General features: G+C 40.9%; 11 protein-coding genes, 1 long non-coding RNA gene and 1 other non-coding gene across 15 annotated transcripts in view; 9 read left to right on the forward strand and 4 right to left on the reverse strand.

Annotated features, from left to right (window-relative positions):
- Positions 1 to 772: 772 nt before the first annotated feature.
- Positions 773 to 18993, forward strand: vps11 (VPS11 core subunit of CORVET and HOPS complexes). The gene is made up of 16 exons (XM_035178760.2): positions 773 to 968; positions 1809 to 1957; positions 2044 to 2179; positions 2291 to 2454; positions 3985 to 4232; positions 4567 to 4768; positions 4880 to 5031; positions 5153 to 5339; positions 5677 to 5820; positions 12590 to 12787; positions 12886 to 13047; positions 13235 to 13368; positions 13856 to 14058; positions 14236 to 14407; positions 17086 to 17308; positions 17496 to 18993. Exons 1-16 carry the CDS (start codon positions 827 to 829, stop codon positions 17658 to 17660), a joined length of 2781 nt encoding a protein of 926 aa, XP_035034651.1. The 5' UTR covers positions 773 to 826; the 3' UTR covers positions 17661 to 18993.
- Positions 18994 to 19996: 1003 nt separating this feature from the next.
- On the forward strand, positions 19997 to 36107 carry hyou1 (hypoxia up-regulated 1). The gene is made up of 24 exons (XM_035178757.2): positions 19997 to 20210; positions 21161 to 21239; positions 21440 to 21533; positions 21673 to 21751; positions 21863 to 22017; positions 22576 to 22652; positions 22769 to 22950; positions 23768 to 23883; positions 25044 to 25230; positions 25478 to 25612; positions 26644 to 26726; positions 26899 to 27031; positions 27293 to 27477; positions 27584 to 27722; positions 27944 to 28001; positions 28919 to 28995; positions 29229 to 29423; positions 29580 to 29758; positions 29845 to 29932; positions 31428 to 31684; positions 32763 to 32847; positions 33281 to 33539; positions 33657 to 33761; positions 34594 to 36107. Exons 2-24 carry the CDS (start codon positions 21167 to 21169, stop codon positions 34641 to 34643), a joined length of 2991 nt encoding a protein of 996 aa, XP_035034648.1. The 5' UTR covers positions 19997 to 20210; positions 21161 to 21166; the 3' UTR covers positions 34644 to 36107.
- Positions 36108 to 38136: 2029 nt separating this feature from the next.
- Positions 38137 to 54134, reverse strand: si:ch73-261i21.5 (zona pellucida-like domain-containing protein 1). Its single transcript, XM_035179152.2, has 10 exons — positions 54041 to 54134; positions 49877 to 50103; positions 49612 to 49796; positions 45078 to 45150; positions 42944 to 43041; positions 42071 to 42151; positions 41588 to 41756; positions 41005 to 41122; positions 40861 to 40881; positions 38137 to 38288 (listed from the first exon to the last, which is right to left on the reverse strand). The coding sequence occupies exons 1-10, from the start codon at positions 54132 to 54134 to the stop codon at positions 38137 to 38139; spliced, it is 1218 nt and encodes a 405-aa protein (XP_035035043.2).
- A 4803-nt stretch (positions 54135 to 58937) lies between these two features.
- Positions 58938 to 59837, forward strand: LOC118121979 (histone H2A). The gene has a single exon (XM_035178343.2). It carries the CDS (start codon positions 59032 to 59034, stop codon positions 59416 to 59418), a length of 387 nt encoding a protein of 128 aa, XP_035034234.1. The 5' UTR covers positions 58938 to 59031; the 3' UTR covers positions 59419 to 59837.
- Positions 59838 to 60875: 1038 nt separating this feature from the next.
- LOC118121978 (heat shock cognate 71 kDa protein) lies at positions 60876 to 64513 on the reverse strand. The gene is made up of 8 exons (XM_035178342.1): positions 64302 to 64513; positions 63923 to 64128; positions 63695 to 63847; positions 63062 to 63617; positions 62697 to 62899; positions 62260 to 62458; positions 61944 to 62176; positions 60876 to 61245 (listed from the first exon to the last, which is right to left on the reverse strand). Exons 1-8 carry the CDS (start codon positions 64504 to 64506, stop codon positions 61048 to 61050), a joined length of 1953 nt encoding a protein of 650 aa, XP_035034233.1. The 5' UTR covers positions 64507 to 64513; the 3' UTR covers positions 60876 to 61047.
- Positions 64514 to 66341: 1828 nt separating this feature from the next.
- On the forward strand, positions 66342 to 67877 carry LOC118122347. The gene is made up of 4 exons (XR_004698452.2): positions 66342 to 66477; positions 66729 to 66864; positions 67237 to 67326; positions 67617 to 67877. It is a non-coding gene; the product is annotated as an uncharacterized LOC118122347 (long non-coding RNA).
- Positions 67878 to 69358: 1481 nt separating this feature from the next.
- On the forward strand, positions 69359 to 74932 carry LOC118122199 (cytotoxic and regulatory T-cell molecule). Of its 2 annotated transcripts, none has more exons than XM_035178770.2 (10): positions 69359 to 69425; positions 70571 to 70711; positions 70804 to 70956; positions 71070 to 71189; positions 71352 to 71507; positions 72080 to 72349; positions 73290 to 73358; positions 73516 to 73665; positions 73929 to 74030; positions 74593 to 74932. In XM_035178770.2, exons 1-10 carry the CDS (start codon positions 69380 to 69382, stop codon positions 74760 to 74762), a joined length of 1377 nt encoding a protein of 458 aa, XP_035034661.2. In that variant the 5' UTR covers positions 69359 to 69379; the 3' UTR covers positions 74763 to 74932. The 2 variants fall into 2 exon arrangements, with proteins under 2 accessions (XP_035034661.2, XP_035034662.2); XM_035178771.2 differs by having other exon boundaries at positions 73944 to 74030.
- A 615-nt stretch (positions 74933 to 75547) lies between these two features.
- On the forward strand, positions 75548 to 79735 carry LOC118121919 (heat shock cognate 71 kDa protein). The gene is made up of 9 exons (XM_035178182.1): positions 75548 to 75702; positions 76561 to 76770; positions 77137 to 77342; positions 77425 to 77577; positions 77681 to 78236; positions 78402 to 78604; positions 78701 to 78899; positions 78988 to 79220; positions 79299 to 79735. The coding sequence occupies exons 2-9, from the start codon at positions 76566 to 76568 to the stop codon at positions 79503 to 79505; spliced, it is 1962 nt and encodes a 653-aa protein (XP_035034073.1). The 5' UTR covers positions 75548 to 75702; positions 76561 to 76565; the 3' UTR covers positions 79506 to 79735.
- Positions 76976 to 77067, forward strand: LOC118122714. Its single transcript, XR_004698504.1, has one exon. It is a non-coding gene; the product is annotated as a small nucleolar RNA SNORD14 (small nucleolar RNA).
- Positions 79736 to 89293: 9558 nt separating the features above from the next.
- On the forward strand, positions 89294 to 108128 carry jhy (junctional cadherin complex regulator). 2 transcript variants are annotated; one of them, XM_035178808.2, is made up of 9 exons: positions 89294 to 89388; positions 93359 to 93747; positions 96148 to 96853; positions 99847 to 99942; positions 100571 to 101019; positions 101414 to 101678; positions 105312 to 105383; positions 106974 to 107096; positions 107663 to 108128. In XM_035178808.2, the coding sequence occupies exons 2-9, from the start codon at positions 93404 to 93406 to the stop codon at positions 107870 to 107872; spliced, it is 2265 nt and encodes a 754-aa protein (XP_035034699.1). In that variant the 5' UTR covers positions 89294 to 89388; positions 93359 to 93403; the 3' UTR covers positions 107873 to 108128. The 2 variants fall into 2 exon arrangements, with proteins under 2 accessions (XP_035034699.1, XP_035034698.1); XM_035178807.2 differs by having other exon boundaries at positions 89344 to 89398.
- A 4030-nt stretch (positions 108129 to 112158) lies between these two features.
- bsx (brain-specific homeobox) lies at positions 112159 to 114468 on the reverse strand. The gene is made up of 3 exons (XM_035179107.2): positions 114137 to 114468; positions 113367 to 113557; positions 112159 to 112813 (listed from the first exon to the last, which is right to left on the reverse strand). The coding sequence occupies exons 1-3, from the start codon at positions 114432 to 114434 to the stop codon at positions 112571 to 112573; spliced, it is 732 nt and encodes a 243-aa protein (XP_035034998.1). The 5' UTR covers positions 114435 to 114468; the 3' UTR covers positions 112159 to 112570.
- Positions 114469 to 117073: 2605 nt separating this feature from the next.
- lim2.1 (lens intrinsic membrane protein 2.1) lies at positions 117074 to 119684 on the reverse strand. The gene is made up of 4 exons (XM_035179015.1): positions 119510 to 119684; positions 118723 to 118872; positions 118259 to 118393; positions 117074 to 117135 (listed from the first exon to the last, which is right to left on the reverse strand). The coding sequence occupies exons 1-4, from the start codon at positions 119682 to 119684 to the stop codon at positions 117074 to 117076; spliced, it is 522 nt and encodes a 173-aa protein (XP_035034906.1).
- A 124003-nt stretch (positions 119685 to 243687) lies between these two features.
- The window catches only part of ntm (neurotrimin), a 391388-nt gene continuing 346717 nt past the window's right edge, over positions 243688 to 288358 (forward strand). The window contains exon 1 of the mRNA XM_035177863.2: positions 243688 to 243921. Coding sequence (XP_035033754.1) covers positions 243861 to 243921 — 61 coding nt within the window. The 5' untranslated portion in view covers positions 243688 to 243860. The remainder of the gene's footprint in view (positions 243922 to 288358) is intronic.

A 288358-nucleotide genomic window follows, 5' to 3' on the forward strand; every position in this document is an offset into this window, starting at 1 on the left:
TTAAGCTGACTTGAGTGTAATTCCTGAGATTTACCAGGAATCATTGAGTCAAATCAGTGCCAGCATCGCATCAATGAAAGTTCAGCTGGATCCTCTGGTGTGCTAACATGTCAGACATGTACATATATACAGTATAAGGTTTTTCCAACGATATTCTTAATTCTGTGGGGGTGTTTCCCATTCATCAGGTTATGGTAAACCTGATAAATGTCTGTGTGTGTCCCTGCAATAAAGACAAGCAGGAGTGTCTTCAGGACAAGTCCCTGACAGTTCCTGAGTAGCCCAGAAAAAGACATCAACCCACAGAGGATGTACAGAGCTGGAGATGAAGGTTATATCATCCACGGTCCCCAGGCTGACTTCAGATGAGCTGATCCGTCAGGAGGAAGGAGACAAAGTGAAGAAATCCAGGTGTGAAGCTCATAGAGACCTGAAGCTGTAAGTGTTTCCTTAAGGGACTTCAACAAATTACTGAATTAAAGATTTTTGTAAATGAGATTTCATTTAGGGATATTCAAGAAATTTGCTATACTTTCTAATGTATTATTAAATGTAGATGGATGGGCACACATCAGTTTTATCCACTGGAAATAAACTGTCCATGCAACTAAAGTGGAGTGGTGTGGAAACGTGTTCACCTGTGATCTGGTGGGACGTTTACAGACAGAATAACTTTACAGAATAAGATTCAATAAAAACAGTACTTTCGTTTTTTCTATTGTCAATGGTCACGTGTTGATAGATCGAGGATCGACAACGCCGGTTTGCTCACGTGACTTTTGTGTCACATGACGACGCCCTGTTCCACTCAGCTAACGCTAACAAAATGGCAGCCTTCTTACAGTGGAGGAAATTTGTCTTCTTCGACAAAGACACGGTGAAGGATCCGGTGGATAATGGGAAGAACTGTGTTCTTCCGAGCGGAGTCTCGGCCTGTGACTCGGGCCGTGGCCACATCGTCCTGGGAGATATCCTTTACCAGCAGCGAGCAGCTAATGTTGTGCTAGCTCCTGACAGCTGATGCTAGCTAACATGAAAGTAAACACTTGTTATTTGGTGTCTGTGTTAGAAATAAAAGAAACTTAACGGCACATGGGATCAAGCAGTGAGCTGAGGACTGACCGGTAGTCAGGTCCGTTTCCGTTCGCTGCTTTTAGAAACAGCGTCGCACCAAACTCTGTTTAAAAACCTTTAAAGTCTGGATTTATTCCACCCGAAGCTCGAGTGGCCTTGGGGATTTCTTTCTACTTCGCTATTGATTCGTCACACTGGACAACAAATAGCTGGTGAAACGACCTCCGGAATAACCCCCTTAAACCCCATAGCAACATGACTTCAGCAGAGCCATGACTGTGCAGCCAGGAGAACCGAGTGGTCCAGGTTAACCCAGGACAGTGGTGTGTACAGATTTGAGTGGCTCTTCACAGACGGAAGCTGAATTTCCAAACGTGTACATGGAGTTTGGTTTTAATAGAAAACACCAGGTACCGGAGGGAGGGATAGAGCAGTGGCAGATCTCTAACACTGTAAATGTATCGACAGAGAAGCCTCCTCTTTCCTCTCAAAGCAGAACATGTTCCCTTGCTGCACTATCCAGATGTGCATGCGCAGCTGTTGTATTAGTAGAGCACAGACACTACTGCCTTACAGAAATGCAACTTTATAGAATTAGTTAGCAGGGTTGGTGGTCAGTGATTTCATTGACAGACAAGCTTCCCATAGCCTAAAATGACCAAACTTGATTTCTCATGCCGACTGCATCTTGTGCAACAGCTATGTCCAACTGTCTTTAACATTCATGATGTCACATATGGATGGCAAGATCTGGCTCATGACGCGCTCCCTGCAGCTGACCTTTTTTCAGGCCTACAAGCTGCGAGTGACACACCTTTACCAGCTGAAGCAGCACAGCATCCTGGTGTCAGTGGGGCAGGATGAACAAGGAATAAACCCTCTAGTAAGTGTCTCTTTCAAGAGAAGCCTAAAGCACAGAACATTTGCGCCAGTGATTTCATGGAAACTGAGGCGGCTCTCATTTCACAGGTAAAGGTCTGGAACCTAGACAAGAGAGACAGTGGAAATCCTCTCTGCACCAGGATTTTTCCTGCGATTCCTGGCAACAAACCGACTGAAGTGTCTTGCCTCGGTGTGCACGAGAACCTCAACTTCATGGCCATCGGTAAGACACAATGGAAGGGTCTGCTTCCTGCCCATTCACCCAGCACTCATTGTTTGGCTAACACAGAGTTTTCTCTTCCCAGATTATAATGGCTGTTGTGTTTCTTGACAGGCTTCACAGATGGCAGTGTGGTTTTGACCAAAGGTGACATCACCAGGGATCGCCACAGTAAGACTCTAACACTGCACGAGGGGAGCAGCCCAGTCACTGGCCTCGCCTTCCGCCAAGTGGCAAAGGTCACACATCTGTTTGTTGCCACTCTGGAGAAGGTTCATGTAAGTCTGGTCGCTCTGAGAACATTGGGCTGCATGGTGGAGATAAACCCTTTCAACTTTTATAGAGCCTTGCTTTAACAGTAAAGCTGTTTGCAGACATGACCTGAGGGTAAAATCCAGAGAATTGGCTACGGATTTTACCTGCAGTTTGGCAGGAAGCGACGTATTCACTTATTTGCGGAGATCACATGGTTTTCTTTACCACACAGACACCGTCATCAGTTCTTCTTTCTACTAACTCTTTGCAGGGTTCCTGCAGCTCCTTAAAAAGTCTTAAATTAAAATCAATGAAATTAAGGTCTTAAATTATCTTAAATTGACCATAAGTTTGCTGCAAAGTATTACAATTGCAGGCAATGCATTTAAGGCTGATGGGGAAACTGTCAAGCACCAATGGGTGTTGATTTCTACTACGCTGAATGTTAAGTATTCATGTGGGAAGAGCACGACACAGCGCCACACAATTCTCAGTCTTTCATATCAGTGGTCAGCTATGGAACTGCAATCAGCCCTGTAATTCCTGAAAGTAATGTCTCTCCATGTCAGTTGTAGTGTGTGAACCATTCAACAGTGTAGTTTCTTAACACAATCAAACAAATGCAAATTGTGAACACAGTGATGTATCATTTATATTCCTTTAGGCTACACTGTAGTTTTAGAGAAATCACCTTTGTGTCCTCTTGAGGTTTATGTAAAGGGTCAGTGAGCACTTGAATTTTGTCCGACATAATAGTCATGTGAATGAAAAAAAGTTTTTTGTTGAAGTCAATGAAGCTTCATTGGCAGACATGACCATAACATTGTACAACTAATAAACAATAAGACTAATAATAATATACTAATAGTAACAATTGCAACAATGCTAATAACATTGATAATTGTAATTTAACAGGATATTTACAACAAAAATAACTTACACGTGTGTGTGTGTGTATATATGTATGTGTGCAAAGTAACTTTATTTTTAAAATATTTCTTCTAATGTCCCTAAGTGTTACACTCACTTAATGTTATTGTTCTAATATCTTAATAAACTTATAAATAGGTTAAATACATTCTCTTAAAAACTCTATTTATTGAGGTCTTGAAAAGCACAAAATTCAACATCTTCATCAGTGTCTTCTATGTTTGTAGCTCAGCTTTTTCACTGGGATATATTTTAGCTTTTTTCTTTTTTCAGTTTTGCATCTGTCACGCCTTAGAAGCGCCATCAACTCGCTCAAGTGATGAATCCGCGCTTTATTCTCACATCGAATTCTCCTGAATTTCTATTGACTTTATACTAGTAGGCTTGGCAGAGAAACTGTGGAGCCTCTCACTCTGACATTTGCATTCACACATGCACCTACTCAGGTGAAAATATGGAGTATCTGCGTATGTCTGAAAGCAGCTTAAGTCAACATGTAATTGAAATTTTGAAAGAGAAGATACTATTGTCAACCTGAAGATGAACCACACAGTCAGCTAAATTCCTGACATTTTTTTTTTTCTGACCTCCCATCATCTCGCTTCTTGTCTCCTCTTGTTCAGTGCTACACCCTGTCCATCAAGGAGTATCCAAAAGTTGAGCTTGATACACATGGCTGTGGACTCCGCTGCTCCTCGCTTGCAGATCCTTCCCAGGATTCCCAGTTCATTGTGGCTGGTGATGAATGCGTGTACCTGTATCAGCCCGATGAGCGAGGGCCCTGCTTCGCCTTCGATGGACACAAGCTACTCGCCAAGTGGCACCGAGGTTACCTGTTTTTACTCATCAGGGATGCAAAGTCACCAAACAAGTAAGGACAAGACTGAATAAACAAGTAGAAGTTACATGGTGGCTTAAGGATCTCTGCACTGTTATGGGCAACTTTTAACACTCTGGTAATATGTGAATATGTATGATAGAGAAGCCACATATAGAAGCACTGTATGAATGTGTGAATATAACCTTTAATATAAAGCACTTTGAAGAAATGCAATATAAGTTCAGTTCATCCAATGAGTAAATGAGTCTTGGAAACGTCGCATTACATTCATTACCACATTTGACTGTCTGATTCAACAGGGTGATGTTTGAAGAAGAACAGTCCTGGTTCCTGTGAGACTGTTGACACTGTCTTTTCTGTTCAGGGCAGGGTTTGGTAGCAGGGAGAGCTCTCCATCAGAAAAACAGCTTCTCACCATCTATGACCTGGACAACAAGTTCATCGCCTACAGTTCCTCTTTTGATGATGTCGTCGATGTGGTGGCAGAGTGGGGCTCCTTTTACATCCTAACCAGGGATGGAAAAATGTTTGTTCTTCAAGAGAAAGACACACAGACCAAGCTGGAGGTGAGTCCATTGGCCTGTGATAATGTGAAATGAACTCACTAAATCAGCTCACTCACTGTTATTACTGTGGATCAGGCAGCAATGTTGTTCCATGCTTATTTGTCTTTTAAGATGCTGTTTAAAAAGAACCTGTTTGTGATGGCCATAAACCTGGCTAAGAGCCAGCACCTGGACAGTGACGGCCTGTCAGAGATCTTCAGGCAGTATGGGGACCACCTCTATTTAAAGGGAGACCATGACGGTGCCATCCAGCAGTACATTCGGTAGCTACATCACCAAATATTTGCCAGCAAGCTGCTGTTATTGTCATAGAGTAGACTGTGATATTTGCTGTGAAGGGTTGAGATACAACCACTCAGAAAACATCCCTGTATGTTCTCACAGCACCATTGGGAAACTGGAGCCATCGTACGTTATCAGGAAATTTCTGGACGCACAGAGGATCCACAACCTGACGGCATATCTGCAGGCCCTGCACAGGCAGTCACTGGCTAACGCAGACCACACCACACTGCTGCTGAACTGTTACACAAAGCTGAAGGACAGCTCCAAGCTGGAGGAGTTCATTAAGGTGACTGTCTGCTAAATGTCAGCACTGTGTGAGTGATGTATGATAAGCTGCTTTCAGACATGCACTGAACTTTAGAGATCCTCAGGACTTTCTCCACAGGGGCTGTATGTGTGAATGTAAATTATCTCTGCGAAGATTTTTGTGGCAACTGAAAGACTGGAAACCAGTAAGACTAGAACCATTTACAATTTAAAAGTGAGCGATGCAGGTTTTAGAGATGAAAACAAATGAAAGTTTGTGAAAGTGAAGGAAGTGGAACGATGTGTCTGTGTTAATGAGCTAACAGCTGCCATATCAAATGCTGACACCACTGTCTTTCTGTAATCTATTTCAACAGAGTAGTGACAGTGAGGTCCACTTTGATGTGGAGATTGCCATCAAGGTTCTAAGGCAGGCCGGCTACCACAGTCACGCTGTTTTCTTGGCTGAGAAGCACATGCACCATGAATGGTACCTGAAGATCCAGCTGGAGGACCTCAAGGTAAATAATAAAACATACAAGTACATTTGCAAACCTTTACTAATTTAAAAACACAATTTCAAATGTAAAAAAAAACGTTTTAAAAAACTGCTGTAAAGTGAGAAAAGAATGTATCCATTAGGGATATAATTTAACACAAATGCAGAATTTTAATAGTCTCTGAACAGACAGACAGCTTCCACATGTTTATCTGTTTATCAATCAATTATAGTAATGAAAATATAATTTTCTTCATTGCAGTATAACAAAAGGTTAATTATATAAGGGCTGGGCAATATTACTTCAAGTCAATATCCCGCTTATTTCAAACTTTTTACTTGATTACCATTATGAACAATTATTTTATAACACCCCCCAAATGGGGACAAGTGACTCTGCCCCTCTGCTCTTTTCGAGTCACTCACACATAGAACTGATCTTTATAAATACCTGCTGAATTCATATTAATGTGTTGGCAGTTAAACGGGTGTCGCTTCTTGTGCAACAATGAAGTTAAAACACTGTGTTGCATCATAATCTGTGGGAAGAACTTCTTCCTGTGTGTGTGTGTGTGTGTGTGTGTGTGTGTGTGTGTGTGTGTGTGTGTGTGTGTGTGTGTGTGTGTGTGTGTGTGTGTGTGTGTGTGTGTGTGTGTGTGTGTGTGTGTGTGTGTGTGTGTGTGTCGCGCTTCACACAAACTGAAGATCACATTTATTTAGTTACTTATCGATCATGCGGATCGTTCTAGTCACTTTAACCCTGGAGTCCTGGCTGTGCGCGTCATGTTACAGACACAACAATGTTACACTTTTTATCAATGTGTTTATATACGTGTCTCCTAAACTTTAGAGCTAGTCAAACAAACACAAAGTAAACTTCAAGTACTGTAGCCTAAGTGTTCTAATAACTTCTGATTAGTGCTGGTGTTTATTGTTAACGTGTAAAGTGAGCGCAGGTCAGTGGGGGAGTGAGGAGGGAGGACATGCAGCAGGGTGATACGGCACGTAACGTAGCGGAAACCCCACAGTTTGAGAATTCAGGCATTTGGCAACTGTTTCACTGTTCACCAAATAAATAAAACCACAGTAAATTGGTTTCTCCAGTTTTCACTTCTCCAGAATTAGAAAGAAATAATGATTCAACATTTTTCTTGATAATTGTCTATATCGAATGAGATGAACGAATTTATAGTAATACCATTTTGACCATATCACCCAGCTCTGTTTATTATTTCTGAGCACAGTCATTGGCACTATGTTTTTTCGTTGTCTGTCAGTCTGTCCCATTACTGTGAACACAACATCTGCGGAACGACTTGAGAGAATTTTGGTCAAATTAGGTACAAACCTTCACTTGGACTAAAAGATGAACTGATTAGACTGGGTTGGTCACATGATTTCTGATATCTATCAATGATAAACATCCATAAATCTGTGGAGAAATCCCTGATCAAAGTGCTGCTTATAACATGAGAACTTCTCTCATAATCATCAGCTGATTATTGTCCCTGCAGGGTGAACAGAAGCTGCTTGTAGCCGAAGCAGCAGGACTTTCCATGATGCATATGTGCCCAAAATTAAACAAAAAAGACAGACGTGTGGATAGAATCTGAAGAACAACACTCAGACATGCTGCTCCACTCTTCAGTAAGAGTTCAGCAGCTGTGTTGTGCAGTGCAGGATAAAGTTTGATATTTCACATTTCATGATCTGATCCCGACTGCTGACCCTGGTGACTTTACAGAAGGAAACTGATGAGTTGAAGTTAGCGACCATCTCATAAGTGCTTGCAAAAGAGCCAAGAGAGCATTTCAAATTTTTGTTAATAGCTTTCAAATTTTTTCATTGACACTTAAAATGAATATTATTATCATCTGGACCCCCTCTCATCGCACAATCAAACTCCCAGTGCAATTCTTCCCTTCGGTAAAACCTCCTCTTCTCAATTAAATTCAACTTTATTGCAGACACAAAGGTCCATATCTATATACAATATAGTATATTATTGTTAGGACACATACAGGCATTTGTTCCAGTGTTTCCAGAAACAAGAGGAATACCTTGTGTCATTCTGTTGAGGCTCAGTTGAGGACATTATGATGACAGTTGTCGAATCAATTTATCGACACAAATTTAGCAATCATAAACACACTCTTCTTAGGGTTAAACTTCATATCAAACTGCAAACCATAATCTGAGCAGAATCTCAGTAGCTGCTGCAAACCAGCACTATAAGTAAACAAAACAAGTCCATCATCAGCATAAAAAAGATGGTCCACACCATATACACAAATCGGTGCCATGTTTGTTTTTAAAACCAAATTGATTGTCAGTGGTTATATTCTTGAAGTCTATCCAAGAGATGTTGTTGAAGTACTTTGGAAAGTGTACAAGCCAGAGGAATTGGTCTGTAATTTTCCATGCTGGATATTTTTTCCAGTTTTGTTCTTAACAACTGGCACTAATACGAAAGACAACGTGGAGTCAGGCAATATGCCAGGCATATATGGCATAGCATAGCAGACCAGTAAAACAAACATCAAGTAACACTGAGATCCTGTGGCTAGCATATTTCAGATGTTCTGTTGTATGGTCATGGCCACATGCTTTGTACTGCCAATTTCTCAATGGCACATTTCACCAGGTCTAATAACCATACCAACCCTGTTAGAAACGTCACCTACATTAAATTCTTCACTCTTAATACAATTAAAAATATCACTGTAATGATTTCTATATAATACAGCACTACTTTCAGACCCAGTGACCCAATCAATACTGGAAGGCAAGGGCATCTTGCTGTTATTCATAACCATAACTTCTTTCCAAAATAGAAAGACATTATTTTGCTGACGCCTTTTGGCCATAGAGTTTGCCCTCATGGCCTGCTCATTTCTTTTAACAAAACATTTTGCATATTTGAACCTAGCATTTGCATGTCTCGTGTTCAACTTCTGGAACGTGTCTAGTTTCTAAAAGCTTCTTTGGCCTCAGTATGAAGTTCAGACACATATTCATTCAACTCAGGTCTCAAATTATATTGTCTCACTCTTTTTTTGGCAAAATGCGCTACTGCTATTATGTAAACAATTCACAATGTCATAATACATAAATCTCCAGTGGGACTTTGGTTATTACAATTAATGTTACACCAGAGAATAGCATCAAGTGGTACATCAATGTTACTCAGGCACTTCTCAGTCAGTGATTCATAATACCAGAGTTTCCCACTTTGCTCGTGGATTTCTTTATCAATTAGCTCATGTAAACTCTCAACATTTAATATTGTAGAGACAGGTATATTGTCGGTTGTGGCAAAACTGTACAGAATTTAAACTCTCTCCATCCAGTCATGAGCATCAGCTGTACATATACAGTGATCCAACCAAGATGTAGTGTGCCATGCTTCACTAATATATGTGAAACTATCTTCTGGTAACAACACCTTGCTTGACAGCACCAGCTTGCTAGGGAGTTATTACCTGAAATATCAGCGTTCATGTCCTCAACAACAAATACACATGCATATGCACACTCTCTAACAAAACAACTTATAAAAGCAAGACTGTTAAAGGGATAGTTCACCAACAATTGAAAATTCACTTATTACCTACACACCACGATGGAGGGGTAGGTGAAGTGTGTGAGTCCACAAAACACTTCTGGAGTCTCAACGGTAAACTTTGTTGCAGCAGAATCCAATAGAATGGTAGTCAATGGTGACCTCTTCTTCAGATGTAATAAAACAACAGAAAAAACACAACATGCCTCCATACTGCTCCTGTGGTGTCACCCAAGTGTCCGCAAGCTCCGACATTCATATTCGACTCGAAACAAGGTCATTTACACCATGTTTTAGGCCTAAAAGTCCACTGGTATGGCTAAGCTAGCGGACGTAGCAACACAATGGTGTGTCCGTGGGTCCATGAACGCACCTCGTAGGAAAAATCAGTGAACATTTAGGCTTAAAACAAGGTGTAAATTAGGCTGTTTCAAATCGAATATGAATGTCGGGGCTTGCGGACACTTGGATGACACCACACAAGCAGTATGGAGGCATGTTATGTTTTTTCTGTTTTATTACGTCTGAAATGTTTTATTGTGCCATTTACTTCAGTTGTATTGGATTCTGCTGCAGAAAAGTTTACCCCTGAGACTCCTAAAGTGTTTTGTGGACTCGTACACTTCACCCACTCCTCCATCGGCATAGTAGTGTGTAGATAATGAACGAATTTTCATTTTTCGGTGAACTATCCCTTAAAGGGGACATAGCATGCAAATTCCACTTTGTTAGTGCTTCTACAGGTTAATGTGGGTATCTGGCTCATGTCTACCAACCCAAAAACTCTGGGAAAAAACACTCACGCGTTTTGTAGTAGTTCTCTAAGTCAGAAACGTCATGGTTGAGCGACTCGATTGAGCTTCCTGGGTTTTGTGTCGTAACAAGGCACTGGAAGTCTCTCCTCATGGTCTTGGCCCCGTCACGCCGATGTTCCCTGCACCGGATGCTGCGAGGCTGCGAGGCAGCGCAGCGCCGTTCTGGCGCAGCCGCCTGGCTGTTCACACGGGACGAGCATTTCTCCGCTGGTCAGCCCGCGATTCACTCACATGTGGCATTTGTCTGGATCGTTGGGACTGGGAGGCTGCAGCAGCTGCTCGGGCGCGACCGCTCGCTCCCATGCGTGAGCTGGAATTTGTGTCAACGCCACACAGCCAGCAGTGTGGAAGACTTCCGCAGTGTTCAGCGCTACTGTACGCCGGGTTACAGTAGTTACGCCGGGTTTACACCGGACGCGAGCCCGCTGCGAGCAGCGCAGCGCCGTTCTCAAGAGGGCAGCCGCCTGGCTGTTCACACGGGACGTGCATTTCTCCGCTGGTCAGCCCCATAGACTGTATATATAAGGTCAGCCCGCGATTCTGCTTTCTACGCTTGTTGTTGTACCCGTTGAATGTCGGGGTTCGGGGGTAAATGATGGTCTTCATAGCCCCCCCCACCCCTCTCTTTCTCTCTCTGTCTGTCTGCTTGTGTGCTTGTAGTGGGGGGGCAGAGGGGGACATTTAATTATGTGATTGGGAAAATTAAAACTCCAGGACAATAGAAGGGGAATACAAAGTATGGGATGCATATTTGATCATTTATATCATATAAAATATGTAATTTATATCGTTTAAAATCATGGGGAGACGGGGGAGGGGGGGCTGGCTCATTAGCATTTAAAGGAACAGGCACTCAAAACAGGTCACTCTGTGGAGGGCTGTTTTATACAGGGTAAAAAGGGTGCTGTTTGAAATGATCCTTGTGGTATTTTGACCAAAGTATGTTACAGACATTTCATTAAGACCCCAAGGAACCATATCAACTTGTGGTAAAATGGGCATGCTATGTCCCCTTTAAAGATATTCATCCTCATTTAGATAACATTCACAAGGTGTGTAAACATTTACAATTACAAAAGCATTCTTATTATTTACAACTTTAATTGCTATGCACCATTCCACCTCTTTGCCTAATCACACTGACTGGTGGATCATATTTCTTATGCCAAAGTATGGCCACCCCCCCAGATATTGTGCCACGTGCTATCTTCGTGCTTAAATCTGTCTTGTTAAGTCTTGTTTAGCTAACAAAGTATCCTGTATGCACAGGACATCAGTATTCTCCAGGAGTTTGTCAATAATAATGCGTCGTGCTTTGTCCCCATCACTCTGTCCTAAGCGTAAGACCTCGCAAGTTATATGACACCACTCTGATAGTCATGATTCACAGTCAAATCTGCTGCACATCTGATGCCCCAGGCACATTTTTTGCAGCAGTAAGTGCAGCCCAAGGCTTTCGCGCTTCATAGAAGAAGTATAAAGCTCTTTAACACAGAAAATGAAGCAGTTTAGACAGTTGTAGATCCACACCTTTTTTGTTTTATAAACAGATACAGTGGAAACTGCAGTGTTTCCCCTAGGTTTACAGCTTGGGGGGCGGCAGACACGGACACAAAAACTTAAAGGAATCATGATGTTTATGTGTTTCTTTTAATGACAGCAGTCAATATAACATCTGAACAATTTTTGAACTGTACATTGAACTAAACATGAACGGAATTATCCACAAAGTGTGCAGCTTTTGTCACTTGTCTGGGGCAGGGCGTGCAACACTTGGGCTCTTTTCTGTACTTGGACCCGGAGCAGGAGAGCTACTCCGGCTGCTACTCGCAGGAGAGTGAGTGTTGCCATCTTCACCACCCTGGGAGCGTTTAAAAAACACGGATATTTTTATCTGCTTTTCAGGTGGTTGATGCGACATGTTTTCCGATGGATGCTCTCTGTCCGCTGGTGGGAGTGTGCTCACCTGTGTGTGCGCGCACGTGTCAGTGTGTGTGTGCGTGCGCACGTGTCTGTGTGTGCGTGTGTACATGCCGTCGTGTAAATAAGATAAATAACATAAGGCCATTTAGTTTGTTTAATAAAAGAGCAAGCTATAGACCTGTTTTATAGGAAAGGTAACCTTAAATGACTTATGTTGAGATCTGGCGCTATATTAAAATTAAAATTAAAAATTAACTTGACCTTCCGGGGGGTGGGGGTGCCGTTGGGGGCGCTTACAGTGTTCATCAGTAATTTACTGCTCTTCTCTGTGCCTCTATCATTCGCTCTGCGCACTGCCAACCGAATTGAGCTAAACTGAGCACGCCTCGCCATTTCCTCTAGCTCTCTATGCATTGTCTAAGTTTACAAATACAGAAGTTACGGAATTCACTTATAACTGATTTATCTTATTGTGCCCCTCCAACACTTAGAATTATCAGGAAGGGCTACGTTACATCGGACGTTTGCCTTTTGAACAAGCTGAAAGCACCATGAAGCATTACGGCAAGACGCTGATGCACCATGTTCCTGAAGGCACCACACTGCTCCTGAAGGGCCTGTGCACCACCTACCAGCCCAGTGGAGACGCTGGTGAAAAAGGCAGCCCAGAGAGGAGTCGCGTCAATAAGGTCAGTCTGTAGTGATGCTGTTTTCTTTATGTGTGGGGGGGCTAAAAACCTTCTGCTCCTGAAATGAGTCCTGATAGCTATATTGGATTTTGTTTAAGGCCAACTCTGAGGAATTCATCCCAGTTTTTGCAAACAACCCTCGAGAACTGAAAGCCTTCCTGGAGCACATGATCGAGGTGGACCCCCGTTCTTCCCAGGGTGTGTATGACACACTGCTGGAGCTCCGGCTGCAAGACTGGGCACATGAACAGGACCCAGAGGTCAGTGCGAAACAGCCAAACTAGCTAAGAATCCTAGCACAATGAAGTAACAATGCAGTTTGCAGTAGAAAGTAATTGCTGTGTGATGTCATTCCAGAAAATTTGAAAGTTTAGCAGAATTTGAATTGTTGTTTAACGAGGGAAGAATTATTTTAACTTATTTTCTTCTCATGCATGTGTGTGTCAGAGAAAAAAGGTCCTGCAGGGGGAGGCGGTGTCACTGCTGAGGAGTGACCACACTGTGTTTGACAAAGCCCTGGTCCTGTGCCAGATGCACAACTTCAAAGAAGGCGTCCTCTACCTTTATGAGAAGGGCAAACTGTAAGTAAGGAGCACAGCATCATCTGAATATGAATGAAGCCAGGTAATGGGATCATCTCATTACTTGCTGCTTTCATGTGGCAAACAAAACAAGTCTGGAAGTGGAAGTGTGTTACTAACAACATGAGCCAGTTTGAGATCATTGTTGCTGTGTATAGTTTATTATTGATTATTGATGATTGATGCAATTTGGCATGACATTATTTCTTAATAATGCTTAATGTGATATTTTTGTTAAACCCCTTGAATTTAAGTCTACACTTATTTGAAATACACTGGTTGTGTACAGACGTAAAATTACAAAAACTGTGACACTATCCAAATACATACAGACCTGACTGTATAATTTATTCAGGGTTGGATGTTCATCTTCATTATTGCACTTTGGATGAAAGTGTGGGTCTGCGGTTTCATGCCCGTTGAGCTGAGAACTATGACCCAAAGTATGTTCATTTTTAATTTTATAACCATTAACATTTGTGTGCAGGTACCAGCAGATAATGCACTACCACATGCAGAATGAAGAGTATGGAAAAGTGGTAGAGGCCTGCAAGCGCTATGGGGATCAAGAGGGTTGCCTCTGGGAGCAGGCACTTGGATACTTTGCTAGAAAAGAAGAGGACTGCAAGGCCTACATCAGTGAGGTCCTACATCATATCGACCAAAACAACCTGATGCCTCCCTTACTTGGTGAGCTGGTGAACATTTGATTTCATACTTAATGCAAGTTAGTTTGGATTTTCTTCATGTCATATTAGAATCAGTTCAGGAGAAGACAGAGCGTTGAGCTCTCATGGCATCAGTAAGATACTGTTTGAAAAGAAGAGGCATTCCCATCTTACATCCATTGTTTTTGTACGGCCATAGTGGTGCAGACACTGGCACACAACTCGACGGCCACTCTCTCCGTCATCAAGGACTACCTCATCAACAAGCTGCAGAGGGAGAGCCAGCAGATAGAGGACGATGAACGCAAAATCTGCCAGTACCGAGAGGAAACTGCTCACCTCCGTTCTGAGATCCAGGAGCTCAAAACAAGGTTGGTCACATGACGGACTTTACCCCTGAACAGCTAGGGCAGGGGTCAAATTAGCTTGGGGCCACTGCTGGTAGTGTCATCTCAAAGGAGGGCCACTTCAATGTTCAAGTAGTGCAACAAAGAGCAATATTAGTAAAATTGTGCTTCTTTATTTCCATTACCAACATAATAATATGCTAAATGAAAACAGCAGTTGTTTAAATATTTAGTTTTTAACAGTTAGTACATATCTATTTTCCTTACTCTTAGTAAGTGATGAACTAGTAAGTACGTAGCAGTAAGTAACTTACTGAAACCTTGTATTGAACTAACAAGATGAAATCGCTGAATACATTTGTATTTAGGACACCTGACAGTACTTCTACTCATATTTTCTTCATACGTGATAGAATAATGCAAATATTTTATACCCATTAGTTTTAAGTTAGTGCAAATATTTTTTTCCATTAGAATAACATAAAAACCTTGTACTGAAGGGGATGAAATCCCTGAATAATTTATGTCTTACCAGACACCGGGCAGTGCTTCTGCTCACACAGCTGAGCCACATTGGCCCTGATGGAGGTCACAGTTGACACCCAGAGTGCAGTTTCAAGATGGGCATCGGTGAGCCCGGACCTGTACATTTATTGAAGTTCATAGTTGAGTTTCTCACACTGATATGTGCTCCAAAAAAAGCACATTATCTGGCTGAACACTTTGGACAGTTCTGGGAAGGATGGAGGCAATTCTCTTAGAAATTGTCCAGTCATGTCTTTTCCCTGTGCCCTTCAGAATTTAGTTTTTAGCTCACTGTTGCACTGTAAGTCAATAAGTTCCATTTGCAACACACAAGTGTCACGGTGTGCCTTGAAGTCAGCAAAACGCTCATCAAACTCCTGCTGTAGGTTTTCAATAGCAGTGGCATCTCCATCCCCACTGAATGCTCTGCCCTCTTCCACAAGAGATCTGCATGCTGGGAAATTACTGAGGTTTTTTGCAGACAGCTGAGTTTTCCACAATCTCAGTTTTGTGGAGAAGGCTTTCACACTTTCATAAGCTGCTGTGATGAGCTGGCCAGGGCCCAGCAGCTTCAGGTTAAGGATGTTCAGCTCCCTGTGTTATGTCCACTAAGAATGCAAGATCCATGATCCATTGTGAATCATCAGGTTCAGGAACAATCCATTCTGCCATATTCCATGAATCTCTTCACCTCTGCTCTTATCTCACTTAACTCAAAACATCTCTTCAAGACTTTTCCCCTGCTGAGCCAGCACACATCAGTGCAGTACATCACCATATGCTGACTCGATTTCTTCTAAAAAAGACCCCGAACTGGCAGTGCTCTAAACTCCTGGAGCTGATGTAATTGATACATTTCAGGAAGGCGGACATGACATGTTCGTATTTCAAGCATTTGCTGCACAATGCCTGGTGTATGAGACAGTGCAGAACAACTGCTGGATCCGCATTTTCCTTCTCTCATTTTTTTTTTAACTCCATCAGTGGTAATGCCTACTATTCCGTTCAATGACAAACCAGCCCGCTCTATGGCACCATACAGCTGCTGAAATATATCCTTGGCTGTGGTACGGCTGTGCATTGGAGACAAACTCAGCAACTTCTCTGTCACCTCAGATTTCTCATAAATACCTCTGATGAAAATGGCCAGCACTGGTGGTTTGGTCTGTACTTTACTCGAGCGCCACAGTGTGTATGCAGTTAAGCGTCAGGCTTTGTCGAGTAATTGTTAATAAATGTCACTTGACAACTCGTTAATCCGCTCTGCCACTGTGTTTGTTGATAGTGAGATATTATTGAACAAGCTCTCCTTTCCTGGACATAGAATATCAGCAACTTGCAACATGCGGTCTTTCAGAAACTGCACTTTTAATGGCTTTCACGCTTTGCCGATTAATTCACTCACCACATAACTTGCTTCCATCCGCGTCCTTCTTGGCTTTATGAAAAAGACGTTGCTGAGATGTTAGCTTTCTGTAGCTGTGTGGCTCGTTTTTTACTCTCGTCTCACTCGTACTTCTCTTAATGTTCACTGTGTTCAGTCGAGTAGTGATGCTTGAGATTATATTCCTCAAGCATCTGCTAGGGTGCAGATGCAGAACAGCAACTTTTTCATTGCATATCAGGCAGGTAGCATTCCCATTGAAAAAGTACTGTAATGTCCATCCTTCTTGACACTGCCAGTGTTCAGCGTCCACTTTTCTTTTCGGTTTGGAAAGCGACATCTTTATTGTTCATGGACAACCAACGAATACAGCTCTGAATCTGCTCTCTTCCGCTCTCTTCTTCTTCACCTTTAACCTTTGCTCGGATTTTGCATCAAACTAAATAAATTTTTAAACAGAATTGTTTTTTTTATCTCAATTGCACATAAAGGGGTAGTTTAAATTACCCACGATAATGTGGAACAACTAATTGATAGTAAAGTCCCAAACAATGTTCACAGGCCTGATTATATTATATTTTGTGCATCAGATCGCTAGACTTATAGAGGGGGGGTAGCCCGGGGGCCGGGAGTTTTACACCCCTAAGCTAGGGTCTTCTCTTAATAGATAAACATCAGCAATTTTTCTACTACAATTCTATCATCCTCAGTTTTTGTGACTTTAATTTCTGTCAGTTGCAGCCACTGGAGTCTCAGATTGACGGTGAATGTTTACCCCAATCTTTCCACACAGTGCCAAGATATTCCAGAAGACCAAGTGCAACATGTGCAACAGTCCCCTGGAGCTGCCCTCTGTTCATTTCCTGTGCAGTCACTCCTTCCACCAACACTGCTTCGAAAGCTACGCTGAGAGTGAGGCTGAGTGCCCAACGTGCACCCCTGAGAACCGAAAAGTCATGGACATGCTGCGTGCACAGGACCAGAAACGCGACCTGCACGACCACTTCAGCAGACAGGTATTAATTAAACTGTGAACAAAAAACAATTTAACGTATATGTTTCATTTACATCCTTTTATTCTGAAATCATTTGAAATAATCAATCTAATCTATCTTCTTTACTCCTCCCCTGGGTGGAATTTAGTCATAGTTATTCTATGTTAGCAACTGACTGATAAATTCAAGTCTTTTCTGTGCTTTTCAGTTACGCAGCTCCAACGATGGTTTCTCAGTGGTGGCTGACTATTTTGGTCGAGGAGTGTTCAACAAACTGACTCTGGTCACTGACCTGCCTGGCAGCAAAACAGTCGGGAATCTAGAAGTCAACCTGCAGAGAGACCTGCTCATCCACACCAAGAGGAACTGCTAGAACCCTCAGTCCGTAATCACAGTGTGATTCCTGCTGGAGCTGGAGCTCTATCTCCAGCTTCGACCACGTGCTTTGTTGCGGGGGTGCCACTTTATTCAGCAGAGAATGCATTTGCCTGCTTTTAGTACCTGTTGTGGACCTGTTAGCATAATTGTGTTCGTAGTCTGTGTCATGATTCACTGGAGACTGCATAAATGTACTTAGATTTAAAACATGCAAAACCTCGCTCAACGATAACTTGGAGAATTCTGCTTTGGATTCTTTGCTTGTAGTCATGTGATCTTACACAGAACCTTCAAAAACAGTTGAACCAGCTACCATTAATACTTTATTTTGATGGCTTTCACACTATCTTAATAATTAACAATAAATAAAGTCATTATTAAGTGTATTTTCTCCCCTGGCTGTATTGGTTTTGCGGCTGTCACCTGCCAGTCTAGCCTTTTAAAAATACACAGAACTTGTATGATGACATCGATTATCAGTTTATATTACATCGCAAGAAACTAGGACATGGGAAAACCTTCAGTACCCTAGCAGCTAGGGTATTGAAGGTTGGGCCCAGCTCATCTATGATTCACTGGTTCCTGAGCCTGACTGTGTCTGAGACACTCTACATTATCTGTTTCATCTGCATGCTTATAATGTCTTGGCTCCTTGGGGTATGTACTTTAACTGAAGCTTATTTGCACTGATGCTTCAGCCTCTCCACATAAACATGTTATTTACATGGTGGAACCTGCTCTGTGATGCTCTCACCTCAGAAATCACATTGGCCCCTGAGTGCAGTTACATGGAGGGTGGGGACTTCTTCCAAAGCTTCTGTTCCTCCTCTGTAGTGTTCTGAGAGGAGAGCCTCTTTGCTCTAGACACATACTTTCTTTAACATACATAACAATATCAGTGATGGGTACTATAAGTAGTTGCATGCAAAATAAGCCAAAATTTGTCTTCTTGGCCAGTGGGTTCACTCAGGTGACCGAGGCTGAAGCGGACCACCCCTGATCTTATTTCACTGGCCTGTCATCTGGTCTTTGTTTGGCACTACACACCTTTCAACTGTTGATGAAGAGAATTGTTGTTGAATGAGGTTTCCTGCCACTGCACTGTATACTGATCTGAATGTTGTCTCCTCTTTTCGAACAGCATTTACAAAAGCTAAAGACAACACTGCAGCATCAGCAGAATAATGAATGCACGTTTTATGTTACCAACTGTTGTGTTACTGGTCAAAAATACTTCATAAATCTATCACAATACACAATTATCACAGGAAGCTGTGTTGGACTATTGCAATGCCTTTCAGAAACCAATAAAACTGTTTGAAACAGCACTTGAGCTGGACGCTGTGGACACTAACTCCTGGTTGGGTAAGGGGCTCAGGTTACAAGCAGCAATCACATCCACAGAGGCTTTTGATGAGAAGAACAACAAACAGACACAAACAATGAGGCTGTACTTGTTAGATGTCATGGAAAACTCAGCTCACTAACTACTTATTCTATCAAGATGCACACACACACTTAGGGGTGAGAACCCTGCTCTGTTACATCTGCACACAGGGTAACAACAAGCGACACAATCTCATCACAGTAGGTGCTACAGGAGGTGATTGCATTGTTCCACTCACAAAAAGTAATGTCAGTCTCTTAAAGCTGCACTACACGGGGTTTCCATCCCAGCTGTTCACTACTGGACAGGTACAGTTCATTCAGCTTGATTCATTCCGAACAGGCATGTGCTCTGCTCAGACTTTACCTGGAACTGTCGTCAGTCTGTATCACGCCCACTATTTGGACGTGGACCAATCGCTTCTGGCCAGAAACGCGTTCTCGACGCCGCTCACCTCACGTGGACCAATCACAGAGCAGTGCGTGGAGCGAGGTGGGCGGGCCCTGGACCGGAGTGGGGGTCATCGTTAGCTGTTGCGGTTTCTCAAAGTCAGCGAGAGTTACTCACCGGAAATACAGGGGGCGGCCTTTCAAAACAAGAGCACGGCCTTTAATAATGGTTTCTATATATGTATTTTCTCTATATTTAAGGGCCAAAATTGTAATTGTATGTAAATTATAATGGTAATGGTAGCTTCACTGACTAGTGTTTTTCTGTCAGGATGTAATAAAGCGGTAAAAATTGGATTTGAAAAAGAAAAGAACAGTAACCAGCGCCTTTCAAATGCCTTACATGGTTATAGATTCAAATTAGATTTTTATTTTCAATATGGTATCCATTTAAAATGTAGTTGTTTGCGCCACCAATTAGTCGACGGGGTGTTTTATTCTTTCACACTAACCGGATGGAGTATATTTGCTTCTAGTTAACTTGGTGGGACTTCTTCTCCCGGCAGCGGCTCGAGTGGATCCAATGAGGTGACGCCGCGTTCCGGGCCCGACTGCTGAGAGCGAGCCGGTGATAAGGTGTCTAAAGACGGCCACAGCGTGACAACACAGAGGCTGCGAGTCCAGACAAAGCCCAGCAACACGAACCCGAGAGCGGTCTCCTTCTGCTGGTCGCCCCGCCACACTCCGGTCAGAGCCCGCCCGAGCAGAGGTGAGTTCCTGCCCCGGCACACTGTCAGTCACGCTCTCTTATTGATGGTGGTCTGACATGGAGCTAGCTAACAGTAGCTGTCAACTTCTCTCAGCTGCAGCCGGCGAAGCGCTGCCTTTGTACCGGAGCAGCTGCACAGATGTTTCACACGGGGATGTTTCACTGGAACTGAGCGGTTATTTAAAACCAGTAACCGTTATCCGTTCACTTAGCTTAGCAGCAAACAGCGGCAACTTCTCCGGTGAGCTGCCGCTTCAGCAGGGTGACTTCCAGAAGCTAACGGTCTCATGTGTGTTTTAAACCGTGAGGGTTTGAACCGTGCATCCATTTTACCGTCATGCGTCACTGGCTCACCGGGACTGCAAGAGTCTGTGCTGCACATTTCCTCCTTCTAACCTGCAGCACAGACACGGATGTGGCTTTGGATGATCTCTCTCTGGATGTTGAGCTCTGGCTCCAGTCTGTCTTCACACAGGGTTTAAAAAGCACACACTTCCCTTTTGAGTGCAGCGTGGTCAAAGCAAACATCGAAGCCTGACACGTGTTTGAAGGCTGCTCACCTGTCTGGTAGGGATCAGGTGCATCAGATGCTTGGGCAAATGGTCATACCCAGCACTGGCTCTGCGACCTGCCGTAGGTGAAGCAGAACCATGAGGAAACATGGACGGCCATCAGGAGACAGGAGTACGATACAGCTGTGAAGAAATCATGAATGAGCGTAGAAGCAAATAGAGCAGGTGTGTCTTCTCAGGTGGGAGATCATGTTGCTCCTTCCCCCACACAGACAGAAACCGTCTCTGGATGAGAAGCATCTCTGCAGAGCAGCTTGACCATCAGTGAATCTGAGAGATTTCGACCGTAGTGTGTGACGTTACCGTAGAAGAAATGTCAGAGATGACCTGGCCTTGTTCCTGGGATTGTTTTTCATTCATTTCATTTCCTCTTTGTAGCTCATCATGGGGGAGAAGAGGATGCTGGCACCGGTTGCTCTCTTCTGCCTTGTTCTGGCAATGTTGCCTTCTCACACAGGTAATATGACCCATCAACCTCTGCACACATTGTCCTAATTGCAGCGGTGAGCAGTGTGAACAATGCCATACCAATAAATACATGCATGCTATTATGGATCAGTCAGTGGAAATACCTGAGCTGCATGAATACTTGAGCTCAGGTGTTTCCCCTCTGCCTCAGGAGCTTCATGTGGCCTTTGTGTGCTTTGTTTTTTACAGTGACTTTAGCTGTCATGTCAGTTGACCTGGGCAGTGAGTGGATGAAAATGGCGATAGTGAAACCTGGCGTGCCAATGGAGATAGTTCTCAACAAGTGAGTATAACTAAGCGTTTGTTTTCATCATAGTACAGTGTGTACTCTATGCCTTGATGTCAAAGGAAATGTAACTGAGTGACATTTTAAATAGAGTAAATGAAGCTCAACACTGTGCGTGTGTTGTCTTTTCTTTTAGGGAGTCACGGAGGAAAACGCCTATTGCCGTGTGTCTCAAAGAGAATGAGAGACTTTTTGGAGACAATGCACTGGGAATGGTATGGCTTCTTCTCAAGTTGACTAAATTGCATGTGATACAACATCAGCCTAATTGAGTATTGATGATTTCTTTGTATGCTATTAATGCTCATGTATTTTGTACATTTCAGTCTGTGAAGAACCCCAAAACTGTATATAGGCACCTCCAAAGCCTACTGGGTAAAAAGCATGAGAACCTCCAGGTGGCGCTCTACCAGAAACGTTTTCCTGAGCACCAGATGGAGGTGGACCCAGTGAGAGGGACAACTTACTTTAAAAACTCAGAGTGAGTCTTTTTTTTTACTTGTTCCCTGCTTCACATTTCAATTTTTCATGATACAGTAAAAGCAAACATTAACTCTTTTGTCCATTCATATAGAATCTTAAATATTTTGCAAGTGGTTTCCACAGTGGTGGTTCATCACATACCTAGTATGTACACTAACTAGTTCAGTGTCGGTTCTAAACTTGTCTGTTTGCTTTGCCTGTTGTAATGATTCCTTGTCATTAGTGTGTCCTCCTCGAGCAGACCTACAATACACTGTCACTCTTGTATTGTTTGTATGCTGCACATTGTGTGCAGAGCTTTTTATAAACATTCAACAGTTCAGGTGTGTGGCTACTATATAAGTTTGAATGATTTACTGAACTGGCTTAATCTGTTAAGCAATCCGCAGAATCTTCAGACCCAAGTTCACACCATTTCAAAATAAAGGCACTGAAACATCAACCAAATATTTTTTTATTCCTGATCATATAGAATCTTTTCCAATAATGTGACTGATTAAGTAGGTATTGTACAGATGGTTCTAGAGTCATATCACATCTGTCTTTTTTCCTCCAGAGAGATGCAGTTCAATCCTGAGGAGCTCCTTGGGATGGTGCTCAATTACTCTCGTGGACTGTGTCAGGACTATGCAGGTCAGTTGGCTCAGGGAAGAAGATGCATCATTGTATTACATTTTACGAACATATGAGCGAAGTATATTCATTTGCATCTCTTCTTTTTCCATCCTCCTAATCTCTCTAACTCCCAGAACAACCAATCAAAGATGCAGTGATCACCGTCCCATCCTTTTTCAACCAGGCAGAGCGTAGGGCAGTCTTGCAGGCCGCACAGATGGGCGGTCTAAAGGTCCTTCAGATCATCAATGACAACACAGCCGTGGCCTTGAACTACGGGGTCTTCAGGAGGAAAGATATCGACAACACAGCTAAGGTGCACATTCAGCATTTCTCCTAAGTGCATGTTTAAGAATCAGTCTGGTTATATTCTGCAGTCAGCAAGTGACTATTCTCTCCTGTAGTTGACAAATCCTATGTCCAGACCCAAACTAACAGTTAATGTCTCCTGCTGATAGTCTGATACACTATCTTATTCCGCTGTGCCACCATTGTTTCCAAACCCTATTAACATTCACCAGTGAGCCACACCTTTTCCACCGAATGAACTCTGGATCTTGAGCCGGTTTCCTTGTGAATTCATGCAACCTTTGTACAAAACCAGAGTTTTTTTCAAACCATTGTAATCGATGATGCATCATCATGTACAATGCACAATTAATCTAAACAGCAGTAGCAAAGATTGAACTGATTACGCCTGAGCTTTTATTCTGTTATTACAAATATGGGATTTGTTATCTAAAAAAACAAAAAACATCACAGACCATCTACTAATGATAAGATGTGGAGGACTATTTCATGTAACACAAATCCTCTCTCTTTCCAGTTTGTAGAATATGATGCGTCATGTTCATATTTGAGTTCAATGTGCTGTTTTTTAGTCAAAATGCTTAGAAATGTTCAAACCGAGGTGCACGAACTGGAACCGACGCACAATACCACTACCGACCTTCTGGTTAGAGGACGACCGCTCAACCCCTGAGCCACATTGTTCCCTAAATACTCCACAGAGAACATCAGTCCCTGAACAAATGAATGAATATCAGTTTTGTCCACGCTTCACGTTTAGCACTGTCTTTAACTATAGAAAAACAAACATAACTGACTGACTGTCTGATCTGGTTCTTTTTCAGAATGTGATGTTTTATGACATGGGCTCGGGTAGCACTACTGCCACCATTGTCACGTATCAGACGGTCAAAACCAAGGAGTTTGGCACCCAGCCCCAGTTGCAGATCCGAGGTGTCGGGTGAGTCCACTGATCCTTGAGGTGGCATCTCAGATTGCTTGTATCAGCACAGTGTTGAGGCTGTGTAATGGTCTGTTGTCAGGCCTGTTGTCTCAAAGAGCTTCTGAAATGAGTGAAAACGTGTGATATGAGGATAAAAAAGATGTGGTGAGTGATTGGAAATGTGTCTTGGGTGCGCTCACACCTGTACGGTTCCTGTAATCCGATCTCAAGTGGCCAGTTCTGATTTAGAATGTGTCTCCAGTGACCACTGTGATCAGATCCCACCATTTTTAAGCCATTTCGACAATACAGAGGGGTCAGTTGTGTTTGTGACCCTGATCAGACCTGGTATCAACATCTGTCCTGAGTGATGTAATGGCAAGTGGTCAGCGCAAAGTACAGGTCTGAACGTATACTTAACAGAGCCCTACACTACGTCCTGAATGTGGTGGTAATATCTCATCTTGGTGCAGTCACACATGTACTCAGAGTTGTCCACTTGAGATGTGATTATTCTACATTCAGAGGTGGTTTGGGACCTGGGAAATAGGTTCAGATAGTTTCAAACATCTGCAATGTGTTTGTTAGAAATTCTCTTATTACAGCTTTAGAGAACTTCCTGTTTTAAAGCTCTGTTAGACTCCACCCTAACCCTCCCACTACATCCTCATTGTGTTTGCTAATGCAGGAATCAGGAGCTAGCTAGTCTCTTACTAGCATAGTAAGAGGCTTCTTTTCCCATTTTTGCGCCCGTTGTGTGTTAGAAAAATCCCCCCCACTCGCTCGCAGTGAATTCTGTGGAAGATCTGCTGTGTTCTCACATCAGCTTCTCCGGAGTTAGAAATTCCAGAGGCTCTCACTCGGACATTTGTGTTCACACATACAGCCCCTGTGGAGAAAGTCTGGCGGATCACCAGAATTCAGTGCCTGTCCAAAAGCAGCTCTATTAGTGCACCCTTTTTTTGAGTGTTAAAGAAATAATTAAAGGAAGTGTGGTAAGGATAAGAGATGTTTGATGAATGTGTTTGTGTCCTGGAATGTCTTTGAATAGAAGGAACAGTAAATGCTTCCTGCTTTTGACGGGCAACTTGCATAATAATAAAAAAAAATAGTCACTTGTCAGAAACTTCATAGACGTCCATGTAGACTAAGGTGTGCCTCTCTTCTTCTGCCTCTAGGTTTGACCGTGGGTTGGGGGGCTTTGAGATGGACCTGCGACTGCGGGACCACCTGGCCAAACTGTTCAACGCGCAGAAGAAGAGCACTAAAGATGTGAGGGAGAACCATCGGGCCATGGCCAAACTGCTCAAAGAGGCCCAGAGGCTAAAGACGGTGCTTAGTGCAAACATGGACTTCATGGCTCAGGTGAGTACACTGGAGTGAACCCTCTATTATCAGTCCATCTTGCCGGTTGTGTATTTCACAGTCGTGTCTGTCAGAACCATCTGTAGCACCTTAATTAATTGAATGACTTAAAACACAGTTCTGTTGGCTTTAGTGATTTTTCTCAACTTTATTAAATTCACTGTTTTAAGGTCTCAGTAATGTGGAATTTTCTTCAGACTCCTGTCCAAACTCAGTATCACTGCAGTGAAAAGTCTCCTTTTTTCAGGTGGAAGGTTTGATGGATGACATTGACTTCAAATCGAAGGTGACCAGGTCTGACTTTGAAGAAATGTGTGCTGATCTTTTTGAAAGGGTGCCTCGCCCGGTGGAGGAGGCCCTCGCTGTTGCAGAAATGAAGCTGGTCAGTTTTCTCATTGCATTGCTCTGTCTTATCTGTGTCTGATCAAGTTCATCCGGGTCGTAACATAACTTTAATGACACATGTGGGCATATTGATTAGATTGTTGCTGTAGACGTGTGATACAGAAGAACTAGATAAGGCGAAATTGAAATAGAATTTCATATCAACAAAAGAACACAGGGTCCTTTTATACATATGATATTCTATTGTTGTCCAGTCCACCCTGTTATTGAAGGAAGGTATGACCATTCATTTTAAAAGTCTTGGGCAAAATAAGCACATCACAAAAGAAAATTATGACATGGTGGATGTGCTCTTATTCCACTTTCAAACTGAATTTTGTCCAAACATTAAAGATCCCAAGCAGAAATGTTTAAATTCTATTCACCTTTTTTCATCTAAGAGTTATCATTTATTTATTTTTTTCAATATATTATATCTAAAGAAATCACTGGATGTCTTCTACATTGAATTGTCCATTGTCAGTGTATGAGCTCTGGAGGGTTCATGTTTCTGCATAATACATGATGCATTGGAACAAAATTGCTAGTTGTGCTATGAATGCTGCAGGAACATCCAGATAACAAAAAGTAAAACTCATTTTTGAGTAAAGGATATTTAAAAAATTGAAAAACGTTTAACGGTGGTAGGTGGTGGATGTGGAGATCAGGTAATTTTCTTATCACCAAAAATTCTAGACATCCTTGTCGGTGTCTTCTACGCGGTGAATCATTCTCACATCAGATTCCCCCGACTTTCTGCGGACTTTATACTTGGAGGCGAGGTGGAGAAAGTCTGTAGCTAATCCGGAGGCTCTCACTCAGACATTTGCATTCACACATGCACCTCCTCTGGAGAAAGTGCGGAGAGTCTCCAGAGGAGGTGCATGTTTGAAAGCAGCTTTAGTGGGCCCTCTTTATTTTAAATTTTTTGTTAGTTTCCTTACCTTTTCATTATGACTCGCACTGCTGTAAATGAATGGATGTCTGTTGTACTGCTGCAAAACTGACTTCTTCTTTTTGTGCCGACAGGATGAAATTGAGCAGGTGATTTTAGTCGGTGGCGCCACCCGCGTCCCCAAAGTTCAGGAAGTGCTGCTCAAAGCTGTGGGGAAGTGAGTGTCATGCTGCTCTCATTTGAACAACTTTCACTTTCCCAACATGTGAATAAATTGATTGATTTCACATGATTCTCTTTTACTTAATATAGGAAAAGTGAGTTGTGTTCCTGCAGGTTTGGATGTGTTGATAGTACCTGTGTGTAATTGTGTATATTTTTCCTCACAGGGAGGAGCTGGGGAAGAACATCAATGCAGATGAGGCTGCAGCCATGGGCGCCGTGTACCAGGCTGCTGCCCTCAGCAAGGCCTTCAAGGTCAAACCTTTCCTGGTCAGAGATGCCGCTGTCTTCCCCATTCAGGTAAGTGCATGTTGTTCACTGACAGCACTCAAGTAAATCTTTGCTGTTATTTTGTGATCTTAGATGAGCTGTATTAATCATTAGTGAGGAAACTTGCACCCATCTTTATTTCAATAACACCCAGCTGTGGAGATGTGATGTGTCTGTATCTGTAGAAATACAGACCATTTACCTAAAACTCAGTCAGTTAGTTACCTGACCTAAAAATGAAGCCATGTTAACCACGTGGTTAATTAACCACATGTTGCATAATTCTATCAGGTGGAGTTCACCCGTGAGGCAGAGGAGGATGGGGTCAAAACTTCGAAACACAACAAACGTATCCTCTTCCAGAGGATGGCGCCCTACCCCCAGCGCAAGGTCATAACATTCAACCGCTACAACGATGACTTTTCCTTCGAAATCAACTACGGAGACCTCAGCTTCCTGAGTCAGGATGACCTCAGGTGGGATAGTTGTAGTTGAATTTGTTTTAACCCATGTTCCCTCATGATTTACATATGTTGAATGTAACAGCTGTTCTCCCCTGACCCTGTTGGTCATGTGTTGCAGTGTGTTTGGCTCTGTGAACCTGACCACTGTCAAACTGTCTGGAGTGGGCAGCAGCTTCCAGAAGCACGCAGACGCTGAGTCAAAAGGCATCAAAGCCCATTTCAACATGGATGAAAGTGGAGTGCTCCTGCTGGATCGGGCAAGTTACCCTTTTGTGTTATTGTAGCCTCCTTATTCAACATTCAATTTAATTTGAGTTGTGCCAAATCACAACATGCATTGTCTCTACATTTACACGGAACCATTTCTAACATGCTGTTCACAGAGAAATACTAGTAAACACAATATTAATAGCTGATTTAAATACTATGATCATCGTCACTATGGGGATATTTCATTTTTGTAAATTGTCCTTCACAGGTGGAGTCTGTCTTTGAGACAATTGTGGAGGAAAAAGAAGAGGAATCGACATTAACTAGTAGGTTTTGAAAGTGAAAAATCATCTCTTAAGTCAGTGTTAGAAGAGCAACAGGTTTTTTAATTTCGGGGACCTCTCAGTGAAATTCACCATCTGTCGGTGAGGTACTTTAGTTCCTGATCACAGGCTTGGGGAGAGGCACAATGGGTAGTTCATTTAAAGGGCCCATATTGTGTTAAATACATTTTATGGGCTTTTACTATTCTCTCAGCCCCATCCAGCCGGGACCAGTTCAGCCTCCGAACCCAGAATGAGACCGGTGATAGGCCTCGTCGCATGTCACTCAAAGTGCAGTCAGCCAATTAGTGGAGGGGCTCAAGATGCAGGTGAAAACAGCCTGTTCTGTTTGGAGGGCCAGAAAGAGGCAGAAGAGAGGACATGGAAATACACATTGCAGCAGTTTTTTCGACTTTACACCACTGATATATCATCTCAGGGGACCAATACCTCAAATTAAATCCCAGAAAGGTGTAAAATATGGGCCCTTTTTAAATGAGGCGGTATGACGTGAGTTGTTAAAGCAGCAATGTCAGTCCAGATGATTTTGTGTGCGTCTTTCATTGTTTTTTGTCACAGTAAATTCCTTCTCTCTCTGTTCATTAAATCACAGCAGCAGGAAACATGTATGATAACCTGCATCCTCTGATGAGAGTAGCCACAGCGCAGTGCTGTCACACACGCTATCATTACCTCGATTCAATTTAATCACCTGAAAACAATCCCAGGCTGCTCCGAGACACACTCGCCACCACACACATCGGACTGCTTGGGTTAGAACATGTTCAGCCAGCTCGTGTGGGAGATATCAGATTACCTGTGCGCATGAATCTTGTTCTTGCTGATTTATGCAACATTAAAATCCATGTTATAGAATGTATAAGACTTATCATAACAGAGCCATCACATTACTCTTTCAGAACTGGGTAACACAATTTCTACCTTGTTTGGAGGAGGATCCTCAGAACCTGCCCCAAATGTAACTGAGCCTATCCTGGTAAGTGCAGCTGTGTTCATACAACACAATGATAGGTTTGTTAATGAAATACAGTAAGGCCTGTATGAATGAAGGATTTTTACATTTAGGGATGCATTTCTTTATCCTGGTTTTTCTGTAACAATTGTTAGACTGAACTGCTTTAAGTGATTGTTCACTCAAGTGTCAGGTGGCAGTGCTCACACATGCCTTAACATAGATGCAAACCCTGTTCCCTGATTTGTGACATCCAGGATGAGGAGGAAGTACCACCAGAGTCAGGAAAGGACGACAAGGATGACAAGGACGAGGTCCAGAAGGACGACAAGGACGAGGTCCAGAAGGACGAGGCTGCAAAGGAAAAGCAGGATGATTCTGAAAAAAGTGAACAGACTGAAGAGAAAAGCCAGGAACAGACAGAGGAGGAAGGCAGCAAGAATGATGCCAAAGTAAGATTTGTCCCATGTTCTCACTTGCAAAGCTCATGTAGACTGTCTGTGGATTGGTTCTAAACTTTGTACAGAATTTTGTGAAAATCTATGTTTTAAGAGAGAATGGCCTGAACAAACGTGGCATTGAAAGGAAACATATCACTGTCTTTGAAGGAGGAAAAGGAAGGAGAGAAATCTGCAAACGCTGAGGCCGAGAAGGAGAAGGAGGAGGAGGAAGAGAAGAAGGCCAAACCTCAGAAAAAGACCAAGATCTCTGATGAGATCACAGTGGAACTGATCATCAAGGACATCTTCGATCCCACTGCAGATATTCTCACTTCCTCTAAAAAGAAGTAAAGGAGCGATTAATGTTTCTTCCTCAGCTTTTTTGTAATTGGTTCTCAGTTCTGTCAGCTGAATTAAGTCTGTGTCTTTTCAGGCTGCAAGATTTGACAGACAGAGACCTGGCAAAACAGGAACGAGAGAAGACACTCAACAGTTTGGAAGCGTTTGTCTTTGAGACACAGGTTAGCATCAGACACTATCTGTGAGTTTTACCTTTTTATCTGTCCTTGTTTTTTAAGCAAGGTCTTTGAAGCTTAGAGTGGACTACAAGCACATTATCCCTCTGAAATAATTAGAGATGCTCCAACCTGATTTCAATGCCTGAATTTCGATATCTAACAATACCAGAAGTCGTTTTGTCTTTTAATATAAGAATATTATTATGGTTATTATGTAGAAGGCCACGCAACGCTGTAGTTAATCAAACATCAATTTATGAAAAGAGCAAAACCTATACAGAAATGTATTATAATGTAGATCAGAGCTAAACAACTTCAATAGCAAGTAGGCCAAATGGAAAAATCATTGGGGGTGGCTGTAAAAAGCCCTAATTTGGTGCCTGGGGTAGTTTCTACTGCCACTGTTCCTTCATACACTGATCTTTTTAATACCTGATTGTTAACATGTAGAGAGTTGTAAAAAGGAGAATTAGGAATTAGAAAATTGAAGGAAAAAATGACTCGGTGAAAAGATAAAGCAATGTAAAATATAAAACGTGGAGAAACATATTGATCATACACTGAATGTTATTGCAGGATGCTCCATTACATCATATTAACTTAATGTAACATGATCTGGCTCACCTGACATGACAACTACATACTGTTTCTAGAGGAAGGAAATGAGTCAGTATCAGTCCTTCCTCGGTCCTCAGCTGCTGTGACTTTGTCTGTAGATCATTTTACGGCCATTCCCACAGACTTAAGTCCATTTTTGGTGGTAACATGTTTGCATGCGCACAAAGGTAATTTTCACATGGATCAGATTCTGAGTTTAAGGTGAAGCGTCCACAGACAAAAGAGTGAAAGAAGTTCTCACGTGAGAGAACGAACTGCATTGCATCAGGTCTGACTGTCTGGATGGTAAAAATGTTATGGACCATAGCACAAGCAGGCACCCACCAAATTGCACCTGGACAAATTAGAATAAACTGGACCACCAAAGTCTAGATAATTAATGGGAAATGCTGAGTTTCTAAGAGTTAAACCAGATTCATAACAAACAAACTCTGCAGACAGACTTTCAAAGTTCATTGCTCTTGGAAAGGGTTATTATTAATGTGCTATTATCATTATATCAGTGGTATGAAATGATTTCAAAATAATGACAATATAATTTATCACAATAATACATAATATATCAGCCAACCAAATGTGTTATCATGACCTACCTTAATTTTTTAATAATGCACCAAGTTAGAGGTTTCATTGATCAGTTGACAGCTTTAGTTTTTCATATCCAAGCAAAATTTGTATTCTACAATGAAATCTCCGAACTGAATCGATATTGAATCGAGACCTTTTAAATCTGAATCGATTTGGGATATCAGTGGCGACCCAATCGGCACCAGATACTGATATTGGATTGGATCTCTCCCATCTCAAAAAATAGCCATGTCACCAGTGCTTCTTCCAAAGAAAACACAATACTTCATACTTTACAATACTATTTCTCCAGGACAAACTGTACCAAGAGGATTATCAGCTGGTGGTGTCAGAGGAGGAGAAGGAGCAGATCTCTGCCAAGCTGACGGAGGTGTCAGAGTGGATGGATGAGGATGGTTACACGGCCTCCACCAAACAGCTAAGGGAGAGGCTGTCTCAGCTGAGGAGCTTGTGCAAGGACATGTTTTTCAGGGTGGAGGAGAGGCGCAAGTGGCCGGACCGCCTGGCTGCTCTGAACGGTATGCTCAACACCTCCAGCTTCTTCCTAAGGTGAGTGCTGATAGGGGGGGGTGACAGAGCTGGGGATGTGAACACTTTGTGTTGACTCGGTGCATGTTTACAATACGCTCGTTAAATTAGCAAATGCATCATTTTACCGTCCGTCCTCACAACCGTATGTCCACACTAATATGTTTGAGTTTTAAAAGTCCATGGTTGTGTTTTTAGTTTTAGACAAGAAGAAACTGAACCTAACGTGTGTCACAATGATGACACGTTAGCTTCCTGATTAAGTAAAGTCAGTCATGGCGTATCCTTCCCTGTTTGGTCACTCTCCTATTAACATGACCCTTTTCTGGGGAAAATTCAAAAGACAGACTCCCAGTGGTGATGCAGCATAGAAAACAGATTATTGTTTAGACTCATTCATTTGTTATCAAATTAAAAGGTACTACTCTGGTCACAGCCTTGGCCCACCTCTTTCATGAGACCAAAATCCAAGGTACTGCCAGATGTACTGTGTATGTTGATGCCATTACTACTCACTTGATGTTGGCCTTGAGATAGATTTGTGGTTTTCCTAGTGAAAAGAGGGCAAAGAGGTGAGACTCCTGTTTTACAGGTGTTGAACATATTTCACTGTGGTTAGAGGTGTGGAAATTTCTCGATTCTTAGATGCATCGCGATGTGGACTTGGAAGACTCTGCATCGATGCAGAGACGGAACATAATCGCTTCATGTTGTCCGCTACGTTCATTGTTTTAGGCACAAAGCTGAATGAATGTCAAATCTGTGTGGAGAGCACTGACCTCTGTCATAGACTTACTGTTGTAGTCTGATTTTGAATTGAAAACTTTATTTTATAAATTACGGCACAAGTCTTAGTTTCAGCCATGTGCAGTAATATAGAAAATTGTGGATGTGATACATTGAAATGCGTCGAGATGCATTGTTGTGAATGGTAATAATTGACTGCTGAATAGTAATCGAATCGTGAGGCTAGTGAAGATGCACACCTCTAAAAGAGGTTAACCATGAAATGCTGTGAGGATTCAAGTCGTGCTCACATAAAGTTTAGAATTTCAGCAGCTTCACATAAACGGTGTCTTTTTCTGTTTCTCTTTCCAAGGAGTGCCAGACTGATTCCTGAAGACGACCAGATCTTCACTGAAGTTGAGCTGAATATGTTAGAAACCCTCATCAATGAAACAGGGGTAGGTGATGAATGACTTAATGGTGTCAGATTGTCCTTACACCACTCTAGAGAATTATTCAAGACCTACATGCTATTACGTTTACTGGGATATTAAAATAATATTAATGTTATATGACATAAAGGGAGGCGGAGCTCAGCTCTAGCAGGGTACGATTTGGACACCCTCTTAACCCCTGCGCCTCAGTAAGGTTAGGGATCTGCAAGAGAGATTAAAAATAAAATGGTTAAAGCAGCAGAATCCACAGATCATATCCAGACTTTTCCCCTTTCAAGCCTAAGCCCCTGATGACACCACCATGACATTATCAGGATTAATTTCTCAGACTCTAGAAAACACGTTCCAGAGCCACTGAAGACATCTTTTAACTTCTTTTACGGCTGGGTGGTTCTTTGAATCGAGTAAACTGATCCTCATGTGTCAATTGTTCCAGACATGGAAGAACGAGACGGTGACACAGCAGGAGAAACGCTCTCCAAAAGAGCGACCGGTCCTGCTGTCCAAAGACATCGAGTCCAAGCTGGCACTGCTGGATCGAGAGGTCAACTACTTACTCAACAAGGCCAAGTTTGCCAAACCCAAGGCTAAACCCAAAGCTAAGAACGCCACCAGCTCAGACAAAGGCAGCAAGGCCAATAACACAGCTGAGGAGAAAGTCATCCCTCCCACAGAGACCACAGACCCGAAGAGCGGTGGGTCAAACAGCACAACACACACACACCTGTTGTTCTTTCACTGTAAACACAAGAAAAGAATCAGAACTGTAATAAATCTGGAATAACAATGTTTTGTTTTATGTTGAAATGCAGAAAGTCCAGAAGAGGCTCAGCCGGGTGACGCCCCGCCTACCGAGAGCACTGTACACAAAGACTCAGACAGCCAATCACAGCCCTCGGAAGAAACAACAACCACAGGTCGGTCTGCCGTACCTGTTGCTGATAATGCCAGAGAACTTTAGGGTGTCGACAAAATAACTGGAAAAAACCAAATGTGGTCTAGTACAGCCCTAAACTTCAGGCTCAGAAGTCACCTGGATGAAGTCCCTGGCACACACTATCAACACGAATGGAACTTTATAGCACTGCAGTGGATTGCATTAGATTATTAATCATTCTCACTCATTTCAGCTATAATGAATGACCAAGTCCAGGTCCAGTTTTTTCTCAAACAAGGCCCTAGATTATAACAGTTAAAACATGATATTTATAGAAGAGAGTGAAATTCGACTATTGCATAATGAACCATAATAAAAAAAAAACACAATGTCACGAAGCTGGAATGATACATGATAAGTGTATTTCTGTCAAAAGTAATAAATCATGCATAATAATGCTGATGTCATTTCTTAAAAGGTTGCATTACATTCTCGTCCCATCCAGAGGAGCATTTGTTTTACATGTTGACAACTTGTTCTATAAATTGATTTTAGAGGCTAAAAACCGAGACAGGCAGCTCCCTCTTTGCTCTTTGATTATTCTCCTACTGATGACGAAACAGGTCTCCATTTTCCTCTCTGACTTCAAACTGACTCAATGCAACATTTGAAAAGCCTCAGTGTCAGCTGACAGGCTTTTAGTTATTTCCTTAAATCTGTAAATGTGGGCATCAGTTCCTCTGCCCTTGTAGTTGTGGACTGGAGAGGAAACTTTCTCACTGCTGTGAGCTCTTTTCTACTGATGAATAGAGCTGATTTAATGCCACGTACATTCTGTGTTTATTTTTTTCCTTCTCTGTCCTCATTTTCAGCACCAAGGGACAAGGCCAAACCTGAAAACCATATAGACGATGAATTATAACAGCTGGAACTGGGGGAAAAGAAATCACTATATTTATTGACAGTGTATAAATGTTCAAGTTCCTTCTTGCTCTGTTTTTTTTTTCTTCTTTTTTTTGCCCCGTTCGTTGAACTGCTGAGAGCTGAATGGATGAAGACCGGAGTCCACACTCCTCTCCTTCTCCCATTTGTCTCCTTTTGCCCTTCATCTCTCTCACTTTCATGGATTCTGTAAGCAATGGACACTTGCAACACGAGGAACCAGTCAAATAAAAATAGAGCCCCACACTGTGTGTGTGTGTGTTGTGATAGATGCACGGCCCAGACAAAAGCCCCTTTCACATCCAACAGATGGTTTCCTCAATGCTGATTCAGGCCATATAGAAATAAAAATTTGACAAGAATGAGTGCTGTAACACTAGTCATTCGTGAACTTCTCATTTCCTGCTTTGTCCTCTGCACTGTATCCTCAGCCATGCTGTGTTGTTGTGAGATTAATGTTTGTCCTAACACCTGCTCTTTACTTTCACTGACCCGTCATGGATTGAGTGCACTAGAGTCCTCTAGAGGAAACTCTGTGGATAGATAGATTTTTTTTTGTTTTAACTCCAAACCCAAAAATGTATTTTGTAAATTTGTAGAAAACAGACAAAAGGTGGAAGCAAATGTCAAACACATCCAGTTTATGTAAAAAAGGTATCGTGAGTACAGTGGATTGGTTGGAATGGAAAGCATCTTTAATCTGGTGAATCATAACGATTGATAGGGCTGCGTGGTATAATATCCAAAGTCATACTGTCATTTCTCAGTGAGCAGCACAATAAGAAGGAAGATTGATTTATCTATGACCAGTAATGCTGGTATAAACATGTGGAAACTACCTGGCTGAGAATAGAACTTGAAGGTGTGTCTATCCGTCATAAGTCACTTGCATTCAATATTTTTAGTAAGCTTATTTGATTGGATTTAATGATGAATCTCCAACATTACACATCCCCTAAAGTCCATATTCACCAACAGTTTTTTCCCAAACTATTGAATCTATAGAATCATAATTGCCTCAGAAGTTGCCAAATAGGGAACATATGAAATTGAAATGGCGTCTCCACATATCTGCCTAACATTAGGCTTCGGATCCTGACCCAAATTAATCATGACTCTACTGATGCCCGTCCAACCTCTGAAAAGGGCTTGAATGTGTTTCAGTGACAGCAGACGGACTGCATGTTTTCAAAGTGTCATGAGCTGCTGACACTATAGAAGAGGTGGAAGTGCTGTCACTGCTCTTTACCTCGAGGTGCCCTCTGCTGCAGCTTCCTGCCCACATGTTGGCTCCACTTCTCCCACCAGGTGTGGGTCAGTGGTGTGCTTCTTTGTTATTGGCACTCTGGATTATTTAAAGGGGAAAGTTAAAATCAAACAAGGCAGAAATGGAAGATGCAAATGATGTTTCTAAACTGTTAATAAAGAATCTTTTTGTTTTTAATTTGTCATTTTGGTTCTATCTGTTTCAGAAGCACTAATTGAGCTAGTTCATGCTTTTGTCTGTGGTTTTGAGAGGACCTACTCTGTGATAAATGCTAACAGGAGGGTTGGTCTCACACTCCTGTAAATCAGATTTAGCCACCGAATTATAAGGAGACTGATAAGTGAACTGCTGACACATCAGAGTGACGACTCACAGGAGGTCTGACTGCAAGAAGGCTGCATCAAGTCTTACTTCTTTAACATAGTTGATTGTGTCAAATCCAGCACTTAAAAAAGTATGAACCACACTGACTTCATCATATGCTTTTATTTAAAGGTCCAGTACAAAAATACAGTATTGATTTAGACACCGAGCACTTTATGAGGAACACCAGTTTATTTGGCAGTAGTGCAATGTATATAAATCCTGCAGATACAGGTCAGGAGCTCCAGTTAATGTTCATTTAAACTTCAGAATGATGAAAATGTGATCTCAGTGACTTTGACAGTTAAAGTCAGACGGGCTGGTTTTAATATTTGTGAAACTGCTGATTCCCTTTATTTTTACCACACAATTGAGTTTTTACTCAGAATGAAGCGTATCAAGTGAGCAGCAGTTCTGTGTTGATGAGAATGGAGAATGGTCAGACAGGTGGGAGCTGACACAAACGCTACGGAAACTACATAACCTATCTACAAACTAGTGAGTAGAAAAGCATCTGAAAATGAACATCACGTCCAACCATGAGGTAGATGATCTACAACAGCAGAGACCACATCGGGTTCACTTCTGTCAGGCAAGAACCCATGTGTGAGGCTGCAGTGACACAGACTCAAGATGGTTAAGGAGGAAAAATGCAGCCTGGTCTAATGAATCTGGATTTCTGCTGAACTGAATCAGAATTTTTACTCATCAGGAATCCGTCCATAGAAAGGCTTCCGCTTTTCCGGGCTCAGGTCGCACAGGTAGCCGGTCAAGTAGGGTATCTCCCTAGCCACATTTTCCGGCAGAGAACCATGGCCTTGGACCAGAAGGAGCTGATTCTCATCCTGCCTCACACTCAGCTACAAACCGCCCCCTATGAACACCGGAAAACCACATCATCTGCAAAAAGCACACGCCGCATATGGACCCAACACACCATGAATTAACAGTCCAGACTAATGGTGGTGGTGTAATGGTGTGGGCAATAAACAATTTGTAGGGGATGAGGGGGGATGTCATCCGGTGTCACCGGATGTGAATCCAGTCGGACCTCTGTGATGCGGTAGAACAGAGATTGGCAGCTTGAATGAGTAGCTGACAAATCTGCAGAAATGATGTGATGCAGTCATGGCAATATGTAACAGAGTCTCAGAGGAAAGTTTCTACCGCCTTTTGGAATCTGCTCTGAAGGTGTATGAGAGCAATGGGAGGAAAGATCCAGTGGTGTTTCTGATAAAGTGCTCGCTGAATGTTCAGCTTGTAAAATCGCATCTTGTAAAAGGATTGTAAGAAACACCATAGAAACTCACCGTAACTAAAACCCCCAAAAATATTTATCAAACGCCTTTATTAGAAACAGAAATACAAAATGTGTGAGCCTTTAGTAGATATAAATAGAAATTTTACTACAGTACCCATAACCCTGGTTTAACAATTGAAAATACCCCACAAATCCATTAACCTCACATCAGAATGTCTAAAGCTTTGTGCAAGGTATTTGTTGTATGGGCAACAGGACCTCTTCGCAGGAGATGATTCCCTTATTACTGAAACATACCCAACAGTAAACCCCAACCTTTTCACTCTGTATGTCCTGTTTACTTGTGTTCTTCACATAGGCTAAATAAAAAGTCAAAGTGACAAGATTAGAAGACAAATTTGTTCTCGCCCTTTCTTATTTAAATAATGTTGTATTATATATATATATGATAATACCAATTAATGCAAAACGGTGTTTGAGTAACTTCTGACATCTGCTCTCACTCATTTAAGCTCCCATAGTATTGTGAACCATACTGAATGAAAGAGGACAGAATCCTTTTCAAGCTGTCGTTACCCTCAGTCATTCTTTGGTGCACAGAATTGTTTTGTTTGAAATGGAATAGAATTTCTGGTAAACAATGAAAGCAACCAGCGTGAGGCAGATGACTCCGACAGTGCCTGCAATGACTGAAACCACCACCACAGTGTTATTCTCATGGGTCTGCTGAATCCCTGGAAAGGAAGAAAAAAAACACCAAGAATGGACCACTTAGAGCAATGTATATTTTTTATACTAATGAGCATAACTGTATGTATGTACAACATGTCAACTGTTTCCCCTGATCCTTCACATAAGGTGACTACAGTCTGAGTAATGACGTTTAAAGATCCATCTATCCATTTATTTTTGGCAACTTGTTCAATTTTTGGTTAGGGCGACTTGACCTTGACAGGAGTTCATCCAGTTGAAACTTGATTGGATGAGGGAACCACCTCAAATAATTTCTTCTAATTATGTACTTGTTTCTACATTATGTTTTCTGAACACATCCAAACACATGCTCCTAGTCGGACACCCTCAAAGGCAGGTTGAACAGTCTGCCCCATCACTGTGTGAAGGGACCAGCCCTGTAGGATTGTTTTAGAAAGATACAAAACCTGTCATACCTCTTTTACACTGAAGTATACTTGGGTATTTTAAACACAGGTTAAACCCGCCTCCACTGTGGCATGTTCCACATCACCTCACTGGCTCTCCAAATTAGCGTGTTAACCCATGTTCCACATTTCCATCACTGCTGATTGGAGCCAGAGCCGATAAAAACCTGTGCAGAGTCATTTGACCTGGGAGTGAATGCCAATTGTATCCATTCTGATTGCAGACAAAAGCCAGATGTTAATGGGTGTTGGTGGGTTTTGGGACCAGTGGAAAAGGGGCTTCAAATGCTACTGGAAAGTTGTGGGGTGAGGGGGTTTCGGACATTGTTCTGCCATCCGACAAGCACTTTGGTGGAAGCCGGGTGCCTTTATCTGATGTGGAGGTGAGACGATATGGAGGGTTTGAACTTCCTTGCTTCAGTTTACATGTGAATAACTGAGAGCAACACTGTGAATACCTTCGAGGAGAGACTGTCTGAGACTTATTCCCACATGTATTTGTTTTTGGAAAACGTGTTCCTTTGTTCCCCATATAGACTGTAAAGCAACGGTTAATAGAACTACCAGATTATTGAGCAGGGGTTCGACAGGATGTTTACAGCGATGTTCATGTAATTCAGTACACAACCCAAGTAAGTCTTCTGACAGAATACATGCTATCTATGCTGACTATGTATTAAAGGGGACATAGCATGCAAATTCCACTTTGTTAGTGCTTCTACAGGTTAATGTGGGTATCTGGCATGTCTACCAACCCAAAAACTCTGGGGAAAAAACACTTGCGCGTTTTGTTATAGTTCCTCTAAGTCAGAAACGTCATGCTTGAGCGACTCGATTGAGCTTCCTGGGTTTTGTGTCGTAACAAGGCACTGGAAGTCTCCCTACATGGTCTTGGCCCCCCCCCCACTCGTTACGCTGGGTTTACACCGGAGGCAGCGAGGCTGCGAGGCAGCGCAGCGCCGTTCCCAAGCACGCAGCCGCCGGGCTGTTCACACGGGACGAGCATTTCTCCGCTGGTCAGCCCGCGATTCACTCACATGTGGCATTTGTCTGGATCGTTGGGACTGGGAGGCTGCAGCAGCTGCTCGGGAGCGACCGCTCGCTCTCCCATGCGTGAGCTGGAATTTGTGTCAGCGCCACACAGCAGCAGTGTGGAAGACTTCCGCAGTGTTCAGCACTACTGTAACCCCCGAATCCCATAGACTGTATATATAAGGTCAGCCCGCGATTCTGCTTTCTCCGCTTGTTGTTGTCCCCGTTGAATGTCGGGGTTCGGGGTAAATGATGGTCTTCATAGCCCCCACCCCCTCTCTTTCTCTCTCTGTCTGTCTGCTTGTGTGCTTGTAGTGGATGGGCAGAGGGGGACATTTAATTATGTGATTGGGAAAATTAAAACTCCAGGACAACAGAAGGGGAATACAAAGTATGGGATGCATATTTGATAATTTATATCATATAAAATATGTAATTTATATCGTTTAAAATCATGGGGAGAGGGGGAGGGGAGCTGGCTCATTAGCATTTAAAGGAACAGGCACTCAAAACAGGTCACTCTGTGGAGGGCTGTTTTAGACAGGGTAAAAAGGGTGCTGTTTTAAATGATCCTTGTGGTATTTTGACCAAAGTATGTTACAGACATTTCATTAAGACCCCAAGGAACCATATCAACTTGTGGTAAAATGGGCATGCTATGTCCCCTTTAAGTTGCCAGGAACTGTAAATTCACCACTTCTAAGCAGAAGGCAGAAGATACAATTCTCTCTTGACTGCTGCCTCTGTCTGACTCAGAATCAATCCAACATGCATGCCCACTTCTTGCAGTGATTGGCCAATATTTCCAAGATGAGGGATTGAACTTCACCCTTAAGAGATCAACACTATGAATCCCCTCCATCAGAGACTGTCTCAAAGCCTCTTGGATCAAAGCCCACTAACAAGGTGCTCACCTGCACCTTCCCCTCCCAGGACAGGCTCTAAGACATGGTCCCATTTACATTTGTCAAGTGAGGAGTCTCCCATTTTGGACAAATTAACTCAATAAATTATATAATAATCTGAAAAACCAAATAGACATAGTAGTCCAAAGTAACTGTTATCAATGTTAGTAGATAGAATTGAAGTAATCAAAGGAGAGAACTCTGCATACCTCCAGATCCCAGCATATTGCCTACGAGAAGAAAAGACAAAGGAAACCTTCAAGTCATTCATGAGCAAAGGTAAATTCAGACTTAAAACACATAACAGTGCCTTTGTTACTGTTGTATATTTTACAGACCATGTGGGTTCTTACCATTATCTAAGCGGGTAGTGATTGGGCCTGAGGTGATCGTGGCTGAGTCACTCACTGTGGTGTCCTGGTTGTTGCTGATGCTGCGACGCCTCCTGGAGCTGGTGCTGCTGGTGCAGTTCTGCAGGGGAATCAGGTACTTGTCATTTGGGTTCAGACAGTTTTGTGTGTGTTACATTTGAGCCACAAAACCAACAAATCCAAGAAGGTAAATTTTGGATTGGCTGCACATTAATACTGATAATGGTTAACATGCAAATAGATTTGTTGAGAAGAGAATTTAGCATTTTTGGCTCAAACTAAATTATTTTTGGCCTTTATATAATGTCTCTTTAAAACATAACTTATGTAAGCAGTTGCAAATCATATTTTTTTAATTGCTCACTCAAGAATGAGTCACAAATAGAACACTATCGAAAAGCTCCATATAATTGCATTTCATTTAACTTTATATCTAGATCCACAGTGTATCATTTGTGCAGTATCCTAATAAATTAAGCTCATGCTGAACTAATCTTTATCTACAGTGAAGTAGTTAGTCCTGTGTAGACGAGCAGAAAGTGGGTGTTTGGAGGAGGAATCTGACCTGAGTGAGGCTGGGGCAGAAGGAGTTTACACAGAGCCTGGTGGCACAGTGGACGTAGTAGGTGGAGAGAGATTCTGTGCTTTGGACAAAGCGGAAAGCTTCGAATGAAAAGCGGGCATCCTGTTGCTCTCCATTGGTTCCTATTACAGTCTGGCCATCCAGGTCACACCTTGAAAAAGAGGAGATGGTGTTTTCGTTTTTTTTCTACAAGGTTTTATCTATAATCGATAAATTCTGACCAAAGGACACATGATTTTACCACTAAAACCCTCGTATTTGCATATAACAAAATGGAGATGAGTTTAGCTGGAAGGTGAACCTATTATATTTTGATTTATAGATGGTACATTTTTTATCCCTGTGGCTGAAATTATCAAACAATCAACCACTGAGCCAACTTCACATGGTAATAAAGACCATGATGTGGTTGAATACTCAAAAAGCAACTCTGTTTCTATTTTACTTTTCATCTTTGTAACTCACCCGACAAAGAGGTCATGGTATGTGTCTTTAATGTGGAAAGGCGAGGAGGTGGCGTAACATCGGTCTAGGAGCACGTTGAATCTGCCAAGTTTTGGTATCAGCACATTAAAAGGCCAGACATACAAACATTTTCAGTTGAGATCACAGTGGCTTTAAAGAGTATTTCAGACCCCTGCACCTTTTGCAGACTTTATTGTGTTGTAGATTTTTGATGGATACAATTTTTGGTTGAGTTGAATTTTTTTTGTTTTATTATCTATGAGAAGTGTCTACAATTTGATTGGAGTCCACCTGTGGCAACTATAATTGACTGGCCATAATTTAGAAAGACGCATACATGTGTCTATATTCACACTGGATTTCAGGACAAAGACCAACTCATTAGGTCCATAGAACTATGTAGACCTCCATGATAACATTTTGTGTTGGGGCGTAGATCAAAGCAAGGGGTTAAAAGCAGTTCTAAAGCTACCAGTGTTCCCAGGAGCACAGTTGCCTCAAAAGAAGAATGTAGATCCATCCAGCCCAACTGAACTTCAGGGATATGAACGAGACACTTACAGAAGCTGAGGCTCTGTTTCATGACCCGGATGCTGACTTCAGTTCAGTTTAGTTAGGTAGATAGAAAACTTCCAATCTATTTTACAAAAGACTGCATAAAGGCTCTAAATAATTGTATCTGTTTTAGATTTTCAATAAAATTGCAAAACTTTCAAAAAATGTGCTCCCACTTTATCATTGAAGATCATTGAGTGTAGATTGGTGGGCACAATTGGCAATTTATCAATTTAGAATTAACACAACAAAGCATTGAAAAAGATAACAGGGTCTGACTACTTTCTGAAGATGAACTAAAACCAGTATACTCTGTACCTGTTGCTGAGGTTGGATGCCCTTACTTCTACAAAGATCCTGGTCTTTAGCTCCAGGCCTCCGAGGGGGATTTGTAGGCTGGAGGAGTAGCTATTGTCCTTTACATCCAACAACAGAGGAGAGGAGAGGAGGCTGTTTAGAGTGATGCATGTTGTTCCTTCTGACAGAATGAGTTCTAGTATCAGGTTTCAATCTGGGAGAAGGCAAGGGTCGTTCTGCTGACGTTGTCTGGGCTATATGATGCAGTTGTATATAATGACAACATCATTAGTCACATCTAAAACAATAGTATCCAGTATCCAAACAAAGGTACAAAGATGACTGAGTTTATCTGAGCTGGCATCATCAAATTATTCCACTTGATATAGTTTATTTATGTCTCATAGGTAATCTGAATTCTACAATAAATAATAAACACATGAAGACAAGAAACCTTTTCATGCTAATTTAACTACCAGAAGTTATAGTTCAGTTTATATTAGTGTATCCTTGTGTTTAGCCTAACTTTCCCGAAATATTCAGCATTGTCTTAAAAATAAAGAAGGTTTGAGGGATAAGAATGTTTTAGGTTTGTTAGAACAAAGTAACTTATCCTAGACTGAGATTAAAGGGGGTGTTTGCCTATTTGGGAAATATAATTATTCACTTTATAACCATGAGTGAGATGAGAAAAATGACTCCAGAGACTCAAGGAAGAAACTGTGTTCATTCAAGATAAAGTCCAGTTCCTAACCCCCCTAAGACCACCTAGTGTCATTTTTACACCAGGCTGCTCCCCATATTTTAGACTATTAACCCTTAAAGCTGATCTACTGGACTTCATATTCAGCATGAAGACATGAGAGTGGGATCCATCTTCTCATAAATTGTAGGCTAATGGCTTCACTCAAGTGAATAAACATATTTTCCATGTATTAACAAAGTAAGTACTGAAGCCTATAGATTGTAAATACAGTGGGGTCCAAAGGTCTGAGAGCACATTGACAATCTGTAATATTTTCAGACAAACCTAGAGGAATCAGAAAGATTGGGGGTTGAGTTAGTGACTTTGACCAACGCATTGGTAAAGAAGGTCTTGAGCTGTATCCTTCCATTGATGGATGTGTTCAGATGATGCTCACATTGATCTACTCATCAGAGTCTCATTCAAGTAATTTAACTTACACCCAGTGTTCACATGTTATAAGTTTCTAGGAGGTCACTGTTCAGCATTGATATTGATAGTAGGAGAAATGGCATCAGAACTGTTTGAGTCAGAAGGCAAGTTGTGATTCTGAGCAAATAGAAGCTTTCTCAGCTTTAAATCATGACTCTACGGAAGATTTCTAATGGTCGGTGCAGGAACCTAAAGTGATAAAGACTAGAAAAGGGCTATATTTAAAACAGACCATTTACCTTTTACCACTTGTATCCAAAGCCTGATCAGGCTGACTAGAAGGGATCAGAGGATCAGTAGATACAGATACAGAATTTCCTAAGCAAGCAAATTGATGTCCCAGAAAGCTAAGAATTCTCAGACATTTGGATCCCACTGATTATTCGGATGAGTTAAAGAAGCTGATTGGATGATTACAAATAGATTGTTTAGATTTACAATATGCCTGGAAGTACTATTATTGGCAATATCGCTATCATCATTACAATCTTCATTACTTCATTACTGCTCCCTTCATCTCCTTCAGACATTTTCTTTTGTATAGATACTTTAATCAGTAATACACCTTTCCATTTATGTTAGACGCTGTCTTTTCTCATGGATGTTATAAATATTGTTATTTTGTTGATGTCCTCTGCCATCAGAAAACATTTATATCACCTCTGTCCACCCTGGGAGAGGGATCCCTACTTTGCAATTCTCTGTGGCATTTCTACATTTATTTCCCCCTGTTTTTTTTAATGTAGTTTTTCCTCACTTTAGTCAAGGGTTGAGGGTGGAGGATGTTGCACCTTGTTAAGCCCTATGAGGCAAATTCTTACTTGAACACATGGGTTATACAAATAACATTTCATTGCTGTTAATAAATGATTTCCTTGATTTAAAGAATGTAATGTACATCTGGAAGGTGACATGGTGCTGTTTATTCCATGTGTGTGTGTGTGAAGCAGCTTTCTGGTGACACCTCAGACATCTCACCGTGAAGAGTCTCATGCTCAGTGTGCTGACAAAACTCCCATTATTGTCTTTGACTGCCAGACGGACCCCAGATCTGTTGGGAAAAAAGAAAAAGTTCTGTCAACCACTGGAATTCATTACAGGAAACACCCGAGTGGTTGACAACCAGGTCATCATTCATTTGATACATGAGGGAACAACACACCAGGGTGAGATTCAAACCCTCCTGAAACTAGACACACAGGTAACACACACCTCTGAGGACACTGCTGCTCCATGAAGCCTCACTGAAGATGGTAACGTGACACTTTCTAACATACAGTAAATCTGTGGTTCATTCATTATCTGTGGGGAATAAGCTTTGATATAAAAATCATTAACCCCTACTGGCCTTTTTATCCATAGATGAATGTATTTTAAATAAATATCCGGCCGTTTCTACTGATTTATCTCTACACTCAACACTTAAAGAGTTGACACAAGAGATAAAAAATAATCTCTCATCCTTGCTACTCTGGATTTTAATTCAACAGTGGGAGAAGCTCCTCTCTAAAGAGGATGGAGCTGACTTTGACAAGACTGGAGCCTTTTCACACGGCTCCCTCAGAGGGAATGTGAGACAGAGTGGACAGTTTGTTAATGCCTGGGATCACGGCAGCATCAATTAACTATCATGTGAGTGATTAAAGAAAACATAATGACTGACTCAACCATAGCGCTGAATCCCAGTGGCAATAACTGATCAGGTTAACCAGCCACTTCCCCTGCTATCTATTCCAAACTGGAAGAGTAAAACAAATCCCTTCTTATGCACCTGAATGTTTTAGTGGGTTAAGAGCAGTGTCAAACTACACACAAACTAAAAAAAATGTACATTCTATATAATTTTAAATAATATAAAAATAAGTTATCTTTGATTTGCAAAGGAAGAGCAGAGTGTAGGAGTGCATGATCAGCAATGATTGTAATTATTGTGTGAAAGTTTTCACCATCTAACAGCAGCAATGGAAAACTAGACTTGCGAGCAAGTACAATGCGGTCCAGAGCCTCACCACCGCGGGGAAGTGACGCGGTCATGTCCCCCGGTCGCCCCAGGAAGAGGAATTCGCTCGGGACTCAACGGGAAGGATGTCAGACCGTGTCCAAGTGTCCATCGGCAGGCGCCAGAGAATGCTTGCTGATCACGATTCAGCTGAGGTCTTGAGTCGGCTGGGAAAAATTTAGGTTATTCCAATGAAGTGTGAACCAGAGGGACTACTTGCAGTTTCCAGTAGGTGGTGCTGTTGAGCCATTCTGCCTCAACTGCCCAATATAATCCTTGTGTTCACATAGTGACTCTTATTGTATGCGTCCATTTTGAGGCAGATTGGTGCATGTGCAGTGACTTTACAGCCACTTCCTGTTTGTTGACGTTCCATCCAAATGCACGCCATTATGGTTCAATATAGTGGGGTTAGTGTCACAAGATGCGTCACCAGCGTCTCAAGGTTTCCCTGACCTAATTTGAGGTGGATTAAATGAAAAATGTAGGTGTAGAATGTCAAAGTAAAAAACATGGTACTTCCTGTCACAGATAGGCCGCGCTGTGACTATTAAAGTATATTTGCATATAGAGCTCTTAAGGGCAGGTTCCTTATCACAAAAATGAAATTTGACAGTGATTGGAGCGAAAACATGGAAGTTACAGCTACTTGAAGGTTCTTGGCGAGACATCGAGATTCGCCGCCATGCCAAGCACACGCCCCCTGATGAAAACTCACTAGTCTGATTCTATGGCATCACCAACTCCTTTAGCCTCTCCTGACCAAATTTCCCATAAATTGGATGAACGGGCTAACTCCAGGACAATTAAAAGTAAAACGGGACATTTCCTGTTACAGCTAGGTGGCGCTATGACTATCAAAATTCCGCGCCACGCGCCATATTTAAAATACGTACATTTTCACCAGACCTGACTGCTTACAGTAGCCAATAGCAGCTCTCGTGCTAGGATCGACAACTAGCAGCTTGTTTACAATAGAGAAAATCCAAACACCTAAATCCCCTGTTAAAGGATTTATTTGCCCGTCCCTCAGACTTCTGATAAATGAACAGAGTTGCCCTCTTAAATACCCACAATCCATTTAGAACAAATCACATGACATATCAGCAATATAGATTATTCACTGTACATATTCTCTCACATAATATGTTTCTTTACACTGTATATATTAATTTTATTTTATATCCATTCATATTTTTTTATATTTCAAGATATTACTTTTATATTTAGGTCCCGAGCACGACAGTGCAAGGACCTATTGTTTTCGCTCTGATTATTATTTTTCTTTGTTTTTCTTCTTTTTCTGCATATTGAAATGCTTTTTTGGGAAACGCAACATACTCTAAAGTCAACAAATTCCGCGGGCGTACCAGGTCTGGTGAAAATGGACATATTTTAATGTGGTTGGGAACGTATGTCCATAAATGGCTCGATAGCGCCATTTCAACTAGGGTCTTCCTAAATTTTTACTTTCACCTAGAACAATGAAAATCGGCAAACATGTGTATCATGCCCAGACTTACAAAAAATTCTGTTGACACTCTTCGCCACACCCAACAGGAAGTCGCCAATTTTGGATTGAATATGATATTTGGCGTGATTTTCACACGTACTTCAAATTCGTACTTCTCCTACAGATTTCATGCGATCGACTTCACATTTGGTATACGTCATGTTAGAGACTTTCTGATTAAAAGTTATGTAATCTATGAGTTTCTGTCAGGGGGCGCCAGAAAACAATAGGTGCTCATAACTTCCATGTATATTGTCCAATCTGCCTCAAACCACATATGTACGACAAAGGTCTCTCCCTGAATAGCTCCATATGATAATATTCAATAATAGTCATAGCACCCCCTAACTGTAACAGGAAATGTCATGTTTTACATTTAAGTATCCTGCAGTTAGCCCGTTCACCCGATTCATGTGAAATTTGGTCAGGAGAGCCTAAAGGAGCTGATAATGCCATAGAATCAAACTTGTGAGTTGTCATCATGGGGCGTGTCCTTGGCATGGCGGCGAATATTGATGTCTCGCCAAGAACCTTCAAGTAACTGTAACTTCCATGTTTTTGCTCCAATCTCTGTCAAACTACATTTTGTGATGAAGAAACCACCCGTTCTTTATGCAAATATACTTTAATAGTCACAGCGCCCCCTAGCTGTGAAAGGAAGTACCATGTTTTATACTTTGTCATGTTATGCCAACATTTTTCATTTGATCCACCTCAAAATTTGCCTCGGTGCGGTCGTGTCGCTTCCCTGCGGTGGCGAGGCTCGGGACCGCAAGTCTAGTTCTATTTATTACTGCTGATGTCTTTTTGCTACTGTAATATTACAAATGTCCCCATTGCGGGACTAATAAAAGGACTTCAAAGCTAATCTATATACATTATAGTAGATACCGAAGCTTTTTTAGATTTACACCAATGGCACTTTAGCCACAAAGGGTTTTAAAGAACAATTTGATATTAGATCTTTTCTGTGAATTTAGTTCCTATATGTTCTCTCTTGATAACATGTTTTTTTCTCTCCATACATCTGCCAGAATGTTGAACTTGTTGTTACTCTGACTCTCCCTATTTTAACATAAAACAAGACAGAGACGCCTCTAGTTAGTATTTGTAACAGCTATTTATACTGAACCTATATGGAATACCAACTATTGACGTGACAGTTTATATTTTGCACACTATTTTTATATCCATATTTGCTACGATATCTACTATGAAATGTAGACATTCCGTATTGCTGATTCATCATGTGATTTGTTCCAAATTGATTGTGGATACTTAAGATGGTGCCTGTTTCTTCATCAGAAATCTGAGGAAGAGCCTTAAAGGTTCAGAGTGTAGAATTTAGTGACATCTAGTGGTGAAGTTGGATGTTGCAGCTGAATACCCCTCACCTCACCCTCATCTTCCAAACATGAAAGAGAACCTGTGTTAGCCTTCAGTTGTCATAAAACTCAAAGGGTGTTTAGTTTGTCCAGTCTGAGCTACTGTAATTGTGCTCACCGGCAAATACTGTAAATCCTTTAGCAGCTTTAGGTGTTCCGCTTTTTTAGGAGTTCCACTTTTTCTAATGTTTTGTGATGTGGATCCAGCACCAATCACATCTTTAGTTTTTTTCTGAATGTACATGTTATATACATTTTTTACAGTAGCTCAACATGTAAAGTCACGGTGACAGCCTGCTCTGTTGTCTTGGTCTTCTCACCAACGCCTTTGCCTACGTCTGTGGATTTAACTCATCTATTGGACAATGTAGGTCCTGTGCACCAGTCACTCACTGGCAGAATTATAGTTACAGGGAGAGAGTAAAAATTCCAAAAGGCATTATCATTGGATGCAGTATGAGTCATGAGTCACCAAACAGTTTAAACTGTTTTACAGGAAGAGAAGAGACAGAGATTAAGTATTAGAGTTAAAACAAGAGATAAATGAGCAGTTAACACAGGGAGACAAATGTATTATTCATTTCATTGGGCCTTTTAACAGCTAGGTTCACTTACACACTCATCTGAGTATTGTTGACCAGGTACTGCAGAGGGTAGCGGCAGGAGAACTTGTACATCACCTCTTGGTGATAGGTAATGGCTCCTGTACTGGGGTCCACCGAGCAGACCATGCCTGCGATGTTGATGTACTCGACATGGGAGAAGTCTGAAAACAGGCCAGTTCCCGCCTCCTGGGTGACCTTTGAGGAAAGGAGTTTAGTTTGGCTTCGTAAAAATCTATTGTGTGAGTTCTGGGTGTTTTGAGGCATTGATAACTTACTGTCAGCGTGCTGGAGCAGGCACTGATGCCCTCCTCTGTTATGGAGAAGTTGAATCTAACGACAGGTGGGTCCACTGACCAGTCTGCTGTCCCTTTACACAGGTGATTGGAGTGTACTGAGTTGAGCGACAGCAGAGACTCGTTGTATCCATTGAAATAGATGGGGCACAGAAGGATCTGAAGGTCCACTGTCTGAGAGCCACAGACGACCTCGATGTCTGAGTTGACTGAAGAGAGAGACCAGAATCAGCTTTAAGGATCTGTTGCTGTCAACTGTAGAATGGATTTTTAAAGTGCATTCCACAGATTATACACATTACACAGATGTATGACTCTACATGTACCGTGCCCTCTGGGGATCTGGAAGAGAAACATCACAAGTCTTGAACCTTTATTCTTTTTTGTAAATGACAGGAAGCCCATGTCACACTGGAGGTGAGGAATCTAGTGGGGGCATGTGGGAGTCTGTCTGAAAGAGTTAACAGGTGAGGTGCTGAGTCCTAGTTATTTCTTCTGCACTGTTAAAAGAAAGGTTCAAGTTAGAACCAAAAGTGAACCATTACCTTACAACAATTCAAGGTTCCACAAAAAACTGTTTGTTTATGGGTTCCCTGAAGAACCAGTTCAATTGGGTGTTTTAGAAAACCAAAAGAGGTTCTTAAACTAAATTCCCCTCTGGATCAAAAAAGAATCTATCCATCTATCTATCTATGCAAACATCAATACATAAATACATCCATACACACATAATCAGTAACCTTTCATAAAGACTTTGTTGAAATTCTACAATTGTATTTTTTAGAAAACTAAAACCTGTTATTTTGAAATATACCTGCTTAAACCAAATTGTTGTTCCTCAGGAAAACCCTTCAAGTTTTCTCCTCAGAAATATGACAGCATATAAGTAATGAAATTAAAATGATCTGAACAAATGAAATTGAAAAAGCAATTCAGTCAGTGTTTTATTTTTAGGAGTAACATTTAAATTAGTAGTTCAACCTCACAATGAAAATAGAGACCTTACCTTGACAACAGCATTGGTGAACAGTTTTAGCTTTACATTACAACATATGTAAAAACATACTACCCGGCCTGTCAAGTTAAACATGTAGGGTTGAACATCTAAGTAACCATCCAGGACACCACAAGGATTCCAGAAAGGGCATTGTCTTCCTCAAGGTTTTGGGGTACTCAGCATGGAAGATGTGATAGAATAAAAAGGCAAACATCAGGTCAAGGGAGATGTCCACGCTGCCATCATCAAGAAGCATCCAAATGCCATCCATCTTCACAGTGATGGCCTGCTCTGTAGGAGGGAACTGGTTCATGCAGTCACTCAGAACACGTTGGAGACAGATATACTGGATCCTGTCAAATACAATAATAAAAAAAAGTCTGACACACTGCATTGTCTGAAAATGAGACAGGTTGTTAGAAACAAAGTTTAAGCTAGTCGGCCTGCCCCCACTGCTAAGTAGATCCTAGAGGAACCAAGTTGACTCTCTCTAAAATAATGTGTTAAGTTTTTTAAGCATCCTAAGGTCCTCAAAGATGCTTTTCCACAGCAAAATAATCTCCACAAAAACAATATGTCTCCTGCACCTTGAGTGCTATGGACTGTTCCAGCCCCAGCACCATCGGGGCTAAAACTCTGTATGATATGTAGTATTAAATAGCATTAACTTTATGGGTCCAAGTATATTTTTAGCAATTTCACCTGTCTTGTTTATTTGGCAATAAGCAACATGTTTTTAAAGAAGCACAATAAACATTTAAAATCGAAATTGTTTGATGTTCCTGACCAAAACACCAGAGGATTTATAAGATTCTGATGAATTAAAAAACACAAGTTTTGTTAAGCACATCATCTATAGCTTTTAAAACTTGAATTTGAAACCTCAAAGTAGAATAAATGTTATGTTTGAATAATTCGAACAACAAACACAAAACTCAAAATAATTACAGAACGTGAGACAGAATACTTCACCTTATCAATAATAAACAGCTGTTGTATGTCCCCTTTGAAGACTGATGGTAGGAGGAGTACCACAGCATTGACAATCTAGTCTGAAAAAAGCAAAGACATTATAAAGACAAAGGTGATATTCTCAATAACACATGCCATGGAACATGGTAAACTTCCAATTTTTTTGTAATGGCATCATTGGTGTGGATAATGAAACTACAAGAATTAAATCTTCGATCTTCCCATTATATATATATATATATATATATATAATTTAGTTTTTCAAATGATATCTTACCCTCCCATGTTAACTGATGCAGCTGTGCAGACTGCAGGTCAAACAGCAGGGCAGAGCTTCACGCTCGTCCTGGATCTGCAGTGGTAGTTTCACACTTTGAGCAAATCTGGCAAGAAATCAGACTGATAATTAAAATAAACAATATAAATGTAAAATAAAATCTCATTAGAATAGAATATGCATTTGCTGTTCTCCCAACATATATTTAACTTTTAAACATTTGCCCAAACACTAAATATATAGTAAATAGTATCAGTGATATTTGTGCTTGTGGTTAATTAATCGTACACTTAGCCTGTTTGTATATTAAACACAGACAAAGCAACTAATCCAGCATGTACTTTATTATTTGTTGAATTGTGTGGCGGCCATAGCCTTCACTTTTACAGCCTCAAGAAGGGTGGCTAGTGGCTAATGTTAGCTAATGTAGCTAATGCTAATGTGGCTAACGCTAGCTAGCAAGCTAATGCTTAGTTCGCTCTTTAACCAAACAATGTGAGACAAAAACCATTACAATGAGGTAAACGTGTCATGGTTAACTGAGACTCCACCACAGATAAATAATATAATCACATTGTTAGACTGAATTTACCTTGACTGTAGATCTCCAGCTCCAGACCAGAGGGCGGGAAAATACGTGTTGATGATGTACAGACAAAATGGCGATGTTACATTCTTCTTGCCCCAAAAAATGATGATTTAACGTGAAAAGGTTCTTCAAAGCACCAAAAGTGCAGTAAGGTGTGCTTTGAAGAACTCTTCTTTTGAATTCAGTTCCACAAAGAGCCATAAACAACGACAAAAAAATGTTCTACAGCGAGAAAAGGTTCACCAGAGCACAAAACTCAGTTTTCCATTTACATGGACACCACTATTTTAATATTAACCAAATTCCGTTCATCAGAATACTACACTGCCACGTAAACAGCATTATCTGAATACTTGTGGACTATTCTGACCTGAGTCGCATAATATCGACATGTACTGTATGTGTCCAACAGGCATAATAACGTCCTATTGGAGTTTTCACAGCATTTTGTAACATTGACATACAGCAGTTACCAACTTTGATGACACATGCCCTGAGTGACAGTGTAAACAAGTAGCACAAAATGTTGACATGAGTCACAACCAGTCTATGCCATTTTCAATGAAAATGTGAATGGAATATTCTATTAACAACTCATGTAAATGCCAACTGAAATATTGCCTTACAATATCAATTGTCAGAATATGGCTGTGTTTTCTCTCCACAGTTGCCAAAGTGCTGCTCATTGTGGGAACTGTTGGATTTCATCACTGGATTTGTTGATATGCAAATAAAATTGAATTGAAAACTCCCAATGTTCATTTCATCATGAAATATTGAATATCCAAGATCCAAAAAGTCTGTTGATGTGCCCCACTAACAGTGGCTTGAACCTCAAGGTTAAACTGTAAAAAAGCTGACACAACAATCAACAGTTTAAATTGAATTCTGGTTCCACTATTCATGTCCCTGACTGGCCTCCTCGCGATAGAAATTGTCAAGGCTTTATCAGAAATTAAATAATTTTAAATGATAGTCAAAATTGATCGTATCTGGTCGTTTTCAGTTGGTTCTGAATGTGGATGTGTGCTCCAAAGTTGAAGTTTAAAAATGTTTGCAACTAAATGTGTTATTATGTCCTCCTAACTTCTCAAAGCCTCTTTTTTAAGGTTGTCTCATTCTCAAAGCTTTTTAAAACACCCCACCCTGACTCTAGATAAAGACTCTCCTATGATAGCCAGGCTGACACTGTGCTGATGCTTATTAGGTTGCAGTGGGAAGAAAAGAGGGACAGGAATTGGGGGATGGTCGAAGTCAGAGCAGCAGCTGGATGAAAAGGACGAGAGTGTGAGTACTGCTGGTTTCACTGACCTGGACTTCTGAATGTGGAGTGTCCGATGCAGGCATTCTGAGCTCGGGCCAGAAGGAGTGTGGCAAGTTGATACGTAACAAGGACCAGCCACATTGTCCTCAAACTGGAGGGACAGATAGATGACAGAAATCAGACATGCACAAGGGTCCATCCCCAGAGAGCTCACAAAGCCAATGAATTGCAAGCTCTCAAATGCTTTCTTCAACATCCCAGTTATAACAAAATTAATTCATCACAAGTGAATGTCCTACTTCCATGATCCTGGAACCCAAGTAATATCAACAAAATATACTTAAATTACCAAAGTAAAAAAAATACTAATCCTGGCCTGATTGATCATTGTATCTGTATCTGGTCAAGGTGCAGCTAGTTTAAACCAGTAGAACAAAGTCTGGGGGTTGTGAGAAGATTAAACATTATAACATTTTGGTAAAATATTGGATAATCTGACCATAAACAGGGGGAAAATGCTTCTCGTAGACTCTCTAACAATTTCTTTTTTTATATAAGGGATGACATGACTTTGCATAATACTGTATTCATAAGATATGTTCTGGGCTAAGATTTTGCATCAAGTCTTGATCTGAAAAGTATCCAGTAACCACAGCTGTCAGATAAATGGAGTGAAATGAAAGCATTGGAATCGGAATAGCCTACTGATTCTAGAATACAGTGGAGAAGCTCTGATGTGTAAAAATAAATGAAATGGAATTATTCAATTTAAAGTAAAAGTGTACTTCAGGCTATTACTTCAGTGAATATTTAGTTACTAACTATGAGCTTCAGACATGAGAAAGACTAAACTGAAATAATGCAAATACAGTCCTCAAACAGAGGAACTGAAGAATGCATCAGAACCTTATAATTAAACAGGATACAGTAAATATGATTTGGTGTCACTGTCTCAAAACCTTATTTATGAAATGAAGTTTTTTCCATCATTGGACAGAGCTTACACTGGAGTTAATATGCAAATAAAATTAAAAAAATTAAAAAAAATTCACTCACAAAGTGTGATCAGAACAAAAACATAAAGTGTTGCACTGAGATGAGACATGTAACCAAGAAATAAGAAGGAACATAGAGTGATAGCCAGCAGTGGCTGTCTAATCAATCAAATTCCAATAGAAGTTATAGCTGGTAGTAAAACTATTTTATCATTATTTCTTTTAATCTTTATTAATATTTAAAACATATTTTATTGTTCACAGAGATGAGGAGAGTTTCCCCTTACCTTGTGTGGATGTTGCATCCACCTCTTTCCCTCACTATGTGTCTTCTGTGTGAGCTTGTTCCTCCATGTCACACATTTATACTGACCTCCTTTCTGGCTCAAAGGAGAGGACAGGAAGCCCACAGAGAAGACAGGGAAGAGAGCAACACAAGCTGGTGGGGTCCTACATCCAGATCATCTGTCAGACATGGAACAACAGAGCGGCCTCTATGATGTGTCTTTAGTCTACTTAAGTACCTATAAATTTAACTTGTCATTTCAGCAATGACCTCATCTGCAGTCATTTTTCAAAGCCAAGTGCCCTAAATCTCATCCCATCTGGATTCCAGTTAAAGCAAATCTAGGGATCTGCAGGAAAACCTTTAAAGTTGAATTTATACAAGCTCATAGATGCTGCTCTTAATTTGTTGATTTGTTGATTAGAAAATATGGTTATTTGCATTTTTTTTATAAATAAAATATAATTTTACAAACTACTTAATATTCAACTTTCAGCTAAATCGGAACAAAAATAGAGCGGAAATACTTAAATATCCATGAGAACTTAAGGCAACTGCCTGAAGACATTACATAACCGGAATGTTAATACCTCATTTTTATGAAAGAGCACCCAAAATGGGCCATTTTATAAATCCTGTTCACTCAACTAGTATGTTTATTTTGTTGTTATATTCCCCCACTTCTGCCAGGGGCTACCAGCCTTTGTTCAGAAATGAGGTCTCCTGCACACCATCTCAGAGTTGGAGAGAAAGGCACACCCTGCCAAACAAAACCTGTCACCTGAAACACAAATCCCCCCCAGATCCCCTCCAGGAACCCTGAAGCCCGAGCTGAACAATGGAGGGGAGATGATCTTACACTGAGCTCCGCATGGAGCAGGAGTCCTGTCAGTCCTTTTTCCCATTCAGCAGCCATAAGTGTATCTGAGTGGGTTATTACCCAAAGGGATCCTCTGGAGATCTATTTTTCTTAATCTTGGCTGCAAAGGTTTGCACCAGGTATGGATGTTTGTGTGCGATATGAATTCCTCACTCATGAATCAGGTTTGATTCATTCAGATCGGGATCAGCGTCTGGTTCTTTTGCACATACTGGATTTATCTATTGCTGAGAATAACTTTCTTATCAACAAATCTATATGTTTGCATCGTAATATTTTATTCATTTTTTAAAGGTGACATCACCGCCATCTGACACACAAGTAAGATACACTTCTTCAACTATGACTGGGAACTTGAACCTGTTTGTGTTCTTTATCAGCCATTAAGGTTTATTCTCATCCACTCTTTGATTTCTGTTCCCATTACCTAAGGGCCTTAATATCCAGTTCATCCATGATTGAAGCTGCTCTTTTCATTGTGTGTCACAGTAACTAGATCAGCATAGTATCATGGCCACTCTGTTCAGCTTTGGATGATTATTATATACATCAATTAATATCACCCTTGTGCTTAATCACGTGACCAAGATCTACTGAATGCAATTAACAATACTTGAAATTAAATCCCATCACAGTATGCTTCTTCACTGGCTACGTAAGGACATTAAGGATATAAGATGTCTACACATTTTATTGAGTAGAATTTTGTATTGCCTGCAAGTCTTATCTGGAAAACCACTGCTCAGAAACATAATTTACTAAAAGTCAAACTAAAACAACCATCTGAAGTGATGGACCAGTAAAGAAAGCATTGCCATTGGATTTCTCAGCATATAAGTCTGAATGCCTTTGCCACAGATGTGTTTAATTCTACTAACATACCGAATCTGTCATTTATGACTTGAGTTTAACTACTGTGTGTTGTCCCATTTCAATGCAGTAAATCGTTATTTTTTTAGGGGAATTCTTGTGCATAAAGACACAATCAGTAGAACCATGACTACCCACTGTGTCATATGGGTCATATTTTTATTTGGATCCTGTATTATTTACAGTCTTTTTGCTTTATTATTATACATCCAGGACTGTGACTGTGGCCACATCATGGATTCTGATTGTGGATTCTGATTACAATTGGATTTTTTAGATACACAATATGCCTACTCACATATACTAGCCTACCGTGGTGATACTGATATTACAATTGTCAATGTGGCTCCCTTCATCTCTGTCAGGCATTTTCTTTGATACATCTCTCCATTTCTCATGAATGTTGTTTTATATTATAATTTCATTGACATACACACATCTATTGCACTTCTGTCCGTCCTGGGAGATGGGTCCCTCACATGTGACTCTCAGGTTTCTACCCCTCTCTCTGTGAAGTGGTGAGGGATGTTGCACCGTGTGGATTCGTATGAGACAAGTTGGGATTTGGGAGTAAGGGCTACAAACATAAAATTTGATAAATTTATTGACTTGGATACAAATATGATATCAATTTGATATCAATCAAATTTTATTGGTATAGCCCATATTGACAAATCACAATTTGTCTAATAGGGCTTTAACAAGGTGCGACATCCTCTGTCCTAAACCCTCAACAAGAGTAAGGAAAAACTACTAAAAAGAAATCTTTTAACAGGGGAAAAGAACGTAGAAACCTCAGAAAGAGCCACATGTGGGGGATCCCTCTCCCAGGGCGGAGAGAAGTGCCGGAGATATCTAATCTGATGGTGTGTTGGAGTCTTATTTACAAATATATGCTATCACCCCAGTGCACGCCTGCATACTGTCCCCACATCAACTCCAGCCACCACGTGGTGTCGCTGTTCAACCACTTGTGGCCTTACTGTGTGGAGAAGATTGACATCAAAAGGTAGAAACCCAAACACATGTGCATGTAAATTAATAATTAATAAATGGTTTAAAGCAGTGGAGGGTTCCACAGGTTAGGAGCACCAACTTACATCCACTCTAAATTTATTTAGAGAGTTGTTTAAAACGTGACACCACTCAGAAAAAGGCTGATTTAAGCTGAGTGGCAGGCTACAGTTCCACTATATCTCAGGATATTCAGCGTAAGGCCTCGATTCATTTGGCATTCTTTCTCTCCTAAGACAACAATGCTGCAAAATCACAGACGTGGCTTCACCACACACTAAAGGGGCTTTGAAGATCGTCCCTTTGATGATTAGTGACTTGTGTCCCCCCCCCCTCTGTTGAGCCTCTGTCCGCCTCTACTTGGAGCTGGTGTACTTGGTCACAGCCTTGGTGCCCTCGGACACGGCGTGCTTGGCCTGCTCGCCGGGCAGCAGCAGGCGGGCAGCGGTCTGGATCTCCCTGGAGGTGGCGCGCTTGTTGTAGTGCGCCAGCCGCGACGCTTCACTCAGTTCATGATGCCCATGGCCTTGGAGGAGACCATCCCCGTGTCTAGGTGCACCTGCTTCAGCACCTTGTACACGCAAATGGCGTAACTCTCCTCCCGGCTCCTACTTTTTGGAGTAACTTCTCAGGCACAGGGGCTGATTTTGCAGGATCAGGCATTTTTCTGCTTTACACACATCACTGGGGAGCCAGGAAGGGACATGGCGCTGGCTACCACCCCATCACCATCCTGTACTTATAACATAGCCGTGCAAATGAGTGTGTGCCATTCCTTCTCTGCCATTGGAGCACTCCTGATCGGAGGACAGACATTAACGCAAGATGCGCTGAGCCATTGGTTCATATGTTTCAGTTTCACTCCTCCAATCGGAAAAGTCTCTGTGGTTTATATAGATTTTCAGATTTTTTTTCATTACGTGCAGAGCTGTGCTCGCGTCGACGCCATTATCCTGACACCGTGTCATCGTCAACAACCATATTTAAACGATCATGTCTGGCAGAGGGAAAACCGGAGGCAAAGCCCGAGCAAAGGCCAAGTCTCGCTCCTCTCGAGCCGGACTCCAGTTCCCGGTGGGTCGCGTCCACAGGCTACTGCGCAAAGGCAACTATGCGGAGCGCGTCGGGGCCGGGGCTCCGGTGTATTTGGCGGCCGTGCTGGAGTATTTGACAGCTGAGATCCTGGAGCTGGCCGGTAACGCTGCCAGGGACAACAAGAAGACCAGGATCATCCCACGGCACCTCCAGCTGGCCGTGCGCAACGACGAGGAGCTCAACAAGCTGCTGGGAGGTGTGACCATCGCGCAGGGAGGCGTGCTGCCCAACATCCAGGCTGTCCTGCTCCCCAAGAAGACGGAGAAACCGGCCAAGAGCAAGTAAAGACTCCCCGCTGGCCCCGGAGTCCGTCGGGACTAAAAGCTCAGCTGGGAACCGGCTGATTTTCAAATCAGTGTTTGTTTTTCTGCTTATGGACGAACAACCTTCCAAACAGGGGGCAGTGTGTGGTGTTGCTGTTTCTACGTTGTAAACATCCACTCGCTTCTCATCGGGACTATTCATAGACTGCTGTGTAGCCACTGTTGTGTTGTTGGTGTGGAAAATGGAGGCGCATTCTAAAGGCTGGGGATAATGAAGGCCTCAGCAACAAGAAGGGGGAAATCCCGTTGTCAAAATGGACCAATTCTGGGGGGAGGGTGTTTTTATTTTCGCATTGCTGCTACAAAACGTGCTAAATTGTTGTATGGTTTATGTCATGTTCCAATAAATACCCTGCTGCCTTGTGGCAAAGGGCGAATACACCCAGGCTTTTTTTTGTTTTCATCCGGGGACCTGCGGTTTGTCTGTGAGGCATGGATGAGCTGCAGCTTCTCTGACCCCAGAGTGCTACAGCTGTGTTCTTCCTCCACTTCAATTCACACCTTCTACACTTTCAGCTCATTGTGTTTGTAACTAAGTTGATCAGTGGACATGTGTTGGTTGGAACGTGATTATGTTTCAGTGATACATTTGTTATTAATACAAAGGTTAAAAAGATTGAGATCAATTGAGATAATTGTGTGATTTGCAGCCACTTGGTTCTTATGTCTGACTCTATCCCTCCTGTGTGAGGGGGACACTTGTGTTTCACACATTCTACTCTGTGTTGCCTCAGAATCGTTTGAAACTAATTGAAATCTGGAGAAAAGCGAATCCTAAAGATTACAACTAGTGTGCAAGCTATTACAACATATGTGCTGTCTGCCTGTAGAGAGGTCTGAGTGCAGGGGCAGGGAGAGAACAGGGTTTTAAACTTTCAATTTAAGTTGCTGCATAGTTAACTTTTACATCAAAGGAGGCTTTTCTATATCAAGATTAAGTGTATATTTGCCTGTTTCATATATCGTAAAGGGCAGCAAAAAGTACTACGAAATGACATGAGATACAATGAAATTATCGACAGTTATAACGGATTGCAATTGTTTGTTAACATGTGATACAATATTGGTATGTACAATTTGGTGCAGTATGCTGCATTCTGTTCAAATTGGTTTAAAACTGTATGTAATGTAAAGAATCCTGTGCTTCCCAGAGTCACACAACCTTGCAAAGAACCTCAGAGAAATGTGATAGTGCTCTCACGTTCTCATTTTGTTAGACCGTAATCCTTTTTATTAAAGCAGGGCTCAACTGCTGAAAAGATGAATGCAGATATTCCAGTTCATAGTTTTTCTCAACTCTTAATATCTTCTACCATACAATTAAGGTCAGTGATGCCTCTTCACAGGAAAGTGTCCAATTCAGAAGTATGCATGTTCATATAATGTGCACCAAAGAGAGAGAGACAAACAGATTCCAAATTGCATGCTTCAGTCATTATTTATTCATCTGCTCACAAACCTGACATAGAATGCACGTGCAATTTTAGCTGGAAGACCATTTCATCACTCATGAACCTGACTTCACTTAGGTTGCTGGTATTGTTCATGCCTGTTTATTTACTAAGCGGTATGAAGGCGCCACAGACACTGACTAATCAACTTCCTCGATGGTTGGTCCAGTGGATCCACCGCCAGTAGGAGCGCCACCAGCTCCAGGGAAGCTGCCTGGCATTCCGCCGGGCATCCCACCTGGAATGCCCCCAGCACCCTGGTACAGCTTGGTGATAATGGGGTTACAGGCTTTCTCCAGTTCCTGTTGCTGATGTTCATATTCTTCCTTTTCTGCAGTCTAGTACAAAGAAATCAAATCATATCTTCTCTTGAGTATAGGAATTACTTAGCAGTTAGAACTTGCAGTTCACTTAAAGCTCTATAGTCAGATGTTTTCAGACAGGACCTCAGGAGTTTTCGTCTCACACATGCACAATAGAGCAGAGCGTTCAGGTGAGGGGTGGTGAAGCCAGCAGAGGCAGGATGTAATAATATAAATTCCTCTGGTGAGATCACATGTTTTACTTAACAGCACATCGGCCTTATCACCAAAAGCTCTCTCTACGTTTTTGTCTGTCTTTTTTATGTGTGTGCTACCGTTTGAGATGTTTGTATTCTATATATTTTTCGTCATTTCTGCATCTGTCACGTGTTTGAAACATCATCACAACACACACGCTTGCTGTGACTTCTCCAGAGGATCTCCTGCTGTTTTCTAACATAGGCTCCCCTGGAGAGAAATTAATGACTAGAGGCTGTCACATGGAAATTTGCATTATACAAAACACTAGTGATTGCACATTAAGTCACCATTATCTTATTATATTAATACAATGACAGTGGTTTAGCAGATGTAATACTGTAAAGTCCTAGACAAATGAAATTAAATGTGGAATTATACTTTAATCTACACATTTTACATCCTACTAAATGATGCCATTTAAAATAATATTATATCCATGTCAAAACCTGTAATGCCAATCCACCAATCCTTACCTGGTTCTTGTCAAGCCAGCTGATGACCTCGTTGCACTTGTCCAAGATCTTCTGCTTATCTTCCTCACTGATCTTGCCAGCAATCTTCTCATCCTCCACAGTTGACTTCATGTTGAAAGCATATGACTCCACTCCATTCTTAGCAGACACCTTGTCACGCTGGACATCATCCTCTGACTTGTACTTCTCAGCCTCCTGGACCATGCGTTCAATGTCCTCCTTGCTGAGACGACCTGTCATCAAATAGGTAAGATAAGCATTCAATCATCTGATGTTGGGATAACACTGCAGTTACACTGGGGTTAAGTAGTAATACCCTTGTCATTGGTGATTGTGATCTTGTTCTCCTTTCCAGTGCTCTTGTCGACAGCAGACACATTAAGGATTCCGTTGGCATCAATATCAAATGTCACCTCGATCTGGGGAACACCACGGGGAGCAGGAGGGATGCCTGTCAGCTCAAACTTGCCCAGCAGGTTGTTGTCTCTGGTCATGGCACGCTCACCCTCATAAACCTGTTGGTGTGTTAGCAGACAATGTTTAAACCATGTTTGCTCAGATATCCCAGGGAGGTCTGGGTGATCTCTAGTGGAAACCATGAGTGGCAGAAATAAATATCACCATGGTTATACAGTATGCTACAGCCGTGTACAGCTCACTCAAGTCAATTAAACATCTCAGAAATATACTGGATGTGACATCTGTTACTATGTATAAGACAAACACCTGAATACTATCCACAAGCATCCTCACCTGGATGAGCACACCAGGCTGGTTGTCAGAGTAGGTGGTAAAGGTCTGGGTCTGCTTAGTAGGAATGGTGGTGTTGCGTTTGATCAAGACAGTCATCACGCCTCCAGCAGTCTCAATACCCAGGGACAGAGGGGTGACATCCAGAAGCAGCAGGTCCTGCACATTCTCAGACTTGTCACCAGACAGGATGGCAGCCTGGACAGCTGTAAAGACAAAACATCCAGAAAATTATATTAAGTTCGACACTTAGCTAGATAATGAGTGTCCATGACTGTCAGCTGCTAAAAAAGTATGGATATCACAGTCCAAGTCCAAAAACCTAAGTGGTGTATCAATGCAGTCATCAATATGCTCAATACACTTACCAGCTCCATAGGCCACAGCTTCATCAGGATTGATGCTCTTGTTGAGCTCCTTGCCATTGAAGAAGTCCTGGAGCAGCTTCTGGATCTTGGGGATACGAGTGGAGCCACCGACCAGCACAATGTCATGGATCTGTCCTTTATCCATCTTGGCGTCACGAAGAGACTTCTCCACAGGGTCCAGCGTGCCACGGAAGAGGTCAGCGTTGAGCTCCTCAAAGCGAGCCCTGGTGATGGAGGTGTAGAAGTCAACTCCCTCATACAGGGAGTCGATCTCGATGCTGGCCTGGGTGCTGGAAGACAATGTGCGCTTTGCCCTCTCACAAGCGGTGCGCAGACGACGGACAGCTCTCTTGTTGTCGCTGATGTCCTTCTTGAACTTGCGCTTGAACTCAGCGATGAAGTGGTTGACCATGCGGCTGTCGAAATCTTCCCCACCAAGATGTGTATCTCCAGCGGTGGACTTGACCTCAAAGATACCATCCTCAATGGTCAAGATGGACACGTCAAAGGTGCCACCGCCAAGATCAAAGATGAGAACGTTCCTTTCTGACCCAACCTGGAAGAAAGAGTGAGCATGACTGTACAGAGGATCTATGTCAATCATTATACTTTGACTACTAATTTAAATCTTACCTTCTTGTCCAAACCATAAGCGATAGCTGCTGCAGTAGGCTCATTTATGATTCTTAACACATTTAAACCAGAGATAGTTCCAGCATCCTTGGTTGCTTGACGTTGCGAGTCATTAAAGTATGCAGGTACTGTAATAACAGCATTTGACACAGACTGAAAAAAAATGGAGTGAAGCGTTAAGTATCACTGTGGCAGGGCTGTTATTACTCAACATGTTTTGAAATTCACCTTCCCGAGGTAAGCTTCAGCAATCTCCTTCATCTTTGTCAGCACCATGGAAGAGATCTCCTCTGGGTAAAAGGTTTTGGTTTCACCTTTGTATTCAACCTCCACTTTGGGGCGTCCACTATCACTAATAATATCGAATGGCCAATGCTTCATGTCAGACTGAACCACTGGATCCTCAAATCGTCTGCCAATTAAACGTTTAGCATCTGCAATGCCAAGGAAACAATGGAAATAAATACTGTTCAAGTTTTTGCTGTTTGTTCAGATAGCTCTAGTTAATTTTACATTCTCACATCAAACACATTCATTCATATGAGATCAGCATGAGCTCACTGGGATCAATTCATATTTCATATCACATATCCTGCGCTAGCCTTACCAAAGACTGTGTTGGTGGGGTTCATGGCAACCTGATTTTTGGCTGCATCTCCAATCAGCCTCTCTGTATCTGTGAAGGCCACATAGCTGGGTGTGGTCCTGTTCCCCTGGTCATTGGCAATGATCTCAACCTTTCCATGCTGGAACACACCAACACAGGAGTAGGTGGTTCCAAGATCGATACCAACTGCTGGTCCCTTAGACATGATTACTCTGTGAAAGTAAAACAATCAATTGTTAATGCTATTCCAGCAGGGGGCAGTAACACTCAGTGAACAGGGCTCCATGTATTACTTTCTATACTGTAAATAAAGTAGTTTTTGGTTGTCATCTCAAATGTGAAGTAGTCACCCTAACCTAAACATAATTTAATGACAGAAAATCTGCCTTTTTAAACCTTAAAACATTTAGCCGCTGCCACCTTCAGGGTGACAGACATAGTGCACTGTTAAACAAATATCCTGTTGTCCTGATGTTTGCCTCGGATCAGATGTTAGTGGAAGGCAGCCATCTGTAGCCCTTGGAAACACAATATATTCTGAACTGAAAAAGTACAAAGGGGCTTTGGGCAAAGTTCAGAGAAGGCTGTGTGTAAAGTCTTTAGGCACACAGCATGGTGCACAATGCCTAAATTTATCCCCCCCATTGGTGCATAGAGAGTTTTTAAAGTAATATTGATGTGCAGGGCATGACTGTGCAGCATGAAGGACAGTGAGTTGCATTCTGCAGCATCACGCTGTAGCTCAAGTGAAACTGCTGATCCCTGGACCATCAGGGGGAGACACCTCTCCCACAGCTTGTGGCCTAAAGGCAAAGTTGGCCTGCTGCAGTGTAGAAGCAATTCTGCATTTATGTACCAAGCTTTTACATTGGTAAAACTGAGTATGCACAAAGTAACATTATTGCTAGTACATTCATTCAATTTACCAACTTTTAAATTCTAGATTATTTGTGATAAGATTATGTCAGAGGAATGACGTACATGAATGAATATGAAATAATATGTACGTGTGCTCTATATGCATCCTAATAATATTATAAGAATATTATTTAATAGAAAGGAATTGTGTCACTATAAACTTTGTACCACAGTAAAATATAGGCCACACTCAAATATCACACACTGTGATATTTGGCCTTAAGAAGCAGAATTACAAACATAAGGTTTGGACAACTCTTCATAGGCATCAGTCTATAGAAAGACATCCTACCTGGATGATGCTGTGGCCTCGACTGCCGCAGTCTGACTCTCCTCCACCAGATGAACACAGGCTTAAGATGCCAGCCTCGCTTCTGTATGAAGCTTCCCCATGGCTTGTGAGCCAATCAGCTTGCAGAACATCAGTGAGCTTCCAGTACATCCTGGCTCAATCCTCGTGTTCCATTTGAGTCATTCTACCTCTGATTGGCTAAAGCCTGGTAAACTGTAAAACAGAGAGAGAGAGAGAGAGAGAGAGAGAGAGAGAGAGAGAGAGAGAGAGAGAGAGAGAGAGAGAGGGAGAGAGAGAGACAGAAACAGAAACAGAAGAGGAAAGTTCCAGGGATTTCATCATTGTGAGGTAGAAGCAAATGACTAGGACTGTTAACTTGAAACTTATTACAAATAAATACATAGCATAATTTGTAATCAAATTAATACATTTAACAGTGATGCAGCTTTAATACTTGAGTATACTCTATAAGCATCATACAATTATCAGGCACACTGAGAAAAATGTTTTTTTGGCCCTGTAATATTTACGTGGCTTTTTTGTTTAAATTCTACAATAAAATATTATTGAAGGGCTTTTACTTCAAAATGCTGTGTGTTATTTAATCTGCTACTTGAAGTTTGTTAGTAATTATGAATCATCATTTTGATAATTAATTTGTATCATTCATGCCAAGTAATATTTACTACCCTTCTGTATTGACTGCACGACCCGACACAATGAAGTAAAGTTTACTTGGGTAACTGAGTGAAATTCGAAACCCTCTTCCTGCTCAGCCAGTGACGTCAGAGGACAGTTAGCGCTCCTTTCACACAATAGGTTAGACCAGTGATTCTCAAACTGTGTGGTGCGGAGGCATTACAGGTGGGGCGCGCGACCGGGAGGGGGAGATGTGAGGCGGAACTAATGTTTTGACGTCCGCTTCTCTTTAACGGTGGAACAGGAGGGAGAAGGGGTCCCTATGGTGTAAGCTATGTATCTTCTGTTTGTCTAAATGTATTGTGTTGTGTTTCATTACATTACATCACATTTATCTTAGTAAGTTGGAACATATTGTATCTTTCATTAAAATTGTTTAAAATAGGTATTGGTTAAACTGTATGTTAATTATGAAAGCAGCAGTTAATGTTGCTGCTCAATATTTCAAACTGAGAGAAGTGTTGTATTGTTTTAGCATGGTGGTTAACTATGTTGTGTGTGTTAACCTTTTGTTTTAGAACAAAGAGGAGTTAAGAAGGATCACATCAATTCCTCTCCAGCAAACCATTTGGTCAACATTGGACACTGGTTTTTCAGACAAAGGACAGGGTGGCTTGCACGAAAAAAAGTTCTATGCTGGACTCACTCAGGCAGGTAATGTCTAAAATTCATGTGATGATAATCTTATGTTGGGCTCGTGTACATGGATGGATGTACGGATAACTGGTGACACTTGGTTCATTTGGTCAAAGTTAAATATTTGTATTAGCTTCCCCACCATTATTCATCTCTACCTTCTATGTAAAGTCCCTTGAGATCATGTATATTATGATTTGATGCTATACAAATACAATCTAATTGAATTTAATTAAACTGTAAGACCACATTTGAAAAAATATTAAAGGGATGTACTGCATTAAATCATAAAACGCTCACTTTCTACATTTGTAGCTCGCTTCACCACTGCTCGCTCTCTATCCATTGTGAATGTATATGCAGTTATATGATGTTCTGTCTGTCGAACAGCAACATATCAAAGGTAGAAGAGACGTCATCATCCGCTGCTTAATGGAGTAACTTGGAGAGTCTGGAGAGGAACTCATCAAGGACTACCAGGTACATTTGTGATGGTTATTCTGACCATAATAAAAACCTAAGACTTACTCTTATCTACGGACAAATACTTTATAGGCAAACCACTCATATCCCTTTGTGTGGTTTAAATTTGGTCTTTTTATCAATTTGCATTCTTCAATAAGATATTTACTACAATTGACATTTAAGATACAGTGCCAATCAAAAAGTTGGCCTAACAACGTTTTGATTGGTATAGTCAATAGTTAAAAACAGTCGATAGTCCATAGTCTTCTAAGTTCTGATTTCAAATGTTTTTGACATCATTTCAGCAAGGAAGCCAAAGAGGACTTCTCTCATCATGACTTTAAGATCTGAAGGAAATGCAGCACAGGAAGGCCACAACCCCTGACCATGTCGGTCATCACAAGGGAAAAGAGGTTCTTCATGACTGTTGCAAATGTTTACCTTTTGCTCAAAGGCCCGAACCGAACCGAATTTGTTGGGAATTAACTTAATGCATTTCTATTCTGTATTTCTTACAAAGCTATTGCACTTTACAGTGATACTTCATTGAAAATGTAATCTCTGCAGATGTACACATTTGTCTGTTTAGTCAGACTGTCTGAGTGATTTTCTGAAAGCTCTTGAAATTGTTAAAACGTTTTGGCCACACTGTTGAGCATGAAGCCACTTTGTGTTGCTAAAAGATTGTATGTTCTGTTATGGCAGTGGTTACAAAATATGCAAGCATTGCAGGCTAGCTGAAATATACAACTTAAAGGCCTTAAAGGGTTAGTTTGGATTATTTTATGTGTGATTGTATGAGGTCCTTATCAATAGTCAGTGTATGCGCTACATGGAGAAACAGCATGAAAGATAAGCAATGATGTGCCATGGACAGGGTAAGCAAAAAAGGTATTTTAGCAAGTTAACAGACCAACTAAACGCCTTCGGAGAAATCACATATTTTTGTTTGTGTTATTGTGTGACTTTGGGAATTTGAACTGTCCCTAAAACACTGAAGTCACACAATAACACAAATAAACTAAGGATCTAGGCTGGCACCTTTTTTAAATGTCTAAAATGCGTTTGTTGCTGACCCCACCCAGAGCAGTTCATTACTTAGCTTCCTTGCAGGTGCCCATCTCTGCTTCTTCTAACTGGGGATGTGCTGACCGCTATCTACTGTAGCTAATACCCTGACTACAGAAAAGTACCTCATACAGCCACACATGTAATAATCCTATCAAACTGTTTAAGAGGTAAAATGCATCAGAAAGGTCACATGTCCTATTTGAAAATGTTTTAGCCTGACTAAGTGTTTCAAATGAAAGTCTGCGGTACTGCTGCTAGCACTGATTTAGATATGTTTTAATGCCCACCAGATTGTACGTGTAAAAAGCAACCTCTTACATCAGTGTTGAAGGGGGAATAAAAGGTGCTGTTTCTGTAAAAACATCTGTTATTTCATGTTTTATAGAAGTCTAATGTTCAAACAATCGTATTGACAAAAGTAGCTCATGTTAAAAATGCAACAAATCCATAGTATAATAGTGCTGTAAAGTATATCAAATAATATGTAAATATTACTTAGAAATGTCTGGATATAAAGTAAATAAAAGTTAGTTAATTTAAATATTTTCAAAATTAGATACAAACTTAGTTTAAGTACAATTTACTAGCAAAATGTGAGTATATTTTATACCTTAGGGTTAAAATTGCCCGTAAAATCTACTTAAGTATTCTTTATCTACCAAGTGATACTAGTAAGTAAACTTTACTTGAGGATTTCCCAAGTAAAAATTACAAAGAATTTCTGAGTGAGAATTGTTACCTAGCTTCTGCTAAGTAAATGTCACTCCAAATTTTTCTCAGTGCAGACAATATACTTCAAATTTCAGAAAGAGCTTATAAACAATGGAAATTGAGCTCTTCAGCTTTTGCTTTCACTGTAGAATTATCACATGAGTATCCCTAAATAAGAACGTTAGTGGAAAGCACAGAGTCGTTACGTCACGGAAGGTCCCTCAGCAGAGTACATAAACTTCAAATAATGAGGAAACAGCAGAGTTGTTGTTAGTGAGTGACTGAGATGGAAGTGAAGCTGCTGCTCACCGTCTTCATGCTCCTCGTACAGGGTGAGTATTTTACTTTCACTACTCGTTGACTGGTATTGTTTGATATGAAAAGCAGTTAACAATAATGAAATAAGACGGTAAACTCAATCTGATCGTAAAAAAATCAGCAGATCATGAACCTGCTGGATGTGATGTGGTGCTTATGAACTCTTCATATATGAAGATAGACATCTTTATATGGAAGTGTCTCATAAGAGTATTTGGTTGTTTTTTGTGATTACAAATTCTGATGCCTGAGGCCAAATTCAAACGGTGGAATTTATCTACAGAGTTATTGTTGTCTTAAGCTTTGAAGTATTAGATTTGAATGTTTAATATATAAAGATTTTGATTTTGTCAGTTATTAGAATGAGTGTCAGAGAGAGAGAGTAAATACATATTGTACATCACTTCCCTTTTATGTGATCTCTTTGTTATACACAGCATAAAGTATTGTGTGTACAACCTCTTTGAATCAGGCTTTAAAAATCAATAACACATCGACTAAATTCTCAAGAAAACTCTTTAATCATTCAGTAACTATCGTGTGTATATTTGATATTTATGTTATTATCATGCATTGTTCCAATGTTCAGTTAAAGTAATGTGACATTTAACACTACCCATGCTTGAGAAAAATCTTGATGACCTCTGATGAGCCCACTGCTGGTTTCAACATGCCCCCACAAATGTGTTTTCCAAAAGCCTCGTCATAGGAAAGGACATGACTGAAAGCCCCCGTCTAATAGTGACCATGTTACTTCCTGTCACAACAGACACGCATTCGATGTGGGACGGGTGAGGGGGAATGTGTTTCTTTTGCAGATGCAGTGCAGTGAAAAACACTTCCCCCCCCCCAACCACATACAATCACACACACACACACACACCCACACACTGTGGCTCAGAGAGGTATAGATGAGTCAAACTGTGAGAGGCGGGGTTTGGACTTTGGTCACCTCTGTGAGCGAGGGAGGGAAACTCACTTTCACCAGTTTAATTCTAATCAATTCCTATTATTTTTTCTCATCAGTTTTTAATTCCAGCAGAAGTTTCTCCACTGTTGTATGAAATGTTGTAGATAATATCAATCTGTGCTGTGGAGATGATTCTGTATTCTCAGTGTGAATTTCCAGGCATCAATGTTCCTATTCATTTGATTGCAGTGTCACTTGCACTGTGGCAGCGTGTGACTGTGATGAAAGGTCAGACTCTTGACTTAAGCTGCCCCATTAGTAATCCTCACAAGACCACTGTGGAGTGGAGGAACCCAAAAGGATACATTATGTTTTTCAATCGCAATAAAGGTGAGGATGACATATAAGAGCACAGGTATTAGCAGCAACATAAATTAGCTGGTGGTTGAATGTTGTTTGATTTTTTTCTACCTTGCCTCCAGCTTTAAAGGACAAGCGTTACAGAATCGACAGACTGTCGGAATCCGAATTCTCCATCAGTATTTCCAACATCACCTTCAAAGATGGTGGCAACTACACATGTTCTCACTATGACCACCACACAAAAGAGAAGATAGTGGAGGTGACAGTGTTAGGTATGTGTTCTGCTGCAATTACAGATAATATAATTTTAAAGATATAACCCCACCGTCATTATATTGTCAAAATACTGTAATAACATCACTTTTTGTGCATGATTCTTTTAAAGGTTATCCTAGAATGAAAGTGGCAGAGCATGAAGGACAGCTTGTCATTAAATGCACTGCTGAGGGGAACCACTATCCTCCACAGATCTCCTGGAAAGTAGGCCAGTGGCCTGAGATTAGGGGTGAGTTGCTAACACCTACCGCTACCAACATATTGTTTGTTTCATTTTGAATGCCATACGTGAGCGGTTTAAGGTATAAATTTGAATTTTGGCCGAAGGTCTCAGCAATGTCATATGAAGATGAGTCTTCACGTGCATGATCACATCTGTCCTATCCTACAGGTCATGCCCAAGTCCATCATGAAGATAAAACATATGTGTCCGTGGATATGTTACATGTTCAGCAAGACAAGAAGAGAGTGACTGTGAAATGCCTCGTTCGCCATCCAGCTCTGCTCTCACCACCTCTGATGAACTTTGTCAAAATTGGACAAGGCAGTGAGTACAAACTGAAACGTAGCCTGCTCCTATTTTACTGACTGGAACCTTAGACATTCATTCAAACTAGACTACCGAGTCCATGTCCAATATTGACCACCAGAGAAACTGACTATAATTGGGCCTTGTATTGGCCCACACTTGTTCACTTTAATTACTTCTGAAAAAAGGAAGATACATGTAGGTTTTCAGACATGACCTACAGGTAAAACCCAGAAAATTGTGTTTTGGAGTTTACCAGTAGTTTACCTTTGGCACACACACAATACAGTTCAGTGTATGTCTAAAAGCAGCTTTAGAGGAACAGTGACAGTGTGAAAGAAGAGGAGTTTTTTCCATGAGCTTCTTCATGACACTGTCTGTGAAAGTTGACCAACAACATGAATATGTAATTGATTTTTAAAAAACATGTAATTTCCTCTTTCTGCAAGATGCAAATAGTCTGCTTCATGTAATTGTATTGAAAAAACAGCTTTTTGTTTTGTCTTTGTGGATTTTGTATTTGAGTTTCTATGATTGAGTTTACTGTTTCTGCTCAGTAACAGTGTGAACCCCCTCTCTGTGTGTGACAGGAAGAAAGTTCCACCGCACAACTACGACTAGTTTACCTACAGCTGCAGGGTCGGCAGAGGTACCGACAACAACCAGTGGGTCCAGACATGAGACAACATCAACAGTCCACCTCACAACCACAGATGCGAATGGGCCTCCATCAGAGAGCTCTATCCAGTTATCAGCTGTTTCCTCCAATCACCCGTTTCCTTCCAGGGAGCCACAGACGGTTTCAGCATCCAGCCGGTCTCCTATAAACCCTGATACAGGCTCACATCTCAGCACTACTGGTGAGCCAAACTGTTGTCACTTGTATATGAAGATCCTTAACGATAAAAATGTCTCTACGATCTGCCTTTAGAGACATCGTTAGATGGTTGTAATGTTCAGTAACTTGCAAAATAGTCTTTTAAACCAATATGAAAATAAATCATGTTAAGATCGAGGATCGTGATCCTGCCTGAAAAAAATAGTGATTGATATGTTTGCCTAAATCTAATAGTAATAATAAATGTATTGATGAAACCTAATGCTTTGTAAATTGAATATCTAAATAATGCCAGGAATAACTCAAACTTCACTTAGTTTCCGTTATACTGCAACCCACAGCTTGGGGGATGGAAATGACAGAGATCTCAGCTTGCACAGTGGGTTTCATTTGGTTTCTTAACCCCCCCACTGTAGTTCTGTTTCCTGTGACAGTGAAGTGTCACACTGTAGTGTCAGATGTATTCATACATTCTGAGGATGGAACTGTGAGGCTTCACACAAAGGTGAAGATCATTTCCATGATATACAGTTCACAGAGCATCATCTATGATTTGATATTCCAGCTCTAAAAAAAAGGCTTGATGCTTAATTTTCTTTCATTTGAATCTGAAGAACAGTTGGCCAGAGATGAATCAACGCTGAGTTATAAACTAACACTTAAACTTACTGTTCCTAGAAATAACATTCAGTTATTCATCTGATTTGGGCAAAACAGAGCACAACTCACACTGTATGATATCCAGTGTACTGCATTGTAAGATTACATGTAAAATTACTCTTGACCAAATCTGTATTTACAGTCTATGCTCTTAAAAGCCGTGTGTTTTATGCCATCTAGTGGTAACTCTGAAAAACTACAATGGGGTTGTTGCATTAAGAAAACAGGGTTGAGTTGGGCTGCAGCAGCTTATTCGAGGCTGTGTTAATTATTGTCTCGTCCTTCCTCATTACTCTGTAAAGGCTGGACGTCTGTGTCTGAAACGACAGAGGAGATCACATCCTACAACAGCACAGGGAGAAACCCACCAGGTAACTTTACATTGCTTACAGTACTGTCTGCATGGCTGACACTACACGTAATGATGGCATAATTATCTAGGGTTGTATACATAATATGTGTAATAGGCTTTAAACGTGACGATGTAAGGTTTTGGTGAAAAACTGCCAACATTCTGTTCATTTCCAGGGAGCACAAATGACCCACGGATGCAGACAGGAAGTCAAGGCAATTCCTCATTACTGGTCTTTCTGGTGACGTGCCTGATTGTCTGTCTCCTGATCGTGGTCACGTTTTTTGCTATCAAGCTGAGGAGAGCGCACATCACCTGGAAGAAAGGTGAGCAGAACTTATTTCCACTTTCTGTCTGACATATTATCAACAACAAGATCAGACTGAAGCTGCTGTTAGACAGAGGTTTAGTCTGGGCGTTAGTCAATTTATGAAGCAAATCCTTAGTGCTGGTTTTCCTCTGCTTCATGTCTGTCCAGAAATATATAAAATATGATATAAATTATAAATAGACTTTCTCTTTGCACACCTCTAATTAGACCGCAAAGCAATGAACTTTCTTTTTTTAATGTATTTATATATTATGACAGTTTTCATTGTTACAGAGAATGAGGACTCTAATCCTTCAGAGGAGAGCAGCAAATCGAAATCAAGCCAAGAGGAGAAGAACTCTAAGGGACAAAGGCGAAGAGGTACACTGATAATTCAGCACACAGAGACTTGAATTCTTCCTGGTCCCAGGACAAGCTTTGTGGATTAAAGAAATGATCATGTGATTGCTGTCAATTGTAAATTTTAGCTTCAGGAAATGTATTAAGTTAATAAAACAAGACTAGTTGAGAGTGTTTGCTCAGTGTTGACATCCCTTGTGTCCACATTAATGTCTCAGGTGAATTAAGGAAACCAATCTGAAATGATGAGTTCCATTCAACACTTACAGTCATTTCATTACATTAAACATTAAGAAGCTAATATTAAATATACATATATATGAAAAATGTATAGGTTACACACACCACACACTTTGTGTTGTCTCACTGTAATAATATTTGATGACACATTCTGACTTTCCAACTTCAGCTCATTTATTCATCAAATTCTTTCAGTGAATAATTCCACTCCTTTAACACCAACATGACTAATTCAGCTTTGTGTAGTTTATAGTTTCTGGTGACACACAATCAGGGCTGTAACCGTTTCCTGCAATGAGTCACTGACTGTGACATGCCCTCTCTCTCTGTCTCTCCCTCGCAGGGCTCTTCAACACAGCATTCACACAGTATGTGGCTGAAGAACCAGCAGTGATCCCTTCAAACACAGGTGCCATGTCAGCAACAGAGAGTGTAAATCAGGAGAGGACTTCTGAACCTCAACCCCCATCCCAATCTTCAGCCCAATGTGACATAAAGGAGACAGAGCTATAAGAGTCTGTAAAATACTGCATTGTCTTTGTTTTACTCCACTGGTCACAATGAGTGTATGTTTACACAGAAAAGAATGTGGTGACGCATTGTCTCAACTATAGTACTGTTCTGTAATGTGTAAATACTGTACAGTTTGTTTACATGTAAGAATAAAATATATTTTGCGAGAACATACTTTTTATTTGGACAAATATGTTTATGGGAAATATAAAAAATGTTTTTACATATTATCTTACGATTATTTGTGTGCGCCATTATGTGATGTGACATCCCAAGCATTATATATATTTTTAAAAAATAATACCGATTCTATCAGATACATCCTATCACGTGTGCCACTGGGGGCCAATGGAGACAGAGATCAAATGAAATGCAGAGCATGGTGATGTGTAAGGCCACAAACATACTATTCGTGATGTCAGGCAGTAGCGTATTCATTCACTGAAAAAGTCATTATTTCAAGTGAGAATGAAATGTCTGTATCTTCCTTCCGGTTTGTCTCTCCATTTTCAAAGAGCAACGGGATCAACATATCCCAGTTAGCTCCTGTCTATCCACGCGTTGTTTCTACATCTCATTTCTAATCATTCTAAAGCTAACTCTCTTCGAATTAAAAGCATATGTACATCTGATGGATAGAAAATCCCACGAAACAGGATCTTAAGCCTGAATCAGGGCTGCTGAACCATGCGGTCATTCACAAGCGATTATAAAACCCAGATCCTGAAACCGGAAGTGGGATGGAGCAGCCCAGCGTCATTCGAGCGTCATTGGTGGACCGCAGAGGAAGACTCGATCTGTGATTGGCTGTTCTGTCGGGTATATAACGTCCCGGTCCCTTCCAGTCCTTCCTTTACTTCTCAAACCGGCAAGGACAAGTCGGCCTCGCTGCACTCCACCCAGCACATCCCCCCAAAGTCATCGGAGGTTCAATTAATCGGTAAGTCTTTTTATCAGAAGTATATGTAAGAAAGACTCGCATTCGTCGATTGTATGGAGGTAGTTTTCTACTGATACTGCTGATTCATGGTCGCTGTTTTATGACCGAAAATGCTCAGGATACATTTACTTGTTATATTTTATTACTAGTTCAACCATAGGCGATGCAGATGATTAACTTTACAGAGGATTACGTTTAGGATGCGCCTCTAATGGCTGTAACCACGAGCTCAGCGCGTGGGCTAGCTAACGGTAGCTACTTAGCAGAGCGGGGGGTGGGGGTGGGGGACGTTCGAGAATGTTCTCGAACAGCCGGCGTCAAGGCAACAGGAATTACCATACTTCCGGTTGCTCTTTCAGAACAAAGGCCTCTGTCGCAATGCCGTGTCTTTTAATTTTACTAATAAAGAGTGCCTTGAAGTTTGGACCGCCTGATTTAACATCACATTTGTCCCGCTTTGTTTTGTGGTTAGTTTATACATCTTAAAGTTTTAAGCCGGTTTCCGGCGAGCACGATGGCAGCGTCAATTTGAGGCCTCGTTCACTTACATGCAGAATTAGCGCAGTGTCATTGTTTCAGCATTGTCAGTCTTTGGGTACATTGACACTTTAACGCTTTGTATGGTATCTATCGTAGCAATGTTTTCAACACACTTTTTATATAGTAATGATAAAGCTATTCCTATAGCAATTACACTGCTGGTGAATGGTTCTGTTTTATTAATTCTAATTGCTGTATTTTCGAGACTACTCTTCTGCGTACAACAACTCTGAAGTTTCATTTTTAAACGTTTAAAACTATTTTATGAATAAGCTTTCAGTTGTAACCCATGGTATTGACAAATCAACTTTCTTGCAGGAATCATGTCTAAGGGACCAGCGGTCGGTATCGATCTCGGGACCACCTACTCCTGTGTTGGTGTGTTCCAGCATGGGAAAGTGGAGATCATTGCCAATGACCAGGGCAACAGGACCACACCCAGCTATGTGGCCTTCACAGATTCCGAGAGGCTGATTGGGGATGCAGCCAAAAATCAGGTTGCCATGAACCCCACCAACACAGTCTTTGGTAAGAGTTACATTTTATTATTGATCAAAAGTGAGCTTGTGTCGTTCTTGTAACAAAAACCTGCTAAAAGTGGAGCAACTCTTCACAATAGTGGGCAACACAACTCAAGAAAAAATTAAATGACTGGCTCCAATATTTTTTATAGTATGCAAGAATGATACAATTCTTTCACGAACAGTTTCTACATGACTTGTTAATGAGCACCTCACTGTGATGACGATTTTCCCGCCATTCGTAGTTTCCTCCAGAGGTCGAAAGACCAAAGATGGCCAAATCCTTCCTTGGATGTCTGAGTGGGCTTCTGTAATGGAAGTCCACCTTGTCTCAAATTGTTTTGGAATTTAACAAAACTATTTATTTTTGCAGATGCCAAAAGGCTGATTGGCCGCAGGTTTGATGACGCAGTTGTACAATCAGATATGAAGCACTGGCCATTCAATGTCATCAATGACAGCACTCGCCCCAAAGTTCAAGTTGAGTACAAGGGTGAGTCAAAGTCCTTCTACCCAGAGGAGATCTCTTCCATGGTGCTGACCAAGATGAAGGAGATTGCTGAAGCCTACCTCGGAAAAGTACGTTACAATACATTTTTGAAAGCAAAGCTACGATACTTGAATGCTGTGGAATGAATTCTAATGTTTCTATTCCTTTCAGACTGTCAACAATGCTGTAGTCACAGTGCCCGCCTACTTCAATGACTCCCAGCGCCAGGCCACTAAGGATGCAGGCACTATCTCTGGCCTCAATGTTTTGCGTATCATCAATGAACCAACTGCTGCTGCTATCGCCTATGGTTTGGACAAGAAGGTATATTAACCATAACAATATATTATTATACTTAAACAATGTTGATGGTTTGAAATACAAACAATTCTAGTTCTTGGTAGTTGAAATTTTCATTCCTTTCCAGGTTGGGTCAGAAAGGAACGTTCTCATCTTCGATCTTGGCGGTGGCACCTTTGACGTGTCCATCTTGACCATTGAGGATGGTATCTTTGAGGTCAAGTCCACCGCTGGAGATACACATCTTGGTGGGGAAGATTTCGACAACCGCATGGTCAACCACTTCATCGCTGAGTTCAAGCGCAAGTTCAAGAAGGACATCAGCGACAACAAGAGAGCTGTCCGTCGTCTGCGCACCGCTTGTGAGAGGGCAAAGCGCACATTGTCTTCCAGCACCCAGGCCAGCATCGAGATCGACTCCCTGTATGAGGGAGTTGACTTCTACACCTCCATCACCAGGGCTCGCTTTGAGGAGCTCAACGCTGACCTCTTCCGTGGCACGCTGGACCCTGTGGAGAAGTCTCTTCGTGACGCCAAGATGGATAAAGGACAGATCCATGACATTGTGCTGGTCGGTGGCTCCACTCGTATCCCCAAGATCCAGAAGCTGCTCCAGGACTTCTTCAATGGCAAGGAGCTCAACAAGAGCATCAATCCTGATGAAGCTGTGGCCTATGGAGCTGGTAAGTGTATTGAGCATATTGATGACTGCATTGATACACCACTTAGGTTTTTGGACTGTGATATCCATACTTTTTTAGCAGGTGACGGCCATGGACACATTATCTAGCCAAGTGTCAAACTTAATATAATTTTCTAGATGTCAAACTGATGTTTTGTCTTTACAGCTGTCCAGGCTGCCATCCTGTCTGGTGACAAGTCTGAGAATGTGCAGGACCTGCTACTTCTGGATGTCACCCCTCTGTCCCTGGGTATTGAGACTGCTGGAGGCGTGATGACTGTCTTGATCAAACGCAACACCACCATTCCTACTAAGCAGACCCAGACCTTTACCACCTACTCTGACAACCAGCCTGGTGTGCTCATCCAGGTAAGCACATCTGTTTCAATGAGTGTTTGAGCTTAATAAAGTTGAAAAAACTGTAGACCAACATCATTTTAACATTGTCTGCTAATACACCAACAGGTTTATGAGGGTGAGCGTGCCATGACCAGAGACAACAACCTGCTGGGCAAGTTTGAGCTGACGGGCATCCCTCCTGCTCCCCGTGGTGTTCCCCAGATCGAGGTGACATTTGATATTGATGCCAACGGCATCATGAATGTCTCTGCTGCTGACAAGAGCACTGGAAAGGAGAACAAGATCACAATCACCAATGACAAGGGTATTAAATGCTGCTCCACACCAATAATAACTGCAGTGTTATCCCAACATCAGATGATTGCATGCTAATCTTACCTATTTGATGACAGGTCGTCTCAGCAAGGAGGACATTGAACGCATGGTCCAGGAGGCTGAGAAGTACAAGTCAGAGGATGATGTCCAGCGTGACAAGGTGTCTGCTAAGAATGGAGTGGAGTCATATGCTTTCAACATGAAGTCAACTGTGGAGGATGAGAAGCTTGCTGGCAAGATCAGTGAGGAAGATAAGCAGAAGATCTTGGACAAGTGCAACGAGGTCATCAGCTGGCTTGACAAGAACCAGGTAAATACTCTGCTCTTCTTTTTATTCTTTTTTTTAATGATGTCATTTGTCAGAATACTGAAAGTCCTTGTTTTGCAGACTGCCGAAAGGGATGAGTATGAGCATCAACAGAAGGAGCTGGAGAAGGTGTGCAACCCCATCATCACTAAGCTGTACCAGAGTGCCGGTGGCATGCCAGGTGGTATGCCAGAAGGCATGCCTGGTGGCTTCGGTGGAGCTGGTGGTGCTGGTGGTGCTGCTCCCGGCGCCGGATCATCTGGACCCACCATTGAGGAGGTCGACTAAACATTCCCTCACTTCAGCTGCTACCTCCTGAGAAAGTATTCTAAGAAAGTAACCCTCTTATAGCACAAGTTACAACAAGCTTTAGAGTGTCATTTAAAGATAAAATTGGGTTCTGGGATCACGTTATTGCATCATTTGACAACTGGGAACAGCTTGTAGTTGGCTCCATGGCGCAGTGAGTCGTTAAGAGTTTTGTATGTCACTGCCTTGTTAATAAACTTGAAACCCTCTGTTTGACTCTGTGCTTCTTTTTGTCTATAGGACTTCAATCAAGCCTAATGATCAGATTAGAAACCATTTAAAATTGACTTGAAAGTGTTAGTTGCTAAACTGGCTGTTTTTTGACTAGACAAAGAAACATTTGTTCTAAACCCATTTTGGCAAAGAAATGTACAGAAGTTCTTAAATGCATAATTACCTTGAATGTCACACCTGTTACTCATTAAAAGACTATGGACACCATATTTAAAGTCAAAAAATAAATGAAATCTTAACTTAAAAATGATTGTTAAAATGGTTTTCTGTAAAATAAATTAAACATTTTAGTGTTGGCTGTAAATCTAAAATATAGGCAAACTATTCACTCATATTCCCACCCATGGTCAATGTCATTTCCAATAAACCTGACCTAAGGAAGACTGAACACTGAGAAAACACGAGCAGAACATATAAACGTCTCAGAACACAAGACATGGATATGCATTAACCCTTCTAATACACAACATGGATCAAAAAATCACCTGTATTCATTTACTGTTTTAACTATGGCTGAGTGTTTCTTAGAAATAAATGTGTTTTATCATTTAAAATTCCTGATATTTATTAAATAGTATTTCCATTACAACAAATTCATCAATTTCACACATGGGTCAAAAATGACCTGTAAAATGTCCTATGTTATTTCATGCATGGCAGAATCAGAATGTTGTGGCTTCTTGTTTTTCCCTATATGGAGGGATGCTCTTTCCATTAAGACCCATTTTACTCAATTTATTGGACTGGGTCTCAGTTTCCTCAAAGGACTCATCAGATGAGTCTCCTTTGTCATCAAAGGACCCTTCATTTAGGAGAGCTGGATTCAAAGAAACAGCTTGATCCTGTGGAACATAGTCTAGGTCTTATCTCTTAGCTAGGAATATTACCCAGTCTATTAAATGACAACCCAGAGTTGGGACCAGGAAGCAGAGCTGCAGTGCTAAACACTTCTCTGCGCTCCCTCTAGATCAGTCACACAAACCCATAGAGATTGTCTGTCCACCGTCCCATTAATTTATGTAAATCAAACAATAACGGAGAATTCTACACAAAAAAATCGAATACAAATTAATACAACCTCTGCAACAGCTCAAGAAACAAAGACTTTTAAATGTGGTCTTGTAAACATAAGATCATTATCATCAAAGGCTGTTTTAGTTAATGAACTAGTCTCAGATCACAACATTGATTTATTGTCCCTCACTGAGACCTGGCTGCATCTCGATGAATAGGTCAGCCTAAATGAATCTACTCCCCCCAGTCATGTAAATTCACACGTTCCCCGAGAATTTGGCCGAGGAGGTGGAGTTGCTGCTATTTTTAACTCCAGTCTATCAATTCATCCTAAACCTAAACTAAGCTACAACTCATTTGAAAGTCTTGTTTTTAGTCTTCCACACCCATCCAAGAAATACCAACAGCCAATCATATTTGCTGTAGTTTACCATGCACCTGGGGCTTATTCAGAATTTTTAGTTTTTATCAAACCTAGTCCTAAAGACCGTTAAAATTATTATTGTTGGTGACTTTAATATTCATGTTGACAATAATAATGACAGCCTTAGCGTAGCATTTATTTCAGTACTAGACTCAATTGGTTTCAGTCAGTGTGTACACCAACCGACTCATTGTTGTAACCACACACTTGACCTTGTATTATCATATGGTGTCAAAATTGAACATCTAATAGTATTTCCACGTAATCCAATTCTATCAGACCATAATTTAATAACCTTCGATTTTTCATTATCAGAATATATGCCACTAATAAAAAACTCCTTTACTAGATGTCTACCTGATAGTGCTGTAGCTAAATTTAAGGAAATAATTCCAATTACATTTAAACCCGTATTATCTGTTGATATAACCAACGAATTCTTTAAAAACCCTAGCTCCACTGAGATTGACCATCTTGTCGATAGCTCTGTAAAGTCATTACGATTAACATTAGACTCCATAGCGCCTCTAAAAAAGAAACGTGTAAAACATAGTAAATTAGCTCCGTGGTATAATTCTAAGGCACATGAATTAAAACAAGCATCAAGAAAACTAGAAAGGAAGTGGCGCTCCAGCCACCGTGTTGAATATCTCCTAGACTGGAAGAATAGTGTTAAAGCACATAAGAAGGCTCTCCACAAAGCAAGAGCTGCCTACTACTCAAAACTAATAGAAGAGAATCAAAACAACCCCAGGTTTCTCTTCAGCACTGCAGCCAGGCTGACAGAGAGTCACACCTCCACTGAACCCAGTATTCCTCGATCCCTGAATAGCAATATCTTTATGACCTTCTTTAATGATAAAATTCTAACTATTAGAAATAAATCAACCATCTCCTGCCCTCAATTGGCACTAATACACCATCAAGAATAGAAATCTCAGAAACAGCTGAGAATCCTACCAATTATTTAGACAGCTTCTCTCTGATCACCCTTGATCAGCTGACCAAAATAATCTCATGTTGTAAACCAACAACTTGTATCTTAGATCCCATTCCCACAAAATTACTTAAAGAAATTCTGCCCCTAATTGATGGTACTTTACTGAACACAATCAATCTGTCATTATCATCAGGATATGTACCACAGTCCTTTAAAATAGCTGTAATCAAACCCTTCCTCAAAAAACCCACCCTAGACCCGGAGGTTTTAGCCAACAACAGACCAATATCCAACCTCCCCTTCCTGTCTAAAATCCTTGAAAAAGTTGTAGCAAATCAGCTGTGTGAGTTTCTCCAGGAAAGTAATGTCTATGAAGACTTTCAGTCGGGGTTTAGAGCTAATCACAGCATGGAGACAGCCTTGGCAAAAGTCACTAATGACCTTCTAATAGCTTCAGATCAGGGGTTTGTGTCTGTCCTCGTTCTGTTAGATCTTAGTGCAGCATTCAACACAATTGACCATCAAATTTTATTACAGAGACTAGAACAGTTAATTAGCATTAAAGGAACCGCCCTAAACTGGTTTAAATCATATTTTTCAGATCGATTCCAATTCGTGCAAATTAATGATGAGTCGTCTGTGCGCACCAAAGTTAACCACGGTGTTCCACAGGGCTCTGTGCTCGGCCCAATTTTATTCTCATTATATATGCTTCCACTAGGAAACATTATCAGGACACACTGTGTAAATTTTCATTGCAATGCGGATGACACCCAGTTATACTTGTCAATAAAACCTGAACAGTGTAATCAATTAACTAAACTCCAAGCATGTCTCAAGGAAGTACCTTATCAACCCACTAGAGCACTGTGCTCCCAGAATTCAGGCTTACTTGTCGTCCTTAAAGTCTCTAAAAGCAGAGTAGGAGCCAGAGCTTTCAGCTATCAAGCTCCTCTCCTGTGGAATCATCTCCCACTTTCAGTTCGGGAGGCAGACACCAGCTGTACGTTTAAGAGTAGGCTTAAAACCTTCCTTTTTGATAAAGTTTAGAGTTAGAGCTGGTTCAGGTTTGTCTTAGACCTGCTCTTAGTTATGCTGCTATAGGTCTAGAATGTCGGGGGACACATGACACACGGAGCTTCTCTTTCCAGCGTCTCCTTCCTCTTCTCCATCCTCTTCTCCATCCTTATCACATCAAAGAAATTAAGAAAGATAATGTAGGATGAAGGAGGTGGGAAAGCGTAAAGTGTCAAGTGCAAGCAGAGTGGAGAAGGGAAGCAGGTGGAATAAGGGAGTGATTTGGGGAATACCAGTCCATAGCTGAAATAAGAGCAAATCTGAAAGGTGGGAAATTGAAGGATGCCGAGAGATTACTGGCCTTCAGAGAAGGGGTGAAGAGGGATAGTGAAAGCATATTGTTGGAATTTGAGGAAGAGACTCTTCCAAAGAGAGTAGTGCTGGGATACATGACATACATACCAATACCAATAAGATGCTTTAAATGTCAAAGATTTGGTCATACTGCTATGACATGTAAAGGAAAAAGAAGGTGTGCTAGATGTGGTGAGGATCATGAGAATGAACAGTGTGGGAAAGGGATGCAACCAAAATGTTGTAACTATGGAGGAAACCATAGCATATACGGAGGATGTGAAGTAATAAGGAGGGAGGTAGAGATTCAACAGGTAAGGGTACAAAACAAAATCACATATGCAGATGCTGTCAAGAGGTAGAGAGTCAAGACACAACCAAAAGAGGGCAAAGTGTGGGTTGATTTAAAGAAACTAGTCACTTTTATAGCAGGAGTCATAAATGCTACAACGGAAACTAAATCACAAAACGGAAAGAATACAAATAATAGCATAAGCAGCTGCAAATCACCTGAACATTAATGAACTAACTTGGGAGGGAGTGAGAAGTGATCTCAGTGCACAGGCAAGCCAAGAGGCAGCATGGGTTGGATAACACATGGTTTTAATATTACAATGGAATGCAAGGAATTTGGTAGCAAATGGACAAGAACTTAAAAACTTTATTAATCAGTTATCCAGTATCCCCAACATTGTTTTTGTGCAAGAAACAAGGTTGAAACCAAATCTGGACTTTAAAATCCTCAATCATACAGCGGTTAGGTGTGATAGGTAGAGGGGGTAGGAGGAGGGTGCACTACATTTATCAAGGAAAATATGACATTGTGAAAGAAGAGAATAATATATTGTGGTAGAAATATAGACAAAAGAAGAACAGTTTAACATCATAAATTACTATAACTAGAAATCAATAGACTCAAGAAGATACAAGGACAGACTAGGAATCATATCTGTTGGTGTGGGGATTTTAATTCAGCACATTGTGGGGAGGGAGAAAGACAGACACAAATGGGGAGAAAATAGAATAACTATTGGAGGATAGTAATTTAGTATGTATTAATGATGGGAGAGGGACAAGGATAGATGTACACACAGGTAACACTAGATTTGACACTGGTATCAAGTGAGTTGGCAGGGAAATGTGAGTGGAAAGTATGGGAAGACTCAACAATTGGACGTAACCACTACCCAATATTTAGTAACATACACATAGGCTGGGAAGTAAAAGTAGAAGAAAGAGAAGTAAAGTGGATAGTCAGTAGTAAAACTATCAAAGAAATAAATAGAGTTTTTAAAGAATTAAAGAGAACCCACAATTTAACAAAGCTAATTGTCAGGAAAGTTGTGAAGAAAGCAAAGAGATAAAATTGGAGAGAATTCAGAAGCAAAATAGGCAGATATAAACAATGTATGGGGAATGAAAAAAATCGGGAATCCGAAGTGGCAGTACTAATATATATATTAAAAGTTGGAGAGAAAACAGCAATAACAAATGAAGACAAGGCAGAAATAATGGTTAAGACGTTTGCAGAGATTCCCAGTTCTGACAATCTAACAGAGGAAAGGAAGCAAAGGAGGGAAGAAACTAGATAAGCAAACCCAGGGATTATACAGACAAGAGAAAGTACAAATGGTGTGATGGATGCAACTTTAATTTTACAAGAGATGAGGAGAGCCTAGGAAAAACTGCGTTAACATCTCCAGGGAAAGACCAAATCTGTTATACAATGTCAAAACACTTGGGAAAGCAGACAGAAAATCAAACTTTTAGAGATATATAATAAAATATGGGAAGAGGGGAAATTACCCACTTGCTGGAAGGAAGCAGTCATCATATAGAATAAAACCAGGAAAGGACCTGACAAAACCAACAAGCTACAGACCAATTGCACTTACATCACATATTGGAAAAATAATGATCACTGACAGAATGACATTCCATATAGAGAGTAGGCATTTGTTATCTCCTTATCAGAGTGGTTTTAGGAAAGGGAGGGGAACAATGGATCCAATCATCTGTTTAGAGACAGAAATTAGGAAAGCTCAAGTTAATAAAGAATTTATGGCAGTGCTCTTTGATGTTGAGAAGGCTTATGACATGGTATGGAACGAGGGTTTAATAATTAAACTTGCCAAAATGGGAATAACAGGAAGAACTTTTAATTGGATAAAAAACTTTTTGTTTGACAGATATATCAGGTAAAGATGGGAACCACAATATCAACCAGGAATAAGGTAGATAACAGAACGCCTCAGGGCAGTGTGATCAGCCCAAAACTTTTTTCCATCATGATTAATAATGTGTACTCAGACATTAGTTCAGATATAGGAAAATCAGTATTTGCTGATGATGGGACCTTATGGAAAAGGGGTAAAAACTTCAAATGAATCCAAGAGAAGATACAAAATGCAATCAGGATGGTCGTATGCATGGGGATTTAGGTTTTCTGGGGGGGAAATTAATGTAATGATCTTTTCTAGGAAAAAGGTAAGAGAGGCTATAGTTTGTTTTTGGAACAATTAGAGCAGGTAAGCACATTCCGATTTCTGGGTTTTTTATTTGACACTGGAATGTACATATAAATAAGATGGAGAAAATATGCAAAATAGTTCTTAATGTAATGAGATGTCTCAAAGGGTCTGAATGGGGAGCCAGTAGAAGAGATTTGAAGAATATACACTACCGTTCAAAAGTTTGGGGTCACTTAGAAATTTCCTTATTTTTCAAAGAAAAGCACTGTTTTTTTCAATGAAGATAACATTAAATTAATCAGAAATCTCTATACATTGTTAATGTGGTAAATGACTATTCTAGGTGGAAACGTCTGGTTTTTAATGAAATATCTACATAGGTGTATAGAGGTCCATTTCCAGCAACTATCACTCCAGTGTTCTAATGGTACATTGTGTTTGCTAATCGCCTTAGAAGACTAATGGATGATTAGAAAACCCTTGAAAACCCTTGTGCAATTATGTTAGCACAGCTGAAAACTGTTTTGCTGGTGAGAGAAGCTATAAAACTGGCCTTCCTTTGAGCTAGTTGAGTATCTGGAGCATCACATTTGTGGGTTCGATTATACTCTCAAAATGGCCAGAAAAAGAGAACTTTCATGTGAAACTCGCCAGTCTATTCTTGTTCTTAGAAATGAAGGCTATTCCATGCGAGAAATTGCGAAGAAACTGAAAATGTCCTACAACGGTGTGTACTACTCCCTTCAGAGAACAGCACAAACGGGCTCTAACCAGAGTAGAAAGAGAAGTGGGAGGCCCCGGTGCACAACTCAGCAAGAAGACAAGTATATTAGAGTCTCTAGTTTGAGAAATAGACGCCTCACAGGTCCTCAACTGGCAGCTTCTTTAAATGGTACCCGCAAAACGCCAGTGTCAACGTCTACAGTGAAGAGGCGACTCGGGATGCTGGCCTTCTAGGCAGAGTGGCAAAGAAAAAGCCATATCTGAGACTGGCCAATAAAAAGAAAAGATTGATATGGGCAAAAGAACACAGACATTGGACAGAGGAAGATTGGAAAAAAGTGTTATGGACAGACGAATCAAAGTTTGAGGTGTTTGGATCACACAGAAGAACATTTGTGAGACGCAGAACAGGTGAAAAGATGCTGGAAGAGTGCCTGACGCCATCTGTCAAGCATGGTGGAGGTAATGTGATGGTCTGGGGCTGCTTTGGTGCTGGTAAAGTGGGAGATTTGTACAAGGTAAAAGGGATTTTAAATAAGGAAGGCTATCACTCCATATCACTCCACAAAGTGTGACTTTTCATGGAAAACACAAAATTGTCTGGGTGACCCCAAACTTTTGAACGGTAGTGTATATATAGCTTTAATAAGATCAGTTATAGACTATGAAAGTGTGGTTTACAGGTCAGCAGCAAAAACTTTGCTAGATAAACTAGAAAGAATACAAAATCAGGCACTGAGACTATGTTGTGGGGCTATTAAGACCTACCCAAATACAGTTGTCCAAGTGGAGATGGGAGAAATGCCACTGAACATCAGATACAAACAGCTTATACTAAACTACTGGTCAAATCTACAAGGACACAAAGAAGAAGGACACCCAACTGTGAGGGCCCTTAGACCATGCTGGGAAATTGAGAAAGCAAAGACAGGATGTTACGTATGGACAGCAAGTAAAATGGCAAAAAAGATGAGGTTGCATGAAAAAATATACGGCGCAACAGTTCCTTATCCTGTGAAACCGACATGGTTATTTCCCCCTGTATCATTAGACTTTTATATCCAAGAAAAAAGGAAGAGAGACAAAGGAAAAGGAAATTGGGCAGACATAGTAGAGGGAAGACTAAGGACTACACACAATACTCTGGTCCCAATATACACAGGTAGCATTCATTAAGCTGAAGCCAAAACAATAATTGGCAAAAACAATGGAATGAGCGAGGTAAAGGACGCCATGTATCAAATAAAGCAAAAAGTGGGTGGAATGAAAGCAATAGGACAAAACCCTAGAGAACAGACAGTTATATCAAGGCTAAGAATAAGACACACAGGACTAAACAAAACAATGCACTTCATTGGGAAGCTTCCACCAGGACAGTGTGAATGTGGTTTAGGGGAAGAAACTGTGGAACTCACTGCCAGAAATATAACACTGAGAGAGGAAAACTAGAGAAGGAGCTGAGGAAATGTTGAGTGGAAGAGTTAAACCTGAAGAATTTGTTCAGTATTGGAGAAGGAAAATATAAAGTATTGCTTGAGTTTTTAAAAGAAACTGGTTTAATAAAGAGGATCTAAGTTTAAGTTATGGTTGTTGTTTTTTATTTATTTGTTTTGTTTTGTTTTGTAGTGGCAATAATGCACCTTTAACGTTAGGTGCCAACCGCCATTAAACAACAAAAAGAAGAAGAAGAAGAAGAAGAAGAAGAAGAAGAAGAAGAAGAAGAAGAAGAAGAAGAAGGTCTTGGCCTTCGTCTTTTTCCTGGCTCCCAACATGACTGTTCCTTCGTTTTTTGAAACCCGTCTTATGTGTATTGTTGTGTAATCGCTCAGTGTTTCTGTTTGTTACCTTTGAATGATATTCTGAGCAGTCCTGATAATTGTAGGGAAGAGAAGCCTTTTTGTTTTCTTTGCTCCTGCTTTTGTTTAGGTAGGCAGGTAAGATGTATTGTTTCTACCTGAATTTTTTTAATAAATCGCCTTTTGTTTTGGACTGCAAATCAGCTGTGTCACTGGTCATATTTGGGAGTGGGGAAAGAGGGGAGCCAAACTTATGTTATGCTCAGGTTTCTCCGAGGCTGAGCGTAACAGTCAGTTAACTGAATTCATATAAATACTGAAGAAATGAGAATAAAACTTTGTTGTGTACAGCTTCGTTCGTCATTTGTCTAGTATATGCACTGATGCTTTTATGCCATAGAAGTTCATAACTCATACAAAATATATTGTTAGTGTATTTAACTAAGAGTCCTTGGAGAATGCCTATGAGATCCCATCATAAGGAAAACACTTGGGCCAAAGTCAACTTATGATAGTAAATAAAACTGTAAATGGTTTAAATGCAACTGGACATTTTATTTTGTGAGTTTTTTGCTGTTTTGTAACACAAAAACCCTGAATACATTTATTCAGCCTAGAGTCACACTGTAACTGATACTGGGCAGATCAACAGCCTTACTTGCTTTAGGTGCTCTCAGACAGTGTGGCGGCAGTGAATGCTGCCTCTAATCAGTGTGGCAACAAGGGCAGCTGCCAAACAGTGTTGCGTGGCAACAAGGGCAGCTGCCAAACAGTGTTGCGTGGCAACAAGGGCAGCTGCCTATAAACCGTGTGGCATCAAAGGTAGCTGCCTCTACATATCAGTGGCAGTTTGTGTTGACACCGGAAGTGCCTCTACGCGCTGCCGCTGGTGAGTACCGGTGGGTATTTAAACTTACTTTACTTCTTGAAAGCACCGTTAACACGATCGTTGAGCGCGGTCTTAACAGACACAATAAAGACAAGAACCACAGAGGGCATTTTCTGAGCCTAGAACCAGGTCGGGTTTACGGTTCGTTTGGTGAAACAGGATGCTAAGCTAACTCACGGGTACCTACAGGTTATCTTCCACTGTTAAGCAAAGCAAAAGGTGACAACGTACCTAAGCCCTACTTCTCTGGTGTTACACACGTAGTGGTTTCTGGTGTTCATTGTAATCTCTCAGACAGGAGTCTGTGAGGTTCCCAGCACGAGTACACCGATTTTACTTGATTTCAGTTCATATTCAGTTTGAATATTATATTATACATTCCTAATCAGTTTTGATCACTGTATTCTACCTACAAACAACACATGGCAGCTACTTCATTATTGCATGAAAGGTAATACAAGTGTATTACTTACTTTCATTCTCAAACCTATATTAGCCTGTTTAATATCAGAAGTTTCAATTTGTCGAATCCAGGTATCACATCAGTGAATGATGGATGTGTATATTCCAGGGCCCCAGCCATCAAACTCTTATTGGCCCTGCTCTTGATATTTTCTTTAATGCTGTGACACATCACATTGGTCTAATTTAGCTCACAATCCACTTATGGCCCAGTCAGACCAACATTTGCTTCCCCTCATGTCTCTGCAGAAACTGGCAAAGACATTTATTTCCAAACAGAACCCAGAAGGTGAAAATAAGGAGTTGACATTTTAGCAGGTCCTCTGGGATATGAACCTGCCTCGCTTCACAATTTATTATTAGTCATACATTTCAATGCCTCAGCCAGACTACTTAGACAAGATTTCTGTATGGATTACATGGCCATTGTCAAACAACCTTCTTGCATGCTTGACCATGACTTAAGTTCTCAAAGGGGCATATCTTCTATTGAAGAGGTGATTGAAAAGATGGCAGGTATCACACCTAGCCCCAAACTGAGGAGGAAAGGCAGTGACATTAGTGATGGAGCCAACAGAGACGCTGCAATAGAAAACAACGAGGAGACCGACACAATGCAGACACAAATTGAGTTAATCAGAAAACATAAAACAACTTTCTGAATGAAGTGTGCAGGGAAAATGCAGGTACAAGACAAGCTGAGACCTCTGGTTCCTGGGCCTGCCTCAGGAAGACAATGAAAATACAAGAAAGATCATGAACAAAGTTGAGTCCAAACTATGAAACAGTTGACACAGTTAATGACCTATAGGCAAGAAAAATGATGCTGCACACAACAGTATGCTGAGACTCATGATCATCCATGTTTTGATGTGGACTATAGGATTTTAAAAAACGACTGCAGAGAAGGTTATGATGATGTTGCAAAACTGGTCCTTAAAGTTTAGGAAGCTTAACGCAATGTAACGACAGTCTTCTTTTAAAGTGGGGCATGTAGTCATTGATGGTCGGAGAACTGTTCCTTAATTTATGGACACCACAAAGACAAAAGGACTGTCAAGTAGACACTTTGTCCACAGTGGCATAGAACCATTTTTTTCTTATTATAAAAGAATAACTAGTTTGTCTAAATAGTGAAGTTGTTTAAAGTGCAAAAAATATTTGGAGGAGTTTAAAGGACCTGTCATTTGAGGAGAACATGGTTGTTATTGTGCATTCTAATATCTGATATCTTTAAAATATTGTTAAATGTACAGCTGTTTTTTGACTATACAACTCTTCATCTTATGTACTCAGTTCATTTTTACTTGATTGTGACTCATCCTCAATTTAAAGGAACTAATATTTCAAGTAAGGATTTATTGTCAGTCAAATCATGTTGGATCTTATGTTTTTGAAAGACAAAGCAATAACTAGAAAAGCCTCTATTTTCTCCAAGGCATTAGGTTCATGTTTTTTTGCGATTTTGACATTTCAAGTTTAATTTTAAGTTGTCAGAATGTCATTAATGTCAAAACTGCAATATTGGAAGGTAGATTTTGTTCCATAATTTTACATGTGGCTCCACCTTGTGGAACAACGGAACAACTACAATAAACAGGAAACCCTTATTTACAAATTGTCTTGAGATGCTGAGACACATTGCTAACCCTAACCCTAACCCCTCATCATCAGCATCACCTTCTAAATACAGCATCACCTTCTAAATACAGAAGGGATCTTCTCATCCACATGTGCCAACACATTGGGTCCACTCATTGTTTTTCACACTCAAAACATTTAGCACAGATGTGTTGAGCCACATCGCAGTCACAGCTTTGGCCTGGTTAGGGTTAGGTCTGCTTGATTGGCTTAGTAATAACTTGGAAACTATCCAAAAACGTATACAATTTGTATGGATAATAATAATAATCTCTGCAAAGACAAATGGTTAATATAATAATTGTATTGGACTAATCTTAAATTCATTCAAGTAAATAATATGATCAAAAATCCTGACTAACTGATCAATTAATTGCCTCGCCCCAAAATAAAAAAAACAATAGTTTAAACAGCCATATATCCTGAATCAGACATCAACCTCCCTCCCCTCTCAAACTAACTTGACATTAGAGAGTGTCGTGATTTCGCAAGTTGACAAGGTCAGTCAGAGTGATGTAGATGTCGATTTACAACTGCCAGCAACCCTATTCCACATTGAATTGAATTGGATGCAAATTTTTATTTTATTCCATCTGTGTTTCTTGATTCTAATTTGCCAAGTGAGTTTTTGAATTCTCCAAGCAACAGGCTCACTGATTGGTGTGAGGCCTCCTCTAGAAACATATTGACACGTCACTGTAGGAAAACGCAGGTGATGGCTTAATAATATGTAGAGTTTTCAGTTTTAGGGTTGTGGTATTCCATGTTGATTTCATTCATGCATGTCATTTGCGTGACATCATGTCCTTCAAAATAGTAATGTGAAAAATGGGAAAACCTTTACCTTGTAATTCTCAATTAGAGCATTATGGAGTTTCTGATGTCAACAGACTGCCTGTAAAGAACCTATACTAGCAGTAATACAATCAATATAACTCTTTTTTTTAGAAGCTTCACTCTGTTTGTGTCTAGTTTCACATAAAACTCCTACATATAAAACAAGTGCTTAATTTGGGCTCTGTATGTACTTTAAGGAGTTAGCATTAGAGCTAACCACCTTTGGCATAATTTGTGAATTCTTCCATGTTGGAATAAGGGGTGTTTTTTCCTCTTTTCTCTTCCGCCCATTCAGCCAACATTGTTTGAAAGCAGCATTACCACAGAATACCAAGCCATCCTCAATGTCAGCAACACCTGCGCTTTTCCAACTGTGACAAGTCAAATCATTTGTGGAGGGAAAGGCCGATAAAGAATCGATTTTTATATAATATTCCTGGTTACATTTAGAAACCTGGGTATGTAAAAAAATAAATAAACAGAACTAATTTGAGGCTGGTAAACTGAACATTATACTGTGCTTAAAAGTTAAATCCAGTGACGGCCAGTGTTCTCATTACTAAGACTTACATTTTTTCTTCCTTTTTTTTTTACCTTTATGTGGAGAAAGAGACATACAAACAAAACAAATAAATTATGATAATAATGATAATAATAAAAAAAAACAGACAAGCAAAAAAAAGAGGTACAAATAAGTGTAATCTGTTCAGGTTTGTATATATTCATGGGGCTTTACAGGATAGGTGCGGTATTTTGTTTTGTTCATTCGTGTTTACACATTTCCACTTGAGTCTAACTTTGACATGTAGTGATTCAGTGATTTATTTCGAGCCCATAATGAACTTGAAGTAACTTACAGCAAATTGACCTGCTGTACAGTGAGGATTTAGATGTTACCCATCTCAGACCTGCATGTTCATACTTTTAGGCATGTGTAGCTCAATGCCATGAGATGAATACATAAAGGCTCAATATACTTGCTCACACAGTGGCCTGTTGCTGATCTTGTATAATATTCACAACCACATAGATAATCAGATCTTCATGAAGCAGACTCTCCATCTGCAACGTACACATGGACCAAGGACTTGGACAAGGAAGGATGTGTGCAGAGACGAAGGCCGAGCAGAGGAGGCAAGCTGTTCCTGCCAACCAGTGGGAATCTGGGGAGTCCGACACAGAGCGCCTGGCCCAGGAGAGAGCCTACCAACAGCAGCTACAAATGCACATTGGCCACCTTGATCAAAACACTGAAAAGGAGAATGCTGAGAGCTTACTGCAGGGAGATGATGAGGATGACACTGAAGATCTTCAAGTTTATGATAGCCTAGACGTAGCATCCAACCTCCATACCAAGAGGAACCCAGCCCTCCAACAGACTGAATATTTGGATACACAGATGGATGAAAGAGGAGGAAGGTGAGCTCACTGTCTCTGGTTTGTCCAGCAAATAGCAACTTATGAGGTGTTGTAACATCTGTACACACTCAACATCAGTTAATTATGGTCAGAAGTGTGTTCTGTTATTTTGTAAACAAACAATACTGTGTGTCAGTCCGCCTTACTGCCCTGTCTGTGGCTCTCAGCTCTAAATCTGTTTGCTCCTACTGAGGAGGTTAATCTTAAAAAAAAACAATGGAGCTCTTTGTCACGAGGGATTAACACACACACACACGGTTATTGAGTTTATTTGACTTGTGATAGAAATGTGTGATAATATGATACATAAATAGACTTGTCTTTTAAGTGTCACTGTAATACAGATGACGAAGTCTCATATGTGGTCCTGCACTTTGCCCAATAGATGGCAGTAACTCATGTTTGTAGTTAAAGCAGTTGTTAAAGCCTGCCTGTTGATATAGAACCTGCACTCTTTAATTCTTGGTTTCGTCTAGAATCATAATTAAAATTTAATTTCACTTTACGCAGTTGTAGAGATTAGCTGGGTATAGATACAGTTGTGAAGACAATGTGGCTCATCACATCATTGGCTTTGTAGAGGATAATTCTGCAAATGTATATAACATAATTAAAGCTATTCACTATGGTGAGATCTGTGCCCGGCCTTGTTCGGTTTGCCTATTGAACTGGACTGTCACTTTCACTGTCTGTGACAAATTAATTAAAATTAAGCAGATAATAGTGCTGCTTAGATGGAATACAACAAGGAGTGTATGGCAGCAATCAAACCCTTTACTTTTACACAGCACATGGATGATGAAAGAGGAATAGCCTTCATTCATCACTTAACAATGAAACCGTGTCGGCCGTTTAATGAGATGCAGGCACTGATCGTACGTTGTGGTGAGAATGGCCTAATTCAGGTGCTTTGAGAATAACAGCTTTCATTTGAGGGAAATTAGATTTTTGTTTTGTTTGGGTGGATCACAATAAGTGGTCACTCGTGGTCCATTACCAGGGATCATTGTTGCAGTAAAGGAGATCTCTCTTTCACTCTTTTGAGGGAGCAGAGCAGAGGGAGGCCTCTGTGGTGAGGACAACACCTCATCTGTTTTGCCAATCTCGTCGACTCGTACTGTTGTCTCCTCTTCTCTTTCCTTCACACCCCGGCTGACAGTCCTCTCCCTGCAAAACTGAAAAGGGGCACTCTCCATTTTCCCGTCATTAACCTGTGCGGATTGATGCCCACCAAGTGTGGGTCCGCATCCCAAAGTACATTGTTTCAGAGGAAAATGAACATGACATATTCTCACAAAAGGCTCCATTTCATAGGACTGAGGAAGTGGACACAGTCCCATTCCCATTATCATGTTCTCATGGTCCTCTCTGCTCCCTCCTCAAAGTGGGTAAGCCTTTTCACACAATGCATAGTTTACAAACCCAATGGGCATTCCTCATTCAAGCAAAAGATTCCTATTAAAGCAAGTCTATTCATCCCTCCTCGCTATATTTTACACCTATCTCTCTCCAAAGGATATTTGAATATAGTCTGTATGATGATTTTTTTTATTTTCCCATTCAGTGATTGTCACTATATTTCACTGGCTTTTGTATTTATGTATCTGTATCTTGCGCTAGAAATAATGGTCTGTGGGGTTCTGCCAGTGTTGGAGGCATCACGCCTAGCTGCATGTTGTCTATAATGCATTCTCCAACTTGTTTGAGTCTCAGTCATTAGAGAGACATCCCTTACCCTTTTGGCCTCATCGAAGTGAAGGGCCCTACACCTAGACACCCCCCCACCGCCGCCCCCACATGCACAACATCACAGCAGGAGAATTAGGCTCCCCTCGTCCTCCCAGTAAGCACAACAAAGAGGCTCTCTGCTATTTATTTTAATGAGATCTTTTCATCACCATCAGAAAGAGCATTTTAGCCTGCAATTTTCAAGCCATTTCATAAGCTGAAAATTGCCGTTTGTGAACCATTCTGCTGGTAGGCTCTCAAAATAAGACTCTCATTAGCAGAGCCTGATGGAAAACATTAAAATTATCTATAAATACAGGCTCATAGCCCCCTCATCTGTTTCAATTTCAGAAGTCTGTGATAAGGCCTAATACTTTGTTTGAGGACATCATCATTCTAATAATGGTCTAATGCCTCTTGTTCCTTTGACCCCTCACTACAGGACTATGTGGCATTCAGGTGTCTGTAAACCTTCAATATGAAAATCTCATTAATAAAGCTGCTTACCAAAAATGTATTCAATTACTAATAATATAATTAACACTATACTATACATACTGTATATGAACATGTTCTTGTATAATTATATCCAGAGACGTAGAACACACGTTCAGTCTAAGGCTTGTTCTGGACAAATGATGTTTATTCTGTTGTCTATCTTTAACCTAACAGTCGGCTGCTGCCTGATGACACCTATTCTGACCTGCGATATGACCCCAGCTGGAGGACCAACGTGAAGGGAAATGGCCGCTTCATTGAGAGTCCACAGAATTCTGTTGAGGGATATCCCCAAGTCCCTGAAGAGAAACCTGCTCATTCATACGATGATGGACAAGCACTGGGAAAAAAAGGAGGATACAGATACATTGTTGACACAAGTCCACCTGTTGTGACTCCACATACAGCTGGCAATAAGTCAGACCAGCCGTATCGCCTACACCCAGAAGATGGTCTTACAAGCACGGCAGCATCTCACCACGGTCACAAGCATGCTTGTCAGAGTAGGTCACCAGAAGCTCACCTTTCAGAAGCTTCCACTAAAAAGGAAAATGTCAGCAGTTTACAGAGAGGAATCAGAGAGAACTATGAGAGAAGCTTTGACAGTGAACATTTTAGTGGGTCTCCTAATATGAGAGAGGACCTACATGGCACAGAATTTAGGATGCACTACCAACAATTGAGATGTACACAAAGAGGACCCATCCAGGAAATGAGCACCTCTACACTGCCAAACCCAAATGTTTCATCAAACAACAAGCTACAAAGCCTGGTGGAGGACAAAGTGAAACTTAACAAAATAACCCTTGGGTGCAGCAGATCTAAACATGGCTCTTATGTGAGGGTGCATGCACGCAAACAGATGCCCAATGTGAATGATGTGAGTACAGAATCTAGTTTTTTTGGCCAGTAGCATCTACTGATTGTTAAAATGACATAATGAGAATAGGATGTTTGAAACATGAAAACAAACTTGCGTAGAAAACTGTAATGATCACCCTCAGGCAGACATTCTCTTGAAACAGGTTGCAATTACAGAAACAGACACCAGGAGCTGCACTAGTATAGATAATGAATCTTGGATGGCAGAGCTTTTGTTGCACATGATCATAGGATGAAGTTTGACTGGAGGCAGACAATGGGGAAAAAATGGGTCGAAGTGATTTGACTTCCCATTCCAGTTTGAACTGCAGTTTATGTTTGTGATCTGTTTGGTAGTATCATGTGACTTTATAGCCTCCTGATGATAGATGAACTTTATCTATTGAATTTATTTTAGGTTGTTTGTTTTGAAAATTGATGGAGACAAACAATATTCTAAATTTTAGCCCCCAACACCTACTGGTAAGTTTGTCTTATTGTGGGTTACAGGCAGTAACTATAGTGTTACTAATATTAATGGTATCTATATGCCATATAAAGTCATCTCGGACAACCAATAGAAAATATCCTATGATGTTTCCTCTGACCCAGTCTGGAAAATTAATTTGGCAAAGGAGCATATCTGTTTTCATCTGCCTTCTCCTCCACCATATGAAAGGAGCCATGTCTGGCTATGCAGTGCTTATTATGAGTTGATGTGTACAACAAGAACATCAGAGACGCATGGTTACCAATAGGCTCTTAGACATCCCTGCACCTGGCACAGTGGCATAATTGGTCGGGATGGCCCGCATTCCCCATTTGTTGGGCCACAAGACTGTTTGCTGGCTATAATACCCCCAACCTTGTTCACCCATCTGAGCCCCAGCCCTCTACAATGTCTCATATCATCACCATTTACATAGTCAAGAGCCGTTAGCTTTGTGCAATAGTAAACAGAGCCGGAGCCTTTCCCTCTCCTGAGCCCTTGTGTTTTGTCATTTTCCCTCTGAATTCGCTTGTTAGTTTTCCATTGCTCTGTCTCCCCAAAGACGTGTCTTACTTAATGAGGGACACAGGGCATAAAAGAAGGGGGCACCAATTTGCATGTAGTCTGTGTTTTTTTGTTTCATTACAGGATTAATCTATGAATTGGATGTGCTACGGCAACAGCGTTAAATATCAACAAAGCTTTAAAGAAACACGCAGAAACCAGAGTAATTTTTAAACCATATTTTAGAATAAAATACAATCTTTATAATAACTGTGGCTCTGGGGTAAGTCTAGAGTGCAAACTTGAATGAAATAGGATAATTTATTTTCACACACACACATGATATTCACATTTTATCTCCTACAGATTTTTATAAAGTCTAATACTGAAGGTTAGACACACAAATACAGTGCCAAGTGTAGTAATCTCGCAATCAGGGCCCTCAAATTGTGAGATGCCTAACGTCTTTTACCACAAAGCTCACTGTTCTTCCTACTGTACTTTCCTTTCTGTTGCTCCTTGCAAAAGATAGCAACACTATGTACAAATATCATCAGTTTCAAAAATCAATATGAGCGCAGACAAGCCAGTTGTTACCGGACCCATTTAAAATAACCCATTTGGTCTTTTGATGGGAGTGGCCATCTGAAGGCAGCTTGTTATAATTAGACGTGTCATTAAATGTACACAATTTCCTAATGCAGCAAATGTTTAGCCTGGCCAAGTGGCAGAGAGGCTGCAGCAGTGATTGGCTTCATCGGGGCTCGGGCCTCCTTTGATAAAGACAGAAGTAGCAGATCAATCTTCTGCTATTGCACTCAGCCCTCAGAGTCCCTTCTCCTCTCGCAGGCCCTCACTTCAAAGCCATGGGAACATAATGTACAATCTTTTAATAGCTTTAGACCAAAGCTCTGGGGAGCTCTCTGCCACTGTATACCCTGCCCCAGTCTAAACACCTAATCAAGATTACCTGGGCCGGCCACAATAGCAGCTAAATGCAATTCAAGATCCACAGCCCCTTTGAAGTCCTCATTGCGAAAAGCAGATGTTTCCCGGGTACAGGAGGTAATACAGCTAGCTGCAATTGCCAGACTTTGTTGTGACATCGTCTCGCAGAGAAGCAATTACAGGCCCAATTTAGTAGAAAAGATATTACACAGCTTACCATGCTCAAAATGCAATACAGGCTTGATCATTTGCTCCAACTGATTGGGATTTTTATAATGGGTGACAAAAGGCAATAGCAGGGGGAATGGGTAAAGGTGAGAGGTGCAAAGTGTTTGTGTGTGAGTGTGTACATTGCCGGACACACAGGATTCACTGACGCCTGCTAATGATCTTCAAACAACTGCTCTGCCCTCGTTCATCTGTAACACCACCCAAATGTCTCAAAGTCTCTGCCATTTGAAAATAGATGCGCCTGTTTGGTTAGTGAGTTAATGTGAGGTTGAGTTAATCACCAAAATGATCAAACTCAGCTTGAAAGACAAAGGACAAAGGAGCGTGCAGCTTACATGCTGGTTTGCCCAACAGTACCCTGAATTTGTCTGGGTTCTCTCAGCATAATAGTAGCATTTCATGCTATTAGATGCAATGACAAACACACTAATCGATAGATATGTTACAACTGGATCCAGGCATTTGCTGTGACCTTCCCCAATTCAACCTCACAGAATTACTGGTGTTCCATGAAAAAGTCTTCCGCCTGTCAATACCATCGATCCACTCAGGTGGTCCTCTGCCACTGGGGGAGTCCTGAAGTTAAATGCTTTTCATTACAGCATTAACAGGACACATTTCCACACTGCATAAGGACCTGAAATAGTAAATTGATGTAATATGATGTCCCTGATAATAATGGATGCAATATTGATAGCCTTATATTGGTGTGTAGGTTTTAATGGTCAGGCACTGGTCTCAATGAGAATGTGTGCTCCAGTTTTACTGTATCAACAGAAAATATATTAAATACTTTTTTGTATCAGTGTAATACTTTTCTCTGCTTGTTGTGTTTAAAGGTGCAGGAAACTCTTAAGAAGCCGGCTCCAGCAGAGAACCAGCAGGACAGCTCGGACCCTGAGCTGAGGTTGCTCCAAAAAACACAACAGTTGCGGGTAGGCCCCCCGCCCCCACATTATTTTATGTTTGTTTTGCAGTACTGGGGGTGTGGAAGCTTAATCAGGGCTATCTATCTTCTACACCATGGGGGCACTATCACGCTGTCTGTTTGTTTCATTTTGGGAACGTTGTCACTCATGATATTTTTTCACTGGGGCTTACTAGATACGATTAATGCCGTAATGAAAAACATAAAACCGAGGAGTATAAATATTTTCCCACTGGAACGGGAAAAGCTGGTGTTTTGCCAAATCAACGGCATTAGATGCATGAGACACACGCTCGCAGGCCTCTTGCTAAATAATTTGGTCCGATCATGTAAAGAGGTGTACCAGCCCTTATTCTTGGGAAAGAATTGTCCCTCTTACTCAGAGCTAATGTTTGTCTGGTACTTTGTGCTTCACACTGCATTTATAAATAGTTAGTATATCTCACATAAATACAGAGGAGTTTAAGCTGTAAACATCCACAGCCTTTCAATATGATGGTGAAATGAGACCCGTATTTAAAGGTTGTTTGCTGGCATTAAAACACATTATTTCAGGTGGATATTGATATGGACATACACATCCTACATCAATGAAAATATTCTTATCCTTGCTGTTAATCATTCTCCAACCTCAGGTCACCCAGATCAGCAAGGGGAAGAAAGGCCAGTGTAAAGAGTACCCCAACCCCTCTCGACGGCAGCCCCCAGCTGTGGCGGTCAAAGCTGAGCGGGGAGATTGTTTGAGTGTCCCATTAGCTCAAGCAGCTGCTGTAACTCAGCCTGAACCTCAGAAGACGACTTCCTCACAGCCTTTGCCCCCGACCATCCACCTCAACATCAACCTCAACACGTCATCCCATCTTCTTTCATTACTTCAGCAGAAGGATGGCCAGGATGCCATCATCAACCTAGCATCTCTGCATGGTCATCCTCACTGGAGCCCCACGTCTGAACTTCAACTGGCCTTGTCCACAGGATATCAACAAAAAAACAATTCTAGAAAGTCCTTCTTCATGTCTCGGGAAGTGCTGAATACACAGCTTCTCCACCAAAACCTGGAGAGTAGTCCTGAACAATGGCAAAGGTGAAGCATTTATATTGTCTTTTATTTAATCAAAATGAGGAAGAAATGACACATGTGTATGGCATCAAATAATGGAACATAGAAAAAATAGAGAATATCTTTAACACATCACAACAATCACAACACAGCTGATGACAAATGATAGTATAAAACATTATGAAAATGAATGAAAGATATAGATATATACATTTTTACAACAACAACAACAATAATGATAATAATAATAATTATGATAATATAACACAAGTCACATTTGTTTGTGCCTCACCTAAATTATGGCATCACTGTAGTATTTCTGTAATGACCATAATAATAATAATAACACATGTAAATTGGATGTACTAATCTAATATCATTGGACCATTCAATATCCACGAATAATTTTGTGTTTCAGGACAAGGGCATCACAGTTGCCATTATCCTGTGAAAAAGAGGAGCAGACTCGGAGCCCCCTCAGGACTCCTACTACTGCTTCGTCACAGGGCACGGGCTCGTACTCGGTTCTTCCACCTATAGGAAAGCCCCTGACAGGAGAAGAGCCTGGGCTGAGCCCTTGTCAGAGTGAGAACACAGCCTTCCACATCCATAGCAGTAACTCTGACAGCTACCTGGTTCAGATGGAGAAACAGAAGCAGCTGAGAGCGAGAGTTAATTGCAAGGTCGGTGTTGTCTGTGAGCTTCATAAGTGTCTTGCAGTGTTAACACTTTTCATCTTTTACTGCAGAAGAATTATATCTGAGTCTCATCAGTGTGTTATTTGTCTGTCACACAGATAAAAAAAGTGTTTGCTTCCTCCACTGAGTATTCAGAGAGCATGCCTGGTCACTCATGCACTACTAGATATGCTCACAGTTATCATAGGCTTTGTATACATTGTCTATAGAATCCCATCATTAACAAATCATTTCATCATGTGGCCCTTCTTCGTGGGTAGAGGCTGCTGGCTGGTTCTCAATGCTGAGTCACAATAGTTCTTTCAGAATAACTTGGTTTTGCTGATGGGTAATTACAATGTCTGTACTGTATATGACCTGTTCTGCACTCAAGAATCACTAAACTCACTCAACATATACAGAAAAAACATATACAAGTTTGAAAAATTAGAACACATTATGCAGTTTCACCGAACAAAAGTGACACATAAATTCTTCAGTTGAGTGCCATTCCCCTTTAATCCCCACATACATGAGGAGTTACACAAATAAATACCTCTTTGAAGTCCCAAATAATCCCCTCAGCTGTCTTCATGCAGGGACTGCTTAATCCAGCAGGAGTGTTCCAATGACAGAGGGCATAAAACATCAGGTTAATTGTCTAGCTCCACTAAGATACACTTAATTGCTATAAGATGATGACTGCATAAAGCAGGCTCTGAAAAGCCATTTGAAGATGTGTTAGAGGCTAAGGTGATTAGAAGGGAGAGAGTCTGTGAGGCGCAGGGCCACTAAACACGGCCATTTGCATTTAATGATTTGTCTGTAGTTGTTTTTCCCCTCACCTTTTCTCTATTCAGTCTACATCCATACTAACACATAGTTCTAAAGCGCATCACTTCCACTACATTAACAACTGGCATCCAGGAGTTTGAGCCCCTAAAGTTTTTGAGGCCCTAAAGTGAGGACTTTTGGAAATGTTGCTGGTCTTACTTTAATTTGAAATGTGGAAGTTGTGTTATAGTGTGGATGTGCAGAAACAGACTTTTGAAAACAATCCCACATATTCCCTTATTGATTGGTTCTTACTAGGCAAGGATATTTGGTGAGGGTACTAACACTTACTTCCAGTAACACCTCCACGTTGTTGTCCGTCCAAGAAAACAAATCCCTTCTCTTACTTTTCAACATTGTTGTTCAACTGCAGTAGACAATCTACTTCCTGTTTACCCCTTCACGCACATGACCAGTGTTCATGAATCGTCATGTGATGCATGTTCAGGTGGGTTTGTATGTATGGATGGAGATTTTTTCTGGTATGAAGCTATAAGTCGTCTTGACAGAGATCATTTTCAATTTAAGAATATAGTGTGTGGATGTAGTCTTAGCTGTTAGATTCTGATTGGAAAGGAACTCAGGACTCCTGTGTTTTCCAAGGTAGATGTGTAGACTAGTTCAAAGCTTAGTCGTTGAAGGATTCATGCCATGGCTTTAGAAGTTTTTTTTTTTTGACAAGACACATTGTTGTGATTGACAGTTATTAAATCAAGTTAAGTCTAGTTGATGAAACCATTAACTGAAACAAACATTGCAATATTGATATTTTAAACCAACTTTTTCTACCACCACGCTATAATTCCATAAAACAAATGGATTCTATGATCTTTGTTTGCTTAGACTAGCACTTTTCATACCACCCAACAACTAACAGTTGAGAGATGGACACAAGACAGGCTAGAAAGTATTATTAAATGCTTTGGGTTGTATTCACTCTGGAGCTTTCACATAGTCCTCCTGTGGTGCCCACCCCTTGACCTCCCATCGTTCCCACCATGTTAGCCATCATGTCTGACAAGATTACAGGCTCAATTTGTAAAGCAGTCTGGCTGTAGTGCCGGGGCATGAAAGCAGATGAGCGTGACTTAGGAGTTTGGGGGGAGAGGGGAGAAGTCTTAGAAAGAAAGGTGCCCTGTTGTGTCCGTGGCTAAAGCAAACTGAAATCCTCCTCCCAAAAAGGAGCCGGTGCAATCTGGAATGATTGGCTCCCTTTTGTCTGCGGCAGCTTAAGGATTGTATGCACCCTTATACACACGGTCACACACACAAATTGTCACCAGCAACTGAGAAGAGACAGTATCTACATCTTTTTCTGTCTTTTCCCGTATTACTTGTAGCACCTAAGTTCAGCTCACCAACAGTGTCCCTGAAAAACACCTCAGTATCATATCAGAGCCTGATGAGGAAACACAGTAAGATCTGGTGACAAAATTCTTTCAAAGCCCATGAACTGTTTGCACTGTGTTTACTGTCTGTGCCATGTTATTATTGAATTTTGGTCTTCCCTTGAAAGAAAAACACAAAAACTAATGTAAATCAGTAAAAGGTTTTAGCTTTGAAATACATTGGGCATTTAGCATGACAGGTTGTTTAGACGGAGAAAAAGCACCACTTGGATTAAGATACCATCCAAATCACCAAAAAAGTTGTCACTGTTTGATTGAGAGGAGCTCTCACTGAACTACAGTGCACAAGCTTGGACCATGAGCATTATTAAATATACAAGCTGTGTCCCAATTCAGGGGCCACCTCCTTAAGAGGACACTGTCTTTGTGGGCAGCGTAGACCACAAAGGCTGAACCGAAATTAAATGGACAGAGGATTTCCGTGATCTACGTATCCAGCTTGTCCCGCCCTACTGCTGTTGCCAAGCAATAGAGCTGCAGATGGACACGATAAGAAAGTTTTAATACCACTTAGTTTTTTTAAACGTGTACTAGCTGTATGGTTGAGTTGAAGCCTGGTACTCAAGCATCCGACATCTCGTTACTTGCCTGTGGTAAGCTCAATGAATCCTAGGATAGATTGGCCAGTAAAGGATCCACCCATATGAGCCTTCGTTTCTCTGGGATGAAAAGAGACATTTGTTGTTCGGACGCATTTGTTGTTCCGCCCCTGTGGCTGAGGAGTAGAGAACTGAACTGAACTGTGGTCCAATGGATGAGTGATAACTAAAAAACTTTGACCTGATGGTGGCACTACATATATATATATATATATGTATGTATGTAGATCCCTATTCAGTAGTCATTGAGATAGTTCAGAGTGGACCAACATTGCTCTCCCTGGAGCCACGTCACTAGCATAGCAAAAAACATGAAAGCAGTCATTGTGTGTGACTGAGAATGAAAGAGAATCAGGCTTTATCATATCAAGAACACCCCAGATAGACGCACATAAGGTCACTGTGCCCCATTCGATCAGACTTTGTCTCAAGGAATGCCATTTGTGACTTTTATTTCTTCATACACAGTTACATACACACTTCTCATCCGCATGCTGTTCACAGCATCAGCAATGGTGAAAATCTTCTTCAAATACGTGAGCACTTTCTCCCTCTTTAAGTGTAGAGGCGTCAATTTATTGCAGGCTAGTGAGATGGACAAACAAGCAGGAGGGAGTGTTTTTTCTCAATTTGAACTCAATGAGAAGCATGAAAATGGATCACAATTGCTGTCTGAGGTTTACTGCTTGGCCCATGTTTCTATTAAGACAGCCGTCAAAACAAATGAAGTTCAATCTCACAAAGGTGTGCTTCAAATTAAGTAATCTGTCTGTCTGTCTATCCATCTATCCATCTAGGCATACAAGCAGATGAGGACAGACAAAAATCATCGAGGCCTGTGTCCTGATTACGCTGCCATTGAAAAGACAGTAAGTACTGACCTGCAGCGTCACAATCTTCTCACCATGAATTGTTACCCTTTGAGCCACACTACCACTTTGTTTTTGGTGGCTTCATTTATCCATGAACTGCACACATAGATAAAGATGTTGTCACATAATGCACAAACAGGTCATTTTCCCCTTGAATGGACCAGCAAGGCTGTAAATTGGTGTTCAGAGGGTGGTCATCCTATGGATGGAAGCAGGAAGCTGTGTAAAATCAAATGTGTAAAATATGATCAGAAAACAATATTGGAACAATTCAAGCCAGGGTACACAGACATCACGTGTATAATTGATTGCAATGAAGTAAATCTAGATCCAATCAAACTGCAGTATCTTGAAGATGGAGGATGCTCAGTGGCTGATTTACCAATCAATATGTGGTCAATATATAGGTAATAAGACGAAAAAGCACATAAGATATGTGTAAAAATCCCTAATTGATAAAGTGACCTGGAAAATTTGGTAAAACTAAGCTACCACATACAGACCCAACAGACACGGGCACATTCACACACAGCCTAGGAAAGCTGTTACTCTGTTACTATTATCCTCATCACATATAGGAAGGTGTTGGGTAATTTTACGTTTTCAGATATGCATTCTCACATACAGCCCCAGACTGCTTTCAGACATGCATTTAACTCCAGAGAATCTCCGGACATTCTCCAGAGTTAAATGCATGTCTGAAAGCAGCATTATAAAGTAATAGAGCATTCAAACAAACTGTAGTGTTGATTAAGAGAGAGAAAGTACAAACCAGAGTCACTCAGGGCAGAGAGAAGCCAATCAGCCATCAGGTCTGGATTTTGTTAGTTGCCTTTTCACACATGCAGCACAGGAGATGCTCAGTGTCAGACATGTCATTTACTGGTAATACTCTTTTTGGGTTAGCACAAGGTTTTTGGGGTTTTGAGTGCACCGTAAAAATGATAGAAATGTCAACAAGTCAAATGGCTCACTGTGAATTCTCACTGACGGACACTTTTCACACATCAGCTCAGTCGGACGTTAAACAGACTTTATATAAAGGCAGCTGACAGCTTAAAGTCAGTTTAATGTCCAGTCATACACACAGAGATCTAGAAAGGTTCAGGGTTGCAGTGCATGCTGTTTAAAGAAGCTATAATGTTTCCACTGACCCTCCTCCAGGTGTCCCAAGTTCATCATTTAAAGGCCCCATGGTCTTCCACAAATAGAATTTCATATACAAAGCAAATAAGAGTACCCCTGAGGAGTTAAGTGGTCTTTGTGCTTTGATATATCTCTTGTTAATCCTCAGCAAAAAGTGAGGCTGTTTGGCCAATTTACACTAGATCGAGCCCTGTGCATCTCTAGGGCCAAGCCTATTAGTGAATGATATGTGTAAATGTTGATAGGCCTGCTGAATGGCTAGCTGTGTTTGGTTTTGTAGGGCTGCGTGGAGAGGCTCTGCTAAGGGGACACACAAAGAGAAGGGCCTTAAGGGAGAAATGGCTCAGTTAATTAAACCCCCATTTATAATCTGCTTCTGTCTCTCTCTCCCCCTCTCCTCTCTTTTACTCCCTTTCTCACTCTTTCACCATCATCGTGAAGAAAATGAAACGGCAGAAGCTGTATTCAAATGTGATCCGCGAACAGAACAAAAAAATGAGCCGGATTCCCTTTCTACCAGCCAAGGACCCGGAAGGCAGCGACAACAAAGTTCCCAGGATAAAGGTGTGTGTGTGTGTGTGTGTGTGTGTGTGTGTGTGTGTGTGTGTGTGTGTGTGTGTGTGTGTGTGTGTGTGTGTGTGTGTGTGTGTGTGTGTGTGTGTGTGTGTGTGTGTGTGTGTGTGTGGCACATGTGTCATGCCCAGATCTACAAAGAGCATTTTGGACCCTCACACTTTTTGGAGATTTACAGCTGTTGTACGTTAACAAATTCTTGCTACAGAATTCATTATTAAAAACAACTTCAAACTGGGTGTGTACAACCTGTGATGAAAAGCTATTAAAAGATTGCATTTTCATTGGCGTGTCTGTGGTGTGGCCTTGAATTTTGATGTTTCGCCATGAAACAGGAAGCTGTATTTTGAGTGTACACGCATCATAACTTAAGTCCCACAACCATGTGTGTGGGACACGTGTGTCTAGTACTGTATATCGAAGAAATGCATCCATGACATTTTTGAAAGTCCATGGTGGAATAATGATTTCAGTACTTTTTTTTTTGTACAACTGGTATAATAATTCCATTCATACATTAGCATACATGTGTCTCTCTTTCTCTCTGTCTCTCTTAGGCCTTAGAATATGCCAAGACCATAGCCAAACCCCCTGTAAAGTCTCAACCAAAACAGAGGCAGAAGTTCAAGACTGAAGACTTCACGGAGCTCGCTCCTCTCTGGCAAGGCTCAGATATGTCCCTGCTGACCAAACTGGAAGTCCTAAGAAAACGGCATGAGGAAGAAAAGCTGGCTGTGGCACTGTTCGGAAAAGGGCATGCTGTCTGAGGCAATGTGTAATTCACATTAACACTTCGTGGAACCTGTGCTCTTTTTTATATATACTCCCAGATGTGGCGCACAATATAATGCGACCTTAAATTCTCTAGTCCTGGTGTCACATCAACGAATCACTGTTTCGTACATGAACCACTGTGTTGTGTTATTTAAAGGACACACAATCTTTTTAAATGTTAAAGTTGCAGTGTGTAGAATTTAGTGACATAAAGTAGTGAAGTTGCATGTGGCAGCTGAACACCCCTCACCTCACCCTCCTCTTTCAAACATGAAAGAGAACCTGTGGTAACCTTCAGTTGTCATAAAAACTCAAAGGGTGTTTAGTTTATCCAGTCTGGGCTACTACCAGAAACATGGTGGCCTCCATGTAGAGGACCCCCCCTGATGTAAATATAAAGTATTTCAATATAAAGGCCCATTCTAGGGTAAATAAAACAACAATTTGTATAATTTAGATGAAACACACTTGTGAAAACATCACTAGGATTATTTTATCAACAGATCCCTTTCATCTAAATCTTACACACTGGACCTTTTAAATGATCTGTATTTATATAGAGCTTTTCTAGTCTTGATGACCACTCAAAGCGCTTTACAGTACAGTTTTACATTCACCAATTCACACAATGCATCTATTAGCAGCACTTTTCTCTATGAGAAGGGGCAATTAGGGGTTCAATATCTTGCACAAGGACATTTCGGCATTCGGAATGGGGAAGATTGGGATCGAACTGCCGACCTGCTGGTTAGAGGACGACCACTCTAACCCCTTAGCCACAGCCGCCCTGTGTGCTGTTCTCACATCACAAATACACCTGAAGCTCTCAATGTTTATGGTCATAATAAACTGTGAAAAGAGTGAAAGCCTGATAATAGAAACACTAACAACAACGGTTCCAATACATAAACTCAGGAATGGATCACACCAATATCAAGAATTCTGGCCAGTCACTGGAGCCACACAAATCCAGATGTGGTCAGAGGGATGTTCGGGGTGTCAGAGCTGCCAGTGGGAAACAGTGAATGTAATTCCAGAGACCCTTACTTTTTCTGTTGTGTTTAAAGAAGAGGAAAGGAGCAAGCTTCAGTTGACTGACCAAGCGCCAGCAGCTGAAGGCACTTTGTCGCTGGATCACTGCTCAGCTGTAGCTATCGGCATGAATCACAGTTCTCCTTTGCAGTGTTTCTGTCCCCGCTTAGCTTTTCATTGATAATTGTTTAGAGCTCCATTCACCCGACTGAGTTATGTAGCTTTATCTGTAGTTGATGCATCATCAAGCAGCTTTGTGCTTTTACTCCTTCAGTGATTTTGTTCAGTTCGATTTTCTAGTTAACTGTGATGCACTGCCTTGATGACAACTACTGCAATTTAAAATAGCCATGATACAAAATGCTAAAAGATAATATAATAAAATAATAATATATTAATGTTTTTCTTGTTCATATGAAAATACCAAACCCCTATTGAAATATATTAAGCAGCCCAAACAAATGCGTCATACGCTTTAATGCAGTTACTATACTTCCTGATGTGACCCTTATCCACAGTACTTGGCATATATAGGAAAGAAATGATACGAAAGAATATGCACATTCATTTTGATGCAAGTCATCCCCACCTCGTCTATTAGATCAAACTTGTAAAGGCCAGAGTTTTTGCAATATAGGTTTGGTACATTTGAATAGTTACATTTAAACACAATGTTATTGAGTTTATGATGTGATATAACCGCATGTAGAGGTATGCACCCGACTCACACTACTGTCAGCAGTGTCTTAGACGTTGTCACTGACCACCTTTTGGATTTAATGACACTCAATCATCTAGTATGTTAACAGTGACAATGAACAATCAATCACCAACAGCACCTATGCTTTTTATTTTCATCATACAGTATAGTCAATCATGCCCACACTCTGTTTTCATATAGGCCTAGAGTCAGGTGATTCCCATGTTCCATGTTATTTCCGTCCCCTTAACTAGCACATAACTGTTCAACCTGCAATAATCTGAGTTCTCTATGTTCTGGTCGGATTTTATCTGTCTTTGGTGCGACAGTCCTGTAGCAATGTTCCAAGTAGCAACTCCTCCCGACACAACGCTCTAGAGCAGCTCATTTTACTAATTGAACCCTCAGATCATTATCAAAGCACTATTTACCTCTGTGCAATATTGTAATTAGATTATAGTCTCTATTTAACCCATCATGGACTCTTTGAAGCTCTGTGTTTTTAGTGTTAAGTCCTCAGATGCGTGGTTGGAAACAAATGACGAAGCCCTTTTTGAATTTAATGAGAACCGCTGCCTATCCACACTGAGTCTCTTTGCATCTTTTTTTATTTTGGTCCCACCTACTCGTTTTTTGCCATTGAAATCCAGTTAATTGAAGGAGTCTTTCACCGCTATACATGAAGGGGGGCAAATTAGCATCCCTTTCTGCCCATTGGGAAGCTACGGCAGACGTGGATGCTTTGATGTGAGAAGTGCGCTTTCAGTAGACGGCAAGCTTCCTGAAAATGAGCTGATGGCCCTGCTATTAGGCTCAAATGCAGATGCGTCCATGTGTTGCAAAACACTTAATCTTTTAATTGATCACCTTCTGCATGGCCTATTCTCTACATAGGGTTTTCACCGCTGCCTAATCAGAATCGCATTTTGGAGACAACATGAATTGCTTCTCAAAAGGCAGTAAGAGAGAGTAAATCCAGTGCGAAGGTGAAAAGAAGACTGCAGGTTATTGTGCAAATCTCCAGTGAGTCATGCAGCTTGTGGGAAAAAATATGTAATAAAGCTAGTTTAATATTATGGAATGAGTGTGTGTTTTTCTGTTTGCAGATACTATTATGAAATCTATTTTTCACAATGACTACTTCCTATCCCTTTACCCCTCCATAGTTTCATATTACTGTTATGACAATATTACAATGCTCGGAGAAGGTTGTATGACAGTGTGCTTCTGCAGTCTTACGGCAGCTTTGTATATAGGACTCACTGAAGTGTGTCGGTGTGGGTGTGATGGATTTGATTTATTGGACATCTGTTGATTTAGATTGTCTAAGAATAATTTGAATGAGATTCGTGCTGAATTACTTTAATTGTGGTAAATAAAAATAACACTGAAATAGCACAAATATATTTTAATGTTTGTTTTTCGCATTCACTTTATTTATCAGGACACAGGAAATACTGCAGCACTGCTGTAAATTCCATCTCCAGATGATGAACTTATAAATGTACACAGCAGCACCAACCCTCACAGAAGAAACGGGCAACAGTTTTCAGAATGTCCACAATTAAAAGACAAAATGTGCTAAAATGATAATGAATCTGTTTATTGATTGATTGATTTTTTTATCAAACGGATGAAACGGATTTTAATTAATTCTGTAATGAATATGTTTAAATTCCTGTCAAATAAAATTCTGACTGTTGCTAAGTTTTAAAAAACAAACAATATTTCCATGACCATATTCTGGACTGAACTGAATGTATATAGATTTTTTAACAAAAAAAACTTGGCTTCATATTGCGATATGAAATATTTTATAATTAGTAAAATGTGAAATATTCTATATGTAATGTTTTAATATTAGCAAATGTAACTTTCTCATCGCTGGGCTTTATGAACGACCATTTTCCTGGGTGTCTGCTGAACGAAAGAAACGCAACAACCCTCAACATTGTGAAGCAGTATATGACATGATGACGGGAGCAGGGGGAGTGGGGGGGTTCAGGCCGGTCCTCCGGCCGCGGAGCGCCGGGTCTCTGCTGCGGCCTCCAGGACCCCGCGCCGGGCGGAGACCACAGGCTCCTGGTGCAGGTGGTGACAGACACTCACAGGATCACATGTGGCTTGAATCATAACACATTAATGCCATGTGATTACATGTGTTCTCCTCCAAATCATCCCCGCTCAGCTGAAGTCCCAACATGCGAACAGCAAAGGAAATTGAACCGGGCGTTCCGGTAGTAAAAAAATATAAAAGGTGTGACTGAATAAACAAAGCCGAGTAGCGATTCCTTATTTATATAGGCTACTATGAAGTATATACACATATTTACACACATATATAAACTGCGGTGACTGAAGCACGGTGCCTTCGACCAAAACTTCATTAACGAAACTGCAAATAAAATACCAAACAATAAAAACATACAAAATACTTGTATACATATATATATATATAAAAAAAAAAAAAACACAACGATAAAATGTAGTACTAAGTGAGTATGGAACTGTTCCTATAGGACATAAGTGCAAAAAGGCGGTGGAGCATGATGCGTCTATGCTTCAGAGCAAAGAGCAATTCAATTGTTTTGTTCCTCATGTGAAAATAAAAATGTGGAAATGTACAAATGTCAAGACTTTTTAGTGATAATAATAATAACAATAATAATAATAACAACAATAAGCCTGAGTTTCCTCAGACATAACAACACGACAATTCCCATATAGCCTGTACAAAGAGGTAAATGGGCAGTTCTTAGAAAATAAAAAAAATGAAAGGCCCACTTTGCATGATTGAATAAATATTAACATTGTTATAGACTGACCCCCTGCACGCACACCCACACACACCCACACCCACACCCACACCCACAACGCTCCATGTTAAAACAGCAACATGTGTGGTATGTACAGTAAATGTACAGTGTTAGTCGCTGCTTGTGAAACAAACTGCAGCCTACTATAGTAGATGATCCGGGGAGCAAACGTCGTCCTCGATGTCCACGTCGTCTTCGTCGTCGTGCTCCAGCACGTAGTCCGCCTCCAGTCCGTGTTTGAGCTCCTCTGCGCTCTTGTCGTTCACGTCGCTCTCGCTCGAGTTCTCCGCGGAGCGCTCCCTCTCCCCGGGAGGCTTCCGCTCGTCCTGCGCCTTCCTCAGCTGCTTCTTGTGCTTCATGCGCCGGTTCTGGAACCACGTTTTCACCTGCATGGGAACATGGGAATTAAGAAAGGTATCCTCAATTTACTTATATACAGTAAGTGTTGTCCTATCCCTCATTGGCCACAACAAATCCTATGAAGCCAAAATTATATAAGTTCATTCATATGACTGCAAAAGGACGTTTACTTTTTGTTTAGTAGTGAAATGAATTATAAATACATACTATTCCCTGAATGCACGAAGCCCATTTATTATCTATGGAATTATAAGGTCTAAAATGAAGCCCAGTCTATAAGAGTAAATTACTTAATTTTATTTATCGCTTCTCTCAAACATCACACCACCCTCAGCCCTTCTATCTAAAAGTGTTGGACATTAACCGACGGCATAAAAATAAATATGCATAGTCCACAGATGCATGCAACCATTATGTCGTTTAATAAGATCTTATATTAGTTATTAAACTTGCAAACCTACTGGTGTCCAGCACATGCAGACACATCACACGATACACACTGGTTGAAGTATCCTTGAGCAGACTCCCCGTGTGTGTTTGTGTGTGTGTGGGTGTGTGTGTCTGTGTGTGTGTGTGTACCTGTGTCTCGGACAGGCTGAGCGCAGTGGCCAGCTCCACTCTCTCTGGTGTGGACAGGTACCGCTGGATTTCGAACCTCTTCTCCAGGCCGGACAGCTGTGAGTCGGAGAAAACCGTCCGGGCCTTCCTGCGCCTGCAGTGCTTCCCTGGTAACTCCGCGTGGTGCTGGAACAAGGCCGGCATCTGCATCCCTACAGGTAAATAATCAACTGAAGAACCCGACCAAACCAAAAGTTGGAATATTCCAGGTCATATGAGATCACTGGAATTACAGTGTTTTGCATGTAGACTTTATTTTTTTCCTGACTTTTTTTTGTGCATTTTAAAACCGTAAATAATAAGAGGCTCAGTAGAGCAACCTGGGAAGCAATGATTGGCTTTTAAAAAGTTGTATCTAAACAAGACAAATTTAAGAGGAATAAAAGTGTATATTTATGTCAATTTCAAAAATTGCTTATAGTGCTGTGACTTATAATACAGATGGTGAAATAATAAATCACTGGTTATTGTCATTTTCGGAACAATCGGATATCAATTCATTTTTGATGTTTGTCATATTCCAAAACTCATCTTGTTAATGCGGGGGTCACGTAAATCCACAAATTTAAAAATAATTAACAATTATTAGCACATATTTTCATTTTGAATCAGAGAATATGTATTTTGATTTATTTCGATTTTTTTCTATTTATCATACATAAATCAAAGCTCTGGGTGATCGGGCCAGCAGAAAAAACAACCTGTTGTTCATCCCAGTGTCAGTCTCTTACCAGAAGTGAAGAAGTACTGGTGCTCCGGCTTGTGCAGGGGATGGTGCGGATGGGGCGCCAGTATCGGGGTGGGCATCAGCGGGTATCCATACTCCAGGATGGGCATCCGGGAGGCCAGGGAGCTGCAGAACGGCGAGGGGATGACCTCTCTGAGCGGCTTGGGCTTGTGCAGTAAGATGTCCTCTATGAAAAAGGACGTGGACCTCTGCGTGGGCGCCGCAGACGCGTAGTTCAAATTCATGGTGTTAGTTTGAGGTGTGTTGTGAAGGTTCGGTTCTGCCCAGACGTGCATCAGCATCTGTGGGTCCCGGGTTTAAACGCAGCCTGTGTGATCGCTGACACAGAACCAGTGGGAGGGCACATGTCCAACAAGTAGCCTATTTATTCACAGACAGATGCGGATTGGGGAAATTGATTTGGGCTTTGGCCAATTACAGCTGAGTATGGGCGGTGGGAGGCGGCGAGGGACTGGTTCTTCCCTCTTATTGGCTGACACGCGTTAGACGCTACGTGGGAAACCGGACAGCAAATAAACAGCGCACCTGTGACTGCAGCTCATCTGAGCAGCCACTCAAACCCCCGCTCTGTACGGTGTCCTAGCAACAACGCTGTTTTTTACTCACCACCAAGACTTATTCTTTATTCAAATATTTTCCAAACAAAATCATGATTAAGGCTTGAATTCGTTAATGAGATGCAGAAAGGCTTTCTTAAATGAATCCAAACAAATGTATCTGATATATTTAAAGTCTGTTTGCCTGTTTTTCGTGCAGTGGACATTAGGCAACATTCCTAAAGAAGCCAGTTTATGGCAGATCTGTTAAATGGTGACATTAAAGCGGCTTTAATAATAATAATAATAATAAAAATACTATTATTATTATTAATAATAATAATAATACAATAACAACAACCATAATAATAACAATAATAAGAATACAATAACACTAATAATAATACCTAAACTATCAAAGTGCTTTTATATTTTCATGCCTTTCACAAGTTATTAAATCCGATGATTGCCTTCGACACCAAACTTTAAATGAACGGACTTGTTTCTTGGACATGCGTCCTTACGCCGGGTTTCATCTCTTTCTTCGTGTTGTCAGTTTTTCAGTCAGGTGCTGTGGCCTGTGCCCCAGGAGGACTGGGCTGCTACAGGTCTGACTAGTGGGCTAATTCCTCCCAAATTGACTGTAATTGTCGGTATTAAAATCTGGGAGAGTACAAGTGCCGCTCCTGTGCCCATTTGCGCCAGAAAGCGGTGCGCTGTAATTTGTTGATACGGTGTTGTCATCACATTTCCAATCAGTCCCGTTAATGTGAAAGTGTCTTAATGTAGGCAGAATTCACGCTGCAATGCTATTAGGCAATTAGACCGAGGGAGGTGTTTGAGCGGAAGTTGTAATCCTCGGGCTGAAGGACCGGATTTCCATTTGACCAGACCCAGCGAGGACAAATTCATTAGTAGGAGTCAGTTAGGCTGGAAAAGCTCTGTTGCATTAGTTTGCATATAGGTTTGTATAACACGGGCGTGTGTGCTGAAACTGTAAATGAGCAGAGTCGCTGCTGCTGCAGATCAAACACCTCTTGCTGGAGAAGACTGTCCACTATATGACGGATGCTGCCAAGTGCGCACAACCTTCTGAAAAGTCATTATAGTCGAGTACTGCAAATGTGATTCAGAAAAGCAATTTTATTAATTTCCTCTGACAGATTTTTCAAAATTAGAAATAAGATTCCAGGAGACAAAACCACATTCAAATTAATGTCAGTGTATTTTTCTAAAGGTGAAGTTAAAGAAAAGAAGAGAGCTCCGCGGCAGATGGAGGAAACCCTGCCGCACATGGCTCTGCGTCAATCCCCTTTATGAAGCGCACCAGGATAACAAGTTGCTTTTAGGGGGAAATTAGAAAGTAAATGAAACAAATGGTGATGAAATCGTCTTAAGGAGCTGTTCTTAAGGCGCGGCTAAGCTGCTTTTTGTGGCCATTTCATTAAGTAAAAAATTTGAGCCGGTCAGGCAGTGCGTCACTTCGTTAAGTGGCGCGTTTGGATAAGAGGTTTGCAGCAGTGCACGGGCTTATACCTGGTTTACTCTTTACACAGCAGCCATCCTGCAGCTGGTGGAATAAAATCGATGCGGTGCAGAGGAGCTCAACCACAATGTATTTGCGGTTGAAAAAAAATATCAGCATTGTGTGTCTTGCATAAATAATATAAACAACACAAAACCTTTATGGTGCTTTATACTCCTATAACATTGCTGTAAAATTGAAACGGATTAAAACCGATACAATTTGTTTGGTTTAAAACTTACTTAAAGTTGAATAAAATACTTTTTAGAAACAGAATGATGTTTGTGGTATTTTATATGTTCAGTATAATTTTTCAATAATATTCCATTGTAACCACGTGTGAATATATAGGCCTATAGAGAGAGTTAAACCTTTACAAAAACCTAAATTGTTTACATCATAACGAATGAGCGTCTCCTTTTCAAGGACACTTAGAATATGTATCTACGTGTGTGCGTGCGTGCGTGTGTGTGTCTCAGCCAGTTTTTTAAAATCTGAATTTCAGGATGTTTTCTTCAATGCAGACTGATCTGAACTTAATTTTGTCTGACAAATTGTGTCTCTGGTGGACACAGGCGGAGCAGGGCCAAAAACGTAATCAGAAAATGCTGAGAACTCACTGGGCACAAATATAATAAATCCTGTACTCACAAAATAAACAAGAAAAATATACAGGGTCCATACAGATGAAAACGAAGAGATACATTTCCCCCAAATGTTTTTATTTCAAATCATTTCAAGTTTGATCATTCATGTTCCAGAGGTAAACTCTGCATCCATGTTATTGGTGAGGATCTACACACAGCCTTGATGCAACTCTTAACATCCTAATCCTTTGCTGGTTTCTAGTTTCAGTCTTCTAGTGAGAGTTGACGCTCCTGGGGCATTCATGCATCCGATAGGCACACATATAGAATACACCTGAAAAGAAGGAGAAGTCAGGTCTTTATTTTCCACCATATTAAGATTAATTATTGAAATGTCTATCAGCTAAAACCATTGTGTGTAATTTAATTAATGTGTGATTATGTGTGACTTGTGTAATTTTTTATTCAACAGCAATACCCCCCCCCAAAAAAAAGCCAAATTGCTCTTTTTGGATCATGTTCAGTAAAGTCATTTAACATTTTTCCTTCAAAAACAAGACAATCTGAGCAATCTTACATGTAATTCTGGGACATTGAAACTGGAACTGAAATGAGTTCTTTTCTTTGTGAGTATATGAGCACTCACCAGCCTAACTAATGAGTCCTCTGCTGTGTCGCAGAAATGCTTGTAGGGAAAACAACAGCCAAGCAGCAGCACATTATAGTTGTAATGTGTGCTTGGCATCTAGTGAGGGGAATGCCATGGAAATAAATGCACATCATGTTCCTCTCTTCCATCATTTCATGTTGCTCATTTTAGGCCGACTAGTTTGTAATTTGTCTGTTATTTCTGATCTCAGCAAAACAGTTTAACATCATGATATTATGAGGAAGCTGTTCTTCTCTAACCTATTACCACAGTCAGTGCAGTGGAACACATGTGATCAGGAGGAACTGCACAGCACCGTGGATGATTCACAGAGGAGCACTTAGTGAAAGCATTTCTTATACTTATAATATCACACCACAGATAGATAGATAGATAGATAGATAGATAGATAGATAGATAGATAGATTGATTGATGAATCAGTTATTGATCCAGAGGAAAAGTTGTGTGTCTTGATTGTTCAACATTACACTTCTGCTTTGGTGTGGTATTGGTTGAGGCCCCGACATGTGTAATCTGTAAAACTAAACTTAACATTTTATGCATGAATTATTGTAAAAGTGAAATATTTATATAATAGTAAGCCTGCTGCTAACTATGACACCATCAAATACGTCCTCACTTCTCCGAGTGCATTATTGGTTGTTTATCATTACCGAAAGGATAAATCAACATTGACATTTCAAAGTGAATACACCATGGTGGGAACACTGACAAACTAAAGGAATCCGATGGCACCTTTGTGAACAAGAGGAACCCGATTGCAGCTTTGTTGGTTTTCATGTTTACCTGAAAAGAACGTGAGCACCACTGACACCCAGCCAATGATATAGGACCAGGAGAACCTCCAGTTTCCATAGCGTTTCCCGTAGTAGTTAATAGTCACACCAGTGTACACGGCCATAGCTAGAAACACTAAAAAGCCTGGGAAGGAACAAATGAAAAAAAAAGTGTGAAGAAAATGTTTCAGAACAACGATTACCAATGATGCTCATTAGAGCTGTCAGTTAACAATGTTCCCACGGATTCACTGTTCATTACAGATCAACACCAGATCATCTCACTCACACTGGATAAAGGACACAACAAATAATGCAAAATAAAGAATTTAAAACAGGAGCTTAATACAAAATCTTTCATGAATGAGGTATTTTAAAATTGAGTGTCAATGGAATCACCAAAAAGCCAAATGAACTGCAAATTACAGATGAAACCAAAAGTGCAAAGTGGAAAAACCGAGGAGTTGAACTTACATGCGATGAAAAACAATATGCCTGCAGCAAAGGTTTTGTCAAACCTGTCGAAAGAGGAGTAATGGATGAAGGCCATAATGCCGATGATGATTCCAATGAAACAGGCCAAAAGAGAGAGGATCATGAGGGCGCGGGTGGCGTCTAAGTGGGCTGTGGACAAGGTCAGAGGTCAGTCACTGGTGGGGTCAGTGCATGTCAACAGAGGTGAATGATCTGAGACGTAGCTCTGCTCAGGCTACATTAACAAAGCAATGTGAAATACATCTCTGAGAAGAAAAGAGGAAAAAGGTCAGATGAAAATCGTAAATGAACAACCACATGTTTAACAGAAGTGATCGACGTTTTGTAGAAGTAACCCTCATGTAACCATCATGAATTTCTGCAAGTCACTGAAATCCAATGAAAAAGGAGAGATGTTATCTGCCATTATCTATCCTCATTGTTGTGCAGTATTGTAACACCGCTCACTCGGCTCCCATTTGAGCCTAAATGTGTGGGTTCACCATTCAGCCCGTTAAGGTGTGAATTAGCCATAGAACCATAGAGATGTTCAGACAGAGGACTGGTTTGTTGGCAAGCTGAACTTTTACTGCTCAGTGCACAGAATGAACCTCACAAAACTGTTGAATCTCTGGCTCCACCCCCAGAGCTTTATTTCATTCTCATCAGTGAAATAATGATTTGTGCCTCTGGAACAGCTCCACCTTCCAAAAATGTCTGCAGAAGTAACAGAAAAATATTATAGTTAGTAACCTCCCAATCATCGACACGACTCGGCTACACTTACCAATGCTGTCGCTGTGTGGGAAGCATTTGCCTGGCATACAGTAGCGCCACAGGCCCTGGTGCATGTAGTTGCTGGACTGCCGATACTGCATCCAGTAATCGGTTGCTGTGGAAACAATCAGGAGGATGTTCCCCACTCCTGCACAGAACAGCCCTCCACCCATAAAGCTGTACATCCTGCACCTGCAGACACACACACACACATAGAGAGGAACATAAGGTCGCTTAGAATCAGCGGTCAGTGGAAGGGCCCCCTCCTCTCTACCTAACAGACACACACACTTCAGGGAGAGAGGGTGTAAGTGTCAGTAATTGCTTTGTAATGAACATATTATTTCCACTGGATTGAGCTGCGGGGTCGCCCGTGTATGTGTATGCTCCACTTTGTTCTCTGGGACATCAGTCCCTGAAGAAGGCTTTACATACACCCCCACTCACAATGCGTGCACACACACAAGGTCCAACCACTATCAAATCCAGCGATGCTTTGATACTTGATACATCTATTGCTCATTGTTCCACCTGGGTGCAATATCCTGCAGCCATCCTCTCGTTCTCATGGAGAGTTGTCATGGATGTTTTTTGGGGAAAAGATGATAGAAAGATATATCTTGTTATGTCTGAAACCTGAACTGAAGAGCTCTATAGTTCCGCATATCCCCCTGAGCATCCTCTCTGGCAAGTTCCAGCAGCTGTCTCAATCTAAACCAAAGCACTTTTAAATCAATTTGACAAAACAAAACAAATGACAATAGTCTCAGAATGTCAATGCTTTGTGACGTATGATAAATCCTAATCATTTTATTTTATCAACATCAGTCAGCTAGTTAGATGAAATATTTTTCTCGGAAGTCACGACAATGAAAGCCCCTGAAACAAAAGTCTTTTTCGCTCAGACAGAGGCCTTGGTGGTGGTTGGCACTGACCTCGTAGGTGATGGTGTCCTCTCAATCGCACAATCACATCATTCAATCTTTCAACTGAAATCCCTCAACTCTCACTTCACACGTCCTACACTACTGTAAAATACCTGAGAAAGCTGACCCACCAAGAACAAAGGTCTGTGCATATTTATTACATACTAATCTATAGTTCTGATTCCCTTGTGCACATTTCTTTATTTCTATTAATTTTTTATCCAGGGGGTGAAACCTCAAGAAGAAACTTGGTGTTAATGTCTTTTCATTCACCCCCACTGTAGTCACATTGATAAATAAGCTATTCTGTACATGTAGCCTTAATATGCAGCAGAGTGACACTGTTTATCTCCCTGGAAAGTAAAAGACATTGTGAACATTTTAAGACAATAAAATGGGACAGATGAGTGTGCACATTTTTTGTCGTCCTTCTGTAGCAGTGGCTAATATGCTTTACCTATGGAGCTGTAAGAGCTGGAGCTATCTCTTTACATGCAAAATAAAAAAGAAGCACAATATATAGCAACAAATTAAAAGACAAATAACTGAATAAACAACAACAGATATTGGCGAGAAATCAGTATTATCTTACCTTAATCAACCCCTTTTATGAAGATGTGTGAAGACAGGGCTGCCTGACAAAATACAACAAGATCCTATAATGCCAACACAGGCAGATTCCCAGCGAGCTAATAGCTCTAGCATTTGACGGGTTGAACAGGGGGGAACTGGGGCCACAACAAACACGCCGCTGAGACAATAGGCCAGGCCGACCACGGGCCAATCAGCACCTGCCAGTTTTGTGGTTTGGGAATCTGCTGAAAAAACAGAAATGACCAAAGCTTGGCAAGCTAAAGTAATACTGATGACTGCATGGTTTTGATTGAAAGTGGAGGGCTGAACAGGCTTTACTGGGGGGAAGGGCAGGCGGTACAGGGACTGCTGCTGATATTGGTCTCATTTAAAAGCAAACCTTGTCACAAAAGTATAAAAAAAAAAGAGATCTAACAATCACATTTAAGTTTTAATAAATTATTGGTATGTTATGGGGAATTCCTTATTATGGACTTTGTACATTTGCAGTAAATATTAACCAGTATTACACATACACTGTAGGTAGTTAATATTTTCATCTACAGGAAATGGAAGCTATTATGGTTAAAATGTATTTCGATCTCTACAACACAAAGAGGATGCACCAGTATGACCACAGTGTGAGTTGGATATCAGGTCATTTAAAGGAGCGTTTTATATGTTTTTGCTACAGCTGTATAGCCAGTATGAGCTGTTTACAAGACCATTATAATTTCAGCATCAATCCTTTACTCACCAGGTTCTGTCTCCAGTGGTGTTGTTTCTCATTTATTTCTTTCACTTCTTTCATTCTGTTGAAGTTAAATGTGGGGAACTGATTTGAAATAAATCTTTTTGTTTGCATTTGCGAGTTGAAAGTTGAAATGTCAAGCTACTTTTAAAGTCTGCATGGTTTTCTCCTTCTGAACACACAGTTCTTGTCAAAAACTCATCAAAGTCCAAATACTGATTACCACTCTGTGATTATGTACAAAAAGAGAAAGAATGTCACCAGTTCATCTATATATTTTTCAAAGTTTGACTTTAAGCTTGAATTTATTCGCAGCGTTTGACTTGATTCTGGGGAAATTTAAACATTCAGAATTATTTCAATGTTATTCTTTTCATTTTAACTTTATTCTAGTTATGTAAAACGGAAACAAAACCTCCTCCTCTCATTTTCTTCTTATATCTGGCCCTTATACTAATTTCCATATGTTACAGTGTACCTTGTAACACTGGTCTGTAATTTTAATCACAACAATATTAAAGCAAACATCTTCCTGAAAGAACACCTTTTTTTTAACCAGCATTTCATCTGTATTGCTCCTTTAATGCACTGTAAAGCAGACAGTGGCTCTACAATAGTTTTTCAACTATGTCCTTGATTTCACACGTTAATCATTCGCAGTACAGCTATACTGTGAAAGGACAGAACTCCCTCCAGCACTGCTGAGCTCTGATAAGCCAAATGTACTCTGGTAAACCTGCCCTGCATTAAACAGCACACAGACACAGTTAGAGACATGCTGGTGAGCAAAGTTGAGCATTTAGCAGCTAAAGACATATTTCCTATGAGTTGGTTATAGAGCTAGAAAAAGAGTGAATTTGGGACTTTCAACCATCAGGTTGCCTCAAATCTTAGTGCTGCTTATGTTACGAAGAAGCTATTTATCAATGAACCAAAAGGGAAAGAGACATTGTGTTTACCGTTGGTTGTATATGGGAGTTACAGTGTTGTTGACTGAAACATAGGGAAACATTTTAACTGTTGTCAAGTATTCACATAATATGGTGCATGTTGCTGTCAGGTATGGATTAAGGCACTGCTTTTCAAAGTGGGGGTCCCGACCCCCAGGGGGGGCGCCAGGGGGGTCGCGGAAACTGAAAGGGAAAAGGGGGGACAATGGGACAATAACAATAAAATACGTAATTATTAAATTAAATGTTTTTTTAGATGTTATTAATCACTGCATATCGAAATCTATGTGTCCTTGGATACCAATTTTTTTTTTTCTTCTAATGCCAATCTTTTATTTTAAAAAACCACACACTGCTCAAGCCGATCAGAATTGAGCAGCCGCTGCATCAGAAAGTTGCTGTGTGGATGAAAAATAGCTAGCTACCTCCTGCTAAAGGCAAAAATGGACACATTTAAAAAAAGAAAAAGATCCGACAACCAGACTGAAGATGACTCAGCTGCAAAACTGCCACAACCACGGAATACCACCTTGGCATCTAAAACTCGGAGGTATGAGGGACCTGGTATTCACTAGTAAGGGACCAGGTATACACACAGAGACAAACATACTTAAATGACAAGCACTGTTTATAACGGAAGAGAGACACTGAATGTAATGAATAAATAACTAAATAGAAAAACTAGAATATATATATATATATATATGTTTACAGATAATATGCCTGGACAGAAATGACAAGGAATGTTTGTAACAGAAAGAAGACAGATTATTAGTTATTAATAAAAATAAGGGAAATATATTAAGAAGCTGTATGTATGATTTTTGATATTTGCCATCATATTGCACACGTAATTTAAAAAAGTTTGCAACTGGGGGTCCCCGCCAGAGGCTTATGCTATATGGGGGTCCTCGGCATGGAAAGGTTTGGGAGCCCCTGGATTAAGGCACTGGTCGTTTTTCAGCAATGTTGTGGAAATCAAGACCATTCACCCTCGTTCATTTGTTACAGTGCTGTACTATATTACAACATTTACTTGCTGAAATACTGTAAATATATATAAATTCCACTTTCAAAATTGGTAGCAATGAAGGTAAATGGAGGTGGCAGGTGTTTGAAGGAGCAGTTCACACCAGAGCAGATCCCTTCACTGTGCTCTGACTTGATGTTTCCTTCATTCTCACCATCATCTGCCTGTATTTCCCCTGTTGTGGCTCTTTGCCATATCCAGCCAGGGCTTTCTTTGCTTTGACACACACAGGCACAAACCCTGAAGATGAAAGGAAAAGAGTAGCTCCATTAACTGCATTACAGCAAGTTGCTCAGACCAATTGACAACAAAATGCCCCAGAAAAAGCATTTTTCTCCCCGAGATTTGAGTGCTGTACTTACATCTAACTTCATTTTTATAGACTACAGCCTATTTTCTTCCATCTGGAGTGTGGCAGCCAGGAGGGCATTTGATATCCTCCCATGCACCATCAAAGTGGACAATATGCCTCTGTGACAGAAGAGCAAATCCACGTTTTCTTGTATCCATCCAGCTTTTGAGAGATTAATTTTGTTATGGAAAGTCTACATTTATGTGGTATCATTGGTGAGTAAGGAGATCATGCAGCACTGGGGAAGGTAATGCGACAAGAGTAATTACAAAGAGTGCGCGTCTGTCATGCCTGCATTGTTGTGGCGAAGTCACAAAGCTTAGGCACGTCGGAAATCCTCCTGCTTGTTGTGCACCTGCTGTCTGTCCGAAATAATCCACACACTCCTGTGACTCTCTGTTTTAAAGCTCTGCCTCACTGAGTAACTGTTCACTCAATTTTATAGTTACAGGATTACAGGCTTTACTGGCTGAGTATTTAAAAGATGTGGTTTGTTGTGTTGGTTGAGTAAAATGATCCATTTGTTTTTGAAAAAGTGACAGTGTGTTACCCTGCGTGTTCCCTGATTTTAAGTAACTAAGGTGGTGGAAAGTAAGTTAATACATCTTATTAAATAAAATGTTGAGGTATTTAATTTTTCCAATTTATGGTAATTTACTATTATACCTGCATTCCAGGTAATTTTGTACTTATTATTCCACCTTAATTATTTAATAGATGGTTGCATTGACTAAACAGAAGAGAAATAATATCTACGTACACAAATCAAGGTTGAATTATGATGTGTTGATAGAAAAAAGGCCCTTTGCACCCTGTGTTTTGACTCATTATGTCTCATTATAGCTGTTGTGGTTGGAGCGGTGCGAGGGTTTTGACATAACTTGATAAAGCTGTAACTTTATCCATAATAAAAATGTCCGTGCTACAGTCCTTGGAAAAGGTCTAATCGGGAGAAAGAGGTTAAAATGCCTGTTGGGATGGACCACATGTGTTCGCAGTCAAATTAGCTCCACCTCAACACTTCCTGTGTTCTATCAGTAAGACATAAACAAGACAGTTATATATCACCATCACTGCCAGGTCCTTCAGTGTAAAGCCGTCACCACGGACATGGGTCAACTATTGATAATATTTTTTGAATCAAAGGCAAAACATAGGTCACTATAAATACGTGACTGTAAGGTTTTGATGACAAGTTCTATCATAAAGTATTATTTTAAATCTCTGTTTTCACACATCATATAACCCGGCACTGAGAGCTCTTCATCAGATGCATGTTTAATTTATTGCACATCATCATTCTTCCAATCAATTTTTCTCCGAGTTCTGTTGGTTTTGTTTGTGTTTCTGTTTCTCTGTCTATATTTGATCATTATTGCTACATGCCACAGTCCATTTCTCTCCATATACAGATCCTATCAATGAGAAGCTTCGATCCATCGTTGTACAAATGGAACAAGTGACTGAGCATCAGATGACCTTTCACTATGGACAAAATGTCCAAATTATAACAGCTACATTGCTGTTCAGCAGGAAAACAACCTTTTGTATAAATACAGTAAGAGCAGAGATGTGAAGGTGACAGAAATCAGTCAAAAATGAGAAACGCTGGTATTTTCCAGCTGTGCTGTTCACAAGACACAAGGTCAAAAAAACCTATAATGGCCTCTGTGAGTTATCGACATTAGTGGGCAAAATGCTTCTAAATCTTTACGTTCCAGCCACGCTTTGCCTAAATGCTTGAATCAACTCTTCGGAATTGAATTTTCAAGCCTCCAAATGGTTAATTTGTGCAAAAGTGCTTTCAGTGTTCTCTCAGCAAATGAACGGCAGCTCTAATCATAAGAGCATGTGGATGGCTCTGCCTCTCTGCAGCCACCCAGGAGACAGCCGCGTGGACGGGGAGAAAAACCTTTCCACTTAACCACTTAAATGAATATATCAAGAAACTAATTTGCCATTTTAATTGCGTGATTTAGGAAGACGCTACTTCACTTGCCCCTCTTCCATCTTGGTTGATTTCCAATGTGAGCGCACATTAGATTGATCTATGAAAGACTGCAGAAATCACAACACTTAAGTCTTTTCATTTTCCCTCTCTAATTAAATAATTGAAATTCCTGTCAGTGTCTGCACTTAAGCCACACACAAACATTGCAGGCATGCCGTGTAGCTGAGTGAATCGTGAAAGGCTTGTTTTTTTTTTATCTCTGGTATTCTTCACCTTCTTCCTTTTCCTTTTTGTCTTCTAGGAGCCACAGATTCATTCCATCTGTCAAGCCCAGAAATAGATCAGTACATCAATTTTGTTGAGATTTGCCCATCCCATTAAGTGATTGCTTGCAGAAATGGCAGGGGACATTTCTTCTGATATGTTCCCTGAAACAGCGCTGGCAGACATTAAGGACACATTATTGAGTCCCATTTTCTCCCAGCCACAAGGATATCCATTAGAGTGGCACACAGCCCTAAATTTTTCCATTTTCTCCCTCACCAAACTTGACTTTACACATTATTTCTGCCTCTGTTTTGTAATTTGCAGCCACAAATTATATCAGGGAAAAGCCATTTCGTAGCATGTGGCTCCTCTTCCCAGGGCTATTTGCCAAGACTTGATTCTGAAGTGTCAAAATGGGCCCATCGTTAGGGCTAATCATGACTGACAGCAGGGTGCTTTAAAGTCCATACAAGTTGGCCCACACTGGAAACTTTTTGTAAGTGTGTGTGTGTGTGTGCTGTTTTATACACACTGATGCTTTACTGACAGAGTACCTTTCTTATATTTCCTGAAGCAATAGTCTCTTATCAAAAACGTAGGTTCAAATATAAACCATGTAGCAGGTCAGATTTAGCTTTTTTTGCCTCTTAACCTGAATGTAAAAAAAAATAAAATGAGGACAAAAAGTAACACGGTCACAGTCTGCGGATATCAATCAAACAAATTTTATTTGTATAGCCCATATTCACAAATCACAATTTGTCTCATAGGGTTTAACAAGGTACGGCATCATCTGTCCTTAACCCTCAACAAGAGTAAAGAAAAACTACATTATAAACCATTATCAGGGGAAACAAAACATAGAAACCTCAGAGAGAGCCACATGTGAGGATCCCTCTCCCAGGAAGGACAGAAGTGCAATAGATGCCACATGTAACTGAGACCATCAACAAAATAACAGTATTTACAACATTGATTAGAAGAAACAATTTGTGACATAATGGAAAGTAAAGGAATTGAGCAGTTATTGTCAGTAATGGTAGTGGCAATGGAGTATGTGAGTAGGCAAATTGTATATCAAGCAGTCTTATTGTAATCATAGTCCACGATCATGATCCACGGCCGCCATCAGGATCCACCATCAGCTGCCAGCTCGATCAAGATCCACCACCACTATCCATATGTGAATGTATAACGTGATCTAATCATATGAAATAACCGAGAGCAAACCAGTAACTGAGGCAGTAGCTCTGCTACAAATAGGGCTATGCTACAGTTTGTCACGTGCATCATACACCTGTTGAGGGTTCAGATGGAGGATTAAATTATCGGTATTTTCCAATGTTCTCCTATCATTAGCTTCAAATTATTACCTTCTGTGCTGAAACCTTGGTCACAATACACCACCAATTTCTATTAGTGTCATTGCAGCGATTATTGCTGTTTTCTGAGGGAATCATGAGCACATGGGCTGTATTATGGGGCTGAAAGTAAAGGTGCATATCACATACACACAAAGGCCATGGTTTGATTCCCTCCTGTTAATCCCCAAACCATAACTGAAATTGTGGTTCCCAGACCTTTTATAGTGTTTGTTCACTTCTGCTTGAGTTTCACTGAAGTCTAACAGTTGTTTATGATTCCTCAGAGCATTTAATGTGATGAAAAGTATAGTTCTGTTTCTACCATGCATGGGTAGGACTTGATTTATACCACCTCCTTTTCTATTACTCCAATCTGATTTTATTTCACCATTCTTATTTTCAAGAGCATATGATGACAACTAGATATGTTTCAGCAAAATTGTGGATGAAAAAGACAAAAATAACCGGAACCCATGAAAGAATTTACAACAGTAAGACAGTTTTAGATTTTGATATTCCCTAACACTAAAACTGTGCTGCTGTTTGAAAACCTCAGCATCAACCTACAATCATAATGGGTCAAATGTATTAATAATAATAACAATAACAACAATCATAATAACAATAATATTAACAACAGCAACAACAACAACAATAATAATAATAATAATAATAATACTAATACTACTACTACTACTAATAATAATAATGTGTGTATCAGAATTTTCTGCATATTTTAACAAACAAATGATAATACTGGTGGACCATGAATTTTGTAGTCACTATCGTCATTTTATTTCTTATTATAATAATGTCCAGTTGATCATGACCTCTGTATTTCTCACTCATTCACAGACAACTCCAGGTTATTGTGCTATGACAAACACAATAGCTTATTAAAAAAATGCATTCAAGACTAGATCCACCAACAAACAGGTCAAGCCTTTCACAGTGTTGTGGAGAGCACGATCACAGAGGCGTCAGAAGGCAGCTCAAAGGCCACAGGACCCCCCTGCTGAGCTGACATTCTCATCGTGCCTTGCCCATTAATTCTGTCATTGTTGCTGCCCTGGCCGCCTGGAGTCCTATCAAAGACTCAATAACCACTGCTTAACCAAAGTCCATTGCCAATTCTCCCAGCTCGCTCTCCCCGCTCTCTCTCTGTCGCTCACTCTCTCCTATAAACCATCCAACAGCATGCGGGTGCGCGGAGCAACTGCCTTTCACTTCAACGCAGCCTGGTTGAAAAGACCATTATTACCCTGTAATTGTGGGAGTCAAACCCAATTAAGCAAATCTGTATGGGGGCAGATGCCGCCTACCTCCCCCCAACACTTCGTTTACCCTTTTCTCTCGCTTGCTGTCACTTCACTTAGGCCGGCTTGATCTCTGATGCAGGCTGAACAAGCGGTGGCTTGGACCCCCGGCTAGGAGGGACATGTTGCAAATTGAGTTCTTGCTGGTCATTTGCTACTTCTAAATGAGCAAGAAGAAAAACTGCAGCTTCATCTGCTGAGGCCATGGGAAGAAGACGTGAAAAGCATCTCCTGTTGGCAGCAAGCGGAGGAAAAAGAGGCGAACGAAAGCCATTTAATCCACAGGGAAGGCAGTGAGAAAAGAGGGGCTTAGGCCTGCTCGGCTGCTCCAGCAGGGATCCACGCAGCGGCAAGGGACTCCGGCTCCGAGAGCAAGCGCTCCAATTCAGGCAACACACCACCCCCTGAGTCCAACGCTTCCTGTCTCTGAGCAGGCTGGCTCTGAAATTAGGAGAGTAGAACTAAGGCAATGTTCACGCTTACATGGTTACATCTGAAAACACATTTTGTTCTCTGTGCCTGTCTGTCTCCAAGCAGGTGTTTTTATGACAAATGAGAATAATTTAACTTCATGTGAGCTAATCAGACTAAATTCTAGTTTCTTTTCTCCCTATCAATTTATATGTCATACATTTAATTATTGTCAATATCTAGTAGTGAATATATATTCACAATTACTACTAGACAGCGTTATCTACGTGTTTCTAAATCATCAATTCAAACTAATTATTCTGCAGAAATGGTTGAAAACCACAAAGTGTATGAGCTGATCATGCAACATTTGTTTTGCCAACCAAGGGACTGTGAGCATTTTCCCGTCTAAGTATGGAGGGCGCTACTAAGAAAACTTTCAGAAATGTAAGAAATGTTTTTATTAGTGTGGGGCCATAAAATTGTGTGCTGAGGTAACCTGATCAATAAGAATGGTCACATGTACTGATAATATTCTCAAACTATATATTCTGATTCTGATATATCTGACTGTCTTGTTCAAAAATTGTCATATTAAGTAATTTTACACAATTGATAACTTTAATTTGAAACAAAACAATGTCAGCAACTTCATGTTTTAGAGTTGCTTAAAATATTAATTTTTTCACTGTATGATTATGGATATGATACTATTTGAGAAAAATGTAAATCAGATCAAATAACCTAAAAAGATGTTTTGTTTAGGTCTCACACATGTCAGTGTTTTTCCCACAGAAATACGAGAATGTAAGTCAAATACAAACCCCAAGTTTTTAATATTAAATGAATAAACAATTAAAGAATCAGGAAATTGTGGTGGTTCTGAAAATAAAACAGTGTCACACTGTCTTTTAATGTGGTTCCATACAACAGTTGCAGTGCTTGCTTCACAGCAGCAGGGTGAAGTTTTCCAGCTGCGAACTTCATGGCTGGAGATCTAATGTCTGTGAGCCAATAGAAGAGCAGGTCCCCAAACATGAGGTTGGTAACTTCTATTAGCTGTGTATAAAAAACTCTATAGATTTAGAAACAATCCTTTTTCTCTGACTTTAACACTGAACACTAAACAGTGCTAATGTAGAGTTGTGCTAAGCTATCTGAATTTTCCTAGTTGTGGGTGCGGAAGAAAAACGTATGTATAAAAAATAAAAAATGTACCTGGATGTTATAGTGCAGGCAATACTCGCCTCTACTGTAAATAGACAGTATTTATATTGCAGTTTTCCAGTCTTATCGACCACTCAAAGTGCTTTACAGTACAAGCTGCACTCTCCGATTCACGTTCACATTCATACAGCACATCCATAAGCAGCACTTTTTCTATCACACTGTCACACACACTGTCAGCACAGCCGTCTCAGGCAATTTGGGTTTGAGTATCTTGAACCCCTCATCAGAATGCAGATAATGTGATGGTATTCTCAAACACAAAATTACAAAATAAAAACCTCAGATTAACACTGAGGCTTAATGTTAGCTTTAAGATGAATTCTGTTTTTTTTCCTGCATTCAAATGCAATCAATTTTGGGAAAGACTGAAGATAAAGATCTGTTGACCCTGTAATAAAGAGCCAAAGTAAAACTGGAACTAATAAAACTGCATTCAAATCCTACTGACATTTTTAAGGACCAAAACTTAAAGATACTGTGAATCAGAGCTTTTCAGATTGCGCGCTTCACATAAGAATGGTAGTTAAAATGATGTAATATTAATATTTGCTTAGTATGTATGTTTTATGCATGTGGTTTATTTTCATTCTCACACAACCACCTCTGTAATGAAGAAGCTCCTCAGTCCAAGCTGCAGACTTCTGAAGAACTTGGGGTGAGTTCAGGCCTGTCTGTAATAACAGCGGTACAGAGACGACTGCACAAATTACAAGATACAAGTAGAAAGTAGTAACATGGCTTCATTAAAGAGAGTCTGTGAGTTTTAAGGGTGTGAATATGGTTGTGGATAAGGGGGTAGACTGGTCGTCCTCTAACCAGAATCCCAGTCCTCCCCATCTTCACTGTATGAATGTGTGTGTGAATGGTTGAATGGCAATAAAACTGTACTGTAAAGCGCTCTGAGTGGTCATCAAGACTAGAAAAGTGCTATATAAATACAGATCATTTACATATATATTTTTCTTTTCAGAAAAAGAATTAAATCAAAGAGAGATTTACTGAAGCTAGAGGAACAGAGCCGAGCCCAGACTTTAGCTTTCAGTTCCGGATCATTTCTCTCTATGTGGTTTTTTCACTTACAGCAGATTTATAGAAGACACAACTACACTGCTGCTCTGAGCAAGTGCAAAACAACATTTAAATAGTAGCAGGCAGTTTTTTGCCAGAAAAGGAAGTGACATATTTGGGAAATTACTGATGAAGTAACATTTAATTATATTGAGTTGAGTTTTAATCGTTTTCTCACTACTTTAACAAACTGCCACTTCTTTTCATACAGTTTATCAATCAATCCATAATTTATTATTGTGTGGTTTTAAATATCACCACAAACCTTCACCGTTTGATTCCTTAGATTAACACGCCGATTTTTGGTATAACAGGTTACAGGAGTCATCGTCTAATTAAATATGTCTAATTATAATATTGGACAAATGCCAGGGTCTTGTTTTATTTTGTTTTTTTACAAAAAGAAATTTGGGAAAACTTAATCCCTCCATATATCAGAAAATATTGTCAACAGCCATATAAAAAAGAATGTTAGTCGTGAACGATATAAAAACACATCTGGAAATAGCTTACTGACTTGGTTATGAAAGAAAAATACTTACTCTTTTTAAATATATGTATTGTAATTTAAATCTACAAACAAAAGACACGAAGAAAAGAAGGCATGCTCTGGAAGCAAAACAGCCAGAAATCTCAAAATTGACCAGTATATGTAAAATTTATGTATTTTGTAAAGTGCCTTGAGATAAGTTATGTTGTGATTTGGAGCTATACAAATAAAATTGAATTGAATATAAGCAATGACAACACCAATTCTGAACCTACTTTATTGTTGCTGATTGATTTTAATGTACTGTCCCATCTCTACATTAAGACTGAAAATGCTGACGGATGTCCTGTAATTCTGTTTTGGAGAAGTGGACGTTCACGACCGTCACATAGACTGGAAATCAATCAGCCAATTTTTTCAGTCTACATTACAGGTATTGAACTAATTACACACTGGGAATGGCCACAGTGTAAAAACAATGAGTTAATCTATTGAGCAGTGTGGCAGTTACTGCAGCCACTTAAGCCTGTCCTGAACTAATATGAAGGCTGTGAACAAGCAGCACATTGTCAGCGATGGCCCCAGTGGGTATCACACCAATAAGAGCACTCACCCAGTTGATTTGAATGTGTGTGATGTCACGCCTCTTTCACTTCCAGCTTTGTTGTCTTCAGAAAGAACAGGTCATCACGGGTCAGCAGACACACACACACCCGCTAACAGGCTGCGTATGTGCGGGTTTCTGCGTGTTGTGTGGTGGATGTGGGTGGGTGGGCAGGAGGTTGCTGTTTTTGAGTTCCATTAGGATTTATACATACATTTCAGCCAAGATATACAAACCCAGTTCTGGGCCCAAGAGATGGAGGTCCTCATGTGATTCTGACCCTCGATCCAAAGTACACTCAAAAAGCCTCCCTGATAATAATAATAATAATAATAATAATGATAATAATAACCATTCACGGTTCTATGATCGTGAAAAAACAAAAAAATTCTGAAAGCTGTTTTCCATTTTATCTCTTCAAAATGCTCTCAATATAGTAAATTTAGTATATATTGTTTAGATTTTTGTATATAGCCTATGTAATAACAATATATTATAATATAATTCTGCAATTTGCTATTGTCTAAAGCTTTGCAATATTGTAATTTACATAATGACAATATATTCCATTTGTTTTTAATCCCTCATCTGCCTTCAGCACGTCTTTGTGTTGCTGTGTTATGTGAATTTTCTTTGTCTTTTCTTTTATTACTATTATCTTACTAGCACAATACAAATGAAGAGTTTATTCAGACTGGAGGCAAATCAGATTTGACTTAAATCAGATCTTGAGGACAGACTGTCCACACTGTTATATGTTTGTGATCAGATTGGATTTGTGTGTCCAAACATCTTCAATCTTTCTCCATGCGTTGCTTCAGTAAGGACACAGGCGTCAGTTACGACGTAGCTACGGTCACTCAGGATTTGACATTGCTGTCTTTTTGTGTCGTGAGTGACACAAGAAACTGAAATCAGATTTGAGCACAGAGCTGTAGTGATCTGATCCACTTTGAACCCCCTCCAAATGTGGTCTGGATCTAAATTACAAAATTTACATTTAATGTGTCGAATCAGCAGTCAGCATTTTCTAAAATATTTCCTGATACAATTTGCGTATGCCAAAAGAGACGAATGTCGTTCGGCAGGCTGAACAATTTCTAAATGACTGTACATTAGCAGATGCATACATGCAGGGATATCACAGAATAATATCTCCTATGTTTAAATACAAGCAAACATCTGGTCATAAACTCATATCGTAATATGGATGCAGATTAAAGAAAGACCTCCTGTGCATCATGTTTATGCTACAAGGCTTATTCACTGCAGCCCTCACCTCTTCACATTAATCACTGCTCTCAGTAGTTGTCGTCCTGGTTTCCATGTGTAGTCAATTAATAAACTCTCAGATGTCTTGATTCCCTCCCATGGTTGCCACCTCTGTCAGTCAAGGCTTAATGGCAACAAGGGAACAAATGCAGCACTTGGAGGGACAATTGAGGAGGCCAACAGTCAGTAATTAAGCAGTTCATAAGGCAATCTCATTAATTATCCCCTTCACTGCTTGCTGCATTCTCTGGACATCCTGATTACATGCTTATTGTCTGTGAATCCTATGACAAAATGTTCCTGGCCGCACTTCCTAATGGAGTCAAAAAGAGGAATCATTTACAAATGGCTTTATTAGACAGAGTGCCCACATGGACCTTTAAAATGTTACTTGAAAATGCAATTTCACCTGTCGTTTATAGAAGGCTTTCATGCACTTAAGATGAGGTCATACAAACAGCAATATAATTAGCATTCTCCCTTTTACAGAGTCTGCTTGATTTGAAAAGCGTTACACACCTTTTCTCCTCCATTCAGCATTAATCATTCATTTTCAGGGGGAAATTGCCAGGCTGGTGAAAAGACAAAATGTCATTGTGGCTGGCCGCTGCATGAGGCTCCTTCTCTGAGTGGATTTGTTAGAAATACGTATGGAGAGAGTTGAAAAGCTTTGTGTCATGTGTGAACCTACTGTAGGCGAGAGCAGACTTTTGATTTTCTGTGCTGGGGAGAGCTGAGGGGGTCAAGCAGTTCTTTAAAAATCACAGGTGTCACTTATCTTTTTTCAAATTTGAAATAAAACTAAATTTATTGATAAACTCACTTGCCATAAAGGTCATTCTGAGGTTGAAAAGCATATGCAGGGGGAAAGCGAATGAAAGAGGTTGCAGAACATTGAGACCCAAACACCTATTTTCCAATTCTGTGTGGTTAAAACAATCAAATACTGCGTCACCAACAAGCCTGCCACAAAGCAAACACAAACTATTAACAAATTTCGAGTGCTATCGAAGAACCTCTTAAATGCAGAAATTTGCCAAACCTCCTCAAAGCCCATCCCAGCTCACGTCGAGCCTGCCAGCATGACTCCAAATGCAGATAACGAAGAAATGGAAAATGGAGGCCAAATTGACCCTCTCACAGCGTGTTAAGTCAGTTTGTATGGGCACCTGGAGTGGCTGTCCCCCTCCCATCAATAAAATAATTTAAGAACACATTATACTCCTTTAAAAGGGCCCATTTGTCAGACCAGGTGACTCTTAAAAGACCCTGCGGATTAGAGACGCCCTGCCTCAGGTACTTTTAATTCAGCCACAATCGATATGACTTAGGCTACTGTTGTGTTGGGAGTGAATATTAAAAAAGGGTATTTCAGTTAAAATGTCTCTTGTGCGTAAAGTCAATAAAAAGGGTTGGGGGGTAGACAGAGGTGGAAGCCGTACATACACTGCCGTCCTACATGTAATTTACAGAGTCTGCATAGGTTTTCATGCGAAGGGTGGTAATAAACATCATAATGTGCTATGAATCATGTCAGCTGTAGATCAAAATACAACGAGCTTCCATGATTTACTGTCATCATGCGTGAACATGGCCCCCCCCTCGACCCCCACAGCCCTTTTGACCTCTTCTTGTATCTCTGTTTCCAGTTCACACTATTTGTTTTAACACAGAAGCACAGTTCTCACCTGATTCTCCATGGAACTGACTTTGGTTCAAGGCACAACTGGAGTGCTTTATTTAGCAACAAATTATTGACTATGTACTTATAATAATATATGTAATAATTATAACAAACAGCGCTCTTCTTAGTTATAATATACCATTAAATATAGACAGAAAAAGGACAGATTTTAACCAGGAGTTAACTGATGCTACTCAGGACAGGTAGTTACTTTTTTATACAGAAAAACTATTAGTATGTCCATACTCACATCAGTAAACAATACTGTAGCTCCTGTAAACTGCTGCTATTTATTTAAAGTCCAGGGTGTAAGATTTAGGTGAAAGGGATCTATTGGCAGAAATTGAATATAAAATAATTTAGTGATGTTTTCACAAGTGTGTTTCATCTAAATTGTACAATATGTTTTCTTTACCCTAAAATGGCCCTTTATATTGAAATACCTTATATTTACATCAGGAGCAGGTCCTCTCTACGGAGGCCGCCATGTTTCTTGTAGTAGCCCAGACATACAAACTAAACATCCTTTGAGTTTTATGACAACTGAAAGTTACCACAGGTTCTCTTTCATGTTTGGAAGGGGAGGGTGAGGTGAGGGGTATTGAGCTGCAATATGAAACTTCACCACTAGATGTAACTAAATTGTACACACTGAACCTTTAAGCACAGTTTAGTCTCTGGAACTTTCATAGTGCTGTTTTACTGTGGTCACAACAGCTACAAAAGTTGTACTTTAATATTTTGTAGCAACATGCAATTTTTGAAAATAACTAAAAGGAAATAATCTCTAAATTGCCTGTGTTAGATTTTCTTAATGAACAGCATATGACTCTACAAATATAGGATGATATGCATGGAACCTTCATGAGAACTGTATCAGGTGGAGGCAGCAATGATTCAAACGATGTACTCAGCAAACTGCAAAAGACAGAATGATATATGAAATGTTTGAACATACTGGACTATTAAATTCTCCATTTAAAGATTCAGATTCACTACAATATTATGTTTGTGTTAAGGATGCTGTTGGTATCATAAGTGATGTAGTAAAAAAACAGGTCGGTTAAGTATTTTTGCATAATGCTGCTAAAAGTCAAACGTACGAACAACAATGAAAACATAACTTCCATGGTGGAGGTAACACGTCCTGTTAGGTGGAGAGATAGGTGGAGAGGCAGGAGTATAAACTCAATTCAGTTTTTCTGGAAACTGATGATATCTCTTAATTATACTGATTCAAAGAGAGATTTTTTCATACATCACGATTTCTTTCATATATTGCAATTTTTTTTAATGTTTATTTAAAAATAAATATACATGAAAAATAGACATAACCCTGAGACGTAAATATGCAGCTGTTCAATCTCTACGAGTGTCTTAATATGCTGTTTTACTTTCAAATTATCTTCATGAATACACTGAAATTTAGAACCCGAACGTGTCTGTTTTTGTTGTGGCTTGGAACACAACAACTTCATTTTGCTGTCTGCATATAAGTAACCACATTTGTTATCCACACTGCCACCTATTTGGCTTGGAGTTGCCGTTTTCTCCGTGTGCCTGTCAGCGAGTGGAGGCTCATGGCGGCCGGGCGAAGCAGTGATTTGGCATGTTAGTGAGTGTGTTGGGGCTAATCAGACAGAGGGGCCGCTGTAATGGACAGAATCTGGGCAGAATCACAGCTAGACCCGCCGCGGTAGGGAGCGGGTAATACAACTAATTTCTCCACTGTCTCAGCCACCGCACAGACGGAAATGGGGTCAACAAAGGTGCAGGCGGCATCAAATGAACAGCTGTTGCCTTTCTTAGTGTAGAGCTGCCGAAGAGTGAGAATGTGAGCAAAGCCCAGCGCGTGCCCCCCACCTGCTTTTTTGTGTAAATGCAGAAGAATGTATGTACAAATTAAGGCCAGGACCTGTGCATATTACTTTCATTCTTCATCTCTGAAGCCTGCCTATCAATAATTGTATACTGTGGGAACACTCAGTGCGGGTGTGTGATGAGATGTGCATAGGGTTACTCATAGATTCCTTTATTGGCTGCGGTTTGTGCGTTTGTTGTGATGGAGAAACAATTGGCTATTATAAGGACGCCTCTCATAGGGAAACGAAGTGTGAGCGTGTACATTGGACAGGCTGGAGGTAGCTGGATGAAGTGTGGGTCTTTGTGATAAGAAGCTGTGTATGTATTAATGCAGATATTAAAGGTCCAATTGTTGGTGGCTCTGAGAGATTGTTGTCTCTTTTCTCTGTGATTGGACCTGTCCAATTCTCATCCCAAAGAACAGATGTATGATAGATACTGCATTTCATTCGGAGGCCGTCAGCTATGTGTATTATCTTCGACCAGGAGAGCTGAGAAATATGGACCTCAGTGCTCAGTAGACTCTGATACTGAGTCAGCTCCACATAAATTCATTCATTAATAATTATATTTCTAGATGTACTCAGTGAATTGATTTTGTTGGCTTTTGTTGTCAGTTTGTCCTTCTTTTGTTAGGTCTCCACCTCACTATGTAAAGTGCATTGAAATAATGTATGTTGTGATTTGGTGGTATAGAAATACAATGAAATGGAAATTGAATTGAATAAATACGTTTACATTTTCAATTAATTATAACACAGACTTCTTATGGGAAGACTTCCCAGACTTTTTATCTGTTCATGACAAATATATTAACAACAATGAGATGCAGCATGCTGCGTTCAAGTTCTGTATTCACAGTGAGTACAAGTTAGAGTAAAAGTACAGAATGCTCCATATGTGGTAAGTTACTGATACATTAGCGGTACAGTTCAGTGGATTTCTCTGATAACATGTGAATTGAGAAACCTTTAAAATAGAGTAAAGTACATACACACACAAACATTTTAAAAAGTGAAACGAAGGAAATACAGAATATATACAGTACAACAGGCTGAATATATAAGTATATCTCATACTTCACACTTCAAAACTAGCAACAACAGCTGTCAGATCAATGTAAAGGACTAAAGGCATAAAGACTCACAAAATGGAAATACCAGTTCATTTAAACCATGCTGAAGTACTGTTAAATATATTTTTTTCTTTTTTAACCATTTCAACAACTCTTTAAAATATTATTTTTGTGGTGTCACTGGTGGAAGAATTCGCTCACACTGGTTTCTTTAAAGAAACCTGTGGGTCTTTTTCATGTTCATGCTACAGACAGTAGCCCTCAGCCACAAGCCCAGTTGTTTTTACTGAAGATGTAAATCATAAAAATGAATCATAAATACTATTATAGCCTCAAACATTTTAAAGTAAATTCCCTAAATAGCTAGCAACTATAGTTTTTAATCAAATGTTACTCATACAAGAGGTAATGGTGTATTTGTCTGAGTATGTTTGCAGCATGGGATTATATCACAATAAAGTACAGAGCCTCAGCAGCTTTATCCTGAAAGAGTAACAATACAACACTAACATATTCCATCATAGGAAAAAAAACCTGCATTAACATATGAGCAGCTTTCTAATGTCACAGCTGATGGATGTGAAACTACTATGCAGCCAGGTACTTTCATTTATACTTTATATTTTAAAAGCAGGTGGTATGTTTTGTATATAACATATTTATTTGCAAAGTAACTGGTGACTGTAGCTGGCAAATATGTGCAGTCAAGTAAAAGGGGAATATTAAGTCAAAGTATAAAGTAGGTGAAATGGATATAATCATGTACATGAGAGCAGACAGAGGATTGATTCATGGAGATGAAATAAGGGCAAAACCAACAATAAATAAATAAAAATAAAACCCTTAATATGGTTTATATATATTCATTTGAAGAAATTGTTGCTTAGTTTCTAAAATGAAACAGTTGATAATTACTTTCTGCACTACAAGTGCTGCAGAAATTATGGTCAAATAAAGCACTTGAGTGACTGTACTTGGTTACTCTCCATCACATTATCATTATCAGTTAAATCAATGGCATGAGCAGTAAATCAGACCAGTTGTCATCGCGAAAACAAGAGGTTATAGTTATATCTGTTCGGTCCCTAAGGGAACTATAACATTCACTCAAGACAGGGACAATATTTTGTGCATCTTACTGTGTGTGTGTGTGTGTGTGTGTGTGTGTGTGTGTGTGTGTGTGTGTGTGTGTGTGTGTGTGTGTGTGTGTGTGTGTGTGTGTGTGTGTGAGTGTCCACAGTGAGCAGACAGATGGCAGCTGCTCTAGCTGTTACGATAAAAACACCATTGAGGGTGTTTGGGTGGCCAGCAGATAAGGAGCTGCTGGAGAGGTTTGAATCACTTAAAATGATGTGGTGCCCACAACAAAACACAGCCACCACCATAGTGCGACCTGGACATGGGCAGATCCTGGCCTCAGGTATTCTCTGTAAAACACAAGAAATCTCCTTTCATAGATCACTAGTGGGCCATCGTTTACACAGTAGAAACTGGAGCAAGTGATGAACACTGACATGGAGGAGCAAAAAAACCTGCAAATCAATACATTGGCTCTGTGGACGGTTGTGAACATCAATTTATTTTAATTATCAATAACAAATATTCCTACAAAAAGCCAGAACAACAGTAAATTATCAGTGTTTAGTGAGAGGAGGCTCTTGGGTTTAATTCAATTAGCTTATTTTTTCTGTTCTACATTTGCAGCTTTTTCAAGTAATTTTTTACTCTTTTACCGGATTTATCATACACTGCTGTGCTTGGAATTTCCATTCTTCCCAAAAGTCATGAAGTGAGCAGACTGCCATTACTAACTGTTTCTTTGTGTCCACTCTTGGAGATTTGTATCACTTTTAACAATACTTTTTATTCCATTGTTCTTGAATCAGCTGTGTACATCTGAACTGTCAGAAATGATTTGGAGATTGAAGATAGAACTGCTTTCCAATACACTGCATCCTTAACATGCTACTTCAGACCTGTGCTTCTGACATTGTGAAACTTTTCCACTAAGCAAATGAACAGAACATGAATGAATTAGAGCATTTAACATGGATACCACACATCAAGCCCCACAACTCTCATAGGCAGCTCAGCCAGAGAGAGAGAGAGGGAGAGGGAGGGAGGGAGAGAGGAGAAAAAAAGAGAAATGCACATGCCATCTACGGCTGAGATGCATTAAACCTTCCCCATCAGGAGGAGTAATGGATTAAAGGCCGCTGTGGCTCTGCAGTTTGCCAGTCAATGTTCTTTCGCTCTCCTCCATCCCAGGCACCCCTCCCTCCTCCCTTCCCTCCCCGCTGGAAGAAGTTGATTTGCCATCAATTGCCATCTTGGCTGGCGCCATTAATGCACGCCCACAAAAGGATGACACATCGCATTATCACCTCACTCCCTTTCAAATTAATGCTGAGCGATGCCTTGGCGCAGCTTGTGACTGGTTAACACTATCAGCTATTTGTGGGGATTGTTCCCTAATACACAGCGCCTAAAGATTTCATCAGACGGAAATAAACCACTGCCCACAGGGAAATTGGACTGATTAATGGAATTATGCGTTGGAGGGGAGTCGATACAGGCAGCAGACACTCACATGGGGATGAGCAGAGCTGTCTGTTATGGGCCAGACTGGAGTGGCTTGGCCAAGGAGCCTCGGCCAGCAACTCACTCACCTCGAGCAGGGCTTGGGTTATGTGTGTTCATTGGAAAAGCCAGAGGCCTGAAGCGTGTGCTGCTAACTGCCTCCAGTCTAAATGCCCATGACCATATGGATAAAGATCATTTTATGCCATCTGTCTCACAGAAAAAGCACTATGTAGGGTGGAAACAGCACTGAAAGGCCACTTCTTCTGCTTTTGTGCTCTTATTCCAAGACAGTTTTTGCGCCCTCGCTCAGAGCGGCCCCCCTCAGCATTGTTAAGTGCTCTCTTATTCTGCCCTAATGCACCTCTACCCTGCAACTGAAACTGTGGACACCCCCTCCACCACCAGAGCCCAGTTTGCTTCTGCTTCACATCACAAGCTTTTTTGGAATTAATTGTTTTCTGGCTCTAAATGAGGATAGAGATACTGTAGGTATATATGGCCAATCAGCCATATTGTTGGTAGGGAAGCACTTGTCTATTGTAGCTATTCACCCACTCTCCCTCCTAAAATATGTACAAACTACTTGAGTGAAAAAAAACATTTACATTTTCCATAAACAGTCTGCTTAGGGGTTTTATATTAGAACAATAATGAAGCTGTATTTTACTGCTACAAACAGGGGTTAGATCTGAGCTTTCTCCTCCAACATCACCATTAGAACATTTGTATTTTTTAATCTAATTAATTCAATGTAAAGGGTCCGACTGAATATTTGAGACACACACTTGAACTCTTTCCTACAGCCAAACAAATGTTAACAAGCTTTGTAGGTTATGAATCATCAGATGTCATCAGATGCCTCAAGTATGTCCAGTTAAATAAAGCACAGATCACTTTTGATCTTTTCTTAAGATAATTAAGAGTTAGTATATATATATATATATAAGAAAGACAAATCTCTCACACACACAGTCTCTTGCTCAGACTTCATTGGAAGATGACAAACATGAAAGTAGTGAACTAAGGACATGAGACATAAATAAAGTTGCTTCGGAAGATGTTCATTATTAACAGTAATATACATATACAGAGCTAATAATAAGAGACTAGAGGAGGCAAAGCTTCCCCAAATGATTATGGATCAATAGTATGCTGAAACCTCGAGTGAGTTACTTGTTGATTGTTATATTATTATATTTTATATATTATATATTAAACTACAAATACTAACAGGCTGTAGTGATGCACGTGACAGGGTGTGTTAATACCTGCACCCACTTAGCTGGTTATGAGAGTCAATGCACACCAGCAGACCCACAAAAATATGTGTTACTATAATCAACCACCGGAACCGACCATGCAGTGCATCCTTCATATTCAAACCCCAACAATATATCAGCATACATGTGTAGGTATATACTGTTTTTTCAATCTGGCCTAATTTTATATAAAAAAAAATAGTTTGGGTGCTGACAGATGTGTGACAGATGTTGATTATAGTTCAGTAATGCAGATTATTGACTGCCAGGGGGAAAATGACCTGACAATGTGTCGTCAATCTATGTATAACTTACAGCTTTTAAAAAAAAAGTAAAAGTAAAATCCTTCAAATATATGTTGGAAGTCATATGATCTATGATCTACAGCATTAGTTCAGTTTCATAAAACAACTGCTTCATCAAAGTATTTTGGATTAATTGTGTAAAAGACAATACCCCTTTTTTGTATAGTAACAATAACATAGCTGTGTTTCAAGTAAATCACAGTGTTGTTAATATCCTGTAATTTCAGTGCACAGAACTGACTGAGCCAATAGCTGCGGTAGTGAATGAACAATTAGTCGTTTTAACTCTTCTCATCTTTGTGTCATTCCCTCTCTCCTCTCTGCTGAAGCCAAAATGCAAATGAATGGAATTACTTTCTTAACCGCTCATGTTAATGTCGCTAAAGGCAACTGCAAAGTAATTATCAATTGTTTCATTTGAGAAACTAAGCAACAATTTCCTCAAATGAATATATATAAACCATAATAAGGGTTTTATTTATATATTTTTTTGTTAGTTTTGCCCTAATTTCATCTCCATGACTCCTCTGTCTGCTCTCATGATCAAGTTCTTATCCAACTAAGAGTTCAAACCAGGATCAGAGCAGGCGGACATTTAAATAAGTATCTGATGCAAAGCTACATGTTATCATGGGGTTACGTTTAAATAACAAGCCGCATTCAGGGACTTCTCCCATCATGTTTATGCTTTTGTCATTTAATAGCAATTTGGCCGGGGTCAGGGTTAGGATTTGTCTGTGGAGAAGTGACACTTGACAAGCTTAACATTCCGAGTGATAACATGTGAAATGACTTATGGCAATTGTCGTGTTATTCATACACCATGGTGAATAAAGGATTTGAGAAAGGTTATAGTATACAAGGTTACAACAAGGAGAACATAACACAAAAATGTGAATATAAATGTTTTAAAGTATGATTTCAATACAGGTATGAGCCTCTACACTGGTCTATCCTTTCAGTGAAATACACTTGCATTAGTTGACTTAGAAGTTGATCATTGCACTGAATATAAAATGGTTCTCAGTAAACTTGAAGGTCTTTTTTGCCTAAACCCTGTGCTGTTCAGTCGTTATTTTCAAATCAAATCAAATATACACATTTTATTTGTATAGCCCATATTCACAAATCACAATATGTCTCATTTTAAATGATTTTCGCCAGTCAGCTGTAATTGTATAATTATTGTATGATTATAATGATTTTTATTATTTAAATGTTTAGCTCACAGTATACCTTTATATTTATTTAAAATTTTTTTAAATCTCAGATGGTGCGACTATTTCTGTTTTTGGATCTGAACATCATTTCATAGAATGTGTGGATGTATTCATTTAGGGAATGTCTATGTGTTGTCAGGTCATTAAACAGTAAAGGCGGAGGAAGAGTATCTCCCCTGATGGGTGTCCCACATGCATGGGTATGCATCGTCTTCAATCCCAAGTTAAGGAAGAAAATGTCTACACTGATCACAGTGGTGATGAGACAGGGAGTGTTAGAGAAACAGACTTCAGAGAGACCACTGTCGATTTATCTTCTCATAATTACAAAAACAGAAAACAGAAAAAGACATGGCTTCAGGAATCACTCATCTATGAGTTTGAGATTGTGGTCAATTCATAACTTTAGCAAGACTGCCCTCTAGTGTATAATCAGTGAAGTTGGAACAAGTCAAATACACAGAAAAGAGGAAATGGAAAAGCTTGGTGTGACATCCAAACAACAAATGCAGGGCGGCTAGGGGTTAGAGTGGTCGTCCTCTAACCAGAAGATCGGTGGTTCGATCCCAGTCTTCCTATTCCGAATGCCAAAGTGTGGCAAGATACTTTTGCCCCTTCTCATAGAGAAAAGTGCTGCACATAGATGCACTGTATGAATGTGTGTGTGAATGGGATAATGTAAATCTGTACTGTAAATTGCTTTGAGTGGTCATCAAGACTAGAAAAGCTCTATATGAATACAGACCATTTACCATTTACAAATAAGAACATTAGACTTTAAACACATCATATTCACCACCTGTTTCTGCATTTGTGGGGTTTTCTGTCCTAAAAGTTGTTTAAACCCACAGTGAAAACAAGTGATCTTCAATTCACATAGAAGACATTATCAAATGTATAAATCTGTTACCTTTAAATCATAAATTACATTTAAAAGCTAAATCGTGTCCTGATAATTTTTTGTCCAAAAAATCCACAAAATAATTACCTGGAAAATGACACTTTTCTTAGACAACTAACTCAGTCAGACACAATATTAAATAGCAAATATTAAAGATAACCTAATGAACATAGAACTGCTGCTTTATGACCACATGTAGCATTGTTAAAAGCTGTACATTTGTCATTAGATCAGTTGTGGTACTGCTGCAAGATTTTAATGTACAGTATAACCCAGAATTAAACTGCACACTCAAGCGCTCTTGAACTTTCAATGTTTGGTGCAGCAGTGAAGCAATTTCTACCGAGCCATGCCATTAAAAATGTATTTAATTTTACACTACAGAATGAAACAGAATATTTAAAGTCATCACTACGGTATTGCAAGATTCAGTTTGCAGAGGAACCTTTTCACTACATGACCATTTATATTTCACAACAGCCAGCAGCCATCACCCAAACGTCGAAATACAATTATATTGAATCCTTGTTATTTCTTCAAGGGAGGGGAAGAGTCAAGTATAGACAGTTAACAATCCTTGTGCAAAATAAAGATCATAGACACAGGAATATAACATATTTCTTCTGAAAAGATTCATTCATAGAATTCTTGAAAGACCACTAGTCTTTTATTTTGTTGTAATTATCTGTAATTTAAAGTATTTTCCAAAGATCATCAGTCCATCACAGGTACTGTTATACCTACTGATTATCTGCCTCTTTCTGACTAAGCACTCCAGTTCTTCTGCTGCATAAATCACTTCCTCGGAAAAATGATCCACCCGGCCTGTTTATCGACTGATTTGATCACTGGCCTTCATGTGTCAGTTTGAGAAAGAGTTGTTGATCCACATTTCAACCAACTGTAGCAACATATCGAGTCCACAAAGGCAGGTTTATATCTCAGCCGGGCCAATTAGGCATCCAGTTTAAAAGCAAAGGGATAAGATATCAGTGCAGTAGCTCTCCTTCAAATCCCCTTAGTCAAGGCTTCTCTGCAAAGATCTTCTTTACTGCAGATCCGGCTGAAACTGGAGTCTAATGCCCATGTCTGGAATTAGCCAGACCTTTCACCCATTAACCCTAAACTATCAACCAGCACACACTCTCATTAAACTTCATCTTTTTGTCACAAATGTCCTGGAAGAGCTTCTGAGGATGTACGTCATTTCATTCCCCTAATGTGAAATAAATGCTAAAACCCTCTGAGGAGAGCAGGCATTATGGGAGTCGTTGGCAGCCTCTCCATGACTGAAAGGGAATAAAGTGACTACGAGTTAATCACTTCATATTTCTTCCTCCAGGTTTCATCTGTCCCCCTGTGATGCAGCTGGCAGCCACGGAGGCATGAGATCTGAAAGTGATGGGAGTCAAACAGACTTAGCTTTTGGCTTGAAATGATTTAGGGAAACAATGCAAAAAAAAAAAAAGAAAAAGAAAAAACTGCACCCTGAACCCCCGGAGACTGTTTTTAAGCTTCTGGTGGTTTGTTCCTCAAATATATTAAATAAATCCCTTTTCCACTGGCAAGTCGATAATGAGATTACACACAGAGGCAGTGTGGAAAGTGGGCCGAGGAGAGCGGCAGGGCTGAGTCGGGCTGGAGAGATGAGAGATGGAGGATAGTATAAATCAGGAGAGGGTGGAGGAAGGGGCAATGTTCAGAAATAAAGTTTACATAAAGCTTCTTTGGCATCTGAGCAGAATATATCTTTCCACTGTGGTTTACTCAATAATGACATTAATTGCTGGAACGCTGCCATGGTTAATGCTATTAAACCAGTTTCACCTCTGACAGGTCAGAATGTGTGTTGTGAAGTTGGCACGTGAATCAGATTAATTGGAACCAACAAAGATGTTAGACTGTTCCGATGCAATCAGCAAACCTATAGCCTTTGTGATGATTCACTGTTTCTTGTTCCGACCCTGGAATAATGATGGCTTGCTTATACTGTGGAGTGGGTTCAAATACGTTCTTCCATCAAAGTAGAGGACCTTCACAATAATAAACATGCAGCTTCACGAAAGGAAATTAACATTAGTCTCCTATGTCCCCTTTTACCTCACTTCTCCCTCTGCCCCCGTCTTAAATACTTCAGCCACTAGAGGTCGCACTACAGACAAAACCATGAGGTGTAATAAGTTGCTGCACAGATGAACTGGGCTTTTTTAAACTTTTTATTTTTTACAAGAGGAACGTCTTAGAAAACCTTATGACGTTTATTATATTATATCACTTTCACCTCCTTGCTAAACTTCTGCTTGGCTGCTGTAAGCCCTTACCCAATGGCTTGTTGCTACTGCGTGCAGTGTGCTGAATACAGATGGACCAGTTTATGATCAGCCCTGAGGCAATTGCATCACAATTTAGGCATGGGCACGGATTCTGTATAAAGAGCAACCGAAAAGAACAACACACTAAAGCATAATAATAATAATATGTGCACAGTAACAATATCACATGTATAGTGCCGCTGTAATGTTGTCATGTCATGTGATGTCTCCCTCCATCTCCACTGAAACTTTGTTTGGGATTATTAAAAGTGGGAATGTTTATCATTTCTATGACCATCCGTACTTACTGATTTTAATTACCAATGTGCCTGACAAAAAGAGTCCTTCCTGCTTATACTGTGGCGATCACTGGAAATCATCTGTCCAACAACAACAGATTCCACACCCACCATCAAGGGAGCCAATTGTTTTCACTGAGGGATGGAACAGTACCATTTCTGGAGCGTGGTCGCAGCCCCCCTCTACCCAGACATGCCTCTACTCACCTGTCCTGTCTCGCCTCATTCTTAAAGTGAAGGAGCTGGGGGGAATAGATGTCATCAGGAGCTTATTATTTTCAATAAAGAAATATTTCCAAGAAAAGAGTGCTTAATTTTTACTCTATAAATTATTTCACTTGGAAAGTACTTTGTGTATAAGCTTGAAAATTATAATCAAGAATTTTATCATTTTATCATTAATACTAACCTCACAACAGGTTCATAAACAGTCAACAGTTGTGCTGTAAATATACCAATATATGTTAAAGCTAAAACAGCAATTAACTGAGGAAGTGAACCAGAACTATTGTTGCATCTCTCTTCAGCAACAACTCTGCAATCTGCCATCAACTGGTAATCAAATATTATTAATTGGCAATAAAAACATGGTAAATGGACTGCATTTATAAAGCCATTTTCTAGTTTTAAAAGCCACTAAAATCCCTTTCCGCTACAAGTGACATTCACCCATTCACACACACATTCAGACAGCATTTATTAATGCTGAGCCTCAATCACACATCAGCTGTCATTCACACTCTGCCAGCAGAGGTTTCAGTGTCTGAAATAATAATACTTAAACTTGAATTCCATGGCACTTATGTAAATAAGGTTACAAGGTGCTTTACAAAGTGCATGGGGATAAAGCAACACGGAGCAAAACAAGAAAGAAAGAAAGAAGAAAGATAAGAAGAAAATATTTAAAACAAATAACATCCATTAAAACTGATAGAAATCGGGCATTGAAACACATTCCTATAAAACATGTGTTGTGAAATGATATGAAATCCGGTTAAATATGGGCAAGACATACCTCCTCATGCAAGGAATCCTAGATCCTCAGGGCTCTGATGGCAAAAACCCTGTCACCCTTAAGTTGCTTCAGACATGCACTGAACTGGAGACGATCTCCTGAAATTATCCGGAGGGCCTGTATGAGCAGACACAGATGTGAGTTGCTGTGGACATTCGCCAGAGTTTCGTCTGCCAGCCCCCCAGTAAAAACTCTGGATAATGTAGGAGTGTGTCCATGTAACAGTACAGCAGGAGATTAACCTGAGGATTCTCCGTGAGGAAAGGGACGCTTTGATGAGGTTTCAAATGTGCAGACGCAAAACTGAAAAACAGACAAAGAGAATACAAACATCTCAAGATGGACATTTAAATTAATAAGAGCTGTTTCAGTACTGTTTCACTTGTGGAACCCTGACTGGAATTTATCAGAAATATTGCCCAGCACAAGCCTTCACTCCACGCCCGAGCCCCACCATATTTAACTGACCTGCTACACCCCTACACGCCGCTCAGAAGGCTGCAGTCCTCGAACTCAGGATTGCTCTCCATCCCCAACACCAAACTGCGAACCTTTGGAGACAGCGCCTTCTGTGTCGCAGCCCCCACCCTCTGGAACGCTCTCCCTAGCGAAATCCACATCACTATGCTGCAGTTTTAGTTAAAAAATGATCCTATTTTACTTCAAACTCTGGGGCTGCGTTTTAGTCTGTACTGAAACTGAGATGTTTGAAAACAACGGCGTAGTAGATACTCAAAACTGCTTGCTGATTGGATCATTCTGGCCATGACTTGGCCGCTGATTCGTCAGGCTCCTATCACATGACCCCCTTCTGGAAGAAGGCAACCTGCATTAGCCTCGACTACCAGTGTAGAGCGTAATGGATAATCAAATACAAGCGTTGCTGACCCTGCTGTCTTTGGTAACAGCTGTTGTGCAGTTAAATTCTGCATTTTACAATTATACTACTTACATGCGTGGGAGATGAGCTTGTTTGTAGCCCAGGTCTTTCTGCAACTAACAACCAAATGTTACCTGTGTACACTGGCACACGCATGCCTTGTTAACACTGGCACGTGCAAGCCCAGTGTATATGAGTGGGCCGTGATATGAGTTCTAAGACAAGTTAGTATAGACTGGGATTAAAACTGATTGACAAATAAAATGCTTGTGTGGACAGAGATTGTTTAAAACATTGTATGGATGTAGCCTGAGCTATAGGCTGATAATTCTGTGTGTCTTTTTTAATAAAGGCTGACTGCTGACTGGCTTAAATAAGTATATATAAGTAAGGGAAGAGTGTATAATGTCAAGCAAGCTAGAGCCACTGGCACCTGCAACCTCTTTAAGAAGTGGGGTGAGGTTTTTCCCGAGGACACTTCAGAATGATGACTGGAGGCGGTGGGGATCGAATCACAGAGCTTATAGTTAGTGGATGACCCGCTCTACCAAGACAATTTCCCTATGATCAAAATGGCTGATACCTACTGTTTTTTTTCACACAACATACACAACTGCCTGTAGAAAGAAGGATAGTATTCAGATCTGCTGGTCCATCACTAGAAGACACTGCTCAGGGGAGGGGCATAACTACTGTCCACTACAGAGGCCATTTCAAAGGACCAGTACGTAGGATTTAGTGGCATCTAGCAGTGAAGTTGTAGTTTGCAACCAACTCTCTCCTCACCCCTCCCCGTCCAAGCATAGGGACAGTGACCTTAAGATGATGTAAACATGCAAAAGGGGCCTCTCTAAAGTTTGGTGTGTCCATTCTGGGCTACCTCTCCCATAGGCAGATATAAAGGACTTCTTAGGTTATAAAAACAAAACAATAATGAAAACATAATTATAAATATTATATTCCACTTCTGCTAATAGATCCTATCCTACACACTTGATATGTGTTACATGAGACGGCACAGATATCTTTGCGCTAAGAAGCCTGAATGAGCCATTATCATTAGCTTAGCTTAGTTTTTTCCAAAGGCCAAAACATCTGTTTACCGGCACCTCTCAACGTAACATTCATAAAACCTATAATCACATTCCCTGGCTTGATTTTTATCTCATATCTGTCTATGTTGGCAGCAGCAGGTGCAAGACCTTACATAGAGCCTGGACTGTGGACCTCTTTTTGACTCATTCTGATTAGTGCCTGGAGGAGCTTTGTGTTTTCTCAGTATACACAGAGTGAGCAGAACTGAGTATTTCCACTTTCCAATATTTGGTGTTGTTTCAGGTAACAGACTGCAGGTCATACTAACATTGTAATAAGCAAGTATCAAGTACCAAGTAGCAAGTAATTGGAAGTAAACCCACATTTAGCTGCAGGCTGCATATGTCTGCAAATGTATGAAATCAATTAAGAGATGATTGTGTTGATGCTTCATGTGTAATTGAAAAGAATACAGGTGATATATCTTGATATGAATCAATTATTACTTGCAGAAACAATTATCTTTGTCTTAAAAAAGAACAGCATATTGCATCAGTGTGAATATTGATGGTCTTTGCTGGTCTTGTGAGTGCTCCATTTCATATTAATGATGGATCAATGTTTAATTAAATTAGACAATGTCTAAAAGAATGAATAATCAGCATCAGTAATTGTCAGGACTGTCGTAAGTCTGCCTTCTGACAGATTTTTATCGACCTCTGTTGGTGACCAGTGGGAACAGCAGCAGCATCAGCAGCTGTGAGACGGTCACTGGAGAGGAAACATTTAGTGAAAAGCTATTCTATGCACAAAAAGTAATGGAACCATTCACTGTCATTGATCAGCTGTCTGCAGGTGAAATACTGGGGCCATTTATTGTTGGGCAGCAATAAGCCCATCTGTTCCTATGACAAGAAGCTCTGGTTACCTGACCTAAAGCCGGTCAAGTTCATATTGTAAATAGATGGGCATAGCAGGGCATCAAGAGAAAATCCACTAAGCACCTTGAAAATTGTTGCCTATTGAACCAGTTGCCTCTTCAGCCAGAATGCAGAAACAGAAGAGGAGTGAGAGCAGTTTAGATATCATTTCAAATTTTCACCAAAGCAGGTGGTAGCTCAACATTACACACGTTCTTACACAAGTGGAGTCACGATATGGCAGAAGAGGAGGTTGTGCGACGAATCCTCAGAGCATGTAATCCGAGGCTGGCCAGTGGCCTACGTGGCATCGTGTCCACGGTCGACCAGCTGGTTAAGGTGGGGTCCTTGATAGAGAAAGACTGGAGCAACTCCAAAGACTATTGGAACCGCGTACAGCAGTCCAACTCTTCGGACCGTACTTGCAAAAAATCCAGCAGGAAACCTGAACATGGGCAGGGCCGTGGACATGATGCAGATGTGGCCTCGGTTCTGGGCATTCCAACCCTCCTGGTGGTACCAATAAGGGTCCGAGGATCAGAGGGAGATGCCCGTCCTTGACTCAGGGTGCACATACTCGTTGATGAATAGAACCCTATGGAACAACCTAAGGAGGGCTGGAGAGACTCTGAATGTGAGCGAAATCCCAAGGTTCGTTATGGCCAATGGACAAGAGAGTAAGGCTGTAGGGAAAACTAACCTGCTCCTCACCCTCCATGATACTCACATCTCCATCAGCGTACATATACTTAGGGATGATCAGCTGTACATGCCTCTACTGCTTGGTCTAGTCTTTGTGTGCGAGCCAGATAGTCTTAATGCCCCACCTGAGTATGTTATGCCGGGGTGGAAAGAGCATAAGTTTTTACCCAAAACCCGAGATGCATTGCAGTGGGGGTTTCAAGACTCAATAGTCATTTTCTACATGGCGGTATTAGAAAATGCTAGCATCAAGCAGCCCAGCCTTCCTCTCTTAGAGGTTCAACCTGAGGTGGTTAGACCGCTGCTGCAGAAGTGGTCTACAGTTTGGACAGAGTCCACGGGTGGGACTGAGGTCGTAAAGCACAAGATCATGACCACAGATGAACTGAGGGACTGTATGAACCTGGGGTTTGGGGGAAATATTGATGTATGTGATTTGTTTTAAGTTGAGTGGTTGTGTTCACTTTCCCGTCTTTGTTTGCGGGCACACGTCCAGGTGCTACGTGTGTATGATTAGGTTTATTGAAATACAGATAATTGAATGCAACGTTCTGGGTTAATTTCGTTATTGTATTTATTCTTTCATATGTTGTGGGGCCAGATGCCAAGGTTATCGATCCTGTAAAGTATTATACTTATTGTAAGATGGTCAGTGGGCGGCGCCCATACACAGCGTGACAGATCCACCCGTGCTCCTTTAGAATAGCGTATGTAATTTCCCCCTTACATCCTAAGCAAGGTGAATTGTTACATACACAGAAGAACACATTACCTGTGTGCACTGCTGAGCCCAACTAAGAGCAACTGATCCATTCTACAGCTGCAGTGGGAGTCAAAACGAAAAGAGGGTTTAGGCTTATCGAATCAGACAGCACTTTTATTGTTTAGCCTCCAAATACTCAACCAGCATCTCTAGTTTGTATGATGTGGTATCTGTTGATATCCAGACCACTATGGCCCACATTCAAACTGTTTCGGCGTTCACAAATGAAGCAGAACTAGTTGTTTGGAGCCACAATAGATTTGTATCCCTTAGAATTTTGTTTGTTTTTTTCTTGCCAGCATACGTCCTGCATGGTTAAAAAAAGGTGATGTGTGACTTCATGGTGTAGATGAAATCGTTCACACAGCTGACTGCAGATCAGTGTGAGTTGCTTGTGTAGCATATATACAAAGAAACAAGTGTAAAAACACAGTTTTTATGCTGTCAGATCCTGGTTAAAAAGTGTGTTCTTTTAAAACTCAGTTTGACTTCAATTTGAAATACCGCCACGTTTCTTTTCTACTTTAAACTTGTTCTGTTCCTTTCCGTTCTGTCCCATCCTGTCCTGTCCTGTCTTTTCATTTTCTGTCTTGACTTGTCTTGTCCTGTCATAGTTTACAATGTTCAGTTGTACGTGACATTGTCAAATTGCTTGAATTCAAATATACTATAAATGGTATGGTATGGTATGTTATGCAATGCTATGCTATGGTCTCTCCGTTTCAAACTATATTTGTGGTAAACAACAAATGACTCATTTACATTCATTACAGCCTATAAAATCACTTGTGATGAATTATCTTAATATCCTCAGTATGTTTGCCGGATAGAATTATTGTTTCATCCCTCCTCAGTAATTTAGTGCCTCTCTTATTCTTACCACGATCCTTTCTTCTACAGCTTCGGCAAGTAATTTTCCTCCAGGTGGTCATTAAAGTTTCATCTAATCATTTCATCTAATCCCTCTTTATCCTAATATTGGCTGGAGGATTGGAAAAGTATAGAACTATGGGATGGCAAAGAAATAATATTTTTAAATCTGCTAAAAACTGGAGGCAATTGATTTATTCAGAGCAGTGGGAAGCTCACAGGAATCTCTGACTAACTCTGAAGTGCATCGATCGGAGAACAGCAGGGTCGCATATGAATAACAGTATGCTGACAGAAAAGGGAAAACACATGATGGAATCAGAAATATACTCTGTTTTCCCAATTTTTTTCCATTTCATATGTTTCCCCACTAAAACACTATTAACTGCTCTTCACAGCCACAGCATACAAACAAAGCCAACTTCAATTTCAGTTTAGAGGATTTCAGCAGTAACTTCCCCTGGGAATCAGAGAATAATTTTGCTGTTGCAAAACTTTTGCCTCGTCTCATCATTCTGAGCTGTCTCCTTTCATTTGATATACTGTTTACTAATTCAACCCATTTGTGAGTCATTATTCTTGGAAATGCTTGCCCCACAGCCCCCATTAACTCCAAGCTGCTTCTAAAATGCATGAAAAAATACCCTTGAGAGGGTTTGGCTGAATGTATGCATGGCTATTCCACCCATGCAATCACTCGCTGCTGCTGTTAAATATCTTTCACATCAAATTTGAACAGGAAAGGCGGTGGCACAGGAAGGCACTGAGGAGAGGGCTGCAGCAGTGTGGATCAGCTCGCACAGAAGACGTGAGATGACAAAACTCCATCTCAAGTGCAAATATTGATACGGGAGCCAGAGTAAACTCATCATCTCTCATCTCACAAGCACTTCTGACAATTTACGAACATGCACAACATGCACATTACAAACAAATCAGTGGCACATTATCCAAAAAAGAGGAGAGCATGGGGTGGGTGTTGGGGCGGGGGGCACAATTTTCTGCCAGTTGAAATGGGCCCAGGTGTCTTCCCTCTCTGCTTCTAATCCCACGCCCTGTGATTTGCCTGCTGATGGATGTCGATAATCTTATTTACTGTGATGAAATCTTTTCCAAGCCTCTATTCCAGAATGAGGCAGCAGAGGGCGCACAACTCAAATCTTTGGGAATGTCTGTCTCCTCCATATAAATACAATGTATAACCACTGTATTATAAAAGCCATAACGTAATTTAATATATAACCATAAACATTAGTACTTCACCAGAGTTTACATAAACCTTTTCATCTCATGTAAATCTGCTTTAAACTAAATTTGAATTGAATTTTTGGATCAGACTTGATATGTTTCAATGAAAATAATAAATAAACCGAATTTTTTATCTAGAGCTTCACACATTCAGACCTGGGAGATCAATAAACACATGCACACAGAGAGAATCCTACCTTGTTATGCAAATCCAATAGACAGACAGGCTAGAATTTGTTAATGCAGTCAGAGGAATCATATCCACTTCTTCCTGACAGAAGGTTAAATGAGGCAGCTCATTAGGCTTTTTAAGTGTTCTTCAAACATTACAAGACAACAGGCCAGGCAGTGCCTCAGCACAACACAACAAAAAACCCTGAGTGAGAAAAATGAGTCGAGAGAAATGTTCCTCCTGTTAACAAAGAGGTTGTGGCCTTTTTTCTCTCCAGTACGCACCTTGTTGCATGAAAATGGATTCTTCAATAATACAACAAGACAAATGAAGGCAAACATCTAGAGCAGAGAAAGACCATCTCCAGCAAAGCATGTCTCGGCATGAATACACACAGCAGCTTCAGTTTATGGTGTGTGATGTATTTCGACAGCACACTATGTTTCAGTACTGAAACATACTGTGAGAGTGGGCAAAGAGGATGGCTTTTATAACATGAGAATGCTAATGACCTTGTGTGCCTTAGGGTTGATTTGTATTCCTCCTGATGGCTGATACATTTGTTTATTGAATTGCATGCACAGTCACCTGACCTGCTGCCATCTCAACCTGACTCCAGAACAAAATTGATGGATGGATGGATGGATGGATAAGATGGTTGCATGGATGGATAGATGGTTGGATGGATGAATAGATGGGTGGATGGATGGATAGATGGATGGATGGATAAGATGGTTGAATGGATGGACTCCCATTTGCAGTTCCCAGTGAACCAGGTTGGACAAAATGCATGTGAACATCATGTATGAACACAGTCAGACTCCACAATGACTGAAGTTGGGCATCAAATCCAGTATCAGTCACAGTTCAGTTCCAACCTGCTACACATAGCTCACGTACATCATGGATGTGTGCGCACCCTTCTCACCTCTGCTACCTTATAGATCAATGGCCGTACCTCCTGCCAGCTATCCGTCAAACTACAGGCCTGTGGATAATGGCGCCCTGGAGGTCTCATTGCCAGTGGTGATAAGCTCATGTAGGAGACATACTGATCAATACATGTCCAAAAAATGGTGTGCTGAGCTGACTTCTGCACAAACTAATTTGCTCATCCCCCAAAAGAAGTTAGATTTGATTAAAGTTAGCTAAGTTGAATGCACTTGTCTTGTCAGCTGATTAACAAGGTAGTGCTGCAACAGCAGTCCCAGGTCTGCTAAATTAATTTTGAGTTGAGTGATGTTCTCCAGCTACAGGCGACTTAGGATGAAAACTTAAGAGCAAAAAATGTACTTTCTCATCAACAGCAGTGAGAAAAGAGAAAGTGAGGTTAACAGATCATATGATTTTTGAAAGGTTCCACATCCAGCTAAAACTGCTCAGTTGGGACTTTAGCAGAGTCATCTAGTTTCCACGTGTAACATCGCCAACACCATTAAATGAGAACATCATCTGATTAATCAAGAAAACCCAATAATGGATTTCTTCCTGTGGCACTTGAGCAAACTCATTAACTCACAGCCAATCCACGTCCAACTCAACCACTCAGCCCTAAAAGCCTCCTCGCATTATCGCCTTTAGATCTGAGACTAATCTGTAAAAAATAAGTCACCACTATAGGTTGTTTGTGCAAGAGGCTTATAACGACCCAAAATGGAAAAAATAAAAAAATTAAATTATTCAGCCAACTATTGACTGCTGATTCATGTTTCTGCGTCGAAAGCTATACTGCGTAGGTGGGCATGTTGCCTACACACAGGGCCGAGCATTCATAGTTGTCTTTAGGTGTGTGTGAGACGCCCTGCAATTACACGGCCGAAACGCTAGTGGTGGTAGAGTTTCTTTGCTGCTGTTTTCTGGTTGGCTTATTTACAAATTCTCTGGCATCTTTGTTTACTTCAGAACGATGACGAGAGTTACTAAGCGGATCGTGTTGGTCTTGAAGCTGAGAGATGTTGAAGAGCAATTACTTCCTCCTAAATAACTGAAACAAAGAAAAGAAAGACGTCGAAGTTCCTTCAACTTAATTTAAAAATTGCAACAAGTCTGCTGGAGATGCGACGCTACCAAGCTGACCAATCACAGCTCTTGCGGTCTGCATCGCCTCAACGTGTGGTTACTTTTTTGGGGAGGTGCAGAAGAAAACGACTTTAACGTGTGTGACCGTTTAAACTTTTAACATTGCAAGAGGCGTTTTTCAACATTTTCACCGAGATCACAGGCAATAATTAAATGGTGCTGATCCAGATAAAATTCTGGATGAAAAAATCTGACATGTTTAGTGGAGTGAAATTTATGAGTGTGTGCAATTTGGTGTAGATCCAAATTAAAATTGGGGTCTAGTGAATTTAAGAGTGGTTTTATAAGGGGACTGTTGAGCCTTGGCAGAGGTATGCACTCTGAAGAGTGCCATTCTAGTTAGTTGGTAAGTTACTTAGATAGCTAGTTTGTCTATTAGTTTAAACCGTGGTGCATGGCTGAACTTCTTTTTCACTTTTTTAACATCTCGAGAATAATTCAATAGTGCTGATCCAGATAAAATTTGGATCTAGTGAATTAAAATGTGGTTTCATAAGGGGTCGGTTGGGCCTTGGTGGAAGTTTGCACTCTGTCCATGGACACCCCCCTTCCAGATCCACAGCAACTACAAGACCTATTCAGCAGTGTCTAGAATTTCCGTGGCACCTCCTCTGAACTGCAGGCCTTTTACCCAAAGAGTTTGAGAGTTCACTGTAATAAACGACTAGCAAAGCCCCAGCACCCAAGTGGCTCTCAGCCGGCTTTCCAGCCATTGCTCCAGGACTTTGTAACGAGATCTGTGTATTAGCCCTTTTTTGCTCATTGGTTAGTAATGGGTGGAAGCAAAGCAGGGAGTCAGAGAGAGTTGGTGAGGATGGATTGCTCAACAGAACACACGCCTTTCACAAAGGAAACCACTGTTTGTTCCCATTGCTTGTTATATACATGACCCTGACACAACCTTGACCTTATTTTTATTGTTGTATAAGAGAATATAGGTACAACAATTCAGGATGAGGGCGACTGTGGATGAAGGGTGTAGAGCCATCCTCTAACCAGATGGTCGGCACTACGAGTCTTGCCGGAGTGTGGTAAGATCCTGATTCTCATAGAGATAGCAATGTATGTATGAGGTTAATGGAAAACGCTGTACTGTAAAGCACAAGTGGTTATCAAGACTACAAAAGCCCTATATACATTTACCTGCTGTTAAATCTAGTTCCTCTAGCTCCTCCCTAAACTTAAAAAACAGAGCACAATGTGGCTTTTAAGCATTTAAGCTCCATATTAGAAATACTCTCCCTCCATTCAAACACACTGCACTTCACAACTGCATGGAGAACAAAGGACGAAATAAGACCTGTCATTCATTTTCTTTTACTGTTAGTCTTTAACAGTTTTTATCATTTAAAATAACATTTTAAGTTTTTTATAATTTTCCTTAATTTCAGCACCTCTAAACATTGTATTGTCCTAGTTGAACAACATATGATTGTGAGGAAGCACATAAGAACACAATTTAAAGCATCTCTTGTCTTTTTTTCAAATAAAAAAACTGCTGTACACATTCTGGGCAGTATCCTGTCTTAGTTGAAACCTGGGTTTATTCTGATAAAAAAAACAATGTGGTGTGCCTCATCAGTAGTCAAATAAGGAGAGTTGCAGCCCCTTCTCTTAAAATGTTTTCACAAATGGCTTGGCAAAGAAAAGACCACAATACCACAATACTCTGTCTTTATTGTCTCATTCCGCAGACTGAACTGGAAATTATCTCAGTCCTCCGAATGGCCCAGTCACCACTGTTAAACAAAATACTCTGTTGGCTTTGGTTTGGTCTATTCTCTCTGTGAGGCAGGCAACATTCAGACATTAAACACTGTTCATTTTCTTTGCAGTTGTATCACAGATAAATATAAATGGCAGTCATTTTAGGTTTATAACAGAATAGAATTCATTAAATACGACTTTTTGTCCTTTCATAACTATGAGTTCTGGTTTATGGAATTACAAGCTGTAAACAAAGTCTGATAAGTGTTTCCATAATCAGTCAGAATTACACAGCAGGGATTCTGACATTATCAGTCAACGCTCATGAGGAAGAGGGGGAGGAGGAGGGAACACTCAGTTCATGTATTCAGGATGACTTAGGATGACTTCTGTGGCTTCTGTCAGAGTAAATACACTGTTTACTTTTCCTTAACACAGAGGAAATAGAGAGAGGAGACTATGCTGCTGTGAGAAAAGAGAAAACCACTCACCCACTTGCCTCATTCGGGTAATTTACATTACTCCCATTTTCTGCTGTACAACCCTGCCTCATTAGCCCACACACACACATATCTTCACTCGCCTACATAAATACATAGAAAACACATGCATTCATGTAGTGAATTTCTGTGTATACTCGTAAATGTTTCACATTTGGAAATCGACTACAGGGTTGACAAAGGTAACGCATGTAGAATTTGAATGGGACTGTAGCAATTTTCCAATTATTCTGTTGGCACAAATTTACACTCACTCTTTGTCTTATCTGTGTTTTAGTCCATTCATGTGTCCCAAAGTTGGATCAGTGGGGTATGGTTTGTGGCTGTTTGTGGGGGAAAAGGCGATTTGCTTTTGGTTACAAACCCTTCTCTGAGCCAGAGCTTCTGTGGTGGGAGAAATAGTGGTTATCACACAGAGAGCAAAATATTTCTCGTAAAAATGGCTTTTAATATTACATCTTGCTTTAAGACTGGTTTATTTTTGCATTCCGGCACAATTATTTCAGGATCCACGAACAACATGGATCGGGAATTGCTAGATGTCAGCACCAACATGTTTGCTATTCATGAAAATGCTATTTTATTCTATTATTTAGTTGAAGGATACAGGGTGCACAAAGATGATTCGAGGCAAATTTGTTATTTCACAATGTGATTGGTTGTAATTTGTCTTTCCTTATCAGATGTGTCTGTAGACAGGTTCAGTGTCAGCAGATTGTCAGGGACAGAAGAAAAACCTGCAGACAATAGATCACTGGCGATCACTGCACGATGCAGTCAGTATTAATTTGGCCTGACTTGTTCCTGACTTGCTCTGAAATCATGCAAATGTGGCTAACGATAAGCGTACAAGATCAAAGAGAGCTGCAGTCTTTGGAGTCAAGGTCCACACTTGCTCCCCACTGACAGAAAAACTGCAGGACATTATGAGAAATGCCTGGCTTTACCCTGATGTAAATTCACATTGTGCTTTTCTGGTCTTAATGTCCACTCCAGGTGCTTTACATTAGAAGTCCCATTCACACAGCGTCTCTACATCCAATGCTATTCCATCACGAATCATTCAAACTCTAACAGCACAGTCATTAGGATTGAGTATCTTTCTCAAGAAGGGGATCGAACCACCAACCTTCTGGTAAGTGGACGGCCAACTCCTGAGCAACAGTCGCCTGATCGGTTTAGATGTTGAATAACATGACATTATTTGTTTAAATTGAAATATTTTAATTTTATTAATCTGATTTTGCACTGTTCTGTAAACAGAATAATTGTTGTCACATGAAGCAACACTAAACATTGGCGTGTGTAATGTGAATGTACTTAAAATAACATTGTTTAGATTTGAAGTCCTGGCAGCCATAAACTATTTAAATCAAGCAATCAAGTCTGGTCAGCTGATTTATATATATAGCAGCAGACTGATATGACGGGTGCCTCATAAGAGAATTGTGAAGGATTATATAATATGGAGGTTGAATCATAAAAGCGAATTACAAGCTCATTTTATCTTCTTAATCTTAAACTGGGAACTGATCTAATAAGGTCAACACTGTGAAGGCTTCAAGAAACATCTTCAGTTGGTGTAAATTGAATACCATCAAAGTCAGGCCAGAGTATAGTTTCATGACTCAGGGCCAAGTCATGACCCCTCCTCTTCTTCCTCCTCTTGACTCGCGCTGCGCTTTTCACTTATGCGCCTCAGAAACACCTTGGTTCTACGAAACCCGCTGAGAAAACAACCTCTCTCTTTTCTTGATTGTTTGGGCACAGCTTTAGCTCACAACATTATCTGCTAGGTCAGAAAATGTAGCAACAACAGCCAAAATATTCATGTCCTTGAATTGGAAACAGTTCACAGTGCTGAGAGAGCGGACTCTCTCAGCTGGTCCTCCAATTGACTGAGTTAGTTTATGAAGTTCAGTGGATTTGACTCTGCGGGCTCTATCCACATGATGAAGGTCTAGAGGCTCATCCTTCACCCTCATCAGACAGCTTTCTAATCAGCACCATCGACTGCTCCTGTGGGCGTCTGGCAGCAAATACTATAGTGGGATCAGATGAGGAAAACAGCATTGGACTGGACATTGGAAAGTCGTTTGCATTGATGCTCTTATTTTGGTGGCATCAATGTAGCAGTGGCTCTGAAATTTTTTTATTTGTACACCATACATGCAGCACTCTGAGCTGTTTCTCTCTGACTTTAAAAGTGACAACCCAGAGATAATGTGCAGCAATAAAACAACAACAACAACAAACACTAGCAGCACAAGCAAGGCTTTAGGCCTGACAGCTGTTTGTTTGCAGTAGTTCATGTGGGGAAATGCTGGATTTTGGTTCTACAATCAGCGCAGTTGTTCATCCCAGCTTGATTCCACTGCAGGTTAATATTTGATTTTTGTGATATTCAAATATCACAAAACTTCACTTGAGCAAATGAGCTATGATCCCTGAGTTACAATGAAATGACTGGACTTTCTTTTGCTTTTGTTTGCACTTTTTTGTTTGACAGTCTATGATTTTATGTTTCAGGTTTCAGATTGGACCAAGTGGCAACCCACTGTGATGTTACTCACTGGTTTGAAAACTGCCATTTTAAAGCCTCCAGTTTGACATTTTGTCCAGTACCATCTTGGTTTGGTAACCTGAAGAAACTATATTTGGAGGAGCAGAGTGTGAGCCTGACTGAGGATAAGACTGCACGCCCAGCCACACCTGCAACCATCACCCATTGGATGATACTAGCTGACAATCACTCCCCAATGCATACTGTGCTTTATCATCTTTCATCTCGTTTTATCATCTATCATCTCGTTTTACTGTAAGTGGGACCATGATTTACAATTTGAGCAAGACTTAAGAAGACTTGAAACTAGCAATTGAGACCATAAATTCCTGTTTCTTGTTTGCTGGTGTTGTAAATCTAGGGTTACTTTCCTCATAGACCTCTATAGAAACAGGCTTCTTCTTGCAACCAGTGCAGTTCAAGAAAATACAAGTTTCAAGCACTGGATTTACTGTCTGGACCTACAGCCATGGTCCATTTTTATATCCAGTCTATGGACGGGAAATATTGGCGAGAGGCTGATTTAAAATCTTGACAAAGGAAAACTTGTTGCAGCACTGTTAGCTTTTACTTTGTCATTCTGCTGAATGTTAGGTTTGAAACACCACTGCTCTCTCTATTACCCCCCTGACGCTGACAGGGTCTCTAACACTGGTCATTCTTTCTTTGTTGCATGTAGATCTGAGTGGCTAACTGTGTTACGATTCAGCAGGCCCATTATGAACACCTTAATACTTTGCTTTTAACAGAGAAGCCTTTGTTAATAGCTCCATTGAATGGTACAGTATGTGACTTGCAGGGACACCTTAATTATTGATCACAAAGGCGAACAGTATAAGTGGGGGCACATTTTATTATGAATAGTGCCAAACTTATAAGCGATTTGTGGACAACTTTTATTTGAACTGATTCTCCACAGTGGCTGCAAACTCATCAAGATTAGTTAAATGGTCCTGGAAAGGTTCCACCCAACCTTCACAAATGCATCAGATCCATCAGTGTTTCATTTGACCCCCAACTGTCCACCAATTATTCTTCTCAGTCAAAACACGACCTTAGCCAGCATTTAATCTTATTCATGCTCTATAATGAATCATATCTATGCTTCTCATTTCCATCCAATTTTCTGACTCTATTCTACACTGATTTTTTTTGCTACCATCAGTGCAACACCATCTTTAATCTTCCTGAGCAGGTAAGGTTTACTGTGACTGACACAAAGGCTCCACACTGACTTCAACTTTGTTCTTCCCTTATGATTTACCAGATTAAAAGATGAGCTATTGCTTTCATCTAATCAACTGATTACACATGGGTTTATTAACACAGAAAACCCAGCTAATGGAAATAGTATTACAAACTTTATATTGTCCTGTGTTAAATGTGGAAATATTTGATTAAAATGAGTTAGGAACTTATGCCAGTAGAGTTATGAATAATTATTCCGCAACTGTTCCAATATCATGCACTGTACTTGCTTGTAATTAAGTAGAATTCTCTTGCATAATTTATCATTCTTTTGGAAAAGCTCTACATGTTAAAAGATGTCATACTCTGGTGAAAGTTCTGAGCTACTTCAAAAACAAATTGCCAACTTAGGACACATGGAAGTCAGAAGTGAGACTAAATGCATACATACATAGTGTTGGAGACAAGGACTATTTATTAAGGACAGCAACAGTTAGGGTGATAAGAGATACAGTACTAGAGAAGACGGAGCAGGACATTGACATTTTGGACAGAGAACGAGAAAACCTGAGGTGAAGAGACGCCGAACAAACAATAGGAGGACACAAAGCTGAAAATCAAAGCTTTCCAATCTTTGCTTCTGGATTAATGCTGAGTCAGTACAGCTGGGTTGGGAGTGATTCAGAGGAGGGAGGAATAGAGAGCTGATGAAGAGTTCAAGATTATAGTGAGATTTGGCAAGGAGGGAGGACTTTCTTCAATGAGTCCGGTGAAGCTGAGTCGTGTGTTGAAAAACCAGGTTGGAGATATACGCATGCGGAAGGTTTTGAGAGATGGGAATTGTGATTGTTTGTAGGAATGAAGAGCGGAGGGAGCGGTCTGTCAGGATGAACTGAACGGAAGGATCAGTTTACAATTGATGAACTCACTCACAGCAACACAGTGAGATGAGAGGAGCGTTCCTGTGAAGCCGGTAAGGGACATTTTTGAAGAACAGTAAAAAAATACAGTTTCCTGTATGATCCACTGCTGCTCAATGATCAGAAGGTTGGTTTGTACCGAGCTGGAGTTTCTCTGACCTGCTTTCACTTTAACTAATAAACACTCATCAGTTTTTAGGACTTGATCAGTACATGCAGTTTACTAAGAGTCTGTTTGAGTCGCTCCCACTCCTCCTGTGATGTGAGTGTTATTGTTCCGTGAGGTTTTCACGGTCACAGCCTGGACTTCTGCCTCTGGTTTGCACACAATGCTATTTTATTTACCATTTTTAAAATGATCTGTTGTTACAAACGTGATCAAAAACAGTGCACTTTAACTTATTTGGTTTTGAAATGTCTTTCTCAAGGATTTCTGTTGAATGCACTTTCTTGCTGCTTTGAGCTCTGTTTTTGTTAAGGGTATCTGAGAACTAGGCCACAGTAGGAAGGCTTACCTTATTTATCTTACTTTGTTAAAAGTAAGATAAAAGCAGCTTACTGGTTCAAAATAAAAAGTTTCATAATGTAATTTGTTTGCGATTTTCCCTTTTTTGCATGCAAATAAAATAAATAAATAGAAGGGTCTACTTGAATCATCATACTGGTGACATTTGTGCATCAAAGGGTTGAATTTAACATTTATACAGTAATTTAGAGGAGATTTCAAAATATCAAGATATATATTGTGTATCGCGATATAGCCTAAAAATATCTTGATATTCGTTTTAGGCCATATCACCCAGCCCTAGTGCAAGTCATTGATATAATGGAGGAAATTAAATCAAACCGAAAAGAAGGAACTGTAAAAGGTGTTCGGTGGTTGCAGGCAACTCTAGAGGGAATGAGGAATGACAGTGAGTCTGTACTGCTTGAGTTTGAAGAAGTAAATCTCCTAAAGAAAGTGACTCCTGGCTTCTTAAGCTATAGTGTGAGAGAGTACATTCCCAGGCCAATGAGGTATAATTGTCAAAGATTTGGTCATACAGCAAGGTATATGTAATTTAAGGAGATAAGTGTAGGGAATGAGCAATAATTTATTACAGCAGAAATATGGACAAGTGAGGGAGAGGTTGTTATTATTAATTATTACAACCCTTGTAGGAATCTAGAGTTGGATAAGCTAACACTAATTGATGGGCTGGATGGTAGCAGGGTGTTGGTATGTGGGGACTTTAATAGCACATTGTGGGGAGGGATAAGAACAGATGCTAATGGGAGATTATTGAAGAACTGCTAGAAGGAAAAGGTAATGATGGTTGAGGGAACACAGCGAACACTTCAGCACTAGACTTAACCCAAGTGTCAAGGAATGTAGAGGGGATACATGTATGCTAGTGGGATGCATCAGAAGAAACAGCAGAAGGCATTGATCATTTTCCAGTGTTGTGTAATGTAGCCCTATTAGTAACAGAGGGAAGTATTGGGGAAGTGGGTGTTTAGCAGTGCAAAGTGGGAAGTGTTTAGGTATATATGTGAGAAAGAGATGGATAAAATAGACTTAAATGAAGATATTGAGGAGATTGATAAAAAATTCAAATAGTAACTCTAGATGCAGTCAATTTCTAGAAGTAAAGGAAGAATGAAAAGAAAGACAGGTCTTTACTGCAGAGTTTAAGTATAAACAAGCTCAAACAAGGGTTAGGAAAATAATATGAAAAGCCAAAGGAAAAGTCAGCAATCTTTTCATAATAAAATAGGGAGATCAACACCTGTGAGAGATTTTTGGGGCATGATTAGGAGCATGAGGGGAATCAGAAGGGAATGGCAGTATCCAGTACTGAAGATGGGGGAGGATGCAGCAGTGTCTGATGAAGAGAAGGCAGAGATGATAGCGAAAGCACTTATTAAAATCCATAGTTCTGATAACTTGACTGAAGAAGGCAAGAGAGGAAGGGCAAGGACGAGATCAGCTCAAGCTGGAAATCTTATTCTGGACAATACTAAAAATACAATGGATGCTCCATTCACTTTGGAAGAAATGAACAGAGCAATAGAAAGATTTGGGCTCTCTAGGTAAGGATGAAATCAGTTACGCAATGCCAAAGCTAGTTAGATATGGTAGCATCACTGAAGCTGTTATGTTTGTATAATAAGGGGAGTGGGAAAGTTGCCAGTTGCTTGGAAAGAGGCAGTGATTGTTCCTATCTGGAAACCAGGGAAGGATCCATCAAATCCAATGAACTATAGGCCAATAACACTGACATCACATATGGGAAAATAACAAATGAACAAATGGAAAGATTAGCATTTTATTAGCAGAGGAATCTTATCTCACCACCCGAGTGGATTGAGGAGGGGACCCTGTCATATGCTTGGAAACAGAGTTTAATCCTTACATACTGTTAGGATCAAATTTGACCCAATTTGACTTTTAACAACAGTCAAAATACCCTAAATGTCATTCTATTAGCCTGAAATTTTATGACTTTTCCTAAAGTGACCCAAAATACACAAAAATTATATACGTAACTTTCGTACAGGTGCTACAAATGTTCGAACATTGAGGCTTTTCCGGGTCAAATTTTGACCCGTACCTATTGAAAGGGCTTTTAGATCCACCAGTGTGGGTCAAATCAAGGAAAATGTTGGTTTTAGGGAATCTTGAAACTGGGAAACTGTACATGCCATGTCTGTGTATTTTTTATGGAACAGTGGTGACAGAGTTCAAGGGGGACCTTGTCTGTCTGTGTTCCCACCACATTTGCCCAGGTTCCTACGGAGACAGGCACCTGCTGGCCTTTGAAGGGTCACGGGGGAATCTCCGAAACAGTAAAAGAGCAAAACAGCATAGGAGTGATCATATATTGTCCACATAAGGAACTGAAGTCATACAGAGGTCAGAGGGGGCCTAGACACAGACACGAGATCTGCACCTGCAATCACAAGCAATGTAACAAAATAATCAAAAAATATACATATTAGAACTCATTTATTCTGAACTGACACAGATCAAAAGAGGGGTTGGGGTTATAATGGTTATATAATAAATCCAAACAGTTCCAGAATGTACTTGCCATTCTCACTTTCAATAGAATATATTCAAATCATTATGGCTGTTATTTGTTCGTCTTAAGTAAAACAGGACATGATATTGTGTGATAGTAGATTTTCCCCCCCGAAAGCAACTGGTATTAAACCTAAAAAAAGTTCACTCACCCCACACTCTGAAACATTAATTAAGGATTAATCATCCATTTATTCATGTCAGACAGGATATTTATGCATTCTAAATTGATCTGTAGTTCAAAATTCGGTATAGAGCCTTACTATGAGGGAATTCTTGGCCTGGGTCAAGATTGACCCTGACCATACTGTGAAGGCATAAAATATGAACAGTATGTAACCGTTAAGAAAGCACAAGTTAATAAAGAGTCTGTAATGGCAGTGTTTTTCGATGTAGAAAAGCCATATGATATGGGTTGGAAGGAAGGACTAATAATTAAATTATACATGATAGAGGTAGCAGGTAGGACATATAATTGGATCAGATACTTTTTATTTGATAGGTTTATTCAAGTAAGAGTTGGGAAAGCTCTATCAGGAAGGTCTATGTTAGAAAAAGGTACTCCTCAGGGCAGTGTCATTAGTCCAATATTGTTTTCCATTATGATGAATGATGTTTTCTCTCAAGTTCAGGATGATATGTGGCGGTCGCTCTTTGCTGATGGTGGAGGCATTGTGGAAAAGGGTAAGGAATATAAAGCATATTAGGGGAAAAATACAAGAGGCAATTAATATGGCAGAAACATTTGTCATATTCATGGGCCATATTCAAGTTCTCAGTGGAAAAAACGAAAGCGTTAATGTTCAATAGATAGACAGGTGTTGATATGCAGCTAAGTATCTATGGACAAATAATTTTGTGGTATGTGGTTTGACGCTCAGCTCACATGGAATAAACATATACACAAGGTACTCTCCAAATGTAAAAAAATGTGATGAGATGTCTAACAGGGTCAGAATGGGAAACAAGCATGTCGTCAATGAAAAATATTTATGTAGCGCTTGAAAGATCTGTGCTAGACTATGGTTGTATCGCTTATGGTTCATCAGCTAACACATTGTTAAAGAAGTTGGAGGTTGTTCAAGCTTTGAGACTCTGCTGTGGTGCTTTCTAATCAACTCCTGTGTCTGCTCTTCAAGTTGAAGTGGGTTAAATGTCTTTGCATCTTAGGCATAAACATTTGATGAATTACTGGGAAATCTTCAGGGGCGTTCTGAAGATAGACATCCAACAACAAAAGGTACTTCTTCCATGTTTGGAGAGTGAAGGGGCAAGAGGAAGTGTTTTTTGTGGAGCAGTATAAAAGTAGCCAGAGACATTTCATTAAGTCAGAAAAGTTATATCTCTATTGTACCGTTGTCAGTTATACAACCCTGGCTGTTCCCCTCAGTACAAGGACGTACAGATTGTGGCAATATAGCAGCTTTGGTGGAAGATAGATTGCATACATTATACAAACATTTGTTTCAGTCTATACAGATGGATCCTATCACAAGCAGAACAGGTTTTGGTTTCAGTATACCAGACTTAAAAGTTTCAGTGAACAGCAGAACCTTGTGTGACAGTTCTGTACAAAGCTGGGACTCAGATGCAGAAGGAAGCACGGGAGACAAAAATAAAGTTCAAAATAAAACTTCACTTCAATCCAAAGGTCATACACGGGAAGGCAGTCAGAGAAAGCAACCAAGTCCATTTAGGTAAAAAGCACAAAATCCAAAATCCGTAATCCAGGCAGAGTCAAAAACCAGGCAAGCAAACACGAGGAAATTAAGGCTTGAAAGCATGTGCACACAAAGGAGCCGATGACAATCTGGCAGAGGGTAAGTGGAAACACAGGGTATAAATAGGGCAAGCTAATTACAAACAAGGTACAGGTGTGTGGGGAAACCTACAGGAAGTAAAACTAGACATTATACACAAGAACCGTGACAACAAAATAAAACAGGAAGTGAATACAAATAGAAACAGACTGAACAGATTATCACACCTTGGCTCATTTGTCAGTTTACACAGTGGAGATGGTAGCGATTGCGGAGGCATTGCAGTGGGTAGAAGAGGTACAAATCAGGAACCGTCCCAGCGAAGGCTGTGCCTTGAGAGTGATTTCCCCTGACTTTCTCGACTCTTTTCCAATCCTGCCTACAACACATGTGATGTACAATACAACAAATTATTCATGAGTGAAAAGTCCTACTTTGTAGCTTTCCGAGAAGCCACGTGGCTTTAGCCTAAGCTTCTGCTGTAACCATAACAACTCATCCTTGGACAATAACAACTTTGTTCTCAGCACGAAGGACTGAGATGTGACCTTTGATGAAATGATAATACATAAGCAGTTGTTGTGCAATAATAGGTAGACTTGATGTTGGCTAATTATTAATAATCATAAAATATGATTATTAAAATAATAAAATTATTAATTAAAAACGATAAAGTTATCAATTAAGAAGACAAGTGAATGGTGTTTGTGGCCTCTAGAACAGCTGATTCGTGCGGTGGCATTGGGGATTGAGCTGGGTCGGATAGGAGAGAATTCGTCTCGTTCTCCTTGGCGAATGTTTCTTGCCCTTCGTGGCGAATGTTTCTTGCCCTTCTGCAGGGATGAACAGCTGAGGAGCAGCTGTGGTTTCGGATCTGGAAAAAGTCTGGGGAACTCAGCCTGCGAGTGAAAGACTTTGCCGCTGTCCTTTTCAAAATAAAGTTCAGGTAAAAAAGGAAGTTCACAAAAAAGGGGAGAATGAACTTAAGGTAAAAATCTAAATACAAACGTTTGGATGAGTGCTCCCTTTGAGTGGCTGGATCGTCTGGAGTAACTGGGAGAGGTTTCTGGTCTAATTTTCAGCGCACGGGAATAAGCAATGATTTGAAGGGGTTCTCTGTATTTATTACCTGAGAGGTGTCCGGCCTCCCTCCAGGGGGGGCCGTGGGGTCTGTTGGCTCTCAGCCAATGGAAGGCCCGAGTTTAAACTCGGGCGGCGGTTAAAAAACATGGGGGTCCCCTGAAGCATTCTGGGTGTTTTGCCTCATGGCCGAGACAAAAACTCTAGGCAGGCTTCTCAACTGTCATGTAGGCCTCATCATCGGCCTTTGTCTGAGCTCGATCCCCAACACAGTGTTAGACTGCACATTGGGAGCACCGGGACATTTCTCAGTGGCCTGATGCTCATTTTGGCCTTGAACTGATAACTTGAACAGCAATAATGTAGCAAGCAGGAATGAGTTGTCGGACCTTACAAATCCACTAATCTGGCAACGATGTAACTGATGTTATGACGTTGGATATGACGTCTCTCAGCGATGTACACAGAAGCCAATGATATTACAGCTCAGCTATCTGAAATATTTGAAGCAGCCATGCACCTGCTTCTGAAAGCATTATAACAAGTGGCTGGCGAAAATGGAAGGTCGTGGTCAGGAGAAAAGGAAGGTGGAGTAAAGAAGGTGAGAAGTAAGAAGAGAAAAGCTCTCGCATCAGATGCAGCTAAATACTGCAAAATAAGTGACATGTTCACCAGGAAGGGACCAGGGGTCTCATTTATAACCGTTGCATATGCACAAAACGGGGCCTGAAACGTGCGTACGCCACTTCTCACGCAAACGTTTGCGTATTTCCACGCAAACTCTGACCCATGTGTACGAACGTTTTGGAGACGGGAAAGTGGCGACGCAGATGTGAGGTGGTGAACTGAAGCCAGATTATTGATCCACTTCATCATTTACATTAAAACCAACAGCTTTAGTTGGGCTCATGCAACATATCTGTTCCACAAGAACCTTTTAATTAAAAAATATATAAAACAGCAAATTACGTTCAGATTCCATTAAACAGCGGAGTTACAGAGCCGAGTTATTAATAGGTTTTAATAATATCTTCTAACACTGTGCATGTATCATCAAATCACTGCAGTGAACGTGACTGTGCCACAGGCGCACACAGCGCACTGGAGATCACTTACAAGAAATGAAGAAACTTTCCAAATAATATCCCAGAGTGGAGGTGAGGATCCACTGATGTGAGGTAATCGGTCCGATGCTCTAAATAAATAAATACTGCCGTGACATTGGTGCGTGATTCTGCGTGATGGATGCATGCGAATGGAAGGATGAGGAGGAAGCGAGGGTTCAGCGATGTCTGATCAGCTGATATAGATTCTATTGATCTGTGATCTGTGATCTTTTTTTTATTTCATGCTCCGTTCTTTCTATCGCACTCTCACTCACTGTATTATCCGCAGCAGCAGCAGAGTATCAATGTATTTTCTTTATTAGTGACATCACTGCTGTCCCATAAAATCTCTCTTCACCTCCACCTCACTAACAAACACCTCGATGTCAGTGTCAGAAAGTTTCGCTTCCTCTTCTCATCGCTTGATGCTGTGACTCCGTCAGGACTCACGGTGGAAACCCATTGGTCAGCAGCATCATTTAATATTCATGACGTGCTTTGCATTGACCATTTATGGTTGAAAGTGGGTTTGTGGAGGGCGGACTTGGAGGCAGATCCACGTATGAACGTTTCCAGGTGGACTGTGATTTATAAAGTGAACATTGCATTTAGGTGTGCGTACGTACACTTTTAGTATGAATCCCACGCACTGTTTTATAAATGAGACCCCAGGTCAGTTACACTGTACAACAGTACAGGACTGCGGTCAAGCCTTCACTCCAAAACACGCGGTCAGACTAGCCCCCACTCATTTCAAGGTGCGCATTATTTCTAGGCATTAAGTTACGTGTTAGAGTGATTTCAATCGACATTCCTGTAAATGAGACGTCACATTTGTTCAGTCTGTGACTACATGAATGACTTAATGAGGTAAAAAATATACTAATTGATTAAAATACACAAAATGAATCGCACTGAATAAAGTAATAATAAATAGTAAATGAAATTACGACTGCGTTTGAAACTATTTCAGAGAAAATTGAGAATTAATAATTGGTCAAACTTTTGTCTACTTTGGAACAATCTGTTGCTAAAATGGGAGACCGTTTGACTGATGCAGAGACTGATGCAGAACCAGGTGGAGGAAGGATCTGCCCGCTCCACTCTCCTGCTGAGCTACCTGTTGCGACGAGAGAGACAACTGGAGGAGAGGTGTGAGGAGCTGGAGGACTACACAAGGAGAAACAACTTGCGAGTCTATGGCGTCAGCGAAGGCTCAGAGTCGGGGACATGGTGCAGTGAACGGAGACTTTGAGTAACTAGATATACCGCCGGATTCCCCCCTTCAGCTGGAACGAGCCCACAGGTCCCTCCAGCAGAGACCGGCTGATGAGAACGCTCCTCCGTGGTCACTTGTGGTGAGATTTGTTAATCATCAACATAAACAACAGGTACTGACCAAAACATAGAGCATGTAAAACCTGCAGTACAAGGGGAAAAGGATCTACATGGATCATGACTTCTCACCGACGCTTCAAAAGAAAAGACGTGAGTACGCCGAGATCAAGAGACAACTGAGGGAGAGAAATATTAGGTTTCAAACGCCATATCCAGCCAAACTGAGAGTCCACCTGAAGGAGGGCATCAAGACATACAGCTCCGCATGGGAGGCAGCAGTGGCCATGGGAATATAGTCATCCATCTCTGAGGATGGAAAACTGGATAAAGAACTAAATTGAATCGATGGCAGGTGGTAGGCGCGAATGGACCGTGCAGAGGAGGAGGGATGACTCACAGTCTTCTCCAGGATGTGAAGACACTGCAAAAGGACACAGTAGTTGCTGAGTAAGATTGATGTGATATACCCCAAAGGTGTTTCTGGTGACTCAATCTGATTAGTTATGATTAATTCAGTTAACTTTGGTAATGGATTATTTCGATAATTCTATTAACTAAATATTTTTGTTCATTTTATTCAAATATTACATATGTATATTAATGCATCTCATATACGGCACAAAAGCCAACTTAAAAAGTTACTAAAACATTAAAGTGGAGGGGGAGGGAGGTTTATAAAAACATGCAAAGCTTTGCGTTTGCCAACACCATCGGCGAGGGCCCTTTGTCTACGACAAAGGTTTTTCCCTCAGAGACAGGCTCAACTGGCTCGATCAAGGTCATAGTTCAGACCTGGTGTTTGGAAACCTCAAGAAGGGAAATTGAAATGTTCTTTGGTTATGGTTCCCTTTTTGTTCATCACAGTTCATTGTTACACTGGAGAAATGGTCAAAGGTTTTAAGGCACATCAGTGAGAAAACAGGATCGAGGGGGGGGATATACATTATGCAGGGCATAAAAGTCACCTCATTTAATGTAAATAGAATGCATAGTCCAATAAAGAGGGGCAAGATATTATCCAACTTAAAAAAATAAAAGACCCATTTTGCTTTCTTACAAGAAACCCACTTAAATGAAACTGAACAGGAAGATTCGGGTTCAAACATTTCTACTCGTCTGGAAACAAAAGAGGAGTAGCAATCCTAATCAGTAATTTTCTTACGTATGAGCACCTATTGGGAGAAAAAGATAGGGAAGGGAAAAATGTACTCGTCAGAGGAAAGCGAGAGGGTAGAATGATTACTTTGTTAAATGTATATGCACCCCCAAATCGTGAATTGGACTTTTACAGGCAAATATTTGATATCATGGCCTCAGAAGCTGAAGGAATTCTAAAATGTGGCGGCCATCTCAATATCAGACTGAATGAGAAACCAACTCTCAGACAAACTAAGACAAATAAGTCGGGACTATACCCATTTTTTCATCCCCACTCTGTATACACACACGTATTGACTATTTTTTTTACGTATAATTCAGAAAGACAAAGAATTGTTGGCTGAGATATAGGAAATATTGGTATCTCCGACCAGTCTCATCTATCTCGCTATTAATTTGAACCAAAAACTAGGCACACAACATGGAAGTTGAACTCAAGTATACTTAGTAGCCCACAAATTAAAGTAGCACTGGAGGAGGAAATTCAGACCTATTTGGAGCTAAATGATATGGGGGAGGTGGGGCCGCCCATGTTATGGGATGCACTTAAGGCTGTGATGAGAGGGAATATTATTAGACGTGCAGCCCATTTAAAAAAATGAAGACAGAAAAAATTAAATACATTACAACTAAAACTAAATTAGTTACAAAGAGAACGCATAGGCCCAATCCCATTTCACCCGTTAGCCCTTCCCCTTCGTTTTGCGCCTTCACGTGTAGGGGTAGGCTGTCCCAATACCTGTTTGGACGGAGGGGTAGGGCCGAGGTGTAGGGCTCTATACCCCTCCAAACGGAGATTTTTCAAACCCTCACTTCAAACGGAGGGGTACCCAGAATGCCTTGCGAATCACCGGCAAGCTGGGAGAGAGACCCACAAATTTTCTCCATTAATAAGGATTTAAAAATTACGATAATGATTTTAATATCTTAGTTGGATATCATTTCAATGTGTTATGGTCACTTTTCTGGTCGAGCGCGCTAGCGTTAGCATACTAGCTAACTAGAGTTAGCATGCTAGCAATCTTTTTTTGCATGATAATCCCGTATTTTCGCATCAACTACTATAACATGTAACTATAACACTATAACGTGTCGGGTTTCGCAACGACTACTGATGATGTAACGGCTTCTTGAAGGGCTGTCCCAATTCGTAGGGGAAGATTTCAACCACTACCCCTTGTGACTCCGTTTCAAAGGGCAAGATATCCCTCGAAAACAAGGGGTAGGGGTAGGGCCAAGGGCTGACATGGGATTGGGCCAAAGACAGTACAGATTTGAATGTCCAATAGCAAATTAAGATGGTTAGAAATGAGATTGATGAAATATACACACATACAAAAGTAACTTTTCTTTCTCAAACAGAAGTACTGGGAAGTCGGTGGCAAAGCTTAAAAAATTATGAGCCTACATATTAAAGAAAAAGCAAGCAGACAGTGCTCTCTACAAAATAAAAACCCCAGAAACTAAAGAGATTGAATATAACCAAGAAAAAATTCAACAATGCCTGATGTCATTTTATCAAAAACTGTACTCTCAACAACAACTAGACAATCACTTACAGATAGACACTTTCTTACAGTAGTACCACCTACCAAAATTTACAGAAATCCAAAATAATATTCTTAGTGCAGAGGTGACAATTACAGAAGTTAATTTGGCTATCGCAAGACTGAAGGCAGGCAGTTCTCCTGGCGCGGATGGCTTCACCTCTCAATGGTACAAGGAGCTGAGGGATAAGTTGATGCCTACTTTGATGAGGTGTTTATATTGGGTGTTTAAAGAACAAGAAATGCCCTGTCAATAATTTCCCTCATCCCCAAGGAAGGCAAAAATAGAAAGGAATGTGAAAATCTGAGGCCTATTAGTGTATTAAATGTAGACTACAGAATATTCACATCTGTCATGGCAAGGAGGCTTGAAAAATGTTTGCCAGATCTTATCCATCTCGACCAAACTGGCTTTATTAAGGGGAGACAAACACAGGATAACATTAGAAGAACATTACATATAATGCGACATGTCACAGAAAATAAGACCCAATCAGTCCTAATTAGTTGAGATGCCCAAAAGGCATTTGATTCTACAAGCTGGAAATTTCTTTATAAAGTTCTCCACCTATTTGGATTTCATGAGAATTTCATAACAATGATTCAAACATTATATGACGAACCAACAGCAAGACTTAAAGTAAATGGTGACCTTACTGACCCGTTAACTTTACAGCGGGGATGTAGAGTGTTGTTTTTCCTTTGTTATTTGCCATATTTATTGAGCCCTTAAAGGGGACATAGCATGCAAATTCCACTTTGTTAGTGCTTCTACAGGTTAATGTGGGTATCTGGCATGTCTACCAACCCAAAAACTTTGGGAAAAAAACACTCGCGCGTTTTGTTATAGTTCCTCTAAGTCAGAAACGTCATGGTTGAGCGACTCGATTGAGCTTCCTGGGTTTTGTGTCGTAACAAGGCACTGGAAGTCTCCCTACATGGTCTTGGCCCACCCCGTCCCCCGTCCCCCACACTCATTACGCCGGGTTTACACCGGAGGCAGCGAGGCTGCGAGGCAGCGCAGCGCCGTTCCCAAGCGCGCAGCCGCCTGGCTGTTCACACGGGACGAGCATTTCTCCGCTGGTCAGCCCGCGATTCACTCACATGTGGCATTTGTCTGGATCGTTGGGACTGGGAGGCTGCAGCAGTTGCTCGGGCGCGATCGCTCGCTCTCCCATGCGTGAGCTGGAATTTGTGTCAGCGCCACACAGCCAGCAGTGTGGAAGACTTCCGCAGTGTTCAGCACTACCGTTCTCAAGCGCGCAGCCGCCTGGCTGTTCACACGGGACGTGCATTTCTCCGCGCTGGTCAGCCCCATAGACTGTATATATAAGGTCAGCCCGCGATTCTGCTTTCTCCGCTTGTTGTTGTACCGTTGAATGTCGGGGTTCGGGGTAAATGATGGTCTTCATAGCCCCCTCTCTCTTTCTCTCTCTGTCTGTCTGCTTGTGTGCTTGTAGTGGATGGGCAGAGGGGGACATTTAATTATGTGATTGGGAAAATTAAAACTCCAGGACAACAGAAGGGGAATACAAAGTATGGGATGCATATTTGATAATTTATATCATATAAAATATGTAATTTATATCGTTTAAAATCATGGGGGAGAGGGGGGAGGGGGGAGCTGGCTCATTAGCATTTAAAGGAACAGGCACTCAAAACAGGTCACTCTGTGGAGGGCTGTTTTATACAGGGTAAAAAGGGTGCTGTTTTAAATGATCCTTGTGGTATTTTGAACAAAGTATGTTACAGACATTTCATTAAGACCCCAAGGAACCATATCAACTTGTGGTAAAATGGGCATGCTATGTCCCCTTTAATATACATCGTCGTGAATAACAATTATTAGTTACATGGCAGAACTGATAAGATGCACATACCAGGTATTTTCAAGCAAGGTCCATTTCATGTGTGCGTCTCCACTCAGGCCTTTAATCCACCCACTGTAATAAGTATGAGGTCTAGATCTCATCAGTGTAGATCAGCAATACATAAATACATGTAGAAAAACTACAAGTTTACATGAGGCAGTAAACTGGGGAGAGAGAGAGAGGGGGAGAGAGAGAGAGAGAGAGAGGGGGGAGAGAGAGAGAGAGAGAGAGAGAGGGGGGAGAGAGACAGAAGAGAGACAGAGAGAGAGAGAGAGGGGGGGAGAGAGAGAGAGAGAGAGAGATTGATTTGATTTTTAAAACCTTTATTTTCAAAATTTTTACAAAACTACTGTCAATGTTTCCATGACAATAAGTGGATATGTGCAGTACAGTTCAGAACAATATTAAAACCTACCTAGAAAATAATATTAAATATTAAAACATCATCAATCACAGAACATATTACGTCATTAAAACACCACTGTTTGATGAAGCCATCCATGTTCTTCATTTCTTTAAAAAACCTAAAATCTACCCAGACTCTGGCCTTCAGCAGCGAGATAAAAACAGGAAGTGCTTCTTGTCCTGTCCTGTCCTCTACTCTGTTCTTCCTGCTGCTGTAGATGGACAGTTTGGCTTCTCCTACTATCCAGTTTAACAATTTCCACTTGCTAGGGTTGGATTTTCTATATCCAACTCCTAGGATGAAGGCAGTCTTACTCCACGGCTCATCAAACTGTTTAAAAACGTTCTGAAGTGTATTAAAAAGGTAACAGAGTCTTCTACAGTCATAAAAAGCATGAAAAACTGTCTCTGCTTCTCCACAAAATGGACAACTGCATTTGACTGTTAGGTTGATGATGGAAATAAAACTGTTGACCACGATGGCACCGTGTAAAATCCCCCATTGCAGGTCACCAGTCCTTTTCCTCAACGGTGGTTTGTATAAAACCCTCCACACTGGTTTGGCCTTGCTGTCCACATCCAGTCTTCTCCTCCACTCCTCCAGTCCTCACATCCAGTTTGCTTCTGTTCAGGGTTAAAACACAACATTCATACATGGCTCTTCCTTTGGCTGTATGCAGTTCTACCTGTTTCCAGTCCGTCTTATTTAAAAAAGGTCCTGTGAGCCCGTCCAGATTCGGAGTAAAACCCAACTCTGGGAAAGGGTCGCTATCGTCGGGGGTTTCTGTTCCAGTCCTGTACTCCTGTAGCATCTTTACCTCCTCGTCTGTGAGTCTCTTAATCCATAAGTTTAAAATGTTTCCTGCCTGTCGCATGGACCTCTGTCCGATGAGGGAAGCCACAGCCGGGATGTTGGTCAGTCCAGGACCTGCTGCATCGACTATCTTCCTCAGGGTTACAGCTCCGGTGGTGCACAGCATGCTGGTGAGGCCTGGTGTCGAGCTGCTCTGGACATCCAGCCTGGCTCCATTGATTAACGGCTCTTCCAACAGCCAGTGCAACGAGTTGACAGGTTCCAGCCTTTTCCATTTAAAAAGGTTCCATGTCTTAAAAAGTGACTGATAAAAAGGAGATAATCCGTACAGTTTTAAAAGCTTAAAATCCATTAAGAACAGTGCCATGTCTAAAACCAGACCAGTTGTCCCCCTCAGGATGCTGTTTGTCATTTGTCTCCAAACAACATCCTGTGGACCTGCAAGATACTTCTGGATGAACTGTAATCTAAAAGTGGCTACCCTGCTTTGAATGTGCACCAGCCCTTGCCCCCCCTCCTCCTTTGGTAAAAACAACACACACTGGGGCACCCAGTGTAACCTGTCCCAAAAGAAATCTGTTAAAATGGCTTGTAATTTTTGTGTGAGTCCTTTCGGTGGTTCCATGCATGCAAGCCGATGCCACAGAGCAGAAGCTACCAGGTTGTTTATTATCAGTGTTCTGCCTCTGTATGATAACTGTGGCTTCAGCCATCTCCACTTGTTAAGTCTCCCTTGTATTTTCTCAGCCACCCCCTCCCAGTTCTTCTGAACTATGGACTCATTGCCGACATACACCCCCCGGTACTTGAGACCGTCTCTTCTCCATACCAACCCCCCCCGGCAGACTGGGTAGACCCCCCTCCCAACTTCCAACTGCCAGCGCTTAGCTTTTCCCCCAGTTTACTCTGGCAGCTGACATGGTTTTAAAATTACTGACAATTTTTCCGAGTTCTTGGATATCCTTCTGGTTTTTTACAAAGACGATGATGTCGTCTGCATATGCTGATAAAATGTGGCTCTTTTTAAAATCATTTAAAATCAAACCCTCAATGTTCGCTCTTATCTTATTTAGCATGGGTTCAATAGAAAGTGCGTATAACATCTCTGACAGCGAGCAGCCCTGTCTCACCCCCCTGTGCACTTTAAAAGGTGCACTCAGGCCTCCATTAATCTTCAGTACACTCTCAATGTCCTGATACAAAACCTTGATCATAGCTATGAGACATGGGCTGAGGCCGAACCTCTCCAGAGTCTTCCAGAGGTAAAGGTGCTCAACCCGGTCAAAAGCCTTTTCCTGGTCTAGAGAAATGAGACCAGTTTTTATGCCTAATGAACTAGAGAAGTCCACAATATCCCGAATTAAGGACACATTGTCCAGGATAGACCTGCCAGGCACACAGTAGGTCTGGTCTTGGTGAATCACTTCCTCCATCACCTCTCTCAGACGGTTTGCCAGCGCTTTGGAAAGGATCTTGTAATCCGTGCATAAGAGGGACACAGGACGCCAGTTTTTGATCTCCTGAAGATCTCCTTTTTTTGGCAGGAGAGTTATTACCGCCCTCCTGCAGCTTATCGGCAGCACCAAGTCTCTAAAACTCTCGTTAAAAACAGATAAAAGATCTTCCCCCATCTCGTTCCAGAACTCTTTAAAAAACTCTACCGGAATCCCGTCGATGCCCGGGGCCTTTCCCCCCTCCATGCTCTGCAGGGCCGTGTAGAGTTCTTGCATCGACAGGGGGCCATCCAACCCAGTGTTCACGTCTTCAGGGACTTTGGGCAGCTCTCCACAGAAGGATTCATACATGGCAATGTTCTCGGTGTATTCACTTCTGTACAGATCATTATAAAAACTCACGGCTCTCTTCCGGATCTCCTTGCTGTCACTGAGTTCCTCTCCTTCAGGAGATCGCAGAGTGTGGATGAGTCGGCCTTGTCCGTTCTTCTTCTCCAGTCCAAAGAAGAATTTCGATGGTGCATCCATGAGCGCTGCCGTCTGGAACCGTGACCTGACCAGCGCCCCCTGAGCCTTAGTGCCCAGTAGGTCTGTAAGAGCAGATTTTTTAGACTTGAGATCTTTAATATGATCTCGATTTCCAGTGGAATCTATTAAATTCAGCAACTCCACAATTTCCGTCTCTAGATCCTCCATAGATCTGGTAATGTCTCTTGTAACATTGAGAGTATACTGTTGACAGAGCTGCTTTATCTCCACCTTCCCACAGTCCCACCACAGTTTTAAAGAAATAAAATCATTTTTTCTTTCTTTAAAACCGCTCCAAAAAAACTTAAAAACATCCGTAAAATGTGCATCACATAAAAGAGACGTGTTAAAATGCCAGTATGCACTTCTGGACTTTAATTTAGAGATAAAAACGTTGCACACAACCAGCGCGTGATCCGTAAAACCTACCGGGAGTATACTGCACTTTCTGAAGATGCTAAAATTATGTTTAAAACAAAAAAAACAACATAAAAACTAAATAAAACTGCTCAACCTTTGCCCTCACCACCAGTAGTCTGCCCTCCACCACCTCCTCCACTTCCAAAGACTCTGGTGTGAAACTCTTGGAGAAGATGATGCCCACCCCCCCACTGGTTGTGCTTAGGTGGCTCAGGACCACCTGCCCCTCCCACTCTCTTTTCCAGTCATTCTCATTTTTAGAGTCACTATGTGTTTCTTGTACAAACACCACTTCAGTTCTTTTAAGTTTTATCTGCTGGAACATCAGAGACCTCTTCACCGCGTCTCTGGCTCCGTTTATATTCAAAGAGCTAATGTTTAAAAGACTCATGTTGTAAAATATAAAAACCCCACACAAAAACAGGACTGATTGGTAATCAGGACGTAAAACTTTATTCATCATCTTCATCGTTGTTTTTCTCTTGCCTAACTTTTTGAACAATCTTCTTGAGTCTATATATCTCCTGGTCGGTGAAGCCTCCTCTGCCTTTGCTGCTCATGAGCAGCCGGGCAGAGTTTGAGAGCTGCTCTTTATCAGAGAAATAATCTTCTATTTTCAATCCTTTCATATTTTTTGTTTTCTGGAGAAACACTTTTATCTTCCCCGCACTGTAGCTTCTTGTGCTCTTCTGGCTTCCTGTCCTGAAGTCGTAGGATTCACTGTCAGCAGAGTCGGTCTCCATGTTGGACTCAGACTCTGCTGCTCCTCTCCCTCCTTTCTTCACTGCTCCTTTCTTTGCCTTTGAGCTTCCACTGTTGCTCCTGGTCTTTCTTTTCAGATGAGGAACTTTAAGCACCTCCTCATCTCTCTCCATGTCAATATCACTTACTTGGCCCTGTTGGACCCCGCCTGTCTCCTCCTGTTCCCCCTCACCTACCTGATCTACCTGTTGGACTCCCCCTGTCCCCTCCTGTCCTTCCTCACTCACCTGATCTACCTGTTGGACCCCCCCTGTCCCCTCCTGTCCTTCCTCACTCACCTGATCTACCTGTTGGACCCTGCCTGTCTCCTCCTGTTCCCCTCACCTACCTGATCTACCTGTTGGACTCCCCTGTCCCCTCCTGTCCTTCCTCACCCACCTGATCTACCTGTTGGACCCCCCCTGTCCCCCTGTCTTTCCTCACTCACCTGATCTACCTGTTGGACCCCCCTGTCTCCTCCTGTCCTTCCTCACTCACCTGACCTTCCTTTGGGACCTCCCCTGTGACCTCCTGCTTCACTTCACGCTGCTGTGAAGTCCGCTTAAGTTTCTTAAGTTTCTTAAAGGGACATAGCATGCAAATTCCACTTTGTTAGTGCTTCTACAGGTTAATGTGGGTATCTGCATGTCTACCAACCCAAAACTTGCCTGCGTTTGTTATAGTTCCTCTAAGTCAGAAACGTCATGCTTGAGCGACTCGATTGCGCTTCCTGGGTATTGTGTGGAACAAGGACTGGAAGTCTCCTACATGGTCTTGGCCCACCCCACCGTCCCCACACCGTCCCCACACTGTTCTCGTGTTTCACCAGGCAGCGGACGCCGTTCCCAACACGCAGCCGGGCTGTTCGGAGAGCATTTCTCGCTGGTCAGCTCGCGATTCACTCACATGTGGCATTTGTCTGATCGTTGGGACTGGGAGGCTGCAGCAGCTGCTCGGAGCGACCGCTCGCTCTCCCGTGCGTGAGCTGGAATTTGTGTCAGCGCCACGCGCACAGCAGTGTGGAAGACTTCCAGTGTTCAGCGCTACTGTAACCCCGAACCCGACATTCAACGGTACAACAACAAGCGGACAAAGCAGAATCCGGCTGACCTTATATATACAGTCTATGGGGCTGACCAGCGGGAAATGCTCGTCCCGTGTGAACAGCCAGGCGGCTGCGCTGGAACGGCGCTGCGCTCCTGGCGGTCTTCCACACTGCCAGCTGTGTGGAAGACTTCCGCAGTGTTCAGCTCTACTGTATGCCGGTTACAGTAGTTCCGCCGGTTACAGTAGTTCGCCGGGTACACCGGACGCGGAAGTGCCGCTGCGAGGCGCGCAGCGCCTTCTCCAGCGCAGCCGCCTGGCTGTTCACAGGGCGAGCATTCTCCGTGGTCAGCCCCATAGACTGTATATAAGGTCAGCCCGCGATTCTGCTTTCTCCGCTTTGGTTGTAAATGAATGTCGGGTTCGGGGTAAATGATGGTCTTCATAGCCCCCACCTCTCTTTCTCTCTCTGTCTGTCTGCTTGTGTGCTTGTAGTGGATGGGCAGAGGGGACATTTAATTATGTGATTGGGAAAATTAAAACTCCAGGACAACAAGGGAATACAAAGTATGGGATGCATATTTGATAATTTATATCATATAAAATGTAATTTATATCGTTTAAAATCATGGGGGAGAGGGGGGACTGGCTCATTAGCATTTAAAGGAACAGGCAGTCAAAACAGGTCACTCGGTGGAGGGCTGTTTATACAGGGTAAAAGGTGCTGTTTTAAATGATCCTTGTGGTATTTTGACCAAAGTATGTTACAGACATTTCATTAAGACCCCAAGGAACCATATCAACTTGTGGTAAAATGGGCATGTATGTCCCCTTTAAGACATACGTCATTTCTTGTTACTTTTAGCCCCTTGACAAACTGCGTATTTATCATTATATACTGATCAGTAAATCATCGATCAATATTGAAAAAGAGACCATATGAAAATCCAGTGCATGATGCCACCTCTCTGGCAGGCTCACAAAGGAACCCAGAATAAGAGTCTCAGATTACTCTGAATCTTTTAACTGAGACAAGTTCTACTTCTTCTTTGTGTGGTTTATTGGAAGATGACAACCAACGTCAAGGTGAACTAGTGCCATCCCCTGGATCTGCCTCTTCTTCCTCCGCTTCACTAACTAGCAGCTAGGTCTTTAATGACTACGTTTATTCGACAAAATGCTGAAATTGTTGAATATTAAGAAAAGTAGAAATCATAGATTGAATTACCTTTGTGTAATACAAATACAAAGGACAGGAAATGATTCAAAAGTTCAAAGTAGTGTTTACTCCTTTGACCTTTGGAATAACTTCATAGGAGTCAACACTCCTTTGACCATAAAGACTTCATCATGTATACTCGATGTGGCGGTACTACACTTTATTTACTTGCCAACCGCCGAACAAAGAAGAAGAAGAGCTTATATTCTTAAGCAAGATGGCAACAATGAACAGGTTACCAAGAAACACCCAGGACCACCCGCTCCAAAATGAACGACATTATCCAGGCAGACATGAGGTGTCGACCATTAAGGGGGAGAGTTCCCTTCTTGCAGCGACAAGCGCTAATATTAAGCAGCTTCAGCAGGCCTTTGACTGTATGGAGGGAAAATACAAAGCAGAAAATGCAGAGAAGGAGATCCTGAAAACATTACTTCAGAAGCTTATCACCAGTTCCCAAAATGAGCCCTCCATTCAAGAGATGATAGGGATCACTCTTTCAAAGGAAGGCAGAGCTTTTAAAGGACCTAGTATCTCAAAAGGAGTCCATTATTGAAGAAAAGAACCAAACTATTCTGTGTCTCAACACTAAGATCACAGAGTTAGAGCATTGCAACAACCAGCTGAAGCAATCAGCCTTCTTTCCTTTTCCGCCTGCCGAGAGCCACCCAGTTGACTTTGACCAGGAAAAGCTCCTCCACAAACAAATCCAGGACCTCAAAGAGCAGCTTCAAATGGAGCTGAACAAGTCTGTGGCTTATGTGGATATAATGAAAGTCATGAATATGGAGCACCAGAACTTGATTTCTAATATAGAACAATTTCTAAATACTTGCACAGTTAAGAACTTGAAGCTAAAAGGATTCAATGAAAAGATGTCACAGAAGATCCCTGGGTACAAACAGAAGATCTCAGAGTATGAACACAAGATCTCTGGGTATGAAGAGAAGATCTCCAAGAATGAACAGAAGATTTCTGAGTACGAAAAAAAGTTCTCAGAGTATGAACAAAAGTTCTCAGAGTATGAACAGAAGATCTCCAAGGATACTCGGAAGATAACTGAGTATGAACAAAAGATCTCTAAGGATGAACAAAAGATCTCTGATTATGAACAGAAGATCTCCCAGGATGAACAGAAGATCTCAGAGTATGAACACAAGATCTCTGGGTATGAAGAGAAGATCTCCAATGATAAACAAAAGATCTCCAAGAATGAACAGAAGATTTCTGAGTACGAAAAAAAGTTCTCAGAGTATGAACAAAAGTTCTCAGAGTATGAACAGAAGATCTCCAAGGATACTCGGAAGATAACTGAGTATGAACAAAAGATCTCTGATTATGAACAGAAGATCTCCCAGGATGAACAGAAGATCTCAGAGTATGAACTCAAGATCTCTGGGTATGAAGAGAAGATCTCCAATGATAAACAAAAGATCTCCAAGAATGAACAGAAGATTTCTGAGTACGAAAAAAAGTTCTCAGAGTATGAACAAAAGTTCTCAGAGTATGAACAGAAGATCTCCAAGGATACTCAGAAGATATCTGAGTATGAACAAAAGATCTCTAAGGATGAACAAAAGATCTCTGATTATGAACAGAAGATCTCCCAGGATGAACAGAAGATCTCTGATTATGAACAGAAGATCTCTAAGGATAAACACAAGATCTCCAAGGATAAACTAAAGTTCTCAGAGTACGAAAAAAAGATATCCGAGGATAAACAAAAGTTCTCAGAGTATGAACAGAAGATCTACAAGGAGGAACAGAAGATGTTGGAGTATGAACAGAAGATCTTGCAGGACAAAGACCATGAATTACAATTGTCAGACCATAAGCCAAAGGTCTCAAATCATAAGATAAAAGGCTCAGACAATAAACCAGAGAGCACTGATTCATGGGATGATGACTCATCATGGGACCTTGAATCTGAGGTCTCAGATAATGAGGTGCCAGAGACCCAAGATCGATTGGACGAAGAATTGAATTTATCAGACCTTGAATCTGATGTCTCAGATGATGAACCAGAGGTCTCAGATGATGAACCAGAGGTCTCAGATGATGAACCAGAGGTCTCAGATGATGAACCAGAGGTCTCAGATGATGAACCAGAGGTTTCAGACCAAATGCCAAAGGTCTCAAATGTCGAGCCAAAGGTCTTAATCCATAAACCACCCATCCCACCCCATAATTCACAGGTCTCAGCCCATCGGCCAAAGGTCTCAGATGATGAATCAGAGGTCTCAGATGGTGAATCAGAGGTCTCAGATGTTGAATCAGAGGTCTCAGATGATGAATCAGAGGTCTCAGATGATGAACCAGAGGTCTCAGATGTTGAATCGGAGGTCTCAGATGTTGAATCGGAGGTCTCAGATGTTGAATCGGAGGTCTCAGATGTTGAATCGGAGGTCTCAGATGATGAATCAGAGGTCTCAGATGTTGAATCAGAGGTCTCAGATGATGAATCAGAGGTCTCAGATGATGAATCAGAGGTCTCAGATGTTGAATCAGAGGACTCAGATGATGAATCAGAGGTCTCAGATGTTGAACCAGAGGTCAAAGTTGATGAAAAACCAGAGACAAAAAAGAACAAAAAAGGGTGGAAAAGATTTACACATTACCTCAAACCATGGAAGTGGGAGAAAAGAAAAAGAATTGGATAAATAGGCCGAAGAAGCCTTTGGGGGGGGATGAGACGAGTTACATCTTCAAGCATCTCCAGCCAAGCCGCCGCTTTCACCGCCTCTTGGAGGACCTTGACCTGGTCTTACATGATGCTTGCTGCTCTGGGTTTGTACCCTAATGGTTGATGCACTTATTGTAAGTCGCATTGGATAAAAGTGTCAGCTAAATGACATGTAATATAATGACATGTAATATAATGACATGTAATATAACGACATGTAATATTATAACGTGTAATATAATGACATGTAATATTATAACGTGTAATATAATGACATGTAATATTATAACGTGTAATATAATGACATAATAAATATAATGACATGTAATAATATAACGTGTAATATAATGAAATGACTGCAAATCTTAATTGTGACTAGACGCTCTGACTGTGCTTCTGTGGATTTTCTCTGTGTGCTCTTACAAATGATTCTATATTTTTTCAATCAATAAAAAACATATTTATTTAATTTATATCTTAGTATATTATGTACATTCCTGTATTGACACTTGTTTGCCACTGTTTCAAAAGGTCCGGCAAAAAAGTGCTTTGTTTCAGTGCAAGGTTTCTTTTCCTCTTTATCCTAAATAGAAAGGAGATGGATGGGATGTCACTGCTCAGTCACACTTAGACTCACATTATCAGAATCAGAATCAGAATCAGAATTATTTTTATTGCCAAGTATGTTTACACATACAGGAAATTGCCTTGGTGTGGCTGGTGCATAAGAACAACAATCAGACATAAAACAACAATATATACAGTAAGACAATAAGAACAATAAGTTATGGGCACGTGCGGTGCTAAGGTGCAGTGATTGGTTTCAGGATAGTGCCAGTAATATATAAATTATGTGCAGAGTCAGTGTGATGCAGGGGGCTTGTTTGTGAGCCCCACTGCCATGGGGAAAAAACTGTTCAGGTGGCGCGAGGTTTTGGTCTTGATAGCCCGGAACCTTTTTCCGGATGGAAGTCTCTGAAAGAGGTGGTGACCGGGATGGGAAGGATCAGCAATGATCTTGCCTGCTCTCTTACTGGTCCTGGAGTGGAACAGGTCTAGGAGAGCCGGCAGGTCGCAGCCGATGACCTTCTCAGCTGACCGAATGATCCGCTGCAGTCTGCCCTTGTCCTTGGCAGTGGAGGCAGCGAACCAGACGGTAATTGATGAGGTGAGGATGGACTCAATGATGGCCGTGTAGAACTCGACCATCACTTTCTGCGGCATGTTGAATTTCTTCAGTTGCCGCAGGAAGAACGTCCTCTGCTGGGCCTTCTTGATGGTGGAGGTGAGGTTCTCCGCCCACCTCAGGTCCTGTGCAATTATAGTCCCCAGGAATCTGAAAGACTCCACTGTTTTAACTGGGGAGTCGCACATGGTGAGGGGGGCGGTTTGGGCTGGGCTCCTCCTGAAGTCTGCTACCATCTCTACAGTTTTCAAAGCGTTCAGCTCCAGGAAGTTCTGGCTGCACCAGGAAGCCAGGCTGTCAACTTCCTCTCTGTAGGCGGCCTCATCCCCATTGGAGATTAGTCCAATTAGGGTTGTGTCGTCTGCAAACTTCAGGAGTTTGACAGAGGGGTGGCTGGAGGTGCAGTTGTTGGTGTAGAGGGAGAAGAGTAGAGGGGAGAGCACACAACCTTGTGGGGCTCCAGTGCTGATGGTCCTGTCTGTCAGGAAGTCAGTGATCCACCTGCAGGTGGGCTCAGGCACGCTCAGCTGTGTCAGCTTGTCTCGGAGAAGAGCTGGGGCGATAGTGTTGAATGCGGAGCTGAAGTCCACAAACAGGATCCTGGCGTAGGTGCCGGGGGAGTCAAGGTGCTGGAGGATGAAGTGGAGTCCCATGTTGACTGCATCGTCTACAGACCTGTTGGCTCTGTAGGCAAACTGCAGTGGGTCGAGGAGGTGGTTGGTTATGGCCTTGAGGTGGGTCAGCACGAGGCGCTCAAAGGTCTTGATTACTACAGAGGTCAGGGCGACTGGTCTGTAGTCATTAAGGTCTGTGATCCTCTGCTTTTTGGGAACGGGGATGATGGTGGATGATTTGAAGCAGGCAGGTACCACGCATTCGGCCAGTGAGGTGTTAAAGATGTCCGTGAACACTGGAGACAGCTGATCCGCACAGTACCTTAGTGTGGAGGGGGAGACAGCGTCTGGTCCAGCTGCCTTGCGGGGGTTCAGTCTCTTTAGTAGTTTGTTGACATCTCTCTCCTGAATGGAGAGAGGTGTGATGGAGGGGAGGGGCCAGTCTGGGACCATTTTGTGGGGGGAGTGTCTTTGTCCAGGCTGGGAAGAAGAGGTGTGATAGCTGTGGAGGGGGGTTGGGAATGTGGGGTAGGGTTAGACCTGGTCCATTGTCTGACGAATCTGCAGTAGAAGTCATTCAGGTCGTTTGCAAGTTGAAGGTCTTCCACAGAGTGGGGGGATTTGGTTTTGCAGCCGGTGATCACCCGGAGGCCTTTCCAGACTGACGAGGAGTCGTTGGCTGCAAATTGTTGTTCCAGCTTCTTGGAATACTGTCGTTTGGCCTCCTTAATCTCCTTGCCAAACGAGTATTTAGCCAGTCTGAACCTATCCTTGTCCCCTCTCTTGAAGGCCACCTCTTTCTCCAAACGAAGCTGTTTGAGTTTTGCTGTGAACCATGGCTTGTCGTTGTTGTAACTCACCCTGGTGCGTGTTGGAATACATCTGTCCTCACAGAAGCTGATGTATGACGTCACAGCCTCTGTATATTCGTCCAGGCTGTTGGAAGAAGTTCTAAAAATGTCCCAGTCTGTGTTGTCCAGGCAGTCACGCAGCTCCTCCACAGCTTCACTGCTGCTCCAGTTCTTAGATCTCAGCACAGCAGGTTTAGAAAGTTTGAGTTTCTGTCTGTAGGCCGGGATCAGATGAATAAGAGCGTGGACGGATAGTGTCGCGTTCTTTTTCCTTAGGTAGAGATGGTAGAGTCGGTCTGGTTCAAAAAATTTATTTAGAAGCAATGAACAGCTACTACATAGCTATGGGCACTCAACGTACAACCGCACCGCCTAATACCGCCAGGAAGTCAAGAGTCGCCGGGCGGACGGTGGGTGCAATATTTATAATAATAGGTAGAACTTCAGCAGGAGGGGGAGTCACGTGGCTAGTGCACAGGCTGGTCCCAGCCTCAAGGCACTGGAATTTGTCAATGATGAGGAGCCGCTCCAGTTTCGTCCCTCCTTTGACAGTAGCTGGGACAAATCTTTACATTCTGACAGTGTTTGGTTTGGTGTTTTAAAACAAGCCTTGAATCGGCTGACAGCTTGTGAGCTTTCAGTATGGCATGCACATGTTCCTATCTGTCCTTCAGACCCTAGTGGCCGCTGCTTGAATTCTTTCTAAGGGTATGTCAGTTTTTTAAGAAAACAGTGCATTCATCTATGTGTGATTTTTGGAATAAAGCTAATGGAGTTTATGCTGTAATATAGTAAGTTAGGTATGAGAACAAGTTGCAAGACTGAACTGCGATGTGACACACACACCCACACACAACAATCAACTTCAAGATTAAAACCGCCAGCAACGGCTACTATCAGTCACTATGTGAAGGCCACACATTTTCCCACCTATTCAGATTCAGCCCAAACGGCCCCATCCCCACCCCTGTCCAACCTACTGCACTTGTTTAGAGTTCAGTTTCATTACCATCTTCACAGACACATATTCAGAAAACATAGATTTTAGTCTTAACCAATATTCAAAGGAATACATAGATTTTAGTCTTAACAAATAGTAAAGGAAAACATAGATTTTAGTCTTAACAAATATTCAAAGGAAAACATAGATTTTAGTCTTAACAATAGACCCAGAGCAGCGCGAAACTGCATGATAAGCCCTGCTGATGGTACTGTAGCAATGGTCCAGAGTATTCTCCCCCCTGGTCGGGCATTTAACTAACTGTTTGTATTTGGGGAGTTTGTGAATTAAGTTGCCCTTATTAAAGTCCCCAATGACAATAACAGGGGAATACGTGTTCTCTCACCTTCTCTCCACTCCTAGTATCTGATCAGCGAGTTGACGCTGGGCCTCGCGCACGTCAGCTTGCGGTGGGATGTAAACTCCGGCCAGGATAAAAGAAGTGAATTCACGGGGAGAGTAAAACGGTCTGCAGGTGATGAAAAAAGATTCCAGGTCAGCAGAACAGGATTGTAAAGTCACTTTCACATCGTTGCACCAGCAATGGTTTATATAGAAACAAATCCCTCCGCCTTTTGCGTGAGAGGATCGGGTCGCGGTCCGCACGTAACAGCTGAAAGCCGGTCAGCTGTGCGGCAGAGTCCGGTGTAGATTCCGTCAGCCACGATTCCGTAAAACACAAAACAGAAGAAAGAGAAAAGTCTCTATTTGTCCTGATGAGAAGGCGCAGTTCGTCCATCTTATTGCACAGTGAGCGGACATTGGAGAGGAGTATACTCGGGAGAGGCGAGCGTAGTCCTCTCTCCCTGAAGCGCACCAGGGCCCCAGCGCGCTTTCCTCTCCGTCTCCGCCTCAGTCCCGCTGCGTGACCGAGGACCACGGCACCTTTGATAAGTAAATCCACTAAATCCACAGAAGAGGCGAGAAAGTTGGGAAATAAATCAGATGGTGTTGTGTCCCTGATGTTAAGTAGCTCGTCCATCGTGAAAATAATCCGAGTTGAGTCGCAATGAACTGAATTATAGACTAAAAACAAACACAGAAGTGCGCACCAACACACCGAGGCGGCCGTTCGAGGCGCCATCAAATGTTTCTTATAAAATCTGAACAGCCTAAAACAAAACAGATCTTTATAAAAACTGTACAAGATTTCAAAAAATACCAAAACCTTTTTTTCAAACTTGAATGGAAACTTAAATGTCGTGAACAAGCAGAAGGATTTGATGTTTGATTGGTTGAAGTATGTGAAGTAGTTGAAGAAGGCTGCAGCTTCACATTATCAGAGAGAAACAGCAAAGAAACACAGAGTATAAGTAGAAAAGTGAATTTTATATGTGAATATGAAATCCAAATCATTTTTTGTCCTAAATTCAAGGATTAATTGAAAAGTAGAGACTTTAAAATAATTAAAACGTGATGTGGAAGCTGAAGATGGTTTATTCAGGACAAAATGGTGTCCCCATATTGGAGTAAAACATTTGTGTGTATGTATTTGTGTGTGTGTTTGTCCATATGTTTGTGTGTGTGTGTGTGTGTGTGTGTGTGGAACCTCTCAAACAACTTTACACGTAAATTATACTTGACACTGATGTAATTTTTGACACTGACCACCAGGAGACACGCAGACATGTAGGATTTGTGAAGACAAACTGAAAAATTACTGAGATGTCATTTTTGGAATCAACCATGTACTGTATGTGTTTCTGATGGAGAAAGCTCCATTTACATTGATGTCGATGGGACTATTAAAGGCTGCACTAGTTGTTGAAACTTCCCTGTGATAAAACGCTAAGTCTATTAATTCAAGAAAACTGTGGTCAATAAATGTCTGGTCTTTCTGTGTGAAAGACCAGACATTTATCTACAAAATGAGCCACCGAATGTGTGTTTAAAAAAGAAGAAGTAAAACAAATTGTTGAAAAAGAGACCATATGAAAATCCAGTGCATGATGCCACCTCTCTGGCAGGCTCACAAAGGAACCCAGAATAAGAGTCTCAGATTACTCTGAATCTTTTAACTGAGGCAAGTTCTACTTCTTCTTTGTGTGGTTTATTGGAAGATGACAACCAACGTCAAGGTGAACTAGTGCCATCCCCTGGATCTGCCTCTTCTTCCTCCGCTTCACTAACTAGCAGCTAGGTCTTTAATGACTACGTTTATTCGACAAAATGCTGAAATTGTTGAATATTTAGAAAAGTAGAAATCATAGATTCTTATGAATTATCTTTGTGTAATACAAAAGTTCAAAGTAGTGTTTACTCCTTTGACCTTTGGAATAATTTCATAGGAGTCAACACTCCTTTGACCATAAAGACTTCATCATGTATACCCGATGTGGCGGTACTACACTTTATTTACTTGCCAACCGCCGAACAAAGAAGAAGAAGAGCTTATATTCTTAAGCAAGATGGCAACAATGAACAGTTTACCAAGAAACACCCAGGACCACCCGCTCCAAAATGAACGACATTATCCAGGCAGACATGAGGTGTCGACCATTAAGGGGGAGAGTTCCCTTCTTGCAGCGACAAGCGCTAATATTAAGCAGCTTCAGCAGGCCTTTGACTGTATGGAGGGAAAATACAAAGCAGAAAATGCAGAGAAGGAGATCCTGAAAACATTACTTCAGAAGCTTATCACCAGTTCCCAAAATGAGCCCTCCATTCAAGAGATCGCAGAGGGATCACTCTTTCAAAGGAAGGCAGAGCTTTTAAAGGACCTAGTATCTCAAAAGGAGTCCATTATTGAAGAAAAGAACCAAACTATTCTGTGTCTCAACACTAAGATCACAGAGTTAGAGCATTGCAACAACCAGCTGAAGCAATCAGCCTTCTTTCCTTTTCCGCCTGCCGAGAGCCACCCAGTTGACTTTGACCAGGAAAAGCTCCTCCACAAACAAATCCAGGACCTCAAAGAGCAGCTTCAAATGGAGCTGAACAAGTCTGTGGCTTATGTGGATATAATGAAAGTCATGAATATGGAGCACCAGAACTTGATTTCTAATATAGAACAATTTCTAAATACTTGCACAGTTAAGAACTTGAAGCTAAAAGGATTCAATGAAAATATGTCACAGAAGATCTCTGGGTACAAACAGAAGATCTCAGAGTATGAACACAAGATCTCCAAGGATAAACAAAAGATCTCCAATAATAAACAAAAGATCTCCAAGAATGAACACAAGATTTCTGAAGTGAGACCATCTGTCTCCGAGATACCTTATCTTCGTTTACAAGACACAAGACCCCAGTCCTGTATACAATACAGAGATCCCCTCACCCATCGACTCAGACATACTGAGTGACCCCTGTAGTGTACCAATTGCCCAGTGTTAAATACTCTGTTTCTTTCAAGGGTTAAAAGACAGATTTGTTTTTGTTAAGGACTAATGAGCCAGATTTAGTGACATCTAGTGGTGAAGATGCAGATGACAGGAAACTGAAGAACTGTTCTCTCACTCCACTTCAAACATGTAGAAGAAACTTTGATCCTCAAGGAGACTTAAGATCAAAGACTTTAAATAAAGGTGGACGACGCGTCACCTTAACTGTAACAACATCCTGTTCAAACAAAAGATAAATGACTTTGATCTGCTGGTTCTGCAGCTTGAAGACATTTTCATTAAAGGGGACATTGCATGCAAATTCCACTTTGTTAGTGCTTCTACACGTTAATGTGGGTATCTGGCATGTCTACCAACCCAAAAACTTGCGCGTTTTGTTATGGTTCCTCTAAGTCAGAAACGTCATGCTTGAGCGACTCGATTGAGCTTCCTGGGTTTTGTGTCGTAACAAGGCACTGGAAGTCTCCCTACATGGTCTTTGCCCACCTCATCCCCCCCGTCCCCCCACACTCGTTACGTCGGGTTTACACCGGACGCAGCGAGGCTGCGAGGCAGCGCAGCGCCGTTCCCAAGCGCGCAGCCGCCTGGCTGTTCACACGGGACGAGCATTTCTCCGCTGGTCAGCCCGTGATTCACTCACATGTGGCATTTGTCTGGATCGTTGGGACTGGGAGGCTGCAGCAGCTGCTCGGGCGCGACCGCTCGCTCTCCCATGCGTGAGCTGGAATTTGTGTCAGCGCCACACAGCCAGCAGTGTGGAAGACTTCCGTAGTGTTCAGCAGTACTGTAACACTGGTCAAACACACAGAGCCCCCACACTCCCACACAGAGCCCACAGTTACCGGGTTTACACCGGACGCGGAGGCGCCGCTGCGGCGGCAGCGCCGTTCTCAGCCGCAGCCGCCTGGCTGTTCACACGGGGCGCATTTCTCCGCGCTGGTCAGCCCCATAGACTGTATATATAAGGTCAGCCCACGATTCTGCTTTCTCCGCTTGTTGTTGTACCCGTTGAATGTCGGGGTTCGGGGTAAATGATGGTCTTCATAGCCCCCTCTCTTTCTCTCTCTGTCTGTCTGCTTGTGTGCTTGTAGTGGATGGGCAGAGGGGACATTTAATTATGTGATTGGGAAAATTAAAACTCCAGGACAACAGAAGGGAATACAAAGTATGGGATGCATATTTGATAATTTATATCATATAAAATATGTAATTTATATCGTTTAAAATCATGGGGGGAGAGGGGGGAGGGGGGAGCTGGCTCATTAGCATTTAAAGGAACAGGCACTCAAAACAGGTCACTCTGTGGAGGGCTGTTTTATACAGGGTAAAAAGGGTGCTGTTTTAAATGATCCTTGTGGTATTTTGACCAAAGTAAGTTACAGACATTTCATTAAGACCCCAAGGAACCATATCAACTTGTGGTAAAATGGGCATGCTATGTCCCCTTTAAGTCAATGGATCCGCCCAAACCAAAATATACAAGGTATTTTAACCTTCGGGTGGGAACAAAAATTGGCATTATTTGCGGATGATGTTTTGATATATTTAGAACAACCCACCCAATCCCTACCTGAATTAATGTATTGTCTTGAACAATTTGGCTCGATGTCTGGCTATAAATGAAATGTATCGGAGAGTCCTAAGTCCTAACATTGAATTATACTCCTACAAAAGGATATTATCCAAAAGATATTGCCTATAATGAGAAGCTGACTCAATAAAATATTTGGGGGTGTACTTGTTTAACATCAATTTTGGAACATTGACCTCGAAACTAAAGGCAGATATAAGGAGGTGGAGTGTTATCACTTTCCTAAATTTTACTTCAAGAATTGATTTGGTCAAAATGAATATTTTGCCACGATTATTGTACCTTTTCCAACCATTACCTGTGTTAGTGACGACCCAGCAATTTTTGGAATGGGACAAACTCATATCCAGATATATATGGAGTGGCAGAAACCCATTGGTTAATGTTACGTGCCGTGTGTCTCTCTCTCTCTAACTCTCATCTCCTCCAGGTGGGTGCTCTTGAAGCACCTCCACTGGCACAGCTGAGGCCACTCTGAAATCAAGGAGTGGCTAATGAAACCCTGAGCAGAGCGTCAGCTGTGGCCAGTGGGCAAGCGACAGTGTGAGAAGCTGCATGTGGACGTACTGTGTGCAGTAGTTGGTGTTCCGCTGTGGTGTTGTTTCCAAGGTTCCTCTTGAAGTCGTGGGGTTTGCTGTGTTTCATTTAGGCCTTCCATTTTGGGAAGGGCGTTTTGTGTTCACCCTACAGTTTAATAAAATGCTTGTTTCATTTAAAACGCATCCTACTGGTTTCTTGTTTTTGGCCCGGTTTATTTTTTAATTGTTTGTCCCTCATGCCTTAGACATGTGCTAATCTGTTCAGTCTCTTTCTATTTGTATTCACTTCCTGTTTTATTTTGTTGTCACGGTTCTTGTGTATGGTGTCCAGTTTTACTTCCTGTAGGTTTCCCCACACACCTGTACCTTGTTTGTAAATAGCTTGCCCTATTTGTACCCTGTGTTTCCACTTACCCTCTGCCAGATTGTCATCGTCTCCTTTGTGTGCACATGCTTTCAAGCCTCAATTTCCTTGTGTTTGCTTGCCTGGTTTTTGACTCTGCCTGGATTACGGACTTTGGATTTTGTGCTTTTTCCCTAAATGGACTTGGTTGCTTTCTGACTGCCTTCCTGTGTATGACCTCTGGATTGTTAAGTAAAGTTTTATTTTGAACTTTATTTTTGTCTCCGTTGCTTCCTTCTGAATCTGACTCCCAGTTTTGTACAGAAGTGTCACAAGACACTGCTTGCTCGCAGTCACTTATTCTCTCCGGTGTTCTGCCCTCAAGTGTTCATTCTGATGTAAGTGTAGTGGTAAGGGATATTGAAATGGGTTTTGTGCTCGCACCTCTGCATCAGATTCATGTGAAGTCAGGGATAGTGACTGGGTTTTTCATGCTTCCCCATTAATGGCATTGACTTAATCATGGGAAATGATATAGCAGGAGGTAGAGTTTACCCAGTTCCCGAGGTTAATATTCCCATCCCTGATACTGATGATTTGGCCACAAATCACCCTCGTGTTTTTGAAGCAAGTGTGTTAACTAGAGCTAAGGCCCATAAACAGGCCCATGATGTTGACTTGGCTGACTCTCTATTTGCTTCTGTTCTGTCTGAGGAAGAAGTGCCCTCTGGTGGTGGTACAGAAAGCTGCTTTTTGGAGAAGCCTATGAAGGTAACAGAATCTGTCTGATTCTGCTTTACCGTTGCCTCTAACTCGTGAGGCTCTCATTAAAGCTCAGAGAAGTGATTCATCTTTAACCAAATGTTTGACTGCAGCTGTCACAAAGTCTGAATTTGACCAAAAACAGCCATTCTTTGTGGAGAATGGTGTGTTGATGCGCAGGTGGAATTCACAGTCAGAGTGTGTGGCAACTGAGTCGGGTGAAGATTGGGGAGTGGTTTATCAGGTAGTTATCCCTGTTAACTGTCGGCAGCGGGTGTTATCATTGGCTCATGAACACATATGGTCAGGTCACCTAGGCATTACCAAAACCTACAACCGGGTTCTTAAACAGTTCTTCTGGCCAGGACTGAAATCAGATGTAATGCGTTTTTGTAGGACCTGCAGTACCTGCCAGATTGTTGGTAAGCCAAATCAGCCTGTGCCCCGTGCTCCTCTGGAACCTGTACCTGCTATTGGTGAGCCTTTTGAGCGTGTCCTTGTTGACTGTGTAGGACCATTGCCTAAATCCAAGTCAGGGAATACATTTTTACTCACCATGATGTGTGTGTCCCCCGTTTTCCTGAAGCAATCCCCTTACGAACGATAACTGCTGCAGCCGTCACTAAAGCTCTGGGGTCTCATTTATCACCGTTGTGTGGGCCTGAAACGTGCTTACGAACATTTTGGAGACGGGAAAGTGGTGGCGCAGACGTGAGGTGGTGAACTGAAGCCAGATTATTGATCCACTTCATCATTACCATTAAAATAAATAAGTTATTTGTGCTGGCGCAACATAAGCACCCTTTAATCTTAAAAGACATTTAACATTTATAGTTTCATGGTTTAGTAGGACTGTAGTTTACTATTTTTATTATTATATATTTTTGTGTATAAAATCGCTGAAGTGAACATGACTGTGCTCCCAGGCGCACGGAACACAGGGAGCGTACAGACGAACTTGGCAGATTGTTGTAAACCTATAAATACTGCAGTCACCGTCGTGCGTGATTATGGATGCACTGGCTCTATTGGAGGACTATGCTAACAGGCGAATTAGGAGGGAATGTGTGTTTAGGGACCACACATATTTCTTGGCCCATGATGATGACTGGCTAATCAGCTGATTTAGATTCCCGAGAGCTGTGCTCTTGGATCTATGTGCTGAGCTGGGTCCAGCATTACAGAGACCGACCCGACGTACCCGTGCCATCCTGGTGCCAACGCAACTATTAACCACTCTGGGGTTTCTGGCAACTGGCTCTTATCAGTGGGAATTAGCCGACAGGTATGTTTGATATGATCGAAAATATATAATATTTTCCTTTCCGCCAAAGCCCCTTTTGAGAATAATATAATTATGTTAAACTCTACAGGTCGGGGATATCACAGTCATCCCTGAGTGTTGTGATGTCTGCAGTTTTGGATGGCATTATTAAATGAACTGCTCAATACATCAAGTTCCCTTACACTGTGGGAGAACAGGCAAACATTAAAAGGCAATTTGCAGCACTGTCCGGTTTCCCAAATGTAATCGGCGCAATTGACTGCACTCATATTTCTATAAGGGCTCCATCAGAGAACGAGTATGTGTATGTAAACAGAAAACACGTGCACACAATAAACATTCAAATGATATGTGACTCAAACTTGGTCCTGACGAATGTGGTGGCACGATGGCCTGGCTCTACACATGATTCGTTTATCCTGGTGTAGCCAGATGCGCGCTCCCTCCCTGCCGCTGCGGGGCGCTCTACCTGTTATAATGGCGCACCAGTCATTAGGCGACGTCAGGCGTCCCGTATTTAAGGAGGCGGCCATGTTTGGCTCACACTCCTTCCGTTTACGCTCCTCTCCGGTGGGTCGTGGATAGCGCGGAAGAGCTACCTCTGTAGCCGCGGCGTGGTTGTGCAACAGCCAGCGCCTCCTCTAATTCCCCCCCCTCGTACGCAGCGTGACTGACTGCTGGCGTGGGATTGCTCCGCCGGGGGACCTTCGGGGTGCAGTTGCGGGTCTGCTTTGTAAGTAACGTTGTCTGCCGTCTCTTACCCAAGCTGACTGTTTATGTCATGCAACAGCTGGACTCATCTACGGCTGGGGGAGACTTACACCCTCCGGGTTGCTGTGACGGTGCGTATGGCCCCATTATTCACCCAATTCAGTTATGTTGTCATATTAATTATTAAAATTTGTTTATTTCGCCCTCCTAGAGGCCCTGCTCCTTCGTCGGCCGTCATTGGCCACCACGTCTCAGACGGACCTGCTGTTTTGGCTTTACCGGAAATTGCACTATCCTAAATCACACTTTTAATGAACTGTTGCAGCTGATAAGAGCACGGCTCCACAGTTGAAGACTGCCCGGGCTCAGGACCAAGGAAGTGTGTTCTTAAAGTATTGTCTCGTGCACTGTGGCTCTCCACGCTACACCTTCACGGCGCGTGGAGTGATCACCACAAAGGGACGCCTAGTTTTTTAGCAACCTTTAAATCCCGTTTATATTGGTTGGTATTTTGTTGTTTTGTTTTGTTGTTTCAATGCGGACATGTTTTAATTATTCTTTTATTGTTGGTCAGGTGCTGTGGGCCTGAGGCGGCGACCCAATTCCTGGTGGCGGGGTTTTCTTCACAACCCGTTTTGTTGGTTTGCTGTGTCACGATCATTGATTTACGCATTTATTTGAGTTATATTAAAGTTCTTTTTTATTAGTTAAACACGTCTCTTGCCCCGTGATTTAAACGAACCTGTGCTGTTGCACCTACAATATTTGAGTTATTTCCTGGAGGTGAAATTCCCCAGGTGGCGTTGTGGCAACCTCTTACTATCCCCCGCTTTCCCACCTCGCTACACTGGCACATAGCAGTGTGGGGAGAAGACTGCAGGCAGGTGCAATGCGTGATGGCTGGCTTCTTGGTAAGTTAACAACGTATTGTATTAAGTGTTACCTTTTAACCCTGTTGTATAATGATTATCCACTATTACCTGCAGGTGACAGTGGCTATCCCCTCAGGCGCTGGCTCCGTACTCCTTTTCAAAATCCTCAAAGCGCAGAGGAAACGCGCTACAATGAGGCACACATGCGAGCGCGTTCAGTTGTGGAGCGTGCCATCGGACTCCTGAAGTGCCGATGGCGGTGCCTTGATGCCTCCGGTGGCAGGCTTCTGTACACCCCCCCCAAAGTGTGCAACATAATAAGGGCATGTGCAGTTCTGCACAACATATCCCAAATAGTTGGTCCTCCCCTTAATCCTGACCCCGCCCCCCCCCCACCAAATGATGACCCATGTCGGTGTCACCCACCTTTTCTGACACAATGCCACTGAGACTGGTTTCCCCAAGAATCGAGGCCGTCCTAAGCTCCACCGGTGAAAGCTCGGGTGTGCCCTGGCCCCCACCAGTAGCAGACACACTCAGGCGGTGTGAAGCAATTCTGCGCTTTGTCTCAACTTTGAAGTCAGACCACTTTTTTTTTATTTCAGCCACCGTCCTGTCCGTGGAACTTACTGCGTTTACAGCAGCAGTTACGCAGTGCCACTCTGCGCATTTTCGTTTGTTGGTGATCCCGGTGCTGTGGCTTCCAAACTAAATGTTCTTTCGTACTTCCACCTCACTAACAAGCACCTCTATTTCAGTTTCCGTATAATTGCGTTTCTTTGTTTTTCTCTGTAATACACACTCCATGATTCTCCGTACAAATCCATCGATCAGCAGGTTAATTTATATGCTTCAGTATTCATGCCGTGCTTTGCGTTGACCATTTATGGTTGAAAGTGGACGTGGGGAGGGCGGATTTGGAGGCAGATCCACGTACGAACGTTTCCAGGTGGACTGTGATTTATAAAGCGAACATTGCGTTCAGGTGTGCGTGCGCACGGTTTTATAAATCGGAATTTACTTTAGCGTACGCACACTTTTAGTATGAATCCTACGCAATGTTTGATAAATGAGACCCCTGGTCAAGTTTTTCACGGCTTGCCAAAGGCCGTGCAGACTGATCAGGGTACAAATTTTCTTTCCAGAGTTTTTAAGCAAACTCTGTTGACATAAGGCATTTCACACTCCGTGTCCAGCACTTACCATCCAGAGTCACAGTATGCCCTTGAACGCTGGCACCAAACGTTAAAATCAATGTTGAAAAAATACTGTCATGAGACAGGGAGGGACTGGGATGAGGGTGTGCCATTTGTCCTCGTGATGCAAAGCAGGAGTCCTTAGGGTTTAGCCCATAGACTGTATATATAGATGGACGTAGTGTCCGTGACGTCACCCGTTGGTTTCTGAAGTGTGAAAATGAGGCTCGCAGTGGGCGTTCACCTGGCGCCATCTTGCCGGTGCTGACTCCTCCTAGTTCCTGGCTAACCAATAAATGGGCAAAGAGGAGGAGCGCGAGTGAAGACTGACAGCTGAGCCACGCCCGCAGAGCTCAACGTTACCTGGTTAGCTCAGGCTAAGGAGCTAGGCTACATGCTACCTGCCGCTAGAAACCAGCTAGCGCTGCAGTGTTGTTGCTTCAGGATGGTCGCAGTCTTTACAACGAACTCACTAGAGGTAAGTAACCTTGAAACTATACAACCTATTGCTTTATCTATTATCGTAATCATATGCAGCCAGATGCGCGCTCCCTCCCTGCCGCTGCGGGGCGCTCTACCTGTTATAATGGCGCACCAGTCATTAGGCGACATCAGGCGTCCCGTATTTAAGGAGGCGGCCGTGTTTGGCTCGCCCTCCTTCCGTTTCCGCTCCTCTCCGGTGGGTCTTGGATAGCGTGGAAGAGCTACTTCTGTAGCCGCGGCGGAGTTTGGTCGTGGTTGTGCAACAGCCAGCGCCTCCCCTAAATATCCCCCCTCATACGCAGCGTGACTGACTGCTGGCGTGGGATCGCTCCGCCGGGGGACCTTCGGGGTGCAGTTGCGGGTCTGCTTTGTAAGTAACGTTGTCTGCCGTCTCTTGCTTATCCTACCCCAGCTGACTGTTTGTCATGCTACAGCTGGACTCATCCATGGCTGGGGGAGACTACCACCCTCCGGGTTGCTGTGACGGTGCCTTGGCTTGCAGGGTGGTGCGTATGGCCCCATTATTCACCAAATTCGGTTATGTTGTCACATTAATTATTAAATTTGTTTATTTCGCCTTCCTAGAGGCCCTGCTCCTTCGTCGGCCGTCATTGGCCACCACGCCTCAGACGGATCTGCTGTTTTGGCTTTTACTGGAAATTGCACTGTCCTAAACCACACTTGTAATGAACTGTTGCGGCTGATAAGAGCACGACTCCACAGTTGAAGACTGCCTGGCTCAGGACCAAGGAAGTGTGTTCTTAAAAAGTATTGTCTCATGCACTGTGGCTCTCCACGCTACACCTTCACGGCGTGTGATCACCACGGAGGGACGCCTAGTTTTTAGCAACCTTTAAATCCCATTTACATTGTTTATATTGGTTGTTGTTTTGTTTTGTTGTTTCAATTCGGACATGTTTTAATTATCCTTTTATTGTTGGTCAGGTGCTGTGGGCCTGAGGCGGCGACCCAATTCCTGGTGGCGGGGTTTTCTTCACAACCCGTTTTGTTGGTTTGCTGTGTCACGGGTGGCGAGTTTATTAATCCTTCCCCTTTTTCTTTGGTTGTCGTCGCCGTGGTAAGTCCCAGCCCTGTCCCTGTGTTGCTCATGTCAAATGTGTTTTATTGCATGTTAATTTGTGTTCTGTTTGTTTGTTTCATTTTGCTTGTTGGTTTATGCATTTATTTGAGTTACATTAAAGTTCTTTTTTTACTAGTGAAACGCGTCTCTTGCTCCTGTGCTGTTGCACTTACAATATGAGTTATTTCCTGGAGGTGAAATTCCCCAGGTGGCGTTGTGGCAACCTCTCACTATCCCCGCTTTCCCACCTCGCTACACTTACATGCCTCAAGTGGTTTTTAATATGTAATTGTTGTAAGTTACCATTTATTTAACACGTCTAATAAACAGATTGAAGCAAATTAACTACACTACTACAGAGTCGTGTGTTTGGTTGTCACTTGATTTTAATAAGTTAATATCAATACGCTACATGTGTAAGTTGCATGTGATAGTAACTATATGTTTCACAAATGTTCTGATACAGGCTAGTATAACCACCATTACTATTACCACCTCATTTATTTAGCCTGTTTACAGTGAATTAGACAGTTTAGATAGGATTATAATCTCCACACACCACTGTTGTAAACAGTTTTCATATTTATTATATAATTATGTTTTCACATGGAGGGACTTGATGCGGACTGTTATCAACAGCTCTGTGAGAGATTATCACCCTGAATATTACAGATGAGGTAGAAAGACATTTTATCTATTTGTACAATGTTTTATTTCTTTCAGTACATTACATTTCATTTAGCTGATGCTTTATCCAAAGCGACTTACAATATGTGCATTTAACCATGAGGGTACAAACCCAGAGCCCAGTACATAAGTTCTGTCTGAAATCTGTGGTGCTTCCACCTGCTGAACACAGAATAAACAGAAAGAAACAGTCTTAGCTGGAACATACACAACATAAAACATCCTTTTATAGTGACTTTCTTCTTTTCATTAGATGAAGCACTGCAGCACCTGATGTCCTCAGCATCCACTGTGGAGATTGGCAGCTTCAGGCTGGTCAACATGAGGACGACCTGCACCAGCTTCATAAGCACAACACTTCATGTTTTCCTCCCTTAACTAAAGATGACTGTTTGCAACTGATGCAACTGTTTAGAGTTGGCAGTCATTGCTAAGTGTCATGGATAATATTGAGTCAATTTCTATATTCATTATGGTTGGTAAAAACAATGAACACGGTTATCACAACCATGTTCATCCTTTACTTTCTGATTTGATACACTTTAGATATAAACCCAGTGTTTTATTTTTCTTCTTTGCCATAAGACAGTGGTCTTCAACAGGGGGTCCGCGGAGGTACTGCAGGGGGGGGTCGCGAAATGTTTGGTTGATTAGACAATTTTTTTATACTCTTAACCCTTGTGTTGGCCCCCTCACATAGCCCACCCCATATTAGGACGCACACGTAGGGCAATAGGCAAGTGAGCAGCCCTTGCAGTTGTATTTGTTACACCCGCGGCACACGGTGTGAGTTTTACAGTCCTTTTTCCTGGGGCATATCTGACACCTCTTCCTCATACTCGCCCCGAGCAGGGCTGCTGCTAGGGCTATGGAGGAGGCCGGGCGCTTCGTAGTCGTCGTGGTCAAGAGCTCTCTGTGCGGCGGCGGCGGCTTTTACAGCCTTCACAACTGCGGCGGACGCTTCCGTGCGGGGGATGCTCTCCCTTCGTGCGATGAACGGAGTCACGAGAGCCTTCCCCAGCTGCTCTAGGAACACCCTCCGCTTGTTCCGCTTGCCTGGCATCCAGTCTGGGTTGATCTCTCTCCATATCACGAAGGCTTTGTAGGAAGAGACGTCGAGAATGTTGTGAAAGACGACCAGGGGCCAGCGCGCGGTCATCCTCCTGCAGCTGTATGTTCCGATCACCTTGTCTAGGCTGTCCACGCCACCTTTGTTGCGGTTGTAGTCCAGGACGATGACCGGTTTCCCGTCCTCGCGGCCGCTGGCCTCGGCGTGCCGTGTGCTCAGGAGCACCACGTTCCTGTTTTTCTTTGGGATGTAGGACACCAGAGTGGTGGTGGGCGTGAATGAGAACACCTCTCTTACATAAATGTTAACGTTTGTTAACATTTATGTGTTAATATGAAACTCTTTTTTTAGTTCGAGTGGAGATTAATACCTGTTTGTGTATGTTATTCAGTATGTCATTGATTTACCACTATATGATCACGTGACAGAAAACAAACGCTCTCGCTGTAGTTCGAGCGGAGATTAATACCTGTTGTGTGTTCTGCAATATTTAGAACATATAGAGAACGTCACACCAGCGCCACGGGAGCTGGTGCGGTGCTGTTGCAGGAAAGTGGTGGGGATGTGTGCCACCCTGTATGCTACTTCTCAGCCAAATTCAAGCAGCATCAGTTGAATTATTCCACTGTTGAGAAGGAGACATGCTCCTTGCCCTGCAACATTTTGAATGTATGTTGGCTCAAGTTCATCCCCAGTCTACACCGATCATAACCCTCTTGTCTTTCTAGCCCAGATGTACAACAACCAGCGCTTAATGCGTTGGGCACTCCTGGCCCAGAGCTACAACATCCATATCAAGCATAAGAGAGGAGCAGACAATGTAGTAGCTGGCGGGCTATCCCATGCCAATTGTGAAGATGTTGTGTAATGTTGGGATCTAAAGCCAGGTAAAGAGAACAATGGAGGGGCCTACATGTAACTCCAGAAGCCTGAGTGCGCCCGAAGTCCTTCAGGGAAACACCCTGGAGTCATAAACCGCTGCTTGAATTCAAACTCTGGCCTCTCACTGGCTGAGAGCCAACAGACACCCATGACCCCTCTAAGAGCTGCCTGTGACGCGACACAGGTCATAAAAGAAACCTGGCTCCGCAGCTCGACGCTTTTTCCCGTGCGCCGTTGTTGCTACAAGGACCTCTCCAAGTTGCTCCGTGTGACCCGGTTGATGAAAGGGAGAAAACACGCAGACGTTTGTTTTATCTTCAGATTCATTGGTAACTTCTTTTTTTTTTTGTTAACCTTGTATCTTATTTTTACTATTGTTTTTTTAAAAGACCTAGGCCACACGTCTTTCACTTGCAGGTCGAGTTTACAGATTTTATTGAATCCACAGCCAGCTGCACACACAGCTATGTTACCTGCAGAAGGACGAAAGACTTCGTCGAGGAGAACAGAAAGAATTCCCTCTCTCAACCCGCTTACACACACATATTCAGTTACATGTGTGTTGCCATCTTTATAGTCGCTTATGTGGTTAGTGTTTTTGGTTGAGATAGTGTTAAGTGATTTGCGTTGATGTTACTATCTTTTGATAAATTCTATTTGTAATTAAAGAACTAGTGTGTGTGATTATTTGTGTATGTGATAACAGCTGGATTATGATGGTCAGGGATCGGACTTAAACCTTCACTGTTCATTTTATAATCATTAATATTCCATATTGATATTATTAATTGAACTTTCCAAATTGAGATTGATTTTTACAGATTGATTATTGGTCCCTGATACCAGGGTGGTGCCCCATTAGGGGTTCGCTGTGTTTCTTTTTTTTTTTCCCTTCCGTTTTGGGAAGGGCGTTTTGTGTTCACCCTACAGTTGTTTAATAAAATGCTTGTTTTCTTTAAACGCATCCTTCTTGTTTTTGGCCCGGTTTATTTTTTAATTGTTTGTCCCTCATGCCCTAGACGTCTTACGTATGTAACAATTAAATATAAAACCTTACAGTTTAAGAAAGCACAGGGGAATGGGGCTTCTATGCTTACTAGAGTATTTCTATGCAGCCCAGCTGAGACACCTTGTATGCTGGTGCAAACCGAGCTAGTTGGCAGGAGTTAGGACTAGCAATGGCAGCCAAGATCCCACTTCAATCAATTATCTCTGATCAAACACTAATCAAATCTATTGGATACAACAAATCCTTTTAATGACTTGTCCCTAAAGATTTGGAAGGAAACTCAAACTGCAATATGCAGAAAATAGCAAAATTATTAAAGGTACACCACCTTAATAATAGCGACTTTCTCCCCAATGTGAGTGAAAGAGATTTGGTACATGGGCAAGAAAAGGGGTGACAGCTTACTGTACTCTGATAGACAAGGGGGTTCTAAAGAGTTTTCAGTCTGAGAGAAAAATATCAATTTGACCAACAACATTTCTACAGATTCCTCCAAATGCGGCATTATTTTAGATCAATCATGTAGGCAATTGACTTGGAAGATTTAGAAGGATTAATGAAAATCTTTATATGTGCATACAAATCTGAGTCCAATACTAAAATTATTTCAAGGATATACAATTGTTTATTGAATAGAAAATCAGGAGGCATTATACAGTGGACATAAAAAGTCTACACACCCCTAAAATGCCAGGTTTTTGTGACGTAAAAAAAATGAGACAAATCTTGTCCGAACTTTTTCCACCATTAATGTGACCTATAACGTGAACAATTCAATTGAAAGACAAACTTTTTGAGGGGGTAAAATAAAAAACTTACAATAACCTGATTGCATAATTATGCACACCCTTAAACTAATACTTTGTTGAAGCACCTTTTGATTTTATTACAGGAGTCTTTTGGGTAGGAGTCTATTAGCATGGCACATCTTGCCCACTCTTCTTTGCTAAAGCGCTCCAAATCTGTCAGATTGCGAGGGCATCTCCTGTGCACAGCCCTTTTCAGATTACCCCACAGATGTTCAGTTGGATTCAGGTCTGGGCTCTGGCTGGGCCATTCCAAAACTTGAATCTTTTTCTGGTGAAGCCATGCTTTGGGTCGTTGTCATGCTGAAAGGTGAAATTCATTTTCAGCTTTCTAACGGAAGCCTGAAGGTTTTGTGCCAAAATTGACTGGTATTTGGAACTGTTCATAATTCCCTCCACCTTGACTAAGGCCCCAAAGCATGATGCTGCCACCACCATGCTTCACTGTGGGTATGGTGTTCTTTGGGTGATTAGATTAGATTCAACTTTATTGTCATTGCACAGAGTACAAGTACTGAGAGAAAAAGTGCAGAGTATGTGCAAATGTGTAAAGTGAAATATGTAAATAAATAAGATATGTACAGTAAGAAATAGATATGGAATATGAACAGTCTTGATACAAGACTAGCAGCAATAGAAGTAGGTAGTGTAGATATGGTAAGTATAAGTGGTGGTAGTAAGTGAGATAAAAATGAGAAATGAAGTGAATGAGGTAGTAGTAATATTATATACAGAGTAAGTTAAAAGGTATGGTATGAATACACTATGAGCAAGATAAGTATATAAATAGATATAAATATGAATACACTATAGGTGGGATAATACAGTAGTAAAACAATAACAGTCTAGTGCAAATGTTCAGTGGCTGGAGGAGGGTGTGTGGCAGTCCAAGCCAGGGTGGAGGGGGGGGAAGTACAGTCACTGGAAGAAGAGACGCTGGTGTGCCTTCTTGACCAGGGTTGAGGTGTTGAGGGTCCAAGAGAGGTCCTCAGAGATGTGGACACCCAGGAACTTGAAGCTGGCGACACGCTCAACCTCCGTCCCGTTGATATGGATGGGGGTGTGTGTGCCACCTTTCTTCCTGAAGTCCACAATGAGCTCTTTGGTCTTCTTGTGCAGTGTTGGTATTGCGCCAAACATACCTTTTGGATTTTTGGCCAAAAAGTTCAACCTTGGTTTCATCAGACCATAACACATTTTCCCACATGCTTTTGGGAGACTTCATGTATTTTTTTGCAAAATTTAGCCGGGCTTGGATGTTTTTCTTCATAAGAAAAGGCTTCCGTCTTACCGCCCTACCCCATAGCCCCAAAAAAATAAAGAATACGGGAGATTGTTGTCACATCTATAGTACACAGCCAGTACTAGTATATACCTGCAGCTCCTTTAATGTTGCTGTAGGCCTCTTGGAAGCCTCCCTGACCAGTTTTCTTCTCGTCTTTTCATCAATTTTGGAGGGACGTCCAGTTCTTGGTAATGTCACAGTTGTGCCATATTTTCTCCACTTGATGATGACTGTCTTCACTGTGTTCCATGGTATATCTAATGCCTTGGAAATTCTTTTGTACCCTTCTCCTGACTGATACCTTTCAACAATGAGATCCCTCTGATGCTTTGGAAGCTCTCTGTGGACCATGGCTTTTTGCTGTAAGATGCAGCTAAGAAAATGTCAGGAAAATCCTACTAGAACAGCTGAACTTTATTTGGGATTAATCAGAGTCACTTTAAATGATGGCAGGTGGGTACTGACTACTATTTAACTTGAGTTTGAATGTGATTGGTTAATTCTGAACACAGCCACATCACCAATTATAAGAGGGTCTGCACACTTGTGCAACCACATTATTTTATTTTTCCCCCTAAAAGATTTGTTCACATTAATGGTGGAAAAAGTTCTGACATGATTTATCTTGGTCTCATTTTTTTACATCACAAAAACCTGGCATTTTAACAGGGGTGTGTCGACTTTCTATATCCACTGTATATTAAGAAAGACTGGGATACGGTAAGTGGCAGAGCTCTTTCTGGGGAAAGCGGCACAGGACGAGTAACTTAGAGTGTTGGAGACAATTTCAGGTCAACAATGCTGACCACTATCATATATTTTGGTCCTGCCCTATACTTTCCACCTATTGGAAGTATATCCATCAGACTTTAGAAGAGTTATATAAAATATATAATAAAAAAATGTAAATATAAAAAAAAATAAAAGCCCTTGGAAGTATCACATTTCCACTGTTTTGGTTGTGGCAACACAGAAGGAGATTCTTATGGCACTTGATAATGACATAGCAGAGTGCAGTGAGTTACTGCACCACCTACGTGTTTACTAGTCTGATAAGCGATACATCAACAAATAGGGTTGGCCTACAAAATTTGAGTTCTGTTGCTTTGTGTGAAAAGGGTGGCCTAGAAAGGAGTCAAATTCCTGGCCTGTATTATTGTCCCAGTCTGCCCCCTTACATAAGTATATACACACACAGTGATGTTGCTAGGTCCTGCACCCCTGACCCATTAAAATCTGAAAGGACGTAGTAAACTCACTGTCCTTGCGTCCCAGGGACAAACCTCATTTTTCACATGAAGAACGATACAATGAACAACAACTCATGGTTAAAAATCACAGTAACCAGCAAAAGAAACTTTGCTGTCAGCAGACCAGGCAAGAGCTGTTTCAACCCTCTGCACATCTAGTCAGCACAGACGAGATACTGTGTATACAGTTGCGACATGGCAGTGTCGCGACAACCACAACAACTAACCAATCACCACGGATTTAATTTCAACAATTAAGGATGCGAACTTCATAGTAGTAAATAAAGTCACATTTCCACTTTTCGATGCTGTGTTCACTCATGTCAACAATGTATTAACGTCTAGGGGAAGTGCTATAATGAAGAAAGAAAACATACTCTATGGCTATGTGGCTATGATTAAAAATACTATGAATGGCGGCCGCCAGTTTGTTATTTGCAGATGCACTCTGAGCATACAGTATATGAAGCACTTTTCTTGATGAGAAGGCAATTTGGGGTTCAGAGACTGGGATCGAACCGCCCGGCTGCTGATGAGAATGTTTTGTTTAAGTGTTGAAATCAGCAATCTTATTAATCATTTATTTTGGTCCTACAGTGTAAGCGACCAATCAGTGAGGCAATGAGGAAACGGGAGTCTTAAATGAAAAACCTGGGTTTTTATTTACCCAAAGAAATAAAAAACACCATTGTGGCAGTAGACCATGTCACGGGGCTCTCACCACAGCAGCCAGAGCCAAACCACTCGGGCTTTAAAATTTTAACTTTCTTTATTCAGAGACCAGGTGCAAACATAAACTTAAAACTCAATATAAAGAGGCCAGCAGTTTCTGCTGGCGTGTTAATGTTGCAGCTCAGCACTAGTGTCTCTCATGTGCGTGTCTGTCCGTGACTCTCCTTGTCTCTGAGTCTCTCTTGTCTGTGTCTCCGTGAGCTTTGCTCATGTCCCGTGTGTCTGAGAGTGTCTGAGCCTCCTGAGGCAGCTCTGCTGCTGCCTTTTGTACCAGAGGATCAATCAGCTCACAGCTCTCACCTGCGCTGATTGATCCTCTGGTCCAGGTGAAGGTGCTCTCCCAGCACCCTCACCTCCACATACCCCCATCACCAAATTCAAAACTCCCCAACAACACTGAGTATAAATATATATAAAACTTAATAAGCTTTGCTATCAAATATGTTTTGCGGCTCCAGACAAAATTTAAGTGGTGGAAGAGGGGGCAAAATGGCTCTTTTGATAGTAAAGGTTGCCGTCCCCTGGCCTAGTTGTACAATTTTTGGTTTACAATTTCTTTGGGTAAATAAAACCCAGGTTAAAAACTCTGAGAGCACATTCATTATCTTTCACATTGAAATAATTCAACTTATAGCATGTTAAATAAATAAATACGGCTCAGGTTTCTAGGAGGTCATTGTTCAAGTAACATTGATAATGATAGTTTGGAAAATGTAATATTCAGATCAAAGGGCAGCTTTCTCAGCATCAAATCATGACTCGGCTGAAGGTTTTTAACGGCCAGCACAGGAAGCTCTGCAGTGCTTTGCAAACACCAACCAGAAGTGATCACACCATCAGAAGATCAATACATCTGGCTCAGTTCCTTGAGGAGCAGAGCCAGGAGAAGTACAACTACATTTTTCAGAGACTCAGACACACTCTAAATAAGTTTTGTTTTTGGTGCATCACTTCAAGAAGCCATATTTAACAATGGGCTCGCCGTTACTAAATACAGCCTTTTATTACATTTATGAAATTATCTTTTACTTTGTTATGCATACCTGGGACACACACAATATCATAGATAATTGGTGAACAGTAAATTAACACACGCAGTAATTTAGTAAAAGAATATGTATTTATTGTTTGTTTGATCATTTGGTTGCATACTGCAGGTCGCGGAGTCTAAGGGCACAGCGGGAGACGATAGTTGTGGCACTGCGTCGCTCACCTGTAAAATACACGGAGCGCACATTGATTATGTATTCAATGTGGCGAAATGTTGGTGAACTGCTAAGTAAAGGAGACTCTTTATAAAGTGACAGGTATTGGAAAATTTGGTGTGGTTTTATGTAAGTATTTATTGTATATTTATCCTGGGGGTTATGTGTGGGATTCTTGGAGATGGTATGTGCCGGCTGAATTAATTGACAGCCATCTGTATATAAGGCAGCCAGTCTGAGGATGTGTGTCGATGCTGTATCACCTGTGCACCAGGGTGAGTAAAATAGCTTCAGGCCCTAACTGAACCTGTATTGTGTGTTTTTCCTGTCTGGACACCTCGACAGCTTGGGCATTCTAACACCGTTACACCATCAGTAGTCGTCACGAAAACCCGACACGTCATCAGTAGTCGTCGATGTAAATAGAGTTTTGCTGGGGATGTCATTGTAATAACATTGTTGAGATCTTAAATAAACCAATGCTATTGCTTTCAGTTACTAAAGTGAAAAACCTATAATATCCTAATAACATCTATGCTAATGCAGGTGAATCAATGGAAATTGAAAAGCTTTAGATGCTCTGCATTATTTCACGTATGAATCAAAAGAACACAGGCTGCTAGCAGTGGTCTGTATGCAGCCCTGCCAGGATGCTTTGTTATTAGAGGAGCAGTTCAGTAACATCGCTGCTATACACTGGTATAATCAAGTGCATCGTGTGAGAGGGGGGGATGTGATATGAAATCATGTGAAAATAGGGGATGGTAATGCAAAACAAAGGATAGCTATTATGCTAATGCTAGCACGCTAGCAATCTTTTTTTAAAAAGTTGTTGTGGAGAAAATGACCTTAATACATTGAAACGATATTCATTATATTTTACATAAGATTATATATATATCGTTTATTTGTGGAGCATCATGTAAAATCTGTCACCTAAACTGATTTATTGGTCTGAAGTATAAAATGCAAATCATTTTAAGCTCGAACAACAAGAAAGAAAAGATTAATACAAGGAACAACCTTCCCTTGTGAAATTTGTTTTTAGATTTTTCTTTTTAAAGTTAACATTTTTAAATAAAGAATAATAACATATATTAAGCATGTGTGTGTTTAAGATATAAATAAGTTTAATATATAAAAGACCAATAATAACTTTTTGTGAAAAGTTTGCTTCCTGTTTACCAGTTTACCTGTTTTTCTCTCTTGGCATCTCTTCAGGGGCGATAGACACATCACCCAGTCAGTGCAGCAGTGCAGCCAATTGCTGACACCAGTTTACACACAGCAACATAAATCTATCCAATCAGCGTCTTCGAATCTGATGCTTGAAGGGCAACTTATTTATCGCCCTGAGTTGAGTCAGCAGGTGGTGGAGTGAGGACGCCTGGATGTTTTTGGCAATGATGGACACAAGAACAAGGAGCCCAGCCGCCCGCAAACTCAATCAGGTCTCTTCTCGAAAAATCCGTTCGTGAGGGGAACTTTGTGCAGATTATTTTTCTATTCAAGCAGATGAAACAACTGACATTTCCACCCACTGCCAATTGGTGTTTGTGCTGACACAATCACACTGCACTGTTGAGAGGCTAAGAACCTGGAGAGCAGAGTAAAAGATGTCTATGGAGGTGCACAATACGTCCTCTGCTATGTGCATCAGTTGAACGTCATCACACAGCAAGCAACATCCCACATCCCAAAGATAAGGACTTTTTTTTTCAGACCTTGGTGGATTTGTTGCATTTGTCATTCAAGAGAACGACTGTGCTTCATCAAGTTGTCGCACGCAGGCTTCCCGAAACTTCAACAACAAGGTGGCACTTTCACAGTCGAGCTTTAAACACTGTGTATGAGCACAAAGATGACCTAACACAGTGTTTCCAGACCATCAGAGACTGTGGTAACTTTGATACTCATACTGTCAGAGAGCCTGCAGGCTTTGTGAGAATGCTAGAAGATGGAGGAGTTCTGCTTTTTCCTGGCATTGTTTCACATGATCATGACACAAGTGGACATGCTGTTTAACCAGCTGCAGAAGAGGAGCATCGACTCTGTCTACATCACAGGAATCATCCAGAGCTTCACCAACAGCACACAAACGATCAGGTAAATAATTATTTATAATTGTAAAAAGTTACATGTGCATGGCTGAACACACATGCATGTCAACTTGTTTCAACATTTTTAATGACAGTGAATAAGAAGTCCTGTTAATCCTGACTATGTTTTGGATCAGGGACTCCATTTCTTCTCTGCTCGTGGAATGCAGTGGATCTCAGGAGCAGCAGCTTGCAAAGAAACAGAGGAGACTAGGACAAGAACAACAGCAGCAGCTGGCTATAGAGGAAAGCTTTATTATACTTGTGTTTACAAGACACTCAATTTTGTGTTTTTACAATTTTATTGGTTTTAGTGTGTAAAGATATTATGTGTATCACTGTCTGCCCTCTTAAATATTTGTGTCATAATCAGTGGTGGAATGTAACTAAGTACATTTACTCATTTACATATTTGAGATACCTGTACTTGTTTAAGTATTTCCACATTATGCAACTTTATATTTCTCCTCCATTACATCTCAGAGGTAAATCGTGTACAATTTACTCCACTACATTTGTAGCTTTCAGATGACAGTGTTCCTCCCCTTCCTGTCAAGTGAAAACCATGTATTTCCGCATGTGCTGATGTTATATTCGATAAACTGTAGGATGAAGTGTTCTTGGAAAATTATCCTCCTTCTTAAGCTAAATAAACTATGACATGACTTTGATAAGTACATGTGACATGTTCAATTCACCATGCAGCTACTGAGGAAGGCAGACACTGAAGTGTTTACACATGGTTATGTCACATCCGTGGTATTAAGCATTAACAGGCCTTGCTTGTCACAAAATAACATACTTATCTTGTAAGAGGATACTGATGACATATAGACTGAGAGATGGGAAAATTCTCCTCTTTACTATGTGTACTGCCCCTTTTTTATCTATGTATTTATCTTGTATCATTTCTTAGGGATGTGATACCATTTTGGGTCATGCCAAGGAGTGGTTGGCTTTCACCAACCACCTGATCAGTGCCACTCTGTTGGAAGGAGACTTGTTCCCGGATCACACCATTAAATTCCCGGTTTCAGCACTGGAAACTGCAATCGAGGCCTATCCCATGTTGAACAAGGCCAAGCTCAAAACCGAACGGTGTCTGATCTATGGGAACAGTGAGTTCAAGGCTCGCAGTGGTGCAAGCCTTGAACTCACTGTTCAACCTTCAGGGCACGTTCAGAGACTGTCAGTCTTCTTAAGATTCTGATCTCTACACCCATGACAACAGTAAAATCAGAATAGTGCTTTTCTACTGTAAAGAGGATCAACACCTTCCTGAGGAAGGTTTTCTCCATTGAGAAAAAATGTATCAGAGACATTCCTGACTTTAATAAATGGGTCATTGTGAGGTTTGCTGCTCAGAAGGACAGAAGATAAAATAAGATCACTTGCTCACACAGAGACACACAGACAGACAGAGATGGACAGGCACACACACACACACACTCACACACTAACACAGACAGACACACACACACAAAGTTGCCCTAACTGTCATTCTCTTATAGAATATTTAACTTAGCCCCACCTAGATTATTTTTCACCAGCCACCACTGACAAGGAAGGAACAAAAATGTACTGACAATTAGAAAAAAACCAACAATAGTAAGTTTACGGTCTTTTCACTCTGTATTCACTCACTCTGGCCATTTGCCATTTAGAATGGAACAACGAGCCTCTAAAGCAGAATCCAAAAATCTACTTAAATTAATATTTTTTAACTTCAAATCAGGATGTGGGTAGGCCTTAATCTATATTACATCTCTTTTAGCTGCTTTTGAAAGGAGTAGACTGTAGGTTTCTGGCCTCGGGCTGTACAAGCAAAGCTGTGGTTTGAAGACACATTTGAATGTCTATTAGTCAGCCTCTCAGGCAACCCGATGCCTGAGGACATAGGAGAGGCAACATTTAGACTGTCTTTTAGGCACTTTATTGTTACCTTCCTTTTATGAGCTGGGGCTGTCCTCACAACAACCTCTTTATGGTAAGTATGAGTTCTGCTGAACTCATACTTACCATAAAATAAGAATAATAGTATAAAATAATACTCATTGTCCTTTAGTCTCTGTTGTGATCTGCTCTGCTTCTTTTAACTAACACATTCGTCTCCTGGTCAGCTTTGAAAATTGAAAATTGTTGAGTTGTCTGCAATATTATCACCAGCACTTGAAATCAAATTATTTATATGATAGTAATTAGACTTGAGGCTGACGCTTTGAACTGAACAATACTGACAATAAGATGAGATTCCTCCTTACTTGACCCCACTGCGTGAGGTCGGACTATTTTGCTCGGCTATCAGATAGCCAGTGGTGATTATCATGCCAAACAGCAGCACAAATAAATGTCAGATAAAGTCAGGCCTTTCATTTGTCTCTCTTGGGTGGAGGTGTCAGTTTACCATGAAAAAGATTAACTGTGACTGGAGAACGTTCAAGCACACGGACGCAACAGCTGTCAACTCATCAAACGCAATTCAGGGCTTCATTAGCAGGCAACAAGCCTTCCTCTGCTGAGCAGCAATAGCACAGCAGTTCTCCAAATGCTATCCCCGCTCTCCATTCCCACCTTCCATCACAGGTAAGCTATACATCCTAACTTTTACAGCTTAAACATTTCTATCCAGCTCAGCGTCATGGGATTTCCTTTTTAAGTTCCAACAAACACACAGAGGCATATTTTTACAGCTCCCTACCCTCCCATTCTGCGATTCTCTTCTTGGAGTCATTGCAAATCCCTGTGCAGTTCCTTTGAAAGAGAACTGACACTGAAATTTACATGTGGATTAATATGACTAGGGGGTCGCTTTTGTATGCAATACAAGAGATGCTGGTGGTGAATAAAAATGCATGAAAATGCTGGCATTAAATATGCCATCCTCTTCCCCCAGGTCCCCGAAGTTGGAGCCTCTGACATATTCATCTTTTTCTCCCTTTCTCACTACTCCCCACAAAACAAGTCTGTTGGAAATCATTCCGATCCCACTTTCCCCAGCAAGACTTCAGCACAGTTACCATAATGCTGAAATATTGTAACAATTGTTCTTTCTCGATGCTGCTGGAAGAGCTGCATGAATAGATAGCTGGTTGCTTTGTCCTGGCATACAAACAAATAATTTGACACAGTGCAATTTACTCACCAGGAGGCCCACAGGCATGATTCATAAAAACTACAGAGGCTACTTTCTTTTACAGTTTTCATTGCTTCTGCATGAAATACAGTATGTGCCTCAGCCCGTTCTGTGACTGTCATGGGCTGCAGGTGAGGCTGAGCTACTGTAAGAAATGCAAGGAATCAGTTGAGACTACTAAAATATGCATAGAGTCATACATAGCCATAGTGGATCTTCACACAGAAGGGCAAACGAGTGGAGTTGGAAAAGAAATCAATGACTCACAGTGCGGAGCTGTTGATTCTTGGGGTCCCAACCTGACACCTTTCACTTCACTTCTGGAGCTAACGATCACATTCGACTTACTTGGCCTCTGCTCCACATCTCAGCTGTTTCTTCTGAGTACAGGGAGCAGCCACGCTGATTGTGTTAAGGGTCTCGTAACACAAAAAAAAGAAACGTTGACGTTTTGTAGCACGAGCTATAAATAAATTTGTGTGTGTGCTTAGGCCAGACCTGCATGTGTCACATGTGTCTAGTTCTGTAGCTATGGTCCTAGTGACTGGCGGACACAATCTTAATATTTCAGTCACTCTTTCATACAATCAGACTTTAAAATATGTAAGAGCTGAAGGGATGGCAAGGTAGTTGGTAACTGACATCAAGTAGCTGTGAAGTAACAAGAAACATATAAGAAAAGTATTTCAGATTAAACATCTAAATGCCATTTATAATTCTGTAAGAGTGGGTGAGGTAAACTGGTGGTGGTATTAACAACTGTACGTCAGAGGATCTTCTCAGACCAAACCAATTGGGACTGCTTTCCAAAAGTTTTTTTTAATGTTTGGACAGAAAATCCACTTGGTTAGAGTTCTCTGCGGACGTTGTGGCTCAATAACATCACTGTCATACTGTTTCCTCCTTTACTCCTGATGGACCTAATTGATTCCTGTGGCTTTTAGAGGGCTTCCCCCCATCAACATAAACATGTTGTTATTGGACACTGTGCTGAGCATAGTCTGAAGATCAAAGCTTGTATTTTCCTTGGGCTTAATATGACTAGGGCGTCGCTGACTAGTAGCTGTAATATTGTGGTAAAATTACTGATAAAAAGGCATTTATTCTAAACAGCCTCCCCGCAGATGTTTGGAATACTTAGAGAGATACTTTTCTGTAGCCATCCAGTCCTGGATCATGGCTGATCAGGGTCTGCCATCAAGTGACCTTCACCCAGCATTTCTTTCCATTACTTGGTATTTGAAATTGCCAACTGTTCACATTTTGGAATTCACAGAGGCAACAGGGAATATGTGAGGGCATCAACAGGTCTATGTAGACTCAAATGAAATGGAAGTGAACAGTTCAAACAGCTCTGCACTCAGCTCTGTACATTGGAGAGACTGGGAGGAGGCTGTTATTGTGGATTAAGCAGGTTGTTGCTGAGTGATGCGACATGTACAGATCAGATTGTTGGACACCATGCATCCACTGCAACTGTGCTATCTGCTGTGCTATACATAACTGTTACTGATCCTCAGGCTGACCAGCACACTATTTGTGTGAGTGACTGACCATGAGTGTAAAGATAATCCATAAGGCTTTGCTTGGTGTGTGGAGTTAAGCAGGACTGTCAAATAATCAATTTTGCCCCAGTGACTTACTTTTTGCCAAACAGCCGTGCTATTCCTGCTGGGATTTGTCTCTGATTTCTTCGATTGATCCAGGGGGTTTTATAGACACATGGGCTTGACTGCTGTTGCACTTTGCTGAACTTCGTGGCAGTCAAGCTTGCCCGGGCTGCTTAATGATTTCTTTCGTTGCATATTTATCTACTGAGATGGCTGTGTTTTTCAAAGCAGACTGATACTAATAGTGCATCAATAATTTATCTGGTGGCTTCACAAATGAACTGTTTGATAGACAGCAGCACAGAGTGAGAGGGAGAGTGTGGAGGGAATGCAAGGGCCCAATTAAGACTAATAATTCCTAATATTTTCATAAAAATAAGCATCTGTTTTGTTACTATTACCAATTCATACAGTTGTAGCTGTCACGCTTCTTTATTACAGTTCACATATGTTTTTTTACCCATTCAAAAAAGAAAAAAGGCAACATTCCGTGATGTCACAGATTAAATCAATACTGTGCAAAGTGTCACAACTGATCACTACTACGCAGACTGGCAACAAATGTGCAAGTTTGTATAGTGGGAGGAAGTGGAGAAGCATCTTCTATCTTTACTTACAGTCTAGGTGGTGAATACAAATCTTTGCTAACCCTTAATTATAAAAAAACTGTACGGATGTAGTCCTGTTTTTTTTTGTTTTTTGTTCAGTGTTGCTGCACATGCAATCAAGCACACAGACATTTTACCTGGTTCACAGATATGCTATCACAAAGCAGTCCAATGATGAGCTACAGTATTTAGCTGTAAAGTTAAATCTGGACGACATGCAGCAAATGCAAATGTTCTGAAATTGTTATGTTGAGATCATTGATTTGCAGTGAAATGGTTTCCCTTCAGCTGCTATCTCTCCGATCATGGCTGTTGTAGTGTCCCTGAACGCATTGACAGGAAGAGTAGATGCTTACAACCGCATATCTATATGACAACAAGGTTACTGAAGAAAACACAAAGGCCATGGATTGTTGAAGCTGTGATGGATTTCTGACCTCACTTTACTGACGATACCTGACACTGGGAAAGCAGGAAAAAAAGAAAAAGCTCTCAGTTCTCCTTCAAAATGTTTAGTGGTGATGTCAAAGTGATTTCATTGAGATAAAACATGCAAAACCCCCAACAGCCAGAGTATCTACTGGCTTTTCACTACCCCTGCTGTCCATGAAAGTTTGGCCATTTTTTTTCCAAAGAAGAAAAGCATTAGACGAGATGAGCTACAGTACCAACATCTGTGTGGCTGTTCAGGGTTAAATGACGAGCGGCTGGGTAAAACCTGGGATTCTCACTTTTTTTTACTCTTAGGTTAAAAAATGTCATGCTAGCAGTAAACAAAAAATGCTCTGTCAGGATAATGTTTGTTAAAACACCATACTGTGTGACTAAGTGTTCATTAAGCAAAACTAATTCCTCTCTCTCTGGCATGTTTCTCATTAAGTTCGCTCTTTCAGACTGTAAATGACACACTCAAGCTTTGAATATTGTGTGTTCACGGATAGATTGTTGGAGTGGAAACCAATAGCGCTATTCCTTGTTGCTTTTCTCCAAACACACTGTTCTGCTGGAAATGAATTTGCATTGTATGACTGATGACTCGCTACTGAGGTCGCACTTTGCATGTGAAATTGATTTATTTTGATTTTTGTTTGTTTGTTTGTGGTTGTCAGAGCAGCATGTTTACGCATCGTGTGATTTGGCAGCTGGGGGAGGCTCCTGAGATCGTCATCCTCTGAAACTTGCAAGTCCCTGTTTGGAAATAAATACAAGAACTGGCAACATTAAATACAATCCTTACAAAATCCAAGAAATCATAGCACTGATGACATGCACAGTGACTGACAGTCGATCTCTGAGAACTGGAGTTCACAAATGTCACAGCGAAACTAAAAATAAAAAGCGGGATATCACGGCCTAAAGAGAGCAGAGTCATTTGAACCGAGTGAAATAAGAAATAAAAGTCCAGCAACAGACACATTTGAGATTGATGGATGTGGTTGACACTGAAGATGACTGACAGATTTTTCAGAACCCTCACTAGTGTCTGTTGAACAAAGAGGGAGCAGTTATTCATGTAACTTCTCACACTGCTCAGAGCTTTCTGGGCTGACAGTGATACCCACTGTTATTCAAATTAACGACACAAATTCCGAAACAATGACAATCAACTCAAAATTTATGGAAATTCACTATTAATTAAAAATACGCTTTGAATACAGTTTTCAACATTCATTTGCTACACAGTGTTGGAAGTGTAGCTGTGTGTGCATTTTAATAATACGTCTACTGTAACTTTCCCATTGATCTCTGTAAGGACTTTTGCAGGTGATAAACCATCAGAGTTGTTCTTGTTGATCTTTAAGCTGCAGTGGATCCATCTCTCTTGCAGCGAGCAGCAGGACGTATCTTTGCCTGTGCAGAAGAGTCTGAATAAGCTTTTTCTTTGCACCATTGAGTTTTGTAGCTGAACCTGTTTGATTGGTGGTGATCTTACAGCTTTCACTCACTGAAGACCAATGATTGGATATAGTTTCTCTTCTGCTCAGTGTAGCTACCTGCTGACTCTCTTTATACCCTCCTGGACTTCACAAAACACAGGAAGTCAGATCGGTGGTGTTTGTGCCAAAATGCTGGGCTTCTAAACAAGGCACCTGAACCTGAAGGACACATTCATAACTTCAGCTGGATTCAGAAGAGCAGGGATTTTATTGACTTCCTCCTGCGGCTCCAGTAATTGAACCAAGTGATAGCTGGGTTACTCACCATCCATAACATATTGAGGAGCCCTTCGGTATCTCCAGCAGGGCATTTTACAGTCTCATCAAAGGACGCTTGAAAGCTATTTATCAACGGCAACACCACCAAGGAGGTGCTTCATCTTGAGGAACGGTGAGATGGAACCGAATTAATCCTTTTATTGGTCTGAATCTTCTTGAGGGAAACAGGTAAAACTTGGCTCGACTCGTTCACACACACACACACAAACACACACACACATAAATGATCTTTCAGTGTGTTCCCTCTCCATGACTACTGAGAGCACTGACAAATCTACCATCTTCTTTGGAGGGGAGCTGTTTGTTTTCAAGGGCAGGCACACTGATGGAAATCTTGTGAGCTAATAGAAGAAGTTTCTGGAAGCACAAAGATCTTAAGGAGACCCATTAAGGCTCAGATAAAGAGAACAAAGATGAGCAATATAGGTTAGCATTACGTAATTCTATCATGGTAGCCTAAAACATATTTAAAACCTTACAACTTTATAGTTCCTACTAACTACACAAATGATTCATACCACTTTTAAATAAATATTTCTGTGTTCACTTAAATGTAGAGAAATATTAAGTTAGCCCAACTTGTCTACATAGTGAGTTTCAACTATGCATTTTTTCAAAGTTAAGTACAGGCCAAACTTGCCCGGGCATGTTCCACTGCAGATGCCTCTAGAACAGAGGTCTTCAACAGGGGGTCCGCGGAGGTACTGCAGTTATTGAATGCACAATAACAGGGTAGCTATGTTTATACATGGCACTAGGCCCAGTTTAATATAAAACACAATTTTATACAATATATATAGTAGGGGGTCCCTGCTCCATCTCTCCATCAGTTTGGGGGTCCTTGGCCTGAAAAACGTTGAAGACCCCTGCTCTAGAGGAAGAAGAAGAGAAAGGAGGAAGACAATATCATTAGGGTAAGTAACTATCTTTGTCTTGTCTGATTCACAACTGCTAACTGCATCAGCACACATTTAGAAACTCATATAGGCATTCTTAGCTAGCTAACATTAATGCTGTCTCTTTTTGTCGCTTTGTTTTGTTTTATGGAGGCAGTCGAACTACATTAAGTGCCACTGAACTTGTGTCTCGTTAGTTTTGTCGCAGCAAATGTAAGATTTTTTCTTGTTCACAGGTGAGTCAGTGGAAACAAGGAGAGGGGTCACTATCCGTTGTTTGGTGGTGTATCTCAGAGAGAAGGAGGAAGACCTCTTCAAAGAGCACTTGGTAAGAAACACTGAAGCTCAAACTGTTCACTGTACTTTGTGTTGCTCTTGTTTTTAAATATGATGACTTAAAACACCATAATATTTTCTGATCTACTTATGCTAGGATGGTGAAGTGTAAGCTATCGATGAGGTGATGAATATTGTCGTCACCAGAGGTGCCATAATGTCTGACACAGCCAGTGCAAGGATAGTGATCAAGGGAACACAAGTCCTGGAAGACCTGAATGCGCTGTGATGAATGCTGAACTCTGGCCCAATCAGTGTTCAGAGCGCATGAACCTCCACCGCACCGCGTTGTGGAAAGCCCTGTGCGCCCATGTACTGAACCCAGCGCAGATCTCAGCGCGAGCCGCGTTCTGAAAGTGACGTCAGTCAAAATGGACCGCAGTCAGCAGCAGAAGAGGAAAGGTGGGACAGAGAGAGAGAGCATGAGAAAAAGAAAAGCCTTGGCTGCAGAAGCAGCAAAATACAGTAAAATTACGGACATGTTCGCCAGTAAGGGAGCAGCAGGTCAGTCAAAAACACTTCATAAAATAGACAAACACGACATACTCAGTATGGCTAGCTAGCTATCAATAAATAAGTTCCACTTTGTGGAAATTAATGGGGATCCCAAAATGATTTAAAAAATAACATTTGAAGTTTTAAAAAAGCAAAAAAGCAAAATCTTAGAATATGACAAGCTAACACAATCATTTAGAGATGGAGATACAATGTTTTATGGACTGTGCTGTATGTTAGGTCTTTGTGTACCCTAAACTACAATATCAATGTTATTGTCTGTTGTCTTAAGCATATAAAAATAGGCATTGGGTGAATTTGAATAGCAGGCTAAACTGGAAAATTTGGGTTGCTCTTGTGTTTTTCTTTGCAAAGGTGGAGAAGGAAGCAGCAGCAGCACTAGTGCTAATCTTAAATATCTCTCTCTCTCTCTCTGTCTCTCTGTCTCTCTCAGTATTCACATAGATTACTTGTTGGTCAGTCACATTTTATTTTGTAATCTGGATAAATTTCCTCCCAGATGAACATAGAGGCCAAATTCATAACTAGTCTGGTACCCGTTACATCAACAAATAGGTTTAGCCTACAGGATTAGTGGTCTGGTGGTTTAGGTGAACAGGGTGGCAGTCGCCTGGGATGGAGTCAAATTCCCGGCCTGAATTATTGTTTCAGTCCGCCACTGTCCCTGACCCACCTAAATGGAACAGAGCCATCCTTTACATTATTAATCACACCATTACACCTGTGTTTAACCTTCAATGATTTATCAAAATGGCTGCTAAAGGGCCTATTATGAAGACTATCTCATTTGGGGATGAGGAACCAGCTCAGTCTGGCCTTCATTTTTATTGTTTTCCAAGTATTGTAATAGGTGCTGGTATATTTTGTGAACAGATGTTAGCATAATTGTTCATGGTTAGAATAAATAGTTTTAGCAGTGTTTACAATAAACAGTCTGACCATATTAAACTGAGATTTCTATTTGCTGTTCTTACTTAAGCTATGTAAATTACAAATACTCCATACAAGTTGGACCAGTATATTATTTTTTAGAGTGTATAACTTTGCCCATTCAAAATGTGCCTCAGTCAGTGCTTGGCATTGTTACAAAAAATGGGGGAAACATGTACAAACTCACAAGGCAGCGTCCTGATGAGGATGCAGGTGTTGTTTAAAATAAGGGAGGTGGGTGTTGACACTGAACTTCCCAGATACACACTCTCCACACAGACAGACAGACAAAGATTTTTGGATTTATTAAACGTATATCATGTCCAAATAAGGTTTGTCACATTCATAAGTGTTTACACCCTATTAAGGACCTGATCCTAAACATGAAACCACATTTTACCCCAAATCACATTGGACTGTAAATCTGCCGTCCTTAGAGAAGACTTGTTTAACTAATTGACCCACAGACACTGAGACACCGGCTGTTTGTTATGGCTGTTACCTAGACTCAACTTTGGTTGCTATAGCAACTGCAAATTGGGATTCGGTATCTGTGTCCTCACATATTCTGGAGATAAACAATGAAACATTATTCAGCCTATAGGAAGTGACCAGAGAGTGACCTGTGTAGAAATGTTGACTAAATAATACAAAACCACTGATACAATTCCTTCAGAACGCTATTGGAGACATTGTAGATGTGTGTTCATATAAACATTATAATTCTTTGCAGTTGTTATAGGTACTCCATCCTCATAGAAAGAAAATGGATCCCAAATTTAAACCAGTTGTCTGTATGAATCATCAAAGTTGCTCAATTGTTATTGGGAGTCGATTGAAGAACTGATTCATGTGGGAACGGAGCCACTGCTTGTGACAGACTCTTGAGAGCTTTGAAAAGGACCAAAACAGGCAAGCATACAAATGAAATCTGTTTGTGGCAGAGCTGACTAAAGAGCTGGAGAGTCTTTGAAGGACTGCTGTAACCCACAGCATGTTACAGCATGGATGTGATTGCAGTTGCCACAGCACTGGCAGGGGCTTTCTGGCAGATGTTGAGTGCCAGTGAATAACTCGCACCTTGTTTTGTCCAATAAATAAATCAATAGAATCCAAATTCTAAATCAATCTTAAAATTCTTGGTCTTGATGTGTGATTCACAGAATTTAAAGTTGGTGACTCACAGCAATGCAATGGATAACAGCAACACTCAACATAAATAAAAATCTAATAGATACTGATTTATATTATTATTATATTATTATATTACATTTATATTATTTTAGAGCTGGTACAGACCAGCAGAGCAGAGCAGTGCATTTGCATTTTGTTTGTTTATTTTAATGGCAAACAATTGTTTATGTCCTCTTCCTCGAACATCTCAATCAGTCTTTGTATACCAGGACAGAATTATGGAACTACTTTCCCTGCAACTGTCCTTTTATTGGACAACTGTCTTTGTCTGATATCGTCCATCACCAGGTCTACAGAAAGGCTAGATTGATTTTATTTTGTATGTAATGCAATACGTAGGCTTAATTCACAGAAAACACTAATCTCAATGGTGCTTTAAGATTTTTAACTCACATTCCACCTTTTCACAAAAGTTTAGGTTGTTGTTAAACCTACAAAAAATTCTGCTGTTTTGATAATTTTATTTATTGTTGTATTATGTCTATTGTTGTGTTATGTGCTTTTGTTATAATGTATGTGCTTATTGACATTGTTTTTTATCTGTGTTCTGATTCAAGCTGAATTTCCCCTAATGGACAATAAAGTACTGAGCTGAACTGAAGTGATTCAGATGAAAGTTTGATAGATGCTCCCCACTAAAGGATTTTCACATGAGTTAGACAAATCGAGGCCCACAGTCAGACATAATGTCCAAAGAGATGCCATGAACGCAAAAACATGTTTCGTCAATAGTTCAGCCGTCTCTTTCAAGGAGGGGATCTTGGTCAAGGCTATGAAATGTGCAGTGAATCTGTCAACTGTAGTAAAAATGACCTAAAACTACCTTGAGAAGTTGGCAGACCGGTGACTGAACCTAAAGCCACATTTGGACCAAAACTAGCTGAACTTTAAGTCCCAGTGTTACGCTCTATCATTTGGGCAGCCATGAATCACTGACCACCACTGACTCAAATTAACTATAGAAAATCAACCACAACCTTGACACAAAAAAAACACAAAATCAAAACACAATACAATATAAAAAATTCCTGCCAGTGGCACAACAAAACCAGCAGTCGGCGTGCTGGAAGCTTCTCCCTCTGATCCTTTCACCGAAGCTTGAAAGGACCAGGCAGGAAAACATACAGCCTAAACACCAGTTGCATTTTAAAGGAACTAAAGCAGGAACTAAAGCAATTATGCAAACAGTATATAAAAATATAGCATGTCACAAAGGGTTGTGTAGCGCCCTCTAGACAGTGCTTCTATTCTTCCTGGGCCAGTTTCATCCACAGACGTTAAGAAATGCTGAGATTCTGCTTTCTGTGGGTGAATGACAATGAGAGAAAAAAGCACAAGCGTGCAACTTAGAGTGCGTAACCTCGGAGATCACTGCTCCAACCCCTGAGCCTGAAGCATCACTTTGTCGATTAATTGTCAAACTGGAGCAGTGGTAAATAGGTTATTAAAGTCTTTAAAGGTGGTCTCAACTTCCGAGGTCCAGCAAAAGGAAACAGATGACAAGGCAGATGAAACTCAGTTTAAAATGAAACATTGCTGGTGCCTCCTTGAAGTGGGTGTTTAGCACTTTAGCACTGCTTTGTCCGTATCTGGATCCGTCTTCAAGTGTCTGCTCTGAATGAAGTAGTCCAAAAAGGTTTAGTTGAATTCATGTTTCCACTTCAACAAACAATGGCCTTTAAAGTACCTGTCAGACATGCTGTGCACATTTCTCTGTCTTTATTCAGTATTTCACTGAATGCATTTTGGACATTAATATCATTCCTATGATTTACATGAATATTTATTTTTGTCATTACACATACTTTGCTGGTTACCAGATCCAGTAGAGTACTCTGCTTTGGGCCCAATATGGTGCAAGCACAAGTGAAAAATGGTAGTTCTTATGTGCACAGACTGTTTCTCCATCTGCCATTTTGGCTCATGTAGGTGCAGCAGTGCAAGGTTGAAAAGGGTCGAGTGAGATTTAATATGAATTGTATTCTGATGAATCAATACTCTCTCATCCAGTCACATCACTGGTCTCATTGCTGTGAACCAGCAGAGCCAATCACAGGGAAGCAGGCCAGCAATCACTCAACACACAAACAGGTGCTTCTCCCTAGATTCATATCTTTATCTGGTTAGCGCAGGGTTGCAGGATCTGAACACACAGGATACAATACAGTTGCTATTTTACTTTAAACAGTTCATTTGTGTATATAAATGTATTTACCTATTTGGCTGCAGAAAAAATAGGATCTGGGTCATTTCATTGTACCAATGTCCTCCATCTTTTATAAAAAGTAAGTCAAATGAGTGAGCAGACCAGGACAATTTTTTTCAGACTGGAAAATTAAATTTCAAAGACAAGGATTGTCAGACGTGTGCCAACAAATGTATAGACCCCATATTGCTACTATACAGCAACAAGTAGTAACTGTATTGTATATAGTGCTGCAGTATACAGTATAGACATTATGTGTAGGCGGTTATTATGTGTAGGCGGTTATATACATAATGTTATATACATGCTGTCTATTGTTATTCTGTTTAAAGTTGTAGTTCATTAAACTGTTCCCTTGTCATTTATACTGTCTGTTTCAATCCAGACTAAAATCCTTATTTCTATCAAATTAGACTTTAGCAGCCATTATTACATTTTCATTCAACAGGGGAAATTGTTTTAATTTTTACTTTTTTTACTTGGTTTCAAACTTTGCAACTTTCAATACTAAATGTAGGGCTAAGGATTCTGCACAGGCTATTTATGCCAACCTTCTCATCTCCCTCAAAATGCTGTGGATTTACTTCATGATCCAGTTTCATCAATGTAGTTGTAGTTTAAGTGCTGTCCATGCACCACCAAAGCAGCTTGTTTCATGACTTTTGTTAACTGTATTAGCTCACCTCAAGTCACGATGTGGAAACTGGGAGGACATGAGGCTGTGGTCAAGATGAAGATCATTGTATTATATCTTTCTAAGAAGACTTACTATTGTATATCATTCATCTCAGTGATGTCTGCTTTTAATTGTTTAGTGTTTTATTTCCATATATCTCTCTGCCTGTGTGAATGTAGTTTCCAAAGAGCTTAATGCTCAAACAATTTCCCTGAATAAACAATCGCATTATTATAAAAAAAAACAGCACTTTGGTTTGAGAAATATTATTTGTGACATAGACAAAGAATCTAAAAGTAAGAATTGTAGTACCTCGAGTGTGACCTGAATGCATCTGCCTGAGGTTAATCGGATTGTTTATCAGTGCCGCTGACTCAGCAGATACTCCATGAGATGCAGGGATTTTTCAAAAGTAATTTTGTGTGTTTTAGACGTTGAGTCCTGACAGAGGGTCAAAACACTGTACAACAATTTATAAAACCATATACTATTTTACATGTTGTAAAAAATAATACTAAGTGACAATAATATACACCGACAATCATTTTATCTGCTTACATAGCCGGCTTTGTTTTATTTTAACTGTGAACACAACTTCTCCCTAACAAGCAGAACAACTCTTATGGTTGTAATAATGGATTTCACAGGAAAATTTGCTCTGGACTTGGTCCTGCAGTTCCATAGAAGGTAAAATAATAGAAAAGTGAAATTCAAACATATTGTGTATCATATCATGTGACAATTAATAGTCTTAAGAGACCTTTTTTTATACAAAGAAAATGCTAAATGGACTGCATTTATTCCTACAGCTGTCATTTGGAGTTACACTTCAACAGGCGTCCTGGAGGAGCCGAGAACAGAAGCACCAACCTTCCCTTTCCTAGACAACCTGCTCTGCCTCCTGAGCCACAGCCACATGACTGCATGACTGGTTCAATCTTATGTTTTTTTATGCCTCTGTTGGATTTGTGCCCTGTAACAGCTTATGTATTGACTCCTTTCTTGCTTCGAAGCATTCATTAATTATGCCCTTTCAAATGTAACCTCCTCAATATGTTATTAAAAATAGGGCCATTTACACAACACAGCTTCAAATCTAGTTTGTTGTGTGTTAATGAGGTGTGTGTGTGTGTGCAACAAAGTTTGATTACATGAAAGGTAAAGGTTTTACTGAGAGACAGGTTTGGGAGCACATTCTAACATAGGCTCCCGGTTGTGAAACTGTTTCTGACGTGAATTGGTAGGTGTCCAAGACTTTTGGGCCACAATATTCTTTAAGTGAGTATTAATCATTGAAAAAAAGAAAAATTATTGTAGCTTCCAAAAATCCAGTGCAGCTGTATGGGACATGATCTTTTAGTGATACTTGAAGTGATTATGAAATAAAGGTTCTCAATCACCTAAAGCATCCCTTTGCAAAATCTAGTTTGATGTTAGGAGTTAGATGTTAGGATTGTTTTTGACTGGTTTCTGGACACTTCCTGACTCTGACCATGTATACCAGAGCATTGTGTTAACTTGTACATCATCTACTTCCACACAGTTCCTGTCACACTCAGCCAGCTCCTCAGCCACACTTCCACCCTTGACATCCCCTGGATTGTTTGGGACTCACTCTGCTCTGTCCACACTAGACCTTGAATACCACCTGTTCTTTCTCCAGCCTTGTTTGATAGTTTCCCTTTATAATCAGTCAGCCCTGCTCTTTGTTCATTTTCAGCACTGTACAGCACATTTGTTTATTTCATTAAATACTTTATTGATACCTTTAGCTTGTGTTTCTGAATTATTTTTTTGCATATTGAGGCCAGCCTTATAATCATAACAACAAGGCCATTCTAGATAATGGCTCCTGCTCTGCACACTTTGCAACTTCTGCCCAAGGTTGAAAGTAGATTTCTTATCAGTACTACCGATATATTCTCCTCCCTCATCCAGCATCATTAGTCTCTAAACACACACATTAAAATGCCTATGTAGAAAGAAATTATAAACATTTAACATTATTTATTGCAAATTATTAATTTAGATATTACAAAAATATAAAACATCACAGCAATTCATTTGTTCACCCCTAGAATAACTCAGCTCCCGTTTACATATTTCTACATAATCTTTATTCCAGATTCATATAAGGTCAATGTGACCTTTACCTTTGTCCACTGAAATCGAATCACTTCATCATTGAGTCCAACTGACGACTGATCAAAACTTGTAGAAATTCCCTAGGTGCTCTTGAGATATCACATTCAATAGGTGAGGCAAATTGTGAATAATTCCCTTGAGGTGTATTTGAAATATAACAATCACAAGGCAAAACTATATTTTGAGAGGTCACATTGACGATGATCTTTGACCACCAAATTGTAATCAGGTCATCCATGAGTCCATGGGAATTGTGCCGGATGTAAAGAAAGTCCCTATGGGCAGTCCTAATGTATCACATTCACAGGTAAGTGAGGTCAGTGTGACCTTGACCCCTCAATTCATCTTTGAGTCTAAGGGAATTCTTGTACCAAATTTGAAGTCATCCTTTTGAGCTGATCTTAAGATATTAAACTCAATAAAAACATAAACATACTTGTGAGGCTACCATAAATCAAATCCAAGTCCAAGCTAATGTTTGTACCAAATGTGAAAGGATTCCCTCTAAGCAATCTGGAGATATCACATTCACAAGGCGATAAAAATTGATTTGTGAGGTCACTGTGACCTTGACCTTTTAACTTTGGCAACCAAAATCGAATCAGTTTATCCTTGAGTTGAAGTGAAGCTTTGTACCAAATTGTAATTAATTATTTCAAGGTTCTCTTGTGTGTTCATGAGAATGGGACAGAAAACCTGAAAACATAAAACCACTCGCTGCATGGTGTGTTGCAGTTAACAAGTCTTTCTATTTTCAGAATGTTGGGCACATAAATGAGAGAGGTGATAATGATGAGTAAAAAGTGTGAAAACTGAGTAATTGCCACCCTCTAATGCGATGGACCACAGGTGGGCCGGCTGCAGGCCAGGCAAAGGGTGGGGAAAGTTAGTTGGCGTATCTGCAGGTTACTGGTGGTTATGTTTGTCGTTATTGTCCCAAGAGGTGGTCGTCCGCCAAATTACTTGGGGTTAGGGTTAGGGGTCACTGTACTCAGTTTCTTACTGTCACTCCTTAATGTCCTTTTTTAATACGAAAGTTGACAAAATTCACCAGCAACTGACTCCTAACTCCTCCAATAGTCCATTCCCTCTGGTTCTCTCAGCCCCTCTCTCTCGTTCACTTTCAAGTTTCAATCTTCCCTCTGCTGTTGAAATTTCTGACCTCATTCAGAAATGGAAGCCATCAACCTGTCAGTTAGACCCTCTTCCGACTGCCCTAGTAAAAGCCTGCCTACCCTCTCTAGCCTCCCTAATAACTGTCATCATACATTCCTCCCTCACCTCTGGTCTGGTTCCCTCATCTTTCAAATCAGCTGCAATAACTCCTATACTTAAGAAACCTGGTTCAGACCTCAACAATTTCAATAACTTTTGTCCTATTTCTAACTTACCTTTTCTCTCCCAAATCCTAGAAAAAAACTGTTTCATCTCAACTCCATGACCATTTACCTGACAATAGCCTCTTTGAACGATTCCAGTCTGGTTTCCCCCCCCCCTCCATAGTACAGAAACAGCCCTGATAAAAATCACGAATGACCTCCTCATGGCAGCTGACTCCGGACTGTTAACCATTCTCATCCTCCTTGATCTGACTGCAGCCTTTGACACCATCTCTCACCATATACTCCTCGACAGACTAGCCTCCATAGGCATCACAAACACACCATTGGATTGGTTCAAATCTTACCTCTCTGGCCGCACTCAGTTCATCCATCTAAAATCTTTCAAATCACAGCCATTTCCAGTCACTACTGGTGTTTCACAGGGTTCTGTCCTTGGGCCCCTTCTGTTTATCATCTACTTACTTCCTCTTGGCCATATCCTCCGTAAATTTAACATTAATTTCCATTGCTATGCGGATGCCACCCAGCTCAACATTTCAACCAAACCCACCTCCATCCTCCCACCTACCTCCCTCTCGGACTGCCTACAGGAAATCAAGTCCTGGTTCTCCTGCAATTTCCTAAAACTCATTAGCGATAAAACTGAAGTTCTCCTTATTGGCACTAGATCCATAAAAATCTGAAAATCTATCCTTCAATTTTGAAAACTCTTTAGTTTCTCCCTCCCCTCAGGTTAAGAGTCTGGGTGTCATCCTTGACAGCACTATCTTTCCAAGCCCACATCAATAATGTCACCTGGTCCGCATACTTTCATCTGCGCAACATTAATCGTCTCCGCCCATCGCTCACACCCAGCACCACCGCCATTCTTGTCCACACCCTGGTCACATAAATTCCTTCATAAACTTCAATTAGTCCAGAACTCTGCCTCTCGCATCATTTCCAGAACCCCCTCTATTAATCACATCACTCCTGTCCTTCAGCAGCTTCATTGGCTCCCAGTCAAATACAGCATTGTTTTTTAGATTCTGGTCCTGACCTTTAAGGCCATCCACAAACTCGCTCCACGATACTTTTCTACTTCTGGACTCTTCCACCCCCGCACCCTCAGATCTTCTTCTTCCATTCACCTCACTGTACCACCTGCCCGTTTGTCCACCATGGGATCTAGAGCCTTCAGCCGCTCTGCCCCCCGCCTCTGGAACTCCCTCCAACCAGACATTCGCAACACTAACACTCTCTCCATTTCACGTTAAAAACTCATCTATTTAAACAGGCTTTTTCAGTTTGATTGTCTTCCATTTTTTATTCAATGTTCATTTCATTTTATTTATTTTATTGATGTTTTTGATGCATTGTTTCTTATGTTGTTGTGATTTTTATCTGCCATGTAAGGTGACCTTGAGTGTTCTGAACGGCGCCTGTAAATAAAATGTATTATTATTATTATTATTATTATTATCTCACCCTGCCAAAGCTGACTTTTTCTAGTCGTCGCTGACGGAGAAGGTCCAAAAGGCGGAGGTCACATCTGTGTAGGCTCTGAATGCATCATAGCTGCTGCTTGCCTGCCAGGCTGAGTTAGAGGATGATATGGAAACTTCACCCACCCCAGCGGTGTGGGACGGGGATATGTGATGGACCTCTGCCTGTGTGTGCACAGGTGCACTGTCCAGGCCTCTGGAAGAGCCATGGGAACTGATGATTACCCAGGAGAGAGCTTGGTGGTTAAACATATCAGGTGTCATCAGTGTCAGCCTCACCCTCAGGCAGGCGGCCGGGGCCAGAGCAAGCCACCTCAAGGGTGCGTGGGGCGAAGAAGCCCTTCACTTCCAGCGTGACACCAGGAGACCAAACTGCCCCTCCTGCCACTGTGTGAGCTAAGAAAAAGATGTGCGTTACCTATTGCGCTACTTCCAGTGAGGGAGGACGGTTTCAGCCAGACACCTGCTGCCCTTCCTGCGAAAGATATAATTGCCCCCAAACGGCGAGCAGAGGCCATGTTGGCGCTCACAGTTCACAAGATAACGAAAAGGAGAAAGGTCAGCACATGTCTGGTTACAGGAAATCAGAGCAGCTGTTTGTGTGTTGGACTACACCCCATTTGGGGAAACCTCTTACGAGGCAGCATTTGTCACGCTTAATCATGGAGTCTATTGCCACAGCCTATGATTGCAGGGGATTGCAACCCCCCATAGGTCTGGGCACTCATTACACTCGTGGTATGGCTGCTTCATGGGTACTTTTTTAGGGCGTGTCTGTTGAAGAGATATGTACGGCTGCCAGGCAACACCTCATACCTTCGTCAGGTTTTATAATCTCGATTTTACTGTACCTACATGTCTCTTACAGTCCTGAGTGTGGGTTCGGTCACAAATTTTCCTGTCTGACTGACTGTTGGTTAGTTGTCTTTGAATGTTGAAAGAGAACTTTAGGTTTAGAAAAGTACCCCAGTTCTCTGAAACATGAGTGAGGTATCTCACCAGATCACCCTCCTTGCCTGAAGCAAGAAAGAGTTGTGCTTACTTATTAGATCATTTACATTGTTTTCAAGCCCAGCACCTGCATACAGTCCATTCAAATCTAGAAATACTCATGAATGCAGGCATCAACTTTCAAAACGTTCTGAATGATGCCATGCACAGGTTATGATTTAATAGGAGCTCTATATTAGACTACCCTAACCCAAACCCTACGTCAATGAGGCTAAAGCAGTTCCACTGTATTAATAACACATAGCACCAATATTGTTTCAAAATGCTCAGTGCAACACACACTGATCAACTGTAAATAAGCTGATCATTGACATGTGCACATAATGAGTTATATTTGTCTAAGAAGGCCCCTTCAGTCACAATGTATTTTTTATATATTGTGTGTATATTGTATATACATGTTCCATTTTAATTTCAAAATACTAATTATGGGACACTGACCTGGTCAGTCATTAAAATGATAACTGATTCAAAACAGAAGTTTTATTTTTGGGTAAACTATCCCTTTAAGTCTGTGTTGTGTCTAATACAACATGGCTCCACATGGTGAGGAACTGCCTGTGCACACTGTTATATATAGGGAAATATATAGGATTATATATTTCCGAGTAGATTTCGCTTTTCAAGTTGTAATTTTATTTAATTTGAGCAATCTGAATTTTGGGATAAATATGAACCATATATCGATGACTAGAAATATACAGTATATGATGATATAACAATATGCCATCCTGCTCTCATTGAAACTTAAACACTATTAAATTTGAGAGTTTTCAGTTAATTCTTCTGACTCTTTGTCCTCAACCCAAAACCAAGAAAAACCAAGATACATTAACATCCACAAATTTTTTAGTATGAATAACTCAACACTTCCCCCGCAAAAAGCGACTCACAGCAGTGTTATTTATCCCTTAGTGTTACTTTAACTCTGTTTTGTCAATAGAGGAAGGAACTCCTGCATAGTGTTACATTTGTATTAATTAGTTACCTATTTTGAAAATGTCACTTTGATTCTGGAGGGTGTGGAGCTATATAAAATCAACTCTGTGGGAGTTGATTCAACTCAGCACTTTTTGCTGTGCAGGTCGCATACCAGCTTGTGAGACTTCAGTGAGGCATCAGTGGACTCCTGAACATAAGCTTAGCACAGCTGCAGCAGCAGTTAGGTGGTAAAGGAAGAGGTATACTATCAAGAACAGAAGGTACAGTGGGGCCAAACCCAGTTCAGTTTTTATGAAATGTTGCACTGAAAAGCAGACGGCTAAGTGCTTCTGACTTGGCACTGGTGTGGAAACTGGTGTTTCAGTGACTGATCAGAGGGATACTCCATGAAGTCAACAGACAAAGCCCAATCCATCGCTCACAAAACTGCCAGGATGCTTATGGTGGACCTGTTGGTGGAGGCCTCATCCTTTTAAGTATGAACTGTAAATATGTCAAATGTGAGTTTGGTGACTTTAACAGTAACACCCTGTCTGTGTCCTTGTGGTGTGGGACACACATGTCCACATTCTTTCAGCTGTGTGAATGCAAATGTGTCCCGGGACACAATGGGCTTATTCAGCTGACTTCTTCTGACACACCACAGTTTCATAATGAACCAAAGTATTATTTACACTAATCCATGTTTCCCATATATTGATTGATATTTGTGGCCACCAGCACAATATCAGCACTGACCAACACATATTGAATTTCTCTTGTGTTACTTTTTAGCTTTTTTTTTTTCAAATTGGTTAAATCTTCTTTATTGTGAAGCTCACTAAGCCCTCCTGGCTCCACTCTCTTCTCACACAGACACACACAAACACAACGGACACGTCTGTGCAGTCAGACAGGCTAAAAACATAATTTGGTCTTTGTGAACAGAAATGACATACACATGTATTTGCATATATACCAGGAAAGTGAGATCGGATCAGAAGTGGTGACAGGAGACACATTGTAATGCCAGCTGTGAAATGACCAACTGAGAGCTGTTCACTCGTGAGCAGATCTTTCAGGACAGATGTTTATACAGTAAAGGTCTGAACAGGGCCACAGACAGGGTGAGAAACAATACCCTTCACTGTTCTTGGCTTAATACAATTGTAATAAACAATGAACAGGATGTGTAGTGTCTTAAGATATTAGTGATAATGACCAAAACCAGATTTAGAAATACTTTGTTACAAGGTACAACAGCACAACACTGTTAGCAAGTGAATAATTAAAAAAGGTAACAAAAACTATATGGCTCATCTAGTGCCATAGATGAGCGTTGTGTTGGCTAATCAACTCTCCCTGGATTAAAAAGGCAACAGCTGAGCTGCCAGAGAGGCCTGGGTGAGACTCGTGAGAGACACTGCTGAGCTGGAGAGGTAGACACCAGCAGAAACTGACCGCATGTTAAGTTTTATGTTGTGAGTTTAGTTTGAGTTAATAATAAAATGCTGAAAACTGAGTGGTTCGTCACTGTGCCACAGTGGCCGGCTCCTGTTCCTGCCTGACGCATCGCGTCTGAGCCGGTGGCGAGCGCGGCTCTGATTCAACGTCCCTGCACAGCGCTGAAGCTGGTGGAGGCCTGGTCCTGTCTCCACGCCGCTTCCTGTTCTGGGCTCTTCGTTGGTAGTGAGGCCAACGCCAGCAGCCCCCCTGGTTCCTGGTCCTTCGTTGGTGGTGAGGCCAACGCCAGCAGCCCCCCTGGTTCCTGGTCCTTCGTCGGTGGTGAGGCCAATGCCAGCAGCCTAGCTAGTCCTAACTAGTTCATTTTTGGAACCGTGAACTGAATTAAAAAAAATTAACTAGGAATGTGAACTAGTTCATTTTAAGTGTGAATTGGCACAACACTGCCTGGAGCATGGTGACACCCTCAACTATGATCCCTTCATCTTTTGATGGATCGGAGGCATCTGCACCCTCATGTTTGATGACGTAGATCCAGATGGCGGTCCTATCGATTTGGCTCTGGGCATTGTCAAAGTTCACATTCTTAATCACAGACCAAAAAGACATTTTATTGAGCATTATATGTTAGTGTTGAACAGGTAAATCTATTCTTTTTTTCTTTACTCCCACCATTAGCTTATGTGTTTTTGCTGCATAGTTAATTAACAGTGTTATGGGGAACAGATTTAGCTAAGTAATGGTTTCAGTCTGCTCTGAGCCAGCTATGCTAGAAAGACACAAATTTATGCATCAAAAGCACTTACATGCATAACCTCAATGTTCACCTCAGTTTCACACGGATTTCTATCAAAATGTTGGGCTCTGCAGTGCCCTCTGTGTTACAGTCAATGATAGACGCACAAAATTACAACCAGCCGTCACTTTTGTTTTGATAGAAATACAGGGTCAAGCAAGGGAAAAACCCTTGTTTAAATGTATAATATATATAAACAATATAATTATGATGTATATAATCATGTGATCCATGAGTGTGATTTACAACACAACGAAAATAAAGGATAGATCATAAAATGAAACGATAGACGTTTTTCCAACGTATATCATACCCAGTGTTGTGCCAGTTCACACTTAGAAAGTACTAGTTCATGTTCATTTGTTCTGTTTTTTAATGGGATGATTTAGATGAAAAATGTACGATCATGTATTTAGTTATTAATCGATGTGTCGGATCATGAATCTGTGCCGCTCCAGTCACTTTTACACTGAGTCCTGTCTGTGTGCCTCACGTCTCGTGTTGTACTGAGCGCTCCACAAGAGTGGAGGAGCACATAGGGAACTCCAGCACCATACAAACTCACCTTCTGAACATTGAGCAGCTGTGGACCAGAAATAAACTCTGTGTTTTCAATGTTGCTCTTAGCGAGTGAGTGGGGGCGGAGCCCCGGGGCCTGTGCATGTGAGGAGCGCGCACACACACACACACACACACACACACACACACACACACACACACACACACACACACAATTTCCCCTGCTCCTGGTTTTTCACATGATGGCTTATATGATGATGATTTTATAAAACGCCTTACGTTACAGAATACTTTAACTTAGTCCAACATGGGACTTTCCCAACTCATAACCGGGGCCACACATTAGATCTAGTCTTTACCCTCAGTCCAAGCATCAATTCCTTGACCTTGGAAGATGTACATAGTTCCTCATAATTCTCATCTAACTTTTCCATAGGTATTCTTAACCATAACACTTACGAATCATCCGATCATAATGATTTACTCAATGGCTTCAATAATCTCTGTGAAACTACACTGGATTTCATAGCCCCTAATAAAACAAGACTGAAATCACCTGTGAACATTTCTCCTTGGGTTAATGACTTGGTGGTATCTTTTTTAAGCAAAAAATCGTTGATATCTGATCTAACATTGTACAGACTACAACTGTCATTCCAAATATTGCAGAGCATCCTGCCTGTCTCATTCTCCTTAGTAATTTTCACAAAGTTTCTCTTTCTGAACTCATGGACACTGTGTCTCACAGGCGTTCGTCTTCCAGCCCTCTCGACATCCTACCCACCTCACTCCTGAAAGAAGTAATCAGTACTATTGGCCCAAGCCTTCTCAGAATTATTAATTGCTCCCTTTCTTCTGGCCGTGTCCCTGATCAATTTTAAGAAAGCCAGCATTCAGCCTTTACTGAAATAGCCAAATCTTGACCAATCACTTCCACAGAGTGTAGGCCCATTTCAAAACCCCCCTTATATCCAAAATTCTTGAAAAGGTGGTTGTAACCCACATTTTAGCTGTGTGTGACAATAATACAATTTTTGATGAATTCCAGTCTGGCTTTGGCAATGACACACTACCGAATCAGCTTTCCTTAAAATTACTAATGATTTATTGATGTCTGCCAAGGCTGGTGATTGCTCCGTATTACTGCTACTTGACCTCAGTGCCACATTTGACACCATTGATCATAACATCCTCATTAATAGACTAACGCAGTGTGTCGGCATATCTGGAACTGCCATTAGATGGTTCAAGTCCTATCTCTCAGATAGAGCAATTTCTGTTTCCATTGGAAACAACATCTCCTTGGCTCAACTGATCTGAGGAGTCCAACAAGGTTTGATTCTTGGTCACATCCTATTTTCGCTATAAATACACAGTAAGTCAACCGAAACAACTGCACAACTGCAAATGTACAAAAAAGTAATGTGTGAGGTAGAACTAACAGACCTCTTTAACATTAGCAAACAGAAGGTCCAGGGTCCTGTCTCCTCTGGTAGTGCAGCCCACACACTGAATGAAAGTGGGGAAAGTCCAGTTGAAGTCCCTGGAGATCATGAAGGAAGCGATGGGGTGTGGAGTCTCTGCCCTTGTCGCTTTGTTCCTCCTCTGTATGCTCTGTTTCGTCCTTGATTTCTAAGAATGTCTGTTGTTCTGGTCACCCTGCTGGCCGGCTTCAGTGCAATCAGGTGGTCTGAGGGTAGCTGACTGAAAGATGTAATTTCATGGTAAAAGGGGAAAAACAGACCAGACCCCTCAACTAACTAGTTTAGAGAACTTTTTACTCTTTACGTGAAGCTGAAATCTCAGAGGTGGGTGTCCTGGATAGTTCCTGAACAAGTGCATGGTGTGACAATAAGAGCCAAGTCAGACAATGTGTTTTCTCTTTACCATGAGAATAGTAGCTGAAAAAAAAAACTATAAAAACAGTATTAAGAGAGTCCTACCCAGTAACTTCTCTATCCCCTCCCTCAGCTTAATCCACTTTATGTTTCTGTCAGTATGTTGAGTTTGTTCCAAACACTCACAGTTTCACCAAAATATGACTAAATAAAACTCCTCAAAGCACCAGAGACCTGTTGGAAGCATCCAGAGAGAAGTAATAACATTGTACTCTTGCAGCACCTACTTTATGACCTAGAGATGTTGTGGTTAATTGGTGTCCTTGCTGAAAATTGGTGACGGTTTAGTTCAAATGACATTCATTAATACCATGAAATATTTATTTTTAATCATCTTCCCAGTCACAGTGTCTGTCTTAGCCACATATCAATGCAGGGAACACTGAGAAAGCCATGGCCACAGTTTCTGTAAGTATGTGTTGTGTTGTATAACCTGATGCTGTGGACACTAAACACGATTTAGCTCCTGTGAACACACCCAAAGGTTTGGTGACGAGTGCATTGAAACTGAAAAAAGGCACCTGCCAATGAACCACACCTCCCTGTCCACGTTAGTACTGTTTATCATTGTACATTTCAAGTGAATCATTAATGAACACCTTCACCACCGATGCATCTTGTAAAGCTTTTAAAGATGGAGAAGGAAAAAGGAAGCACAAGACATGAGATGGAATGGGAGGACATCACAAGCTCAATCTGTAACACAGCAACATGCATTCCAAGAAGTGCTCATAAGAAAAACATGTGGAAAATGTTTGCTGTCCATATTTATAATGCACTCCCTCACAGCTAAAAGGAGCGATTTGTGCTGCATTACAATTATACAGTAATGTGGGCAATTACATATAAAACAGGCACACGACACAGACAGAAATATGTAAATCAACACAGAACCATAATCATAAATCACCTTTTATTTAAAAAGAAAAGAACTGAAAGATCAGAAAAGCCAAACGCAATAGGAGGCATATGTCATCGCAGATGTATTCATGTCATTTATCAGGGGGATGATGAAGTCTGATGCAGTCACTCCATCCCGCTGGTGCAGCAATTAAATCCTCTCAATTACAACCTCTACCTGGATATTCATCTTGCATACTCACTCCAGTTTAAGAGCAGTTCGTGTCTTGTTTTTATATTTGTTAGGGCATAAACATGAAATATAATTTTAAAACAATCATAGTGTTTGGTTTGTGTGCCTTGGTTTATAACAACTTTAGTTTCCCCTCACTGCTTTCACCTTTGCATATAACTGTGATGCTCTTCTTGTCGCTGCTCTTAAATTAAACATATTAAATGTAGGAAATCATGCTGGAAAACTTCCAGGCTTCGTTAGAGGACACACAAAAAATGATACAAAACATACTGGGCATGTCTACGTCCATAAAACTGTATAATTTGTTTTTCATACCAACAACAAATAACCTCCCTAATGGAATTGCGGAGGAAATAAAAATCCCCCAGGGGGCAGACATGCAGGATCAGAACAGACAGACAACAACAGCAGAAGTAAGTGACTGTAAGCTTGTGCTCTTGTTAATAGACCATCACTGCAGTAATTGCAAAGGATGCAGTGGCATGCACTGTTACTGCAGGTTATGTCTGACAAGATCAATGAGATCAACTTTTAAGATACTGACATGCAGATTACCAGTTCTGTTAGAAAATAACAATAATTGTTCTCACCTGCAACTGGACCTATATGGAAAACACTGCTTGTTTAAATGGAAGAAATGTTATGTGATTAATGGGGCATGTAAATCGCATGTTTGTCTGTCATCTGTGTTGTTGGACTAAACTCTATTGTGGCTGAATTGGAAAACGTCTGATAAAACTGCCGCTGTAGTGACTGTTCTGTATTTTCTGTAACATGCACATTCCGTATATTTGTCTGTAGTTTGAATGGTGGATTGCATTTGTGCCTGTGTGTCTCTGAATATGTCAACTGCACTACAGACAGAAAAACCTTCTGACGAGTGAATTCATGAATTTTGATTTTTACGTTATTCTTTTTTCTCTCTGCTGTCCTTCAAAGCTGTCCTGAGAAGTTTTACCTCGTAATAACATCTTGTTGGAATTCAACAAAAAGGGTTTACACGAAGAATATATTATGTTTGCTGATAATTCTGCTTTGCTTTTTGCCTTTAAAAATCAAGCTCCTATATTTGAAGTGCAGAGGTGCACAGAAAGTTGTATTACCTTCTATTCCATTTGCTTTTCTCTCATGTTGAATTCCTGAATGCTCTGCTGCAACACATGATAACTTGTCCTTATCGTGTGTTTGCAGATTTTTGAATATCTATAACAGAGGGTGTTTTTTTTTCTCAAAGTCAGGAATCGGGTGTCCAGTGATTGAGTGAGTTACTTGTATTGCACCGCAAACACATACAGAGTGTGTCCAATCTGTTTGGCTTGTGACCTTTCAAAGTGAAGCGATATTGAGCAGTTCAACCCAAGAGTGATCCCATTTCAGTTTGTATCATTTTCAGCAGGGGAGACGAGTCTCACTGAGCGCTCACACATCCTCATAGCTTTAACTCTTGAAGGTGGGCATGCTTGATGCTAAGTGCTAACATGAACATCATAATGACAACAGCCAATCACAGCTTCCTGCTTGGGACATGCAACATAGTCGACTCTTGTGCTGTCGTGTCTTGCAAGCTGTCCATGCAATGCTTACGTGAAGTATACAGGAAAGAATCGACACAACCAGATGATCACAGGTTCACCAGCTGCCCCTGTCTCCACTGTCCAGGCTCTTTCTGACATTTGATGTTTCACAGGACCTGCATTTGCATTAACGTGATTTGATTTGCTTGCGCCTGGGTTTGAGTATTTGTTTGAATGTAATTTGATTGGCTGCTGCCTCTGCTGCTGTTTGAAATTAGAGCTTTTCTCAGCACGCACTGCAAGTAAAGCGAAGTAAACGAACCTGAAATGTTTCTTCTTCATGACCTCCATATTTGCCGTACTGTCCTGGTCTTTTTTTCTTAGTTTGAATCATTGTTTTCTTGACCTTCAAGTTCAAATGTGTCATGGTCAGTGTACGTAACTAGCACCTGGTATGCTATATGGCTGATAGGCTGGGGACAGTTGCAACAAGTTCTTAAAGATGAACAGCCAATACAGACCACACAACAATTTCTACTGTTTTAGTTCGAAATACACACCATATACAGTATAATATTAAGCTAATTGGTTGATAGACTGAGTAACCGAGATTAATGCAGTTAGTTGTCCCCATGTCTCCCTTATTAGAGGTCTCAAGATGTAAAACCAGCCTTCACATCACAATAAAAGGCAGACTTGAGTGAAACATCAACAAAATAAGAAAAGTATCATCTTCTTATCCATATTATCATCCCTTAACTTTATTCTGGGACAAATGGACCCCCAGGCCGACAACCAACCTGGCTCATCTGCTGGTTGTTTGAGGGCTGGAAATCTTATTATCATAATTTTTTATATGATTCATAGTTTTTAGTTTTTTCACAACAGATAAAATCATCACAAATGTTACAAGGGGTAAATAAAATTGACCTGAAATAGTGAGGAAAGAAAGAAAGAAAAAACAGAATCCACAAAGACAAAAATAATGTGAGGAAAACATAAACTTATATACATATAAACCATACAAAGAGACTAAAGTTAGTTGGGCTCACCAAAAATAAAAGGACTGTGAGAAAAAGGGATATTTGAGCCAATCATTTTTTGCACCGTGATATGTATAGCAGACAAAAAGTACTGAAACTTCAAGCAGGTCCAGAGAATAGACAGTATCCTTCTTGTGACGGTATGTTGGACTCAGAGGCTGAGAGAATCATTGAGTGGTATAAGCTTTGTGGCCATGTCCAAAAATGTTTACAGCCTCTCGGGTTTCAGCATGAGGGAAGGCCACTGAGGGGGAGCCAAAAATGTGTACCAGTGGGTCCAAAATTGATTGTGGGGCAAATGAAATTGTTGTCTCGGGGCATCAAACGATTTCAGAGTGCCGTATGGATACAAATCCCCTAGAACTGTGATACATCTGTGGAACTAAGACTGCCAGAAGAAAGTTGATTTATCAATTCAAAGTCTGCGATCGAGCCAAAACCCAGCAGACCCATGAAGATATGGATCAAATTTAAAAGATCTGGGCCACTCTTCTCAAAACGCACTGAATATGAGACACAATGTTTGGTCTTTCTTGTTTGTGAGAAACTAACCCGTTGATAAACGTTGGAAAACCACAAACTGCATCAAGATCGCGCGTCACCTGGACACGTCCATCTTTCTCCTGACGGGCGCTTCATGTGTTGGATGGAGACAAGCAGCCCGCGGTAGGTGAGGAGGATATGAGCTGGTTTCCATCAGTGGAGAAGTGAGGGACGCGAAGCTCGCTGCATCCAACCGGGGCAGGACAGGAAGCGAGTGGATTACACCTTCCACAATAAAAGCACCACCCGCTCTCGCAGACTGCGGGACCGTCTCAGCACCTTTACTGGAAGCGCGCACACCGGCAGTGCTGCGTGTCAGTGCCGCGGGCTTGTCTGTGGCTGCGCTGCCAATAGGCTCTGAGCTGGAGGAGGGACTTTGTGGAGCGCTGCGTTGGTGGATGCTTTACAGTCAGACAGGAGCACCGGGGACTTGAAGAAAAGCACTTTTCGGGATTTTCAGACACTCGCAGGCTATTTCTTTTTCTTCCCAGCCAGACGACATCACACCAGCAGACAAACAGACCGATAACCATGACGAACCCTGTGTACTGGGCTGTGCTGGTCGGGATGACCGTCCTGCTGATGGAGCAAGGTAAGTGATGGCTGGTCTTCTCCTGGGAGCACTTGTTATCGCTCCCGTCTGTCACTTCTTCAAGTGGCTCGCGCACGCTGCGGACACTCTGCTTGCCTCCGTTTGACTTGAGGATGTTTTCCGTGTAAGCCGCAGCTTAAATGTAGCGATTAGTGAAGTGCGGCTGAGCTGGTGCCAGTGGCGTGGTTCGAACTATCTGTACTGTGCTTTCAATGTATTTTTACACCAGTTATATATCAGGCTACGGCAGCCTCCTCTCTTCTGCGAAAGTTCAGCCCTGCCAAGATCCTTGTCCGCTGTGTCAGTGTTGCTTCACGCGCGCATGTTTCCATGCTTAAAAGCAGAAGAACAGAACTCATGTGCTGTCGGTCTGTGCGGCTGCAGCCCCGCAGTCTGTACTTCCATGCACCTGCACTGTGCGGCTGTCCTTTTTGCGCCTGTGGCTCCTGCTGCCCGCGGATCATCCAGACGCACGGTCAGACTGCCGGGCGGGAGGTCTTTGCTGCAAAGTTGATTAAGCATTAGTTCTTAATCCATATTGACTGCGCGCTCAGGTCATCCAAGTTAAGCCATGCGTCCTGCGGGCAGGCAAGAGTTGCTGGCTGCTGCACGGTGAGCAGTGAGGCGGCTCAGTGCTTCTGACCTTGTTTACACCTGACATTAAAAATCCAATCCAACGAGAAGACTGTGGCTCGATGGAGGCGCACTTTAAAACAAGCAATTAAAAGCCACCTTTGATGAAAACTGCATCTGCATGAGCCACAATCAACCTATTGTGTGTTTGCCTTTGTTTGCTATCGGAGCTCCTTCTTCAGCAAACAATACAACAGGGAGTCGGGGAGACATGGATGCTGTTGAATTCTCCTTTGATGAAGTCAGTCAGAAGTCACCGGTAAATGAATAAATAGACAGACCGGTGAAGACATGAATGAAGTGGAGGAATCAATGACTCTAGGAAGGAAGCAGGTTTTCATTGCTTTGCTCTTTATAGATGCACAAAATACTGCTGTCCAGAACCTCACTCTATAGTTTATATACTGTATGTGCGTCCTGCACAATGAACTAGAGAAACCAGAGATTAAAGAGCCCTTTTACTTAGAATTATATAAATCTAACCATATATTCATATTTAAAAAAAAAATATATATAATCATGTAGTTGTAGCCTTTACAGAATTATATATGGGCTACGGAAATTTAAGTTGAAAGTAGAGACACTCGTTATTAAGGCAGTGAACCTGTTACCTTATGTTTTCCAAAGCAAGCTGACTTCAGAATAACTTTTTTTTATCAGTACATTTCTATTCCATCTACTGCTGTACTAAATTAAGCTTTCATTGAATACAAGTTACAATGACAAAGGGAAACTCAGTTCAAAATCTGCAAAAAAAAAGTGGCACACTATCTTTGCATAGAGAGCTCAGACAAAACTGAGACTCTTTGCACTTTTCAACCTAATTATGTACTTGAGATGTGCCAGTGGTTAGAAAACGATGGAATAAATCAAGTGCTTCACTCTGTGTGGCGTAGCAGATCAGCGCGAGCTTGTTTTAACCCCACTTAATGGAATTCAGCGCATATACGGTCACTGTCAATGCCTCATATGATTACTTATACTGCAATGTATCATAGTCATTATTTTGCAGGAGCGTCAACTGAAAGAACCTGCTTACCTGTAAATACCCAAAATACGCAAATCCCTGGAACAACAAGCAGCTATACAGTGAAGACGTTTTGTGTCACACATGTCTGTGTTTAATACACCTGGGGAAAATGCTCCTTTCCAGCCCATTTCAAGATTAATTCATTCTCCAGACAGCATCAAATGAGTTGAAGACATTTGCATATCAGCAGATCTCCTCAGAATCAGAGATATGTTAGATTAGATTAGATGGAACTTAAATGGTCCCCATGGGGAAATTGGGTCATTGCTGGAACAGAATTGGCCACAGATAAGGAACGAGCCAAATATGGGGAATTTTTGATAAGATAACAAATAAACAGAACCAAAGAACGCATGGAGGGTAATGAACAAATTGATTAAAATCTGTGGATTTACAGGTGAGCAGATGTATTCAGGGTATCTGCACATCACCATCTCTCATTATTAAAGACTTTATTTCAGTCCTACAGTCAGGGTTAGGATGGGATACAGGTTCATTTTATTTAATTTTTTTTATCAAACCCACTTTGTGTTTTTTATTTTAAGCTTTTGAATTCAGTACATTTCAGTTTGCAAGGTCATGGAGAGGTCACATTTTATTGAAAAAAATATAAATATGTGAAGTAGTACAATTACGTTCCATAAAAAGAGTGCAGAGAACGGGTCATGGAGAAGCTGAACAGCCTTGGGAACAAAGGTTGTCTTCAGTGTCCTGCATTCAGGCAACAGGGTGTAGCCATCGAAAACAGAGAACAGGACATGTGAGGAATCTTGTACATCCCTGTACGCTAACCTAAGCATCTGCTTCTCAGACAGTGGCAAAACGTTTCATTTTGGCCTTTGGGCTTGTTACTGATGGGATTACAGTAATTATTTGATGTATGGCTTGTTGGCTATGGGGATCTGTGGTGGAAGAAGAAGCAGCAGCAGGCTGGTGGTGTTTTGATGACCTGTCTGATGTAGGGTTTTATGCTTGTTTCACCTCTGGGTGTGGTCTCTTGCACCTGTTACCACAGCCAAAAGTGATGGGGTCCTGGAGTACACACCACAGGTGCAGTATTTTAGCTAGGGGAGGTGGTTGAATCAGTGAAAGTCAACAACAAGATTTAAGGGGGTCTCAAGTTGTTCTTTTGGTAGCAGTAAGTTTGAATTGGCATTTAGCTTATAAAATAAGAGGAGAATTATAAATCCAGATAATGCTTAATGGTAATCTCATTTTTTCCCTTTCTGTAAGCACTTATTAATGAGAACTTTTACGTTACCAAAGTAAAAAGAAAGTAACTCCTTGTATTTCTGACCTCATGTTAATCAGAAATAGAAGCAGGTATGCACATTACTGTTGGTGGGAGAAATCATATTCTGGCTCATACACAAATATGAAGAGAGACACGCAGAGAACCCTGCAGGTCAGAACAAGGCGTGTGAGGTGGATGTAGAGATCAAGGCAAATCATGGGAGCAGAGAAAACCAATCAGGCTCGATCCACAGAGATGGTAAAAAGCATCCCAGGCTGAAGCGCTCTGCTAGTTGGCTGGCTGAGGCTGGAGCCACTGTGGCAGCAAGCACTGAGCGTCTGGATGGCGGTCGACACGAGTAAGCGCGCCTCTCTGTGCCCCTCAAGGGGATGAGCCTCAGGCTAGGTTTGCTGTGGGGCTGCGTCAGCTTGCTGAACAGAAGGTGGGAGGCTTTATCCGAAATTAAGATTAGTTCAGTTTCACATTGATGTATTTTGCACCATTCTTCTTTCTTTCATTGTTTTGACACAGCAATCATTTCCAGGAGACAATCAACATCATGCGCAGTACATCAGTGTCACACTATCTTTTGTTTTTCATATTCAGGGGGAAAAGACATGCGTGAATATGTCAAGGTTATCGTCACAGTGCTCTCTCGCTGAACTCAGCCCTGCCTGATATTCTGCCATCTATTATGCTTGGCACAGGCAGCTGCTTGCAGACTTCATTCACCAGAGTCATATACATGAAAAAGGCACATGTACAAGGAGTGTGTGCCTAGAATGAGTAGTGTGCATCTTTTTTTTCCCTCTTATTTTTTTTAACCTAAGACGCTGCTCAAACAAAGAGTACTTCATGCCTTTCTGCAGTTAGTCACACTGTTTCTGTCAGTGGACTGAATATGCAACTAGCTTCAGAGTGCTTACTGCGAGCAGGGATCTGAATCCTAACTGTTGATCATCTTCCATGAGAACAAGGGTTGGTGGTATTCAATCAGACATTGACATCAGTGGATGTTGTGTGTTTTTGCGCAAAGGAAACAAAATGCAAAAAAGGAAATGAGAAGAAATAATAGAAACAACAACAACAACAAAAAATAACATTTGAATATCAAATTGTCAGATTGGAAGCAAACCATGTTCTTTTCCAGACAAAGAAATAAGAGCATTTCTTTCAGAGTATTAATCCAGCTTAAGATAAACGCTGGTAATGAGGCAGCCTTATTGTCAAAGAGGGCTGTTTCCTCCCCTCTCTCTCTCTATGTGGCTGGGACAGGACTGTGTTGGCTGTGTTGCCAGGATGCAGCTCAAACTCTCGAGTCTTTTTTGGCCGAGACCCTCGCAGGTCTGTGCATTGTGCCCTTGTCCTTCCTCCATCAGTCCGTGTCAGCCAAGGACGAGAATTATAGCTGGCTAGATCGAAATTTGGAGCAACAGCTGTTCTTGGATGACCAGCTGAGAGAGCGGAGATGGATAGGGGTGGTGGTAAGGGAGCCATGGTGTGCTTGTTGTATGCAGCCTATTGTTAAAGACATCAAGATCATTGTTGATGGGTAGAGTGTGTTCTCTTCTTATCTCGGGGATACAGCTATTCAGCAGGGATCTCAAAGAAAAAAAGAGGCTGAGTTGCCGTTGTAAAGAACGTCCATGTTTGTGTCTGTCTCCCTGGAGCACCCTCACACGTAAGGCCATGCTGCAGAGCATGGAAATGGCCAACAATGCAGGCAGATATCACCACATGTGTTCAGTGGTGTGATATCCAAATGTTATTAATGGATGTCATGTTAATTGGCCATGAGAGGCCATTCAAACAAGAGATCACCCTCACACCCTCTCCTATCAAGATGTATTGATGTGTGTATTTTAACATGAGGCACTGGGATGTATTTCTCTGATGCACTCTTCCTGAACCTTCCTCAACTCCACATAGTGATTTACTTCCCTTCCTCAAACCCCGCCCCCTGAGTCTGGCATGAACCTGTTGCATCCAGCTGTGAGCCGCAGTTAGCCTATCATTGGCCTGTCACTAAAAGAGGTCTGAATGAATGAGAACAGACATGTAATTCCATCAAAATAATTTAAATCCAACGCAGGGAGTCTTCTGCTAATCTGCAGGGCCTCACTTAAACTAACAGGTGACTTCTCAAATACATTTTTTGTCATTAACGTAGTTGTACTACTGTTTTACTGATATTTTGTCCATTGTCTTTCTCACAGAAGAGAGATAGTGCACATATCTGTGCACCCTAGTGCACAGATATGTAATTGATGAAGTGTATTCATTTTAAATCCTATTTATTAAAACACATTATTCAAATCTATGATCAGTCAGTAGCTATACCATAACTTTAATGCTAGGATTCATTTAATGAAATACCAATGTCTGATTTCATCTCTTCCATGTAGTCTACTAGTATTCTGTTCACTGAAGAGATACATATTTGTATTAGTCAGGCTACTGAAGAAACTTTTCATCATCTGCAGCTTAACTCTAAAGTCTGTGTCATTTACCCATCTAAAACTTGAGGTTTTGAGGGTGAACATATCAGATTTGAACATATTGTTAAATATGTTTTGTCTATTTAATGTGTTCCAAATAGCCTGCTAGTTTTCTATGTTTCTTTATAACTATTGCAGTGCCCATTGTAAACATGCATGTTTGAAATGGGCAGTTTGCTTGGCCTGTGATCTTGGTTGCAGCTTTCTTTCAGAATCTGCAAGAGAGTTGTTCACATGTTTTTTCAAAGTTTAGTGAAGCTCGACTCAGTACGCAGATCCCTGAACTGTGAATCAGTTTTCATTTCCTTGAACCCTGCAGCTGTCGTCAACGACAATTTCACTTACGTTGATGAGTTCCATCCCCTGCTGCTACAGAGCCCTGGTCGTCGGTTTATTCAAAGTATATCAATATTGAACATATTGCGAGTCCAAATCACATCAAATTTGACACTGCGCTTCTTTGTGTCCTTAACAATACACATTTCAAATGTGAAGCCGATAAGATGAATGCTTCTTGATATGTGTTCCACAGACAGAGATTTCTGAGATATGCCGCCAGTGTAAATTAGTATGGCTAAGTTTGACTTGCAGTGTCAGAGTGGAGCTGTCGTTGGAGGTTATCTGATCAGCTTGTTACTCTGTATGGGAAGTGAAAACACCTTTTCCTGTAGGTTATCAGAGGACATAGAAAAACACGTTTTACTTGATTTGCAGGCTGACTGGCATGCTGCTCTTCCTCCATGCACAAACGGCAAGGCGGTGTTTGACTCTTTATTCAAATTTAATAATAGTCAATGTATCGCATGTCCAAATCGCTCAAAATTCGACAGTGCACTTCCTTAAGCCCTTAATAATCCACGCCATGTGTGAAGCCAATAAAATGGCTTCACACAGTTCCCATCAATTGGTTGAGGAGTATACATCTACCTATTTTCTTTGGTTGACTACAGACCTAGTATTTTACAAAGCTGGAAAAAAGTGTTACAAGACAAGCAATAACTATATTTTGAATTCAGACGGATAATGGTGGGTGGCTGTACCTCAGGAGGTAGAGCAGGTCTTCCACTAATCAGAGGGTCAGTGGTTGGATTCTCGGCCCCGCCACACGTTGAAGTGTCTGTTGGTAAGATACAGAAGCCCAAATTGCCCCCGACGGCTGTGCTGGCAGTGTGTGAAGGGGATGTGTGAATGATAGACAGTGCTCGTGGTAACAGCACTAAATGTGAAAATGTGAATGTGAATTGTAATTTAGAGCACTTTGAGTGGCCGTTAACATTCATAAAGCCCTATATAAATGTAGTTTATTTACCATAAGAGTGCATCTCTAAGTTTCCACTTACAAATGCTCAGATGTTGAATAGTTGCTGTTTAGCCATGTGGATAAAATAGCGATGGAAATAAGTGTGTTGTGATGCTCCCTGTACACACAATACAAATTGCCTCATTCTGGTCTGTTGAGTCTGCTATGACTGGCAAAATTGGCATTTGTATTTGAGAATGGCAACAGTGTCTGTTTCAATACTAATATTCAAAATGAAGGCCTTAAGAGTGTTTGTCAGGCACCACTCTCTGTGTGGTAGAAGATGCTGTGAAAATGACAGCTACCTGTAAAGAATCCCAGTAGACACCCTGGGCAGGTCACTGGCATACCACAGGTTCTGATGTATGGAGGCTTGATTCCTCCTGCAATGGCTGCAGGTTTGGTTTTCAACCCAGTCTATTGCTGCATGTCTTCCCCACTCTCTCTCCCCCATTCACATTTAATTCTGTACTATCGAATAAAGGATAAATGTCCACAAAATATCTTATTAAAATATTTATTCATAAAATGAACCCTGAAATCAAAGACTGAAACCACTGAAAGTATTTTTTTTATGCTGGTGAGGATAGCAGGCCTGAGGCATTACATTTTAAGGTTGTCCATCTGTCCCATTCTTGTGAATTTCTTAGTCAGGGAATTTCACAAAGCTCTGACCTCACAAAACGTTTTACAATCTAGAATTTGTAGGCCTACACAGTGTAATGCAGTGATCAGGGAATTACCGATTACATCGTTTTACCAGCAACCTTTATTTTATATTTTTTTATATAAATAAAGCCCATTTGTTTTTCACATATGGGCAGTAGTGGCCACATTCATCCGAAATTTGCACAATACTAATAATAATGAAGTCGAGTCACACCACAGATCAGTGGAGTCCATTTGGCTCACCGTCATGGTGGGATTTTTTCCCAGTGCTGCTGATAGTGTGACTGACAGGACAAGTCAATATGTGTGTAGGAATGATTATTAAGGTTATTATGCAACACAATAGCCATTTATTTTATTTAACCTTTTATTTTTATCTTATTTTATTTTGTTATATCCTTGTACTTTATGATTTTTATGGTACAACAATAAACTTGGCTAGCTCAGGAACAAAGAGGGGGGCCTTGACAATATTTCCTGCAGAGCGCTCATTCTAGGTTTTATTATCATTGTTCCAAAGCTGAGTCAAGAGGTTGCCCTGGTTATGAAATTTGTTTTCAAATTAAACTTCATCGTGCTTCTAATCACAATATGATATGAAGGAAATTATACACATTATGAGATAATGAGTGACTCTACAAATGTGAAATTGCCACTATTTGTTTTCTGAAAGGCAAATTGCAAACTGAAGGTAATTGTTATCCAGTTGTCTTTTTCATTCCTGTGGTGGGAAGCACGCTGCACGTTGCCTTCTCTTTCTGTATTCAGCATTGCTTTTGTTATGTATTTTCCGTTACAAATCACAGATGACTCATTTCTGAGTTGATTTACTTGTACTTAGTTTGGGTCAAGAATTGATTTGCAGAACTGGAATGTCACTGAAGGCATTTACAACTAAGGCTGCATTGTGTATGGAATTGATAATTTGGCAAAGAAGGAAAACAACAAATCCCTGCAGACTGAGGAAAAACACATTTCTTGAATATAATGAAATCATTACTGTACCTTTACCTCTGATTGTATAAAATTGCAAAAGGCCCATGGGCAGTAGAAAACAAATACACAGATTTATTCCCTTTTTAAATGGATATTTGAAATTCAGGTGGTATAAACATTTGTGTAAATGCAACATAGGCAGAAAATGCTGTCTCAGTCAGATTAATCTTTATTTTCAAACTGTGGGGAAATGCTGAATAAAGTCCCTTGTTTACACGTGGCTTCACTTTGACTTCATAGATATGCAGTGTCATCACGCAGTGGCAATTCCTACAGTTGCACAAAAGTAAAGGCTGAGGTTTTTCAGGAGCTTTTCCTGCCTCACAGAGTTTGCCAAGTGAAAATGGTCATGTGACTTGGTGGCCACAAGGGACCTTGCCAGGGAGGGCTGATTAATAAGCAGCAGGGATAGTGACTTCAGACTGTGTCCATTCACCAGGTTGTCGTGTGTGAGGAATGCTGCCTCCTGGAGAAACTCGCAGCTTTGCACTGTTGCTTTCTCTATGCACAGCCTCACAGAGATGCTGCTGGATGTACATGTGTGTCCTCGGGGGTGAGGGAATGCCAAAGGTTGTTTAGCAGAGTTACATCAAGCTCTGTGAGATTCAAACTCTTCTGCTGTTTTTTGACTTCTGACACAAAGGAACAACATTTCTAAAGAGTTTACAGGAGCTAATGTAAAGAGGAAATCGCTTAGAGGCAAAGATTGCAAGTTGCCAGACATTTCAGAAGTTTGTCTTGTTTATAGGAGCGTGATTTATGAAGCAGTTACAGCATATGCAGTGGCAAGTTATTGATTTTGTATCACCACTTTCTATAGCTTATTTACATAATCTAACATATCTGTTTCAATGATTTATTTTTTTGTGAAGCTTATAACAGTGAATATAATCAGAATGATAAAGGAACAAGCCATTTGGCTGGAGAAGACAGAGCCTGAAACTGTGACCTCTAAAACAGATCAAATAACAAAATTAATTTGACATGTGCAGCCTGTAAAAGGGAAATTTAATAGTAGTTTTCCAACAGATTGTGTACACAAGTTTGTGAAAAGACTTTTCTCCAGCTATTAGTATTTTTCAATAGGTTATTTTGTCTTTCTGTGTGGGTAGGGGTACATTAATCCTGAAGGTTGTACTGTGTGTTTGTGTAAATCATGTTCAACTCTAAAAAAAAGCATCAAGTAGAGTTTCTTGATAAATCTAAATTGTGTTTCTGATGTCATCGCGGATGATTGCTATATGGGAGCATTTTAGACCTTCACATGAAAATTGGTTTGAACATGGTCTTGTCTCGCGTGTCAGGATCCTGGGAAGAAGCTTCCTTAGCCAGTCAGACTGGCCAGAGAGTAGCAAACACTAGTTGAAGCAGAACCCAAAAGGGGCTTGGTTAAAAAAGAATGAATAATATCCCTAAAATGAACCATGGGTTGAACCTGCATCTATCCTGACCTTGGTTGACCTTCCTCTCATACGGAAAACTCCATTGTCTGCATTATAATCAGCTTACCTGTACTTCTTGTGCCTGGAATGTATAATAGGTTCCTTCTGTTTGCACAAACTATACCTCTTCCGCCTGCACTGCTGATACGATCAACCTGTTTCTGCTACTATTCTTTTCCCACCTGATTGTGGAGACTTCCCAGTCTTTCAGAAGCATTTATAGCCTGAGAGACTTCTCTAAATCTTCCATGTGTTCTCTTTATCAGATTTGAAATCTCAAGGGAAGGAAACAGATATTTAATTTAGGTGGGCAGGCAGTAGATACCCACATCAATCATACACCATCATCTGCCCAGATCCTTGACATCAACGCTGTTATGAGGACACCACTTGAGACCCGCCGTTTTCCTCATGCATTAATAGCAGGAAAGGGTCTCACAGTTGGAGGCTGGTTTTGCACTGGGGGCACTTAACTAGTGCAGTGATATGGTTGCAATTTTTGGAGCAGATGGCCGAGTGAGTGGTTAGCAAGCACATGGTCTGTGAAATAGTCTGAGTGCAATTACAGAGGGCTTGACTGGGTATTTGTGTGGAGCATGAGAGATAATATTTCAATTAGTGCTATCATTGATTGGGCTGGAAGCCCCTTGGCAAAGGCCTTTGTGCTGCAATCTGGAGGAGTGTTAATAGAAAGCAGGTGAGCCTCCTGAGAGTAGGGATCTTTGGAGAAGATATAGATGTCATTTTTTTTTCTCCTCCTGGAAAACCTTGTAGTTGAGCTGTAAAGTCGTTGACCCGCTGCGAAACTGTGAGCAGCTCATCATTCCATCTCTCGCTTTTGTTACGGTGTGTCTACTGCCAGAATGTGCAACTACTATGGCTTATTGTTGTTTCTGTTTATTTGATGTGATTTAATGTGTCTAATGTTCCTTGCTGTACCACAAATAGCCTCTCAGAGGACATTAAAGTCTACTACAAACAATAAACATAATTTCTGATTTCCTGCTGGAGGACAGGGTGTGCTGATCTTATCTGAATCACTCCCCTAACCTTGTGATTGATGAATGCAAAGTTAATAGATCAATAAAGCTGATATAAGTTAAAACGGACCTACAGGCTCCCCCAGTGTCACAAAGAGCTGATAAGAGAGCTCGCAGAGATGAGCTAAAAGCCTCCATACGCTTTGTATCACTGGTTGTTGTTCACAAGTGCATGCATTTGCAGGTCCACAACCGGATATGTAAACCCATGAATATTTAACTATTATTTCCACATTATCGATGCCATGACAGTCATGTTTTAGTCTTGATCGATTCAGCTGAAGAAACAAAGCACACGGCAACTCTGTGTTCATGAATATTCATGAGATATAGAGTGGCCAAGAAGCGTTGCTGTATTATAGTGTTGACCGAGTGACTAGAGCAGCTTACACACCCAACTATCCGAGAAAATGTTGCTTCTTGGCGTCTGGCCTGGTGTGCTGTGCTTTTGAGTCTGCACCAAAGTAGATTTGTAATTGCAATCACATCAGCAGCAGCTGTCTAAGATGAATCCTGATGCCATTTAAAGGGCTGATTAGAGCAAACGCATGGAGCTCAGTGAATGTACTGCTTTCAGTCTGTTAGGGCTTCCTGGTGGTACAGCATCACTAATGACCAACAGCAGGTTGAACATACCTGACTGTGCTGCAATTGCTCTAATTTAATTTTCCTAATCACTTTGACATAGTTTTACATTAAAATGTCCACAGGCCTCTGTTATATGTGAGGTTAGGGATTTAGATTGTATGTCCTAGTTGCAACCAACTGCTGTCTACAAATCATTTGGAGGAGGTCTTATTGTTTCCCCAGGGCTTTTTAATTGTTGCGAGTAGTGAGTGTGTATGAATGACAATATTTTTCTAAGAACAAAAAATTGAAGATATCATTAGCATTTGCACTGTAAACTAACTTGGCAGCGAAAGTTTTATACGCCTGTTGTTCCAGGACTTCATTTACACACACAGAGACTCCACAAAGCCCCTTGCTTTAGACTTGACAATGCTCATTAAATTTCACGGAAGCTTATGTAGGACTGCTTTATAATTAATGCTCAACGCTTGAGTGGCAATCTTAATAGTCTTTTAAATGGTCAATACAAAAATGAATGTTTCTCATTAATCAAAATTCCATTGCTGTGATTTCTGCTAAGCCCTTTTGTTGGGCTGGCTATAACACACTGTTCATTTAGGCCCAAAAAAACATTGTGACTTTGTGTTCCCCTCTCATAATGTGGAAATCTTTTGGGACCACTAAAGTGTAGTATAGTGTTGTCCTGAAAACCAAAAGCACACTTTTAGTTTGAAAATAAGCTTTAATAATGAAGCCCATGCTTAAAAAGTCCTCCTGGTCACTGTCCAACTCTGCAGGAATCCGACAGTTCCAACTGGGAGTGCAGTTAAAATATTCATAAAATCAGTGACTTCTTTGTGATTGTGCAATGGCCAAGGCTGACATTGTTCATTCTAGAGTGTACAAACTGCTCATTATTCCACCTGGTGTGAGAAAACTACACCACAACCTGTATGGAAGAAAGAGATAAAAGATCAAACCCAAGCAAGCTCAGTGGGCAGCTACTGCTCCCTCCCTGCCAGCTGTACACATGCCACTATTCCTGTTAATACCAACAATACATTAGATTATAGCAAAGGCATTTTTATTATAACCTAGTTTATATTCTCCTTTGCTGTGAACCTTTGAACATACAAAGTTTTACTCAGACCTCATGTCACTGATTAGCACGGTCACCTCACAGCAAGAAGGTTCCGGGTTCGATTCCAGCTTGGCTGGGTTCTTTCTGTTTGGAGTTTGCATGTTCTCCCTGTGACTGTGTGGGTTTTATTCGGGTACCTGGCTCGCTACCACATTCCAAAGACATGCTGGTTAGGTTAATTGCAGACTCTAACTTGACCATAGTTATGAATGTGAATATTCATATTTTTTCCGAATTGATGGCCCTGCGGTACTGGCCAGCTGTCCAGGGTGTACCCCGCCTCTCGACCAATGTCAGCTAAGATTGCCTCCAGCCCAACTAAGTGACCCTCAAAGGATAAGTGGTGCAGGTAATGGATGGACTGGAGAGGGACTTTAAATAAATATGTGTAAACGTTTGAAGAGGTCCTCTTTCATGCCTCTGCTGGTGACAGCTGTGATTAGTGGCTTTATTTTTTGGGGGTCATCCACCCATCTGATCACCCACACGCCCGATTCTAATGAGCTTGATGTCTTAGGAATGGTGTGAGGAATTTTCTTCTAGTTTGGCAGAAAAGTTCACTTAGACTTAAGGATTCATTTCAGATTAGATTTGGTGATCAAAGGTCAAAAGTCAAGGTCACTGTGAACTCAACACATGTTTTTGGCAATACTTAAAGGATGAATTTGCTTGTTGTGACAAAATTCACACAATACATGTTATTATATTTCTTCAAAGTCTTCAGTAGCATATATATATTATAACTGACTTGTTTTAGTGTTGTTTTATGTTTTAAAATGAATGTCGGGTTTATTGTATAGTATAGACATTACAGTCAGAATCCCACAGCACTCTAATTTCACATCTACTGCAGCAGGGAGTTAGGTAGTGGCTCAGACTCAAGTCCCTGCAAGACTGGTCGCAGCGGTACACCGGCTTCCCAGTATGTCATGGCAAATTTACGGTTATCATACCATGATAATTTGCTTATTACCTGTATTGAATTCTCAGCTGTGTATCTCTTCTCCTTGACTGTCTGTAAGTGCAACTCACACATGCAGAGAGAAATCTCAATCTCTGTCGCCTGAAAAAAAGAAATCAAAAATTTAGATCAGCAGCGTTGGATTGCTGTGGGAAAACGTGGGCTTGTCCTTGAGGATGAATATCAAATGTGGACACATAGTTGCTGCAAGGAGGAAACACATCAAACATGTTTGCCCATCTTCATCCTTTCTTGCACATCAAACAGTGTCCCTTTTATTACTTCAATCGATCGATCATGAAATGCAGAGATGAAAGCAACTCGCATCAAAATTGCTTTCTTCCACTTTAAGGAAATGCACACCTGTTTCTCAAATGGTTAATTTACTGTGTATCAATTTCAAGTCCATCTGGTTTGAGCAGACTAGTGCATGTTCGCAGTTGCACTGACATTTTACTCCTTAGTATATGCATGGAGGTCAAAAGTCTGAGACCACTTTTCCATTAAAGTGAATGAGTACAGCCACTGTATCTGATGGTTGTTTATGTAAATGGTATAAAAATAAGAGCATTTTTCATCATGTTAAAGTTGATATTGCAAACCTACAGCAAAATCATCACATCTTGGTTTTCATAGTAAAGGCTCATCGTAGGCATACAAATGAAAAGAATGTGTGGCGCTCTATTTGGTGAGGCTTTCAATTTCCGTGCCTATGTTAACAGATTAGAGCTGCCATACCGGCGGCGGTTCAGCCGCAGAAGTCACGCTGCTTTTCTACAGATTTGAGGTGTAGCCGATTTTAATGTTGAGTATGTCACAAACCTAAATATTTGCAAAACTTCCTGTAGCCTACCATTTAAAAAAAAAGAAGCACTCCAGCATTTCCATTGCCTGAATCCATTCATTTGATTTAAAAACGTTTTTATTGGGAAATATTTGCAAGAGCGGAAGATGTAGATTCATACTGTAGAGTACTGGTAATTATTTGAGTACACAAGACTACTTTTATATGAGGAAATACAGTAGTTAAACCAGAAACCTCAGAAAGGCTGTAGTTCAAGTGTTTGATTTTGCTTCACGATGTGAGCTGAAGCTAATGTAACATGCCGCTGTTATGTGATCTGCTCTCCTGCACAGTAATTGGTTGTAGTAGTCTGGACGTCTTCTCGTGCAGTATCCCATTGTCAGCGCACCTGAAGTAAGGCCTTTGATACAAGATGTTTAATGTTGAGACTGCTGGAAAAAACTGCCTCAGCTGAACTCTTTAATATGGCCTGCACAAATACATACATACATACTATGGAGCTCTGCAGATATTATGAAGATCCATGTATTTGTGTTAAACATGTAGGAGACTGTAATTGGCCTTTAATAACTTCTAATGTTGGTCTCACATGTAGACACTTGCACATGCTGTTGATCTTTCTGTTGAGTACAATCTACCTCCTTTTAGAGTGTAGTGTTGAAACTGTTATATTAACTTACTCAGTAAAAGACAAAAACATTAGCCATCAGCAATTTTGCTATTAGTTTCAGCCATTAATCCCGAAAAGTTTTCATTTTTCCCAAGTGTGAACACTTCTTGCTTTTTAACTATTGGATAAAATAGGCTTTTTAAATATGTCCATTTTGGGCTCAGGGGAATTTTCCTTTTCTTCGTGAAACTCTATATACAAATATCCATGTAATTGTTCGTATATTCAGACACTGCTTCAGTTGAGAATGTGGTTGGTACAGTACAAAAACAAGTATCAAACTTGGCATCAACATAGACTTTCCTATCTCCACCAAATGTCCTTTTAAGACAGCTAGAAACATTAGAAAAGAGCTGGGGACATACAGTACAAACCATGTGAACCATAGTACACACTGTTGTATACTTCAGTGTTACATTATCTTGTGTGAGCATGTGTCACCACTTCAGAAAAGCAGTATAGGGCATTGACTACGGCAAGTACCAACCTCTTTACACATTTATAACATTAAAACCATACTGTCTTATTAAATTTAAATATGTCAGTTTTTGCATCATACACTTTCATTATTCAGTCAAAAATAGCAGTGACAAATCATGTGTTATGTCAGGGTTTTTATCTTAGGAGCCCTTTTACTATTATCTCTTCTATCATCTTCACATCGAATGATATGACTTGATATGATATGAATTCAGTAGTTTTTTACTTTAAGAAGCATTATATGAGCTTTTGTTGACCCATGGCTTGTACGTCTCAGTAACATTGTGTTATGTTCACTCAACTGTATCATCCAGGCTTCAGTGTGTTGTTGTTAAGAAACAAACAGAAAGTGAAAGACACGCGTCCAATTTGTGAAAGTAGCTCTGCGGTGAAGAATGTTAAGAGCAAAGGCAGACTTTCATCAGCTCGCTCTCACTGACCAGCCAACCAGCGCAGCCTCACATTTCATTCTACTTCTCCTTCGGTTCAGAGTTATATCACAACATGCTTTTCACATTTCATACCTGCTTCTTGTAATTAATTCAGAAGTGGAAAAACAACATGTTCACTTCTTTTAAGGAATTTTGTTGTCAGATTTTCTTTTGAAAATGATAAATAGGAACATTCTGAATAACTGAGATCATAACTGAAGACACTGCCAAGAAATGAGAACTGTTGTCTCCTCTAAATTGTTGACTGGGTTTATGTGGAGACTGAGCAGATGCAATCTTAAAACCAGCCTCAATTATTGGCCTCCGACTGCTCCACCTACTCCTCTGGCTTACCTGAAGCCATCTGTTGAGAGGAAACAAAAGACCAATAAGAGACTCTTGCTTGCAGCCTGCCGTCTCTGTCATCCCTTTGTTTTCCGAGTTTATTAATTGCACACTGTTCGTTCAAATACCCAGTGTGATCCAAATGCTTCTTTTCCCAAATCTCCAATCTCTTCTCCATTTCTTAACAACTTAATTGTTCTTAACCCGCTAACAATGAGAGCAGAAGAATTTTGGAATAGCTTGAATGTACTTGTACAGAATGTTGAGCGATTCGTTTGTAAGTATTCTACTTATTGCATCATGTGGGATTTACGGTACATAAACACAGGATATGTGTCTGTATAGTATCTTAACATCTGACCCGCTACTTCAGTAATTGAATTGAAAATCTCCTTACTTGCAGAAACATCATTTAACTTTAGAAACCCCTCTTGGCATAGAAAGGTCAACATCAATTATAAAAAATCTTTTGATTATTTTTCTAATCTTTTGTTGAGTCAATACTTTGCCAGAAAATAGGCCATGGTTGACAAATTTCAAGATGAATTCACAGTGAAATAAAAGCAAGCAGCAAAAAACATCCACTTGAGAAGCAGCAGTTGTGCAGAAGCTTAAAATTGCCTGTAAGGGAGTATGCTAATACTTTGAAAAATATACATATTAACCATTGTCAGCGGTGGCTTAGCTTATCAAAACGACTGGAAACAGGGGGACACAGTTGGACTGGCTGGGTTTTTACTTGGCTTGGTACAGTGAGACTTGTTGTCAAATTGAGGTCGCCAGGCAACCAGCAGAGATGCCACAAAGTCACTGGCTTCAGTCAAGAAGCTGTGAAGCTCATGTTAATGCAGTGGCCAGGTTGTGTTCTTTCACAGTTGAGGGGAAACAACTTTCTTTCTTTGTATTTCTAAATCACAATGAAAGTAATTAGTTAGTGAGTTACTTTGATAGTTGAGAAGGGGAAGGGGACGGGGAAGGGGAAGGGAAGTCAGTTTTACAAAACTGAACATTCACATTCACCCCCACAAACAATGTCCCATGAAACAGTCTGGGCTGTTGCAGTGGAGCATTCACCATATTCCTTGACAAGATGTTAGGGTTGGATTCCTTATTTGCTCTTTTTGTATTTGACTTTGTGGATAGTGTGTTGGAAATGCTGGTCTTTAACACTTGTTATTTGTTAGAAGATTTGCTCAAATTTTTTCTGTCCTTCTATCATTATATTTCAAGTATTCATGGTCTCTATCAAAATTGGTCATCACAGATTTTTGTTAACCTCATATAATAGATATCATGCTCATAGTTGCTTATCTCTGACTACGGTTCGTGGAGGCTAATGTAGCTTTACAAATGAGGCTTGGTGTTGAGGGCTGCACGTTATTTACAGTGTCAGCTCCTTCTAAAGAACAGAGGCAGGCACAGGGAGAGAAGGAGAGAGCAGACGGAGACAGCTAAAGGAAATCTTTCAAATCTGCTTTTCAAAGATGCAGCTGGCCAACAGCTGACTGAAATATCCAGCAGCCTGTTCTTACACATTTTACCTCCACTGTCTATTTTTGCATCTTGCTAAATTTGGAATAAACCTCTAAGTGTAATGATATAATAGTTGGTTATATATTTATCTGCATTCTAATTATGCAGGTCATTTAATGTAAATATTTTCCATATGGTGGTGATTGTGTGTCTGCATGTGTGTATTTTACTTTAGCTGCTAGAGTCAGTGTTGTAGGTGATGGTTCAATTCAATAGCAAGAGATGATTAATTAAGGAACTTTAATACATCGCTGGTTTAATGTTTGTTGTCAGCATCCATCCAAAAAGAAATTGACACAGTGAAATAAAAATTGTAGTCTGCATAGCATGCAATGAAAGTTTTGAGCTCATGCAGAAAGCATCCTGAGATATGTATAGTGACCATTAACTATCCTGGCGTGAGCCATTAAATCATCTTCCACAGGGCATGCACTGTTGGTCATTATAGATGTAACCTTAGAGTGAAGTATGTCGTACATATGGAGATGACCTAGAAAAAAAAGTTGTGCATAGATAATGACAAGAAAATATCAACAACTGGTATTACACAGTGTTGCAGAACACCCTGACCACTTACCCACTGGTCCCGCCATCTGTTTGATATTTTATAGGCATAAAATCCATCTGGTTACATTTCACCTTTCAGCAGTAGTGTCCATATTCACCCAATGAAATATATATGTATATACTTAGTCTGACACTTCAGGTCAAGTTTAGCAGCAAGCAGAGTCTCATCTTTGAATAGTGGAGTCTCATCAAATGACAAGGTGGAAGAAATGGTGTGGAAGCAAAAATCTCAAGTGGCTACAAAGTTACAGATCTTTTATCTTATCACAAGAAAAGTTAAAAAAAATGGATCATTAGGATACTGTTGCGGGACAAATGAGACTATGGTGAGCTGCCACAGTCTAAGTAATGATTGGGAAACACTGCACACACCTTTAAGTGCACTACAAGAGTGAGGCTGCCTGCCGCCTAATCCACAGACACTGACCTGACACGTCTTTTCTTGTAAAATGCCTGTGTGGGAACATTTCCACACTGTGGAGGGCCCAGTGTATTCTTATGCATGTGAGGAGTACAGATGCTACAATGAAGAAGAGGCTTTTGTGTGAAGTCAACTTTTGTGTCACAAAATACAGGCTGTGTTGCTGAGCTTTTACCAACAATTCTAGAGTTGGGGTTATGTTGATAATATTCCATCTTTTTTATATCGGGGTGGCTTTGGCTCAGGAGGTAGAGCAGGTCGTCCACTAATTGTAAGGTTGGTGTTTTGATCCCTGGCTCCTCTACTCAGCAAATTGAAGTGTCCTTGGGAAAGGGCTGAAGTTACAAGCTCTATAACCGAACCTTGAATTTGCCCTGACCCCGGACGGCCATCCAAGAACGCTATATGAATGTGTGTGTGAATGGTGAACTCTCAAAATATTGAAATTCTTTAATTTCATGCAAACAAATTAGCTATCACTGTCTTTTTCCATACACCTGCAAATACTGAATGAGGTTAAACTTCATCTGTCCTGTGAGTCACCCTGCAGCTCAGCTATGTTTCTATATTATATGTAGTGTGGATCTGCACTGAGCTTTGTTATCATCATGATCCATGAATGGCCCATTCTGCTGTATGGAGATCATTTCATTTTTTATAGTGTTGATTATTTTGTCACCCTCCCATCAGATCTGTGGCATCTACTTTTACAATTGATATGTCCATGTTTACACAAATGAAATGTTGAATTTCCCACTCTGTTTCCCACTTTTGACACTGCTCCTCACATAGTGTGATGTGTACACTTGAAATAGTTTGTACAATTTCTTGTTTTTTCTTCTTTTCTAATAATTTTGTCAATGACAAACATTTGTGAGTGCAAAACCCATTAGAATAACCAGATTATCAATCTTCAGACCCTGTAATATATATATAAGTTCAACAGCCCAGTTTGTTTTAGCAGATGAACAAACTGTGAACAGCTGGAGACTTTGATTTGGTTGTCCTTTTTTGTTTTTTCAACAGCACCTGAAGGCAGCACCAAAAACGAAACTTATTTCTCCCCAGGACCTGAGTGTGTGTGTGTGTGTGTGTGTGTGTGTGTGTGTTTGTGTGTGTGTGCTCTTGTACAGATATCTTTGTGAGGACCATTTTGAGCCTACATCCTACGGAGTGAGGACATTTTTCCTCACTTTCTGACTCACCTTTCATGGACTTTTTGGGGGTTAAGACTTGGTTTTAAGTTTAGGATTAGAATTAAGTTTAGGTCAGGGTTTGGGTTAGGGTTAGGCATTCAGTTGTGATGGTTAAGGTTAGGGTAAGGGGCTAGGGCATGCTTTATGCCAATGAGTGAATCAGCAATTCAGAAATCAGGAAATTCTGACGGGTGAATGAAGTAAACTTGATTGGCAGATTCAAATAGCACAGAATAAAGTTGACCAATTGGGTGGGCAGAGTAGAAATTTGGGTGGGCGTTGCCCACCCCTACCCACTTCTAGATCCAGCACAATTTATATTGACTTTGCTGTAGGATATTCTGGGATTATTACATAGTTACACAATAAAGGATTTGCCAACTGTTGTGGTGGGTAAAAGGGACTCGGTATAAAAAATGAAAGCTATTGTCTCCTCACCACTCTCTTGAGGAATACCAGGATTTCTCTCTGAAAGTGAAAAAACGGATCCAGTTATTTATTCACAGGGATATTTAAACTAACGTTGAAAATGGCTGGGGCAGAATCAGATTTCAACTTGCTCAGATTAGGACAGTCATATCCTTGAGGCTACCCTGCGGCTATACTGAAGGCCAGGCATTGGTAATGCCCTCTGGGAAGGTTGACACCAGCCGACGGCATCTATAATTTTTTGCTGCTTGAGTGTCCCAGACAGGAAAGACAGAAAAAAAGACAGCTAGGTGTGTGTTCATGTAGCTCAACATTGGAGAGACAGAGGCCTGTTTGCTTTAATAGCTATGGTGCTTGTCGCTGCATTAAGTCTGATTGGCTAAAGCTTTCAGCGTTCCTGATATCCTCCTACAATATGTTTGCTTGCCTGTGTCGCCCTATCAGCAACTGTCAGCTGAGAGCCATTCAGAGAGACACAGAGTCTTATCATAAATGGTGTAATGCATCCTCATCGTGCATGCTTTTTGCGCTGCTCCGTGTATGCACTCCCACGCAGAGCAGATACGGTGGACAAGTTCATTGGTATGTACACGGTGTTCTAAAAGAAGGCAAGCCCACACTGGGATCATCAATAGGCTGACACACTGTTGTGTTGATGCAGCCAAGAGGTTAAAATAATATCAAAATCAGGAAATTCAGGCAAGTGTGAGACTGAAATGAATCACTCCTGTCTAGAAGCATTTTCTACTGCACCTCTTTGAGAGTCCTGACACGCTGTATCTTCCCCACCAGATGGTGGTCCTCTTGGAGGTTGTGTTCACGGGGGCTCCTCTTGCTCTGTAACCAGGTACCACATGCACAGGGATATTTCCATCAGCATACAAAGAGATGCTAAGACCTTCTTTTTTTTACATAAACCTTGGTCTTGTTTGCTCTGACTCATTGTCAGATGCCTCCCGAAACGAGGTGAGTAATTTGAATGAGGCTTTCGTATCGGGGTAGAAATTGCAACATTAAAATCAATACTGTATAACATCATCACCTATTGTAGCCCAAGTGTTTGTGTTGGATTCAGCATCCCAAGGAGACGAACACATTCAATGTGAAATATGCAATGTATGACACTTTGATCTGTACAATATTACTGGAATTTGGAGGCAAGCTGTGATGTTCAATGCGTTTATTTTTAACACATTGTATATATGTAAATTGTCAAGGGATCAGATTTTCCTGTTTAAAAATAATGGGAGAGAAAAGCTTCATTAATTTCAGGACCGTTGACCCCTCACAGTCAAAAGCTGCAGAAACAGGTTACAGAAGAGGAGCAGGGGAAAAGGCACAAAAGCAAAGTGCGGGATTACATCAAGAAAACCAACACCATCAACAAATGTAAAGCCATAATGGGCAGATCTGTGTTATGCTGTGGGGGTTTAGGTCATCTGTTCACCTCAGTGGGCAGGTAGCACAAATAAATGCGGGATACCATGCATTTCTGAGAGAACACCTTTAATTTATGGTGAATATTCTCAATCGTTACAGGGAAAAAATGGGAATTCACATATTTTAATGAACATACAAACAAACGAATGACCTAACCATAAGATCTTTAAAAGGATTTTTTTGCCAGCTATTTACTGCATACTTTTATCAGTGTTTAATTGCTTCTCCCTTTAGAACCAGATGAGATGTGTGAGTCTCATCCATCATTGTTTTCAAGACATGTGACTGATGAAATACATTGTGATTTGCTGAAAGGCAAATTGCATTCTGGGAAATTATTAGTTTTTTATAGGGCATTTTTATTTGGCACCGTAGTTCTTAACGGGTAATACATAAATGCTAGCACACCTACAGTAGGTGAACCAGTGGTCTAAGATTCACAAAGGGTTACCACCATTTCATCTCCTGTGATTCCTTTCACAGTCGGCTGTCAGATATCAAAGGAAGACAAGATTGCCATGGAAAGGTTACAGTGTGTGACAGGCCCTCATGTAAGTCTTTGTGTGACAGGGAATGGCAGGTAGTGACAGAACAACCCGATGCTCTGGGACCCGTTCACAAATGTCAACAAATGAACAAAGTGACTTTTTGCCCAGCTCCCACATACCTGTATAAGTGTATACTGTACTCCAATGTAAACATCCCTGTATTCCATATACTAGAATGTATAGTAATTAGCAGTGGCCTCATTTTGTAACTGTATGTGTAAATACAACCTCCATATTTGATCAAATCTTTGTCCTCACCCCTTTATCACGTGAAAATGATTTTTTTTTTCTTTTGTATGAGCCATCCCTCTATACCACAATAGAATTCCGTCTTTCAACTGGAATGACATTTCCATATCATTTTAATGTGCTGTTAATTATACTTTTCCCCTAACATCTAGATTTTGGCTGTTGGAAGCCCATCAAGTTGTGACCCAGTAAATTGATGGAAATAATCACATCCACTGCCCTTGGCAGGAGGAGACAGGACTTGTGCTTGAGGATCCCTCAGACAGGCTTATTATTAGGCCGAGACACAGACATGTTTGACCTTTTAGACTCTCCAACCTGAGCAAAAGGAGGACGTCATTAGGAAGTCAAGGTCAGAACAGATAGACTGCAATCAGGTGATGATAGGGAGGCTTCTCTGCTTCTCTTCTGAAGAGTTGATCTTGAAACATGTCTAATGCGGCTCTGTTTATTGAGAATATGTGTCTCGCATTGTAAAGATCGCTTCTTCTGCACTACAGCTCTTAACATTTGGTCTGTTAAGTAGATGTCAAATGAGTTCTGCTCCTACTATTGATTTTTACTTTGTGATGACTTAATACAACTAGCAGCAATCACAAGGCTTCCTAATGTTAAGGAATGTTACAGGAGAATATACTGTGTGTGCTTGCAGTCATTTCTTTACACATTTAATAGCTTTTGATTGTACGTTGGTTTAAAAAAATATATATATATACACATCAGTTAATTTGACTTTAGAAAACCCTTTATGGAAATAAAGTTGGATTTAAATTCAGTAATCATTTAATGCATTGCCCTAAGTTTTAGGGCAATGCATTAAATTTCAAATGGGACAATATTCCATTTAGATTGAATTTATTCACCACATAACACACATACAAAAAATGTCCTTTTGCATGAGACACCTTCAGCATGACAAATTCAAATTTTTACAACTCAAATGCAATCTCCACTGGCTCAATTCTTTCTTTGTGGGGCATCTCACCGAGCAAACAGAGCTTTATCTCCTGCCTGGGCTACATGCTTCTGTCACATTTCCTATGTTCCTTTCCTCAATTAATGGCTACATTTGCACTCCTTGGGCTTTGTGGGGGGTTTGTGAGGACTACAAGTGGGGCTGGGGTGTTTGCATGTGCTTAACTGAGCCAAGCAAGTTAGTTGAAAAGTTAATTAACAGAAACTCCTAAGTGGTGGTGATTTTAAATCCCCAACAAACCCCCCCCCCGCAGCAAGTAAGGCTCATGATTAGGATTTTTCTTAAGTGGCTCTCATGAATCACTGCATCATTTTGCCTTCTCATCAAATCCTACACAGGCAAAACTGTGCTGTACTAAATTCACAGTTTAATCTCAGCGAAGTCCCATGCCCCATCCAGATATGACGAGACCTTCCAATGCAGCCACTGCATGTTATTGGTACTGGACCACTTTGTAGTAAATTTGTAAAGTCATGTCACAGGCTTCCATCAAGGGGATAAACTAGAAGTGGCTTTAGTGTAGTGCTTGGCAATCACCCCTCTGCCTGTTTCCCAGCTCAAGCCAGAGGTAGAAGCTTGGCCATCAATATTCTATCTCACACTCTGCCTTCTCTCCTCCTTTTACTCTTGTCCCAGTCAGGCAATTTCTTTATTAGATAAGGAGCAGTGGACACACCATATCGAATGCAGCACTTTCAGGTCATCAAGCTCCAAAAAGAAAACACTGCTTGTGTTGCTTGTGCGATTTTTTTTTTTACCCAACCCAATGTAACAGCATTTGGCCAAATTAGCTTGCAATATGTAGTATTAGCAGCTTTACATACTGATTAAAATAAATTAAAGTTTTTTGTCTGAATGCATTTTTCATAAGCAGTTTGGAAAATGATTTGATAATAACTGGTACTTTTAACAGGGACATTTGGAATTGGAATTTGACTAAGCATGGATATTGATATGATGGAGTGTTCAACCACTGAATACAGTCTAAGCATGAGAGGATTTGCTCAAATACAGTTTAAAATCTTCTCTTGCTACTTCCAATGTCCTAAAGACCTTCACATTTTTGTGAGTGATTGCATACCATACAAACATAGCATTGGTGAAATGAGACTTATAGCGAATACATTTGAAATGCAATTTTCTCATCCTCCCACAGCCATTTGACAATGTAATAGCGTTTGGCCTCTTACCAAAATCTTTGTTCAGTTGGATGCCTGTAGACAGATCACTGTCCCCGTGGCCACTATTCAGCTGACTGAGTTATTGTAGCAAGTCGATTCCTCTCTCGTCCCTCTCACTTAATTATTTTCTGTGACAGTTAACATCTTTGAGCTCATCATCTGTGACAGACATAATTCTTGGCTGTTTGACAAATTTTCAACATGTTTTATGGTCTCACAGGCCATAGGGACTACTGGGACAAATCCTGGTGTTGATGGGCCAGTGGAACAAACCCATAAAGTTTTACCAGCCCTGTCAGCCTCTCTTTGTGCCTGTCATTCGGGGTGCACATGAGAACAGGTGAGTGTGAGAAGCTAAGAACTCATCTCAGCAGAACATGTTACAGCAGCCCTCAGAGACTCATGCAGATTAAACTGGACAAACCAAACACGTTTAAGGCTGATTAACTCACTTGCTAGTCTAGTAACATAAAGGCTTCAAACAAACCATACTGCAACTATAAAGAAAAGACTATAGTAACAATAGTTCCCTCTTTATCCAAAAAAGTATAAATGTTTTCATGAATGAATACTTAATTGTTTAGTCCTGACATATTTCCCACTTTTAAAAGCTAAGTTCCGGAAAAAGATAAAAGATACAAAGATATCAAATTCATCTACCTCTTTATTTAGAATGCATGGATTCATTTTAACTCAGAACTGAACTAAAAATACAAAACAAGGATGACATTCTTAATAAGTCTGAATTTTTTGCACTTAATTGCGTTGAAGATTTAATTTTTTTAATTAAATTTGCTACTTTTAGCCATTAGTCTACACTCCATAAACCATAATGACAAAGTGAAAATACATTTTCAGAAATATCGTCCCACAATTCACACATAATGTCATGACAAAAATCAAGCCATGAAGTCAAGGGACCTCCCTATATTTGTGATAAAATTATGGTGAGGCAAAAATCAGGACAAGGGTATAAAACCATTTCTAAAGCTTTGAGTGTTCCCAGGAGCACAGTGACCTCAATAATTTTGAAATGGAAGAAGTCTAGAACTGCCAGAACTCTTCCTGGAGTTACCATTGTGGCCAAAGTAACCAGGCATGAAGGACCTTGGTCAAGGAGGAGACTAAGACCTTCAGAGGTCCTTTGCAGATAAGAGGGAACCTACAGGACCGACAACCATTCCAACAGCACTCCATCAATTTGACATTTAGTCGAGTTTCTAGATGGAAGTTATTTTCAGTAAAACGTATATGACAGTCCGCTTGTAGTTTACCAAACAGCATTAAAGGACTCTAGGAGCTTGAGGGAAAGAATGGAAATGCAAGTGAGGACAAAGGTCACACTGATGAGATAAAAACTGAATATGTCTGATGAACACCAGGCACTGCTTATCACCTGGCTAATACCTTGAGTGAAGAATGTTGGAGGCTGCAACATGTTGCAATGTCATGTGATATTGGAAACTTTACTTCCAAGATCATCAATAATCAGTCAACATCAAGCATCAGTAGTTTCAGGCATTGTGCAAAGATGACCTCCCTTCGTGTTGCAGTGACCTCAGGTGGCCATGGTACTTATGACCATTGCAAAGAAAGTTGTACTATTGCAGATTCAGCAAATGCTTTAAACTTCAGAGTCGTGTATAATTGGCCTGTGTTAACATGATGACATGATAGCAAACTAGTATAATTAACATTACGATGATACCACACAAGGCTTCCTGCCTCGTATGTATTCATTTATTAGTGTGGCGATTGAAGTCCTGCTTCCAGAGATCCCGAGAGGAACGTCTATAATTTTACTAACTTCAGCAGTGAGCCAACTAAAGCACTACTGTTAATCCTGTATCCTGTGGGTCGTGCTGTCAGGGAAATATAGAACTTCTTCATGATAACCATCTCGACACAGCAAGACAGTCAGAGTCTTCTTGGCAACAACAACTGTGCATATTTGACACTTGTTGTGTGGCCGCCCCTGTCTTGTCTGCAGCTCAATAAGATGTTATGAGCCAGAGAGTGTAAACAAAACCTCAGTCACCTGGAGAAAGAAGTGTATTTTAGGTAAGTGATCTGAAAATAGCTTACATGGTGACAATTACCAATGTACAAGTAAAGCCATCCCCATGCACACTTTGTGCAGGACGCATGCAGATTTATATTTTATTGGTTAAATTGCTCACAGCTTCTGTCCAAACTTTAACCATGATGTGCATTTGAGTGCCGTTTGGTTATCTGTACATTTTCTGACATGCAAAAGCAGATATATAAAAAAGGAAGGATTTGTGATGCAAATTCGGATATGTTTGTGACATATTCAACCCATAGACATTGAACTTTCACTGACTGCAGTGTGGCTGCTCTAACTTGGTAACACGGGCCTCACCAAAATGAAAAGCGAGACGTTGCCTGACGCAGAGAAGCTGCTCCCTCATCCTGTGTAGCCTGGGTGCATGATCACATGACAACAGTTGGCCGACAAGGCAGAGGATTTGGTGTCAAAGGACTTTAAAAAAGGTTCTGGATGTTTGATCAGTCAACACAGAAGCCGAGGTCTCTCGACAAGCAAGAGAGCGACAGAGTTACAGAGAGAAGTATAAAACAATTTCTGATCATTATGAAACGGTGTCAGTTGCAGGCCGCCACAAGACATGAGTCAAAGCCACGAGAGAACCAGTCACACATATAATAGAAAGCCACAGTACCTGGACAAAACCCACGTAGACATGGGGAGAAGACCATGCCTCCCTATGGCAGAGAAATTTGGCCCAAAGTGATTTTGACGAAAATACAAGCAGTTAATATTAATGTAATTAACTGGTAATGAGTCTACATCTGATTTTGCGGTTTAAAGAGTAGCTTACATGACCATCGACTGATGCTAAGGTCAGACACTGAGAATTATAATGATATTATTATGTAAATGAAGAAAAGATTTCTCCCAAGATTTCCTCAGTTGTATTTTAAATGTAAAAAGAGCGTGGGAGGTCACTGAAGGATTTGCACAGGCTGTGGTATTATAGAAACAAGACTTCATGTTGTTTAGAGATCCAGACAAGAGGAGGAAGAGAGCCGGTCTGGGAGAGGGAGCTAGCTTGTTTCTCTGTGGGTAATTACAATCTCAGCATCAGATCAATCCCGATGTCACATACACTCTGTTGGCAAGGTTTCTGAAATAGGTCCTGAAAATGAGACACCGCAGATTCTTACATTGATGTTAATATTTTGTTTAGCAACTACAGCACGTTTTAAATAACGATATAATAAACCATATTAGCAGGGATTGCCTGCTTCCTCAATTTCCTGTCTTAGATATTTTGCATTTTGAAGAAATGTCCGATTTATCATCTCTGAAACACCAGATATAATTTCTGACTCTCAAATACCGAAGAAGACAATGTAGAATTATCGATTTAGTTTTTTTCACACACATTTGCTGTCTTTGTCAAGCTTGAATGGAAATCTGTTTTTTTCTTCTTCTTGGTTAAGCTAAGATTAGCTTGTTTTTCAAATGCACACACAAACAGACACACACGTTCCACTAATATAACCCCTAACCATAACCATAACAACTAAATACTACCTAACTACTAACCTATCCTGAACTAACCTTCTCTTAACTGTTACAGCAATCCCAAAACTAAGGCATCATTCACTAGGATTTGGAACAAACACACAGTATTTACACAGTATTTGAAGGAGAAGACTTAAAATATGGGATTTTAATAGGATTTTGTTGCTGTGCATAGAGTATCTGCAGTAGATAAAACTGGTCAGTGAAGCGATGGTTGCGCTCAAGACAGGGCAATTAAAAAACAATAGGGGTGGCAGCAGGACATGTCGCACTGGAGTTTTTCATGCATCTCATGCTAATCCAGATTTCTCCACTCTTACCAAAGCAAGAGAGCTTTACAGGTTGCACTGCACGGGGGAGAAAACTGTCAAACCTGCAGAGTGGTAAACACAGTCCTCAGCTCATCAGGGCTGCACGCTGAAGGTTGGTACGATTTTGAGGGTATGAGATCAATATCACCAATTATCAGAACATGTTGAGGTAAACTGAGTTTCTCCTTTTCCAACTCCAGCTAAAACTAACTCAGCACTTGTTCTTCAGCAAAGGTATTTTGTCATTGGGTATAGAATCCAGACTCCCCCATTTTTCTGCTCGAATATTAGCTTTGTGTAAAGCGGTGTTGAAATAATGAATACAGACTTCTCTTTGTCAACTAAATTCTTGGTTGTTTGTCTAACCCTAACACTCCATAATTACCGTGGGGTTTTGCAGAAAGGATATAAGCTGGAACCAGGCCTTTAAGAACGGCTACCAATACTTCCCACTTTAGAGCACACGTCTCATCCACAATGTCATTATTTTCATTACATTTTAATGATGAAATACTAGCGGGAATGGCAAAATGCATTATGGGAAATGGTTTGTTTGTTAGCAATCAGTTTTTTCGGTAGCGTTCCAGACAGTGGCTGACGATCTGAGCGAGGCGATCGTTATTGAAGCAGATTACAGAAGTGTTTCATTGACGAAAACACAGATGAAAATATCAATGAAAAAGATCCCAAACAATGATACTGCTCAGAGCTCAGTCGGTAAGAGACAGGTTTGAGGCGGAGGAGGAAGAAGAGGGGAATCCTGGTCAGTTTGCTGCTTTTGTCAGTTTTTTCAAAAGTGTTTAAAAGTTTGTGGACAAGGCAATGATTTACAATAAAGCCAAATGTTTAAGCCATTAAATGATGTCTCTATCTGCTTAGAAATGAAAGAGTTTGTAAAAGCAGCTCTTCAGAAAAGCCTCAGGTTTCTGGTCATGGTTTTAAAGGCTGTTTTTCTTTGGCATCTTAGGTCTGCATGGGTTAATGACATTGAGTGCCTGGCTTCAACCCACAACCCACCCCTACTAATATCAGTACTATCACAAAATCAAACCAAGCGGCTGAAAGAGGCTAAAATGCTCCATAACGCCGAGGGGAGCTAGAGAGTTGGATGAATATTCTCCAAAACTCCATATTACATTCAGTCATTTAAATAATTGTTAATGCAAAAATATTGACTACTGCAGCCTGAAGTCTAAGACAATATACAATAATAAAAGTTAATTTTCTTACTTTCATTTTTTTTTTTATATAAAAAACGTGAATGCCTTTGCCTTTGCTTAACCTCAATAAATGTATGAAATATGATATTTAAAAATCAGTGTGTGAACTGAGAGAGCGTCTGCAGTGGCAGCTGGTGGCAAGTGCTGTAATTCTAACCACTTTTTTCCCCACCTAACTGACCGACCACTGTGTTTGCTCGGCGACAACATTTTCTCCTCACTGCCCGATCTCTTGTTGAAAAGAATCCACTCAGCTCTCTTCTTGTGACCTCTTTTATGTCGGGTAGATCTACTTACACTACACACAATGGCTGCCAAGAAGCCCACAACATAAGCTATGAGTCCTTTTAATCCTCAAAAAGCTTTGTCTGCTCTGAGTTCTGCCAACAGCTTTTTACATTTTCCTCAATTATGGCTCTCCAATGGTCTGATGAAACTGCTGGCAAGTTGCACTACATTTGCATAGTGGTGCCCTTTAATTTTATGTTTTCTTTCTTTCTTATTAACACGCATGTCTATGAGGAGTCGAAGCCACAGGTTTATCATATTATTGCAGGTTCCCTAATCATCTACATTTTGTAATTAAATTTGTTTTCTAATACAGAATTCAGGAATCTGTACTGTTAGCTAAATAATGCCTGGGTAGCACTAAAAGATGAGTAAGTTGTTACAGAGTTTGATTCCTAAAATACATCCCTCAAACTTTACCAAACAAACAAGACGATAACTGCCTGGATAGTTGCATTTTCATGGAATATTGACACCACTGCCTCCAAAAAATGCATAAGCTCATATTACGACATCACTAGACATGTTACCCAGGATCTTGAGAGGACAGTACATCCAGTCAAACAGATTCATTATACATTCCTGCTTAATATGAGAGGATGTGGATAGTGGATCTTCCATATAAAGCAAGGTTAACATTCAGCAATGAACTGCACCTGTAAGTCAAGGTCCTAGTGCTTGAGGATTATTATATTATGTGCATATGTAATTACTGAGCTTAAAAATGTCCACTCCCAGCTTTTCTACACAGAGTGACTTTGACCTGGACTGGTTTACCAACATGAGGAACCATATAGAGTGAAATCCGGTCCATCAAAAATACAATCTCTTGTCATTATCTTGAAAAGCCCTTTAAGTACGGTTCTTGTTCAGAATGTTGGCTATAGCAGCTCGCAGCACAGTGGAAGAAAGGGAGAGGGGGATTAGTTGGAAAAATTGAAAATGAAGTTGTGTAATTTTATACTCGAAAGGCAGGGAGAAAGAAGACGAAAAAAGATTACTGCGATGTCTACATGCCATCCTTGTGTACCTTGTTGTAAATGCAAGTCAAGTGACATATAAAACTTAGTTTGAAGATCCTAATGAATACAGTGTTTGTCATTTCCCCTTCAGAGACTACGGGAAATGGATTACTGGTATCGGACTGAGGACATCTGTATGCAACAAGCAGACACAGTGCACACAGCAACTGTAGCTCTTCCAGTGTGTCCTTAAATTATCCCCCTTGTCGCGCACACAACCACACAAACAAACACATGTCCACCTGGTTCAGCAGGTGAGTTAAGGTCATGGATCTGTGTGTGCTCTCTCGGTGCCTGTCAGACTAAAGAAAAATTAAAGCTGCTCAGAGAAAGCTGCAGAGCAGTGCTTACTGCATCATGCCGATAACGTCCTTTCACCCAATGCTACCTGCTCCCTCCCACCACTTCTTTGTTGAGACTTTAAGATATCGCTCGCCTGGATCATTCTGATCCCTCACCTTCTCAGCAATCACACATCAGAGACACTGGTCCTGTTTCAATGTCTCCAAAAAATGTATATACAACTCATTTTTTAACAGCAAGTGCTTATTGATTTGTAATTGTGACCTGATAAACTGTATTAACACGATGAAGGGATTTTATTTACATATTTGGCAAGTAGCAGACATGTAGATATCAAAAGCATCAGTAAAGTGTTCACACAACTTATTTGTTTTCCAGCCAAATACCTGATGTTGCGGCACAATCACCACTTCCATCATTAATAATGTTTTATGGTAAGACTCTCCCAGCTAGTGGTTAAAGTTAGAACAAGATTATGATCTGGTTTATTACAAAAGAAGTTCACAGTGACTTCAGACACAACCATATGTATTTAAATTCATCCAGAACTCCCATCTTTTACTCAAGTGCTGTTGTTTCCTGAAAGTTAGGTTGAACAGATAAGCCTGTGAAATCTGGTGTCTGGTGTAAAAGTTGTGCATTTTCTTCCACCCCACTGCCGTTAATCACTCAATATGTTTGAGGAAACCGTATAATAATGTGATTTTCAGCAGACTGGGTTAGTGTGAGATGGGTAGAGGCCTTTGAAATGATCAAATCAACATGTTTAAGGTCAAGAGACCCTTCAGATCCAGTCAGGGTTTACAGGGGGTTGATACTGATCTGAAAGCTGTCATTATATATGTTTTACATAAAACAAACACGTGAGGAAAATTTTATATTAGATTTCTATTTATTACGGCGTGTCACAGCTCATCTCCATGAAAACCCTGATTAATATGAAATTGTTGTTCACGTAGAAGACTTATTATTTCTTCACTAACATTTTCTCACCTTTTGGGAAGCAAGAGGAGCTAAAGAACTCTGTGAGTCTGCTGAATCACAGTCTGTTGTATTTTAGAGTTCTGATCCCTGAACACTAATATTAGAACTTCTGCCAAACCAAAGACAGAGGCATTACATCTGGTAGTACCGTCCACTGGTAGAGTCTAGTGGTTATAAACTGGTTTATGGAATTATTTCATTAGCATCAAACGATAATGTAATATAGCTTAAAATCAGTAGTCAAGTGTTTGGCTGCCTGCCGGCGCTCATAGACAGCTCTGTCTGTGGTGTCCAATATAATTTTGTGCTTGTGTTCTCTGAACTCTCTCTCTCATTTGGCTGGGTGACTGTGTATGTTATTGAAATGGTAAAATGGCATAGTCCTGAAGCAAAGGTTTCCACATGCCAAGCTGCTTCACAAGCTCTGTGACGTCCATGTCCTCAAGAGAGAGGTGAGGGAGGTTGGTGATTTAAAGCCTGGCAGACGAATCGGCCATGTCACTGACAGTGACTGTTTTTTACAGAAAGAAATGACTCATCTTTATATTTACCGAAATATGCTTTTGTTAGTGATGAAACAACAAAATGAAACAACCTTGATTCTTTGACAGCAAGGTCCTCTTCATCATGGAAAACAACAACACGGATGCTTTGTCATCACCTCCTCCCTGCACACACCCCGTCACACAGGCGTGATGACCAATATCCAATCAGAATGGCTGTACACATTTGATTAAAGTCATAAATAGATGTTATCCTGCGTCACGGAGGACTCACTCATTGCTTGCATCCTCCAAAGTCATTTATTTGGACTGTGATATAGCCTGATAACCATAACATATAGAATGGTAATGACTCAAAGGTCAGAGGCAGAAGTCCTGGTGAAGGTGTCATTTGTTTCTTAATACCCAGAGAAACTCTAACATTATTGATCTCCCGCATCGCATGACTTTGAAAAGTAATTACCCGGTTATATACGATGAGATTTCCCTCCCCAAGGGGTAACTTTATTACTACAATATAACATCCGCTCCACACCCCTGAAGAAATACAAGGTAGTCAATACAGCATGTTTGCATAAAGAAAGAATGGACACATTCAATGACAGGACCAATTTGTGTTTTTGCAGCTGTGGAGGTAAGACAGGGAAAGGGGGGGAAGTGGTAAAAGAGGTAAAAATGAAGCATTCTCTCCACAAGCCCACAAACGTCATATTCTTTTGCTTATTGGGGCTCATCTGTGTTTCAACTGGATTGGTTTGCCTGTCACAGGGGAACCAAGCTATTTATTCTTAAGAAAAATGAAGCTGTTTTTTTTTTTTGTGGCTGCCTTTTAGAGGAAAGAGCAGCTTGCTGGGTGCACACAGGACCACGCCGGAGGGAGACCACTGAGAGACACAGGTAGTGTGGAGGAAGAAAAGGAGAGAAAGGACCAGATGGGGGGAGATAAAGAATGTGGGAGAGGAGAGGAAAGGAGAAAAAAGGGTACGAGTGGCGAGAGAATGAAAAAGGAAAATGGGGTGGAGCTAGCGGGAGAAAGCAGGAGAGTTATGATTACTATGCTCCATGCTGTTTTGCACTGCTCCTCTTCCCAATAGCCTGAAGCGAATCAGGGCTCAGATTTGGGCTGCCAACCAAAAAGGTGGATATCAGCATTCCTTTGAGCCTTCCTGCCTCCTTCTCCCCTAACCAGACTTCACACACGCTGAATCAACTTAGTCCGTGTGCGCTGCTCTTTGATGTGTGGGCTACGTGATGCTTTCAAGCACTTTTAAATTCCCTTTCGCAGGTTATGGCGAAAGTTTTTATTGTCAGTTAGTTGGTCCTACAAAGACAGTTCAAATAAAGAGCATATGGTCATCACAAACTACGTTATACTTGGGCACACAGAGAATGAAAACAAAATTTAAATTATAACTGCCCATTTGAGGGGGTTATTTGAGTGTTTTTTAATATGATAGGGGTTATATGATTAAACATTTTATAGAAATGCCATAACATAACAAAATATAAGGAAGGAGCAGGCTTCCATAGCCCTTCATTTCTTGCTGACAGTGTTAATGCTGCTGTTTATGCCTTCCTCATTGACTGTGCTACTCAGTATGCACTGCTTCTATTATCATTAACAACATCATTACATCTATAAATATCACAATTATTATTGTCATAAGAAGAAAAAGTATGACAGTGCTTAACTTTGACGGTTACACCACTGTTCCTGGTCTCGCTGTGTCCTCGCCCCCATTTCTCTAATGTCACCGTTTTGATCTCCCTGTGTGGGAACTGTGGCATGTTGTGGAAAAGGCTTCAAAAACCAACCTAAAAGATGCATTTACATACAATTAATTCAATTAATCTTAATTAATTTGGAACACCAAATCTATATTCATAATAGTTAATTAAATGTACTGAAAATGCTAAAACTAATATGGTAACACATAGATCTATATATATGTATGATATTGTAATGCATTGGTGTTTTTATTATCTAACACTACGCTGCATAAATAGACAGATTACCTTGATTTTCTAAAATGACAAATGTAAGACCTACAAAAGGAGAAGTTGATGTGTTCAAGGTAGGGGTTTACTTTGAAATGCCTGCACAAACAATATAAGTATTGTAGTCCACTGTACTAGATGCACCGCATGCATTCATTTAACTTTTAGCGTTACACAAGCAGGTACAACAATTAATGAATCAAAATTAATTTGGTAGTTGACATTGTTATGTTGTTATACACAGATCCTTTTACTATCCAACACTAAGTTAAGCAGACAGGAAGGTCAGCTGAAATGTTTCAGGCAGGAGGCAGTATAAATTGGATGTTGGCTTGAAGATAAAATAATATGACCATGTAACCCTGTTGTTAACGTTTTGGCCCTTGCTGGCACTTTGAGAATGAGTTTTACCTTTGTATGGAATTACCCATATTCATCATCTACACACACATTTTGGATAAACACCCATGATGTTAAGGTCTGTGTTGTTCTGCCTCATATAATCTCAGCACTGGTTTGCTTTTCCAACACACTGCTTTCTCTGTACTAATATTATGGGCTCATCGCCAGAGAATTCCAATTTTCCATTGAAAAACTTTGCTCCTCACCGTTAATTACAGAACACCAATGTTTTCCCTCACCCTATAATTACAATTCAGAAAACAATTACACATCATTCAGGCAGCATGATTACCTCCTGTCACTCCAGCCTTCCGTGCCATAATTTAATATTTTGCTCAATGATCACTCTGAGGATTCATAAAGGCAAAAGAGGATCCCACTTATAGTGAATTTCCTAGTCATCAGCCACTCTGCTTGTTCGTCTGATAAATGCTGGATAGAGGAGGCACTCTGGTTTGACAATGTGCCATTAAGCCATCCACAGACCCACTCTTGCAGGAACTGTGTGATTAATGTCTTCTCCTTCTCCCCATTTAGCCCTTCAATAATAAACCTGAATTACTGAGCTCCTGCTTCCGCTGACAAAATCTGCAACCACTGAGACTTTTCATGTGAAAACAAATACAGCCCAAAAAACTTGAAGAACGGAGCTAGAATTGATGATGGATGATAATGTTCAACACAGTATTCAACATTTGTTTTGATTTGAAGAAAAAAAAAAAAACTTGCTCAAGACCTAATATGGTTTTGAAATTGAAATGTTGGGATGGGGAACTGTCAAAAGATATAAGGCTGTCCATCAAACTGTCTCCATGCTGAGACGATAATGATGATAATGGTTTCTGATCTGTTTACCTAATAAATAATTTAAGAAAATATGCATCAGTTATTGCTTCATCTGTGTTAGTGCTTGAGAATTGAAACCACCTCGGGCCTAATTACCACAGAAAAACAACAAGAGGCTTCAGCTGCACTGTAATGTAATGAAGACATGAGTGGAGTCAGTGGAAATAGTAACACAAACAAAGCAATGTGTTTAGTCTGTGTTTACATTCCGGGGTACTTGAGTTTAATTTCATGCACACTGCAGGTGGACATTTACATGGGAAACACAAAATGGGAACAGTCGAGGAACAGGGTTTTACATGCCGTGACATTTATGGTTTCTGCCTCCATCATTTTTCAATTTGGCAGCACTTTGATGCTGCTGTCAGGATGGTTGGGGATGCAGCATATGTTGAATGTCATGTCATGCATAAAATTGGATAACATTTGGCCAACAGGTGTAGGTTAGCTATTAGGTTAGATACTATACCACTGCTCAAAAGGAGCACTCTGCAAGATAAACAAGTATGGTTGCTGTGGCTCTGCAGCATTTTCGTATCACAGTGCACTTGATGTTTGCTTCTGTGACCTTAGGTTCATGAAGCATCCTGCTCAGAACCTTTCAATGTGATAAACAATCTCAGAAGTGAAAGAACAAAGTTTTCATGAGCAAAGAAACAATGTGAAGTTAAAAAAGGGAGTGCACCAAGGTGTATCAGTGCTGAAAAGATGGGATGGTAACACGACCTTTATTTAGCAACAATTCACCAACCGTTCTTAAGAAGAAATTTTGTCTTAAACCCCAGTTTTTACAAAGATTCTGACATTCACCAATGCTTTTTTTATCTGGGATTTGTTCTTATGTAAAAACAGAATCTACGCACACTGAAGAGCACTCTTATGCACACTTGACAACGGAATTACTTCTGTAAAATATTAAGTTATTGTTTGTTTTTTTTTAAACTTTTTATTCTACAGTTGTATAATGAGATTTAAATAACCATTATATTTGATCATTTTTATCTTTAAAAAAAGACTGACAAGTTTCAGTGAGCATTATAATTTTTTCAAATGCATGGACATGTTGAAAAGGGGAACATACACACAGAATATTTGGTCTGTACTGCAAAATATTTTTATACACTTGAACATGTTGAAGAGGAGAATATTTACTCACAAAACTAGTTCAAATGTTCGATCCAAGCGTTGCCTGTTTATTCTGAAAACTCAGCTTATTTCTGTGCTGAGACGATGGATCGCTCAGGAGATGCAACCGCAAAGCACGATGTGCACTGCACCCAGGTCTGTGGAGGCAGAGCTCCCTGTGTGCACATCGAGCACCAAGCGCCACCTGAACCAGAATATGATTGAAAACATTTAGTCTGAAACTGGCCCAACATTCGGTCCTGATGGATCCTTACAGGCTCAGGTCGAGTATCCACAGACTCTCAGCTGAGGGCTCACCTGCAGTGCTGTGTTTCCAATGCTGAGCTGCTCCAGCTCAGTTTACTCTGTTCACCTTTCTTTACTTCCCCCCCCCTCACTCTTCTGTGTTTAACACTATTTATTTTTGACTTAAAATCTTAGATCAAACTATTTTCTTCTCATACAGCTTTCACTGAACGTGTAACTGCAATCCCTGTATCATTTTTGGTGGTATTTTATGTTCACTGCCGACACCACAAAATACTACAACTTTTGTACGGTTTGAGTCCGGTGCAGCGCCGTCTTTACATCTTCGTTCAATCACTTCTGGCTTTAATGTCTTTTCAGTTTCTGTGTGTACAGACTGAGCACCACAGACTGTATGGTGTGCACACGGCACTGCAGTCTCATGCCCTTTCACGGACATTGACAGGGTGTTTTCCTTTACTAATTTGGAAAAACTGGCACGTGCTTTCAATTTACGAACAAATGGCATTCATCAATATAAGAACACAGATGCAAACAATTCTGCAGTTTAAGAAAGCGTCATGAATCTGATGTAGAGTTTCCTTAGAAAACTTCTTAAGAACAAAAAAAAAATCCTTATTGGAAAATGTAAATAAATAAGATATTGGTGAATGAGGCTACATTTATTAAATTCATTGAAATCTGGAGCTACAACTAAAGATTATTTTCAATATTTATTAAACTGCTGGATATTTCTTCTCAATGACTTGAATAATTGTTTGGTCATCAAGTCCTTCAGCTTAATGACCCGGATACGACCCATAAAGCTCACCAGCAGCAGAATGTGTTACTATTACCACGTGACCTTTGTCATGAACAGTAACACAACCTGTAGAAATGTACCAGTGGCAGATGTACCTGACCTTCATCAAGGTTGTGGAACGGTCAAGGTTTGGATATGTTTAGGCACAAAGACTGCTTAGTGACGTGTGGGAAAAGATTGTGGTTTTCATAGCCTCTGTTGTCATGGTTACAATAATAGAGTTAGGCATAAATTTGATTAAAGGTTTCAAAAGGGAAACAATCAGCAGTACCCTGTGTTGAAGTCCTGTGTTTTGTTGACTCATCTATTCATCCAACCTCCTTTCCCTGAACTGACTTCCTACAATACTCCTTTTTTTTTTAATATTTAAAAACAGCAAAAAATTTCTGTTACAGTTTTACACAATGAAAGTTCATACATTCACGTTGTATTCTTTATGTGACCAACAGTCCCAAAGAAAGATATATCAAATTAACTTTCGTGGGAAAACAAATAAATGCTGCAGATCCTTGCTTTTTAGAGGCTGGAACCGCAACCGTTCGGTCCGTTTGCACTTGAACATAATTATTTAATGATGAACAATTTATCAAAAGCATTGCCTACATCAGTGTAAAATTAGGGTGGTGAATGGTCGGGTAAGTTCAAATTTGATGTGGGAGACTGGAGACATTTTTGCATATTTATTTAGCATACCATAGGGCTGGGTGATATGACTTTAAATCAATATCATGATTATTTTATCTCATTTCTCATTTGAGATTTCTCCTCCGTGAGCATGTGTCTCTCTGTGCTTACTCGTGCTCTTTTTATTTTCCGGTGCAGAGGATTGTGTTACTCTGTTACGACAAGTAAACCTTTAAATTTTTCTCTCTGCACCTTTCACAAATTTTAAAGATTACAGTGCAAAGAAGATTGTAGACAAATGTCCCCTTGTGTGCAGTAGCACTGGTTCGAACCGACTCTGTTGGCATTGCCAGCTAGAGAGACAGCAAGGCACATCACATAAGACTGAGTCACAGCACAGTGAGTTCAATTTCTACCGGTGTTAATGTGCGGAAGTGTGTGTCGTAATGTCGAACGCTCAATTGTGTAGATGGTGTACAGTAAAATTCCAATGTGTTAGCTAAAATAAGCCTCAGATGTCAGCTTTAACCAAATAATCAAAATATTTTAGTGAATGTAATCCATTAATTTACCATGACCACCATATTTACAACAACGCCTGTTCTAGTTTATGTTTCAGGGCTCCTAAGTCACTCGTAACCCGCATGTCTATGTTGAGGATTGCTGGGGGGGTGGTGGTGTAAGATGTAGCTAATTTTTCCACTCTGGCAAATCTCTCTGACACATTGGCCGAGGCTCTTTGCTGTGCACCATTTGGACGAGCTTTCCAGATTGCACGGTACAAGTCCTCACTGAAAGCCTATTATTAATGGAAAGGTCAAAGCAGGGTGGGTGGTTAGATAGCAGAAAGGAGATACTGTCAGTTTTCTTGCCTTCACTGTCCGGGGCTGAGAGAAGTAAAGAATAAAGGAAGATGCTTGCAGGGGTGTTGTATAGCACTGCACCTTTAACTGTGTGCAAAGTTGTACTTCAAGGTGACTGAATTTCCATACATGTTGGACTGTCTAAACCTCTTCAGCTGCCATACATTCTGATGGACAGGTACTCATCTAGTACCTACTGGACATTGATTGAGTCCATATGATAAGTGCTGTCCATTTTCAACAACAGATTGTTTTTTCAACGGCGCTCTCTATAAATATTAAGCTGCCTATGAAGCAAATAATTACTTCCTGGGTCTTCACTTGCTAATGAGAGGAAATATACAGATGCTTGTGGTCTAAACCCTTTATCATTGCTCATTATGTTCTGCTCCAATAATTAAACTACAGATGTCAGCAGTTACTCTGCATAAAAATTTGATAGCTCCTCCCCAAGCAAAAAGACAAAAAAAACAAACAGTCAAAGATCCTGCGTAGTTCATTTGTGTTCATTGGTCCACTTAAATTCAAGAAGGTACTTGGATGATTTCCTGATTGTGTAGCCAAACAGACATATTGACATTCACAGAAAATAAGAGCACAAGATAATGGTTGTTTTGGTAGATCACGGCAGAGACGGAAAATAGGAGGTATAATTGCACAAACCAATTTGCTGTCTCACATTTGCTTGTGAGTATTTTCCTATCTTTAGGTTTAATAGGTTGAGAGGAAAACAGTAGTTACTTATCAGCCGCAGATTCACCCATTATTTGGAATCTTATTTGTCCAACAGTAAATCATCTGATACCCTGGATTGTACAGCTTTGCAGACACCACTTCCATCATTGCCGGGTTTGACCCGAAGCACCTTTACGAATGTCATCTAAACTTTCTAACGTTATCTGTTCCCTTTGTAAACAGCCAGCTGCCAATAGAAATTTATCTTTGTTTGTCGAGCATCTTTCCTTACCGGCCTGCGTCTTTCAGACATTTCAGGCATCCTCCTCCTCCTTTTATGTACCGCCATCTATTTTAACTTTGTCGTGACAAGGTTAATGGTCTCATAAATGTGTCTGTCTGAGAAATCCTGTGGGCAGGATTTCTTCACTGGAGGAGTTTTCAGCTTTGTTTGGCATTGACTGGTGAAGGAGGGTCCCCTGCTTTGAGCTTAGTAGTTATGTTGACTGAATGCTGTGTGCATGACACATGGGCTGGGGAGAACTCTGCTGCATTCAGAGCTCTTTGTGTCAGGGAGTTGGGGTAACAGTGCATCATGGCAACAACTGTTTTCCCCTCTTAGTTGTCTGCACATATTACTAGCTTCCCAAAAAATTGTCTGGCAAAAATCTTTTTAGCAGGTGAAATTGCATGAGGTGCACAAAGTATGATGTGTTTTGTGACTATGTTTGTGCAGTTCGCTCTCTAAGCTCTGGGGGGAAAAGTGGATTATACAAATAGGCTGCACTGCAGTAAATCGCTCTCAACTGTGTCTTTCTGTCATTGGTAAATGAATAAATGGATATGAATAGGTTCCAACTTTGGTGGTGCCGTAATTGTATTAGTGATGCAGATTACATCTCTATGTGTTTGCATAAATTATTCATGACATTGTAATATATGGTGCACAATTCCAAGTAAACCGCTGTTCTTCTAGAAAAATATTTCTAAATGAACGTTCTAAAAACATTCTCTCACAGAGACGGAAAGAAACTGCATTTAATGTCATCATAGTTTGACATTTGCATGTTTGAATATATATAATGTATTGTGAATTGTGCCACCACATTGCCGATAAAACAAACACACACACACACAGACACAGACACAGACACACACACACACACACACACACACACACACACACACACACACACACACACAGTGCCGATCGTCCACTAACCGACACTGAACCCTAAAATTACAGTTATAGAGTTCAAGGTCTGTCAGAGTGTAGAGTGTGTAAGTGCTGTATGAGTGTGTGTGAATGGGTGAATGTGATATTGTGTTAAGTGCTTTGAATGCTTGTTGAGACTAGAAAAGTACTATATTAATACAGACCCTTTACCATTCATAACAGAGGACATGAGAGTTGCATTATTCATTTCCTGTCTCTCACCTTAAATATAACTACTCTTGCCTAACCCTTCTCTCAATTTAACCTTACCCAAACCTTAAAGCATGTCCTCCCCTTAAAACTCAATAACTGACATTTTGAGGACTTGCTTCTTTTAAGGTAGACGAGTCACAATAATGTGACTCTGTAAACAGATTAAGGTCCCCACAACATGAGTAACGCCTGGACCACACACACACACACACCCACACCCACACACACACACACACACACACACACACACACACACACACACACACACACACACACACACACACACACCCACACACAAACACACCGTTTTGGCAACCTGAGCTTTCAGACTCCCTCTGGCCCTCTCAAACGGTGAACTGCTTCACCACTGAGCCACTTTGAGGAAGAATGTCCAGAGTAGAGGGAATAAAAATGCAGCACTTCAGGAAGTATCACCTTGGATTCAACCTTGCCGCTGCTGTTTGAAAAGGAAAAAAAAGAAAAACAAGTTATCATCAAGTGACAAAATGGGACAAATCGGCAAGGGATCCTGGGAAAAGCATTAACCGTCATTGACTGCACAGATCCAGAGCACGCCTCCTACCTCTACAGATGGATACCCACAATTTATAGACAATTGATATTAAACTATATTTTCACAGCCTCTTTGTTGTCTCTGGCAGTTTTGGGTGTACAGACGACTGAAAATAATTATCCACGTATTATGAGGTCATCAATACCATGGAAACTACTAGTATTTCTACCGCTTTCTAGGTCTATTCTGCTAAGTTTAGAGCCTACTTGGCTTTGGGGACCAAACAATGTCACCCAACGAATCTAAAAAACTGTACTGATAATTGTGTCACAAAAACATCTACAGAACCTTGCTTGACCAACAGGGGGTAAAGAAGATTAAAAACATATGTACGTATCAGAGTTGATTCTTCAAACAGGAGGATTAATGATTTTTCAAAGCAATTCTATGATCTTAAGGTGAATCTTGAAATGACTCAAAGTTATGATTTAATAAATCTCATGTAAGACTTGGTCCAAGAACCATAGTGAAACTAGAATTAATCAGGAAACAATTTCTCAGGCATCTCTATCAAGCTAGAGAGAATGGTGACATAGTGTATTTGAGGTACAAGAAATGTATTGTCCATCTACCTACAGAAACACCCTACACAGCAAAGACAGGCCAAAGTTCAGAGTTTGGCTCATCAGTCACCACCATCAGGTATTTATACAGTAATTCAAATACCCAACCACATATCTGCAAGCCGCACATTATTCTTTATATGTGCTGTGGACAGCAATACAATTTTGATGTTACTTAGTGTAATCACTTCTGTATATATATGCCTCTTGCTAAGTCTTTCCAGAAACCATGACAAAGTCATTAATTATTTACCTTGACTCAAACAGGATGTTTCTGTGATTGCTTCTTCAGAAACATGGCTTGCAGAGGGCTCTAGAGACATCTCTCAGTTTAATTTGGTTCACCATGTAGGAGAGACTAGCTCTGGAGGTGGAGTGTCTCTATTTATTCATGCTGACTATGAATTAAAATAGGGGATGATCTCTCTTCCAGTCATACAGGACTGAGGAAGAATCCATTTTCTTAGAGTTCTCTGGAGTCTCTGGTGCAAAGAATGTTGTTATTGGTGTTATTTATTTCCCACCAATCCCTTCTTCTACCAATTCCATTAGCTCATAATTTCCCCATACCTATGTTCTCTTAAACAAAGGTAAAAAAAGATTCTGCATATCAAACTTTGATGAAAGTTAATTGTTTTATTTCGAATTCATGTTTATCGATCAGTATTGGTTTATCAAGTAGCACAGACTGGACAAACTAAACTCCTTTTGAGTTTTTATGACAAGTGAAGGTCTCCACAGGTTCTCTTTCATGTTTGGAAGGGAAGGGTGAGGTCAGGGTTATTCAGCTGCAACATGCATATATAACATATTTTAACAGTTAGGTAGTCATTCTATTTTCTAAGTGTAAAGTTTGTATTTTTCTTCTTTCTGTCTCTCCTTGCACTGTATATTATTCCATATCTTGTAATTATCTGTCTATTTTATAAATTTTGCTCAATAAAAATTGAATGCAGTACAATGGCAATAATACTGAGGAGTAAAGACACACATGAAAAATTAAAATTACAGCAACACAAGCTGGTGGCAAAAATAGCAAAGATCCCTGGGTAGCCTATTCTGTTAGGATGTGGTTACTAAGTTCAATATCCTCATTTAGAAATGCTTCTAACGCCCACTGTTTAAAGCTGTGGTAACAGATGACCTCTAATCCCCACTGGGTTTTAAGACTGAGCACAGTCGATTGTAATTTGGTGGCGCTACAGGAAAAAAATAAATCTTCTTTTGTTAGTCTTAGCAGGCTTTATCTATCTGTTTCCAATTACAGTCCTTGAGCCCATAA

This window comes from Hippoglossus stenolepis, chromosome 15 (genome assembly GCF_022539355.2).
Source record: "Hippoglossus stenolepis isolate QCI-W04-F060 chromosome 15, HSTE1.2, whole genome shotgun sequence".
Classification (NCBI taxonomy): Eukaryota; Metazoa; Chordata; class Actinopteri; order Pleuronectiformes; family Pleuronectidae; genus Hippoglossus; species Hippoglossus stenolepis.

What these genes read in the sequence shown, in the direction of transcription:
- LOC118121979 (XM_035178343.2), top strand. Translation starts at nt 59,032, where the DNA reads ATGTCTGGCAGAGGGAAAACCGGAGGCAAAGCCCGAGCAAAGGCCAAG.
- vps11 (XM_035178760.2), top strand. Translation starts at nt 827, where the DNA reads ATGGCAGCCTTCTTACAGTGGAGGAAATTTGTCTTCTTCGACAAAGAC. An exon ending in CACATGAACAGGACCCAGAG is followed by an intron (nt 13,048 to 13,234) that starts GTCAGTGCGAAA and finishes TGTGTGTGTCAG; the next exon opens with AGAAAAAAGGTCCTGCAGGG. An exon ending in CCTGATGCCTCCCTTACTTG is followed by an intron (nt 14,059 to 14,235) that starts GTGAGCTGGTGA and finishes GTACGGCCATAG; the next exon opens with TGGTGCAGACACTGGCACAC.
- LOC118121978 (XM_035178342.1), bottom strand. Translation starts at nt 64,506, where the DNA reads ATGTCTAAGGGACCAGCAGTTGGTATCGATCTTGGAACCACCTACTCC. An exon ending in CCCCACCAACACAGTCTTTG is followed by an intron (nt 64,129 to 64,301) that starts GTAAGGCTAGCG and finishes TTGGCATTGCAG; the next exon opens with ATGCTAAACGTTTAATTGGC. An exon ending in GCTGGCTTGACAAGAACCAG is followed by an intron (nt 61,246 to 61,943) that starts GTAAGGATTGGT and finishes TCTTTGTACTAG; the next exon opens with ACTGCAGAAAAGGAAGAATA.
- bsx (XM_035179107.2), bottom strand. Translation starts at nt 114,434, where the DNA reads ATGCTGATGCACGTCTGGGCAGAACCGAACCTTCACAACACACCTCAA. An exon ending in CCAGTACTTCTTCACTTCTG is followed by an intron (nt 113,558 to 114,136) that starts GTAAGAGACTGA and finishes ATTTACCTGTAG; the next exon opens with GGATGCAGATGCCGGCCTTG. An exon ending in TCAGCCTGTCCGAGACACAG is followed by an intron (nt 112,814 to 113,366) that starts GTACACACACAC and finishes GTTCCCATGCAG; the next exon opens with GTGAAAACGTGGTTCCAGAA.
- hyou1 (XM_035178757.2), top strand. Translation starts at nt 21,167, where the DNA reads ATGGGGGAGAAGAGGATGCTGGCACCGGTTGCTCTCTTCTGCCTTGTT. An exon ending in CTGCTCAAAGCTGTGGGGAA is followed by an intron (nt 26,727 to 26,898) that starts GTGAGTGTCATG and finishes TTTTCCTCACAG; the next exon opens with GGAGGAGCTGGGGAAGAACA. An exon ending in GGAAGAAACAACAACCACAG is followed by an intron (nt 33,762 to 34,593) that starts GTCGGTCTGCCG and finishes CCTCATTTTCAG; the next exon opens with CACCAAGGGACAAGGCCAAA.
- lim2.1 (XM_035179015.1), bottom strand. Translation starts at nt 119,684, where the DNA reads ATGTACAGCTTTATGGGTGGAGGGCTGTTCTGTGCAGGAGTGGGGAAC. An exon ending in CCCACACAGCGACAGCATTG is followed by an intron (nt 118,873 to 119,509) that starts GTAAGTGTAGCC and finishes CCTTGTCCACAG; the next exon opens with CCCACTTAGACGCCACCCGC. An exon ending in GGTGCTCACGTTCTTTTCAG is followed by an intron (nt 117,136 to 118,258) that starts GTAAACATGAAA and finishes CCTTCTTTTCAG; the next exon opens with GTGTATTCTATATGTGTGCC.
- si:ch73-261i21.5 (XM_035179152.2), bottom strand. Translation starts at nt 54,134, where the DNA reads ATGTGGCTGGTCCTTGTTACGTATCAACTTGCCACACTCCTTCTGGCC. An exon ending in AACAATACTCAGATGAGTGT is followed by an intron (nt 45,151 to 49,611) that starts GTAAGTGAACCT and finishes TTTTCCCAACAG; the next exon opens with ATCTGGGGTCCGTCTGGCAG. An exon ending in GCATCCAACCTCAGCAACAG is followed by an intron (nt 42,152 to 42,943) that starts GTACAGAGTATA and finishes AAAACTTGGCAG; the next exon opens with ATTCAACGTGCTCCTAGACC.
- LOC118121919 (XM_035178182.1), top strand. Translation starts at nt 76,566, where the DNA reads ATGTCTAAGGGACCAGCGGTCGGTATCGATCTCGGGACCACCTACTCC. An exon ending in CTGAAGCCTACCTCGGAAAA is followed by an intron (nt 77,343 to 77,424) that starts GTACGTTACAAT and finishes TATTCCTTTCAG; the next exon opens with ACTGTCAACAATGCTGTAGT. An exon ending in AGCCTGGTGTGCTCATCCAG is followed by an intron (nt 78,605 to 78,700) that starts GTAAGCACATCT and finishes ATACACCAACAG; the next exon opens with GTTTATGAGGGTGAGCGTGC.
- jhy (XM_035178808.2), top strand. Translation starts at nt 93,404, where the DNA reads ATGGACCAAGGACTTGGACAAGGAAGGATGTGTGCAGAGACGAAGGCC. An exon ending in AAAAAACACAACAGTTGCGG is followed by an intron (nt 99,943 to 100,570) that starts GTAGGCCCCCCG and finishes CTCCAACCTCAG; the next exon opens with GTCACCCAGATCAGCAAGGG. An exon ending in ACGCTGCCATTGAAAAGACA is followed by an intron (nt 105,384 to 106,973) that starts GTAAGTACTGAC and finishes ATCATCGTGAAG; the next exon opens with AAAATGAAACGGCAGAAGCT.
- LOC118122199 (XM_035178770.2), top strand. Translation starts at nt 69,380, where the DNA reads ATGGAAGTGAAGCTGCTGCTCACCGTCTTCATGCTCCTCGTACAGG. An exon ending in AGTGGAGGTGACAGTGTTAG is followed by an intron (nt 70,957 to 71,069) that starts GTATGTGTTCTG and finishes ATTCTTTTAAAG; the next exon opens with GTTATCCTAGAATGAAAGTG. An exon ending in TGTCAAAATTGGACAAGGCA is followed by an intron (nt 71,508 to 72,079) that starts GTGAGTACAAAC and finishes TGTGTGTGACAG; the next exon opens with GAAGAAAGTTCCACCGCACA.